Source organism: Hyperolius riggenbachi, chromosome 7 (genome assembly GCF_040937935.1).
Source record: "Hyperolius riggenbachi isolate aHypRig1 chromosome 7, aHypRig1.pri, whole genome shotgun sequence".
In the NCBI taxonomy this organism is placed as follows: domain Eukaryota; kingdom Metazoa; phylum Chordata; class Amphibia; order Anura; family Hyperoliidae; genus Hyperolius; species Hyperolius riggenbachi.
Genome location: NC_090652.1, coordinates 162,151,673 through 162,440,030, shown reverse-complemented (window position 1 = coordinate 162,440,030; position 288,358 = coordinate 162,151,673). Strand labels below are relative to the sequence as shown.

Sequence of the window (288,358 nt, the reverse complement as noted above, 5' to 3'; positions counted from 1 at the left end):
TAGTGGGAAGCCTCTGGATAGTCCAAATGCTCCCTGGATCCTCTTGGTGCCCAATGACAGAGCGAAGTATCCTTTTTTTGATCATCTGAATATGATCAACAAGAACTTGTCAAATATGTTCTTGCAGCCACACTCCCGTACATGTACAAGCATGTCCGCAGGCATGAGCTTCGGATGAAATCCAAATGAGTTTAATTCGGATTTCATCCAGATAATTAGTGCAGCTGATGTGGCTGGTGAGGGAGAGTTAAACTTACCCAGAAGCAGTTGTCTTTAACCCATCCAATGTTGTGTCTCACGCCGCATTCCAAGCCGCGTCACATGACTACTACGCTTCCTCCTTCAACCCGGAAGGAAGCACAGTAGTCACGTGAACGCGGCTTGGAGCGCAGCATGGGATGCGCCGTGGGACGGATTAAAACAGACGACAGCTGGGTAAGTTTAACTCTCCCTCACCCACCTGCTTAGGTGCATTACTTATCCAGAGGAGTTCTGAATGAATCCCATTCGGATTTCATCCGGAGCTCATCCCTGCATGTCCGCACTGCGCTGGAGCAGTAGCATGGAGCTGCTCATGCACGCCTTTTTCCTCCGTACACGAGTGCTACAGAGCTACTGCACAGGCATAGGCCGTTCTTGCGCCTACGCAGTGAAGCCATGCTGGAACATAGAGGAGAGCACGGCCGTAAAGAGGGGGGTCCGGCAAACAGTGGTGGGGTGAAGGAGGTTTGGAGAAGCCTTTGGTTCATCCAGACACTAGCCTTTACTGATGTAAGCATTTAATTTTTCTTTTACCCACACAGGTTTGCTTTAAGGTAGCCATACACGCATCAATTTCCCCCCATTTTGGTAAGCTGATCGATCGCTCTCTGATCAAAATTTTATTCCATTATGATAAATTCCTACCACATACACACACACCATATTGATTTCTAATAGAGATCAGCAGAAAATCTATATCACTGCAGCGGTGCTCTGTTGGATGCACTGCAATACTATGGCCCATTTATCAAACACCGCTCCTACCCTGTTCCTGATCAACGTCCTGTTTGATCAATTTTAGGTCAAAAGTTAGCAAAATTTTATCTCATGTTGTTGCAATACATTTCTAGCAAATTCGATCAAAATTTCTTTGCATGCATAAATACTTTGAATACAGCTGTCCAGTATTTCTAAGCATTTTTTTAATTGAGAAGTGATTTGAAAAGTAGGCAGTGGGACAGTGGAACACTGCAGAGAACGAAGGACCCTCTCAGAAGGTATACATACGTAATCGCTGCCGGGAGACTTGGGCGCAGGATACAGCCGGTATGGCTTATCCTGCTGCTGCACATGTCCTGACAACGTTAATTACTATTCCCCCTCTAGGTCCATGTGGATAGTGTGGAATGATAAAATTTGGCTTCCAGCTATTGCTGGAGGCCTAACTATAGTGTTTTAAAAATGTAACTTCTGCTCCGTCTTCTGATGGGGCTGAAATTACTCAGTGTGCGCCCAAATCTCTTGCGCTGTGATTACAGCGCTCGCTCAAAAGTGTTGCTCAGCTTGGCAAATATCACATTACAACAGTTAAAATGGTATAGAAAGGTATGGTTTATTTGCCTTATTTAACTTTCTCAATAGGTATCTAGCCATCCTAGGTAAAAGAGGATTTTTTTTTTTCTAGGCTTTAGGAAGTACAAAGCTGTACCTATGTTTGTAAGGACATTTATGTTTTATAACAAGCCTGTGGTAAATCCCCAAAATACAAACTGTTAAGCTTCGTACACAAGTCTAGGCGGATCAGTCAAAACCAGCCTCATCAGCCTGGCGACAGACCACACACACCGGCAAACTGTCGTCAGAACGACCGCCCCGCAGAAGGGTCTGACGACCCGTAGTTTGTAAAAATCAGATGTGTGTACCTAGCTTTAGTGAAGTTGTATACAATGCATGCTTATCAGCAATTCAGCATTGTCAGTTTAAACTAGGTTCTCCTGAGCTCCACTGGAGCGCTTACTGATAGCTGCTCAATGCAATGCAATTTCCCGTCTGATCGACGAGTGATTGAACAGGAAGTTTTACCATACTGCTCCCAATCAATAAAATGATAGATTTTCCGATAATAACGTCTCAGAATCTATCCCTTCCTCGATAGGAAACAGTTTGGACATGTCAGAAATAAATTGCCGATTCCCGTCAATAAGATGGGAAATTGCATCGTGTGTTCCCAGCATTACACCCATTCATACCCTGATCACAAAGGGTCAAGCTTGCTGTCAGTTCTGAAGTTGGATGTTCATCTAACTTCAAGAATTTGACCCTGCAGGATTAGTGGTAATGTGGTATAATAATACCAACCAGTTTGGCAGCTTTAACAACAATCAAACAAACTCCTTTCTGAAATGCAAATTCACACATACAGGGTTTCAAGATATTCAGACTACAAAACATATTCCGTATACACTGTATTTATCAATCTATTTCATTTAACTGGCAAGTAGATTCATCTACTCGCAAGGGTACTCCAGGGCATCAGATTACAGTAAATACTTCTGTACAAATTCTGTATGTTTAACTTTGAAAATAAAAATATTTAAAACACATCCTGTATGTCCACATTTACACCATGTATAACTATACTGCAGTAGTAAAATGTAGAATAAAGGACATTTATAGAGAGGTACATAATCACCTTTAAATAAAAATTTTAAAGGTAGCCAGAAACAATGGGTGGTATTTTGTTCCCCTTCTGAAAATACACTTTGCTTGGCTCTTGTGCCAAACGTGTGCCTTTGATATTTCACAAATTGGTAAGCCAGCAAGAGTGGTGAGAGCAGTTGTTCTCAGTGGCGTACTTACCACAAGGCTACAGGTGCTCCCAACACCACATGTAGCCATGGCTAGGGGTGCCGCTGTGGTGCTCAGCCACTGTGTTCTTCCACCAGGGACTTTTTTTTTCATAGTTTGGGCAACATAGTTTGGGAAAATAGCAGCAGGCAGTAGAGGACTGTACTACTTCCTGCAATAGATGTAGCACCCCTCCCTCATCCTGTCCCGTGGGCAATGTGTTTCCTTGCTCTCTACACACAGCCTGCAGTGAGTGAATATGCAGAGCAGCAGGGTGAGTAGAGAGAATGACTGCTGTTCTGCAGCTGGGACATTAGCAGGATGTGTTTAGTGTTTCTGCTGTAATACCAGAGTGCGCCAATCTATTGATAGACTATTGATTATTTATCCTGATCAGAGTAATTAATAATGCAGGGCAGTCTGCTGTTGCAGAAGCCAGTGATACAGGTGCTGACAGCAGACTTCTGTAGTGAGCAGAGAAGCAAGCTCCAGGCAATTTAATTGGCTTTATTGCAGGTAATATCTCTTTTCCCAGCTCCCCCTCCCACACTGTTGTCTTTCCCCATGACCCTTTCCTCTTTTCAGATTTCAGTGGCTTTTTTTAACAGCATATCTCTGCCAAACAGTACTGGTGATGTCTGCAGCCCTGGTGAGAGGTCTACCTGCCATTTCTCCTCTCCCACCATGCTCTCTGTCTTGTGCCTCTACCCCCTTTTCTGACTGTCATCAGGGGAGCTCACAATCTACCCGTACCATAGTCATAGTCTTATGTCCTACTATATTATTATTGTGTATTTATATAGCACTGACCTCTTCTGCAGCACTGTATAGAGTACAGAGTTTCATAACTGTTAGCTCCATCCACATCTTGACAACTCCTTTTCCCCAAAAATCCCCCAAAATTTGCAGCAACACGCTCGGCGCCCAAACCCGTCAACCCTCCCATCAAAAAAATTGGTTGTTTTGGGGGGAATGTCTGTAAATAATCAGCACCGGGTGTCAAATTCCCTAGGTACACCACTGTTTGTTCCAATTCCTTGGATACTCCTCTGGGTGAGTGCATGGCTGCTGACTGACTGACTAAGGACTCCTGTGAATAACACGGTATTTGAAATTGGCAAGATATGGAATAATACTGATGCCTTGTAAGTGGCGATGAGGCAACACTTCTGCAACAATGTATGTAAATATCTAAGGAGAGGAAGCCAGACCAAAGGGTTTGGAAGTGATAATGAAATATCAACTCATGAATCTTTAATGTATACTTATAATGATTCTGATGAATAAGGGGCATGTGCATCCTGCCAATCTAGGCTTGACATGAAGGCATGTTGGAACAGCAGACTGCAGATTGACTAAATACTTTCTGAGATAGGAAATATTTAGGCTCTTAAGATTGAGAATGGCTAGGTTCACACTATCTAGGATGGAAAATGTACAGTTTACTGGACATAAGCTCCAGTCCAGTCTACATCCGTTTGCATCAGTTTTGATTAGTAATCGGAATGGAAAGAATAGTCATTGCTGCAACAGCCTTATCCCCTCTCTGTAATGCTTTCTGTGCTACCACGGGTCATTTCAGTTCCGCTCCCAAAATAGATAGTGAGAACGGCTACTGTCTGCTTACATTGAGATGCTTTGCGTCCGTTGGTATCCAGTCAATTTTCTTTTAGGTCCGGACAAATATTGCAGTTTGAGACTTTCCGGTCCATTTACCGGAGTGGATAAAAATGGATCCATTTAAAACGCTAAAGTGTGGACAGCTCCCGTCAATAACATGGTTTCCTTTTTTATGTCCGTTTGCCCAGTTCTCCACAGTCCATAAAAACTGGATGTTTTTATGCATGTGTGAACCAGCCCAAAACGTGAATTTTCTCAAGCTCGTTCAAACAATGAAAATCAAAAACACGTGGGTGAAATTGTACTATTCTTTTTCTTTTTGCAGATATACAGCATAAACTATTATGTTCAGGATTTTCCCTTACCTTGTTTATAGCTGCCAGCATTTCCAGGGAGGAACAAAAGTGGAATTCCATTTAAGGAAAGATTTTGGTTTATTTCCGCATAAACGCCTTCACCATAAAGATACAATTCATATGTTGGATATAATCGTAACATTTTTTTCGGTAGCTTTATTTTCTGGCAAAAAAAAAAAAGAAAAAGAAAATACAAGTGTCAATAAACATGACAACAGTGTCACAGTACAGATTGACATAAAAGGCAGCAGGTCATTCATTTGCGTGCAGGGTTTTCTAGATTTCTTTCCCCAAAAAAGAAGATGCATTTTAAATGTTACATAATTATACTCAGTAAAAATAACACTGCGCAGAAATGAATGACAAAACCTGCCATTAACTAACTGAGCTACAGGCAAATGGCTATACAGAGAGAGTCTTCATCACCAGAATCAGTTGCTCGTATTGCACCTGCATATGATGTTTGTATGAGCATGTACATTTAAATGTACAGAATATTGGAACGCAAACCTGTTTTAACACATATTTCAAAAAATATTGACTGTTAAGCCTGCTTACTACAATACAACCACACTATTATTTTTCATAGCTGGTTTCTATTGCCTGTTTGCCTACCTTTGTTCCACCATCTTGATTGTGAATACAGCACTGTGAACAGCAGCTTGGCAAAATCTTGAGAATTTTTTTTTTTTATCTGTCTGTAATCTCAGAGATTTATTTTAAAGGAACCCTGATCAGAGGCATAAATTAAAAACTTGGACTTACCTAGGGCTTCCTCCAGCCACCCATAGCCTGCAAGGTCCCCCCCCCAGCATCCTCTTGGTCCCTTCTGTGGTCTCGCCGACAGCTTTGGTAATCCGTGCATGCGTGCACCCACCGCGTCATCCCCCCGGGCACCCTAAGCGTCCTGTGCGGTTATGGCGACTGGCATGATGACGCATTAGGGGCGCGCACACGTGACTTCTACTAAAGTTGCCAAATTAATGGAGCCCCCAGCGGGAACACTGAAAGGACCAAGAGCATGCCGGGGGACTTTGCGGGCTATGTGGGCTATGTGGGCTGGAGGAAACCCGAGGCAAGTTCAGATTTTCAATTTATGTTAGTCAGAGAATTGCTTTCTTTTCCATGTAGTGTTGGTAGCATGTGTGAGCTATGTACAATATGCCACGCTGGGTATTCTTTCTGTGTAAACTTGCATCTGTCACGTTAACCACTTCTCTTACAACACCGCTTGTCACATGACTGCAGAATGCTGGTTAAGGGTTATTCAACAGCGTTAGCATGATGTGAACCCCCACCGCCCCCAATTCCTCCAATCATAGATGAGTAGTATGATGCTACAACAACAAAGGAATTGAACCAGTTGTAAAAAGATAAATGCTTAAGAAAAAAAAAAAGAAAGGTATTTATGTTGAGAAATAAGCAAAAGATAATGTGTCTGAAATAGAATGTTTCATTAATTGGTTAATTAAAAATTGCCGTCACATTTCAGTGGCTTAAATATGCTTTGCAATCATGTGACAAATACCTGTGCTTTTTAAAGGACAACTGAAGCGAGAGGGATATGGAGGCTGCCATATTTATTTCCTTTTAAACAATACCGGTTCTCTGGCTGACATGCTGATCCTCTGACCTCTAATACTTTTAGGTCTCACTTTGACCAGACCTAACCTAACTGTGCATACACAGTGATCAATTATGTCACAAGTTCCACAGTTGTCACTCTATAGTAGAAGATGGTGACCTGTGGACAAGTAAGGCTTCTTGCACACCAAGACGTTGCATTAGGTGGCACGTTAAGGTCGCATAACGTGCACCTAACACAACGTATGGTGCTGCAAGAGCCGACGGTAGAGTGAGCCGCGTTAGGCGGCTCGAGTCCTATAATGTCTCCCAGAGTGGCGCTGATTGGCCAGCGGGACCACGTGATGCGGAGCGAGACACTCCGCATCACGTGGTACCGCCGGCCAATAAGCGCCCGCCAGTGCAGTGAATATTAAGTAGCCATGTGCGCGGCTACTGTAGCTGGCTCTCCCCGCCTCCTCTCCGCCCCCCACTGCGCATGTGCAAACAGTCTAACGCGGCTATAGCCGCTCCAACGCCGTAGCATGCTGCACTTTGCACAGAACGTGCAGCGTTACATGTAACGCAACGTGGGCTGTGTGAACAGCCCACTTGTGTTACATTGCTGTGCGTTGGGGGAGTGTTACAGGCGCACTGACGTGCGCCTGTAACGTCTTGGTGTGTAAGCAGCCTAATAGTAGTTCGGAGTGCACAGGACCGATCAGGAAGAACTATGTAAAGTGCCAGGTGACTAAAGCAGAGGGAGGTCTTTGCTGATCCCTCCCACTATCTGGAACTGAGGTGGGGTGTAGCTATTCCCTCTGTAGCAATCACACACAGCGTAGTCACTAGCCCTAATAATTCGGTTCACATGTGCACAAGGAATAGTAAAACATAACATGACCCAGTAGTGGTTAGGGAGGTTTTCATAGATCGGTGATGACTGGTTCACTAGTGTAGATACAACCAGTTGATCCTATGAGTTGTCCATATAGCCAATCAAGCCAAAGGAAGAACCCCATAGGGGTAAAAATCCACTACTGGCTATAAGCCTTCACAGAAGGTAACATATGGTAGGAATCAGGTGTGAAATATAGGGGTGCAGAGAATATATACCAGTGCAATAATACCTCGACATGTTTCATCCTTCAAGAGGGCGTCGTCAGGAGAAAGATACAGTGCCCAAAAACAGAAAAAAATAAACAGCGGAAAAAAAAACACCAACCATCAAAGATACCCCCAGCAATAGCCCACCATTAGTTTGGGAGGGGTGACACCCTCTGCTCATCCAGCCAATCACTATTCTATTCGCACCAATGATGGGCGGTCCGGCCCTGTAATTGTACCATCCTGCCCTGGCAACCACTCGTTGCCCCGCTAATATTGCTGCTTTGAGCAGTGGGGACCGAGTGTAGGCAGGCTTTTATAGGTTATACTCCCGATGGGACATTATTTCTATTGTGGACGAGCACCCATCGTGACGGGAGATTTCAACACAGAGTCCCCCCGTTGCTAGGGCCGCGGCGGCAATCCCTGGCAACCAGGCGGTTGTATACATGACATCACAGGAAGTGACATTTTGGAGTTTATTGCGGCGCATGGACAGGCAATGGGAGGCACCCCTAGCAGTCTTGCACATACAGCCGGCGGGACATTTCTCACCAGATCAGCTAATCATAGCACTAATAGATTTGGACGCGGCTATCTTTTTAATGTTAATTATCAGTTTTGTAATTTTTCACTCAACTTTGCAAATGTTTGGGCACCATTGTGAAATATAAAAATTTTAAGTACAACGATTAAGTACGATTGATAGAGGTTTGTGAAACTAAATCTAGACTTTCATCGTCTGATATTGTGTATGTTTATTACGATATTTAACGATTATATCGATATACGTGGATTATATCGATGTATGTGACATTACAATAAAAATGTGTAATGATATAATTACGGTAATTAACAATTATATATGTCTTTAAAATGTGTAATGATGTAATTACGATAATAGGTCATTATATGTAATGATTTATTTAAGATAATGTTACAAGTTGACCTAAGCACGTTTAAAAATGGGCTGTATGTCTCGGTCCTGTCGCCGCCAGTCAGTGCGCATGCAGCCATTCGCCCAGCGCACCCATCTGCTCGCCGCAGTAGGATTACGATATCCTTTCTATGTGTAAAAGGGTGTTTATGCAGGGGAAGTTGTTAGGTTTGGGCACCACCAGGGGGGTGGTTAGGTTTAGGCACCACCAGGGGGGGTTTAGGGTTAGGGACCACCAGGGGGGGTTAGGGGTCAGGGATAGGTACAGGGAGGGTTCTGTGTGAAAGTAGGGTTAGGTATATTTAGGGTTAGGCCCCAACATGGGGACTTAGGGTTAGGCACCACCAGGGGGGTGGTTAGGGTTAGGCACCACCAAGGGTGGGTTCTGTGTGAGAGTAGGATCGGGTTAAGCTGTATTGTTGAATTACATTACGATATTTAAACGTTAATATATTTTCATTAACTCCAATCTGTTTTAAAACAGTATATTTTGTTAATGTACTGGTAATAATCGGAATTAACGATTTTACATTACAAACACCAGTATTTATCGATAATTCTAAATTACCGTCATTTTTATTTTTGCCAGTAAATCGCACCCAAATTTAACCGGGGCTTTTTCAAATGTACATTCTCTCACCCCCATCTGCCTGTAGTGGATTTTCACAGTCTAGAAGTAATGGGTATAACCTCTCTTACATATAGAGTGGGTGGATGCTCAGATGGGTGTTTGTACACGCCCAGTCACCATATTTGAGAGACACTGGTCTGCTCACACCTCAGCTCCGACTTGGGCTATTGCTGGGGAAATCTTTGATGGTTGGTGGGTTTTTTCGCTGTTTATTATTTTCTGTTTTTGTGAACTGTATCTTTCTCCTGCCAACGCCCTCTTGAAGAGTGAAACATGACAAGTGATTATAGCACTGTATATATTTTATGCACCCCTATGTTTCACACCTGATTCCTACCATATTTTACCTTCTGTGAAGGCTTATATACCCGGTAGTGGATTTTTACCCCTATGGGGTTCTTCCTTTGGCTTGATTGGCTATAGGGACAATCAAGCCAAACTGGGTGGCTTGATAGTGTAGGTGGACTGGTCGCACCTACACTACTGAACCCGTAATCAGCGATCTATGAAAAACTCCCTAACCACTACTGGGTCGTATTATGTTTTACTATTCCTTGTGCACGTGTGAACCGAATTATTGGGGCTAGTGACTACACAGTTTGTGATTGCTACAGAGGGAATAGCTACACCCCACCTCAGTTCCAGATAGTGGGAGGGAATCAGCAAAGACCTCCCGCTGCTTTAGTCATCTGTAATTTACATAGTCCTTCCCATCGGTCATGTACTTTTACTTGTCCACAGGTCACCATCTTCTACTACAGGGTGACAACTGTGGACCTAGTGACATAATTGATCACTGTGGTACGTACAGTTAGGTTAGATAGACAAAGTGAGACATATCGTATTTACAGGTACCATTTCAGTTTGTGAGGCAGTTTCTAATACTTTTAGCCATAGGACCTGAACAAGCATATGCAGATCAGGCATTTCTGACATTGTTATTATTGTATCGATCTGAAAAGATTAGTTGTATGCTTGTTCCTTTTATGGTTCAGACACTACTGAAGTAAAATACAGTAGCAAGAAAAAGTATGTGAACCCTTTGGAATTATATGGATTTATGCACAAATTGGCCATAACATGTGATCTTATCTTCATCTAAGTCACAACAATAGACAATCACAGTCAATTAATTAAATGCTTCCATGTTTTTATTGAATGTACCATGTAAACATTCACAGTGCAGGTGGAAAAAGTATGTGAACCTCCTTTGGCAGCAATAACTTCAACCAAATGTTTCCTGTAGTTGCAGATCAGACGTGCATAACTGTCAGGAGTAATTCTTAGATGAAGATCAGATCACATTTTATGGCCAATTTGTGCAGAAATCCATAAAATTCCAAAGGGTTCACATACTTTTTCTTGCTACTGTAGATCAGTAGGGCTGCCAGGCAACTAGTAGCGTTCAAAAGGATCCTCTGGTCCCCCGCTGCCAGCTAGTTTAATGCGTAAAATTTTACGTATTACACCCGTAACGCGTAAAAATGTACTTGTTGATGTCTGCAATAGCTTCCTGCACCCGGAAGAATGCGTAAAAACATACGCATGGCGGCCGGCCAACTCCTAGTCTGCAAAAACGAAACTAGCTGGCAGCGGGGGACCAGAGGAGCCATGAGTGGCTGCGAGGGCACAGAATGGCTGCAGGGGGCTGGTAGATGCCCCAGGTAAGTAAAACTTTTGTTTACAGTTAAGCTTGGTACACATGAGCAAAATTTGTAGCTGTCGCTAGCACACAGGAGCGTGTGCGCGACAGCTTGGCGACAACTCGTCGCCAAGTCCCTCTACATCCACACGGCAGCAGAGGGATTAGCGATGCGGCAGAAGCTGTCGCCGAGGTTCCTCCCCCCCGCTGGAAGCTCTGTGTGCTGTGTGTGGGTTGCTGTCGCTAGTCCGCATACACACGCGGACTAGCGACAGTTGCGGCTGAGTTGCGGCCAATCGCCTGGCGACAGCAGCGACGGTTCGGGGCGCACGCGCCATACTCACGGGCGACCTGTCGTCGCAACACGCGCGCGCCAGGTGGTTGCGGCGACAATTGTAGACCGTGAGTATGGGCCATTAAGGTTCCCTTTAATGATGATTAGAGACAGGAATTGCTGCAGCCAGCTGAGGGTCCCTGGTGTCTCTGTGTGATTTGGTTGAATGTTTGCCAATATGGGTGTAGCCCTCTGGCTGGTTTTCTAAAGGTTCATACACACCTACCAACTATCTATCCAACTATCTACCAAACTTGTCTGCTAAGCCCCATACAACTCTTGTTGTGAAACAAGTTGAAACAATTTTTTTAAAAAACTGTCGGATTGACTTCTTATCAGCTTTTTGAACAATAGAAAAATACTTTTTTTTTTGTTGTTTCAACAGGTTTCACAACAAAAAGCGGTTTGACAATTGTGCTGAGTAAAAGACCGCTGTTGAGCGTGTGAATGGGGCTTAACATACAAGTTAATATACAAGTTTGGCAGATAGTTGCATAGATCGTTGGTAGATGTGTATGAGCCTTAAGCATGTCAGAGTTAGCATTGTTTGGAGTTCTGCAATGTGAAAAGCAGGGCAAGGAGAAAAGAGATTAACCATGGAAAGTTAAATTACAATGGCCAAACACCTTGCGGTGCAGATGAAAGCAAACTGTTCTAAAGCCCCATGCACACGCTCAACAACAGTCTTTTATTGTGAAACAACTTTTGTTGTAAAACAAAACAAAAAAAAAAAAAGTTGCTTGCCATTGTTGAAAAAACTGATAAGACGTCAATCCAACAGTGTTGTGTGTGAACAATAGCAAGCAACTTATTTTGGTTGATCAATTTGTTTCACAACAAAAGTTGTTTGATAATTGTGCTGCATAAAAGACCGCTGTTGAGCATGGTGTTTGGGGTTTTACTTTCTGGATGACCTTCGTATACACACACACACACACACACACACACACACACACACACACACACACACACACACACACACACACACACACACACACACACACACACACACACACACACACACACACACACACACACACACACACACACACACACACACACACACACACACACACACACACACACCCCTTTAGCATGGTGTGGAACAAGAGATTTGCATCATGGATGTGCATGTCAATATTGATTAAAAACTCGGAGTAATGTTTCCAACACCTTGTTGAATCTACTGTATGTCATGAAGAATTAAAACAGTTCTGAAAGGCAACAGGTGGTCTAACCCAGTGCTAGCAAGGTGTACCTAATAAAGTGGCCAGTGAATGTATACACAGGGGTCATCCACAAAAGTAATGCCTGTTTGCTTTCATCTGCCAATCAAGGTATTTTGTAATAGAACTTGCATCTGTCAGATTAATCTCTTCTCTCCTTGCACCTCTTGACATGTGACTGCAGAATGTCAATAACTGTTAGTTCAGCAGCGTTAACACAAACCTCCCCAACCAGTTTATTTTCTTTGAGCAAACTCCATGGTTGGTAAACTCCATTCCTATTGTGGCCTCCAGTACATTTATGCCAACAATATCCACAGCTACTTTTCAGCTAATCTAACTTTTCTGTTATTCCACACTTCCTGTCACCTACAGTGGCTTGCAAAAGTATTCGGCCCCCTTGACGTTTTCCACATTTTGTCACATTACTGCCACAAACATGAATCAATTTTATTGGAATTCCACGTGAAAGACCAATACAAGGTGGTGTACATGTGAGAAGTGGAACGAAACTCATACAGGATTCCAAACATTTTTTTTTACAAATAACTTCAAAGTGGGGTGTGCGTAATTATTCAGCCCCCGAGTACTTTGTAGAACCACCTTTTGCTGCAATTACAGCTGCCAGTCTTTTAGGGTATGTCTCTACCAGCTTTGTACATCTAGAGACTGAAATCCTTGCCCATTCTTTTTTGCAAAACAGCTCCAGCTCAGTCAGATAAGATGGACAGCGTTTGTGAACAGCAGTTCTCAGATCTTGCCACAGATTCTCGATTGGATTTAGATCTGGACTTTGACTGGGCCATTCTAACACATGGATATGTTTTGTTTTAAACCATTCCATTGTTGCACTGGCTTTATGTTTAGGGTCGTTGTCCTGCTGGAACGTGAACCTCCGCCCCAGTCTCAAGTCTTTAGCAGACTCCAAGAGGTTTTCTTCCAAGATTGCCCTGTATTTAGCTCCATCCATCTTCCCATCAACTCTGACCAGCTTCCCTTCCCTGCTGAAGAGAAGCACCCCCAGAGCATGATGCTGCCACCACCATATTTGACAGTGGGGATGGAGTGTTCAGAGGGATGTGTAGTGTTCGTTTTCCGCCACATATAGCATTTTGCATTTTGGCCAAAAAGTTGCATTTTGGTCTCATCTGACCAGAGCACCTTCTTCTACATGTTTGCTGTGTCCCCCACATGGCTTGTGGCAAACTGCAAATGGGACTTCGTATGCTTTTCTGTTAACAATGGCTTTCTTCTTGCCACTCTTCGTGCAGTGCACGACTAATAGTTGCCCTATGGACAGATTCCCCCACCTGAGCTGTAGATCTCTGCAACTCGCCCAGAGTCACCATGGGTCTCTTGACTGCATTTCTGATCAGCACTCTCTTTGTTCGGCCTGTGAGTTTAGGTGGAGGGCCTTGTCTTGGTAGATTTACCGTTGTGCCATACTCCTTCCATTTTTTAATGATCTCTTGAACAGTGCTCCGTCGGATGTGCAAGGCTTTGGAAATCTTTTTGTAGCCTAAGCCTGCTTTAAATTTCTCAATAACTTTATCCCTGACCTGTCTGGTGTGTTCTTTGGCCTTCATGGTGTTGTTGCTCCCAATATTCTCTTAGACAACCGCTGAGACCGTCACAGAGCAGCTGTATTTGTACTGACATTAGATTACACACAGGTGCACTCTATTTAGTCATTAGCACTCATCAGGCAATGTCTATGGGCAACTGACTGCACTCAGACCAAAGGGGGATGAATAATTACGCACACCCCACTTTGCAGTTATTTGTAAAAAAAATGCTTGGAATCGTGTATGATTTCCGTTCCACTTTTCACGTGTACATCACTTTGTATTGGTCTTTCACGTGGAATTCCAATAAAATTGATTCATGTTTGTGGCAGTAATGTGACAAAATATGGAAAACTTCAAGGGGGCTGAATACTTTTGCAAGCCACTATATCTCCTTGTGGATGCATGAGAGGTACCAAAATGTAACACGCATAAAAGCTAGACTACAAAAGCTTGCTTATTTTCTGAACGTTTCCATAGCAAATGTTTTTTCTGTAGGGAGTAAAAGCCAACTACAAATCAAAAGTTATCTGAAGCTGAATCGCCTGGAAACTAGCAAAACTGTACCTAAAACAGAAAGTCAGCATTTTGTGTTTGCTTGTGCTGTAAAAATCATTGTTCTATCTTTCATAGTTTTTGAGATATATAAGTTTGCACAAAAAAAGCTGTGTGTGTGTGTGTGGGGGGGGGGGGGGGGGGGTGTTGGTATCAAGTGAACTCTTTACATTTATTTAAAAAAAAAAACTTTAATATCACCCAGAACTATAAAAGAACAATGATTTTTTTGAAGCACAAATGTGACACTAACCAACCATACCAGATTCATGCCCGCTTAATGATACAATCTTGATTATACAGTCTAATTTTTATGTATTATGAGGGAACACCTAGGCCACTGAGGCCCTGCTCACAGTGGTCAGTTGCGTTGCAGAATAATTCTGCATGTCAACTCACTGCCCATACAATTTTATGGGCCTGTTCACGATGCAATGTTTACCCTCCATTGCAATCCTGCTTTTTCAGGATGTACAACACAATGCAATGCCACAGTGTGAACCTAGCCTTCCATAATCTATTTCCAATGTAAACTTTGCACTGATTCATTTTCTGGTCATCTTATTTCTTTGAAGACTTGCAGATTTTGTGCATTATAACCTGGTGGGATGTCAGCACACACAGGAAGTTCTAGGAGAATGTAGGAGGCGCCCAATGTATATCAATCTAATAAAAAGGTAAGTGGCTCTTACCTTAAGGATGTCACATACATGAACGCAAAATTTTCAGTAAAAGTAAAATGTTTTATTATGCACATCCAACAATGCGTTACGCGGCAACAAACCGCTTCATCAGGTCAAGTTCATATGGTATGTTATATAATATATATGTTTATATGGAATACTATGTTGTTATATGGTTTTAGATGAATATTGGTTCCTGAGCTCCTGTCAATTTTCTTTTAAGGAACTTGACCTGATGAATTGCATTCATGAATGTAAATGAATTAAGGTAAGATCCACTTACCTTTTTATTAGATTGATATACATTCTCCTAGTACTTACAGTAACCTCCTGAAGGGGAGTGTACTTTGTCGTTGACCTCACAATTCTGCAAGGCAAACACCCCTTTTTTGTCTTTGGGGCAGCGACCACTTTACTTTTTCACAAAGGCGGAGTGGGGACGGAATTTCCCCACATGCCCTTGAGTGGTTGCATCCCCTGCATTCCACCTTTGTGAGTATACTTGAACATTGTATATATTATTTCCTCTGCATTTATGGTAGTACACGATATTGGGCTCCCAGTATCTCTGTGTCTTCTCTTGTCTCTACAAGATTATCCACACAGGAAGTTGTAGGATTAAAGTGACACTGAAGTGAAAAAAAACAAAAAACAAACGTATGATATAATGTATATAATTGTATGGGTAGTACAGATAATTAATAGAACATTAGTAGCATAGAAAAGAGTCTCATTTTTATTTTTTATTACATTGCATCATTCTATCATATTTGCAATTACAAAAAAAAAAAACACACACTGTGTTTTAACTGTTTCCGTACCAACGCAGTACGCATCTATGTTCGGCTACCTGCACACTGCAAATCCGTTTTGCGATTCCGATTTTCAATTCTGATTTTCCCTGAATACATTCAACAGAAAAACAGATCAAAAATGCAGCATGCAGTAAAGATTAAAAATCGGAATCGGATGTAAAAACCGATTAAAAAGCGGAATCTGAATCGGAATCGCATGCAGTGTGCAAGGAGCCTTCAGCAGGTGGTGCTGCGGCTCAGACTGGATGTAGATTCAACGTCGCAATGAATCACGCTTCCCCGCCCTTACCGCAGCTCTGATCCCGCCGCAATTCGCTCGCTCTCCCATCTATAAGACAAGACAAGACAAATAACATTTATATTGCGCTTTTCTCCTTGCGGACTAAAAGCGCCAGAGCAGAGCAGCAGCCACTAGGGCGCGCTCTATTGGCAGTAGCAGTGTAAGGGAGACTTGCCAAAGGTCTCCTACTGAATTAGTGCTGGCTTACTGAACAGGCAGAGCCGAGATTCGAACCCTGGTCTCCTGTGTCAGAGGCAGAGCCCTTAACCATTACACCATCATCCAGCTAAGATGGCAGAGTTCTGTAAACAGGTCAAGAGCCGCTTTAATTGGCTCCTGACCGCATGATCATGGAGAGCCAATCACATTGGCTCCCATTGACAGACAGCGTCGGGAGCCAATGAAAGCGGCTTCTGACCGGCGGTCAGCATTCTGCCGTCATAGAGACAGCAGAGAGAGGAGCATGCAGCAATGGGGCAGTGTCGTGACCTGCGAGAGCGGCGGGTATGTGCGGCAATTCGCCAGGAGGCTGCGTTTTACTGTACCATCAGTCTCTGGTCCTTAAGGGGGCAGAGACTGCTGGTAAGGAAGTGGTTAAACTATGAAACAGAGCAGAGCTAATGACTCTGAACTACCCCTGCAGTAAAAGCTTATCTGAAGCGGTGTCTGACTGTTTCTTTGGTGTATAAGTGCTTCAGAAAATAGGACTCTGGGCTCAAACCCACTAGAAGCCTTTTTTAAGCGCTATTGACTTGAAAAAGCTCTTGCTAATGCAATGCTATGGGGGATTTTTTTTATAAAATTACATCGCTCAAGCGGGATCACATCCATAGCATTACATTAGCAAGAGCTTTTCGAATCACAAAGCGCTCAGAAAAGGCTCTCCTAGTGGGTTTCAGGCCTGTCTCTGACTTTTAGGGCCTGTTCAGACTATATGTGCGTTCCTAGCCGTTTTTCCAGAACGCATACAGACAGACTTTCCGCATAGAAACGGCTACTCATGTTTTCTAATTGCCTCGTTCACATGTATGCGTATGAGACGCATACGTTTCTCATCCGCATTGCTGCATGCAGTTCTGTGCGTCACGCATACAAACGGACGCAAGGAAAGTCTATGGATGCGTATCAAAAACGCATACTATTGCATTTTTAGTGTACGTTTCCCTCTGCGGTTCCCATAATTCTCTTTTTTTCTGGGTCACGTGTGTGTGCAAAACGCAATAGAAAACGCATTTGAACGCAAGAAAAATGCATGCGTTTTTCAACTTGTGTTTCTTTGAATTTATACGTGTTCTGCAAATGCTGACAGTCTGAACAGGCCCTAAGTTAGTCAGAGAGCTCAGAGAAGCTCTCTTGCATAGATAACAAGTGAAGTTTCTATGGGCTCGTTCACACTAGAGGCGTTTTTCGCTTTTTTAAAGCACGGCCAAGTGTTCAAAATCACCCTGAAAGCGATTACATCATTATTCTCTATGAGACATGAGTCTCTATGAGTTCACATCTGAGCGGTTCGTTTCCGATCCGCTCACAAAAGTGGTGCATGGGCCTTTTTTGAGGTTTCGCCTCAATGAAAGGTATAGGAAAAACGCAAACTCTCACAAAATTGCTTTGTGCAGCAATTGCGTTCGCGTTTTTAAGAATAAATACATTGTATTTATTCTTTTCCAGATCAAAGAGTTCACTTCCTGACTGACGTCAGGAAGTGTAAAAACAGAATCGCTCGGCAATACCGCTTAGAAAAGTGGTTTAAAAAAATAAATTAAAAAAAAAACCCACAAAAAACAGCGCACAGGTAATCAGAAATAAAAATCGCCTTAAAAAACGCCAAACATGGATGGACATGCGAACGGAACGCGATGTGAACAGGGCCTTAGAGGACAACTGAAGTGAGAAGAATATGGAGGCTGCCCTATTTATTTCCTTATAAACAATACCAGTTGCCCGGCTGCCCTGCTGGTCTGTTTGGCTACTGTAATATCTGAATTACACCAGAAACAAGCATGCAGCTAATCTTGGCAGATCTGACAATAATGTCAAACACAGATCTGCTGCATGCTTGTTCAGGGTCTATGGCTAAAAGTATTACAAGCAGAGGATCAGCCAGATCCTGCTTAAAATGAAATAAATATGGCAGCTTCCATATCCCTCTCGCTTCAGTTGTCCTTTAACTCATAGGGCTCCGAAACACTGTAAGCGTTTTTTTGAGCAGTTGCGATTAAAAAAGATTGCATAAAAAATCACAGCGATCGCGCACATGTAAAACGTTAATCAATTGCAAGAACTCAGAAAAGCACTTCTAGCGTGTTTGTGCCCTCACTGTACTGGAAACAATATGAGACTCTGTTCTTTGCTACTAATGTTCTATTTCTTAGGTGTACTACATATACAATTCATTATCTCATAAGTTTATTTTCACTTCAGATTCCCTTTAAGGACAACCATCATGCTGCACAAATTCCAGAGATGCACCTGGAGGCATGGAGGAGGCATAAAACTTACAAGGTTTCTAGGAAATTTGAGCTATACAGGATCTTCTCAAAAAATTAGCATATTGTGATAAAGTTCATTATTTTCTGTAATGTACTGATAAACATTAGACTTTCATATATTTTAGATTCAAATACACACAACTGAAGTAGTTCAAGCCTTTTATTGTTTTAATATTGATGATTTTGGCATACAGCTCATGAAAACCCAAATTTCCTATCTCAAAAAATTAGCATATTTCATCCAACCAATAAAAGAAAAGTGTTTTTAAAACAAAAAAAGTCAACCTTCAAATAATTATGTTCAGTTAGGCACTCAATACTTGGTAAGGAATCCTTTTGCAGAAATGACTGCTTCAATGCGGCAGGGCATGGAGGCAATCAGCCTGTGGCACTGCTGAGGTGTTATGGAGGCCCAGGATGCTTCGATAGCGGCCTTAAAGAGACTCCGTAACAAAAATTACATCCTGTTTTTTATCATCCTACAAGTTCCAAAAGCTATTCTAATGTGTTCTGGCTTACTGCAGCACGTTCTACTATCACCATCTCTGTAATAAACCAACTTATCTCTCTCTTGTCAGACTTGTCAGCCTGTGTCTGGAAGGCTGCCAAGTTCTTCAGTGTTGTGGTTCTGTGATGCATCTCCCCCCTCCTGGCCCCCTTATGCACACTGCCTGTGTGTAATGATCTCTTGAGATACAAAAGGAAGGATGTATACAGCCTGCTTGTGTATGAATGTATTTTCTATGTGTGGACATACTGTACATCAACCTACTTCCTGTTTTGGTGGCCATTTTGTTTGTTTATAAACAAACTCTTTAAAACTGTTTTTAACCACTTTTAATGCGGCGAGGAGCGGCGAAATTGTGACAGAGGGTAATAGGAGATGTCCCCTAACGCACTGGTATGTTTACTTTTCTGCGATTTTAACAATACAGATTCTCTTTAAGCTCATCCAGTGTGTTGGGTCTTGCGTCTCTCAACTCTCTCTTCACAATATCCCACAGATTCTCTATGGGGTTCAGGTCAGGAGAGTTGGCAGGCCAATTGATCACAGTAATACCATGGTCAGTAAACCATTTACCAGTGGTTTTGCCACTGTGAGCAGGTGCCAGATCATGCTGAAAAATGAAATCTTCATCTCCATAAAGCTTTTCAGCAGATGGAAGCATGAACCCACTATTGAACCAGAAACAGCGGCAGAAGCGCCTGACCTGGGCTACAGAGAAGCAGCACTGGACTGTTGCTCAGTGGTCCAAAGTACTTTTTTCGGATGAAAGCAACTTTTACATGTCATTCGGAAATCAAGGTGCCAGAGTCTGGAGTAAGACTGGGGAGAGGGAAATGCCAAAATGCCTGAAGTCCAGTGTCAAGTACCCACAGTCAGTGATGGTCTGGGGTGCCATGTCAGCTGCTGGTGTTGGTCCACTGTGTTTTGTCAAGGGCAGGGTCAATGCACCTAGCTGTCAGGAGATTGTGGAGCACTTCATGCTTCCATCTGCTGAAAAGCTTTATGGAGATGAAGATTTCATTTTTCAGCACGACCTGGCACCTGCTCACAGTGCCAAAACCACTGGTAAATGGTTTACTGACCATGGTATTACTGTGCTCAATTGGCCTGCCAACTCTCCTGACCTGAACCCCATAGAGAATCTGTGGGATATTGTGAAGAGAGAGTTGAGAGACGCAAGACCCAACACTCTGGATGAGCTTAAAGAGAATCTGTATTGTTAAAATCGCACAAAAGTAAACATACCAGTGTGTTAGGGGACATCTCCTATTACCCTCTGTCACAATTTCACCGCTCCCCGCCGCATTAAAAGTAGTCAAAAACAGTTTTAAAAAGTTTGTTTATAAACAAACAAAATGGCCACCAAAACAGGAAGTAGGTTGATGTACAGCATGTCCACACATAGAAAATACATCCATACACAAGCAGGCTGTACACAGCCTTACTTCTGAATCTCAAGAGATCACTTGTGTGTGTTTACCTTCTGTCCCCAGCTTCTCTCATGCACTGAACATTACAGGCTTCCTGCAGACAGCTCTGCCTATGTCGTTAATTCCTCAGTATGTGACAGACCAGCTCCTTTCACAGCCTCCAGAGGAGGATTTTTATCCAGCTCTCTTCTATCACTGATAAGATAGCAGAGAAGCTGCTGGCTTATGTAAATAAAACAAACACTGGAGTGTGCATAGAGGAACAGTTCAACACTGAAGAACTTGGCAGCCTTCCAGACACAGGCCGACAAGTCTGACAGGGGAAAGATACATTGATTTATTACAGAGATGGTTATAGTAGAAAGAGCTGCAGTAAGCCAGAACAGATTAGAATAGGTTTAGGAACTTGTAGGATGGTAGAAAAAAACGTTGTAATTTTTGTTACAGAGTCACTTTAAGGCCGCTATCGAAGCATCCTGGGCCTCCATAACACATGAGCAGTGCCACAGGCTGATTGCCTCCATGCCACGCCGCATTGAAGCAGTCATTTCTGCAAAAGGATTCCCGACCAAGTATTGAGTGCATAACTGAACATAATTATTTGAAGGTTGACTTTTTTTGTTTTAAAAACACTTTTCTTTTATTGGTCGGATGAAATATGCTAATTTTTTGAGATAGGAAATTTGGGTTTTCATGCGCTGTATGCCAAAATCATCAATATTAAAACAATAAAAGGCTTGAACTACTTCAGTTGTGTGTATTTGAATCTAAAATATATGAAAGTCTAATGTTTATCAGTACATTACAGAAAATGATGAACTTTATGACAATATGCTAATTTTTTGAGAAGATCCTGTATATCGCTTATTTCCTTTCATCCTCACTATCACACTGCCTTCAAGGGGACCAGAAGTAAAAGGGATATGGAAGCTGCCATATTCCTTTTAAACAAAACCAGTTGCCTGGCAGTTGTTCTCTTTGGCTGCAGTTGTGTCTGAGTCACACACCTGAAAGAAGCATGCAGCTTGTCACATTTTTGTCAGAAACATCTAATTGGCATGCTTGTTCAGGGTCTATGGCTTAAAGTATTAGAGGCAGAGCATCAGCAGGACAGCCTTGCAATTGGTATTGTTTAACCACTTCAGGACCACAGTCTTTTCGCCCCTTAAGGACCAGAGCCTTTTTCTCCATTCAGACCACTGCAGCTTTCACGGTTTATTGCTCGGTCATACAACCTACCACCTAAATGAATTTTACCTCCTTTTCTTGTCACTAATACAGCTTTCTTTTGATGCTATTTGATTGCTGCTGCGAGTTTTACTTTTTATTATATTCATCAAAAAAGACATGAATTTTGTCAAAAAAATGACTTTTTTAACTTTCTGTGCTGACATTTTTCAAATAAAGTAAAATTTCCTATACATTTGAGCGCGAAAGTTATTCTGCTACATGTCTTTGATAAAAAAAAAAACATTCAGTGTATATTTATTGGATTGGGTAAAAGTTATAGCGTTTACAAACTATGGTGCCAAAAGTGAATTTTCCCATTTTCAAGCATCTCTGACTTTTCTGCGCACCTGTCATGTTTCATGAGGGGCTAAAATTCCAGGATAGTACAAATACCCCCCAAATGACCCCATTTTGGAAAGAAGACATCCCAAAGTATTCAGTGAGAGGCATGGTGAGTTCATAGAAGATTTTATTTTTTGTCACAAGTTAGCGGAAAATGACAGTTTGTGACAAAAAAAAAAAAAAAAAAAAGTTTCCATTTCTTCTAACTTGCGACAAAAAAAAATGAAATCTGCCACAGACTCACTATGCTCCTCTCTGAATACCTTGAAGTGTCTACTTTCCAGAATGGGGTCATTTGTGGGGTGTGTTTACTGTCCTGGCATTTGGGGGGTGCCTAATTGTAAGCACCCCTGTAAAGCCTAAAGATGCTCATTGGACTTTGGGCCCCTTAGCGCAGTTAGGCCGCAAAAAAGTGCCACACATGTGGTATTGCCGTACTCAGGAAAAGTAGTATAATGTGTTTTGGGGTGTATTTTTACACATACACATGCTGGGTGGGAGAAATATCTCCGTAAATGACAATTTTTTTATTTTTTTTACACACAATTGTCTATTTATAGAGATATTTCTCCCACTCAGCATGGGTATGTAGAAAAATACACCCCAAAACACATTATACTACTTCTCCTGAGTACGGCGATACCACATGTGTGGCACTTTTTTGCACCCTAACTGCGCTAAGGGGCCCAAAGTCCAATGAGTACCTTTAGGATTTCACAGGTCATTTTGAGAAATTTCGTTTCAAGACTACTCCTCACGGTTTAGGGCCCCTAAAATGCCAGGACAGTATAGGAACCCCACAAATTACCCCATTTTAGAAAGAAGACACCCCAAGGTATTCCGTTAGATGTATGGTGAGTTCATAGAAGATTTTTTTTTTTTGTCACAAGTTAGCGGAAATTGATTTTAATTGTTTTTTTTCACAAAGTGTCATTTTCCGCTAACTTGTGACAAAAAATAAAATCTTCTATGAACTCGCCATTCTCCTAACGGAATACCTTGGGGTGTCTTCTTTCTAAAATGGAGTCATTTGTGGGGTTCCTATACTGCCCTGGTATTTTAGGGGCCCTAAACCGTGAGGAGTAGTCTTGAAACCAAATGTGGCAAAATGACCTGTGAAATCCTAAAGGTACTCATTGGACTTTGGGCCCCTTAGCGCACTTAGGGTGCAAAAAAGTGCCACACATGTGGTACCGCCGTACTCAGGAGAAGTAGTATAATGTGTTTTGGGGTGTATTTTTACACATACCCATGCTGGGTGGGAGAAATATCTCTGTAAATGACAATTATTTGATTTTTTTTACACACAATTGTCCATTTACAGAGAGATTTCTCCCACCCAGCATGGGTATGTATAAAAATACACCCCAAAACACATTATACTACTTCTTCTGAGTACGGCGATACCACATGTGTGACACTTTTTTGCAACCTAGGTGCGCTAAGGGGCCTAACGTCCTATTCACAGGTCATTTTGAGGCATTTGGATTCTAGACTACTCCTCACGGTTTAGGGCCCCTAAAATGCCAGGGCAGTATAGGAACCCCACAAGTGACCCCATTTTAGAAAGAAGACACCCCAAGGTATTCTGGTAGGAGTATGGTGAGTTCATAGAAGATTTTTTTTTTGTCACAAGTTAGCGGAAAATGACACTTTGTGAAAAAAAAAACAATACATATCAATTTCCGCTAACTTGTGACAAAAAATAAAATCTTCTATGAACTCATCATACACCTAAAAGAATACCTTGGGGTGTCTTCTTTCTAAAATGGGGTCACTTGTGGGGTTCCTATACTGCCCTGGCATTTTAGGGGCCCTAAACCGTGAGGAGTAGTCTTGAACCCAAATGTCTCAAAATGACCTGTGAAATCCTAAAGGTACTCATTGGACTTTGGGCCCCTTAGCACAGTTAGGCTGCAAAAAAGTGTCACACATGTGGTATCGCCGTACTCAGAAGAAGTAGTATAATGTGTTTTGTGGTGTATTTTTACATATAACCATGCTGGGTGGGAGAAATATCTCTGTAAATGACACATTTTTTTATTTGTTTTACACACAATTGTCCATTTACAGAGAGATTTCTCCCACCCAGCATGGGTATGTGTAAAAATACACCACAAAACACATTATACTACTTCTCCTGAGTATGGCGATACCACATGTGTGACACTTTTTTGCAGCCTAGGTGCGCTAAGGGGCCCAACGTCCTATTCACAGGTCATTTTGAGGCATTTGTTTTCTAGACTACTCCTCACGGTTTAGGGCCCCTAAAATGCCAGGGCAGTATAGGAACCCCACAAGTGACCCCATTTTAGAAAGAAGACACCCCAAGGTATTCCGTTAGGGGTATGGTGAGTTCATAGAAGATTTTATTTTTTCTCACAAGTTAGTGAAAAATGACACTTTGTGAAAAAAACAATAACAATCCAATTTCCGCTAACTTTTGACAAAAAATAAAATATTCTATGAACCCATCATACACCTAACAGAATACCTTGGGGTGTCTTCTTTCTAAAATGGGGTCACTTGTGGGGTTCCTATACTGCCCTGGCATTTTACGGGCCCAAAACTGTGAGTAGTCTGGAAACCAAATTTCTCAAAATGACTGTTCAGGGGTATAAGCATCTGCAAATTTTGATGACAGGTGGTCTATGAGGGGGCAAATTTTGTGGAATCGGTCATAAGCAGGGTGGCCTCTTAGATGACAGGATGTATTGGGCCTGATCTGATGGATAGGAGTGCTAGGGGGGTGACAGGAGGTGATTGATGGGTGTCTCAGGGGGCGGTTAGAGGGGAAAATAGATGCAATCAATGCACTGGGGAGGTGATCGGAAGGGGGTCTGAGGGGGATCTGAGGGTTTGGCCGAGTGATCAGGAGCCCACACGGGGCAAATTAGGGCCTGATCTGATGGGTAGGTGTGCTAGGGGGTGACAGGAGGTGATTGATGGGTGTCTCAAGGTGTGATTAGAGGGGGGAAATAGATGCAAGCAATGCACTGGCGAGGTGATCAGGGCTGGGGTCTGAGGGCGTTCTGAGGTGTGGGCGGGTGATTGGGTGCCCGCAAGGGGCAGATTAGGGTCTAATCTGATGGGTAACAGTGACAGGTGGTGATAGGGGGTGATTGATGGGTAATTAGTGGGTGTTTAGAGGAGAGAATAGATGTAAACAATGGATTTGGGAGGTGATCTGATGTCGGATCTGCGGGCGATCTATTGGTGTGGGTGGGTGATCAGATTGCCCGCAAGGGGCAGGTTAGGGGCTGATTGATGGGTGGCAGTGACAGGGGGTGATTGATGGGTGGCAGTGACAGGGGGTGATTGATGGGTGATTGACAGGTGATCAGTGGGTTATTACCCGGAATAACAGATGTAAATATTGCACGGGCAAATTGATAAGGGGGGGGGGTCTGAGGGCAATCTGAGCGTGTGGGCGGGTGATTGGGTGCCCGCAAGGGGCAGATTAGGGTCTAATCTGATGGGTAACAGTGACAGGTGGTGATAGGGGGTGATTGATGGGTAATTAGTGGGTGTTTAGAGGAGAGAATAGATGTAAACAATGGATTTGGGAGGTGATCTGATGTCGGATCTGCGGGCGATCTATTGGTGTGGGTGGGTGATCAGATTGCCCGCAAGGGGCAGGTTAGGGGCTGATTGATGGGTGGCAGTGACTGGGGGTGATTGATGGGTGGCAGTGACAGGGGGTGATTGATGGGTGATTGACAGGTGATCAGTGGGTTATTACCCGGAATAACAGATGTAAATATTGCACGGGCGAATTGATAAGGGGGGGTCTGAGGGCAATCTGAGCGTGTGGGCAGGTGATTGGGTGCCCGCAAGGGGCAGATTAGGGTCTAATCTGATGGGTAACAGTGACAGGTGGTGATAGGGGGTGATTGATGGGTAATTAGTGGGTGTTTAGAGGAGAGAATAGATGTAAACAATGGATTTGGGAGGTGATCTGATGTCGGATCTGCGGGCGATCTATTGGTGTGGGGGGGTGATCAGATTGCCCGCAAGGGGCAGGTTAGGGGCTGATTGATGGGTGGCAGTGACAGGGGGTGATTGATGGGTGGCAGTGACAGGGGGTGATTGATGGGTGATTGACAGGTGATCAGTGGGTTATTACCCGGAATAACAGATGTAAATATTGCACGGGCGAATTGATAAGGGGGGGGTCTGAGGGCAATCTGAGCGTGTGGGCAGGTGATTGGGTGCCCGCAAGGGGCAGATTAGGGTCTAATCTGATGGGTAACAGTGACAGGTGGTGATAGGGGGTGATTGATGGGTAATTAGTGGGTGTTTAGAGGAGAGAATAGATGTAAACAATGGATTTGGGAGGTGATCTGATGTCGGATCTGCGGGCGATCTATTGGTGTGGGGGGGTGATCAGATTGCCCGCAAGGGGCAGATCAGGGGCTGATTGATGGGTGGCAGTGACAGGGGGTGATTGACGGGTGATTGACAGGTGATTGACAGGTGATTGACAGGTGATCAGGGGGGATAGATGCATACAGTACACGGGGGGGGGGGGGGGGGTCTGGGGGGGGTCTGGGGAGAATCTGAGGGGTGGGGGGGTGATCAGGAGGGAGTAGGGGGCAGATTAGGGACTTAAAAAAAAAATAGCGTTGACAGATAGTGACAGGGAGTGATTGATGGGTGATTAGGAGGGTGACTGGGTGCAAACAGTGGTCTGGGGGGTGGGCAGGGGGGGGTCTGAGGGGTGCTGTGGGCGATCAGGGGGCAGGGGGGGGGGGAAATCAGTGTGTTTGGTGCAGACTAGGGTGGCTGCAGCCTGCCCTGGTGGTCCCTCGGACACTGGGACCACCAGGGCAGGAGGCAGCCAGTATAATAGGCTTTGTATACATTACAAAGCCTATTATACACTGTTGCAGCGGCGATCCGGATGCCAGTAACCCGCCGGCGCTTCCGAACGGCCGGCGGGTTACGGCGAACGGGGGGCGGAGCCAGTCCCCGGCGGCTGATCGCGTCACGAATGACGCGATCGCCGCATAGCCACTCCCGCAGCCGCCCCCGCCGATGGGCGTATTGCGGTCGTTTGGGCCCGGACTTTGCCGCCGCCCATCGGCTGGGGGCGGTCGTTAAGTGGTTAAAAGGAAATAAATATGGCAGTTTTTTTTTTTTTTTGTAAAGTGAAAGCAAAACATTGAGTCTGGCATGATGAGATACAAAACCCATACAGCAATATGATGATCAAAATTGAAAAATATTCCTAATAAGAGGTTAGGATGGGTTTCCACTGGGGTACACGACTATCAGGATTCAGAAGTGTTGTGTGGAAAACTTCAGGAGGCAGAATTTATTTCCCCTGCATGCAATTCAGCGATTTGGCTACTATTCCGCATTCAAATGTGCACGCTGGGAATTGCTGCAATATGACGGCAGTAGAAACAGGCCCTAAAGCCTTTTTCACATCTAAAAACAAATACGCAAACGCAAGTGTTTTGCGTTTTTGTGCTGGGTTTTTTGCATACTGCTTTTTGTTTTTTAGAGCGTTTTTTTCATTCACTCCCTGACACAAGTCAGGAAGTGATCTCTTTGACCGGGAAAAGAATAAATACAATGTATTTATTCTTAAAAAGGCGAACGCAATCTCTGCACAAAGCGATTTTGTGAGCGTTTTGTGTTTTTCCTATAGCTTCCATTATAGCAAAAACGCCCCAAAAATGGTACAGGCCCGCTTTGTGAACCGCAAAGCGGCCGCAACGCGCCGAATTGAACCTTCTCATAAAGATTAATTGCACAAGCATTTTGTGGGCGATTTTGAAAACCGCCTGCGCTTAAAAAAAAGGGCAAGAACGACCTTAGTGTGAACGAGCCCTTACTGCATTAGTCAGGCCACATGGCATGTGTAGGAAGCTCTCATCATACCCACTGCTCCCCCCATTCTCCTCCCCCATTATGTTCTAATGGCCCACCAAAGCTACTTCCAGGTTGGGAGGGTCGGTGAGCAGTGCGCAGGCACTGCCAGTGACATGTGTCCTAGATCAGTGTTTCTCAACATTTTATCGGTGTGTACCCCTTTTAAAACCCTGTACTCACCAAGTACCCCCTAGCATAGTAAACATTATCAAAAGTACCCCTTGACAAATATATATTTAATTGTAGTACATTATAATTGGTTCTAAACCATTTCCAAGCCTTTACTATTGCTTTTAATTAGCTAAAATACTAATTTGGGGTTGTTTAAAATAAGATTTATCATTTTCTAAAACTCTAAATTTGTTGTTCTTGGCTAAGTATATCAAGCCCCAGTACCCCCCAGAACCATTAGAAGTACCCCTTGGGGTACGCGTACCACACGTTGAGAAAGCGCTCCACACATGCGCACTGTCACAACTACATAGTGAGCATCCGCAGAGCACTCCCAGCTACAGGAGCGGGTTCAAAGATGCGCATAGTGGCTTCGGGGGGACATTAGATCATAATGGAGGGGGGCAGAGGCAAGCCCACTAAACATGCCTCCTCCCCAATTTTTTTTATGGCGCTAAGGTATCTTAAGGTTTTTGGGAGGTCATCACTCCTCTCCAGTGCACAAAGACCCCATCCTCACTGGATATTGCTTTTTTTTACCCAGCCTAAAGGTGCGTACACACATGCGACTATAGTCGTTTGAAATGATCGTTCCCCGATCGTTTCAAACGACGGTCGTTTAAAAAAAAGCAGCCAACGTCCATGAAGTCTAACGACGGACGAGCTAGATTGTTAAAAACGAACGATCTAGCTTGGCAGATTTTTCCCAACGACAATCGTTTGCAAAAGTAGTACATCGTTGGAAACGGTGGTTCGTACTAGGCTTGACATGCGCATTTCACTATTTCTCCATGGAACTTTTCATTTTTATGCGCAGGCGCAATAGGTGCTTTTACGTGATGTAACGTTCGTTCTAACGATGTGATCGTTACACACCTTTTAAAACTAACTTTACTTAGGTCATTCTTTCGTCAATTAAAAGTTTGTTCGTCGTTGACAACGAACGATCGTTGTCGCATGTGTGTACGTAGCTTTATCCTCAGAAATGAAGAGTTGCAAATATTCTGGGTTTGCATGCAATTACCATGCAAGCTGAAACTGAGCCAAACAAACTCACCAGCTGCCTGGTTGTATCCAAGTTGCATGCTGTTTGTATCTCCTTGATAATTTCTATACAGAGGATTATGTATACACACTAAATATCACAATCCTGGAATATATATGGATGAAGGTAGATGGGCCATTTTTTCTGGACTAGTTCACTTTAGGGGATCCAGCAGGAGACCTCATAGGAAACATTTGTCCAATCACACTGCCCTCTTCCAGCTCAAAGCATTGTGATTGGCCAAATAAAGTGGATGTAGTTTACTACAACCTATTGGAAACCTGGCAGTTCCAGAGGGTGCCATCCTAATCATGTTAGCTGAATTTCCCTATGAAGTTTCCTGCTGGGTCCCTTAATGTGAACTAGTGCCCATTTTTCTAGGCATTAAAAAGTAACTGTCGGGCATAAAATCAATTCTTTATTTTTATCTGGTAAACAAGTAATAAGGATGCTAATCAGGCAATCCAAAAGTTAAAATCACTATTACTTTTCTTGCTGATAAATTATCATTTCCCAGTTTACATACAATTTGGTACACAAAAGAGAAGTTACAGGGCATGCTGGGTTGTCTTTTTTTGCTTCTCTACTTCCCCTCAGACTTAACCACCCTGGCGTTCTGATTAAATCGCCAGGGTGGCTGCGGGAGGGTTTTTTTTAAATAAAAAAAAAACTATTTCATGCAGCCAACTGAAAGTTGGCTGCATGAAAGCCCACTAGAGGGCGCTCCGGAGGCGATCTTCCGATCGCCTCCGGCGCCCAGAATAAACAAGGAAGGCCGCAATGAGCGGCCTTCCTTGTTTTGCTTATATCGTCGCCATAGCGACGAGCGGAGTGACGTCATCGACGTCAGCCGACGTCGTGACGTCAGCCGCCTCCGATCCAGCCCTTAGCGCTGGCCGGAACTTTTTGTTCCGGCTGCGCAGGGCTCAGGCGGCTAGGGGGGCCCTCTTTCGCCGCTGCTCGCGGCGAATCGCCGCAGAGCGGCGGCGATCAGGCAGCACACGCGGCTGGCAAAGTGCCGGCTGCGTGTGCTGCTTTTTATTTCATCAAAATCGGCCCAGCAGGGCCTGAGCGGCAGCCGCTGGCGGTGTTGGACGAGCTGAGCTCGTCCAGACCGCTCAGCTGGTTAACTAATGTAGCCTGATTGGCTGAAGCCTCTCTCCCTCCTGTTTTACCCTCCCACACCTCTGTTCCTCTCTGATTGGGCAAAACTTCTCAGGCTGAAACAATGCACTTTCTATAGTTAAGGGCGGGCAAATCAGGCAGAGGAGACTAAAGGCTCGTACACACGCTTGATTTCCTGGAATGACAGGTCCGTCAGACCCTCCCGCTGGGCGAGCGTTCCAGTGACAGTACAGCATGTGTACAGTCTGTCAGGCAGACTGATAAGGCTGTTTCCGAACAATCACAGCCTTATCAGTCTGCAGACAGACTGTACACGCGCTGTACTGTCGCTGGAACGCCCGCCCAGCGGGAGGGTCTGACGGACCCATCGTTCCAGGAAATCAAGCGTGTGTACGAGCCTTAAGAGTGGATATTACATCAGGACTGGCTTCAAAATAGCCACAGTAAATATGTAAACTGTCTAGAATAGGATTCTCTACTTTTCCTTTATAAAATTCACAGGAATCATAAAGTGGACAGTGCAATACATATGTTATGTAAGTAGAGCAAGTATTTATCTACTTACGGTATATATTTGTGGTTTTTTTCCTGAGATAGTATGGCTGACAGCTCCTTTTTAATATAGTATTTTTACAGGAATCAACGTGAGATAGCACACGCGGTATGTGAAATACACTGGCAAAGACTCACTGAAAAAAAATCCCCTGGAGGGTTTCTGTATTTTCTAGGCTAAACTGTCTTTGAAGAGTACATAACTGACAGGATATTGACCGTGACACAGAATTCACCAGCATTCCATTACAAATACGATTCCAAGTTGCTTGGACACTAATAATAGACTTTGGTCGTTACTGCTGTAGTCGTGCACACAAATAACCAACAAATACAACACGAACACAGCCCTACAACGGTCAAACTCCATCACATTTCATTTTTTATTAAACAAGAAGTGATTCTCTAATTATCAATGCATAATATTTGGCTTGTGATATTGCCAAATGAAAAGAAATGAGTTAAAATGCAAATAATGACTTATAGCAAATGACACCTTTACAGTGTTCCTGTGAACAGATGTGTAGCAAATTAGTGCATTTGATTTAATAAACTCACCTGATATTCAGGATACTCGAACATATAGGTCATGCTGCACCTGTTGTCCTCGTACAAGAGGAAAACCTCCCAAACTCCTAATGTAACTAATATCAACAAGATGCCATTAAATACAGCACTCGCTAACTTCATTGTAACAACAAGCAGAAGTCCTTTTACAAATACAATTAAATGTGCAATATGAACTACACGAAGAAATGCAACTTCTGGCAGCGAACGCTCTATAGCCCATTTATCACCATTATCACCACCTCTGCCCTGAGAACTAGAGCTCAGCTCAGCCAAGACAGCCTAGCGATTACTACGGCATGGACAACTTCCGGGTAGATTCATTCATAATAGGGCGAACTGTGTCATCTGGTCGGCACCTGCAGTAAGTGCTTCTGGGAACTGTAGTTTCATTCATAAGTTATCAGAGCAAAGTGATGCTATTTCGTCTCTGTGGTATGCTGAAACTTCAGTGCACGGCAACAGATATGTGTGAAGGGGAAATAGTCAGTCAGTCAGTTACTAAGGGAAAATCTCCCTTGTAAGAAAAGGATGGGATAGCCTTTACAGTTGTTATAGGGAAAAGAAGTGCAATTTGAACTTGAAGTCCCCATTGGTAAATGCAGACTGAAATGGATTTATTTTTTTTTAGTTAGCATTAGAAAAAAAAACTTGTGCCACACTGATCTATGATTTTGTAAACTTTATAATTTATAATAAGGAAATTGTGCTGGAGTAGCCAGAGAGCAGCTGCCTGTATCTGTTCTTTTCAAAGCAGCATCTGGAGATCCCTTTAGACATACCTTATATTATTTTCTAATATAAGTGTAACAATAGTTGGAGTGTCCTCTTTCTTTTCTACCCCTCAGTAACTGCTCTTTTTCTGCTTTCTGTAAGCTCTAAAGACAGGCGCACATGCCTAAAGTTGCATACACACATCCAATTTTGATTGTCCAATCAATGACCAATTTTACCACCTGTATGTAGTATGACTAGGGCTAAAGGTGGGTACACACATAAGATAAAAGTCTTTGGAAAATGAAAGATCACAGACCAATTTTACCCCCTTCCATGTAGTATAAGAGCCATACTCTACACAGTCTATTCTATGGAGCTGAACTCCCCATCAGATAAAAATCTTTGCAAGATGCTGCAAGAGACTGTGTAGAGTATGGCTCTCATACTACATGGAGAAAAGTGTTAATCCGGCGCTAGCTGTAGTTAAGTATGGCCCTTTGAATGAGCTTGATGCCCACGGTGCTGCTCCCTCCGCTGGGTGGTGCCAGGAATCTAGTATGTGGAGACAAAAGAACAAGGGTGCGCTCCTATGGTGCATTAACTCTTTATTCTCCAATCTCACGCTTAAAAACAATTGCACTTACAAGAAATGTGCAAGTAATGCACATGTGGGGGGGGCCGCCAGCGAGTATCTCCCACCTCCTGTGCCTGGCCAGGGCTACAAGGGTCCGTGCACGATGGAAGGCAAGTGGACTGGGGTCGACCGCCGGCTCCTACTCCTCTCGGCAAGCCGTCTTGTCGTCACAACGCGTTTCGGCGCTTAGCCACGCCTTCTTCCGGTGACGCGACGGCTGGACGGTTGCCCTTAAGAGGAGGCTGAGGTTGTAAGTTCCGCCTCATTGGCGGAAGGATACCTGTGTATCTTGATCAATAAAGATTTAGTTGCCGCAATGCTGGCAACAGAACACGTAGCTTTAATTGCTACATATAAATGTAACTAAAAATTTTTTTATAAAAACATAGCAATGCGAAAATTATCACATTTGTGACAAAAATAAAGATATGAATAAAATAAAAATATATAAATATACGCTTAAAAACTGGTCGCAGCAGAACCATACTCGCTGGCAGTTCACATCCATAACATTAAAACCAGTGGAGCATTAAGCGTCAGTTAGCGATATGCCCAGCACGTTGATACCAATTAACCCCGGAAATCTCCAACATTACTTTTAAACTGTTTAAAACCTTACTTTTAAACTGTTTATGTGGGGTCCCCCTCCTGAAACTTTTTAACCCCTTGTCCCCCATGCAGGCTGGGATAGCCAGAATGTGGAGCTCTGACCGATTGGGACTTCACACCCTGACTATACCAGCTGCAAAAAAGGTCCCCTAATGCCGATTTTTGTTCAGGGGTATATGTTGGGGGGCCCCCCAGGTTTATTTTGCCCTGGGGCCCCATTGTTGCTTAAACCGGCCCTGCTGATATCTTTCAATTATCTTTCAAGTGTGTATGTAGCAATAGGCCTGTGCACATGCGGATTGATGTCTCCTGGCGGGGATTTGGACCAGATCCCTCGGCTGACATAGCTGGGCCAATGCTGTACAGATGTGAAGTCAGCTGTATAACTGACAACATCTTATGTTGTAATGTGGGGAGGCAGTGATCCAACGGAGCAGCACAGGCATGACATCACATGACGGACGGCAGAGTGGCAACAACAAAGATATCAGCCATCACTCAGTTGAGTTTATCCACCTGGCAGATCACTGGCTGGGCAGTGGATGGGGACTGCTGTACACATGCTGGATTATCGGCTGAGGTGGTCATTATTGGCTGCCTCAGCTGACTTAATGTAGTAGCATGTGTATAGGGCTTTAAAAACAGTGAAAGCAAGTTCAGTGATTGGCCCAATGACGGCGCTGTGGTCCCACCCGAAAGACTGTTGGGGAAAAAGAGCAGCTGTGATTTACAGTGCTGCACACCACTCAGCAGCAGCCCTGTCGGGAGCCTCTCTGCTCCGGCTCTCTATCTTCTGCAAGCCACAGCCAGTCTTCTCGATGCCGCCCGGGGACTCGGAGGGAATCTTCCACAAGTTACAGCCACCCTGCCTGATGCTGCCCGGGGTCTGGAGGGAATCTTCCACAAGCTACAGCTACCCTGCCTGATGCAGCCTGGGAACACAGAGGGAATCTTCCGCAAGCCAAAGCCAGCCTGCCTGATGCTGCCTGGGGGCAGGGAGCGACGGAGGTGGACACAGAGGGACCTAGGGTGACACAGAGGGATGGAAGGGGACACAGAGGGACAGAAGCGAACACAGAGGGACAGAAGCGAACACAGAGGGACAGAAGAGAACACAGACGGACAGAAGGAGACAAAGAGGGAAACATAGAGGGACATAAGGAGACACAGAGGGAGAAATGGAGGGACACAGAGGGAAAGAGTGAGGGACACAAGATGACACAGAAGGGGGACAGAGGAGGGGACATGGGGACAGAGGAGGACACAGGGGGCACACAAGAGGTACAAGGGGGACACAATAATTGGAGGGATGGGGGAAGAAGATCCGCAAGATGCCCCTGCACCATGGATGCACCAGGTTTAGTATATTTTTTTTTCCTGATTTTTGTCCTCTAAACCTAGGCGCGTCTTATGGTCCGAAAAATACGGTATATATAAACATATACCTGTACACATAAGAAGTAAATTTCTTCCAGAATAAAATGAGCCATAAATTACTTTTCTCCTATGTTGCTGTCACTTACAGTAAGTAGTAGAAATCTGACAGAACCAACAGGTTTTGAAATAGCCCATCTCCTGATGGGGGATTCTCATGGTTTTCTTTATTTTCAAAAGCACTTAGTGAATGGCAGTTGCTCCGTCCAACTGCCAAAACTGGATGGTGAGCAGGGAGGCTGGCCAGCATCTTTCTTCCACTCCACCACCTGTATGCACTCAGAGTGCAAACAAAGCAAACAGGGATGCTTTCAGTGGATAATATCAAAATTGTTTATTTCTGGATAAAAAGGGCAGTACAGGTGATATGAGGTGACACTTACTTTCAGAGGGTCCTAATCCACTTAGGAACCTTGCCCAGGCATGTAGCGCTTCCCACTCAATGTGGTACTAAGGACCTAAGAGCGGGCAGCACGGAGCAGGGTTGAATATTGAGGTCCTTAGTACCACATTGAGTGGAAAGCGCTACATGCCTGGGGAGGGTCCTAAGTGGATTAGGATCCTCTGAAAGTAAGTGTCACCTCATATCACCTGTACTGCCCTTTTTATCCAGAAATAAACTATTTTGATATTATCCACTGAAAGCATCCCTGTTTGCTTTGTTTGCACCCTGAGTGCATACAGGTGGTGGAGTGGAAAGATATACATCAAAGAAGGAATATACCTGCGCTGTACACTGCTACTAAAATATTGATCATTTGAATACAAGGATTTACCCTAAACACAGCTGCAACTCTATTCTTCATGTTAAAGTGGGGCGCCACAGTATCTACTTCATGGCCAGCATCTTTGCATAAATCTTTTTTAGGGAGTGTCTTTATAAAGAATAAAAGCCTTGCTGAGAATCCCCTATGGAGAGACAGACTAGCCCAAAACCTGTTGGTAATGTCAGATTTCTACTACTAACTGTAAGGCCCGGTTCACACTTGCGGTTTTGCAAAAACCGCACCGGATGTCCGGACCGCACCGGAGCCGGATCGGACCTGAACCGTACGGTTCCTGTCCGGATCCGGTCCGGTTGCATACGGTTTCCGTGCGGTATGAACACGGTTGCGGTCCGGATCCGGATTCTTAAAGAGATAACAACCTGTATAAAAACAAAAAAAAATGTTGGGGTCTGGGAGGTCAGCAGAAGGGGGACCTGTGGAATCAGGCCCTCCGCTGTTTAGCACTCACCTCCACCTCCAACATGCTGCCAACATCTCCAGCTCGTGCTGCTCCACTCCAAAATGGTTGCCCATGTGTCCCTGATACAATATCGCCGCAACAATCCTCATAGGAAGTGGGGTAGAACATCCGGATTTTTTGCCAGTGTGTTGTGCGCTCTCCGGTTCTCATTGGTTTCCATTGGCCGGATGGTGCAGTCCGGCTCCGCCCCGGATACGGCTGCCGGAGGAGCCGGACCAAAAAATAGCGCATGTTGGAACGGACACCGGAGTCCGGATCCGGTCCGGCTCCGGTCCGGACGAAACGGACACATGTGAACCCTGGCATAGACTTACATTGCTATGCCGTGCGTCCGTTTCGTCCGGCCAGCATGCGGTGCGGCTCCGGCACGGCTATTCCGGATAGCCACCGCTAATGTGAACCGGGCCTAAGAGACAGCAACATAGGAGAGAAGTAATTTATGGCTCATTTTACTCAGGAAGAAACAAATTTCTTATTTGTATGTGTTTACATATATTTTACATTTTAAAATGTTCATGAAAGTGGCCCTTAATAGAAAAAAAGAACATTGTCCACATACTTATTTTTGTTTAGGGAGTATCTAGTGCTCCAGAATCCCTTCCACACTGGTTATTGCCTTTACACTCAACAATGTTTAGAAAGTGATTATTTAAATACGCTTAGGACAGGTTCACACTGGGGCACTTTTCATCAGCATTTCAGAGCTTTACTGAGCGTTGGCGATCATCAACGCGCTGTACCAATGTATCTATATGGGCCCATTCTCAGTGAAGTGTTTGTGATTTGTATAAATCGCAAATGCACTGCATGCAGCATTTTGGGAATTATCATGATGCGATTCTCATTCCTATGCCAGTAAATTGCCAAAATATCAGAATGCAATATCCCTATCATAAGGCTATTGCATTTTGCGATCCGTGTGTGAACCTAACATTAGGGCCCTTTTACACTGCATCGCATTTCAATCCGACTGCATGCAGTTTTCTGATTGCATGTAAACTGCAGTGCAATGTTCTTACTAGTGCTGCATTCAAATTCTCTGCAATCTGAAAACATACTGCTTGCTGCAATTTTTTTTTAACAGGTGAACCTTCTATTGTATTTACTGAGAAATACACATAGTAAGTACATATCTTCCTAGAATCAGAATCAGAATCAATTTTATTTCGCCAAGTAAGTTTGCACCCACAAGGAATTTGTCTTGGCAGTTGCATAACAAACACACAAAAAAACAATACAAGGACAGACAGTGTGTATATTACAAGTCAAGGACATTTATGCAAGTATAGTGGCAGCCCTCCAGATTATTATTGACTCATGTTACAGTTGATGCAAGACTGTGGGTTGTAAGTTTCTCCAGATTTCTCCAGATCTCCATCTAACCATAAGGGCCCGTTTCCACTAGCGCGGAAACCGGGCCAAATTCAGAGAGTCTCCTGGCAGGCAAACCGCGCGGGGAAACTCTGCCATAGGAAACACTGGCGCCGCCGGCTGAATTGCTTACCTTAGAGATTCGGCCGACATTGCCCTCAATTTCCGTGCATGGCAAGGCTTCTGGGATTCGTCAGGAAGTGCCACTGCGCATCTCGCAGCCACGCGCAGTGGCTAGTGGAAAGGGGCCCTAAGACAACCAGGTGTTGGGCAAACCTGAAAATTGGACTCATCAGAGAAGATGACTTTACTCCAATACTCTACTGGGGAATTTCTGTTGCCTTTAGCAAACCTCATACTGACTCTTTTTTGCTTCTCACTGATGAAGGGCTTTTTTCTGGCTTTGCACGACTTCAGCCCTACCTGTAGGATCCTATTTAACCCCTTCCCGACTGCCTGAAGCCGATAGGCATCTCCGTCTACCAACAGCGATTTACATTGTACAGCGCTGCGATATACAACAGAGCTGTACTGTAATGTCCCCTAGAGAGGCTCCGATCGCAATCCCCTCTCATAGGCTAATGCCTATGAGAGAGGATCGCCCGGATTGGGTGGAAGAAGACAAATCTATTTAAAAAATAAATACAAATAAAAAAAATAAACAAACGGCACGTGCAATCAGAGCCCACAAACAGAGCTTTCAGAAAAGGGGGGGGGGGGATTCATTTGCATGCTCAGTAGTATGGCTCTGCAACAAGCTTTTAAAGCTGCAGAGCGCTAATTTGTAAAAAAAAATAGCCTGGTCACTAGGGGGGTGTAAGCCTATGGTCCTGAACTGGTTAAAGGGAACCCGAGGTGAGAGGTAATGGAGGCTGTCATATTTGTTTCCTTTTAACCACTTCACCACTGAGGGGTTTTACCCCTTGAGCACCAGAGCAATTTTCACCTTTCAGCGCTCCTTCCATTCATTCATCTATAACTTTATCATTACTTATCGCAATGAAATGAACTATATCTTGTTTTTTTCGCCACCAATTAGGCTTTGTTTAGGTGGGACATTATGCCAAGAATTATTTTATTCTAAATGTGTTTTAGTGGGAAAATAGGAAAAAATGTGGGGAAAAAATCATTATTTTTCAGTTTTCGGCCATTATAGTTTTTAAATAATGCATGCTACTGTAATTAAAACCCATGAAATGTATCTGTCCATTTGTCCCGGTTATAAAACCGTTTAAATTATGTCCCTATCACAATGTTTGGCGCCAATATTTTATTTGGAAATAAATGTACATGTTTTTCAGTTTTGCGTCCATCCCTAATTACAAGCCTGTAGTTAGTGTTGGGCGAACACCTAGATGTTCGGGTTCGCGAACGTTCGCCAAACATCGCCGCGATGTTCGGGTGTTCGCGCCGAACTCCGAACATAATGGAAATCAATGGGGACCCGAACTTTCGTGCTTTGTAAAGCTTCCTTACATGCTACATACCCCAAATTAGCAGGGTATGTGCACCTTGGTAGTGGGTACAAGAGGAAAAAAAATATTTGAAAAAGAGCTTATAGTTTTTGAGAAAATTGATTGTAAAGTTTCAAAGGAAAAACTGTCTTTTAAATGTGGAAAATGTCATGTTTCTTTGCACAGGTAACATGCTTTTTGTCGCCATGCAGTCATAAATGTAATACAGAGAAGAGGTTCCAGGAAAAGGGACCGGTAACGCTAACCCAGCAGCAGCAGCACACGTGATGGAACAGGAGCAGGCGCAGGAGGAGAAGGCCATGCTTTTTGAGACACAACAACCCAGGCCTTGCATGAGGACAAGAAGCGTGCGGATAGCATGCTTTTTACCGCCATGCAGTCATAAATGTAATAAAGATAAGAGGTTCAATAAACAGGGACCGGGCGTCAACGCTAACCCAGCAGCAGCAGACGTGATGGAACAGGAGGAGGCGCAGGAGGAGAAGGCCACGCTTTCAGGTGCAACTCAGGCCTTGCATGAGGACAAAAAAATGTGTGCGCAAAGCAATGCAATGAGTAGTTTTCAGGACACAATGGGCTATTCGGAGGAGCTATTCCCACCCCCACAATCTTCTACCTGTGAAAGGTCAATGGAACAGCCACAAATGTTGTGCCCGGATTCACAACCTTTTTCTGTGGAAAATGCACCTCGCACTGAAATGCAAGGCGAGGCCGAGGATGAACATGACGTCAACAACTCAACATGACGCAAAATGGGGGCGGAACAGAAAGCTGCTTTCAATGTTTTGAAGGCCTTAATTGCCTCCGGTGGCCAGTTAGATGCATCATTCATCACACCCAAATCCCAGAGCAATGTGTGCAGGAATTTGAATCGCAGGAGGTGTACCGAGATCATCTGGACAAGTGACCAAGTGACAAGTGACCAAGTGAAAAGTGACAAAGTGACCAGTGACAAAGTGACAAGTGACAAAGTGACAAGTGACAAGTGACAAAGTGACAAAATGACAAAGTGACAAGTGACAAAATGACAAAGTGACAAAGTGACCAGTGACAAAGTGACAACTGAGAGGTTGTTCTGGGGAGCTCCACTGCACTCAGTCGCATATGAGGAGAGGACTCATCGGGACTGCTGATCCTCCTCAGCTTGCTCAAAGCCTTGAGGGTTCCTGAAGATCCTCTGCTTGGAGTTCGCCGGGGTTCAGCTTGGTGTCGGGGTCGGCGGCGTCCTCCTCACTCCAACGTGGCAGATCTTCTGTTGAAGGAAAAAAAAAAAACATTGTTAAAAGTCCAGTACCGCTTCTGAAGGACTCACCAAGAGATGCAGGAGCGCTTTAATCTAGCGCACCATCGCCCGCTGGGTGATGTCCCTCCCTACGCGCTGGAATTCTACGCTGCACATGCTAGCACGCTTTTGCGCAGTGCCGAGGCGCATTCCAGCAGCTAGCTACCAAGCTTCTGTGGATCTGATTGGGCCACCATGTTGGATCTCTGCCAAGTCCTCCAAAATTTTGAGCAATCCACGTTGCGTGACTGAGCAGTGACAACTCTACAGTCAGCATTACAATACCACTGCTGTGTTTACTGAAGAAATCAATGTTGAAGATGGAAACCGCTGGCATGATGCAAGTGGGGGATTCTGAAGATGAAAACGATCAGCGTGATGATACCAACATCAGAAAACCTGCCTCAGGAAACGCTGGTCCCAGCTATGACAAAGAACAGGACGAGGAACAGCTGGAGTTGGAGCAGGAATTGGATGCCCCCACTGCCGAGGGACAGAGCGGTGCACGTTGGACTTCCACAATTTAGCGGGAATGGACAGCAGAAGAGGAAAAAAATGATGCTGGTGACGAATATGGTGCATCACAACAATCACAACGCTCACAAGAACATGAAGACAGAGGAGTCTGGCAGGACTCTCTGGCACACATGGCTCAATTCATGCTAGACTGCATTGAACGCGGCCCGCGCATTATTCACTATTCATTATTATTCATTATTCTGGAATCTGGACAACACCAATTACTGGGTTTATACCCAGTTTATACAAACACAATGTTAAAAAACTGATTGAAGAAAGTGTCAGACAGGTCAAAAATGGAACAATTCCAGCAGGCCCTTGAGGATGGAGACTTTAGAGAGGAGATTGACATCCTCCTCCTTCTCTAGCCAGTTGTACGCCGACAGACTGACTTCAGCAAACCCAGGAGGACCAGGAGGGCAGCAAAGAACACAAGCTGCTGCTAGAGCCGAAAAGGGAATGGTATTGGCAGTGTCCTTGGAGTGGGAACATTTTCTGACACCCATGCAGCAGCCCACAGAACAGCAATCGGGCAGTTCCACGTCCTCCAACACCAATCGCCTGGAGAAGATGGTCAAGGTCCAGGACTACATGTCAGATGGCGTAGCTGAGTTGAACAATCCATCTGCAGACAGACGGTGAGTGTGACAGGCAGCACAGAAGGACCATGGCAACTCACTCATAGTACCACAGTTTGATAGTGCTGCCCAAAAAATTATATGGATCCGTGGACCCGGGCACTGCGGGCAGTACTGGGAAGTGGGAACGCAGATTTTAGTACCTAAACACACGATACAACATGTTTTCCGGGGTCGGACTCTGAGGCACATACAGATGGTCCCAATCATCATCCTCATCATACAACTCTTCTACTGAGTCTGACCCACCCACCACCTCTGCCACCCCAACATCCCCAGACACAGACCCCTCATCGTCCTCAACATTAACTTGGGATGCTGGCCTGAGCCAGACCTCCTCCTCCACATCAGGCCCCATCATCTCCTCAATGGCAGCCCTCATTAATCGCTCTGGCGACGGACCGATGGACACAACGTTCTCCTCCGGGGAGGGCTGCTGCTCACCACTGGCTGCTGGGGTGGATGTTATAGCTTGCGTGGGGCGTTGGCTGTTGCTGTTGTTGGGAGTGCTGCTCACAGCGGAGGTCTCTGAGGAACTCATGGTGAGCTCATATAGTGGTTGGCGGTGAGTGGAGTATTACTGATCCCAGCAATATACACACTGACTGGCAGAGTACGCAATGCTATATAGTCTGGCTGAGCGGTGTACACAGAGTGGCAGTACACACAATGCTATATAGTCTGGCTGAGCGGTGTACACAGAGTGGCAGTAAACAATGCTATATAGTCTGGCTGAGCCGTGTACACAGAGTGGCAGTAAACAATGCTATATAGTTTGGCTGAGCGGTGTACACAGAGTGGCAGTACACACAATGCTATATAGTCTGGCTGAGCCGTGTACACAGAGTGGCAGTACACACAATGCTATATAGTCTGGCTGAGCGGTGTACACAGAGTGGCAGTACCCACAATGCTATATAGTCTGGCTGAGCCGTGTACACAGAGTGGCAGTACACACAATGCTATATAGTCTGGCTGAGCAGTGTACACAGAGTGGCAGTAAACACAATGCTATATATAGCATGGCTGAGCGAGGTACACAGTGGCAGTACACACAATGCTATATAGTCTGGCTGAGCCGTGTACACAGAGTGGCAGTAAACACAATGCTATATATAGCGTGGCTGAGCGAGGTACACAGTGGCAGTACACACAATGCTATATAGTCTGGCTGAGCCGTGTACACAGAGTGGCAGTAAACACAATGCTATATATAGTGTGGCTGAGCGAGGTACACAGTGGCAGTAAACAATGCTATATATAGTGTGGCTGAGCGAGCGGTGTACTACTGTTCCCAGCAGCGACACACAATGACTGGGGGGGACCCTGGCTAGCGTGGCTGGAGAGCGAACTACCCTGCCTGCCTACCCAAAGCTAAACCCACAGACAAATGGCGGAGATATGACGTGGTTCGGGTATTTATTAACCCGAACCACGTGACCGTTCGGCCAATCAGAGCGCGTTCGGGTCCGAACCACGTGACCCGTTCGGCCAATCACAGCGCTAGCCGAACGTTCGGGGAACGTTCGGCCATGCGCTCTTAGTTCGGCCATGTGGCCGAACGGTTTGGCCGAACACCTGATGGTGTACGGCCGAACTCGAACATCACCCGAACAGGGTGATGTTTTGCAGAACCCGAACAGTGGCGAACACTGTTCGCCCAACACTACTGTAGTTTATAAAGTAACTGTGAGAGATCGCGGAAAAGCCGCCGCGAGTACTACTGAGCAGGCGGCTGATTCCGCGTCCAGTGCGGCGGTTTGCACGCGGAAGCGTGTGTCTGGCGGCAGAGCAGAACGCGGAAAAGCCGCCGCATGCAACAACAGTCAGGCGGCTGATTCCGCGTCCAGCGCGGCGGTTTGCACGCAGCAGCGTGCAGCTGGTGTGGCTGAGCCTGTTAGTTCACACAGGGTTAGGGCTACGCGCGCGAGCGCGCGCGCCAGAAGTCAGGATCTTTATGCCAGCAGGAGATGTGTCAGCTGATCAGGATGATCAGCTGATTCCTGCTGGACTCCTGATTGGCTGAGTGGTTCGGGCAGGGCGGCAGAGTCCTGCAACTATATATACAGCTTGCTTGTCAGTTGCTGGTTGTCTGCCGTTGCGATCACTACGTGGAAGCACTCAGACCTTTAGTCAGATCCTACAGTGTGTTAGAACCAGGTGGACCTGGGAATTCACACTTAGCCAGTTTACTTGTACTGTTAATTTGTGTTATTATTCAGACTAGTTCCAGGGTGCTGAGACCAAGGACCTCGCACTCAGACTAGGCATTGTTTGATATCTGTTATGACTTATTGCTTTCTTGACTACTCCTCAGTCTTCTGATTCAGTACCTCGCATATCTGATATACCGTTGCCAGACCCTGCTTGCCTTGGATACCGGATCAGCCTTCTGTCTTTGTACTTTATCTGTCATCTCTGTTGCTGAACTTCTGCCTGTCTGACCATTCTCCCTTCAGTGGAACATCTCCCACTGGAGGGTTATCTCTGAGGCTTGCCTCTCCGAGACGCCTGCCTCAAGCAGACAATTACTGCTAGGGGTCGAGATTCCTCACTCTGCCTGGTTAGAGGATCTCACGCACGGGGTTCCCATTCAGAGGTAACCACACCTCTGAGGAATTGCCGTGGGTGGATATTTCCACACTTCTGTGATTTATATTACTGTCTTTATTGTGTTCTTTTACTGGTGCCCAGAGGTTAGCAATATATCGGATTATCGGTGATACTGCAGATCATCAATAATCGGGTATATATCTGCATTCTTGGTGATACTGCAGATCGCCAATAATCAGATTCTCTCTGCATGCTGATACCGATCGTTACAGAACGGCAGACCCAACCCAAATGGACGCACTTCACAGCCGTCTTAATGCACTCACCACCTTGGTGGAAACTTTCATCCGAGTGCTAGACAGTCACCAGACTCAAATTAACGCTTTGTCTGGGACTGTGCAAGTCTATCAGACGGCTGTGGACGCAGTGCGATCTCCTCCTAGCACAGACATACGTATGTCTGTACCTGAAAGGTTTTCTGGCCACAGATCTGACTTCCGAAATTTTTAAAATCGAGTGTTGTCATACTTTGAGTTGAGACCTAGTTCCTCAGGAACTGTAGCACAAATAATTACGTTTATCAAGACACTATTGTCAGGAGATTCCCAGACTTGGGCATATAGTCTCCAGCCAGGTGATAGCGCGTTAGTGTCAGTTGAGGCATTTTTTGACGCTATGGCCATAATTTACGATGATCCGGATATTGCTTCTACCGCTGAGCGGAAGCTCAAGACATTACGGCAGGGCAAGGGTCCAGTGGAAAATTATGCAGCTGAGTTCAGGAAGTGGGCAGTTTCAGCTAGATGGGACTCATTTGCACTTCTGGACTGCTTTTTATCAGGGTTGTCAGACGCGGTCTCTGATATGATGTTGGGTCACCCCGAGCCGAAGTCTATTAATGAGGCCATTTCATCAGCCATCAGAATTGATCGTCACCTTTGTTATCAGAGACAGACTCGGGGTAGGAACGATGTGAGATATGTTTCCTACACCGCGCCTCAACCTGATTCATTTCCATCTGATACATCACCGCCCGACTCACCTCCACCAGAACCAATGCAGATTGGGCGGTCGAGGTTGTCCCAGGTGGAGCAGAGGCGCAGAGAGACAAAACAGCTCTGTCTATACTGTGCAGAGGAGGGTCATAAAGTTCAGAGTTGTCCCAAACGATTGTTTCCTCTAGATGATAAACGTCTCCTTCTCCCTTGTATTATATCGTGGAAGGATAAAACAGAGACCACTGAGGCCTTCATTGATTCTGGCTCAGCAGCTAATTTTATGGATTATGAATTTGCTAAGAAATTGGGGATTCCGATCTCCCCACTAAAACAACAGATTCGGGTCACTGCGGTGGATGATTCCCCTCTGCAGAGTAATCACCCTCTTTCCCAGACCCCAGACCTGGGGGTCACAATAGGGGCTTTGCATAAAGAAAGTTTATCATTTTTTGTGTTACGAATGGCAACCTCCACGATCATTCTTGGCATGCCATGGTTACAGATTCACTCGCCTCAGATTAATTGGGCCACGGGTCAGCTAACCAGCTGGTCTACCCACTGTTATCATCATTGTCTTGCGAAAGTAACCTTTGGTAAAACCAAGATTCACATGGAGGGATTGCCAGATCAGTATTCAGAATTTGCAGACGAATTCTGTCCCAAGTCAGCAGATAAACTTCCTCCACACCGTCCCTTTGATTGCCCCATTGATCTTAGGTCTGGTTGTATGCCCCCTAGAGGTCATCTTTATAATTTATCTGGGCCAGAGAAATTGGCCATGCAGGAATACATCCGAGAAAACTTAGCTGAAGATTTTATTCGCCCTTCTTGATCCCCGGCCGGGGCAGGGTTCTTTTTTGTGAAAAAGAAGGATGGTGGTCTACGCCCTTGCATTGACTATCGGGGCTTAAATAAAATCACAGTAAAAAATCGATATCCTTTGCCATTAATAGACGATTTGTTTATGCAAGTCACCAATGCTAAGATTTTTTCGAAATTGGATCTGAGGGGTGCTTACAACCTTGTGCGAATCAGGGACGGTGATGAATGGAAGACGGCCTTTAACACACCCGATGGGCATTACGAGTACCTAGTGATGCCTTTCGGGTTGTGTAATGCCCCGGCCGTCTTTCAAGAACTGATCAATGAGGTCTTTAGAGAGGTATTGGGCAAATTCGTCTTGGTATCCTTAGTAGAGATGTCGCGAACCTCCGATTTTCGGTTCGCGAACCGGGTTCGCGAACTTCCGCGGAAGGTTCGGTTCGCGGAAAAGTTCGCGAACCACAATAGACTTCAATGGGGAGGCGAACTTTGAAAAATAGAAAAAATTATGCTGGCCACAAAAGTGATGGAAAAGATGTTTCAAGGGGTCTAACACCTGGAGGGGGGCATGGTGGAGTGGGATACATGCCAAAAGTCCCGGGGGGAAATCTGGATGTGACGCAAAGCAGCGTTTTAAGGGCAGAAATCACATTGAATGCTAAATTGCAGGCCTAACGTGCTTTCAAACATCTTGCATGTGTATACATCAATCAGGGAGTGTAATTAGAGTACTGCTTCACACTGACACACCAAACTCACTGTGTAACGCACTGCAAACAGCTGTTTGTGTAGTGACGGCCATGCTAGACTACTGTGCAACATGGCGAGATTGCTCTTCCTCACTCAGTGATGTCAGGTAATGTGTGACTTCCTTCTCAACTTTCCATGGCATTGTTAAAAAGCTTACGTTTTGTTTTTAAATTACATTTTATACTTGCTGTGTACTTGTTCAGTACCGAGAATCCTGTGGAGGCGGGCAAGTCTGCCATTGTGACCCCGGCTAATGGCCGGGGAATGAGGGGTTTGAATCCGGTGTGGAGCTTGAGCAACGGCTACCACTACACATCCAAGGAGGGCAGCGGGCAGGCATGCACGCCCGCCCGCCCGCCCCGAGGTAGTGACCAAAAATAACAATACAGGAGGAGGACTTTCGAGGCCCTGCTGTGTATTTGAAATTAATGTACTTTAAATCCTTTAACGAGAACCAGTTATGGCGGGCAAAGATGACACCACATTTCCTTTTTTTACATTTTTTGAAAATGATAGATGGTTGTATTTTTAAATTGTTTGAAAGTTTAGATAATTGTATTTTTAAATTGTTTAAAAGTGTATCCATTCTTCCTCCCCCAGCCACGAACAATACCATGGGAACGTGGAGCAGCAGAATCCCCCTGTGACGGCTGCCGCGGTTGTTCTCCGCGCCTTGTCTTTTGAGGGGTGCTGCTTTTCCTCAGGTGTTCTTGCCAATCATAGCTGTTTGGGCCTTCTCTCCAGGTGCCTTCGTAAAGCAATTGTCCCTACGTGACAGTTGGCCTTTCCACGGCTCAATTTTTTTGCTGGCAGAGACAACAGATGGCTTTGCTCCGATCTGAGACACACACGTTAAAAAATTTCCAAACCGCTGAGCCCCCCCTGGGCTGATGGCGCTACGGTGGCTTCAGCAGCTGAGGTTGAAGGGCATGTTGGCTGTCTGGCCATAGCGGGCGATACATGGCGCCGGACACTGCCCCCAGCTGTTTCTGAGGACGAGCTCCCTCTTCTATTGCGTTCCGGAGTTGGAGCCTGATCAACGTCTACCACCACACATCCAGGCAAGGAGGGAGGCAGGCAGGCATGCACGCCCGCCCCGAGGTAGTGACCAAAAATAACAATACAGGACTCAGGAGGACCTTTTGCAGCCCTAATTGAAATGAATTAACTTTAAATCCTTTAACGGGAATCCGTTATGGAGGGCAAGTCTGCCATTGTCGCCGCGGGAAATGAAGGTTGGATTCCGGCCCGAAGTGGGAGCCTGCTGAGACCCATGCTGTAGCTGCCCTGACCGTGCTTTGCAGACCAGGCATCTGTGGTCAGATGGACCCTTAAGCCAGCGGAAGACAAACCAAGTCGAAAGCATTTGCCAAGAATGTTTTACGGAGGGCAAGTTTTTTTGCCCTTTTTTTTTACATTTTTTGAAAATGATAGATGGTTGTATTTTTAAATTGTTTGAAAGTTTACATGGTTGTATTTTTAAATTGTTTACAAGTGTATCCATTCAAGTGCAAGTTATGCACTGACTGCCAGGTATAATGTGCAGTCACAGATGCAATGAAAGGTATGCAGTGACTGCAAACAGCCGTTTGTGTAGTGACGGCCGTGCTGGACTGGTGCGCACCGTGACGAGAGTGCAGGTGATGGTGGCTTTTCAGCCCATATGCTCGCCCGGCTGATGTAGCTGAATGACAGAACAGTGACTGTCCAGCTGATCAAATTTGGTCTGACCACAATGAAGCAACGACCTTATTATCTTTTGTGTGCCACCCCCACCCGAGACACTCAAATAGCCGGCGGTCATTGCTTCATTGTGATGCGCAAGCCCCTTCACCGCGGCAAGGTAATGATCACGAAGGGGGATGGGCACATGTACACGCACCAGAAAAATTAGTGTAGCAAATTCAGGAATCCGCCTAGAGTCCTGGACCCTGTTGGTAGTGGCGGAGAAGGCAGTCAAGCGGCCTGCAGGCAGAGATGCTGTGTGTGGGGACTGACTTAGTCTTCGGTTGTGCAGTAGCCCTCCGTGATCCATTCCTCATTCATTTTGATAAAGGTCAGGTACTGAACACTGTCGTGACTTAGGCGACTTCTCTTCTCAGTAACTATGCCTCCAGTTGCACTGAAGGTCCTTTCTGACAGGACGCTTGCGGCAGGGCAAGAGAGAAGTTGTATGGCAAATTGGGACAGCTCTGGCCACAGGTCAAGCCTGCGCAACCAGTAGTCCAAGGGTTTATCATCGCTTTTCGCAGAGTCTACATCCACACTCAAGGCCAGGTAGTCGGCTACCTGCCGGTCCAGGCGTTGGTGGAGGGTGGATCCGGAAGGACTATGGCGAGGAGTTGGACTAAAGAACGTCCGCATGTCCGACATCACCCTGAGATCGCTGGAGCGTCCTGTTCTTGCCTGCGTGGACTTGGGAGGAGGAGGGTTACTGCCAGTGGTACCTTGATTGCGTTGTGCAGCCACTCTTCCTCCCCCAGCCACGAACAATACCACGGGAACGTGGAGCAGCAAAAGCCCCCTGTGATGGCTGCCGCGGTTGTTCTCCTTCCGCCTCCTCTTCCTCCTGCACAGAAACACCTTCCTCATCATCACCATCATCAGAGTCTGACTCCTCTCCTTCCCCACACGACTCCTCTTCTTCCTCTTCCTCCCCCCTCTGTGCTGCCGCCGGTGTTGTGGAAACATCGGGTTCGTGTGTAAATGGCTCCCACGACTCCTGCTGCCCTAACTCTTCTTGTTCACGTTTCTCCACAGCTGTATCCACCACTCTACGCACGGCACGCTCCAGGAAGTAGGCGTAGGGGATCAAGTCGCTGATGGTGCCCTCATCGCGACTCACCAGTTTGGTCACCTCATCAAATGGCTCCATGACCCTGCATGCATTTCGCATCAGTGTCCAGTTGTTGGGCCACAACATCCCCATCCTCCCAGATTGTGTCCTTGTACTGTAATGATACAGGTACTGGGTGACGGCTTTCTCCTGGTCTAGCAGGCGAGAGAACATCAGCAGGGTGGAATTCCAGCGAGTCGGGCTATCGCAAATCAGGCGTCTCACCGGCAAATTGTTTCTACGCTGAATGTCCGCAAAGCGTGCCATGGCCTTGTAAGAGCGCCTGAAATGCCCACACAACTTCCTGGCCTGCTTCAGGACGTCCTCTAAGCCTGGGTACTTGGACACAAATCTTTGCACGACCAGATTAAGCACATGTGCCATGCAAGGTATGTGTGTCAGCTTTCCCAAATTCAACGCAGCAATGAGATTGCTGCCGTTGTCACACACCACGTTGCCGATCTCAAGCTTGTGCGGGGTCAGCCATTGCTCCACCTGTTTGTTAAGAGCAGCCAGGAGAGCTGCTCCAGTGCTTTCAGGCAAGACATGTCTAACACTGCATGACACCGTCGCACCTGGCATGCAGCATAGGCCCTGGGGTGCTGGGGCTGTGGAGCTGGAGAGTAGATGGCGGCACCAGCCAAGGAGGAGGAGGAGGAGGAGGATGACGACAGCGAAGCGGTGATAGCAGGTGGAGAGGAGGTGGCTGGAAGCCGTGGAGGTGTGACAAGTTGGTCCTCTGCGCAGCCACGTACTCCCTGCTTGCTGCCATCGGTCACCAGGTTGACCCAATGGGCTGTGTATGTAATGTAGTGGCCCTGCCCGTGCTTGGCAGACCAGGCATCCGTGGTCAGGTGGACCCTTGACCCAACGCTGTGTGCCAGAGATGACACCACTTGCCTCTCAACTGCACGGTACAGTTTGGGTATGGCCTTTTGTGAAAAATAATTGCGGCCTGGTATCTTCCACTGCGGTGTACCAATGGCCACAAACTTACGGAAAGCCTCCGACTCCACCAGCTTGTATGGTAATAGCTGGCGAGCTAATAGTTCCGCCACGCCAGCTGTCAGACGCCGGCAAGAGGGTGACTGGCAGACATTTGCTTCTTCCGCTCAAATACTTCCTTCACGGACAGCTGGGTACTGCTGTGGACAGAGGAGAAGGAACCGCTCAAGGGAAGAGGCGGTGTGGAGGAGGGTGGCTGTGAAGGTGCAAGGGAGAAAGTGGATGAAGACGATGCACCTGAAGGAGGAAGAGGAGAAGGAGGGTGGCTTGTCTTTTGAGGGGTGCTGCTTTTCCTCAGGTGTTCTTGCCATAGCTGTTTGTGCCTTCTCTCCAGGTGCCTTCGTAAGGCACTTGTCCCTACGTGAGAGTTGGCCTTTCCACGGCTCAATTTTTGCTGGCAGAGACAACAGATGGCTTTGCTTCGATCTGAGACACACACGTTAAAAAATTTCCAAACCGCTTAAATCCCCCTGGGGTGATGGCGCTAGGGTGGCATCAGCAGCTGAGGTTGAAGGGCATGTGTGCTGGCTGGCCATAGCTGGCGATACATGGCGCCAGACACTGCCCCCAGCTGTTTCTGAGGACGAGCTCCCTCTGCTTCTATCATGGAGTCGTCTCCTCCTACTCCTCTCTGACTCCCCCTCTGAACTGTCCACCTAGTCATCTCCTCTACCGGGAACATATGTGGTATCCGTATAATCGTCATCATAATCCTCCTGGCCAACTGCGCTTTCCTCAGACACCTCCTCAAGTGCACCAACTTCAGGTGGTCCACCATCATCCCCATCCACACACGTTACGTCCAAACTATCGCCACCTAACTCAGACGTAGGAGGTGTTGTACCTGCGCCTTCTTGTTGTTGTTGCAGTAGTGGCTGGGAATCAGTGATTTCACCACCACCACCAAATAACTCCTGCGAAGTGTCAAGCAGCGGATGTGGTGCTTGTTGTAGCGCTGGTGGCTGCGGGAGATGAGGTGTTCTGTGTTAAATACTCAATCACCTCCTCACGATTTTGGGAAGTGATGGCACGTGCCTTCTTCTGAGCACTGTATTTTGGGGCAGGTCCGCACGAAATCACAGCAACACCACCTCGCACAGCCACAGACCTGCCGGTGCCTGGTGGCCTTCCTCTGGGTCTGCCTCTACCTCTTCGTCTACCTGGTTCGTCCATTTTGTCCATCTCGGGGGTATGCTAGCTATATGCAGTGAGGTGGGTTCTCACTCAACACAACAAGTAGTTAGATGCAGTGAGCTGGGTTCACTCAACAGTAAAGGTACTTAAGATGCAGTGAGGTGGGTTCTCACTCAACACAACAGTTAGTTACATGAAGTGAGGTGGCCAGGTGGGTTCTCACTCAACACAACAGGTAGTTAGATGCAGTGAGCTGGGTTCACTCAACACAACGCTAGGTATATGCAGTGATGAGGTGGGTTAAGTAAACACAACAGGTACTGAGTAGTTAGATGCAGTGAGCTGGGTTCACTCAACAGTAAAGGTACTTACGATGTAGTGAGGTGGGTTCTCACTCAACACAACAGGTAGTTAGATGCAGCGAGGTGGCCAGGTGGGTTCACACTCAACACAACAGGTAGTTAGATGCAGTGAGCTGGGTTCACTCAACACAACGCTAGGTATATGCAGTGATGAGGTGGGTTAAGTAAACACAACAGGTACTGGGTAGTTAGATGCAGTGAGCTGGGTTCACCCAACAGTAAAGGTACTTAAGATGCAGTGAGGTGGGTTCTCACTCAACACAACAGGTAGTTAGATGCAGCGAGGTGGCCAGGTGGGTTCACACTCAACACAACAGGTAGTTAGATGCAGTGAGCTGGGTTCACTCAACACAACGCTAGGCATATGCAGTGATGAGGTGGGTTAAGTAAACACAACAGGTACTGGGTAGTTAGATGCAGTGAGCTGGGTTCACTCAACAGTAAAGGTACTTAAGATGCAGTGAGGTGGGTTCTCACTCAACACAACAGGTAGTTACATGCAGTGAGCTGGGTTCACTCAACACAACGCTAGGTATATGCAGTGATGAGGTGGGTTAAGTAAACACAACAGGTACTGGGTAGTTAGATGCAGTGAGCTGGGTTCACTCAACACAAAGCTAGGTATATGCAGTGATGAGGTGGGTTAAGTAAACACAACAGGTACTGGGGTATATGCAGTACTGGGTAGTACAATGTGCAGCTCCCTGTCACACACACAGGTAGTCACTGAATGTGCTGGGCTGCTGGCAGTGGCACACACACTATCAATTAGCAAGGCTGTGCATGCAACAAATGTGTCAGTTTGACACACAGAAAAAAAAATGTACAGGTTGAGCTCTGAAAAGAGCTGTTGCTGGGTGCTTTAAAAGCAATAATAATCAGTCAGGAGCAAGCAAAGCAGCCTAGAACCTAACTACTCTGTCCCTAGGAGAAAAAGTCAGCAGCAGCTGTCCCTTTCCTCTCACTAGCAAGCACACGAGTGAGGCCAATGGCCGCCGGAGGCTGCCTTATATAAGGGGGGGGGGGGGGCTCCAGGACTTAGTGTAGCCTGAATGGCTACAATGTGCCTGCTGACTGTGATGCAGAGGGTCAAAGTTGACCCTTATAGGCATTATGGGGTGAATCGAACTTCCGCAAAAGTTCACCTGGTGCAGGCGAACGCGAACCCCCTAAGTTCGCCTGGAACCGTTCGCCGGCGAACCGTTCGCTACACCTCTAATACTTAGATGACATTCTCAGAGCACAGAGATCATGTTAAGTTTGTGTTACGGAAGTTGAGACAAAACATGCTGTACGCTAAGCTGGAGAAATGCATATTTGAAGTGACCTCTGTCACCTTTCTAGGGTACATAATTTCAACCTCTGGTCTCTCTATGGACCCTGGTAAAGTTTCAGCTGTGTTAGATTGGCCTCAACCTGTGGGATTGAAGGCTCTCCAGAGGTTCCTGGGGTTCGCTAATTACTACAGAAGGTTCATAAAGGGATACTCTACGGTGATCTCACCTCTCACCAGTCTCACAAAGAAAGGGGCAGATACTCACCACTGGTCCCCTGAGGCCCATGCTGCTTTCTCTACGCTAAAGAAATTGTTCTGTACTGCACCCATTTTGAGACATGTTGACACCACCTTCCCCTTTATCATGGAGGTAGATGCCTCAGAAGTAGGGGTAGGGGCTGTGCTGTCTCAGCGTTCTGGGTTGCAGGGAAAGCTACACCCCGTGCCTATTTTTCACGTAGGTTTTTACCCGCAGAGAAAAACTACGATATAGGCAATAGGGAACTTCTTGCCATTAAATTGGCCTTCGAGGAATGGCGACATTGGCTAGAGGGTGCAGAACATACCATTACTGTCTATACTGACCACAGGAATTTGGAGTACATTGAGGGTGCTAAGAGACTTAGCCCCCGACAGGCTCGGTGGTCATTGTTCCTCTCGAGATTCAGATTTGTAATCACGTACACCCCTGGTAGTAAAAACATCAAAGCTGATGCTTTGTCCAGATGTTTTGAGCCCGAGACAGCACAGCCCTCAGACCCAGAAACCATTCTGCCGCAGAAAGTGGTTCTGGCCGCCACTGAGACCTGGAGGGACTCGACTAAAACGTTGAGTCCATTCCAACAGGATGTACCTGAGGGAAAGCCTGAAGGGGTCACGTTTGTACCACTGCCTTTTCGTCTACAAATATAGCAGTTGTTTCATTCTCACAAGAATGCTGGGCATCCTGGAGCCACCAGAACCCAAGACCTCGTAGCAAGATGTGCCTGGTGGCCTTCATTGGCAACTGACTGCAAAGAGTATGTAAGAGAATGTGCAGTGTGCAAGAAGCAAACCCTCCCGTCAGGCACCTGTTGGGACATTACAACCACTGCCAGTCCCGAAGGAACCATGGACTCATCTGTCCATGGATTTTGTGAGCGAACTCCCTAGGTCTGAAGGCATGACGGTCATTCGGGTGGTAGTCGATCGTTTTAGCAAGATGGCCCATTTTGTCCCCCTGAAAGGACTCCCCTCGGCCCAGGAGTTGGCCGATCTTTTCGTCCGGCATATTTTTCGGCTGCATGGCATTCCAGAAAATATAGTGTCAGATCGGGGAGTCCAACTTGTTTCTAAGTTCTGGAGGGCATTCTGCCAGCAGTTAGACATGGAGCTATCTTTCTCATCAGGCTACCACCCACAGACCAATGGCCAGACCGAGAGAACCAATCAGTCTCTGGAACAGTTTCTGAGATGTTATGTGGCAGACGTTTAAACTAACTGGGTAAAATTCCTGCCATTTGCAGAATTTGCACACAACAACTTGAAGAGCTCCTCCTCGGGTTTTTCTCCATTCCAGGTGGTAACAGGAAGGTCACCTAAGTTCACCCCATTACCAGTGGCTGCCACTCCGTTTCCAGCCCTGGAAGATTGGCAGAGGTTCTTGAAGCAAATTTGGGGAATGGTAGAACAAAATCTGAGGAGGGCTTTTCAGAGTCAGAAGAAACAGGCTGATAAGAGACGGTCCATAGAATGGGAATTCCTTCCAGGTGACTTGGTTTGGGTGTCGAAACGACATTTGGCTCTGAAGCAACTGTCTCCCAAGTTAGGTCCCAGATTTGTGGGTCCGTTTCCTGTGATCAGGAAAATCAATGATGTCACTTATGCCATCGATCTCCCTACCAGCATGCAAGGTGTGAGATCGTTCCATGTGTCCTTGCTCAAGCCGGCAGTGCACGTGGATTCCGCTCCCCCCCCCCCCCTGTGTTGATTGATGACCAACCTGAATATGAATTCGAGAAGATTCTAGACTCACGGCTTGTGCAGAACTCCGTGCAGTATTTAGTGCATTGGAAAGGGTATGGCATTGAGGAGAGAACTTGGGTGCCAGAATGTCGCATGCACACAGAGGAGTTGAAAAAGGAGTTTCATAACTTACATCCTGAGAAGCCTGGCAGGAAGATGTCCGGAGTCCACTCCTCGGGGGGGGGGGGGGTACTGTGAGAGATCGCGGAAAAGCCGCCGCGAGTACTACTGAGCAGACGGCTGATTCCGAGTCCAGTGCGGCGGTTTGCACGCGGAAGCGTGTGTCTGGCGGCAGAGCAAAACGCGGAAAAGCCGCCGCATGCAACAACAGTCAGGCGGCTGATTCCGCGTCCAGCGCGGCGGTTTGCACGCAGCAGCGTGCAGCTGGTGTGGCTGAGCCTGTTAGTTCACACAGGTTTAGGGCTGCGCGCGCGCACGCCAGAAGTCAGGACCTTTATGCCAGCAGGAGATGTGTCAGCTGATCAGGATGATCAGCAGATTCCTGCTGGACTCCTGATTGGCTGAGTGGTTCGGGCGGGGCGGCAGAGTCCTGCAACTATATATACAGCTTGCTTGTCAGTTGCTGGTTGTCTGCCGTTGCGATCACTACGTGGAAGCACTCAGACCTTTAGTCAGATCCTACAGTGTGTTAGAACCAGGTGGACCTGGGAATTCACACTTAGCCAGTTTACTTGTACTGTTAATTTGTGTTATTATTCAGACTAGTTCCAGGGTGCTGAGACCAAGCACCTCGCACTCAGACTAGGCATTGTTTGATATCTGTTATGACTTATTGCTTTCCTGACTACTCCTCAGTCTTCTGATTCGGTATCTCGCATATCTGATATACCGTTGCCAGACCCTGCTTGCCTTGGATACCGGATCAGCCTTCTGTCTTTGTACTTTATCTGTCATCTCTGTTGCTGAACTTCTGCCTGTCTGACCATTCTCCCTTCAGTGGAACGTCTCCCACTGGAGGGTTATCTCTGAGGCTTGCCTCTCCGAGACGCCTGCCCCAAGCAGACGATTACTGCTAGGGGTCGAGATTCCTCACTCTGCCTGGTTAGAGGATCTCACGCACGGGGTTCCCATTCAGAGGTAACCACACCTCTGAGGAATTGCCGTGTGGTATATATTTCCACACTTCTGTGATTTATATTACTGTCTTTATTGTGTTCTTTTGCTGGTGCCCAGAGGTTAGCAATATGTCGGATTATCGGTGATACTGCAGATCATCAATAATCGGGTATATATCTGCATTCTTGGTGATACTGCAGATCGCCAATAATCAGATTCTCTCTGCGTGCTGATACCGATCGTTACAGTAACAGTGTTGTACCCTCTTGACATAAATATTTAAAGTTCAGTCCCTAAGGTAACTATTTATGTCTTTTTTTTATTATTGTAATTTTTTTTTTTTTAATTACAAAAAAAAAAAATGGGGAGTGTGGGAGGTAATGAGTTAATTTTTAGTGTAAAAGTAATGTATTTGTATATGACGAATGCTTTAGGGCGTAGTTTTACTATTTGGCCACAAGATGGCCACTGTAACTTTTTGATTATGCGACCTGCAAGCGTACAGGAAGTACGCTTGCAGGAAGTGTTATGAGGCTTGGAAACTATTTTTTTTCCACAATGATCGCTGCTTCTCATAGAAGCAGCTGATAATTGCAGGGGGCTTAGATCAACGACCGGGAACATTTTTCCCATTCATTGATCTCCGGTCGTGCGGGCAGCGGCGGCGTGCACGAGAGCGGGAGCGCACACACGAGCAAGCGGGAGCAGCGGCGGGAGGTGCGGATATCTTCGTCCCTGGGGGTGAAAGGATGGAAAAAGGGACGGAGATATCCGCACCTATGGGGGTAAAGTGGTTAAACAATACCAGTTCCCTGGCAGCCTTGTTGGTCTATAATTGTCTGCAGTAGTGGCTGATGTACATCAGAGGCAAGCATACAGCTAATTCTGTCAGTTCTGACAATATTGTTAGAAACACCTGACCTGCTGCATGCTTGTTCAGGGTCTATTTTTTTGTTACAGGTTCTCTTTAATTTTCAGGCATACAAGTGACAGCTTATGTCATTTTTAGAAGTAGAAATACATTTATTTACGCTACTTCATCAGTTTATTTTCACCTCAGGTTCACTTTAAAAGTCATAACACTATGCCATCTCTATCCCCGGTACCTCCTCGGTGCTCCTGTGTGTCACTCTGGTTCCCCTGTGCCCTTCAGTGTCCCCCTCTGTGCCACTTCTGTCCCCACCCCACTGTGTCAGCTCTGCCTCCATTGTGTCCCTCCAAGTTTAAACACTGGAGCAGAAGGTGGGAAAGACATTTAAAACATTAATATATGTGAGTACTTGGCTGAATCAAAAGTCTGATTAGAAGAAATACAGAGAAATACAAAAACCTACAGTATGTCCCAAATAACAGTAGTGAGACACCTAGTGGCTAATATATACTGTAGCATATTGCTACAGTGCTGGATCACGGGTTTGTATCAAATGTGTATGAAGAACTTGCTATATAATATAGTGTACCCCAGCTAAATTTCATTTTACTAAGTTTAAAAAAAAATGTCTTTTAATTCTTTAAAATCGATTTTCTCAAAAAAAAAAACCTACAAGGTCTTTATTTATTTTTTTTATATAATTTTGACTTGTTCCCACAGGACAGGCCGTTCGTATCAGGGGGTGATTCTTAACGCTACCTGTATTGCAAAACAAATTTCACAATATGAAAAATTAAGATAACCATTTCTAATATCTCCTCATGTTATTTCTGCTACAGCATTAAAAACCACACAGATTTGCTTGTTGCAACATTTTTAATAGAAATACCTCAGAAAGGCACATGCAGCATCTTATTTTTCTTAACAATAAAACTCAAGCAGCTTATTAACAAAAGAGTGAAAATGTACCTCTGTTAAGGCCCATACTCACGAGTGACATTTGTCGCCGCAACACGCGGCGCGCGCGTGTTGCGGCGACAGGTCGCCCGTGAGTATGGGCCGCCGCACGCGCGCGCACCCCGAACTGTCGCCCGTCGCTCATGTCGCCAGGCGATTGAAACTTTCAATCGCATGGCGACAGTCGCCGCTGCCCCCCCGCCGCAACTGTCGCTAGTCCGCGTGAGTACGCGGACTAGCGACAGCAACCTCCATGTAGGTACATGGAGCTTCCGGCGGGGGGAGGAGGAACGTCAGCGACAGCTTCCGCCTTGCCGCTGGTCCCTCTTCCGCGTGTGTACGCGGAGGGACCTGGCGAGAAGCTGTCGCCGGCCTGTCGCCCACACGCTCACGTGTGCTGGCGACAGGCCACATTTCTCGCCCGTGAGTATGGGCCTTTAGTCACCACAGTGCAAAAAATGCGGGGAATTTCACTGCGTAAGCAGTTGACTGATGTACAATAAAACCAGTAAGCGTCAAAGCTGTTTAAATGCAGTCAGGTAAAATGCTGACGAATGTGTTTCTTCTGCATTATGTTCCTTTCTAAAAATGGTGAAGCATGACTGAGCATTCCCTACTTTAGTAGCTATGTTGACTGCAGCAGTTAAGGGCTCGTTTCCACTATCGCGAATCTGCATGCGTCCAACGCATGCAGATTCGCACATGTAATGCAGGTGAATGGACCTGTTTCCACTGTAGCGTTTGCGTGGTGCGTTTTTATGAGCGGTGAAAAAACGCACAAAAGAGCCAACGAATTCGCCTGCTAGTGGAATGCATGCAAATCGCCGCTAATGTATTTAATAGGGAAATCGCATGCGTTTTTTTACGCGTTATTTTACGCGATTCCGCATGCGATTCCGCATAGGAACCAATGTAAATTAACACAGGCAGTGACATGGTTAAAAACGCACATAGCCTAACCTATGCGAAATCGCATGCGTAATCGCGTAAAATAACGCGTAAAAAAACGCACCTGCATGCGATTTCTTCTGCGGTGGAATCCAGGCGATTCTGCACCGCTACAGTGGAAACGAGCCCTAAGGATAAATGAAATCCACCTGTCACGAAAATCTTAAAAAATTCAAATACATGTGAACCTATACAAATAAGAAGTATGTTTCTTCCAGAGTAAAATGAGTCATAAATTACTTTTCTCCTATGCTGCTGTCACTTACACTAAGTAGTACAAATCTGACATTACTGGCAGATTTTGGACTAGCCCATCTTCTCATGGGGGGGGGGGGGGGGGGTTCTCAGGGTTTTCTTTATTTTTAAAAGCATTTAGTGAGTGGCAGTTGCTCTGTTAAACTGCCAAAAAACTGTGCAGTGAGCAGGGAGGCTGGCCAGCATCAGTATATAAATCTTTTTTCAGGGAATGTCTTTAAAAAAGAATAAAATGCCATGCTGAGAATCCCCCATGAAGAGATGGCCTAACCAAAAACCTGTCGGTAATGTCAGATATCTACTACCTACTGTAAGTAACAGCAACAGGAGAAATGTAATGTTTGGCTCATTTTACTTTGGAAGAAATGCACTTCTTATTTGTATGCGTTTTAAAATTTAAGATTTTGGCGACAGTTCCTCTTTAACTGCTACCCATGAGGCAGGTACTATGTGCAGAGCATACTGCCTGCACTACAATGCCTGCATAATGCAATGCACACTCTGTAGGTTAAGGCTGGTTTCACACCAGGACATTGCGTTTTAGGGGACGTTATGGTCGCATAACGTGCCCCTAACGCAACGCCTGGTGCTCTCTGATGTGGACGTCAGAGTGAGCCGCGTTGTGCAGCTCACTCTGTCGTCCGTGATGCGTACTCTTGGACGCATGCGGCATCACGTGGTCCCGCCCGGCCAATCGCCGCACAGAGCGGCCGCTCCAGGAAGTAAACACTGCCCGTCACTGAGTGCAGTGAATATTAATTAGCCTGGCCACTCTCCGCTCCTCCCCAACGTTACTGAGCATGTGCAAGCAGTCTAACGCGGTTCTTCCGCTTATAAAGTACTGCATGCAGTACGTTGTCTTATAGCGCAGCGTTACTAAGTAACGCAACGTGGGCACTGTGAATAGCCCATTGATTTTTCATTGCTGTGCGGTGGGGTGCGTTACAGGCTGCTCTAACGTGCGCCTGTAACGTCCCACTGTGAAACCAGCCTAAAAGTGTGTGCGGTATTTTATAGCATGGTCAGTTGCCATGGAAAATGCACATTTTTCCACACCTTATCCACTGTAGACAGTGTGAAGGATAACATGATCCATTACCACTCATAGATGTGAACAAGACTATACAATTGTATGGGCGGTGCGTTCACATGCAACACAACCCAACATGCATAGTGTGAACACACTGTAACAGCTAGGGAATGTCATGTTCATACTATAGCACACCACAAGCATATCTATGATCATGAACTGTAATGAAATTGCTAGCTATCATTAATGATTGGCAAGTAGCACCATCACAACATACCAAATCTGTAACTTAGGCATTCTAATGTTTGATAACAGTATTAGTACAGTTGTCCTTACACTTGTGACAGACTAAGCCAGTAGTTTGAACTGGTGCATTTGTGTTTGGTGGGTCAGGGTTATATCCTGCCTCTTTGCAGATTCCCTCCCTTCTCACTGCACTTTTGCATACCGATGACTGTACCTGTTAACACTTAAAAGAGAACTGTAGTGAGAGGTATATGTAGGCTGCCATATTTATTTCCATTTAAGCAATACCAGTTACCCGGCTATCCTGCTGATCCTCTGCCTATAATACTTTCAGCCATAGGTTCTGAACAAGCATGCAGCAGATCAGAAGTTTCTAACATTTTTGTCAGATCTGACAAGATTAGCTGCATGCTTGTTCCTGGTGTGATTCAGACAATGATTCATCCAAATAGATCAGCAGGGCTGCCAAGCAACTGGTATTGCTTAAAAGGAAATAAACATGGCAGCCTCCATATACCTCTCACTACAATTCTCCTTTCAGTCTGTGGGTCTGCAGAAGTGGCAAATTATATAATCATTATCTAGTGTGATTTTGGTAATTTCCATGTAATCCAGCCCCCCTTCTCCTCCACATCTCTACGTCCTGTATTGTTTGCTTCTATTTTTTATATTTTACATGAATTCAAACCAGCCTGTATTAATAAAAAAAAAGGAAAGTTCTTGCCATGAGGGACAGGAAAATGACTACTGCAGATGTGAAATCTGGAAAGGCTCTGCAATGAGTGTGAACGCCCCTGGGCTGAACTGGATCTCTCCAGGGGACTGATCAGATTTGGAAGGTTAATGTTTAATACCAGTCAACTTTATTAATGATGTATGATTAACTTCTGAATTTGATTAGACATCTGCACAGATCTGGTTTGGCCCAAGGTAATTCTGGTTGTTGTGCAGCAAGAACATCACTTACAATAACATTTTTAGCCCATCCTTAGTGCCTTTTACACAGATGTGAATTCTTATCACCTTTCAGCAACTGATGTTTTGGAATGAAATAGGTAACTGTTGCCACCTATTCAACAACATTTATGAAACCCAGGTCATGTTTGCAGTCTCACTTATATACTTTGATTTCTCATCTAGCAGCTACTGAATACTATACATTTTGACCTGCAAACTTATTCTGAGTCACTGGGCCAGATTCATCAAAGCATTACTGACATTTTTTTTTCTTCTTAAACCATTCTAACCAGCAAGATAACTGTTCTGCATGATAAGAAGAAAATTCTTAAATCCTACTTAATAGCAGCAGTTTAGTGTGAATTTCTAGAACTGCACTACAGTTAAGAAGAGTGCAAATCCATCCCTAAACTGCCTGTAACATCTGCAACTATGGCGGCTGCGGACACGCAGGGTATACCCGCAGCCGCCTTTGTTCCCTGTTCTCAGGCCTCATCCATTCCGTCGGCGTCTAGCACGCCGGGGAACGGAACTGTTTCGTGCTCATAGGGTCGCTGTATCGCGCGGAGACAGGACCTTTATGAGATCTGGGGGAAAGTCAAAGGGAACTTAAAAAAGGCTTTTGCTACCCAGAAAAGACAGGCAGATAAGAAATGTTCTATGGGATGGAATTTTGTTCCAGGAGATTTAGTGTGGGTTTCTACTCGACATTTGGCCTTAAAGCAACCTTCTGCTAAACTGTGTCCCAAATTTATAGGGCCCCACCCTGTGTCCAAAAGGGTCAACAAGGTTACCTATGTTGTCTCGCTCCCACCCAGTTTCAGGGGTGGTAGAACGTTTCATGTGTCCTTCTTGAAACCTGCTGTGCATGTGGATTCCTCTCCTCCCCCCCCCCCCCCCTGTGGTGATTGATGGAGAACCAGAGTATGAGATAGAGCAGATCTTGGCTTCTTGGGTGGTGCGTAACTTCATACAGTACCTAGTCCACTGGAAAGGGTATAGTACAGAGGAGAGGTCTTGGGTACCTGCTTGTCGCATGCATGCAGAAGAACTCAGGGAGCAGTTTCATAGATTGCATCCTGACAGGCCAGGAGGATCATGTCCGGAGTCCACGCCTAGAAGGGGGGGGGGGGGGGGGTACTGTAACATCTGCAACTATGGCAGCTGCGGACACGCAGGGTATACCCACAGCCGCCTTTGTTCCCTGTTCTCAGGCCTCATCCGTTCCGTCGACGTCTAGCACGCCGGGAACGGTACTGTCTCGTGCTCATAGGGTCGCTGTATCGCGCGGGCGGAGACAGGACATTTATGCTGGAAGAAGGCGCGTCAGCTGACCTGCCGGTCGGCTGACGTCGGATGTGACTCATGCCGCTCGGATTGGCTGATTGGTAAGGGGCGCGGCTGTGAGCTCTCCTCTGCTTCTTAAGCCTTCACTGGTCATTAGCAACTTGTCTGCTGTTGCGAATACACTCGTGTTAGCGCTCAGACCTTAGACTAGTATCCGGTGTGCATTGATCTGGGAGGAAACCAGGGATTTCACACAAAACTAGGACTATTGTATATTGTATTACTGATTACCTGTGTATTATCCTGGCTATACTCTGACCTTGCTATTGCTCATCGATTCTGTACTTCTGCCTATCTGACCTTAGTTGCTGAACCTCTGACTGATAACTCACTATTCTTCTGCCTCACGTTTCTGTACTGTATTCGCCTCTCAGTTGCCAAACCTTGCCTGTCTGACCTCTCTACTCACCAGTGGGCCCTTGCCACTGGTGAGGTGCTCTTTTGATTTAATACCCACCAGCTCCTCTGGTGAGGTTTAGTTTAAGTTATAAAGCTCCTGTGACTGATAGTACCTTACCAGCTCCTCTGGTAAGGTCTAGTTAAACTATTCAGTCGCTTGTGCTGATGGTACCTTCCCAGCTCCCCTGATAAGGTTTAGCCAAACTTTGTTGTCACTTCTGTTATTAGTACTTTACCAGCTCCTGTGGTAAAGACCTATTATTTATACCACTGTTATTGCAGCTAGTACCCACCAGCTCCCCTGGTGAGGTCTAGCACTGTTGTTTCAGATAGTACTCACCATCTTCTCTGGCGAGATCTATCCATTTAATCTACTGTTGCACCAAACACTTTACACCTCTGTTTCTCGGCCGTCTATACTTGCATTATTGGTGATACTGCAGATCACACAATAATCAGACGTCTGTGTGCTACACCAATCGTTACACTGCCGCAGATGAAAAAGTGCTTAACAGCACTTCAACTTGTGCAGCAGTGCAGGCTAGGCATGATTTGTGAAGTGATCCTCCCTCCTGCTGGATCCTGTGAAGCTGTTCTTTGTTTAACTCTTCCAGTGCTGGGCATTGATGCAATACAGCAGATGTATTGGTTACCTCAGCAACAGCAATTTCCCTCACACACTGCACTGTCTGAGAAACCTTCCTAACTCCTCATATTTAAGAAGGATAAATGTCCCCATTGACCTTTAAAGTATGAAGCCGTAAAATGAGCATGAGAGCCCGAAAATGAGCCGCTGCTATAGAGCGAGCAATAGCCACTCGCATACTGTCATTGCAGCAGACATTTGCCAAATGGCTTGATGTTCTGAGACAACATCCATGTTTTTTACACAGAAGGATTTTGCCCCGCTGAAATCAAGCTACACATGCCCATTTAACATTGTATTTGCTACAATAAAGTAAAGTTTTAACATTCTAAATTACAGTAATATAGAACTCACAAATAAAGCAAGACAGCACTCAAGTGTATTAAAATATTAATCCATATTATTAGATAGTTGGCACAGTGTTTTAAAATTTCTATAACTATTTATGCGGCATTTGTACATACATGATCATATTAACATTACAGTAGTGATTCTCAATTCGGTTCTTAACAATATATCATTTTCTTGCTCTTAAATGTACATGCATGAATTCATGTGATGAACCCAATTTGAAGATCTGATTTACATATATAATAAAATCTGATTTACAGAATTACATATAAGTCACACAAAAAATTGCAAAAACGGTTAAATCACCACTTTGCCCTGCCGCAACAGACACATTGAAACTGAGAGCAACTGGCTTAAAATTGCCCCAGAAAGTACATACCATATGCAGAAGGCATAACAAAATTTAATGTAACAAATTTGCATAGCTTCTTACTAGACATGAATGGGCTTTGTCTAGTTTAATAGAAACTAAAAAAAAACAACTTTGGCTACCATCAATTTTAATTAGAACCCTCAATATGTTCTGAATTCCTTGCATGTCATATATGTACCGTAGTTTAATGCCTTGTGAGATCTTTTAAGTAAATTGGGCCTCAACAAGCAAACAAAAGGAAAAACAGTTTAGCTTAAAGCAATATATCAGCCTACTGACTTCATTTTTCTAATAAAATGCTAGTATAGCTAAATTCAGTCATCTAGCACTTGTTAAAGCTTCAGTGCATTGAGGCAGACATGAAAATTAGGCACCTGAGAAAAGATAAATGTCTGTAAATCATGCTCTATGTAAGCTATTCCTTTTCAGATCTGTGCTAATAAGGAATGTGAATTGTGGATTTTTACCAAGTAAGCAGTAATGTATGAACAAACACAAAGGCCTCGATTCATAAAGCATTACTGCATGCGTTATCGCCAAAGCGGTAAATTACCGCATTGTATGTCGTTGATAGTGGATTCATAAAATTTAACGCATGTTTTGCCGCATGCGGTAATAGTGCGTTAATGAAAACGTTGTTTGTGTCGGTAAACTGAATGAAGTGTATTCATGAAAAAAAAAGGAGGAGTAAGGAAGCGATAAATAACATGTTGTTATCGCCAACAAAGACCTGGGGAGTTTGCTCTACACAGTAGCATTTTAGGTGACAAATGGAGCCCCTTGAACTTAAAGAGAACCCGAGGTGGGTTTGAAGAATGTGATCTGCTTACAGAGGCTGGATCTGCCTATACAGCCCAGCCTCTGTTGCTATCCCAAACCCCCCTAAGGTCCCCCTGCACTCTGCAATCAGACATAGATCACAACCGCGCTGTGCGTACTGTGTTTACATCTGTAGTGTCAGTCTTAGCTGCTCCCCCGTCTTCTGCAGAGCTCCGGTCCCTGCCCCCTTCCCTTCCCTCTAATCAGCGGGGAGGGAAGGGAGGCAGGCAGGGACCGGAGTTCTGCAGGAGGTAGGGGGGAGCAGACTGACACTATAGAGAAAAACACAGCCCGATGCGACAAGCTGTGTGTCGACAGCACGGCTGTGATTTATGAGGTATTGCAGAGTGCAGGGGGACCTTAGGGGGGTTTGGGAGACCAACAGAGGCTGGGTTGTATAGGCAGATCCAGCCTCTGTAAGCAGATCACATTCTTCAAACCCACCTCGGGGTCTCTTTAATGTTATGAAATTTTTAAGGATACAGAGGAGGAAGGGTGGTTGTAATATCGCTCAGGTTTTTAGAAATCGCAGAGTTAGATAATTTATAAGAAAAAAAATAATTATATATATATATATATATATATATATATATATATATATATATATATATATATATATTATAATAATAAATAAGTCATGTTTGTCTAAAACTGCCCACTTCTACCCAGCATGCACCTTGTCATTAGGAAGTCAGCAGCAAACTACCGCACTCAGCAAATTATACCGACAGCTTTCCGCCCCACACCGCACACTTACCGACTGCTATCGCAATCATCTCGCACTCAGAATTTTTTTTAATGAATTCACTGCAAAAACCCTCCTTTACCACTAGCGGTAATTTCCTGCCCTTCTCTGAACTACCGCACTCACTTTTATGAATCGAGGTCAAAGAGTGTCTGCTTGAGGTATCAATTTTTTTTAGAAGTACAGTAGCATCTGCACACTTTAGTGCATTCCTTCAGGTATCATTTCTGCTGTATGTTTAGGTTCATTACAGAAAACAGTTTTTGTAACTCTTGTTTTTGGGTTTGATCTTTTAAATAAATGAAAACCCTAATAAAATAAATAAATAAATAAATAATGTAAATGGACTTAAAAGTCCCAGCTACTGGCATAGTGATTTTCAAGTTCTTATATTTAATATTTAACCAGTGTTTGAAATGAACACACTATTAGAATGTTTGTAATCAGTGTGGTAAGATATCAAGTTACACTTACAGTTGTGGCCAAAAATGTTAGCACCGCTGCATTTTATTCAGGTAAGACATGTAAAACAAATTGATTACAGGAAGTGAAGGCATCCATCAAATCTAGACCTGAAACAGTTTGCAAACTAAGAATATTTTAAACTGTTTGTAGTTATTCTTTTCATGAGTGGGCTATCGAATATTAATTCTATGGTCTCCGTTTGGCCTGTTATTTTTTCTGATACTTTAATATTAATAGAGAAATACGGAACTGTAGAAACCTGATTTTGTCAACTTTAAACTTATTTGCAATAGATCAATTTCCTGAGCAGATTGTGAGTTATTTTAAAATAATCTTCAGGTGCTAAATTATTGTCCACAACCATATATAATGTACAGTAGTACTTCAGTTTAGTATGATTGATGCAGAAGCAATTTGTTGAAATCCCACTTGTACATTCCCAAAATGTAACAATGGTAATCAGGTACACTATGCAGCTTTACATCCTCTGCTTACAGTATTTTATTTTATTTTTTCAAAACAATTCTACTGAGCCCTAGTAGCCCTCTCCCTTTCCATCAGTAATAAACTTGCCTCTGCAACAATCCAGATGCCAAACACCAGGTTGGGTGGGGGCTGGGAATGAAGTGGAAGGTGTCATGAGCTAGTACTCTATAAATGTACTGTTTTCAAAACAAGCATTGCAAAGTAGATGGTAAGGGTTAAACATTTTAAAGCGTACTTCACATGTGCTTTAAAGTGTGAAAATCAACCCTGGTAAATTGGGGCTAAATGTAATGACCAATACACAATTGTCAATGCAGGAAAACAGAGCTTCTTTTTGGATTTGACTATATGTAAAGCTGAATCTATTTAGGCTGGACTGCTGCTCTGTGACCAAAAAATAATCCTAATCAATACTAGCTAATTTCTCTAAGGGCCCTTTCACACCAGAGGGATTTTTCGGCGTTTTAACGCCACGGCCGAAGTTGGAGTTTTGCTAGGTAAAAGAAAGTCCATAGACTTTCATTTTACCTTTCACATCTAACTCGGCGTTTTGGAGCGTTGCGTTTCAACGCTCCCAGGAGCTTTTTCAGGGCTGTTAACAGCCGAAGTTGGCTGTTGGCGTTTCAATGATAGTCAATGGAAAACGCCAACTTCAGCGTTTTCAAAGCCTTTTCAAAGCGTTTTACAGCTATCTTGTTCACTTATTTTTATAGAAGAAAAAAAAAAGGACGTTTTCATATGGGCTGTAAAACTCTTTCAAAAGGCTTTGAAAACGCTTTGAAAACGCTACGTATTGGCGTTAAGCAAAAGGCTGACTTTCAGCCTTTTCTACCGCAGCCTCTAGTGTGAAAGAGCCCTAACCAGACTCTCTTAAATCTCTTACTCCTGCAGTTTACTTGCATTGGTATAAGGATTGAAAACCGCACAAATCAGAAATTTCAGTGCAAAGTGCCAACATTGCTGAGAACGTTGGCTTTAAGGTGCAGTAGTACACTGTTGTTTAGGAATAGAGTGACAATTAACAGTCACATTAGTGTTATAAGTAGAGTTAGGGTTAGGTTAATGTAAGGTGTAGGCATGAGGCTCAGATTGGCTTTAGCTGTAGGGTGACATAGTAGTGTGCATGTATTCTCACCACCCATCATTTCAGCGCAAGGTGAGCAGAAAGATACTCACCTTGCTGCCGCACAAATTCCGGTCGGCGTTCATTACTATTTCCCCTCCGAGTCATAGCAACTTGGAGGAAAAAGTCATTCAGGGTCCGGCGATTGCCGATACCCAAATTGCACTGCTGGGTGGCCATAGACATAATAGCATTATGTCTATGTTGGTGCCCAGGTCAGTTGCGTGTGGGGAAGAGCGCGCACTGAAATGACCTGCTTTGGACATATTAATGCTAGATATCAGATGAGGTTAATGTTGGTAGTAAAGTGAGGGTTAGGTTAGTGTCAGTAGTAGAAAGAGGATTAGGTTATCCCCAGGGCAAATTAAGGAACAGAGCTTAGATAGGTTAATGCTTGTTCTTGAAAATGAAAGGAGTAGAGCAGGGAATTAGTGTTGGGGGTAATTTGATGGTTAGTTTAATGTCAGGTGTGGGGTGGAGATTAAGTAGATTATGGCAGCAGCAACTGGATGATAAATCAACACTGTGCCAATCTGCAAGCACTGCAAACGAACATACTGGAATAAGGTGGTTCACAAAATAATACACAGTATAAACACAGTATATCATTCCAGTATGCAAAATCACAATTGAGAAAAGCTCACAGTGTTCTAAACTGTGGTCTTTCATACAATAGTTAAATCACCACTTTATCAAACTGGTTCTTGCATTTGACTTTAAATGAAAACAAAGATGTCAAAGTGAGAACTTTGAAGTGCACACAAGGCAATTAGTGTTAATATTTTCTAAGATGGTTTCCCATTAGTGGCTGGAATATCTCATTCTAAAGAAATGGTCTCGTATCTCTTCTGTGTTGACATTTTCAGGACCAAACCATATAACTTTTCCACTACTGATATCTTCCTTGAATTTCCTCTTGGAAACAGTCAGAGTGCCAGGATTCTCTGTTGTATTAGGTCCCGTGATCAAAACATAGCAAGCATGTCGGCTACGTTCAAATAAAGCAACTTTTAAGAGAAACAGAAAAAAAATGAGTGTTCATTATGTCTTGCTCAATTTTTTCGTTACAAAAATATAAAACAAAAGAGGACAAAACTGTGTCTTTAAAAACGACATGATATTCCATGCTCGTAAGAAACCCTCTCTGACAGTTAAAACACGACGGTTAGGTAACTTTAGAGGCTACGTAAACAGGATGACAGACTACTTAAAGTTTGATACCAAATGATGTTTTTGGAGACTAATCAACTGAGAACCTAAAGGATTACTATGATTAAAAACTAAAACACACAAACACATACATAATTATACATATCTATATATACACACACTTTATATTATATCTATCTATCTATCTATCTTATATACACGCACGCACGCACGCACGCACACACACACACACACCCTAAGAAAATCCCTGTTATCTGTGTCCATGGTCCATGTGTGCTGCAAACTGCGCATGAGTCATGCCGCAGCTTTGGATGCGTTTGCGCTTGTGGCCCTGTGCATGCGCAGTATGGCAGAAAGGGAGTGAGTGAGGAAGGCAAAACCTAGTGTCTGTTCATGTAAAGGGCCTAATGGTCAATATTACTATAATTATAAATTGGGGAGGAGTGACTGATGCATCACAATGCAGCATATTTTCAGATTTCAGCAGTTATCTGATTAAAAGTCAGTGGTTATAATAAGCTACCTCTGCTTTGGAATCAATGTCTTATGCTGGATACACACGTTGAGATTTCCCGTTCGATTCCCGGGATCGAATCGATTATTTCCAACATGCTCGATTTTGATTGTTTCTGCCATCGATTTGCATGTTAAGTATGCCAAATCGACGGCAGAAACGATCGAAATCCGAATCGAGCATGTTGGAAATAATCGATTCGATCCGTTTGATCCCGGGAATCGAACGGGAAATCTCAACGTGTGTATCCAGCATTAGATTTTCATCTTTGCTATGTGAAAAAAACTTTCCCTGTATCCAATTGTGCTTATGTTGATACAGTTTTTATCATCCTCATCATCTCTGACAATAGCTATTATCTATAATTTGCAGGCAGTGTTCTCTCCAGGGCTTATTAGGTGGGCGGGCTGCCCGGCTGTCTTAAATCCCCGCCCGCCCGGCTGAGGTGCCTCAATAATCAACCTTGGTGTGCCCAGCAGGAGTTTCCTAAATATTAGTGATGCGCAGCCGCCGGGTGCTCCATATGGTGGCCACCATCTTGTGGGCGGCCCTCACCGCTTGTAAGCCCTAGCTTTGCTCAGCCTGTAGCTACGGACTTTGGCTGAGCTGTTGGCACAACACCGCCCCCTGCCCAATCGCGCGATACGGCGGCCATCTTGAGGGCGGAACTTGCCGCTGGTCATCTTTAGCCTGCAGCTATGAGCTGTCAGGAATACACCGCCCTGACCAATCACCTGGCAGGGGACGTGTAATTGATCAAACAGCAGGGGGCTGGAGAGAGCTTGAATAGCTCCTCCCCCTGCACGTGTAATTTGAAAATGGTGTCCTTAGCCTGTTTCGCTGGCCCCTGCTCTCTTTCTGCCACCCAGGAGTCCTAGGAGAGGAGCTGTGAGTTCCCCAGTATGAGCTGTTTCAGCAGACCAAAGTATCAGGTTTATGGGTAAGGATTATTCACTCGTCAGCAGGATTGTTTTTGGTTTTACTTTATTTGCTGACAGCCTGAACCCTGACGGGATAACATTAACTTGACATTCACATATTTTGTTCAGACACTACCCAGATTTGATGGTTATCATATCTGTATGTGCCTTTTTCAAGCACTCAATGTGCTGTGGACCACAGCTTCAGCTAGTCCTGGAAAATGTGTGTGTGGGTACATTTCATGCTGCTGCATTACAAGTTGGAAGTAACACTTGTTTCATTTAATGTATGTGATGAACCACTAGCCGCCTTTAATGTATAGGATGTACAGTTAGCTGCCTTTAATGTATGGGACGTACAGTTAGCTTCCTTTAATGTATGGGATATACTGTCTTCTGCATTTCATGTATTGGACATATGGTTAGCTGCCTTTCATGTATGGGATGTACCCTTCGCCGCATTTCATGTATGGGATGTACCGTTCGTCGCGTTTCATTTTTGGGATGTGCCGTTAGCCGCCTTTCATGTATGGGATGTACCATGCTGCGTTTCTTGTTGGGGAGGTAGCATTTGCCACTAGTGAAATGGAAAAATCCCTCCCCCCCCCCTTATGAAATCCAACACCACCCGGCTACTTTTTCATGCCACCCGGCTAGAAAAAAAATTCTGGGGAGAACACTGTGCAGGAAAATTGGAATCATAATATAAAATTAGATTTTATTACTATACTTGAAGAGTCTATCTAGATGTTACACATTTTGATCGATACCTCATGATATAGGACCTACTGATATACAGTATATTAAGATTGTTAATGCTTATGTCTATTTCCTTGTTTCAATAAAATGTTTTGAAACTAAAAGTCAATTGTACCACTGTTCATTGCAGTACCATACTACAGCTGTTGATAGACCTGCAACCTACACCAGGGCTGTGGATTCAGTACAAAAATCCTACGACTCCAACTCCTCAGTTTAGGATTTCAACGACTCCAACTCCTCTTATTTGCATATTACAATCTTGTTAATTTAAAGTATGTAACATAAAAGGCATTTCATCACTGCCAATGCTTGGGAGTGTTAAAGGATTGCAATATTTAGTCCCTTTTAAACAATACCAGTTACCTGGCTATCCTGATGATCCTCTGTCTCTAATAATGTTAGCCATAGACCCTGAACAATCATACGCAGATCAGGTGTTTCTGACATTATAAGATTAGCTGCATGCTTGTTTCTAATGTTATGAAGACACTACTGCAGCTAAATCAGTCAGCAGGGCTGCTAGTCAACTGGTACTGTTTAAAAGGAAATAAACATGGAAGCATCCATATTCTTCTTACCCGAGTTCTCCTTTAAAGGTATATTAAAGTCAATGGGAATCAGTTTTAAAAAAAAGCCAGATACTTACCTAAGGAGAGGGAAGGCTCTGGGTCCTATCCCTTGTAGCAGTACTCAACCAATTTGGTCAAATACTGCTGACTGCGCCGCCGAAGGGAGGCTTCGGGAGCCTGAGTGCTCCTGAAGACCGGCTGCTCCATACTGCGCACATGCGAGCGCCCTCTCTCGCACATGCGCGCAGTACAGAGCTGTCTGTCTTTTGGAGGACTCGGCTCCCAAAGATTTCTGAAGTCCTCCGTGGCAGGTGATTCAAGTGGAGGAGCTGCCGCCGCAACGAGGGGTCTGGGATAAGAGAGGGAAGGTGCTATAGGACCCAGAGTCTTCTCTCTCTTTAGGTAAGTATTGGGCTTTTTTTTTTATAACTGATTCACATTTACTTTAAGGTGGCATCTCCTTTTGGGAACACAAAACTTCTGGCCAGGATGCTGACACTGTACCTTGTCAACTATCCTTGCCTATCATTGTCAATGTGAATGCCCCGGTAATTTGTCTGTATAATATGATTCACAGGAGCCCCATATCTTCTGGGTTCCAGCATCTATCCTTGCCACCTTGCAGAAAAAGTCTCTAACTTTTCTATATCTGATATTCTATATTATCAGTTTTTGTGTTTGGGAGTATGCAAATGAAGCCACCAGTACCTACTGTATTTTTGGGACTAGAAGACTCACTTTTTCTCGCCAAAAAATGGGGGAAAAAGTCACTGAGTCTTATAGTCAAAAATGCAGTGAGTTCCAAACTTGTGAACGTCTGCCAATATGAACCTCCAACCCATCGCAATGTCGGGGACTCCATGTACTGTGCCCATGCAGAAGAGGACACGGGAACAAACGGGGACACAAAGGGGCATAGGAGGAGGACACAAGGGATACACAAAAGAGGACACAAGGGGGACAGAGGAGGACACAGGGAGAAACAAGAGGTACAAGGGGGCGTAATCTACAAGTTGCCCCTTCACCATGGATGCACCAGGTTTAGTATATATTTTTCCCCCTGGTTTTGGACCTCTAAACCTAGGTGCGCCTTATAGTCAGAAGCGTCTTATAGTCCGAAAAATACGGGTACATAAAAATAATAATATAGCAGTTGTGAGTGATTGTGGGGTTATAGTTGTTCAAACTCAAAAGCTTTGGCTTTGACACCCCCTTCCCCATTTCTTATGAATTAATTTAGTAATTGCCCAGGTGGCGATTCATCCTGATCAGGCTTGCCAGGTCTGCATATGCCGGTCCGACCTGGATAAATACATTTATACATACAGTGGCGGCTTGCAAAAGTATTCGGTCCCCTTGAGGTTTTCCACATTTTTTCACATTACTGCCACAAACATGAATCAATTTTATTGGAATTCCAGGTGAAAGACTAATACAAAGTGGTGTACATGTGAGAAGTGGAACGAAAATCATACATTATTCTAAACATGTTTTACAAATCAATAATGGCAAAGTGGGGTGTGCGTAATTATTCAGCCCCCTTTGGTCTGAGTGCAGTCAGTTGCCCATAGACATTGCCTGATGGGTGCTAATGACTAGAAAGAGTGCACCTGTGTGTAATCTAATGTCAGTACAAATACAGCTGCTCTGTGATGGCCTCAGAGGTTGTCTAAGAGAATATTGGGAGCAACAACACCATGAAGTCCAAAGAACACACCAGACAGGTCAGGGATAAAGTTATTGAGAAATTTAAAGCAGGCTTAGGCTACAAAAAGATTTCCAAAGCCTTGAACATCCCACGGAGCACTGTTCAAGCGATCATTCACAAATGGAAGGAGTATGGCACAACTGTAAACCTACCAAGACAAGGACGTGTACCTAAACTCACAGGGCGAACAAGGAGAGCGCTGATCAGAAATGCAGTCAAGATGCCCATGGTGACTCTGGACGAACTGCAGAGATCTATAGCTCAGGTGGGGGAATCTGTCCATAGGACAACTATGAGTCGTGCACTGCACAAAGTGGGCTCTTATGGAAGAGTGACAGGAAGAAAGCCATTGTTAACAGAAAAGCATAAGAAGTCCCGTTTGCAGTTTGCCACAAGCTATGTGGGGGACACAGCAAACATGTGGAAGAAGGTGCTCTGGTTAGATGAGACCAAAATGGAGCTTTTTGGCCAAAATGCAAAACGCTATGTGTGGCAGAAAACTAACACTGCACATCACTCTGAACACACCATCCCCACTGTCAAATATGGTGGTGGCAGCATCATGTTCTGGGGTTGCTTCACTTCAGCAGGGACAGGGAAGCTGGTCAAAGTTGATGGGTAATCACAAATCGATAAACGACACAGCACTCACCACCTCTTCTCGTGTCCTTCCAATATGCAGCTAGCTGCCAGTAAGAGCAAAACCAATCAGTTCTCCTCACAATTAATGTAAAACGTTCACAGCAGCGCTTCTGGAGTTAATTCCTGTGCAGTATTAGGTACACCTGTGTCAAAAGAAGCAGGCACATAGCGGGTAATCCTCAAACACTCGTACACCCTGTGTATAAACACACACACACTGTGTTCAGGGAAATATCACCGCATGCAGGAAACGGGGGTCACACTCCCCCCCTCAATCCCCTGCTCACCAAATAGCTGCTTTGTATTTAGGCACGTAAACAATCACTGCAGCAGGTCACTGGAATAAAGCATAAGACATCCGCCTCTCATGGCATAAAATCTTCTTTTAATATGGGTCTAGCCCCTATTAAAAATATGCGTACCAAATATCATAAAATCAAAGGCACATCTCACATATCCGGCTGACCGGCATGGACGCCCTCCAAGTTTCCCCGCCGCAGCGCTGATAGTATCCATCCTCCGTGTTGGATGGTAAAGCGTGCATGTCCAGGCTCCTCCCAGCGCGTTTCGTCACTAAAGGGGCGTGACTCATCAGGCGCCCCTGATGAGTCACGCCCCTTTAGTGACGAAACGTGTTGGGCGGAGCCTGGACACGCACGCTTTACCATCCAACACGGAGGACGGATACTATCAGCACTGCGGCGGGGAAACTTGGAGGGCGTCCATGCCGGTCAGCCGGATATGTGAGATGTGCCTTTGATTTTATGATATTTGGTACGCATATTTTTAATAGGGGCTAGACCCATATTAAAAGAAGATTTTATGCCATGAGAGGCGGATGTCTTATGCTTTATTCCAGTGGCCTGCTGCAGTGATTGTTTACGTGCCTAAATACAAAGCAGCTATTTGGTGAGCAGGGGATTGAGGGGGGGGGGAGTGTGACCCCCGTTCCCTGCATGCGGTGATATTTCCATGAACACAGTGTGTGTGTGTTTATACACAGGGTGTACGAGTGTTTGAGGATTACCCGCTATGTGCCTGCTTCTTTTGACACAGGTGTACCTAATACTGCACAGGAATTAACTCCAGAAGCGCTGCTGTGAACGTTTTACAAAGTTGATGGGTAGATGGATGGAGCCAAATATAGGGAAATCTTGGAAGAAAACCTCTTGGAGTCTGCAAAAGACTTGAGACTGGGGCAGAGGTTCACATTCCAGCAGGACAACAACCCTAAACATAAAGCCAGGGCAACAATGGAAAGGTTTAAAACAAAACATATCCATGTGTTAGAATGGCCCAGTCAAAGTCCAGATCTAAATCTAATCGAGAATCTGTGGCAAGATCTGAAAACTGCTGTTCACAAACGCTGTCCATCTAATCTGACTGAGCTGGAGCGGTTTTGCAAAGAAGAATGGGCGAGGATTTCAGTCTCTAGATGTGCAAAGCTGCTAGAGACATACCCTAGAAAGACTGGCAGCTGTAATTGCAGCAAAAGGTGGTTCTACAAATACTTACTCAGGGGGCTGAATAATTACGCACACCCCACTTTGCAGTTATTGATTCGTAAAAAATGTTTGGAATATTTATGATTTTCGTTCCATTTCTCACGTGTACACTACTTTGTATTGGTCTTTCTCGTGGAATTCCAATAAAATTGATTCCTGTTTGTGGCAGTAATGTTTCAAAATGTGGAAAACTTCAAGGGCACCGAATACTTTTGCAAGCCACTGTAAGTGCAGCCCAGCCATGGACCCATATACTGACCTGAAAACACCTCTTTGTTTTAGAACACTAATTCACTTGTATTACCCTCATTTCAAGAACACACTGCAAGACATTAATGTATTATTGAGATTGCAAAATTTCAACCTACCCCCAAATACGACTATATTTTCTGTATGATTGTTTAGCTGCAGAAGTGCATTTGGCTGTGAAGGGTGAAACATGTACAAGTTTTCTTCTGGCTCCATCTACATTGAAAAAAAGAACAGTTATTAAGAAAATATTTACCGTAATACACAGAATTGGTAAAATAGGAAGTAAATCTTTTAAAATACATCACAAAAAATGTACAGTATCGTATACTTGAATATAGCTACTCTTGCCCTCCAAATGCATAGTGCACAGCGGATTGTCCTCCCCATCTGTCTGTTTCTCCTGCTGTTCCCTCTGTGCAGCTGCCCATGCCCACTAATATGCAGTGTATACACAGTGTAGTGTAGAGTGAGGTTGCTATAGATTCAGTATCTCTCCTGCATTCCCAACTGCCCAGAAACTCTTTTTAGCATCCTTTGACTCCTGTCCCCTCTGACTCCTGAACACCTTGTCTTCTGGGTCCCCACTCTGAAGCCTCCAGCCTCACTCTACTTCTTATCTCCCCTGCTTATAAGAAGATTCATTTTGGAAATGGAGATTGGGACTAGAGAGAGACTAGGGCTTCAGCTGCAGAGTGGGTACCCAGAAGACACTGGAGCTGTGACCCAGAAATTGAAGACTTCCAGGAGGTGGCAGAGGTTGAAGAGAGGTTTCCAGCAACTGAAAATACTATAGCAACATCTCTCTTAAATGCATAGCTGCATATACTTTATTTATTAGAGGGAAAAAGAGGTGTGTGTGTGTGTGTGTGTGGGTGGGTGGTGGGTGGTGTGTGTGTGTGTGTGTGTGTGTGTGTGTGTGGTGTGGTGTGGTGTGGTGTGGTGTGGTGTGTGTGTGTGTGTGTGTGTGTGTGTGTGTGTGTGTGGTGTGGTGTGGTGTGGTGTGGTGTGTGTGTTACAGACAGAGGAAGACACTCCACTGCACAATCTGCTCGCCAATGGCTTCAAATAAGTAACAGGAAAGCTCCACTTTGCACATTCAAATATAATAATAATTCTCCATTTTAAATTACAGAAGGAGAACCCTTGGCTGCAGGATCAATGGGGATCACACTCCCAGGTACAAAAGCGGACCGGCGTATCGGCATTCCTGTTTGCGCTGCAGTCAGGACTTGCAGTGCTCTGTGGACGTCTGACTGGCTGCACACATGGGTGTCCGCAGAAAAGTTGTGCGTTGAAAAATAGGGGGGAAAAGTTGTGCACTGAATTGTGGGACATTAGACTAGGACTATGGTAGGGATTAGATTGTGAGCGCCTCCGACACACATGCCCCCCCCCATTTAGATAGTGACAGGGACCCCCCTATTTAGGTAAAGACAGGGACCTCCCATATTTAGTGACAGGGACTCCTCCCAGTTTAGGTGGTGACAGATGCCTCCAGTTTAGGTAGTGACAGGGACCCCCATGTTTAATGACAGGTGCCCTCCAGTTTTAGGTAGTGACAGGGTCCCCAAATGTATAGTGACAGGTGCCCCCCAGTTTTAGGTAGTGAAGGGGATCCCACTCACCATGATGAAGACCTCAGATTACCTAACCCTCCCCCCCCCCCTCCCTGTGTGCCATTATCCCCACTGCCTATCATGTAACAAGCAGCGATGGAGCAGTGGTACACTGGACTCCAGCACACATCTATGGAGCAGAGGTATATGTGACTCCAACACGCATCTATGAAGCAGTGGTACACAAAACTCTAGCACACATCTATGGTGAAGTGGTTAACAGGACTGCAGCAGTGGTACATGAGGATCCAGTGCACATCTATGCAGCAGTGGTACACAGGACTGCAGAAGTGGCACAAAGAACTCCAGCATACATCTATTGAGCAATGGAACAGGGGACACCAGCACACATCTATGGAAAAGTAGTGCACAAAACTCCAGCACACATGGATAGAGCAGTGGTACACAGGACTGCCGCAGGGTTGCATGGGACTCCTGCTCACATCTATGGAGCAGTAGTACATAGGACTCTAGCACACATCTATGAAGCAGTGGTACACAAAACTCCAGCACACATGTATGGAACAGTGATACACATACACAGGACTCCGAGAGTGGTACAGGGGACCCCAGCATATAAAGCAGTGGTACATAACACCCCACCACACATCTACGGAGCAGTGGTATACAAAACTCCAGCACACATCTATGGAGCAGTGGTACACATTTCCAGCACACATCTGTTGAGCACTGCTGTTTATGACATACACTTTTCATCCTTGTGCCCAATGGTGACATTGCATCCAAAATGTGAGTGAGGTGGCAGGCAGCAAGTGTGCAAGTGTGGGGAAGCCAACACCATGAAGTCAGCGGAGGTGAGGGGAATGTTTGGAGAGCAGAGCAGTGACTGAGGGGTATAATCCTGCTTTGTAAGTGATGTCACTGCTAACTAGACAAGGCAACTTTGTGTTAAATCCCCTTCCCACTCTGATAACTGGGCTGCTTCCACAATGGCTAGACTCCTGAGTTTACCCTGAGTTAGCATAGCAAGCACATTACCACAAACCTGATAAAAATATACATATGGCAAGAAAAAACTGTTAGGTTTATAAACACACCTGTCTGTTCAGCTTTAGTATAGAACCAGCGTCAGATCTCCGATCATCCGGCGACCAGCGAGAAGCAGGCGGATGGTACCCCTGTAGACACCGCGCTGCATATGCGGAAGTGACATATGACGTCACTTAAGCATATCAGTGCTGTGTCTGTGAGGTACTAGCTCCCGCTTCTCACTGGTCGCCAGCTGATCAGAGGTCTGATACTGGCTGCTGGCAGGCTGCCTGTTACATAATAGGCAGCGGGGACATCCGGGGGGTGGGGGGGGGGGGGTGGTGGTGTTTGCCCCATTTTGCCCATATGTGTGGATGCCCATGGCTGCACATTTATATTTCTGCAGCTTTATATTGTCAGCATTATGTTATGCAGCAGAACCTGACTAGCTCAAAGTTCTGTCCTCTTTCTTTCAGCATGAATGCTGCGACAAAGGGATTAAAGGATGAAGATTTCATGACAAAATCAGGTACTTTTCCAGTTTGTACATAACAATACATTTAATCATTGTTTGCTGGGCACATTATTGGATTACATTGTGATTTTGTTTGTGAGTTTGTACTTCATTTTTAAACATATTCCCAAAGGGAATTATATCTCAACAGTTAGGAAGCAGGAACAGCTGACACCTATAAACAGTGATACTTAAAGTGGATCCGAGATGAACTTTTATTCATTGCATAATTGTGTTCCTTACATATAGGTTATAGGGCATTCCTCAAGCCAAATACTTTTTTTGTTTTGTTTTAATACTCTAATTCCCTATAAACTAAACAAGCCTCGCCCACAGCTTCTCCAAAACGCAAAGGCACTCAGACCCATGTAGCAAGGCCTTATGGGAGCTCAGTCTGGGCAGGAGGACGAGAAGGTTACTAGCCAGAGATTTCAGAGGCAGAGGGGAGGGGGGAGTGAATTTTTCCCAGGCTGAGGGGTGGAGATGCAGTTGCAGATTACCTGTGTAATGATGACAAACAGAACATGGCCGCTCTCATTGTATCACAGGAATAATTCATCATAAACTGTTGAAGCTGTATGCAGACGGATTTGCTGTCTAAACTTTAGTTCAAATATATATATATATATATATATATATATATATATATATATATATATATATATATATATATATATATATATATATATATATATATATATATACATATATACACACACAAGTTACTTGTTACAGTTAGTTTTTCATCTCGGATCCGCTTTTACTTAGTCATGATCCTCCTCTCACCGGAACAACACCCATGTGCTGGTAAATGAGTTTGGAGGGTTTAGTCCTGAGCACAACCCTTGCAAGACACATAAACCAGAAATGGTCAGGGATCCCCAAAGGGAACATTGTCCAGAGAATAAGGGCCTTTTGTGGTCGTTTGCTATAACACACCACTATTCTCCCCTTTGGAGGTTCCTGACCATTTCATATTTACACGTTAATTGATGGTAGGAACTTAAAAGAATGCGGAGTAATATAGTCACCCTGCAAACACAAACACCATACTTATATCAACACCACTTGGTGTTTTTTTTTACATGTAAAGTTACTACGCATGATACTACTGCTAAACTTGGAATAACTGTGGAAAAGAGTACATAAACTTACAGTGATATTGACATCTTTTGGATATTCCCCCCAGAACAGGAAAGTGGAGCGATGGTCTCCTGTATTCAGTACTGCAGGGTTTTGTCTTGCAATTCCCAAATTCATTTCAATTTGCCACTGCAAAGTCCCAGTGTTGCTGTCTACAATAATTACCTGAACAGATTTAAAGTTTAATTAGTTTGCATAGTAATAAATTACTATTGAAAAAAAGAAAAAAAAAAACACATAAGGTAGCCATACATTCATCGATTTTCCCTGTTGATTCCATCACTGTGATTGAATCTGCTAGAAATGGATGCCTCAACATGTCAGATCAAGCACAATTTTGATTGATTTTCAGGGAAAATTGATTGAAATTATCGATCTGACTGGACAGAAGTTCTGGGTCAAACGTGGCAGGGCAAAATCGGTGGTAGATTAACACCCCATAGCAGTGCAACAATGCTGTATGATAGATTTTTAATAGATTTCCTGTTGAAATCTATTGAAGATCTATGAGCAGAGGAGGATCTATCTTTTTGCCACAACAAGAAGAGTGTGCCTGCAGATAAAACTACATGTGAAATGATCAGTAGCTTAAAAGGACACCTGACATGAGAGGGATGTGAAGGCTGACATATTTATGTCATTTTAAACAATACCAGTTGCTTGGCAGTGCTGATGATCTCTTTGGCTGTAGAAGTGTCTGGATCATAAACCTGAAACAGCATATGGCTAATCCAGTCAGACTTTAGTCAGAAACATCTACATGCTTGTTTAGGGTCTATGGCTAAAAGTACTAGAGACAGAAGATCAGCAGGATAGCCAGGCAATCTGCATTGTTTAAAAGGAAATAAATAAGTTAGCCTCCATATTCCTCTCATGTCAGGTGTCCTTTAAAGACATTGGCCACATAATGTAATGTAAAAATTTCAACTTTTCTCAGAAAAGCGATCCATGATCCATCCCCAGACATTCCACTTCTCCGCTCTCTCTCTATTGCTCCTCAATGGCTTCATTAAAAATAGTACGTGGCTTAATTGAAAAAAGGAAACCTCTAGGACTCAACTTGCTTTTACCATATATTTCAGTAGGCTAGACCTGAACTAATGAGTATTTTTACATGCAGCTTTCACATGAGAAACAGAAATGTGCCTTCTTAAAGCAGAAGGTATTCGTGATTATTCAGGTTGGAGTGAGCACATGAGATGCCCCACAGTGCATCACTGCTGAATATGTAAATTGTCCATTTGTTGTCCCTGAAAGCTTCACAAGGCTCCAGAATTGCTGGAATGCAATGATGTGTCAGCATGTTACCATTACAGAGCCAAACTAATCCAACATGCATACACACTGTTTCAAACTAGTTGGTCTTCATCAGTGCATGACATGGACTAATGTGGCACTGAGGGGTAGGACGTGAAGCACCCAGAGTTACAGATTGCCCAGCAAGCTCATGGTGAACCAGAACTAGTAGTGTGTAAGGGGCTAAAAAGGACCAAACTCTTACTTTTAGTCGATGGGAACATTCTGTGTCTGCGCCGTACTACTTGTGCAGGTACAAAATGCTCCTGGCAATGGGAGCGCGGCCAAGCCACGCATGCGCAGAGGAGACCTACTGGCGCAACTGAAACGCTAATAATGGGAGGGATTACAGAAGGCCAGAGCAGCCAGGGAGGATAGAGAAGGAGGCAATGGTGTCCAATGGGCTGGAGGAAGTGCCAGGAATGTATGAATTCTTTACCTTCCTTTCAACTCAGGTTCACTTTAACCTCCCTAGGGGTCTGCTTATTTTAGTATTTCTAACTGTAAAGGCAGCCTTACAAAGGCAATTACCTTTTTGGCCAGTTCAGTTTCACTGTTAGTTTAACAATGAAAAAGACTGACAATTATTGACAACACCTTTGTAAGAGTATATTTTAGATTGCAATACTGTATTTGGTTTATTTAATAATATGCTTATTGTATTTATAAAATAATACTGAACCTTCTTTCTGTTATTTCCAATTTCGATTTCCATTATTATAGAAAAGACATCTCTCTTAAAATATCCCAGTGCTGGTTTACTACAGGAAAAAAAACAAACACAATAACAGTTAAATATTAATGTAACATATTTACTGTATATATTTTAACGTAAAAAATGTATTACAATGAAAAAACTAATGAATGGATGAATGTAAAAAGGTATTTATGCATGCTGCACTTGTCTGGAGTTTTTTTTTTTTTTTTATTAAATCTATATAGGGTACATGATGCTAAACCATACCGTTTTATCTCCAAGCCTATTTATTAGTGCATTACTGTGAAAGTAGGCTGGCTGAGTGGCCAAGACATAACTTCCCTTAAAGGACCACTGTTGCTAAAATCTTACAATTTTAAATACATGTAAACACATACAAATAAGAAGAATGTTTCTTCTAGAGTAAAATGAGCCATAAATTACTTTTCTGCCATGTTGCTTTCACTTATGCTGGGATTACACGATACTTTTTTTGTAAGAATCGTTCCGATAGATGCCTTTGATGATAAAATTCCGACATGTCCAATGTTACGCTCGATTCGTTTCTGCTCGATTTCTTATAGAAGTCAATGGAAAAAAGATAAGAAAAATGAGTGGAAGATAAGAGAATAGAGCAGAAAATCGAATGGTTAATAGATCGTGCGCCGAATTGAATGCAAAAAACGTATTGTGTAATCCCAGCATAACAGTAAGTAGTAGAAATCTGACATAACCGACATGTTTTGGGCTAGTCTCTAGTTTTAGGCTAGTCTCTAGGTGGCTGCACTGAAGGGGCCCCAGTAGTTTAACAAGGACAAAAATTCACCTTACCAAATTCTGCACTGGGATCTTTCCATTAGTCTCAATAATCACAATTACAGTTCTCTCTAGCCCTGCACCTGGACCTATTCACCTTTTCAAAGAGGGCAGGAAAAGCACCAAAACTGAATGCACTGAAAGTAATCTCTTCTGTGTCAAAGTGCAGCAACAATGAATCATGAGCACAGATTTTCCTATACACCCAAATAGCTACAGCTACTGTTCCAGGAATAATCTAATGTCTGCAGGTTCTCTGTAGGGACTGCTGGCAAAGGCTCATTAGAACCCCTTATCTAATCACTATTAAAGCTGCTTGATAAGCTGATGCTGGTATTGTGTTTGCACAGTTCACACATTTCCATAACATTAATAGGAGAACTCAGGTAAGCAAAGTGCTTCTGTGTGTAGCAGCACAATCACATCAATTTCCTTGAGTGTATCTGGATCTGAAGTAAAGGTGCCCATACACTCGTCAGATTGGCAGCAGATAGATAAGAAATGCATCTGATGATCTATCTGATGCGTTTTTAGAACATTTTTTACCAGGATAGAATTCCAATAGATTTCAGTTTGAAATCTATTGAAATTCGATCTGATGGCATTTTTTTGCCATCAGATTTCCATTAAGGCCAATGCAAACTGATAAGCAATCTCATCAGATCGACCTAAATTTTCCACCCTGCAAGTCCGATGGAAATCCATCTAAATCGATCGAAATCGGCCGTCGATCGGTCGATTGGCCAACCGATTTGCAATCGATTGATCGATCGATCAGGATCGATCGGTCGGCCAGAAAATTGGCTGAGTGTATGGGCTGCTTAACACTGCCTTTTTCTTTTAGTTAAGTTTTCACTACAAGGTCTTAAACTATTTTCAAAAAAGCACATCGGTTGTTGAAATGAGAGCTGTATGCTAAGAAGACAGTGCTTTCAAAACTGCATGTTACTAAAAAATAAAAAAGCTAGCAGAACAGCACAAAAAACAATGGGAGCGATTCATTAAAAAACAATTAGCGGCAGCTATGCACGCTACGCTCGTTCCTTGCAACATGCATGCCTTACTTAGTTATGTGCATTGCTTCTATAGCAAAGCACGCCCCTTTAAATACCGGCCGCTGTTGTGAAGTATCGCGACTACGATACTTCACTAGAGCGGCTGCTAATATGTTAATTAACATTGTTACTATGAAGTAATTATGTTAATTAACATAGTAGCAGCCGCGATAGCGAAGTACCACGGTTGGGATACTTCACAGCATTGCTGAAGCAGCGCTCATTTATGAATTAACTCCAATGTGCCAAAGAGATACATGCTATCAAACACAATGCTGTGGCAGCTGGATGCCACCGTTGTTTACTCATGAGCCACAAATCTAACAGTTTGAGGTTACACAGTAGCTATTGATGGGCTTCTGTGGCCCCAGAGGTTGGACACCAGGGCCTTACATTTTTATATAATTACCTTAAAATATTTGTTGTATTCACAGACCACAATGGGCGAAATTTCTGTCCATCAATCAATTCTGAAATCTCAGACTTAACAACCAAAATGTTGTTGTAATACGTTCCCGGCACATTCAGCAAGTAGAGAATTTTACCAGAGCTGCAGTGAAAAAACAAAACACACTGTAGGAACAGATTCAAACTACTATGCATAAACACTTTGTAATGTATTGAACCAGTCTACGTAAAAGCTACGTGTTGGACTTGTTCTGTAGCCAGATTTATGCATGGATGTGTCGCAAGGCTACACAAATGAACAGGCCATATATACCCGTTGTGGATTGTTTACCTGCTTGCCATCTTGCACCACTTGATCTTAGAAATCTTTCAGCAGAGACCTACAGTAACTATCAGTTCCTACACTGTCACCACTAGCTTTGTACTGCTCAGCAGTACAACGCTAATGAAGCATAAACCACTTTCACCCACAGTCTATTTAGACTTCCAGTTAATCCAATAAATAAAGCTTTACCTTTTCTAATGAACGGTGGATCTATAAAACATTTAAACATCATTTGAAAGGGCCTACATTTTCTCTCACATTTATAATCTATTACAAACATTGAGGTGTCTACAATAGAACTTTTCTTCTGAACTCCAAAAAAATAAATCACAATAGTACCAGTATATGTTTATTATGTGATACATTGAAATACTAGTGAGCCAAATACCTCATAGCTGTTGACAGTATAGATACAAAGCCTGCAGAAGTATTCTTCTGTGCTTCCCAATCATGATCCAGTTTGGTAGCTGAAAGTCCAGAGCCAAGAGTATTAGCACAAAGGTTGCTGACAGAATATCCTGTAATAGTGCTGCCTGTTAAAATAAACAGAACTTTAAAAAATGTATTTCATATCTGAATATTTAGTAAAAGAACTGTACTCGAACTTTTTCTTTCTGTTTTACACAGAGTTACAGGTTACCCAGCAAGCACATGGTGAACCAGAACTCATTGGAGTGTATAAGGGACTACAAAGGACCAAAACGCCCTTACTAAAATTGTAAGCAAAAAAAAAAAAAATTGCCTTCTTAAAACAGAAGGAATTTGCGATAATTCAAGTTGGAGTGAGCATATGATGCATCATTGATGAATACGCAAATGATCCCTTGTTGTCCCTGTAAGCTAGAACACCTCCAGACCAAAAAGCCTTCTTACTAAAAACAGAAGGAATTTATATTATCGCAAATTCCTTGTGTTTAATATAACTTTTCAATACTATACAAATGAAAAAGTACTCACAAGTTGGTAAAAATGTATTAAAATTATTATTTATTGCTAGCTGGTAGTTTACAATGCATTTTATGACAAGGTGTGCAAATATCATCTAGGAGAAAACTAAGGAGAAAAAAAACTAATTGCATATGGGCCACTCTTTTTTCTTTTGGTGAAAAAAAAAAATCTTACAGTTCCTTTAAAAATGTACTCTCTACAGCAAACTGTCTTTTCTGGGAGTTATAGTTTTTCATCTCAACTGAAAGGCTGGAGTTTGATTCTCCTCACAGACCTCAGGAACCAAAGATACCAGAGAGACAGCGGCGCTATAATCAAGGTTATGTATTATAGCCCAAAATAAACCCTCCTACAAGTGGCCTGTTGTAAAAGAGATTATATTGCAGGGCAACTAATATCAACTTCATGCAAATTTTATGCCATCCACTATACAGAAACAATGTGATATGAAACCATTTTGCAAAACTTACATAACCTAAAATACCACTGGGGGTACCCCTTTAGACAAATTTTAAATCCTCACTCCATCACATATCTAACATAGTAACATCTACAGTATATGGTCTGTCACTGTTTTGAAGGGACTAAGGAGTTAATTGTCTTTGGTTTGCTGCCATATGTGCGACCTTGATTCAGCTGTTTGTTTTGTCTCAACACTTCAGAGACCACAACAGCACAAAATGTAATGTTAAATCAATTAGCTGAAATGCAGAAATAAAGAAAAGTGGTTATTCACCCATCTCAGGAATTAAAGCTCAGACCAATGACTTTCCCCTGCTTGACCATAGCTTTAAGCTTGCATTTTTGCTTGCATGACACTGGAAATAGTTTCTATCACACTGTTAATCTAGGGGTTAAAACAAGGCTAAGGTGGCATTTGGCTTTGAACAACTTGACAAGGTGGTGCTATGTGCCAGGCTAGAGGCTCATAGTTAGAAGTGCAAGGTAATAGTATACTAGGGACTTGCTTACACATTTTATTACCACTGGGACAGAGATTGATAGTAATATGAAACCAGAAGTTTGTCAAAGTTCTAAAATAACTACTAAAACAAAATATAAAGCTAACCTCTCTAACTAGATAACATCACTGACAGGCATTTAAGGTTCTTTTAATGCTGGGAATACACCATACATTTTCACCCCCGACAGATGGGTTTGATAGATAATTTCCAACATGTCGGATATTGCATCCAATTGTTTTTTGGCTCAATTTCTCACGGAAGTGAATGGAAAAAGATAAGAAAAACGGGCGGAAGATAAGAGAATCGAGCGGAAAAACGTATCGTGTGTACCCAGCATAAAGCTGATTCACTGAAAGAAGACAATAGTTAAAGCCAAACAATTCTGATAGCGATTCCTTCCTATTCTACACATTTTTTGTAGGAATTGTTTTGGTTTGTTATCTATACAAAAGGTAATGCACTACGTTCAATTTTTGTGTTTTTATGCCTATATATCATGCACAATCATATACTGCAATGGTAGATATTTTGATGTATACTATAAGACTTTAAGTTTAAAGGGACTATGAGCAGTGCAGAAACTATGGAAAGATGCATATCATTTTAAAGTTCTCTTTCTCCTCTTTCCAATGATATATAAACCGCCGCCCTTTGCCTTTTAGTTTTCGCTATTTTCGTGATTGAAATTGCCGCGGCCGCGATTTCAATCGCGAAAATAGAGAAAACTAAAAGGCGTAGGGCGACGATTTAGGTGTCGCCAGAAAGAGGAGAAAGAGAGCTTTAAAATGATATCCATCTTTCCATAGTTACTTGTATTACACAGGACGACACTTTCCCCAGTGTCAGCAGCTCCATTCAGCAGAAAAAGTCGCCCTGTGTAATACAATGTAACTATGGAGAGATGGATATCATTTTAAAGCTCTCTTTCTCCTCTTTCTGACGACACCTAAATCGTCGCCCTACGCCTTTTAGTTTTCTCTATTTTCACGATTGAAATCGCGGCCGCGGCAATTTCAATCGTGAAAATAGCGAAAACTAAAAGGCGTAGGGCGGCGGTTTATATATCATTGGAAAGAGGAGAAAGAGAGCTTTAAAATGATATGCATCTTTCCATAGTTTCTGCACTGCTCGGAGTCCCTTTAAGTACAGTAGAGCACTTAGATATAAAACAATACAAAGGTGATCTCTCCTGTTGGCCAAAGCAACTGTATGAGAACTAACTGTACTGTATGTAACCTAAGGTTACATGTACCTCAAGTCATGCATCTCTCAAGCTCAACCTCTTGAGACTCACAGCACCTCATTAAAGAATAAAATAAAGCCACAAGGGCAGAAACTATTTCTCAGACTGGAGCAAGAACCCACACCAAACAACCATAGCTGTGAAAGCTCTTCAAAGTAGGAAAGCACATCCAAGTTCATTTGAAAAGCATAGTTACATAGTTATTTGGGTTGACAAAAAAATACATATGTCCATCGAGTTCAACCAGAAAATAAAGTACAACACCAGCCTAAAAACCCTTACAAGGCATAGTCCAATTAGCCCCAAGAGAGAAAAAAATTCCTTCCCGACTCCAGATGGCAATCAGATAAAATTCCTGGATCACCACCGGGCATTACCTAGTAATTATAGCCATGGTTGTCTTTCAACGCAAGCAAAGCATCTAAGCCCCCTTTAAACGCAGATATAGAATTTGCCATAACTATATTCTGTGGCAATGCATTCCACATTTTGCTCACTCTTACTGTAAAGAGTTCTTTCCTAAATAAATGGCTAAAACGTTTTTCCTCCATGCGCAGATTATGTCCCCTAGTCCTTTGTAAAAGCATAGATACTAAATAAACCCAGTTTTCTGGATACCATAGAGCCTTCCTAGTCCTCACTCCTTCCTGTTGTTCCAGCACCATTTCCCGTTGAAGTCATTTGATCTGCAAGGTCAAATACCTCTTGTGACTTCTTGTGCAGGCTTCAGAAGTACTCCTATCCCCAAAGATAAGCAGATCCTTACTGAGCACACACAAGGGCTCGCTCATGCGCAGTCTGGAGATGCTCATCTTCAGAAGCACTTGGGGGCAGGAGTACTTCCAAAGCATTGCAAAAAGTGCCAAAGACACAGTCAGGTGCATACATTTCACAGGTGACAGCAGTGGAACAATGGGCGGAGGGAGGACCAAGAAGGCTCTGTGGTATCCAGGGCCTTCCACTACATAGTTAAGTATCTAACCTGAAGCAATTCACTTTAACGTAGCCTGCTGTTTGCAGATCCAAGGGGCAGGTATTTGGTTTTGAAAGACACACTTTACAATATGCAAGTCACATTTCATGAGTATGGTGCGCAAAACCAATTTCATGAGAGCTTTTTCTCTCATTTACGAAGAATAACTAAGCATCATAATGTCAAAAACCTGAGCGGTTCTTGCCTTTTTCATGATTGCTAACTCAGTAAAGGACCAGCCTTTAAAATGTTGCTCTCATATAAATCCGGCATAGTGGAGTCTGAACCAGGGCTGTGAAGTCGGAGTCGTGGAGTCGGAGTCGTGGAGTCGGGCAATTTTGGGTGCCTGGAGTCGGAGTCGGAGTCGGGAAAAAATGCACCGACTCCGACTCCTAATGAATTTGTAACTGTAATTAAAATAGAAAATATGATAAAATGTTCTATTTCTCAGATAATAGTCATTAAAAATAATTTATATATATACAGTATATATACAGTAATAGCTGTGCTTAGTCCACAAAAATGAAATAAACCAATCAAAATTAGTTACTTGTGCTGCTTCAATAAAGCAGTCCCCTTATTTTTAAGGTCAGATATACATATCTGATTGTGACTGTATATATGATGTGTACACAGGAATCTCTTATATATACTAAATAACATCTATGCTGTAAGAATAAAGCCTGATGTGTAGCTATGTGACTAATAGAGATGGTCAACGAGATGGAAATAATTCTGCATTGATGCTGATTTATGCAAATGTATGCACTCCCTTTGCTGATGAAATAAAATAATTTGATATGTTATTAAAATTTGGTTTGGTGACTACAAATTAAAGGGTAACTGAGACGGATGAAAAGTAAAGTTTTATACATACCTGGGGCTTCCTCCAGCCCCCTTCAGGCTAATCAGTCCCTTACTGTCCTCCACCACCCGGATCTTCTGCTATGAGTCCTGGTAATTCAGCCAGTCAGCGCTGTCCGGCCGCATGCCGCTCCCACAGCCAGGAACATTCTGCACCTGCGCAATAGTGCTGCACAGGTGTAGTACGCTCACGGCGGAGTGTGTTCATGCGCACTACGCTTGACTGACTCAAGTACCTGGACTCATAGCAGAAGATCCAGGTGGTGGAGGAGGACAACGAGGGACTGATTATCCTGAAGGCGGCTGGAGGAAGCTCCAGGTATGTATAAAACTTTAATTTCATCTGTCTCAGGTTTACTTTGTTACACAGTAGTACTATACTCTACATATGCACTCCCCACAGAGCTGCAGGGAATCCACTGAGAATGCTGTGCACATTGAACACAGAGGTGTTGTCTGTTTACAATCTCCTCATTCCCCTGCAGAGTACCTGCACATCATTCTTACATGCACCCACACTTGATGTTCTTTGTTCCGGTTGTACCTTTTACAAGTACTCTTACCAAGGACTAGTTTTAGTCTAAAGGGAATAAATATAGTAGTCTACATATCCTTCTCACTTCAGTTGTCTTGTAAAATTCCTAAGCGTTGGCAGTTAAGAGACGAATTTCATGTTACATACTTTTAATCAACAAAATTGTAATATGCAAATTAGAGGAGTCGGAGTTGTGGAGTCGGAGTCGGTGGAATCCTAAACTGAGGAGTCGGAGTCAGAGTCGGTGGATTTTTGGACCGACTCCACAGCCCTGGTCTGAACCCTCTATAACAGTAATTATAGATTGACGGTATACCTTGAAATGAGTCAGAGCACTCAGTATATGATTTTATATAAAAAATTGTGTTTGCTTATCATACAGCATATATATAAAATATGAACAGTTCTAAGTAGTGTTTCCTTCTAACAGTATTCCATCTCATCAAGGCTTTATAGCCAAGCGATCATCAATCTTCTAAGCACATTCAAAAAATAATATAACAGTTGTGTTATTGTAACGATTGTGGAATTCTCTCCGTGATCAGCGCACAAGGCATGCGCTGACATGGCAGAAATCCTCCACAAGCGTATAATTTGCGGGAACCCAGCAAAAGGTGCAATGCACCTGTAGAGGGAAATTCCTGTCGGCAGGTGGAGCTGTGGAGTGCAGAGGAACAGCTCCTCTGCCCTGCCACAGACGCCAGACAGGAATTGTACGAAGGGAAGAAACGCAGGGCAAGATAGCCCTGAAAGAGAGAGATCAAAGCGACAGAGGGTATGTGTGTCCACCAATCTAGTCGCCACCCTGCGACGATGAACACACAACCATGAAGATCAGGTGAGAAGGCAATCGCAGGAGATGGCAATTGCTAACAGCGACACAAGACAGAATAAGCACAGAGGAGGAATGTATGTGTGTGCACCAATCTAGTCGCCAACCTGCGACGGTGGACACACAACAGAGGAAACCGAGTGAGAATGCAATCGCCTTAGAAGCGATTGCGAATGAGAATGAGCAAAGGGACAGATTGTATGTGTGTGCACCAATCTTGTCGCCAACCCGCGACGGTGCATACACAACAGCAGATATGAAGTAGAAACGCAATCGCGAGAGAGGCGATTGCCAGAGGTGACACAAGGCTACAGCAAGGCAGAGCACGAGAGTAGCAAAGGCACAGCAAATCATACAATGAGAAGATAAGGAAAATAAAAAACGCTAACTAAACGCGAACACCACAATCATTCGCAACAGTGAACGCGTTTTCTCCGCGGTCTCCGCGTGTTAAGCACAACAGAGACAAGCACGCCTAACTAACCACCGACAGACAAACATGAAACAGAGGACGCGAGCGCTTGCTTAACGGTTACCTCACCGAGCCTCCAGCAAGCGTTCGTAGCAGACAAGACAGGTACACAAAAACAGGGATAAGTGCGAGATACGATCCACTACTCTTTCCGCCAGAGCAAGTGCGACCCAAGTAAGGCAACAGAGCTAGCAGGATCCACTGCTCTTACCGTCAGAGCAAATGCGATCCAAGTATAGCAAGGGAGTTGCAGACCAGAAGGATCCACAGCCGCTACTGCTAGAGGCTAGTGTGATCCAAGCACGACAGACAGACAGAACAGAAGGGCCTACCAGTAACAACCGCTGTTCTGGTTAGCACCCCACAGACAGACAGAACAGGCAATACAAATAATACAATCCTGACTGCCCTAGCAAGGATGCCTAGTGCAGTCCCAGGGATTACTCTAAGCTAATCTTCAAACAATAAGCAAGGCTGACACTCCAGGAGTGTTTTACAGGACAAACCCTTATGACCAGCGACTTACTGTGGAATCACATGATATATATAGAGCAAGCCTACAAAGGATGTGGCTAGGCAATTTGCATGACAAACGTATGCAAATTCCTCAGCAGCAGCAAGCTGCAAAACTGACAAAAGGTCTCTCTTCCAGAGACCTGCAGAATGCAGACCTGAACAGTGGTCAAAAAGCTGCCTGCCTGCGCAGGCAGCTGAGCAGATCATTACAGTTATGTAGAAGAAGATCAATAGTAGTCTCATCTGTATCAATCTTCTTCGCAGTGGGAGGGATGAGTACTTAATAGGTTGCATGCAAGCTGTTACAGGAAACTAACATCCTCCTCCAGTGGTTGACAGGTCATGTGTATGCTCGGTGTGTATTATATCCCACAAGTGGGGCTTGCACTCTTTTGCAGGTAGGCACTTGCCTGTTTTTAAGTAGCGCTGTTCATTTCTTTGCTATGTACTAATTTATTTTGTTTTTGGTCAGCTGCTCCCACTTAACAGCCATGCTTTTGGTGTATATGCAGAGCTTCTGTTTGGGTTCAAGGTGCGTTTGTAGTTTCTGGGGGGGGGCTCAGCGCACCTCTGATTGGAGGCCATTCGGAGGCGGCCTGGTGTTGCGCTGATCCACCTTTTGCGCAATTTTCATCTGTATCAATAGCTGTGTATATAGTAACTGTGTAAAACCTGTAGTAATCTTAAAGAAACAGCATAAAAATAGCTTCTAAAAAAACTTCTTGCCAACATCTTAACAGAACTTAATGCTGAAAAATTAATAAAGTAAATCACCAAAATATTAAGCATATTACCCCTCCTCTGTTATCTCTTCAGCATCTAGAACCACTTGTGGGAAGGTAGCTTTTGCCTCGTGTGTCTTCTCAGGAGACTGTTGGGCTAGTGCAGTCGTGACATCAAAGGGAGTCCTGATCCACCCCTCAGCGCTGCCTGGCACTGATTGACCAGGCAGCGCACAGGGTCTGGGGGGGGGGGGGGGGGGCGGGCGGCGCGGCGATCTGCGGCTAACTAATTGGCAGGTAGTGGTGGCGATCGGAATGCACACGCAGCTAGCAAAGTGCTAGCTGCGTGTTGCAAAAAAAGAAAATATTATGCAAATTGGCCCAGCAGGGCCTGAGAAATCCTTCTGCGCAGCATAGCCCGAGCTCGGGCTTACCGCCAGGAAGGTTAAAACAATTAATCATATAAGATATAATTTGCACATTAAAATGTAATATTATAAAATTATGTTCTATATATTTGCCTTTCTTATGAATAAATATAATAACTTCAAATGGCAGATGTCAGCATTTTATCATCTTTAACTAATTGGGGAAACCCCTTCTTTTTGTTTTATATTTTGTTGAGGCCTGTTCCCAAAACATCATGTGTTATCAGCTATGAGTGTTTAGCTAGCTGAGACAGCCTTGTACATGTCAACAATCCTCCAGAATCAAAACAATCTCACGAGAATGTTTTACTGTCTCATCTATCACTGGTAGAATCCAGCTTTTAAATGTATTAGTAATACATTCTATTATTTGTAATTACGGGGTTTAACAATAACTATTTCTCTCTTTAGAGGGACTGTATTGATTATTCATATTTAGATTAATAATATTTATGTGTAATAACTGAGCAAATATACATATATGATTGCACCAGTAATGTGACTTTTAAACTTGCTTTCTGTCTGCAATTACTGCGCTGTATAACCTTGACATTTGAAAGAATGTTTTGTCTTCTTGTAACTAGAATAATCTTATAAGGTTCACAGCCTGGAATATGCTGAGATGTCACAGAGCAATATTTTAAAGAAGTCCTCTAACTTTACAGTTTACAATGAAATTTTGCATAGAACATTAAAACTTAAAACATACACATATGACAGCTTTTCCTGCATAAATAAAACCGCTAGAATTCTGACAATAATACAAGCAAAACACTAATGCAGTATTGAATCATGATGTCAATGCTGCACAGCCAACAGCTGATCAATATACATTTATGGAATCCTTTAGATATTTAGGTATTAATATTATTATTTTAATAAATACTGGAGGATCATATTAAAGTTAATACTAGGTCCCTACAAACCAAATTCAAAAGAATAAAGTTAAAACATGGAATACTGTAAGGTACATTTATCAGCAGTGGGGAGAGTTAATTTGGTTAAGGTGCCCAGATTTTAAAAAGTAGTTCAAGACTAATAACAGTTGCACATATCTGCAGAAACATGGTAAGCCATAGGGACAATTTGTCCTGATGATTTGACAAGAATGTTTTACCTGTATAAAATAACACATATTCAGCTTTTGACTTTGTAACATGGATGTAATGACCACTTGGTTTTTCATTATTAATTGTCCACATTTGTCCAACACGGTCACCACTTTTTCCAGAGAATATGACACTTTGTAGCTAGAACACAATACAAAACATACCTTTAATATGAAATGCATTTACAGGTAAACTAAACTGAGGAGCTCAAATATTTATCTAAAAAGTTTAGATTGATCTTATGCCTATAAATGATACATCTTCTTTTAAAACTAATTAGTCATCTCCTTCAGTGCAGATGAAATACCGCATGTTTGCCTCTTTCCTCATATATGTCTTGGCAGATATTTCCATGCCACAGTCCCTAGTTTGCCATTGCAATAAACCCATACTGTACTGAGTGCTCTGCCTGGACTATACAGAGAATTGTGAACTTAAGGTTTTATTGTTATTTAGCAAGCGCTGAACTAGATCTTTTTGCCTTTGTTGTGTTACAGTAGTCTTTAACCAGCAAGCTATAAGAATCTTTTGCTAAATTCAGAAATACCAACAAACCTAGATAGCATCCATTAGCGGGCCAAATCATTCTACTGTGACTGCAAACAACCTATACCAACTCAAACACTAAACCTGGCCATGCAGAAGACTGATTGATTATTATTTGTACCTGCTACAGCAATTTCAGTGACTATCATAGAATGAAGCCCTTCTTATAAAGTTTAAGCGTTTCGACTGATCTATACCAACATTTTAACAATGAATGAGGTTTTTGGACAGCCTACGGCCTGTACCAGTATTTGGAAATGCACTCCATACTACCCAAACTTTTAGAATGTATTATCAGCATTTGGCAAAGCATGGCAGCAGAAACCGCGAGCAGTAGGGATATGGTGGTGCAGGGAAAGGGGGACTTGTGTAGACCATGATAATACTCTGATATAGAACTCAACTATAGCGGTATTGTCACCATACAAATCAAATTTCAACAGCAACTGGTCTGAGTGTATTAAGTGATAAAGGTGCTAATCCTGCATTCAAAACTTTTTTCTGCTGTTATGGTTTGGAGTTATTACATACTATAGGAGCACTGGCCCTAGTGCCAAACAGTGCCAAAAAGTTGAATGCTGGGAGTTCTTTTGAATGCTGGGAGTTTTTTTTATCTATAATATATTCCTCCTCTTCCATTTATTTCCCTGCCTAGCTGTTTACTTGTGTTTACAAGCAAGGCTGAGGTGACTCAGTGATTGGATGTGTAAATAAAAAAAAAAAAAGACTCTGGGAGGAGGGCAGCTAATGAATATACAATGAGCAAGAGAAGGGAGGGGGGAAACAAAAGTCAGGGAGGATATGATGTCAGCATTAGCTTGGCAAGATGGCCACTGCCTAGAAAAGGATTTTCTGCTTTTCCTTTGTAAAATTCACAGGAATCATTACGTGGATAGCACAATACATCTGTTATGTAAGTAGAGGTAGTATTTATCTACTTATATATGTGTTTTTTATTTCTAGGTTAGCATGGGTGTCGCTTGTTCTTTAAAGAGGAACTGTAACATAAAAAGATCCCCTGGGGGGTACTCACCTCGGGTGGGGGAAGCCTCCGGATCCTAATGAGGCTTCCCACGCCGTCCTCCATCCGTCAGGGGTCTCGCTGCAGCCCTCCGTGGAGTCCGGGCAGCGGTGATGTCATTATTTACCTTCCTGGCTCCTGCGCAGGCGCTCTGACGGCTGTCGGCTCCGAACTACACGGAAATACCCGATCGCCGTCGGGTCCGCTCTACTGCGCAGGCGCAAGTTTCCTGCGCCTGCGCAGTAGAGCGGACCCGAATGAGATCGGGTATTTCCGTGTAGTTCGGAATGGAAAGCCGCCACAGCGCCCCGCTGGAGCCAGCAAAGGTAAATATTGAAATGACAGTCGGCACAGTCGCCGGCTGTTCGGAGGGCTGCGGAGAGACCCCCGTGGGACAGAGGACGGCGTGGGAAGCCTCATTAGGATCCGGAGGCTTCCCCCACCCGAGGTGAGTACCCCCCAGGGGATCTTTTGAATGTTACAGAGTCTCTTTAAGCACATTGTATTAATTGTTAACTAAGTAAAAACAAAAACAAAATAAAACCTATTTAACATTCTGATTGTGGTGGTGGGTTATCTTTTTAAAAATATATTTCACAGTATATGTCAAGGCAACAAAAAAATATGGCATGGTGGATACACATCTGTTGGCAAGCTGCAAAAGCACAAGTTTAAGAACCTCTGTCAAAAAAAACTTGCTGTTGGGTAAAAATGTAAACATTAAGGACCACTATTGCGACAATGGCAAAATTTAAAATACATGTAAAATTTTCAAATAAGAAGTACGTTTCTTCCAGCGTAAAATGACTCATAAATTACCTTTCTCCGATATTGCTGTCACTTGCAGTAGGTAGTAAAAGTCTGACAGAACCGACGGATTTTGGACTAGTCCATCTCCTCAAGTGTGATTCTCAGGGTTTTATTATTTTCAAAAGCACTTAGTGAATGGCAGTTGCACCATCCATTGCTGGATGGTGTAATGGTTAAGGGCTCTGACACAGGAGACCAGGGTTCGAATCTTGGCTCTGCCTGTTCAGTAAGCCAGCACCTATTCAGTAGGAGACCTTTGGCAAGTCTCCCTAACACTGCTACTGCCTATAGAGCGCGCCCTAATGGATGCTGCTCTGGCGCTTTCAGTCCGCCAGAAGAAAAGCGCGATATAAATGTTATTTGTCTTGTCTTGTCAAAAAAAGTGCAACGGGCAGTGAGGCTGGCCAGTATCTTTGTATAAATGCTTTTTCAGGGAAAGTCTTTATAAAATAATAAAGGCCATTTTGAGACTCCCTCATGAAGAGATGGACTAGTCAAAACCTGTCGGTCCTGTCAGATTTCTACTACCTACTGTAAGCAACAGGAACATAGGAGAAAAGTAACTAATGTCTCATTTTACATAGGAAAAAACCTACTTCTTATTTGTATGCGTTTTTTGCAATAGTGGTCCTTTATTACTAATGTGACTCTGCCTTATGCAGAGGTCATTTTCTTTTAGTGTTTCTGTCCTCTGTTCTGTAAAATGTATATATATATTTTTTATTTATGAGGCCCTTATTCAATTCAGTTTTTTCATCTTCGGTTAACTTTTTAGCACTATGCAATTCAAAAGTAGGAGAAAACGTACTGTCAAAATTATTGAGTATTTTCTTGCTTGCTGATGGCTTAAAGGGCATTTTATTGATAAAGAAAATATCACCTAGTAGTAAACTTAAAAGAAAAAATGAATTGAATGGTGGGGCCTAAATATCTTTTGTTCCTTAGCATTTTACATTTATATAAAACCTCATTCCAGACACAAATGTTTCCCTAGATCAGTGTTTACACTCAGTTTTACAGCTTGATTGGGTCTGTGTAGAAGCTTCTTGGTAAAGTAATGTCAATAGGTTGTAATCTTCTTGAAGATATTCAGCCTGTGGTCTCCCCCTTGCAGTTTAAGCAGTGCATTTAAGAGAACAACAGCAGCCTCACGTACAGAGCTTGAAAACTGGTCACGTGATCACACTTTCAGGACAAACTATTTAGCCGCAGAAACCTAACTTCACACAATAAGTAACATTTAAGTGTTACGATTACTAAGCAATCAGATCTGTGTCTAGACTTCAGCTTTAAAGTGTACATGAGATGGGGAAAAAAAGCATTTATACATAAATGGGGATTCCTCCAGCCACCTTCAGGCTGTTGGCTCCCTTGTCGTCCTCTCGGGCCACCTCGATCCTCTGCTAGCTGTCCGTATAAATCTTTCAGTCACTGCCAGTCAGCCACATACTGCGCATGTACAGGCTTAACACCAGGCACCCCCATCCAGCATACTGTGGAGGCCCAGAGCGCAATGGGGGCAAGTGTGCAACAAGGCCGTCCATGCACAGTACATGGTGACAGGTGGCAAATGTAAGATATACCTGGATGGCCAACGGAGGATTGAAGCAGCCCAGAACAGTAAGGAAGTCAACGGCCTGAAGTGGGCTAGAATATAATCAAGGTAAGAAAAGTAATATAGAGCCTTGGTGTCCTGAGGAGGCGTGGGATCACGCGAAACAGCTGTCGACACTGGCACTTTTCTAACCTGTTGTAAGCTTGTCACCGTGCTTGAATAAAGTATTCTCTGCATTTGGAGTTCCGGAATCCACCTTCTTCATTTCATGCAGTAATATACAGATGAAGTTAATCGTGAACAACTTACTTTGAGTGGTTGTAAATGTGCAGAAAAGTTATTTTTATCAAATAGATGATAAATTGTGAGAAAACGCGGAAAAGCCGCCGCGTGTACTGACAGCAAGGCGGCTGATTCCGCTTCTAACGCGGCGGTCTGCACGCGGAAGCGTGCATCTAGTGACATGGCAGAACGCGGAAAAGTCGCCGCATGTAACGACAGCAAGGAGGCTGGTTCCGCGTCCAGCGCGGCGGTTTGCACGCAGCAGCGTGCAGCTAGTGTGGCTGAGCCTGTTAGTTCACACAGGTTTAGGAATGCGCACACGCTGAAAGGCAGAACTTTTATGATGGCCAAGGAGGGATCAGCTGACCAGGCCGGTCAGCTGACCTCAGAGCTGGTAGCCATTGGTTGATCACTTCAGGGTGGCACCACAGAGCAATGCACTATATATGGTTACAGCTGGCCACTCTCAAGTTGTCTGCCGTTGCGAACACTACGTGGAAGCACTCAGACCTTAGTCAGATCCAACAGTGTGTTTGAACCAGGAGGACCTGGGAATTCACACTGAGCCAGATTACTTGTGTTATTATTCTGTTACTAGCCGACCCATAAGAGGGTAGAGGGCAGGAAGGGGGTATTGGGCACAGCGGCGGGGAGGGGGGTTGGACCCCCCCTCACCTGGGTCCCCATTGTTATAATTTAAGTAGGCCTCAGTTATTTGGACTGAGTTAGTCAAAAAGGCTTGGAGTGCAGATCGGCCCTTTAAGGGGATTTTCTCTGAGAGAGAAAATCTGCAGTTCTGTCAGCAGAACTAGAACATACCAAGAAGCTGTTCTAGTACAAGGCCGCAGGTCTCCCTGACCTGCGCATGTACCGCCACTAGAACAATAAACATCAGCCATGTTATGTAAATATCCACATTCCTGCATATAGGTCAGAAGCCTCATTGATTATTAATCAAGTAGGTGTGTATGATGACACCACGAGTGGGTCCACCAATAGTCTGATCTAGGGGGTGGCGAAGATGATATATTTAACTCTCTCCTAGTCAGTATTAAAGGCTGAGGGAGCTATGGGAGCTCATTCTGCTCTTTACTTTCGCAATAGCTCGCAAGGCTGACTGGGACTTCTAAGCATGTTTATTCCTTTCTGTAAGCTGATATAATGTATGCTGTACATAGGTAGTCTAGATGTAACATAGAGTAGATACAAGAAGACCTGGGTACCTTCAGCAGGAAGGTACTCACGCAGCTGTAACGCAACATGGAAGTCTGCTTTGCCAGGAGATGATAAACTGTATCTATCTGTATTTCTGTTACTTGAATAAATAACGTAAACATTGAAGAAGCCTGAGAAAGTCTATCTCCTGCTTGCTGTGTGGAGAGTCAAGTGATCTCACAGTCTGTGAGACATAACTGTAAGAAGTTACTGGTGTCGAAGCAAGGTGATATAGAAGCAGGTTCTAACAGTGGTGCTGAAACCCTTCCCTGCCTAGCAAAACAGGCAGACAGGGGCCGGGGCCGAAGAAGTTTTCAAGATATTCCACAGCAAAACAAGCGGAATAGACGCGGACTGTAAAGCTTATCAAGCTGAGACTGATAAGTGGTGTGGGGAGTGTGCGTTGCGTGAGCCAAGCAAGCACACGGGCTGCAATTCGAGGATCAGCGGCGAAAACTCTTGGATGATAAACTTTGACTGTAAGTGCACAGCAGTCAATAGCCTAAACCGGATCGCAGGTGACTGGAACGCTCCGAGGCCGGCTGGCAGCTGCCGCTGGATATCGATCCGCTGAGCCAGTGTGGGTACACAGAGATGACGCTCAGGAGTTCCAGGGATCCACTCAGTTTCGTGGAGAAGTTGCCAAAAGCTGGTCGAATTGGCAGGCGTACGAAGTCCGCGGCTCAGGCATGTATGATTTACGTTGTTATATGGCGTTATCTGTGTTGTATTTGGTGTTATAACAAGGAGAGGATAATGTGTTAATGTGTACATTCTGTGTTAATTGCAGTGTGGAGGCTGCGGGCTTCTCATCTCTCCCGTGTTGGGAGGGGTGAGGTTAGGAGCAGCTCCGTGGTAAATACGTGGTGCTGTTTTCAGAGTTTATGTGCTTTGATTTTTCTTAGGATGCAATGTTCCTGTGTTGCTAGAGCGTACATAGTATGGGTTTTAATGTTTCTGTACTGTATGTTACGGTTTAGAATGTGGCTACATCCACATTTGTCACAGGCATGTTTTTTTCTGCTGGTGGTATTTGCTGCGTTTGTTTTTTTCTCTCTTTCGTTTTCTCAGAGAAGCTGCCTGCGTAGGAGTGGTGACAGCAAAGCTGCAGTCTGTTAGTACTGGATGGGAGGGAGAGGAGAGAGAGAGATAGCTGAGTAGACGGGAGAGGGGAGTTGAGACAGTTGTAAAACTTAGAAGTAAGTTTTTTCTTCGGTGAGCTGGCGGTTTTTCCAGAGCCCGATCAGTGTGTTTTTTTCCTCTCTGTCCATAGTGGAAAGCGTAGTGAGAGGAGTAAGCTTATCTCGTTCCAGTCAGAGCTGCTTAAAGGCTTTTAAATGTCAGCATATGTCTAATGTTGTTTAGTCAGCTAGGGCTGATAAATGTCTCAGAAGAAGTTCTAGCTGGGATGTTAACAGTTATGGCCGTGATAAGAGGGAGAAAGATTCCTACATTCCTAGTCTCTGGGGATCCTTATGCCGGATTGCAGTTCGGATTACAGCTGAGACATGACGGAATGCTGAGGCGGATCTTTGTGCACTGTGTATCGATTGTGTAATTGTGCATAAAATGTATGTTCTGTGTGAGTTTGTTTTCTCTCCTAAGGTTTATAGGATCGAGAGGCTGCTATGGGAGCAGCCATCTTAGCTGGCAGTCCAGGACTCAAAATGGCGGCAGTGGAGAGGGCCCGCCCCCAAGAGTCATAGCCCCCACACGTCATGGCAGGGGGGAGGAGGGGCTGGGGGATCCACGTCACGTCAGGCTGTGCTCGCGGCTCCGGGCAGAACAGCTGAAAGGGAGGGGGGTAGAAATACAGAGACATGCTACTGTGTGTCTCGGTTCTCGAAGTATTTCCCCAGAGTTTTTCCCTGAGTCCATGGAAAGGAATGCCAGGATACGTGCACCAAGCTATTACTGTAAAATTAGCAGGAGCAGGGATAGGAAGTGTGTCCCAGCTAGGTGCAGGGACACACGTAGCAGTGCAGGTCAGGAAAGTGTCTGTACTGAGTTGCTTACGGGATTATTCCTGTAAGTTGGGCACCTTAATGGGTGGTGCAGCATGAGTTCCCAATAGAGTATAGGGGGGGACAGTGCATCAGGGGGGGTGCCGGAGGTGGAAAAAAGGGAGTTGACCAATCCGGGTTTCCGTCGCCGCGGCTGCAGAGCGGTAATGTTTTTTTCCGGTTTTTGTCGTGGACAGGGCCAGAGCTTGACTAAGAGGTCTATGCTGGGCTGGGGCTGGTTTTTGTGCGTTTTTTTTCGTCCACTGATTGGTCAAATATGTTTTTTCCAGCTCCTATCAATTGTAGCACAAAGAACAAGAACTGACAGCAGTTCATGGGGCAATTATACAAATGAAAGAATTGCCATGTACAGAGTGACAGTGTATCAGTACGGTGTTTGCCATATGACTACCTACCACGTGGGCAGTCAGGGATCTGCATACAGGCATGTGATGCTAGTATGCTTAGCCCTGCACCCTGTGTAGTTTAAGTGTTAAATGCTCCTTCCTACAGGGAGGCAGCCATTTTTTTTTGCAGTTTAGGTAGTGGCACGGCAAACATTGATCAGAGGGTACAACACACAGAACTTCTAGCAGAGCTGGTGATGAAGTTCTAGATAAGGTAATGCGAAAATGAGTAAGAGCATTGCAGGCTCACCTGCAAAGCAGCAACAGGTGTGGCATCCGTAATCTGTGCATGCGACGGCCGCGCATGGACAGATAGGGGGGGATGTGGAAGGAGCTGCAATGAGGTGAGAGCTTCCAAAGGTGAAGTCCGCGGGAGCATATTTTAAACAGGTAAGTACTGAGGATAGTACTGAGGTAGGGGGGTGAAGTTTAACTCCAATCTACCAATAAGAGTAAACAGAGTTCATGAGAACCATAAAGCAACGAGATCAATTACAATATATATTGATCAATTTAAAGTGTACAGAGTACAAGCCGCAGGGCGAATCCCAAATCATTAATAAGAATTGATTTGTTTGTATTTTGATTTCAGGAGTTGGGCAATATGGAATTGAGACAGCTGCAGTGCTGGCAGCACAGATGGAGATGTCAGTGGGATAAGCGAAAGGTTCCAGATGCCAATCTAAGTTTGGAGAAACAAGAGATTCCTGAAATTGGAAAGAGACTAAAACACGAGATTCATGAAATTGGAAAGAGACTAAAACACGAGATTCCTGAGATCAGAAAACGACTAAAAAAACTGACTGAGCAAAGCATAGTGCAAATTGCTAATGTTTTTCTTTCCCAAGGTGGTGCTTTTATAATGAAGAGTACCGTGCTGATGGTGATCCTAGGTTGCCATGTCGTCCTAGGAGAGCGAAGAGAGGACATTCTCATGAATAATAAGGGGTTAATGAGAATACAAGGCCCAAGCATGTTAATGTTGGGTGACAAAGGTACTGATCCTTTCACACCTCCCTCCGCTTGGCACAGATGGACCAAGCAGGGATGGAGGAAAAGAGCACTTGTGCCAGGAGAAAACAAATTTCATGGCACAATGTGGGTGAAAGGTCTGAAAGGTCAGGTGTGCTGGCAGGGTGACTGGAAAGGCAGTGTAAATCTGCTATTGAAGGTCACACTCCCAGAATCGATGCACCGATCCAAAAGTTTGTTAAAAAGTACATTGCAGTACAATGGGTACATGCAAAAGGTGGAGTGTGTGATTCAGGGGTACCTTGTCTTGGTTATGCAGAGTGAGATGGTTCCAGATGGGAGAGGAACGAGCAGGAGGCGTCAATTCTCATACCAGAGAGACGCAAGGGACAACATCACACTCTGGAGCTACCAACAGAGAGTGCCTCTGAAACAACTATACACACGTAAAGGCTGGAAAGCCGAGGGTTGGTGGTTCTCGAAACACGAAGTAAAAATCGAGATCAAGCCACATTTCCAGGTGACAAAGAGGGTGGGGAGAGCGATCCCGGGGGAGGGAAAGCCAACACAGGGAACCCCATCCACACTACACGGGTCACAACAGGCGACGATATTACACAGTCCATATGCAGCCGCTTATCCTCATGCTAGGTGGGTAAGTGAAGAGGTACTCTTAATTGAAAGATTGCAGAGAGTACCGTCTTCCCGACCTCAGGTACATATTGTGCCTCAGGACATAAGGGGGGAAGAGGTCCAATCAGGACAGTTGGGGGCATATTTTGTCAGGGAGATGCTTAAAGATCCTGTCCAACTGAGATTGGACAAGGGGAGGTATATTAACTTTTCTGGAGAAGGATCTTTTGCATGGAAGCTTCGACATGTTTGGGTGAACAAATGGAAACGGTGCAACATTTCTTTAGGCGCCGCCACTTCCTTAGTTCCCACCTCAACCCGTGTCTTACACCAGGACCTGAGAGGTCAACCTTTTTTGGTGCTAGACGGGGAGGTGAAACAAGTAGAGTTGTCCTCATGCTGGCAATTCTCACAGAGGTACCTGCGTTGGCCGGGGCAAGCCAAATTCAGTGAAGAAGCCTGCGGGCTCAATAACGCAGAAGGCGAGGCTACCATTCAAAAGATCCACCCTGAAGCCTAACCGATAGTTCCGGTGGCTGAAGGAAAGGTTTGGTTTTTAACATAAGGTCTAATGATACATTCAAGGTATATTCTCATAATTGTTCCGATAAGGGGGAGTTTCCAAGGGGAACATATTGGGTGAGCGGAGATCCCATATGGATCCAGTCATCCAGGTTGGATGACGTTGTTTCTCAAATGGTTAAGAGAACTCTAAAGTGCAAAGTTTCACGGGTAGTTCCCGTCCTGAAAGAGAACACGACATGGGACAAAGGGGAACAGGGGTTGATCCAAGACGACCACATTTTGTTACAAAGGTTAAACAAACAGTACACTAAGTTAGAGGTAAGATTTCACCATGAGACAGGTGATCTTAACGAGGTAGAACACAAAAATGAGCAGGTGAGTTCCAGTCTGACCTGGTGGAAAAGGTTTCCGGTGATGTTCCAGGGACACTCGGACTGGGCCTCTGCAGTTCCAAAGTTCTTTCTACACCCACTGGTCGTCTGGATGGGGATGACAACGTTAGGCATCATTATCCAGGTGAGGTTGCGTGTTAAAATTACGTAAAACAAATTAACCTGGTCCAGAGATTGGTGCCTCATAAACAATCTCATGAACCAATAGTTTAAATTAAGGGATATACAGGGTTATGGGTATAAGTTTAGTAGTACCGGTGATGGAGTTGATTGTATAAAGGCGTTCTTTTAGAAGGCACCTGGTACTGCTCCATTGAGTAACAAACAAACGAGTTTCACTTTTCTGTGGTCATGCAAGTTTGTGAGTGATACGTAAGTGACGCAAATGCTGAGCATGTGGTATAGAGGGACTTAGAAGTAGGGCCTCCCCAGAGAGCCTGGTTACAGGAAGACCAAGAGGTCTTGCTCGCTCTCTTCAAGGGGTAACCGTCCAGAGCAGAGAAGTTGTGTGAGCACGAACATCGAAAAGTGAAACATAAAGGAAAGAAACCAGGTACGGTTAGGTTCAGAAGTGGGGATCTGCGGATCAAGCCTTTTTAGGGGGGATTGTTATAATTTAAGTAGGCCTCAGTTATTTGGACTGAGTTAGTCAAAAAGGCTTGGAGTGCAGATCGGCCCTTTAAGGGGATTTTCTCTGAGAGAGAAAATCTGCAGTTCTGTCAGCAGAACTAGAACATACCAAGAAGCTGTTCTAGTACAAGGCCGCAGGTCTCCCTGACCTGCGCATGTACCGCCACTAGAACAATAAACATCAGCCATGTTATGTAAATATCCACATTCCTGCATATAGGTCAGAAGCCTCATTGATTATTAATCAAGTAGGTGTGTATGATGACACCACGAGTAGGTCCACCAATAGTCTGATCTAGGGGGTGGCGAAGATGATGTCATATTTAACTCTTTCCTAGTCAGTATTAAAGGCTGAGGGAGCTATGGGAGCTCATTCTGCTCTTTACTTTCGCAATAGCTCGCAAGGCTGACTGGGAATTCTAAGCATGTTCATTCCTTTCTGTAAGCTGATATAATGTATGCTGTACATAGGTAGTCTAGATGTAACATAGAGTAGATACAAGAAGACCTGGGTACCTTCAGCAGGAAGGTACTTACGCAGCTGTAACGCAACATGGAAGTCTGCTTTGCCAGGAGATGATAAACTGTATCTATCTGTATTTCTGTTACTTGAATAAATAACGTAAACATTGAAGAAGCCTGAGAAAGTCTATCTCCTGCTTGCTGTGTGGAGAGTCAAGTGATCTCACAGTCTGTGAGACGTAACTGTAAGAAGTTACTGGTGTCGAAGCAAGGTGATATAGAAGCAGGTTCTAACACCCATGTGCACTCCCCCTCCAGCTTAAGGTCAGCAGGAACCCCCCCCCCCTCACCTGGGTCCCCCATGTGCACTCTCCCTCCTGCTTAAGCACAGTAGCAGCCGCCACTATTAGTAAGAGGCAGCGGGCGGGGATGACTCACCTCTTCCGTGTTCCAGCGTGCGTTCCACTGTCGTCACTTCCTGCAATGCCGCACACTGTATTGGTGTAATTTGCCTTTTTAAAACATAAGGAAATCTGCAATAATTCAGCTATAAGTGAACATTTGTGGTTACCTACAATGCACTGCTACTAAATATGCAAATTACCCCCTTTTCCCCCTTGGTAAGCCAAGCAAGCATCCAGAGCCGCTGGTGTATAGCAAGCATACTGTATAGCTTTACATTTTACACAGTCATATCAAACCCACATGTAGACAGCCTGTTTCAGACTTTTGGTCCTCATCAGTACATGGCAGGGATTGATACAGCTGTATGAGATAGGGCTTGGACCAGTACAACAGAGTAACCAAGCAGCTCAGGGTGACCCAAACCACTAGAAATGTATAGGGGGATAAAAGGGACCAAAAAGACCTCCTACTAAAAAAAGCAAAGCTTGGTGTAATTTGCCTTCCTAAAACAGAAGAAAATATGCAATAATTCAGCTATAAGTGAAAATTTGTGGTTACCCACAATGCACTGCTACTAAATATGCAAATAATTCCTTTTCACCCTTAGTAAGCCAAGCAAGCATCCAGAACCACTGGTGTATAGCAAGCTTTACACCAGTTCCACTGTCGTCACTTCCTGCAATGCCGCACACTGTATTGGTGTAATTTGCCTTTCTAAAACAGAAGGAAATCTGCAATAATTCAGCTATAAGTGAACATTTGTGGTTACCCACAATGCACTGCTACTAAATATGCAAATTGCCCCTTTTCCCCATTGGTAAGCCAAGCAAGCATTAGTGTTGTCCGGATCATGAACGATTCGGATCTTTGACCCGAATCTCTTTTGTGAGTCGAATCATCCGAATCATCAAAATGAGTGATTTGGATCGCAAAAGGGGTGGGGCCAGGAGCGACATGCCCCCCTCTCAGCGGGCAGCGGGGTCCTGGAAGCAGAGCAGAGATGGATTGCTCTGTTGGAGGGGAGCCAGGGACAGGTAGATGAGAGAGAGGGGACATGGGTGCCACTGCCAGATATGTGTAGAGCACACATACTGGATATAACGTGCTGCTCATTACAGGCTGTCTGTTCGTAGTTGTGCAGTGAACACATTGGAAGCTTTTGGCTCAGCTCAGCACAGCTCAGTAACTTTGCAGGCACTGTGATTGCAGTGCAATATGATCCTCCTGCACTGCTCTAAACAGCTGCACTTCACTTCTGGGAATGCTTTGGGGAATGCTTTCTTTCACTGTGCTACTTTACATTCAAAGTGTACAGATGAACATATAGGTGAAATATATGTAAAGCATGATTGCAGCATGTGGGTATTGTGTGCAAACAAACATTTCTGCTCTCTGCTCGTCCCTCCTCCCTTCTCTGTCCACTCCCTGCCCTCTGCCTTCTGTCCATCTTCTCCCCTTCTCTGTGTGTCCACTCCCCTCCCCTTCTCCTGTCCTGCTAGTCATTTCACCCCCGAATGCTTCCATAGTAAAATGATCCGAGATTCGGATCAAAGATCCAGATCTTTTCAATGATCCGATTCGAATTATCCGAATCATTGAAAAGATCTGAACTTCGCATCTCTAGCAAGCATCCAGAGCCGCTGGTGTATAGCAAGCATACTGTATAGCTTTAAATTTTACACAGTCATATCAAACCCACATGTAGACAGCCTGTTTCAGACTTTTGGTCCTCATCAGTACATGGCAAGGATTGATACGGCTGTATATGAGATAGGGCTTGGACCAGTACAACAGAGTAACCAAGCAGCTCAGGGTGACCCAAACCACTCGGAATGTATAGGTGGATAAAAGGGACCAAAAAGACCTTCTACTAAAATAATCAAAGCTTGGTGTAATTTGCTTTGTTAACACAGAAGAAAATCTGCAATAATTCAGCTATAAGTGAACATTTGTAATTACCCACAATGCACCGCTACTAAATATGTAAATTATTCCTTTTCACCCTTGGCAAGTCAAGCAAGCCTATAGCTTTTAGTTTTACACAGTCATATCAAACCCACATGTGACAGCCTGTTTCAGACTTTTGGTCCTCATCAGAATATAGCAAGGATTGATAAGGCCGTATGAGATAGGGCTTGGACCAGTACAACAGAGTAACCAAGCAGCTCAGGGTGACCCAAACTACTAAGAATGTATAGGAGGAGAAAAGAGATTAAAAAGCCCTCCTACTAAAAAAAGCAAAGCTTCGTGTAATTTTCTTCTTGAACATTTGTGGTTACCCACAATGCACGGCTACTGAATATGCAAATTATCCCTCTTTGCCCTTGGTTTGATATGACACTACTTCTTCTTCTTGCTTGGCCCGGCCCCTTCTTCTTGCTTGGACCGGCCCTGGGGGCAGGGCGCTACCTCTTCTTCTTGCTTGAAGGTTGAGGCACTTACTCAACCTTCCAACTAGTTCCAGGGTGTAGAGACCACGGACCTCACACCCAAGACTAGGGAACTTGTGTTATCATTCCGTTATTCATCAGACTAGTTCCAGGGTGTAGAGACCACGGACCTCACACCCAAGACTAGGCATTGTTTGATATTTGTTATGACCTGTTGCTTTCCTGACTATCCCTCTGCTTTCTGATTCGGTACCACGCATATCTGATATTCCGTTGCCAAACCCTGCCTGCCTAGGATACCGAATCAGCCTTCTGTCTTTGTACTTTGTCTGTCCGTGTGTTGCCGACCTGGCTTGCCCGACCTCGAGAACTATCTCTCTTAAGAGATAGTCTCCAGATCAGTCAGTGACATCCACCTTCAGGTGTCACTATAGATATATATATACACACACACATATATATATATATATATATATATATATATATATATATATATATATATATATATATATATATATATATATACACACACACACACACATACATATATATATATATATATATATATATATATATATATATATATATATATATATATATATATATATATATATATATATATATATATATATACACATAGATATATATAAATAGATAGATAGATAGAGAGAGAGAGAGAGAGAGAGAGAGATGTGTGTGTCCAGAGGTTAGTACTATATCTGTATTATTGGTGACTCTGCAGATCATCCATAATCAGGTATAGATCTGTATTCTTGGTGATACTGCAGATCACCAATAATCAGATTCTCTCTGTGTGCTGACACCGATCGTTACATAAATAAGTCATTTATGTGAATCGAGCCCATTGGCCCATACGAAATTAACTTTTACTCATAAGTTTTCTCCTAGGACATACATTTTCATCTTTTACTTAAACTAACTCTTCAGCATTTTGCAATTGAAAAAGTACCAAAAAGTAGTTAAAGTGCAATCAAAATTATTTTAAGCATTTTCTTGCTTGCTGGTGGTTTTAATGGCATTTTATTGACAAGTCTCCAAATATCACCAAAGAGAAAACTGAGGTGAAAAAGTTAATTGCATATGTGCCATTGTGTGAAAATGAGTGACTGATTACATTTTTTTTTTTTTTAGAAGGCCCTGCATAGCATGTACCAATCTATATGCTATACAGAATTTATCTAGCTTACTTCATTTTCAGTAGTAACAAAAGCCATCAGGTCTTCTACTCCATCTTGATCCACATCCTGGATTTTAACCAAAGGTTTTGTAACCACAGAGTTTGATGCAATTGTAGTTGTTTGGTTCCACAAAACATTTCCTGAAATAGAGTTAATATAATCCATTGAGGTCTTGAAGAAAAATGTTGGAGGGTTATAGAGTGGGATCCTACCAATTTTCAAAGAGACTAGTTCTTAAAGAGGAGCTGTCAGCCATACTATTAAAGAAAAAAACACATATATAAGTAGATAAATACTTGCTCTACTTACATAACATATGTATTGCACTGTCCACATTTTGATTTTAGTGATTTTTCCATAGTAAACAAAAGAGAAAATCCTTTTTAGGATTCTCCATTTTAACTGCGTCTATCTTGAAGCTAATCCTGATGTCATTTCCTCCCTTACTGTCCTCTGCCTGATTGTGTATGCATTGCCCGCCTTCCTCCCAGTCTTCAGGCACTTCCACCCAGCTCTGCAATAGAAAGTACATTGTCTCAGCAAGAGAAATATTGGCCAATCAGAGAGGAACAGGAGGTGTATGAGTGGAAAACAGAAGGGAAAGAGGCTTCAGCCAATCAGGCTGCATTAGTTAAGTCTGAGGGGAAAGTAAAGAAGCAAAAAAGACAACCAAGCATGCCCTGCAACTTCCTTTGTGGCAATGTACCAAATAAAAGCCATGTAAACTCGGGGATGATCATTTATCAACAAGAAAAGTAATATTAATTTTTAATTTTTTAATTTTTTGTATTGCCTGGTTAGCATCCTTATTACCAGTTTACCAAATAAATATAAAGAATTGATTTTGGATTTTATGCCCGACAGTTACACTTTAAAGAGTACTTGAAGTAAAAAAAGAAAAAAAATACAGAGCCTCTCATGCCAGGCTCTGTCTTAATTATACAGGAATAGGTGGGCATCAAGGTTAAATGCCTGATCCACAGTAATTCATTCAGACATTCAGGGTGGTGATCCCCACCCTCCCCTCCAACACCACCATTTCAGCAGTGGTGTTTTTTTCCCCTCAAATTTCTGCCAAGGCTCTGGCCACCCCCATTTACATTGCCGTGGTAAAGGCTCACTTTTATAAAAAGAAATGGCTATGGAAAACCTGCTAGATGTACCAGTGTATTTACTTTTGATCTTGATCTACTGCTCTAAGGTGGTCATAAAGGTAAATTTCACAGCTTCCAATGCTCCCTCATTTAGAACCAAATCATTCTGTCCATCTTTCACAGGCATGTACACATACACACACACGCAGCAGATTAGATAGATAGATTTCTGTCAGATGCCTGTCAAGTCGAATCTGACAGGAATCTATCTGATGTGTACCACACACACTAGGAACAGATTTCCAATAGATTTCAGAATTAAAACTATTGGAAATCTATCTAATATCATTATTGGACCATTAGATACAATGCAACTCTATGGGCCATGGATCTGCTACCAGCAGCAGATCGACCTAGATCTTCCATCCTGTCAGATGGATCAAATCCATCGAAATCGGCCACAAATCCATCGATAGATTTGAAAGAATCGATTTTTGATCAACTGATCGAGTCTATAGAATCGATCGATCAATGGCTGAAATCGACTAGTGTATGGGCCCCTTGACTGACCCAAACTTTAAACCTTAAAAGTGTCCTCATCTTATCCCAAACAGTTGGGTGGCATGCAGTGTGCACAAAAAAAAACAAAAAAAAAAAACTAGAAACTGTTGCTAATTATATATCTTCACTACCATCTGAAATAATAAGTTGTGTATTATAAACAAGTTATTCCCAATTTCATATTAGATTGTATGGTAATTTGCATCAGATGTCAAACTTATGTCAAACATATAACAAACTAAATATCTAGTTTTTGTTCAGGGTTAGGTAAACATATCATTGATATAGCACAGTACAAAAAAAAAACCAATAAACAAAAACAATAAAGAAACTGACTTACCCATTTTTGAATCAACTGCCAATATGAATTGTGGCTTTACAAAAATCAGACAACCAGACTGTCCAGCACCGCCAAGGTTATGGATTCCACACTGCACCACCTGAATATCCTCATCATCACTAACAGGGCTCACCCACAAAGTGCTGCTATTTGTCCCAGACAAGGCAGATAAAAAGAAGCACGGAGACTTAAAACCTGTAAAGAATGAAGCACACAAAAGGGATTGTAGCATAGGGATTAACCATAGAATACAAGACTTGTCATCGGTTCTCTTGGTCTAGTAGGTACATCCTAAAATATACAAACTATTAGACTACCAGATAATTAATGAACTGCACTACAAAGCTTTCCGCAAATTGTACCATGCGCTATTCAAATATGAAGAACAATAACATGAGTAAACCAATGGCTATCATCTTATTTCACAGAAAGGTTTAAAAAGTAGTGCCTTAACAATTCAAATAAATTGCAGGCTTGATATAGGAAAATATATAAGACGACAGCAGAGTCTAATGATACAGCATGTGATTTGTAGATCAGCAGGTGGGTCTTCAGACAGGAAATCTGATAGTAATGTCATGTATGTTGTGCCTTTGGAAGCCCGGATCCTAGCCTACATCAATAGACGGAGACCACTAAAGATCGCAGAGCATGGGGAAATACTGTAGACTGCAACTCCCTGATCCCTTAACCAGCACTACAAAAGAAGGTGCTGCCATTGAGTATTCTCTGCTAGTCTCTGTTGGGCATAAGAACTTCTGAACTTAAATGTATAGTTGAGGACAAAATTATTAACCTCCCTTATAAAATTAGACAACACTCTTGATTTCTCCATGAAAATGACCATTAACAAGTGTTTTGTTTTTTTAAAGTGTATTTGTTTCCAAAATAACAACATTCACTATGTTTAATTAGAATATGTTATGGGATATTTAGGAGTTGAAACAAGAAAGGGCAAAAATAAGACATCCAAAATTATTAGCCACCTGGCCATTAATAGTCAATATTGTAACCTTTCTGAGACACAACTGACAACAATCTCTTAGAGTATTTCTTTACTGGGTTGACACAGGTCTTCTTGGGGATTTTGGCCCATTCTTCCATTGCAAATTGTTCTAGCTGGTCCAAATTGCATGGTTTCCTAGCATGGCCATTCACTTTGAGCACCCACCACAGATTCTCAATATGATTGAGGTCTAGGCTCTTTGCGGGCCTCTCCAAGATCTTGATTTTGGTATCCTTGAGGAACTGCTGGACTTATTTTGATGTATGGTTTGGGTCATTGTCTTGGTGGAAGACCCAGCAACGACCTAAGCCTACACTAAGAGCAGATGTTTGCATATTCTCCCTCAAAATGTCAACATAATTTTATTTTTTCATGAAGCACCCAAATAAGGCTCTCTGTGCCTGACGCTGCAAAACAGACCTACAGCATGATGCCCCCACCACCATGTTTAAACTGAGGGGACTGTGTTCCTAGGGTTGAAGGCCTCTCCCTTTCTTCGCTAAACATAAGCAACATCCATGTGCCCAAACAGTTCCAGTTTAGTCTCATAAGACTAAAGCATAGACTTCCAAAACTCATCTTTACCTTTTAAATGTTTTTGCATAAACCTTAGTCGGGCTGTGATGGGACGCTCTTTCAGTAAAGAGAAGAAAGGAAGTAGGAGGCCCCAGAGTAGTCTTAGACAGTAGTCCCTCGACAGGTTTTCTGGAGACTGCAGTAAATTCCATCAGTTCCGTAGTTCCTGTATGCTCTACTTCTCTCTTAAACACCAAAGTTTATCTGAAGAGGCGCTTAAACTAGGAACTGTTATCTCTTGCTCCAAGATGAACCTCAGGCATAGGCTCTTCATCTAAGGAATCAACGAAGTCCGCTCCTAGCTAGTACTGACTCTCTGTTCAAGGCTCTTGCTGAAATTTATGATGATCCCCGCCGCACTGCTTCTGCTGAATCTGCACTGTGCAATCTCCAACAAGGGAAAAGGCCTGTAGAGGAGTATGTTGCAGATTTTCGGAGATGAAGTATCGAAACTGAATGGAATGAGGCAGCTTTGAGACACCATTTTCGTCTTGGACTTTCTGAGAAACTCAAAGATGAACTTGCACGAGTTGGTATGCCTGCCACTCTGAGTGGTCTTGTTACTCTGGTCATTCAGATCGACAGGCGTCTGCAAAAAAAAGCAGAGCGGAGAAAACTGGTTCCCCCCGGATGATGCATCCTTTTACAGTTTCCTACTCTTCTGTTCCTGAGTGTTCCACTTCTACTTCCTCATCGGCTGATGAGCCTGAGCTGATGCAACTAGGTCTGGCCCGTCCTGCTTTATCATCTGATGAACGTTTATGGAGACGACAAGCCAATCTGTGTCTTTATTGTGGAGCTTCAGGCCATTTTCTTCCAAAATTGTCCTGTCAGACCTATAGATGAGAAGGATTCAGTTTCCATCAAATCAGAGACGATCGGGCCTGCTTCTGGTTCCTACGTTTCCCTTCTGTCATTACAGGCCCCCCAATAAAACCTTGAAGTTGAGGCCATCATCGACTCGGGGGCTTGTAGCTGTTTTATAGACCCTGACTTGGTCTGGCAGCTACAGCTCCCGCTACAAACCAAGTCCACAGTACTGAATATTTGCTTGGCTGGTGGCACAAAGATCAAGAATCGGCCCGTTACTCAAGAGACTTTTCTGGTCCTTATTTCCACCTCCTCGTCCCACTCTGGATATATCATCTTTGATTTAATAACACCTCCACTGTATCCTGTGATCTTGGGCATGCCATGGTTGCAGGCCCACAACCCGTTGATTGACTGGCACACTGGCAAAATTACTTTCCAGTCTTACTACTGACTTCAGGCCTGTGTATCACCATCCAGTTCTCGAATGCGTCTTAAACAAGAAGTCCTTGAATTCGTTCCTGAAGCTTACAGAGACTTTGCAAACGTTTTTGACAAAAGAGGAGCAGATCAATTATCCCTACACAGAATTTATGATTGTCCTATTGACCTACTTTCTGGAGCAAAGATTCCGTTTGGGTGGATTTATCCGCTATCTGAACATGAACAAGTTGTTCTCAAAGCTTATATAGATGAAAACCTTAAAAAAGGATTTATCAGACACTCTACATCTCTTGCAGGAGCATGTATATTATTTGTTGAAAAGAAAGACCACTCTCTTCGCCCATACATTGACTACAGAGAATTAAACAAAATAACTTAAAAACCATTACCCTTTGCCACTCTTCCCAGAGGTCTTCTAACAACTCCGCACAGCTCAAATTTTCTCTAAACTGGATCTTCGTGGGGCTTATAATCTAATCCGCATCTGTGAGGGCGATGAGTGGAAAACTGCTTTCCGAACTAGATATGGACACTTTGAATATTTAGTGATGCCTTTCGGACTCTGTAATGCTCCAGCTACCTTCCAGCATTTTATTAACGATATTTTCAGAGACATTATTGATCAGTTGGTGGTCGTTTATCTTGATGATATTCTTATTTTTTCCCAAAATATTACTGAACATCGGCAACACTTCAGAAGAGTCTTAGACCGTCTTCGTACCCATGGCTTGTACGCCAAACCAGAAAAGTGTGACTTTGAAAAACTTCTGTTCATTTTTTGGGTCAAGTTATTTCTGCTGGAGGGGTAGCTGTGGACCCCAAGAAAGTGTCTGCTATTATTGACTGGCCTGCTCCAACTGAACGTAAAGGGGTACAATGTTTTATAGGTTTTGCAAACTTCTACCGTAGATTCATTAAGAACTTTTCTGCAATTATCTCTCCTCTCACTCAGCTTACTAAAATCCACCTTCCCTTCTGCTGGTCTGAGGAAGTTCAAGAAGCCTTTGAAAAATTAAAAGACAAATTTATCTCTGCCCCAATTCTGATGCATCCTGATCCCGCACTGCCTTTCGTGTTGGAAGTCAACACTTCTGAAAATGCTGTTGGGGCTATCCTTTCTCAGCGTACTGGCCCAAATGCTGTACTCCATCCAGTTGCTTTTCCCCCCCCCCGTAAATTACCACCTGCAGAAAAAAACTATGATATAACTGACCGTGGACTTCTTTCCATCAAAACTGCCTTGGAAGAGTGGCGATATCTTTTAGAAGGGGCTAGTAATGCTGTATTAGTGTTAACAGATCACAAGAACTTGGAGTACCGTCGTTCAGCTAAACGTCTTAGACCTCGCCAGGCTCGGTGGGCCTTATTCTTCTCCAGGTTCGATTTGCATATTACATATCAACCAGGTTCCAAAAATATTAAGGCTGATGCCCTTTCTAGGATGTTCTCTGAGGAAACTAGCTTTAGTGTGCCTGAAACCATCCTTTCTAATGATTGTTTTTTTATTACTGCAACCTGATCTCATGGACATTATCAAAGAGGCTTCCAGTGAGGTAGTTTCTGAATCTACGCTAAAGTTGATCCCTAAAGAAGGAATATTTTAGCATGAAGACAACATTTTTGTTAGAACATTGTCATGATAATGTGTTGTCAGAACATTTTGGTATCTCAAAGACTCATGAGCTTTTGTCATGAAATTTTTGATGGCCTTGTATGGTCCAAGACTGCAAACAGTATGTTTCTTCCTGTCAGGTGTGTGCCTGTTCTTAGCTATCTAGAGAGAAACCTTGGGGTTGCTTAATCCTTTACCGGTCCCCTCCCGCCGTTGGGGTATGGTTTCACTGGACTTGATTGTCGAATTACCGGATGAGACGGAGAGAACTAATCAGACGTTAGAGCAATATCTTCGTTGTTTTACATCTGCATCTCAAGAAAACTGGTCTTCGCTCCTAGCCACTGCTGAATTTGCTTATAATAGCTCTACACATGCTGCCATTAAGTGGTCTCCATTTTTTGCTAATTATGGTTTCCATCCTGTATCTTTACCAAAAAAATTTCTTTTGAAATACAGGTTCCTTCTATCCAAGAAAGATTATCTTTTTTGTCTGACAATGTTAAGCATATCACTGATGCTTTAGCTCAAGCCTTGGCCAAAAGGTCTGCTGGTAGGTCTAGGAGGGAGTCCACTTTGTTTAAGCCAGGAGACCTTGTCTGGTTGTCTACCTCTAACCCAAGACTACAAGTTCCTTCTAAAAAACTGGGACCAAGATTTATTGGGCCTTATCCCTTTAAGAAGGTTATTAATCATGTAGCTGTTGAATTGTCTTTGCCTAGAAAATGTAAAATACACCCTGTATTTCATGTTTAAAACTCCATGTTCAGGGATCTTTTTCTGGTCGCCAGTCTTCTCCTCCTCCACCTGTTCGATGGTTGTGAGGAATTTGAGGTGGAGGCGATTCTGGGCTCCAGAATTAGATCTGGACAATTGTTTTATCTTGTAAAATGGAAGGGGTATGGGGTGGAGGAAAATTCGTGGGAATCAGCTGATTCCCACGAATTTTCCTCCACCCCATACCCCTTCCATTTTACAAGATAAAACAATTGTCCAGATCTAATTCTAGAGCCCAGAATCGCCTCCACCTCAAATTTCTCACAACCATCAAACAGGTGGAGGAGGAGAAGGCTGCTAGTGTTCATGCTCCTAGGCTAGTAAAGAAGTTTCATCTTAAGTTCTTTTTGAAACCTGGCTCTAAGGGCACCCGGAGGTTGCCCGTGGGGGAGGGGCAATGTTATAATACTCACCGCAGGTTGTTGCGAGTGCCTCTTTACGTGCGTGCGTTCACACTCTCTCCATTATTTCCAGGTCTGCGGGCCGTTATGGGGTTATACGTACATGCGTATTTGCGGTCGCATTGGGACACATGCGCACACGCATGCACACAAGTGTAGACGCGTATTCTGGCGCCAATTTTAAAGGCACTATTTAAGAAACTGGTTAGCAGTGATCCAGCGCGGTCACTTCTGATCAGTTTGGTGCCAGTAGCCGCTGGAGCCTTGTACTTGTTATTTTGTTTTCCTGTTGCCGACCTTTGCCTGATTGCCGCCTGCCTCGACCCCTGCCTGTTTACTGACCTATGCCTGACTGCCGCCTGCCTCGACCCTTGCCTGTTTACTGACCTACGCCAGATAGCTGCCGGCCTCGATCCTTGCTTGTTTGCCGACTACGCCTGATAGCTGCCTGCCCTGACCATTGGCCTGTTCCTGATTTCGTCTCACAATTGTGGGCTCACTTGTTCTCCTCATATCCGGTGGGGTGATCCTGAGGGTCGTGACCTGGTAGCCATTTGCAGCAAAGTAGTCCACTGCCCACTAGTGGTAGCAGCCCATCGTCCCTTGCGGGGCGCTCTGGTGTTGACCAAAGTGGCTGCTTCGACTCTTGGAAAAGACTGTCATCATTGGCCGCCCCAGCCAAGTTCCACATAACATGCAGCATACTACCTTAAGTGTACCAGCGCCCACTACTCTGTTCTTCATATTGCACGAGACTAGGTATCTAGCAGAAGTACAGTTTTCAGGCTTGACCAAGTTTTGCTTACATTTGTGTGCTGGGTGTTAAGCCTTGTACATTTACACAAGGTTACAAGAGAGGGAATGAGACTCTATCCCTCTGGCAACAGAGCAGGGCCAAGGCTGCACGGATGCATTGCTAGCCTCCATGCAACCAACGAGTTCTAATGCTGGGGGGGGTGGGGGTGAGGGGAGGCCAGCAGAGCAGGCATTAAGGGAGGTCTGGAGCCACTGTACACAAGCTAGATTCTCAGCAGAGGCTCCCCCGACCGGCCACTTGGCCGAAACCTAGTTCTAGCATGTGTACAAGGCTTAAAGAGACTCTGTAACAAAATTTTCAGCCTTATTTCTTCTATCCTATAAGTTCCTATTGTGGTCTATCTTACTGCAGCCTTTCCTAGTTGCACAGTGGCTGTATTATCTCTGTTATATAATCTAATCTTCTTTCCTTTGCCAGCTTTGTCAGGCTCAGGCAGGAATGTGCTGCTCTGCTTGTGATAGGATAGAAGTTATACACACCCTCTCCACGCCCCCTGCAGGCTCTGTGTGAGTCACAGACTGAGCTCCTCTCAGCCATCACAAGCTGGTTAGCAGCCATGTCTTTTGTTTGTAAACACTGCCTAAAACTGGCAACTACAAGCCAGGATTGCAGCAGGGAGTGGCAGAAACAGCACAGAGGGGCCCAGGAGAACATAATGAATTGAATGGTATGCTTTTTATTGTAAGAATTTTAGAGTACAGATTCTCTTTAAAGGGAAGGTTCAAGCAAAATAAAAAAATGAGTTTCACTTATCTGGGGCTTCTACCAGGCCCATGCAGCCATCCTGTGCCCTCGTAGTCACTCACTGCTGCTCCAGTCCCCCGCTGGCAGCTTGCCGACCTCGGAGGTCACCAGGACGCATTGCATAAATTTTTACGCATTCCCACTAGTGCAGGAACATTACCACATACATTTTTACACATTACTGGTTCAATGCGTAAAAATTTACAAATTGAACCAGTAACGCGTAAAAATGTATGTGTTAATGTTCCTGCACTAGCTGGAATGCATAAAAATGTACGCAATGCGGCCCGCCGACCTCCGAGGTCGGCAAGCTGCCAGCGGGGGACTGGAGCAGCAGTGAGTGACTACGAGGGCACAGGATGGCTGCATGGGGCTGGAAGAAGCCCCAGGTAAGTGAAACTCATTTTTTTATTTTGCTTAAACCTTCCCTTTAAGCCGCGAAGCATGTTTCCTGTCAGGGTTCGGGACCCGATCTCTCAGGGGACATTACAGGGTTGTGTCTGCACAGACATGTTGTTAGCTTATAGTCTAACAACGTATTATGTTGCTATGCAGGGGCAGGCCCAAAGGAGTGGCGCAAGTAAGTGGGGAGGGCAATACTTTAGGCCAGCAATCAGCCGAATCGATCAGCCAGGCTGATTGATGGCCAAGGAAATCAGGGGGCATTGGAGGCCCCTGTACTCACAATAGATTCTCGGCAGAGGCAATCTAAAGCAAAAGTGGTGGACTATTAAAGTTGCAAACACCACAGACCTATCAAATGAAGATAAAGTTCAGCAATTATTTAATAAATAGGGTAATAACTGTTTAACAATGATAAAACTGAGAACACAGCAAATGCGGTGATCACATTGAATTGTTGCTTTTAAAATGCGGACAATGGAAAACTGGTCTTATTTCAAAATAAATAACACAATTTGTCTAGTGAACAGGCCATGTGTCTTTTTACAAATAGGGCCCAAGGTGTCTGATTTACTAAGAAAACAAAATTGCGTCATCAAAGGATGCGTGCAAAAGAGATTTGATAAGACTGTTTGCAAAATCTTATCTACACAAACAAGCAACACACAATATGTACCTTTGTCTGCGCAGGATATGTTTACACTGCTGGAATTATCAGTTTTAAAAAGAAAAATGACATCTAGAACCCCATCTTCATTCACATCTTCGGTAGCCAGAAAACTATAGCCAACTGTATTGCAAGTCAAAATAAAAAGTTATCTGCAATGTTTCACATTCCACACTAAATTCTCAGGGACAAGCAACATGTTACTTAAAACTTCAACAACTTGTACAATAGAAATAGAAAGCCCAGAGTAACCTCCTTGCACATTAAACAGTAAAATGCTGTTTAAAACCAGTAAAGAGGCAATTTACAAATACTGAGAGACTTTGGGAACATTAAAGCTGGGTTCACAGTGGTCAGTTGCATAACTCATGCGTTATAATGACTGTGGCCCCCATAGGGTGGTGGTCCCCTTATGAAGATTAGTTAGCAGACTGTACTATGATGCGTTTCCCCTTTTTGCTTCAACTTCTGCTCTCTGAGTACCCGGACGATCAGAGGCCGATTGTGGTGGATAAATTCGATACTGTTCAGAACTGATGTGGATGTGAATTAGAACCAGTCCAGAAAAGACTGTGAGAGGCACCAGCACTGACACGCTTTTGAACATATGGGTAGCACATGGGTAGCAAAACTGTGACTGAAATGTCACATGAAGGCATCAATTAAATCTGCTGCAAATTTGGAATTAAAAACAAAAAATAAATAGAATTTGACTGGGAATCATTATTAATAAGATCTATTGGAGTGCTATGTGTAGAGTGGACCCAAGCTCTTGCAAAGAACAGACTGTAAAGTGTTAATTACATACACATAGAAATGCTGTAGAAATCATCTGCACTGAGCAGTGTTTGTTTATTTAGATACAGTTGAGTGTATCAAGTGTATGATCAGTAGGAATGACTCACAGTACCTCAGTGCTGCTATACAGGAAAAGACAGATGCTTTAAAGGGAACCAGAGAGGAACGGGGGGGGGGGGGGGGGGTTGAAAAAAGAAAATGATTTTATACATACCTGGGGCTTCTTCCAGCTCCATAAGCCTGAATCGCTCCCACGCCGCCGTCCTCAGCTTCCTGGATCCGCCGGTACCGGGCCCGTCACTTCCGGCGGACGCGGCCAATTGTCCGCATCACAGGGGCTCCCTCCATACATGTACGCATGCGGCAGCGCAGTAAGCAGCCACATGCGTATCTGTATGGAGAGAGAGCACCCTGTAATGCGGAGAATTGGCCGCGTCCGCCGGCCGACTTGCCGACTCGCGGCAATGACGGGACCCGGTGGCGGCGGATCCAGGCAGCGGAGGACGGCGGCGTGGGAGCGATCCGTGCGTATGGGGCTGGAGGAAGCCCCAGGTATGTATATTGAATCCTCTCTGGTTCCCTTTAAAGTGAGTCTGAAGCTGCTTTAAAAATACAAAAAACAGATACTTGCCTAAGGAGAAGGAAGGTTCTGAGTCTCCTCGTTTTCCCGGAGGCTCCTCTGTTTGAATCTCCCGCTGCGGGAGACTTCTGAAGCCCAAGTGCTTCCAAAGACTGCTGAAGACCAGCGGCTGTGTACTGCACACACGTGAGTGATCCAGAGAGGACGCTAGCGTGTGTTCAGTACAGTGCGGCCAGTCTTTGGAAGCCTGAGTGCTTCCAAAGACTGCTGAAGCCAGCCCAACTCAGAAGAGAGCAGTCCATGACGGAATGGTAGGGGACTGCTAACAGTGGAGCCTGCAGAGAAGGGGAAACCGGGAAGGCTCTATAGGACCCAGAGCTTTCCCTCTCCTTAGGCGAGTATCTGTTTTTTATTTTTAAAGGTGCCTTAGACTCACTTTAACCCTTCCTTTGCTCCCTAAGAGTTAATCCAGTAAATTTTCAGGGCATTTTTAGGGGGATTTCTGTGCATTGTAACAAAGATTTTGTTTTCCCTTTTTCATACTGCTCCTAATCTTTTAGAGCAGAGAGGAAGTTCTGAGCTCAGACCCACTTTAATTACAAAACCTGAGACCACAGATACCAGAGTATGGCTATCTTCACAGTGGTGACTTGAGTTGCGTTTCCTGGAAAAACATGAATGCAACGGATAGGAAACATTGCATTGCACTTTTTACATGCAGTGTAAGGCATACACTGAAGCATACAGCATTATGTGGTACTGCACTGCATGCTTTTCATTATGCCCGATGGATCCGCTGCACTGCACTTCTATGTGAACGTACCATTGTGAACGTACCATTACCATATCAATGTGATTATGTTGTGCGATGCAACGCACAGCATACCCCCAAAGTAAATGTAGCCTACAGCTTTTAAGTAGGGCAGTAATGGGGAGATTGCTATTTTTACAGAAGTAGACGGTAATCCTCTTCTTATGGTTACTGAAACTTAGTGGTAAGAATAGCATGCCACCAACGTACAGTAGCAAGAAAAAGTATGTGAACTCTTTGGAATAATATGGAATTCTGCTCAAATTGGTCATAAAATGTGATTGGATTTCATCAAGGCACAACAATAGACAATCACAAGTCTGCTTAAGCTAATACCACACAAATAATTAAATGTTTCCATGTTGTTATTGAACACGCAATGTAAACATTTACAGCGCAGGTGGAAAATGTATGTGAACTCTTGGATTTAATAACTGGTTGAACATCCTTTGGCAGCAATAACTTCAACCAAACATTTCCTGTAGTTGCAGATCAGATGTGCACAACGGTCAGGAGTATTTCTTGATCATTCCTCTTTACAGAACTGTTTCAGTTCAGCAATATTCTTGGCATGTCTGGTGTAAATTGCTTTCTTGAGGTCATGCCACAGCATCTCAATCAGGTTGAGGTCAGGACTCTGACTGAGCCACTCCAGAAGGCGTATTTTCTTCTGTTCAAGCCATTCTGTTGATTTTCTTCCATGCTTTGGGTTTTCATCTTGTTTCAACACCCATTTTCTGCTGAGCTTCTCCTGCAAAATATCTTGATAAACATTGAAATCATTTTTCCTTTGATGGTAGCAATTCGTCCAGGCCCTGATGCAGCAAAGCAGCCCCAAACCATGATGCCCCCACTATCATATTTCACAGTTGGGATGAGGTTTTGATGTCGGTGTGTCGTGCCTCTTTTTCTCCACACATAGGCCCATATGCAATTAACTTTTTCTCCTGACTTTTCTCCTATGTGATATTTTTACAACTTGTCATAAAAGGCCTTTTAAGTCACCAACAAGCAAGAAAATACTCAAAATAAATTTGATAGTACTTTTTCACCATCTTTTGGGTACTGCAACGATTGTGGAATTCTCTCCGTGATCAGCGCACAAGACGTGCGCTGACACTGCGGAAATCCTCCACAAGCGTATAATTTGAGGGAACCCAGCAAAAGGTGCAATGCACCTGTAGAGGGAAATTCCTGTCGACAGGTGGAGCTGTGGAGTGCAGAAGAACAGCTCCTCTGCCCTGCCACAGACGCCAGACAGGAATTGTACGAAGGGAAGGAACGCAGGGCAAGATAGCCCTGAAAGAGAAAGTGAAGCGACAGAGGGTATGTGTGTTCACCAATCTAGTCGCCACCCTGTGAAGATGAACACACAACCAGGAAGATAAAGTGAGAAGGCAATCGCCGGAGATGGCGGTTGCTAACAGCGACACCAGACCGAATAAGCACAGATGAGGAATGTATGTATGTCCACCAATCCAGCCGCCCACCTGCGACGGCGGACACGCAACAAAAGGAAACCGAGTGAGAACGCAATCGCCTGAGAAGCGATTGCGAATGAGATTAAGCAAAGGGACAGATTGTATGTATGTGCACCAATCTAGTCGCCAACCTGTGACGGTGGACACACAACAGAGGAAACCGAGTGAGAATGCAATCGCCTTAGAAGCGATTGCGAATGAGAATGAGCAAAGGGACAGGTTGTATGTGTGTGCACCAATCTAGTCGCCAACCCGCGACGGTGCATACACAACGGCAGATATTAAGTAGGAACGCAATCGCGAGAGAGGCGATTGCCAGAGGTGACACAAGGCTACAGCAAGGCAGAGCACGAGAGTAGCAAAGGCACAGCAAATATACAATGAGAAGATAAGGAAAATAACAAACGCTAACTAAACGCGAACACCGCACTCATTCGCAACAGTGCACGCGTTTATGCGCGGTCTCCGCGTGTTAAGCACAACAGAGACAAGCACGCCTAACTAACCACCGACAGACAAACATAAAACAGAGGACGCGAGCGCTTGCTTAGCGGTTACCTCACCAAGCCTCCAGCAAGCGTTCGTAGCAAACAAGACAGATACACGAAAACAGGAATAAGTGAGAGAGACGGATCCACAGCACTAGCACTAGCACAAGGCGAGTGCGATCCAGGCAAGACAGATAGATGAGATAGCTGCTCCAGCTATACTCCAAGAACAAGGATCAGAACGACTTCCTGTCGACCACCGCTGGGACAGAACAATCGCAACAGACAAACAAAACAGATATGCAATCCTAACTGCACTAGCGAATCTGCCTAGTGCAGTCCCAGGAATTACTCTACGCTAATCTGTAAACAATGAGCAAGGCTGACACTCCAGGAGTGTTTCACAGGACTAACCCTTATGACCAGCCCAGATCTGTGATATCACATGGTATTTATAGTACAAGCCTACAAAGGATGTGGCTAGGCAATCTGCATGACAAACGTATGCAAATTCCTCAGCAGCAAGCTGCAAAACTGACAAAAGGTCTCTCTTCCAGAGACCTGCAGAATGCAGACCTGAACAGTGGTCAAAAGGCTGCCTGCCTGCGCAGGCAGCCGAGCGGATCCTCACAGGTACGTTTCTGATTGTAAAATGCTGAAAATTTAGTTTACAGAGAAAATGAAAATTAGCTCCTAGGAGATAACTCAGGTGAAAAAATGAATTGCATATGGGCCATAATGTTGTGTGTTTCTTCCAAACAGCTCAACTTTGTTTTCATCTGTCCACAGAATATTTTGCCAGTACTGCTGTGGAACATTAACGTGCACTTCTGCAAACTTTAAAGGACAACTGTAACAAGAGGTAAATGGAGGCTCCCATATTTATTTCCTTTTTAGCAATACCAGATGTTTGACATTTTTGTCAAATCTGACAAGATTAGCTGCATGCTTGGTATTGGTGTTATTCAGACACTACTGCAGCCAAATAGATCAGCAGGGCTGCCAGGCGACTGGTATTGTTTAAAAGGAAATAAATGTGGCAGCCTCCATATTCTTCTCACTGCATTTGTCCTTTAAATGCGCACCAATGGTTTTTTTTTGGGACAGCAGTGGCTTCCTCTGTGGTATCCTCCCATGAACTTCATTCTTGTTTAGGGTCTTAGGCATCCTAGATTTGCTAACATGGATGTTAGCATATGTCAGAAACTTTTGTAACTCTTTAGCTTACATTCTAGGATTCTTCTTCACCTCATTGAGCATTTTGCCTTACCGTGGACTGATGAACTGCAAGGCTTTTGGAAATACTTTTACAACCCTTTCCAGCTTTATGCAAGTCAACAATTCTTAATCATAGGTCTTATGAGAGCTATTCTGTGCAAGGCATCATTCACATCAGGCAATGCTTCTAGGGACAAACAAACCCAAAACTGGTGTTTTTTATAGGGCGGGGTAGCTGTAACCAACACCTCAATTCTCATCTTATTGATTGGGCACCAGCTGACTGACACTAACTCCAATTAGCTCTTGGAGAGGTCATTAGTCTAGGGGTTCACATACTTTTTCCACTTGCACTGTGAATGTTTACTTTGTGTGTTCAATAAAAACATGGACACATTTCATTATTTGTGTGGTATTAGTTTAACCATTTCAGCCCGTGGGGATTTTTTGCCTTATGCATCAGAGCAATTTTCACCTCCCATTCATTCGCGAATAACTTTATCACTACTTATCACAATTTATTGATCTGTATCTTGTTTTTTTCCGCCACTAAATTAGGCTTTCTTTGGGTGGTACGTTTTGCTAAGAATTATTTTTTTTATAAATGCATTTTAACAGGATTAATAAGAAAATGGAAAAAAATTCATAATTTCTCCGTTTTCGTCCATTATAGCTTTAAAATAATCAACGCTACCATAGTTAAAACCTATGTATTTTATTTGTCCGTTTGTCTCGGTTATGACACCATTTAAATTTTGCCTCTATCACAATGTATGGCGCCAATATTTTAGTTGGAAATAAAGGTGCATTTTTTCCGTTTTGCGTCCATCACTATTTGCAAGCTTATAAATTTAAAAAAAATGTTCGTAGTATACCCCCTTCAAATGCATATTTAAAAAGTTCAGACCCTTAGGTAACTATTTATGTTTTGTTTTGTTTGTTTTTTTTAATTGTAATTTTTTTTCCATAAAATTTTTTTATTTGGGTAATATTTTGGTGTGGGAAATAAACAGTTAATTTTTAATGTTATTATATGTGTAAATTGTAATGTAAAAAATATGTAGATGTAGTTTTACTATTTGGCCACAAGATGGCCACCTTGAGTTTATTTTTTTCTTCTTGTGTTTCTCGCTAACCGGAAGCACAAGGGGGACAGGGAAACATTTTTTTGCCTCTAGTAAGAGCGCTTCGGTTTTTCTGCTGGGGACACGGATCAGTGATCGGGAACCATGTTCCCGTTCACTGATTCCAGGGCTACTGGGGGAAAGCACGGGGGCGCGCCCGCGATCGCGCCGAATCGCGGCACCGCAGCAGAGCAGCCACCTGGACGTGAGCATCACGTCCGGGCGGCAGAAATGGTTAAAGAGACACTGAAGTGAAAAAAAAATTATGATATCATGAATTGGTTGTGTAGTATGGGTAATTACTAGAACATTGGTAGCAAAAAAAATATTCTCATCTTTTTATTTTCAGTTATACAGCTTTTTTTTTTTTTTTTTTTTTTTTTTTATATATAACATTGCATCATTCTCTAATATGTGCAATTTACACATTATTCAGCATTCTCAGGGCTCGTTCCCACTATCGCGAATCCGCATGCGTCCAATGCATGCGGATTCGCACATGTAATGCAAGTGGATGGGCCGGTTTCCACTGTAGCGTTGTTGAGGTGCGTTTTTTTCAGCGGTAAAAAAACGCACAAAAGAGCCAACGAATTCGCCTGCGAGTGGAATGCATGCGAATCGCCGCTAATGTATTTAATAGTAAAAACGCATGCGTTTGTTACATGCGTTTCTACCCGCGATTTCGCGTGCGATTTCGCACCTTTTTCAATTTTATTTTGCCCTGGCAGTGTCATGGTTAATTTCGCATGGCACCCTGCCATGCGAAATCGCGGGTAAAAACGCATGTGGAAACGCATCCGCATGCGTTTTTACAAGCGTCGGAATGCCGCCGAAATCGCGTCGCAACAGTGGAAACAAGCCCTCAATGTTTTTATAGAACAGGCAGTGAACTTTTGACCTGTCCTGAACTATTCTCTGCAAAAGAAAAACACAATACAGCTGAGATAACCTAATCAGAAGTCAGAGATCTTTGAGTTCTCTGACTTTCAAAGTGGTAGAACTTTGCATAGATAACAACTGGAGTTTCTTTAGGGCTGGTTCAGACGGACGTTTGGAGGCGTCGCGTTCATTGGCATCGCGGCGGCAATGCGTTCGGGCTTTCAGCAGCGTTCGCGTTGCGTTCGGATGCGGTCGCGTTTTTTCTTCCCCTAGGGGGACATTACCCGTAGCGGTTAACTGCCCCTGGAAGCTACATGTAGCTTCCAGGGGCTCCTTGAACGCCAGGGAAAATTGGGAACCGAACGCCGCGTTCGTGCAAACGTGCATGAAAGCTTGGTACAAACGCTCCCATTCACTTGAATGGGAGCGTTTAACGCCAAGCCCCGAACGCTGGCTGTAAACGCTCTGCAAGCGTCCGTCTGAACTCTTCCTGTACTGGAAACAAATGTTAGACTTATGTCTCTGCTCCTAATGCTTTATTTCTTAGCTGGACTACACATACAAATCATTATATCATAATTTTTTTTCCGCTTCAGTGTCTCTTTAAGCAGACTGTGATTGTCTACTGTTGTGACTTAGATGAAGATCAGATCACATTTTATGACCAATTTGTGCAGAAATCCATATTATTCCAAATGGATCACATACTTAGTTGGGAGGCACAATGGCGCTGTGGATATTACTCTCGCCTTGCAGCGCTGGGTCTCTGGTTTGAATCACACTATCTGCAAAGAGTGTTTATGTTCTCCCCATGTCTGCATTAGTTTCCGAAAACATACAGATAAGTTATTTCCTCTAAATTGGCCATAGAGTGCGAATGGACATAGGACTATATCAGGGCCCATTCACACTTGAGCGTTTTGCCGGCGATTTCGGCAAAACGTTCAAACGCCAGCACTTTTCAAAGCGCTAGGGTAATAAAAGTCTATGGGCACGTTCTCATTTGGGCGATTTGTGCTAATCGACGCAAATCGCCCAAAATCGCTAAACGCAAATGCGTAGCCTGCACCATTTTCAGGTGATTTCCCGGCTATCGCGTTTTAGTGCTATAGAAGCGCAAAACGTGATCGCTATATAAAAAAAAAAATTAAAAAAAAAAAATTGCCAGGTGTGAATGGTGATTTTTTTTGCCGTTAATCGCTAAAAAAACGCCAGAGCAAAGCGCTAGCAAAATCGCTAGCGTTTTGCGATCAGCAAGTGTGAATGGGCCCTCAGGGATTAGATTGTAAGCTCCTCTGAGAGACAGTTACTTTACAAAAGCTATATACTTTGTACAGTGCTGCGGACGTTGTCAGTGCTACAGTGCGGCCCATAATTATTCATACCCCTGGCAAATTTTGACTTAAAATACTTTTATTCAACTAGCAAGAAATTTTTTGACAGGAAATGACTTAATTGTCTCCCAAAAGATAATAAGATGATGTACACAAGGCATTTTTGTGGGGAAAAATTTCTCAGCTTTTATTTACATTTGAGCAAAAAGTGTCTAATCCAAAATTATTCATACCCTTCTCAATAGTCAATAGAAACGCCTTTATTGGCTGTTACAGCAATCAAACGCTTCCTATAATTGCAGACCAGCTTTTTGCATGTCTCCATTCATGCCCATTCATCTTTAGCAACGAGCTCCAAATCTTTCAGGTTGGAGGGTCTTCTTGCCATCATCTTGATCTTAGCTCTCTCCACAGATTCTCAATTGGATTCAGGACTCTGGAGTCAGGACTCTGGCTGGGCCACTCCAAAATCTTGTTGTCTGCTAACCATTTCTTCACCATTTTTGCTGTGTGTTTTGGGTTATTGTCATGCTGAAATGTCCACTGTTTCCCAAGGCCAAGTTTCTCAGTCTGCTTGATGTTGTCGTATTGCTCTTTTTTTCATGGTGTCGCTTACTGTGATCAGGTTCTCTGGTCCATTGGCTGAAAAACACACCCCGAAGCATTAGGTTTCCACCACCATGTTTGACAGTGGAGATGGTGCTCTTTGGGTTGAAGGCTTCTCCTTTTTTACGCCAAATGAAGGAAACATCATTGTGACCAAACAATTCAATTTTTGTTTCATCTGACCATAACACAGAAGACAAGAAGTCTTCTTCTTTGTCCAGATGAGCATTTGCAAAGCCCTGCAAGCTTTTGTGTGCCTTATCTGGAGAAGTGGCGTCCTTCTTGGTATGCATCCGTGGAACCCCGCAGTGTGTAGTGTCCGTTGGATTGTCTGCCTTGAGACCTTGCCACTAGCAAAGCCCAGATTCACCAAGATGGCCTTGGTGGTGATCCTTGGATTCTTTTTCACCTCTCTCACTATCCTCCTGGCCAGCACAGGTGTCACTTTGGCTTCCGACCACGTCGTCTGAGATTTTACACAGTGCAGTATTTTTTAATAATACTTTGCACTGTAGCCACTGGAACTTGAAAACATTTAGAAATGGCCTTGTATCCCTTTCCTTACTTGTGAGTAGCCACAATGCGCAGCCGCAGTTCCTCACTGAGCTCCTTTGTCTTATCCATGACTGTCCACAAACCAACAGCAGAGAGCTTCTGTTTGTCACCTGTTGAGTAGATTAAAACAGCTGTTCCCAATTAATCAGGGCAATTAGGATACTTTAAAACATCCTTGACTATTTGGAATGGTATGGAACTTTGGATTTTCCCACAGACTGTGAGGCCTGGAACCCACTGAAAACCGCAAACGCAAAACGCAACCGCTAGCGTTTTGTCTGAGCGGTTTGCAAGCGGATTCATGCGCGTTTTTGGTCGTGTTTTGCAACATTGTATTTTTTTCCCCAGCGGGTGCCTAGCGTTTTGCGTTTTTATCCTGATTGGTCCTGTGAATTATTTTTCATTTTGTTACAGTGTGCTTAACCACAAAACGCTAGCAAAACCGCTCAGTTTAGGTTTTGCTGAGCGTTTCTGCTAGCGTTTCAATACTTTACAATGAAGCGCTAACGCTCCCAAAATGCTGCAGGTCCTGCGTTTGCGTTTCTGGGAAACGCAAACGCTCCTGTGGAAGTTGCCCCATCCATTAACATTAGCCCAGCGTTTTGGCAAACTGCTAGCGTATCGCAGTGCTGCCAAAACGCTGCCAAAAGCGCTCCTGTGGGTTCCAGCCCTGACAGTTTGTGAAGGGTATGAATAATTTTGTACTGGACACTTTTTGCTCAAATGTAAATAAAAGTTGAGAAATTTTTTTTCACAATAACGCCTCTTATGCATCGTCTTCTCTTTTGGGAGACAACTACGTCATTTCTGTTAAAAAATTACTTGCTGGTTGAATAAGAGTAACTTTAAAGAGAATCTGTATTGTTAAAATCGCACAAAAGTAAACATACCAGTGCGTTAGGGGACATCTCCTATTACCCTCTGACACAATTTCGCCGCTCCCCGCCACATTAAAAGTGGTTAAAAGCAGTTTTAAAAAGTTTGTTTATAAACAAACAAAATGGCCACCAAAACAGGAAGTAGGTTAATGTACAGTATGTCCACACATAGAAAATACATCCATACACAAGCAGGCTGTATACAGCCTTCCTTTTGAATCTCAAGAGATCATTTGTGTGTTTCTTTCCCCCTGTTCTCATGCACTGAAGTTTCAGGCTGCTTGTTTCTTCCTGCAAACAGCTTTGCCCTTGTCTGTAATTCTTCAGTATGTGAAAGCCCAGCCAGCTCAGAGGACCATTTATCCAGCTTGTAAAAGATAAGAGAGAAGAGAGAAGCTGCTCTAATCCTAAATAACACACAGGCAGTGTGCAGAGAGGGCCCTGGAAGGGGGAGTTCATAGCAGAACCACAACACTGAAGAACTTGGCAGCCTTCCAGACACAGGCCGACAAGTCTGACAGGGGAAATATACATTGATTTATTACAGAGACAGTGATAGTAGAACGCGCTGCAGTAAGCCAGAACACATTAGAATAGCTTTTTGAACTTGTAGGATGATAAAAAACAGGATGCAATTTTTGTTACGGAGTCTCTTTAAGTCAAAATTTGTCAGGGGTATGAATAATTATGGGCAGCACTGTATATAAATACTAAATAATAATAATCACATCTTACTAAATTACTGGCTCCCTCTGTTTCTAATGGCAAGAAAACCAATCTTTTTGAGAGGGGCTCATTTACTGGTGAACAGTTACAGCAAATGTGCTTCAGAATAAGGATGACTTTGTTTTAAGTGAATTTATAGAGCATAAAGGTAATCATAAGCAAATTTGCCTCACATTTCTTTAACTGCTTAATCATTCTTAACACTGCTATCCATACTATGTACAGTATAATATTCTAATGAAATTAAAACTGTTTGAAATCAATCCAACGGTTCCTTGTATTGCAGAGTTTTCAATATAAACCATTCACTCACCAGCATTGTCATAGTGCACACTCCATGTTCTCTGAGAAAAGGGTCTCACTGGGCAAGGAATGATAAATGAAAAAGCAAATACTGCTGTGAGACAAAGGAATAACGCTGCAAAAAACGCTGCTGTGCGAATTCGTGACATGCGAGAAATTCCATTCGGCTTTGTAACATGGACTTCCTTCTCTCCACTTGTATCATTGTTTTCCTGGACTATTACATCTGTGTTTTTTAAAGGATGGCCTTCAGTATCCATATCTTTATTATCCATGACAGGCAAGGGAGCACACGAAAATCTTCTACAAGAGAGAAAGGAGACTAATTACTAAGGAACACTATAACACTCAGAGAATCCTAGCATATAATGGCCACCTGCACAGCACTGACACAGGAACTCAAATACTGTAGTTTGTGCCCTCTGACTTGTGCTCTGTGAAGAAACAAAGTCTTTATGGTTGTGTGCGTATAGCTCATTAAAGTGTTTTTCTGTCATAAATACAAGTTTTTGAATTGAATCTTTCAACTGGTTACAACCATTACAAAGATTTACAATACTACACTGAAGGACATGCTACAATCAGCAAGGAAGCTAAATAAACTAACTGTAAAAAAAAAAAAAAAAATATTTCTACCAACACACCCAAGGTTAAAGCTAGACTGCAATCAGATGAAATATAAAAACATATTTAAAATAAACCTGGGATGGGGACATACCGGGGGGCTTCCTTCCATCTCCCTCCAGGCTTATTACTCCCATGCCATCCTCCCAAACCTCCTTGTTCTTCTGCAATTGGCCCTGGAAAGTTTTCCAGTCCGGGGCCTACTGTGAATGCGCGGCCCAATGCTTGCTCCTGTCACCAGGATCGAGACGGGGAGGGCCCACGGCCAGACTGGGCCCGCGCCGATTGGTGGATATTCCAGGGCTATTTCCGGACGAACAAGGAGATGGAGGACGACATGGGAATGATAAGCCTGGAGGGAGCTGGAGGAAGTCCAATGTATGTAGATTTTTTTTCTTAAGTATCCATCTCAGGTACACTTTAAAGCAGTTTTGCATTAACAGTGCTGCATATAAGCTTTCTGTTGTTCCTGTACCACACAGTTTACCAGCTGATTAAATTGTCATTTTAATGCTTGCAATCACCATGCGATTTCCAAATCACGTGGTACATCAAAAAAACTGATTTTATCTAGGTACACATATTAAATCACTGGTTAGTGACACATTCTGCTACTGTGGAGGGAGGCAGAGGGACAATGAACGGTGCATGACAGAACAGGAGGGGGTAAGGAAGGAGAACGATGGTGTCTGGCCAGGGTGATCCGGCAGGCTGGATTTCTTGCCAACGCATCAGGGAGGATTCGGGGCTGCTTTACACACACTTGGTTCTTGGCATGGGTGGCCCCAGATGGTTGCCTCCACCTAGAACAAGGTGTGTAAAAACCTTTAAACACTAGATATTTTTTAGATGTATTCCTGGACAATGTGTTATTGATTTAACCGAGTAGTTCAAGCACAATGTCAAAGTTCACTTATATATATATATATATATATATCAAATTATTATTTTTTTCGTAAAACTTTTAAATATTACAATTAAAAAAACGGTTGTTCCCATGGCTTTTGTAACCGCCTGGTACATGCATTCAATGGGCCATTTTACCACTTCCATGTAATATAAAGTAAGCTCTCATACTACATGAATCTGATGACCCTCATACTACATGAAGTTGTAAAATCGGTCAATCAAGATTGGATGTTGTGTATGCACCTACAAGGACAATGGTCACGAAAAACTGTAAATTTTAAAACACATATGTATGCATACATATAACATTTACGATTTTCCCAGGGTTTAATGCACTATAAATTACTTTACTTACAGTTTGTATAATGCATTTTACTCTGGAATCTCTCAGATGCCCTCGAGTGTCTTTCCAAAGCTTCACACAGGCTTGCCGGAACAATATGCATTTATTGTCCCATCACACACTTGCAATATATGTCAGACCTGCAAGGTCGACAATCGTTTCAGGGCCACTAAGGGTTCCCTTTGTCAAGGCATGTAGAAGAAATGTCTTTCTGTGACCCCGAAACGATCGTCGGCCTTGCAGGTCTGACATACATTGCAAGTGTGTGATGGGACATTAAATGCATATTGTTCCGGCAAGCCTGTGTGCGGACTCCTCTTTTGAACTCCAGCACCAGAATCTACACTCCTTGGTGTGCGGTTCTTTCACTGGATTTCCAAAACTTCAGTCTGATTGTGCTGGGGTTGTCAGTTGACATGTTGAGGGCGATTATTGGTAAGGGGAGCAGCTGAGTTCAATGCAGCAGTGATGATATTACAATAGGAGGCTGCTGACTCAGGGTATTATTCTTTATTGGATCTATATAGTGCCAACTGTACAATACATAGGATTACAGACAATGAAAACAGGGGTGACTGGTAGCACAATACAGGTAATAGTCAATAGATACAACAATACAGGTAATAAGCAATAAGATACAAAATACAATACAGGTAGTAATACATTGCTAGATCATACACTGGAGTGGTAGTGCTAATAATACAAGTTTACATATTCTGGGTAGGGTGTAGAATCAAGTATGAAACACAAGGGGAGTGGACCCTCCCAAAAGCTTACAATCTAGAGGGAGGGGTGGTGACACGAAAGGAGGGGGGGGGGGGGGGGGTGCATCAAGGAGTTCTTGGCAGAGAGAGTTAGGGCAGCGTCGAGGTGAGGTAGAGTTTTGAGTGCTCTTTTGAAGGTGTTGAAGGAGGGGTATGTCCCCTAAACTAGACTACCACTGAATCCAATCCATGACATGCCGCGCTCCCCTCTCCATAGCAACAGATGTGGGTGCTAGTCTAGTTTAAAGGGACCCAACAGGAAACCTAATAGGGAAAAGTTCTCCAATCACAGCAACCTCTACATCACGAAGCATTGTGATTGGCCAAATAGTGAGGTCTTAGTTTACTACAACCTGAAATCCAAGTTCAAAAGGGTGCTTTCCACCCAATCACGTTAGCAGAATTTCCCTATGAGGTTTCCTGCAGGGTCCCCTAAACTAGACTAGCGCTGCATACTCTAGCATGGAGAGCAGGAGAACATGCTTTGGTGGGTGGTCAGGTGATGGTAAAGATGGCATGCCAGAACTTTGGGAGTCTCCTCAACACAACTAAATTAAACTAGGAAAGACAGCCTTTAAATTAAAGAGGGTCTGTACTGTCCGATTTGTACAATAAAAAACATACCAATCGAGTCACTGTGATCTCCTGGATCCCTCTTTGCCGTTTCCGCCACGATCCTGGCTTTTAATCGCCAGTTTTAGGCAGTGTTTACAAACAAAAAACATGGCTGCTAACCAGGAAGTGATTTTTGTATGTATATATACTGTATATCTATCGATCTATCTATCATGTTACAGTATAGTACAAGTTTTTATTACATAGTGAATTATCTGCATTCTCACAGTTTTGCAGCATGTGACAGGCAGCTCCCTCCCCCCCCTCAGCCTCACAAACTGCATCACAGACAAGCTGAAACTGAGAGCAGGGACGCTGTCTGTGAGGAATAAACAAAGCACACAGAACCTGGAGGGGACGTGCATAACTTGTCCCTATTACAACAGAGGCAGCCCATTCCTCCCTGAGTCGACAAAGCTTGACAAAGAAAAGAAGATTAGATATATTACAGAGACAGTGCAACTGGAAATGGCTGCAGTAATCCAGACCACATTAGAACAGGTATAGGAACTTATAGGATAGAGGAAATAAGGCTGAACATTTTGTTACAGAGTCTCTTTAAAGGAAAAGTGGAGCGAGAGGGAATTGGAGGCTGCCATATTTATTTCCTTTTAAACAATACCTGTTTCCTGGCTATCCTGCTGATCCTCTGCCTCTAATGCTGGAAATACATGGCTTGATTCTGAGCTGATAAGATGGTTAGATAGATAATTTTCGACATGTCCGATCACCGTTCAATCGTTTTGCCGCTCGATTCATCATTGAAGTGAATTGAAAAAAACATAAGAAAAACGAGCGGAAGATAAGAGAATCGAGTGTACAAAACGATCGGGTGCAGAATTGAGCACCAGAATCGACCCGTGAATTCCCAGCATAATACTTTCAGCCATAGACCCTAAACAAGGATGCAGCAATTGGGTGTTTCTGACATTATTGTCAGATCTGACAAGACTAGCTGCATGCTTGTTTCTGGTGTTATTCAGATACTACTGCAGCCAAATAGATCGGCAGGGCTGTCAGGCAACTGGTATTGTTTAAAAAGAAATACATATGGCAGAGTACATTTAAAATCGGCGCCAGTAGACTTGGGCACAGGATCCAGTTGTTATACGCTGATCCTGCTTCTGCACAAGTCCGGGCCGTTTTAATTACTATTCCCCCTCCAGGCCGCCATGGATAGTGGGGGAAAGAAATAATTTGGCTTCCAGCAATTGCTGGAGGCCGAATTATTGTGTTTTTTAAGCAACCTCGGCTCCGTCTTCTGACGGAGCCGACGTTACTCACTGAGCGCTGCAATAGGAATGATTCCTATTGTAGTCTATGGAGGCGCTGGCTGTGCCCAAATCTAGCAGCGCTGAAAAGCACTGCTCCGATATGGCAGCCTCTGTATTCTTTTCACTTCAGTTGTCCTTTAAAGAGCTGTAGGAAGCTTCTTATTTTTTTTCATCCAGCTCACACCTGCCTCAGCTGTGTGCAGAGGGTGCACTTAACTAAAGTTTTGGCATGAGCATGTGGACCTTTGCACTGCAGCTGTAACATGAGGGGGTGAGAAGAAGTTAAATGTAATAAAGGTTGTGATCAAGGAGCGTAAAAGTAGACCAGGGAGTGGAGGTAGGTACCAAGGTTTTATTTTCTTATTATTTTAGAGGTTGTCTCTGCAAGGCAGAAAGCCTAGGATGTCTCCTACCTATGACTGCTGTTAATATTCAAGCATAGAAGCACACAGCTACAATCAAGCAAAAGCATGGCTTGTGATTAGGGATAGTCAGAAATGCCCATTTCCGATTCCGCAGAAATTCAGATTTTCTAGGGGTTTGAGAATGCGTAAAAAAAAAAAAAAAAAAAAAAATGGAAAAACTGAAAATCTTCTGACTGCTCTAGAATTCAAACGTTGCAGAAAATTTCTGAATTCTCTGATTGGTCCAATGCTTCCGAGATCTGTGATTCGGCTCAAATTACCGAGTGGCGGTATATTGGATTTCCGTTTTCCGCTTGAAAATGCAGATTTCCGATCAAAAATGTGAAAATTTCAATTCCGCGAAATCCGAATGAGCATCCCAGTTACATCTAAAGATTATATGTAACAAATTCTATCTCAAAATAAGCCACCACTACAATATGCAACCAGTACAATATAGAAAATAGATCTACAGTGGGTTGCAAAAGTATTCAGCCCCCTTGAAGTTTTCCACATTTTGTCACATTACTGCCACAAACATGCATCAATTTTATTGGAATTCCACATGAAAGACCAATACAAAGTGGTGTACATGTGAGAAGTGGAACGAAAACCATACATCATTCCAAACATTTTTTTACAAATAAATAACTGCGAAGTGGGGTGTGCGTAATTATTCAGCCCCCTTAGTCAATACTTTGTAGAACCACCTTTTGCTGCAATTACAGCTGCCAGTCTTTTAGGGTATGTCTCTACCAGCTTTGCATATCTAGAGACTGAAATCCTTGCCCATTCTTCTTTGCAAAACAGCTCCAGCTCAGTCAGATTAGATGGACAGCGTTTGTGAACAGCAGTTTTCAGATCTTGCCACAGATTCTCGATTGGATTTAGATCTGGACTTTGGGCCATTCTAACACATGGATAGGTTTTGTTTTAAACCATTCCATTGTTGCCCTGGCTTTATGTTTAGGGTCATTGTCCTGCTGGAAGGTGAACCTCCGCCCCAGTCTCAAGTCTTTTGCAGTCTCCAAGAGGTTGTCTTCCAAGTTTTACCTGTATTTGGCTCCATCCATCTTCGCATCAACTCTGACCAGCTTCCCTGTCCCTGCTGAAGAGATGCACCCCAGAGCATGATGCTGCCACCACCATATTTGACAGTGGGGATGGTGTGTTCAGAGTGATGTGCAGTGTTAGTTTTCCGCCACACATAGCGTTTTGCATTTTGGCCAAAAAGTTTCATTTTGGTCTCATCTGACCAGAGCACCTTCTTCCACATGGTTGCTGTGTCCCCCACATGGCTTGTGGCAAACTGCAAATGGGACTTCTTCTGCTTTCTGTTAACAATGCCTTTCTTCTTGCCACTCTTCCATAAAGGCCAACTTTGTACAGTGCATGACTCATAGTTGTCCTATGGACAGAGTCTCCCACCTGAGCTGTAGATCTCTGCAACTCGTCCAGAGTCACCATGGGCCTCTTGACTGCATTTCTGATCAGCGCTCTCCTTGTTCGGCCTGTGAGTTTAGGTGGATGGCCTTGTCTTGGTAGGTTTACAGTTGTGCCATACTCCTTCCATTTCTGAATGATCGCTTGAACAGTGCTCCGTGGGATGTTTAAGGCTTTGGAAATCTTTTTGTAGCCTAAGCCTGCTTTAAATTTCTCAATAACTTGATCCCTGACCTGTCTTGTGTGTTCTTTGGACTTCACGGTGTTGTTGCTCCCAATATTCTGTTAGACAACCTCTGAGGCCGTCACAGAGCAGCTGTATTTGTACTGACATTAGATTACACACAGGTGCACTCTATTTAGTCATTAGCACTCATCAGGCAATGTCTATAGGCAACAGACTACAATCAGATCAAAGGGGGCCAAATAATTTTGCACACACCACTTTGCAGTTATTTATTTCTAAAAAATGTTTGGAATCATGTATGATTTTCGTTCCACTTCTCAGGTGTACACCACTTTGTGTTGGTCTTTCATGTGGAATTCCAATAAAATTGATTCATGTTTGTGGCAGTAATATGACAAAATGTGGAAAACTTCACGGGGGCCGAATACTTTTGCAACCCACTGTATGTAGGGTTTATAGGTCAGTGAGCAATACTATCAATATAAAATCTAACATTTACTGAACACCGCTAAAAGCCAGGTACATAAACATCAGTATAATATGTACTCCATAATCATGTAAATAAACTGTACAATGTGCAGCCTAATGCACATTTTGTAGCTTTACTGCTACTTCTTCAGAGGCACAGAATTGCGAGTAGATATTCATGAAGATGGAGATAAAACCATAATATCATTCAAACATGACACTAAAGCAGTGGTCCTCAAACTAAGGCCCCTGGGCCGAATGTGGCCCCCTGAAGCTTTTTTACCGGCCCCCCATACACAAAATGTATTATAGATGCGGTCAGCTACATCTTTAAATATTGGTTTTCCACATATAGAATGAAGCCAGAAAGCAGTAATTTCGCTGGTTTCCAATCAAATTCCAAGTCAGGTGACACTGCTGTTCAATTGGACTGCAGGTTGTCACCTGGGTAGGCTTCACTGTCTGGCCCGCAAAGACATAATTTTATGTATACTCCGGCCCCCGACCCAAAACGTTTGGGGACCCCTGCACTGAAGTATCCTCCCAGATACTCAAAGTATCCACGTAGGGTAGGGTAGAGAGGTGTGTGCCCAGAAAGTAATCAGCAAAGTGCTAATGAGTATACTGTATAGGATTCTTGTTAGTATCCTAGAAATGGTAAGACGGTAGCTGTCTGCATGTTTCAAGGAAGGGTACAGCATGAGTGGCGTTCAATAAATGTTATATTTTATATAATATTGATAGCATCGCTCAATGGCCGATTAAACCCTACATAGGATTTGTTTTCTACATTGTACTTTTTTTTTTTTTTTTTTTTAAACTTGTTTATTTGGGATTTTAAGCATACAGTATGCATGAGAAAACTACAACCAGGAAATGGTAGAGGCTTGTCATTTAGACACAACATAATGAATATATAATGCAGAACAAACTGGAAAACCAAATCCTAGGAGACTGAGTTTTCAGAGTCTTCTGATAGCAATAATAATATGCAGCAGAGCGGTAACATCCTAAAAAGCAAGTTTAAGTCCCAAACTCCCTCCCCACCCTTTGACCCTCCCCCCTTCCCTGCGGTTGCTCTCTCGTGGGGTAAAAAGTAGATGAGGTTTTCCGTTGAAGACTGTAAGATGGATAATATCTGAATCTGTTCCTTGTGGGAGTGGCCGAGGCTCTCGCGGTTTTTAAGGAGTCAGCTTAAAAGCACCTAGGGTGCCATGTAGGCCTTCTGTGCAGTACCATCCTGTATAACGATAAGGACTGACCAGGGATTGGATTTCTTCAGCAGTAAATATAAGAGTTATAAAATGTTGTTTCCACTTTTTGAAAAACTTCTTGGCATTTTTTTCTTTGTGTAATAGGGAGTCAACTTTATCCATTAGAAAAAGGTCCAGAAGAACATCCTTGATATCTTGTTAGTGGGAGTGGTGGGATAGATTCACCTATTGAGTATAGCTTTCTTGGCGGCTGCCAGAGTAAGATGCAAAATATCAGGGTATTTAGGAGATTGAGATGGGGAGGGTAGAGGGTTGGATTTATTGTGGAAAAGATAAAGCAGGGGTTCTCTATTATGGGTACCGCATTTTAGTTGCTTGAGGAGATGAGATACTTGATCCCAAAATTGTATGATTTTTGGGCATAACCACATACAGTGGACCATATCAGCATTTGGTAGGTTACATTTAGGGCACTCTGGGGAATAGTGGGGAGGTGGAATTTTGTAATGACTATTGAATGCATATTTTGCATGGTGTAAGAATAGTAAGTGAGACTCCCGCCATGATTCGTTTATAATTAGGCTATGTAACGATCGGTGTCAGCACGCAGAGAGAATCTGATTATTGGTGATCTGCAGTATCACCAAGAATACAGATATATACCTGATAATTGATGATCTGCAGAATCACCGATAATACAGATATATTGCTAACCTCTGGACACCTGAACTCGTAAGTGTTTGGTGTAACGGTACAAATTGGACCACCGGGGTAGCAGGTGGTCCAATAAGTAGAGAGAGACTCTACTGTGGTCAAGGACTCCAGGAGGGGGAGTCCCTGACTGTTTTGCAGCAGCGCCCCCTCTGAGGAGCAGGGGACCCCTGCAGGAGGGCTGAGCACCCCAGGAGAGGGTGACAGCCAGACAGGTCGGGCAGGCCGGGTCGGCCACACACAAGCAGACAAAGTACAGAGACAGGAGACTGATTTGGTAACCAGGGACAGACAGGATATATTCATAAACCGATAACCAATAATGCCTGGTCTAGGGTGTGAGATCCGTGGTCCCACACCCAGGAACTGGTCTAAGGAATAACACAGATGATACACCGTATTCCTAGCCTGAGGTGTGAGGTCCGTGGTCTCTACACCCTGGAACTGGTCTAAGGAATAACACAGATGATACACAGTATTCCTAGCCTGAGGTGTGAGGTCCGTGGTCTCTACACCCTGGAACTATGCTAGAGAATAACACAGATGATACACAGTAAACTGGCTAAGTGTGGATTCCCAGGTCCACCTGGTTCCACCACCCTGAAGGATCTGACTAAGGTCTGAGTGCTAACACATAGGTATTCGCAACACCAGACAACCAGCAACTGAACAGCAAGAGATATATATAGTAAAGCGCTCCACAGCGCCTCCCAGCTCCCATCAACCAATCACCTGCTGAGCTGGGATCAGCTGACCGCCTCGATCAGCTGACCCTCCTATTGGCATAAAGAGCCTGTCTTGCGGCGCGCGCGCGCGTAGCTCTCCATCTGTGTGCACTACTAGGTCCAGACGAGTCAGATGCATGTTGCTGCGGGGAAACCACCGCTCTGTGCGCGGATACCGCCGCCTCACTGTCAGAACGCGCGGCGGCTTCTCTGCAATCCATCACAGGCTATAATACGTTTGTATTCCCTCCAATATTTTTTCTTCTAAAATTTGGGATATCTAAGTATTTGGACCAACGTTTTAGATTTGCCCGGGCTAACTTTGGTGCCTGAATGTTTTGAAGGCCTCGGTGGAGTGTGGAGAGGGATAGTATCTCGCCTCCCGGTCGCATAAACAGATCGAATGGAGTAAATGCATCTAGGCAAGATTTGTCTACAAGGTGTTTTTGAACATAAGACCTGATCTGTCCATACATTAAAAAGTCAGATTTAGGTAATTTCCAAGTTTGAGCAAGTTTGTGGAAAGTGATCCATCTATCTTTATGCATTTCAAAGAGTTGACTGAGTTTATTTAAACACTGTTCCTCCTATCTAAGGAAGGCTCCATGTTGCATGCCAGGTTCAAAGGCTGGGGTACCCCAGAGTGGCATGTACTCTGAAACCCTCCAGGGTAGGTGGTGGAACAGTTTTCTGGTTTCTTTCCACGTAGTGATTGTATCACGAACAATGACATTATGTCTCAGTCGAGGAGGTAGAGAAGCCTAATTGGAGTGGAGGAGGCCTACCGGAGACCAGGGTTCAATCAGGGCGTTTTCTAAGGCGAAATTTGAGAATCCAGATGTTTTGGATAGCCAGTCCCTGACATGTCGTAGCATGCAAGCTAAATTATAGAGACGAATGTCAGGGAGGTTGAGGCCACCCAGGCTCTTTGGGAGCTGCAATTTGGATAGAGAGATCCTGGCTCTTTTATTTTTCCATAGAAACTGGGAGATAGCTCTATTTAGGAGTTGGATGTCGGTGTGTTTAAGGAGGAGAGGGAGCACCTGCATGGGGTAGAGGAGTTTGCCAATAGTGATCATCTTAACTAGTGCTGCTCTGCCCATGAGGTTGAGAGGAAGGTTAAGCCATCCTTGGAGTTGTGTGGCTAATTTGCGGATGAGAGGGGTTATATTAAGGTTATATAGAGAGGATGGATCTTGGTGGAATTAGATGCCTAAGTAGGTTATGGGTCCTTTTGTGACTTGCACCTCTGAGATATTATTTATGATCGCTAAAGGAACTCTGATAGAAATAATAGTTCACTTTTAGATTTATTGATTCGGAAGCCGGATTCTTGACCTATTTCTTGTATTAGCTTAAAGATTTTAGGCACTTGCTCTTCAGGGTTATTTAAGAATAGAAGAATGTCATCAGCGAAGAGAGCCTGGGTGGTCCGCTCCTCTCGTATCATAATGCCTCCAATCAGTTTATCTAGTAGTCTGGCCAGGGATTCCAAGGCAATATTGAATAAGAGGGGGGATAAGGGGCACCCCTGACGAGTACCCTTTTACAATAAGAAGGGGGAAGAAAGGAAACCAGGGGTATAGATACGTGCTTTAGGAGATTGATACATTGACCTATAGAGATTCATAAAATTTCCTGCAAACCCCATTTTCAAAAGAACAAGGTCCAGCCATTTCCAATTTACCTCGTCAAAAGCTTTATGTGAATCTAGTAATAGAACTGCACTTTTTTGATAGGTGGAGGGATAAGCCTTCACTTGTTCAAGGATGGTGAGCAGTTTCTGATATTGGAGACCGCCCCTGTGTAAATCCCACTTGGTTGGGGTGAATGAGTTTGGGCATATATGGGGCCAGTCTGTTAGCCATTAGTTTTGTTAGGATTTTTAGGTCCTGATTTATGAGGGATATGGGGCGGTAGGATTCAGGTTTGGTAGGGTCCTTTTTTCTCTTGAAAATCAGCTTAATATAGGTTTCGTTGGCTGGAGATAGGAATCGGCTGTCCTTTAGGATCTCATCATAATCATTGACTAGAGTAGGGGATATATCTTTTTGGAAAATTTTGTAGAATTCTGAGGATAGGCCATCGGGTCCAGGCGCTTTATTAGACAAATTTTTAATTACCGAAGTGATTTCGGAGGTCGTGATTGGGGCATTAAGATCTGCTAATTCATCTTGGCTAAGGGTTTTGAGTGGGACTTTCTCAAGCCATGAAAGGCTTTTATTTTCATCATAGGAGGTAGGAGCGGAGTAGAGTTCCCCAAAAAACGTGGAGAAAATATCATTTATGTCTTTTGGGTGATGTCTGAGTTCACCACGGTCATTTTGGAGCATTGATATAGGAGATGGGGTGAACCTACCCTTTGCTAAGGTGGCTAAAAGCTTCCCGGCTTTATTGCCAAATTTAAAGAATTGAAGGGCCTGGTATGGCCTGGTGAAGGTTTCTCTCAACTTCATCCACTTGTCTGTAAAGCCGCATCTACACGAGTAGATGCGGCCGCGATGCTCCTTATCAATCGAGCCGCTGATGCGGCTCGATTGATAAGATCCGACAGGACGGATCTCCGCACCGCCGATTCCCTGCTCGCTCCCCGCGAGGGGACAATGGCAGGGAATCGAGCGGAAGATAAGCGGCGCCGGCGGGGACAAGCGGGCAATCGAATGCGGCGCACGCGCGGCGAGCGGGGACGCGGCGGGCTCGCAGAAGAGGCAATCCGGCGGCTAATCGAGCCGCCGGATCACACCCTCATCTACCCGTGTAGATGAGGCTTAAGAGCTTTATTTTTTAGCCACTGGGATCTGAGATGAGGGGAGGGGGATTGTTTATATTGGGTATAGGCTTGTCTAGTGAGCTGTAGTTGTTGGTTATATTTTTGAAACGCTAAGCTCTTCTTGGAGCTAGTATGAGCTAGTATTTGACCTCTAAGCACAGCCTTGGCTGTGTCCCAGAACAGATGAAGGTCTGTTTGATGTTGGAGATTATCTCCTTTATATTCAAGCCACCATGATTGGAGTAGGGAGTGAAATTCCTCATCACTATATAAATGGGAGGGGAATCGCCAGATGTAATCAGATCCTCTGGGTGTGTGGTCTTGGAGAGTAATGGTTATAGGGGAATGGTCAGATATGACAAGATCCAGGATTTCAGCCGACTCTAATCTGGAGTGAGGCTGTTAGAAAAAGGTAATCTATCCTAGAAAAGGATTCATGAGGGGAGGAATAGAAAGAATACTCTCTATCGTATGTATAACATCATTGAAGTCTCCCTCTATTAGGATTTGTTGGGGATTAAAAGAGAGTATTTGAGATTGAATTTGCTTAAAGTAATTACTTTTCCCTTCATGAGGACAATATACATTGAATATAATTAAAGGATCGTCAGGTAAGTTGATTCTGATCGCCACACATCTACCCTCTTTGTCGTTGAAAATATGATCAACCGTAGCATTCATTTTTTATTAATTAGTATAAGAACTCCAGCTTTCTTGTTAATAGCTGGGGAACCAAAGCATTTGGAAAGCCATTTTTTGTTCATAAATTGTATTTCTTGGGCCCCTAGATGTGTCTCTTGTAAAAGAGCAATATCAGCATTAATGTGCTTAAGATGCCTTAAAACTTGTGCTCGTTTTACCGGAGACCTCAGACCTTTGACATTCCATGAAATCACTTTCATAGTATGCGTGATTTAATGAATGAGTACATGGTGGCGAGCAGTGTAAAACATGAGAGAATGGAGGAGGAGGCTTTCGAGACGGCCTTCCCCACCGCAGCTTCCAAGTCTGGAGCGAGATGCTTCATCATCTCTTTGGCCAGGGCTTTGTAGTTTAAAGGTGGTGTCTCTTACCATCTTCCGAGGGTGCGTCTGAGTCCTCTCCTCAGTCGGGCTGTGAGGCCTGGGAGTCATGACGGGAGCCGCGCTTCCCTGTGCCAGGCGCCATTTTGCCTCGTGGCGTCTGCTGCGCTGTGTCACCTCGCGTGTTGGTGGAGCGGGTGAGGTAGCGGTCCATGAATGATGTCTCCGTGGTCGAGAGACTGTGAGCCACCCGGGGATAATATCCTCAGGCATCTGGATGGGTGTTTTCCCCACCGCGGGCTGCCTGGCTTAACGGAGCTCCGCTACTTGCTTCCTCCCATACAGGCGCCGGAACCGGAAGTCCACATTGTACTTTTAAAGAGAATCTGTACTCTAAAATTCTTACAATAAAAAACATACCATTCTATTCATGATTTTCTCCTGGGTCCCTCTGTGCTGTTTCTGCCACTCCCTGCTGCAATCCTGGCTTGTAATTGCCAGTTTTAGGCAGTGTTTACAAACAAAACACATGGCTGCTAACCAGCATGTGATAGACTGAGAGAAGCTCAGTCTGTGACTCATACAGAGCCTGGAGGGGGTGTGGAGAGGCTGTGTATAACTTCTACATATCACAGCAGAGCAGCACATTCCTGCCTGAGCCGACAAAGGAAAGAAGATTAGATTATATAACAAAGATAATACAGCCACTGTGCAACTAGTAAATGCTGCAGTAAGACAGACTACATTAGAACAGGTGTAGGAACTTATAGGATAGAAGAAAAAAGGCTGAACATTTTGATACAGAGTCTCTTTAAAGCGGACCCAAACCAAACATTTTTTTAAATTAAAAATATTTAGTTGCACCACTCTAACACATACAAAGATAAATAAACACTCCTTCAAACCTATGAGCATTTCAGTGCATGCTTTTCACCCTTCTCTTTTCATAACTAGGGTTATACTGGGGGCAGCCATTAGCAATTCCTCCATTGCTACTCCACCAGTTTGCCGGATTTTGTCCAGGCAATTTGAAAGGAAGGGAGGGGTTCCTCCAATAAATGTAAAATATTTTAATTTGTCATCATGCAGCTGAAAAAAGGCTGCTATTTATTATTATAATTTAGAATAGATTTTATTTCTGAAATCTTGCATTTTTAATTTGGGTCCACTTTAAGGATGGATGAGCTTAAAATGCAACTTTAGTTGCAATTTTTATCATGGAGGAACCAAAACCTATGTGGACTAAAGGTGGCCACACACTACTCAACCAAATGGATTGACTCTCCCATTTTTTTGATATAAATTATCAATTGTATAGAAAATGAATATTTTTTTTTTTTTTGATAAAAAAAAAAACAACAAAAAAACAAACACTTGATTTCTCTAAAGTTTTTTATAAATATTTGACTGCATGTATTGGATAAATCAGAAAGTGTTTTATTGCATCTAGTGGCCCGGTGTTGCCCGGGTATATATTTGGCTGGTGTTGGCTCCACGCACTTTTTCTAACCCTAACACACAATTACTCAATGACCTACTTTGTGAGCTTTGCGGTCTTTGACATCAATAATTTGCATTTAAATGAAACAAATCTGATTGGCTGTGGCTCCACACCCTTTTCTGAATTTGAACCCCACTCACCCAATGACCAACTGTAACAGGTTTGAGGCTTGTGCCATTAATAGTGCAAGAATGGCAGCAATTAACCACTTAGTGGTGTGCAGAACGACCTCCTAATGCCCATCGGCGGCGGCTCGTTCTGCACAAGGGGGCCGGAGATCATGTCACTAGTGACGCGACTTGCCGCCGGCAATAGGCTCCGCCCACCTGTCGCCATAACCCGCCGGCCAATTAGCAGCGCCGGTGGGTTTCAAATGCGAGATCTGGCCAATAGAAAGTGTATAATACACTTTGTTTATGTAACAAAGTGTATTATACAGGCTGCCTCCTCCTCTGATGGTCTCTTCGTCGTGCGACCATCAGAGAAGACGGCAGTCCAGTAAGTTGTTACACACACACACACATTTTTCACACACACACAGACCCCCCGATCGCCCACCCCAGCCCTCAGAACCCCCCCTGATCACCCCAGCAGACCACAGTTTTCACCCAAGCACCCCCCTAAAAACCCATCAATCACTCCCTGTCACTAACTGTCAATACTTATGCTATCCCCTAGATTAGGTCCCTAACTGCCCCCTAAGGGCCCCTGATCACCCCTCCCTACCCTCAGATCCCCCCAGACCACCCCCTGTATACTGTATACATTTGTATACATCTGCCTGACCCACTGGTCACCTGTCTATCACCCCTTGTCACCACCAGCCATCAGAGCAGACCCTTAACTGTCCCTTGGGGGCACCAGATCACCAGCCCAGACCCTCAGACCCCCCCTCCTGATAACCTCCCCAGTGCATTGTTTACATCTATTATCCCCTGTAATCACTCACTGATCTCCCATCGGTCACCCCCTGTGTCTGCCACCCATCAGATCAGGACTCCATCTGCCACGTGCGGGCACCTAATCAACCCCCCACACCCTCAGATCGCCCTCAGACCCCCCCCCCCCCCCCCCCCATCACCTTCCCAGTGCATTGTATTTGATTGTGCTGTAACTGTATTTGATTGTGCTGTAATTGTATTTTATTGTCCCGTGATCGCCTTTGATTGTCCCGTGATCGCCTTTGATTGTCCTGTGATTGGGTGTGATTGCCCTGTGATTGCCTTTGATTACTTTGTGATTGTCTTTCATGATTGGCTTTGATTGTCCCGTGATTGTTTCTGATTGCCTCTGATTCCCCACTTGCCACCACTCCCAACCCCACCCCAGGTCACCCCCCTGTCACTATCCTAGTGATCTAAAAACAGTGATCAGTGAAAACTATCACTTTTTTAGTATCACTAGTGTTAGCAGTTAGGCCAGTTAGCTAGGGTCTTTTGTTAGTGTCAGTTAGTGCTCAGCCCACTGCACCACAGTCACTAATTAGCGTCATGACTGTCGCTAATCAACATTGGTACTACATAGTATCTGTAAGTGATCATTACTGATAGCAATCAGATCTATATTAGGGTCACTAGGATCCACTAAAAACGCAGTGTTTGCCCGATCAGGCCTGATCGTTTGCCTGCATTTGCGTCCAGCCCGCCCCACCGCAGTGACAGAATTTTTTTTTCTGATCACTGCAAAAAACACTGTACAATAGCTGTGGCACTGTAAAGATCAGTTTTGATTTTTTTTTTAATCAAAACTCAGTGACTACAGCTTTCTGCTCTGCAAGTACTCCCTTTTGCTAGGTAGGTGCTCTTTTTCCTGGGTAGTCTCAGAGGAATACCCCCTAAATTTAGCAGTCCACCATGGCAAGAAAGGGGTATTCCGATGATGAGGTGTACAGGGACATGGCCCTGTCGGATGAGGACGATTGGGACGACTCATTCGACGAATCTTCTGGGTCAGAGTTCAAACCTGTAGAGGGCAGTGGCTTGCTGACCGATAGCGATGACGAGGTTGAGGTCCCGGCTAGAGCCAGGCGTACCACACCCCATGTCACTGGACCGCAGGTGGCGCAGAATCTGCCTCAAGGGCAGCAGAGTGGTGCTCGCGCTGGTCTGAGGTTTCATGGTGAGGCATACACCAGCAGCGCAGCATCTCCTGGACCTAGCACCAGTACTTCCGTAGACCCTGGTGAAGTGGTGAGTACCAGAATGGAAGTTGAAACTGGTTTGGTGGCACGTGCATTAAGTCCCCGGTCGCAACCACCAAGAAGACGGGCCCGTACTACCCATAGTTTACCAGAGGTGCTGGCAAATCCTGATTGGGATTCCCCTGATTCCGCCGCACCCGTACTTGCCCCCTTTCACCTCCCAGTCTGGAATCCAGGTGGAGAAAGATAATCTAGGATCGGCCCTAGACTTTTTTCATCTGTTCTTCACCGAGGATCTCTACGACTTAATTGTAGCTGAGACCAACCGTTATGCCGCACAATTTATCACCAACAACCCGAATAGCAGCTATGCCCAGCCTTTCCGGTGGAAACCAGTCCAAGTTTCCGAACGTAACATTTTTTTGGGCCTTCTCCATCACATGGGACTAGTCAAACAGAATGTATTGCGGTCTTATTAGTCTACGGACCCAATGCATCACGTTCCCTTGTACTCTGCTGACATGTCCAGGATTTGAGACCATCCTGCGCTTCCTGCACTTCAATGACAACAAAACCTGTCATCGAAGTGACCACCCTGCTTATGACCGGCTCCTCAAAATTCGGCCCCTCATAGACCACCTGTCAACCAAATTTGCAGATGCTTATACCCCTGAACAGAACATTTGCGCAGACGAGTCCCTCATACGTTTTACCGGGCGCCTTGGCATCAAACAGTACATCCCAAGCAAGCAGGCCCGGTATGGGGTGAAACTGTATAAGCTCTTGTGATAAAACGCGGAAAAGCCGCCGCGTGTACTGGCGGCAAGGCGGGTGATTCCGCGTCCAGCGCGGCGGTTTCTCCGCAGCAGCATGCGTCTGGTGTGGCTGGGTCTGTTAGTTCACACAGGTTGAGAAATGCGCGCGCGCGCGCTGAGAGGCAGAACCTTTATGACAAACGAGGAGGGATCACCTGACCAGGTTGGTCAGCTGATCTCAAAGCAAGTGGCTATTGGTTCATCGCTGATGGGTGGCGCTGGTGAGCGCTGCTCTATATATAGTCACTGCTGGTCAGTCTCAGGTTGTCTGCCGTTGCGAACACTTACGTGGAAGCACTCAGACCTTAGTCAGATCCTACAGTGTGTTAGAACCAGGATGACCTGGGAATTCATACTGAGCCAGATTACTTCTGTGTATTATTGTATTATACTTCAGACTAGTTCCAGGGTGTCGAGACCACGGACCTCACACCCAAGATTAGGAACTCTGTGTTATCATTCTGTTATACTTCAGACTAGTTCCAGGGTGTCGAGACCACGGACCTCACACCCAAGATTAGGAACTCTGTGTTATCATTCTGTTATACTTCAGACTAGTTCCAGGGTGTCGAGACCACGAACCTCACACCCAAGATTAGGAACTCTGTGTTATCATTCTGTTATACTTCAGACTAGTTCCAGGGTGTCGAGACCACGGACCTCACACCCAAGATTAGGAACTCTGTGTTATCATTCTGTTATACTTCAGACTAGTTCCAGGGTGTCGAGACCACGGACCTCACACCCAAGATTAGGAACTCTGTGTTATCATTCTGTTATACTTCAGACTAGTTCCAGGGTGTCGAGACCACGGACCTCACACCCAAGATTAGGAACTCTGTGTTATCATTCTGTTATACTTCAGACTAGTTCCAGGTTGTCGAGACCACGGACCTCACACTCAAGATTAGGAACTCTGTGTTATCATTCTGTTATACTCCAGACTAGTTCCAGGGTGTCGAGACCACGGACCTCACACCAAAGTCTAGGGATACTCTGTACCATCATCTTATACTCCAGACTAGTTCCAGGGTGTAGAGACCACGGACCTCACACCCAAGACTAGGCATTGTTTTGATATCTGTTATGACCTATTGCATCCCTGACTATCCCTCTGCTTTCTGATTCGGTACCTACACATATCTGATTGCCTGTAGCCAAAACCTGCCTGCCTTTGGATACCGAATCAGCATTCTGTCTCTGTACCTTGTCTATCTGTGTGTTGCCGACCTGGCTTGCCCGACCTTGAGAGCTATCTCTCTCCTTAAGAGATAGTCTCCAGACCTGCTTGTGACATCCACCTTTCAGGTGTCACTCACTCACAGGTCCTTCCTACTTTCAGCCTGGGACTCCACCCCGTTGGAGGCCTCAGGCTGCTGGAAGGTTTTTGCACCTTCCAAAAGGCGGTATCACCCATACTGCCAAAGACCACCTGCTCCTCGGGTGGTCCTACTCAAAGTCATTACTGTTGCACCAAACACTCACACTATAAAGGTGTCCAGAGGTTAGTTATACTTGGATTATCGGTGATTCTGCAGATCATCAATAATCAGGTATAATCTGTATTCTTGGTGATACTACAGATCACCAATAATCAGATTCTCTCTGTGTGCTGACACCGATCGTAACAGCTCTGTGATAGGGCCACAGGCTATACATCTCATTTTAGGGTCTATGAGGGAAAAGACTCAAAATTGGAGCCGGTCGGATGCCCTGACTACCTGGGGAGCAGTGGAACGGTTGTGTGGGACTTGGTGTCACCCTTGTTCCAGAAGGGGTACCATCTTTATGCTTTATGTGGACAATTATTACACAAGTGTGGCCCTCTTTCAGCACTTAAAAATAGAAGGAATCCGATGCTGTGGCACCTTGCGGCCTAGTCACCGGGGCTTCCCCCAACGGCTCATTACCACCAGACTTCAACAGGGGCAGAGGGCCGCCTTGTGTACTGACGACCTGCTTGCGGTGAAATGGAAGGACAAGAGGGACGTTTACTTTCTGTCCACCATTCACACACAGACACGACAGTCCAAATTCAACGGGCAATGGAGGTCATTGAAAACCACCTTGTCGTCCACGACTATAATACTAACATGGGAGGGGTGGACTTCAATGACCAGAGGTTAGCACCCTATTTAGCTTTCCGGAAAAGAAGACGCTGGTATAAAAAAGTCTTTTTATCTGATTCATTTGGCAGTTTACAACAGCTTTGTTCTCTACAGTAAGGCTAGGAGAACTGGATCGTTTCTTCAATTTCAGAAACAGATCATTTGGGAACTCCTGTATCCAGGAGGTGCCGTGGCCCAACCCCCAGATGCAACTGCATGGAAGGCATTACGCCTATCCGATTCCGAGTACCCCAGGTCATCGCATCCAAAGAAAACGTTGTCGTGTCTGCAGCAGGGCTGGAATAAGGCCTGACACCACTGTTTACAGTCCCACCTGTCCTAACCAGCCTGGCCTATGCCTAGCGGAGTGTTTTGAGAGGTACCACGAGCAGGTACACTATTAAAGAGTAGGGAACTCCAGACACAGCAGTAGGCACACAAGGGTCTCTCAGTGCTAGTTTACACTGCTGCGATGCGTTAGGGCAAATTGCCTAGCGAAAGTCACACTTTGTGGGTCCCCCCCTACACCGAAAGTGCTTGACTTAACGCTAGTGCATGCCTACGTTACAGCGTGGCTTCTGCGGCAATTTAAGTCAGCACGGAAGTCATTTTAGTCTATGGCCACGCAGTTCATTACTAGGCCGAATGCTACTCTTGTGGTATTCTCTGAAGGTCTGTTTTGGGCGATACGGTGCGGCGGGCTCGACACACCGGATATGCCAATATGCAGTGTGAAACCAAACATCTGGTTTCGAGAGACCCTAATACATAGGGCTGCCAGAAACCTCTCCTTTCACTTGGGACAAAATGCGTAATGTACTTTGCCACAACTCTGTGCGATTTGCACTTCGCACATTGTCCCATGGGGGAGGAGAGGTTTGTCCTCGGAAGGTAAGTTAAAAATCAAACAAACAAAAAAAAACAAAAAAAACAGGTGAGCAAAAAAGTTAATGTTTGGTTCACAATATCAATGTTTTGTTTGAAGAAGTTTATAAATGTAATGAAGTTATTGCTTTGCTGCTTGCTTGTTTTTTTGTTTTTGTTTTTCTCTTTTTTCCATCCATTACCCTTCCAGGTGGACCCAGCGACCAACCGACCAACCAGCTGCAGCACTGATAGTGCATCCTGACAGAAGCATTGCACGTCTGTCAGGCTACACAAAATTGGTGCATGCAGCGCTGCAGGACGAGATTTCTCCTCCGCAGTAAAAAAGATACGTTTGCCGAGGCATATGAGCTGAGGGGCGGTGTTGGAGTTCCTATGCTTTTGGCAAGCACTTTGTATCAAAAAAAGAGCTCTGGCAACGATTTGTTCATCCACATCAATCGGTATGAATGGATAAATCGGGTTTGCCAGAGCATACGAGCTGAGTGGGTTTGGACATTTTTGGGTGGCAGCTCCTATGTCCTGGCAGACGCCTTCCCCTTTTTTTTCATATTTTTTTGGCAGATATTTTTTCATCCACATTGATTGATTGTTTGACAGTCGTTTTTCCTTTCAGCCCAGAGTGCATTACCCATATGCCCAATATAAGAAGCATAGCAGAAACTCCTAATACTGGCCATACATGTAATGATTGCAGAGACCCTAAAATGCCAGGGCAGACCCCACGAATGATGCCATTTTGGAAAGAGGACACCCCAAAGTATTCCGTGAGGTGCATGGTGAGTTCATAGAAGATTTTATTTTTTGTCACAAGTTAGCAGAAATTGTTGTTTTGTTTTGTTTTTTCCGCTAACTTGTGACAAAAAATAAAAATTTCTATGAACTCACCATGGCCCTCATGGAATACCTTAGCATGTATTCTTCCCAAAATGGGGTCATTTGTGGGATTTGTTAACTGTCCTGGCAAGGGGGGGTGGGTGCTAAATTGTAAGCGCCCCTGTAAGGCCTGAAGGTACTCATTGGACTTTGGGCCCCTTAGCGCAGTTAGGGTGCAAAAAAAGTGCCACACATGTTGTACCGCCGTACTGAGGAGAAGTAGTATAATGTGTTTTGTGGTGTATTTTTACATATACCCATGCTGGGTGGGAGAAACATCTCTGTAAATGACAATTGTCCATTTACAGAGATATTTATCCCAACCAGCATGGGTATGTGTAAAAATACACCACAAAACACATTATACTACTTCTCCCGAGTATGGCAATACCACATGTGTGGCACTTTTTTGCACCCTAACTGCGCTAAGGGGCCCAAAGTCCAATGAGTACCTTTAGGATTTCACAGGTCATTTTGAGGCATTTGGTTTCTAGACTACTCCTCACGCTTTAGGGCCCCTAAAATGCCAGGGCAGTATAGAAACCCCACAAGTGACCCCATTTTAGAAAGAAGACACCCCAAGGTATTCTGTTAGGAGTATGGTGAGTTCATAGAAGATTTTATTTTTTGTCACAAGTAAGCGGAAAATGACACTTCGTCAAAAAAAACCCAAAAAAACAATACAAAATCAATTTACGCTAACTTGTGACAAAAAATTAAACCTTCTATGAACTCACCATACTTCTAACGGAATACCTTGGGGTGTCTTCTTTCTAAAATGGGGTCACTTGTGGGGTTCCTATACTGCCCTGGCATTTTAGGGGCCCTAAACCGTGAGGAGTAGTCTTCAAACCAAATGTCTCAAAATGACCTGTGAAATCCTAAAGGTACTCATTGGACTTTGGGCTCCTTAGTGCAGTTAGGGTGCAAAAAAGTGCCACACGTGGTATTGCCGTACTCAGGAGAAGTAGTATAATGTGTTTTGTGGTGTATTTTTACATATACCCATGGTGGGTGAGAGAAATATCTATATAAATATATTTAGGATTTCACAGGTCATGATCCAAACATTTGTATAGCGCTTTTCTCCTGTCAGACTCAAATCGCTCAAGAGCTGCAAGCACTGGGATGCACTCAAGAAGCCACCCTGCAGCGTTAGGCACCATTCATACTGCACGCGTTGCCGTCCGGATTTAGGCAACGCGTGCAGGAGGCAGACACGCACGGCATCAGACAGTGCATAGACTGCACTGTCTGATGTTCACACTGCATGCGTTCCGGACCGGTGCGGTCAGCAAACGCATGCTGCACGCATTTTTTACCAAAACGCACGGCTGACCCATTCACTTTCAGGGGTCAGCCATGCAACGCATAGAAATGCAGATGGCGTGCATTCATACGCGTTGCGTTCCGAACGCACGGCCATCTGCGTCTCATGAAGTGAACGTGGCCTTAGGGAGTCTTGCCTTGAACTCCTTACTGAATCCCAGACAGGTCAACATCTGCAAGGAGTTTGTATGCAGTGTGGGACTGGGAGATGGAGAAGCTGAGGAATTCCACCTGCTGGCCAAGCAGCAGTAATCAGGTGTTGCTGCTCACAGTGAGGACTTGCTGCAGGTTTCTTTTGGGAGTGATAACACAGGGTTTCTGCAGTCCGACACTGTATGTTCTCCCCGTGTCTGTGTGGGTTTCCTATGGGTACTCTGGTTACCTCCCACATCCCAAAAACGTACAGATAAATTAATTGACTTACCCCTATATTGGCCCTAGACTATGATACATGCACTGCATGATAGATCTCACATTTTAAAGGCGGGTGCCAAGTACACTATCCAGCCACCGTAATCACTGTACCATGTCCCAGTTCAGCCTACATTGGACATGTGAAATAAACTTGCAAGTCATATTTTAGACCAAATGTAATCTCTAGCCTATAGTTGCTTCTTTATGTAATTCCTTCCTTATTCCGTACAGAACACAACACACACCCATATTGTACACAAACACACATGCCATAAAGGTAGCTTTCCATGGGAGCCACGCATAGCCCATCACTGATACAGAAGTTTCTATAAAGGCTGCATCTCCTGGCTTCGTAAAATCTTATAAGATAACGAATGATCGCAACTTCGTTCCATTACATTATTTTGCCCTTACAGCTAAAAAACCAACGTACAAACTTCTTCATTCCTACCTTTACTTCCTGCTCCAGCTGCCCTGCAGCAGCGACTACAAATTTTGACAACGCGTCATTTCCAGGCCAACCTGCAGATCAGTGCCCACAGAGAGAGGGCGCTGTAGATGAGTAACAGGGAACTGAGCTGGAACTACATATCCCAGGTAGCTTAGGGGCTCGGCCCTCAGTTTCAAATATACATAATTGTTTTCTATATTACATTGACGGATTAAGAATATACATAATGTATGTACCACAAATTAGAAGACATTGAGCCTTTCACACGCCTGTTTCTGCGCACCCATGGCACAAAATTAATGTTTCATGCTTGTGACGTCACGCCAGGAGACTGAGGCGCTTGCAACATGCTGGAACTCGCACTTCCGGTCTCTCCATCTTCCCATAATCCCTCTGTTCAGACGGCCTGACGGAGTGCTGGAAGAATAGTCTGTGTGGAGGTCGGTGTTCGGTGCCTGGAGCAGGCCGCTAACTCGGCAGCAGGATGTCGGCTCAGGCGCAGATGAGAGCTCTGCTGGACCAGCTGATGGGCACAGCCCGGGATGGTGAGTGCGGTGGCGCGGGCCGGGCTTGGCGGGATGCTGGGGGAAGGCCTGGCGCCTGCTGCTATAGATTCCACTGCTGATCATGTGGCGGTGGCCGTCCTCTCCTCACACTGTGTGCCCGAAGCGCGTTCAGATCGTTATAAGTAGGCCCAGATAACCCATAGAAACCGCGTATTTGTGTGTTTTTTCTTCCCCGAGTTCCGTGATGTGACAGGAGCCATATGTTATTAGTGGATGCGATCTGATCTCTGATTAGTAACCTGGATTTTTCAATCTCCTCATTTTGTCGTATGGTACAAAAAATTAATGTGATTGTTTAGGTTTATTTGACCCCTGTGCCTCAGGCTAGCAGAATAGCGCCCCAGTGTTGGATCGGGCTTTCCTGGACCTCTGTAGCACTATACGGGAACATATGCTCTGGTGGTGCTTATGTGTTTATTACCCTGCTGGTCTGCAAATTCACTTGTTGACAGAATTCATTCTGTTTAGGGTTATAAAATTTAACTTTTTGCATGTTGTATCTAACTGCTTGATGGGATTAGTGTTGTCATGGTTGCAAAGAAGTGGAATTATGGACTTGGAAGTTTCATTTTCTTGTATAGGACTCTGTTGCCCGTGGGAAGCTATGGTAATGTAATCAGATACACATTTTTGGCAATTTGATAAAAATGATCCTGGCAATTTGATAAAAATGATCCTTTTTTTAGTTAAATGAGGAATCTGAATTTTGCATTGTATTTAAAAAAACAAACTGGATCAAGAGTGGTGGAAATTTATTTACATTTTTTTCAGAATTTTGAATAGTGTAGAATAGATTAATTTCTTGATTTATAGACCCAAGCAGTTTTTCACAGTTTTTAATCATTCTTTTCATAATTGGGGAATAATTGAGCACACGGGTGATGCATTGGTCAGATTTTCAAATGTTACAATCAACTAAAAAAATGACTAATTCTCAAATTGAAAAGGAATATAAAAAATGTTATTGTGTGTGCTTGTGGCCACCTAAAGGGCCAGTTCACAGTGTGTATAATGTATATTGCCTGGAACTTGAATGGGCATCCAGTGAATGTGAAGACACTTAAAGCATATTACAATGGATGTGTTGAATTGTGTATATTTTTTTATATAATTGAGCCATTGGAGTCTTGTCAGCCATGTGTGTAAAGCTTGGTTCCCACTTACACAGAAAAGGTACCCACTCTGTACATTTTCTGCAGCACAGCAAAAGGATATCATTAAAAAAAACCTTGTTATTTTTAACAGATCCTTCCAGTATGTTGCATTTAATGTAACGCAAAGTCACTACCTGCAGCACTTTTCTGGATAGCGGATGCACTTCCCATATTGACCTGTTGTGCAAACACATCCAATCCAGGCACAAATCGAGAATGCTGAATCACAGCAGGTACTTAACTGCCTGCTCTGATCCAAATGAGCTGGTTTTCCATGTTGCAAGTGTGAACCCATCCTAAAGGATGATCTGCTACCCCTGCTAAAGTTTAGTGTAAGTTTTTTCTTAGGAGGAAACAAACTTACCTGACCTCTTTGTACCACCTCACCTGCTGCTCAGTAGTCTGGGTTATAGCTGGAAGCAAGTTGAAATGGAAAAATGTACTCTTAGCATTTTTTAAATTTTAGTGGTATGGAAAGCATATAGGGTCTCTTATGGGATTTAATGACTGTTTTTTTTCTTTACACTTCTAGATTTCCATCCAATGTAGCCAAAAAATTGATCCCACTCAGATTAGAGAGGATTGAATTCTTCCACTCGCAACAAATAGTCAATAGATTTCAGCATGAAAACTTTTTAAATATCTATCAAACCACAAATTATAGGCTGCCAATACCTTGTTGTTTTTGCCCCTCATAAAGTGAGACCTTTCGTCTGATATGATCTTTAATTCTGGTTTATTCCGACCAAAAATTGACCGGAATTATGATCTGACAGGCATGTTTTGGCATTGATCTAAGCTAGACTCAGTCAAAGTGATCGAACCTGCTGGGAATCGAAGGGGAAAAACAAGTGTATGGACACCTTTAAGGGGCCCATACACCTAACGACTTTCCCGCTGATATACAGCCGTTTCGTTCACAGTGATCAAAACGGCTGTGAAATCGCCGCGCACACCGCTGACAGAACGATGGATTTCCGTCCGAAATCCGTCGATCCATCCGTGCGGAAGATTTTTTTCGAGCGCCGGCGGGTTGGTTGTGCGTCGATAGCGGCATTCGAATGCCTGACGACCGACGCAATGCAGCGGAAATACATTACCTGTTCCGCCGGCGCGAGTCCCGCTGTCACCGCTGCTCCGTCTCCGCGCTGGTCTGGTCTTCGGCATGCTTCACTTCTTCCTGCCCAGCAGGAAGTTTAAACAGTAGAGCGCCCTCTGTTTAAACTTCCTGCCGGGCAGGAAGAATTGAAGCATGCCGGAGACCAGAGCGGAGACGGAGCAGCGGTGTCCAGGGGACTCGCGCCGGCAGAGCAGGTAATGTATGCGGGGAGCGGCGGCAGCACCACCACAGATTGTGAACGGTTTCAGGCTGAAATCGGGTTCACAGTCTGTTTGCAGTAAAGGTGGCCATACGATCCTTCTCTGATCAGATTCGATCAGAGAGGGATCTATCTGTTTGTCAAATCTGATGGCAAATCGACCAGTGTATGGCCACCTTTAGGCTCTGTTCCCACTTGAGCGGAGGAACGGACATTTTTGGTCCGTTCTTCACTCCTCAGTGAACGGCGCCTATTTCATAAATGGGAGCCGTTCACACTTGTAACACTGCATTGGATCCACAGGATCTTATGCAGTGTGCAGACCGCACTTCTATGCAGTCCGCGATAATCCCAGGCACACGGATGCAATCCCCTATATAGCATATTGGGGGGCCAATCTGCGGCAGACAATCGGCTCCCGCTGACCGCAGGTGGTCCGCAACAAATGGGAAGAGAACCTGACACTGTGTAGATTTGCCCTTCAGGGACAGGGCGCTACATATAAAACTTTTAGTGGAGTGTGTAAGGACTCAAACCCACTTGCAGAGTTTTTTGCTACCGTTTTGAATACTCTCGCCCATTAATTTGAATGAGAATCATGGCAAAATAAAATTGTGCCAATTCTGCCACAATTTTAAAAATCGTGTTTTTGACGCAGTTCTTATTCAAGTGAAATGGGAGAGCGTTTTGAAAGCGATGCAATCGGGTTTTAGCCCTCAGTGTCTTTTTACACTTGGTGCGATGCAATTTTCGCGCAGCAAAATGTCTGCCACACCATGCACACTTTACTTTATGCAGCAGACTGAATGGAAGAGCGTTTTGAAAATGCTGCAAGCGGGTTTTAGCCCTCGGGGTCTTTTTACACTTGGTGGGATGTGATTTTCTCAACAAACAGGTCAAAAATTAAAAACTTGCATGTTACCATTGACTTTCATTTCTTGCAATGTGCATTAATGCATTGCAACTTCTGCATCAGCTAGAGCCTAGGTTCTCAACATGTGGTATTTGTACCCCAGGGGGTACTTATGATGGTTCCAGGGGTACTTGGGCTTCATATAATTAAAGAGAATCTGTACTCTAATATTCTTACAATAAAAAGCATACCATTCTATTCCTTATTTTCTCCTGTGCCCCTCTGTGCTGTTTCTGCCACTCCCTGCTGCAATCGTGGCTTGTAATGAACAGTTTTAGGCAGTGTTTACAAACAAATGACATGGCTTCTAACCAGGGCTGTGGAGTCGGAGTCGTGGAGTCGGGCAATTTTGGGTGCCTGGAGTCGGAGTCGGGAAAAAAATGCACCGACTCCGAATGAATTTGTAACTGTAATTAAAATAGAAAATTTGATAAAATGTTCTATTTCTCATATAATAGTCATTAAAAATAATGTATATATACAGTAATAGCTGTGCTTAGTCCACAAAAATGAAATAATCAAAATTAGTTACTTGTGCTGCTTCAATAAAGCAGTCCCCGTATTTTTAAGGTCAGATATACATATCTGATTGTGGCTGTATATATGATGTGTACACAGGAATCTCTTATATATACTAAATAACATCTGTGCTGTAAGAATAAAGCCTGATGTGTAGCTGTGTCACTAATAGAGATGGTCAACGAGATGGAAATAATTCTGCATTGATGCTGATTTATGCAAATGTATGCTCTCCCTTTGCTGATGAAATCAAATAATTTGAAATGTTATTAAAATTTGGTTTGGTGACTACAAATTAAAGGGTACCTGAGACGGATGAAAAGTAAAGTTTTATACATACCTGTGGCTTCCTCCAGCCCCCTTCAGGCTAATCAGACCCTCGCTGTCCTCCACCACCCGGATCTTCTGATATGTAATGGCTGGTAATTCAGCCAGTCAGCGCTGTCCGGCCGCATGCCGCTCCCACAGCCAGGAACATTCTGCACCTGCGCAATAGTGCTGCGCAGGTGTAGTAGGCTCCCGGCGGCGGAGTGTGTGCATGTGCACTACACCCGACTGGCTCAAGTACCTGGACTCATAGCAGAAGATCCAGGTGGTGGAGGAGAACGAGGGACTGATTATCCTGAAGGCGGCTGGCGGAAGCCCCAGGTATGTACTGTATAAAACTTTAATTTCATCTGTCTCAGGTTTACTTTGTTACACAGTAGTACTATACTCTACATATGCGCAATCCCCACAGAGCTGCAGGGAATCCACTGAGAATGCTGTGCACATTGAACACAGAGGTGTTGTCTGTCACCCATAAACCTTGTTCAGATTGTGCATGAAGAATGTGTAATAGAGGAAGAATCTCCTCATTCCCCTGCAGAGTACCTGCACATCATTCTTACATGTACCCACACTAATGGCCCATACTCACGAGGGACTTTTGTCGCATCAACACGCGGCGCGCGCGTGTTGCGGCGCCAGGTCGCCCGTGAGTATGGGCCGCGCGCACCCCGAACTGTCGCCCGCAACGGGCGCGCACCCCGAACTGTCGCCCGTCGCTGATGTCGCCAGGCGATTGAAAAGTTCAATCGCCTGGCGGCAGTCGCCGCCGCAGCTGTCGCGACAGCAACCTCCATTGAGGTACACAGAGCTTTCGGCGGGGGGAGGAGGAACGTCGGCGACAGCTTCCGTCATGCCGCTGGTCCCTCTTCCGCGTGTGTACGCGGAGGGACCTGGCGAGGAGCTGTCGCCCACACGCTCACGTGTGCTGGCGACAGGCAACATTTGCTGCCCGTGAGTATGGGCCATTACATTGCCTAGGGCCTGATAGATGTTCTTTGTTCCGGTTTGTACCTTTTACAAGTACTCTTACCAAGGACTAGTTTTAGTCTAAAGGGAATAAATCTAGTAGTCTACATATCCTTCTCACTTCAGTTGTCCTGTAAAATTCCTAAGCGTTGGCTGGTTGGTACTTTTAATCAACAAAATTGTAATATGCAAATTAGAGGAGTCGGAGTCGAGGAGTCTGAGTCGGTGGAATCCTAAACTGAGGAGTCGGAGTCGGTGGATTTTTGGACCGACTCCACAGCCCTGCACTCTCCCAGTCCTCAAGGATCCTCATGTCCCTTTCTCTTTCTTCGCCTAACTAGACAAATGCCACTGCACGGCTGCGGCCGCGCGCATCTTTGCTTGTGTCTCTGGGAGCTTCCTGCGCAGGCACAGTACAAAGTTTTCTCATACTGTGCCTGCGCAGGAAGCATCCGAGGGCGGGCGGGAGAACGCGCGTGGCCGCTCAGCGGCGTTCGTCCAGTTAGACGGCGAAAAAGTAAGTGACCCGCTCCCGGGGACTTGAGGACCGTCGCAACGTCTGCAGAGGGCCGGTAGAAGCCCCAGGTAAGTGAAACATTTTATAAGAACCCCTTTAACACTTTGTCTGCTTCCATGAAAGCAGGAAGTAGCCACTCTGCAGATTTATTGCAGGAGTTCTGTAATCTGTAGCAAATGTTTTTCTTTAAAGGTTATTATACTGTTGCTTATCTTTTAGAGCAGAGAAGAAGTTCTGAGTTCAGGTCTGTATTAAGAGTTATAGCCCTCATGAATTCCCTTATTTGATGCCTCTGAGACTACCAGGGTTCATATTACAGCCCTGGAAGCTGCAGGGATAGGAAATGTTCGTTCTTTTCATGGGAAACAGGTTAGAGGTGTTTAACATTTCTCACAAACTAAAATATAGAAAACAAATATTTTATCTGGTATCGGGGCTTAAAGAGAGTCTCAAGCGTTACAAAATATCTGGTTTTACTTACATTTCTTATAGTGTAGTATGGTGGTAGCTGAAATGCTGCTATCCCACGGCTGAATGATCCTTCTTTGCCCCCCAAATCTCTAGAGCAAAATCTGGGAATTGCTTCCTGTTTGAGGCAGAGCTTTCCGCTTTAGCTCTGCCTCTGCTGTGTCAATCGGCGCTGATCGCCGCCTCTCCCCGCCCCTCTGTCTTACTTCACAGAGAGGGGCGGGGAGAAGGCGGAGATCTGTGCGCTGATTGACAGCGCATGAGGCAGAGCTAGAGCAGGTAGCTCTTCCTTCCCGGGCAGCAAAATCCACGACCAAGAAAGTCGTGGATTTCTGCCCCGGTGATGGGGGGGAGGCGGGGGAGGGAGGGGGAGAAGAGGCATCTTTCTGGGATCATTCAGCCGGCGGGATAGCGGCGTTTCAGCTACTACCATACTACATTATAAGAATTGTAAGTAAAAACCGATATTTTGTAACACTTCAGACTCTCTTTAAATCGTCAATGCAAGGATGCTCACTTATGAGATACCTTACACTGCCTAATTTAACTAAACCCTTGCTTGTTTAATTTTTTAAATATATTTTCTTTTTCAAACAAGGGTATGGACTCCTCCTCACTGCATGCGCTTCGATATGATTTTCGTAGCATGTGTGTTTTGCTAAATGCAAGGTCACTGTGATTAACATAGTAATCTTGGTCCCCTGTGCAGAGTGGTCTAACCCATTTTTGACCTAACTGCACAGTTTGCCTGTGTTCACGATTAAGTTAAAAATGAATGGGAGCCCTTGCGGTGCTATGAGACTTGCTATGCAACCTCCCATTTCAAAATCTATCTGCTGCTTTTTTTTTTTTTTGCTTACTTGTCTGGAATCATAATCGCACCCACCAATCACAACTGTAGCTATGGCAAAATGCGTGCTTGATAACACTGCAATTGTGATCGTAATTTTCAATGTGGATGGGCCTTTAGAACTCTGTCTAGCTTTTAATCACTGTCTATTGATTGCGTAAGCCTCTTCTGTTCTTATAGGTGTCAAAGAACAGGAACAAAGAGCAACCTCCTTAGGAACACAGACCATGAGGCCTGAACAATTTATCGAATTTAAACCAAAATCGTGATTCCTGTTAACAATTTCTGAATCGTCAAAGCGCACAATTTTTGCGATGTCATTTCCACGCAGGGTAAGTTTGAAGAAGTGTCTTCAAACTTCCCCCAAGCCCCGGCGCGTGCCTGCTGCATCGGCAGTGTTGGACATAACTTGCAGCACCAGTAAAGCACTGTCGCTCCTCTCTTGCCATCTGCCAGTTCTTGTGCACGGCATACTTCCTGGTTCATGTAAGTCACATGACATACTGGAAGTATGCTGTGCATTAGAGCCTGCAGGAGGCAAAGTGGATAGACGGGCATCGCTGGACTCGTGCTGGAAGGTATGTTCAGCACCGCCGTAGCTTGGGGGCCAGAGGGGGCACAGACAGACAGAGAGAGAGAGAGACAGAGGGGAGACAGAGCAGAGAGATACCCTGAGAGGGGGCACATGGAGAGACAGAGGGAAGACAGACCCAGGGGGGGGGGGGGCAGAGAGGCACCGGGGGGGGGGGGGGGGGGAGAGAGACAAATGGCCCAAAGGGGGAACAAAGCTGAATTTGAAGGAAATATTGAATCAAAATTGTAATTTTGGACAGAAAATCGCACAGTTTATTTTTTTTAAAAATGCGCTAGTTAGATGTGGAGGAGGCCTTCGTTTTGAATTGTATTTAAAAGCTATTTTGTAGCTTTATTCTAACTTTAATATATACCATATGTTTTAGGCTTTCCAATTTTATTTTTTGGGGTTTTTTGTGGTTTAACCACTTCACCACTGAGGGTTTTTTCCCCTTCTGGACCAGAGCAATTTTCACTTTTTTTCATTTTATATGATAGTAGTCCTTTAAGTGATAAGCCCATGAAATAATTCCAACTTGTAGGAGATCCATTAATATAGTGGGGTAGTTTGTTGCATGTGATTGCTTTTGTATATTTTAGTATATATACACTTTCTTCTACACCTCTCTATCTGTGAAAGAGGCAAAGCTGTCTGATACTTGGCAGTACATTTTGGCCTAAAATATCTTGACATAAGCTATCTCACAAACGTTATCCTATAGTGGTTCAGGAAAATTAGCGGGAAACAACTGGGAAGAGTATCTGGCATCTCAGACATTTTCAGGCGTTGGTTGTCTGTCTGTTCAGGAGTTCATTGAGCATGCTCGATATAATGCGGCTCAAATTATTAACTGAGGTCAGAATGACAGTTTGGAAAGATTGTGTTTACAGTAATTCTGCACTTCCTAAAAATGACTTATAGATTGGGCTTCCTTTTAGTTTGGGTTACCCAATCCTAAGTGTGAACGGTTCTAAGTGTGAACAGGCCACACTTAGAACCGCAGAACGCCGGCTTTGCGGGAGTGATTTTCCCGCGATTAGCGCGGAAAAATCACTGGACACTGCGGCGGTTTTGGAGCGATCGCGATTAGCGTGCTGTGCACGCTAATCACGATCGCTAATCGCGGACAGCTCGTTGTCGGCAAACCGCTGCATGCAGCGCGGTTGCGGTTATCGCTAACCGCAACTGCGGCAGTGAGAACACTGCCACTCGCTACATTGTGTAGCGGTTCTAGCAGAACCGCTATCGGTTTGCCGTGAGCGGGAATCGCGCGATTCCCGCTCAGGTGAGAACGGGCCCTGAGGGAAATGGTCTTGGGATGAGATTTTTCAATAAGGCGAGTAGAAGGAAAAAAGAGAGTTCCGGCACTTGGGGAATACTACAGCACAGGACTGGACAGGCCTGTATTTAAAGCATAGACTGTGAGGATACAGGTTCTTTTACAAGGCGTGCTCAAGCGGGACAGACGTGCATACGTTAGAGAGGAGAAGGGGCAAGGCTGGCACTGTTTCAGGATTTATTAGTATCAAAAATGATAAAAATGGTAACACCCTCAGTCAGTAGAATCGGCCGATGCTAAGTGGGCGCCAGGTCTGAGACCCTCCACAGACGACCATTTCACGCCGCTTGTGCTTGTCCTTTGCGCTTGGAGGCGTGGCCGGCTGACGTAGGCGGAAGTGCCGCTGCGTGCGCTATGTAACTCACTCTGAAGCAGCCTGCCTCCATCCTTTCTATCGCAGTGTACAAGCGCCAGTGACGCGAAACGGTCGTCTGCGGGGGGTTTCAGACCTGACGCCCACTTAGCCGCAGTTAGCATCACTTGATTCTACTGACTGTGTCGGTTATCATTTTTGATACTAATTTATTCTGAAACGCAGTGCCAGCCTTGCCTCCTCTCCTCTTTAACATTTTTCAATAAGGCGTCTATCTTTGCAGATATATAATAAAAAATAATAAATATATTGGCCAACAAAGTTGTACACCCACTTTTTACCAGGAAGTAGGTAGTCTATTTAAAAGCATATTATGAGTAGTTTAAAGTGCTGTTTCTCATTAAATTTTCTGCTTTTTATCTTACAGGAGATGAGACCAGGCAGCGAGTTAAATTTACAGATGAACGTGTCTGCAAAAGTCACCTTCTGGACTGTTGCCCTCATGACATTCTTTCAGGAACGGTAATAAAGTATTCTCATTATAGTAAACTGAATGTCCAGGTCCTGGCCAAGCACCATAATAAGTGTATGGGAGTAGCACCTGGTATATTAAACCCTGATATTTAGAACTGTTATAGTAAAATGTTTTTTTTTTAGCGGGGCGGCGGCGTGGTAGTATGTAGGGGAAAGTGGGTGGGACCTCAGTGGAAGACCTATGAGCTGTGGTCGGGTGGGTGGGTGGGTGGGTGGGCTGGCTTGCTCACTCACTGAACTGGGCCTCTATACCTCAAAAGCACCAGCCGCTGAGACCTTTGCTTCCTGTGTAAGCTGAGAGAATTGCCTATCATCTTTGACTGTATTGTGCATGGCTGCAACGCTACAGTTTTATCCAGACTGCACAGATATGTGAACAGTAGCGATGTGGCGAACGGTTCCCGAACCGTTCGCCGGCGAACATCTCTAAATCCATGGGCCTCTTACTACTTCCGGGTCGCAATGACCCGGAGTAGTACGCCTGCGCTGCCCGGCGGAGCGCGTCCTAGATCGCGCTCCCGTTGCCGGGCACTCTCTGCGCATGTGCGTGACGTCATGAGTGACGTCACGCTCATGCGCAGAGAGTGCCCGGCAACGGGAGCACGATCTAAGACGCGCTCCGCCGGGCAGCGCAGGCGTACTACTCCGGGTCATTGCGACCCGGAAGTAGTAAGAGGCCCAGAGAGGTTCGCCAGGCGAACTGTTCGGCCCAACACTAGAGAACAGAGGAGGAAACTACACTGTACCTGCATTAACTGGTGGGACCTATGCTTCCCATGTAAGCTTTTGTGCAATTATTTCATGCAAATCCCTTCATATTGAGCACTGTGCGTTTCATCACTCTGTGCTTGCTTTTTAAAGCATAGGAAAGAAAAAAATGACTTCCAATTACAGTATTGACTGAATTTAGATATAGTACTATAGTACACATTACGGTACTTGAATATGAAAATTCCTGATATGGTCCCTTGGAGTTTATTATAAGGGAATTCTGTTATAGACACATTTGGTTCAAACAATGCTAGTTTAGGGTTTAAATTTAGTCAAAGGGACACTGTAGGGGGGTCGGGGGAAAATGAGTTGAACTTACCCGGGGCTTCTAATGGTCCCTCGCAGACATCCTGTGCCCGCGCAGCCACTCACCGATGCTCCGGCCCCGTCTCCTGTTCACTTCTGGAATTTCAGACTTTAAAGTCTGAAAACCACTGCGCCTACATTGCAGTGTTCTCGCTCCTGCTGATGTTACCAGGAGCGTACTGCGCAGGCCCACTATGGTCTGTGTCTGCGCAGTACGCTCCCGGTGACATCAGCGGGATCGAGGACATGGCAACGCTGGCGCAGTGGTTTTCAGACTTTAAAATCTGAAATTCCAGAAGTGAACCGGAGGCGAAGCCGGAGCATCAGTGAGTGGCTCCGCGGGCACAGGATGTCTGTGGGGGACCAGTAGAAGCCCCGGGTAAGTTCAACTCGTTCCCCCCCCCCCCCCTTACAGTATCCCTTTAAGTTGAGCAGCAATAGTACATGGAATATTGCATTTTTATACTACAGTATAAGTATATGGCAGTTCAAATTTCAAGCGTTAATATAAACCTGTCTGTGTTAGTAGGTGGTTAGAAGTGAAAATTTTAGCTTTAACTGAAACTTGCACCCTGGCACTAGCAGTCTATTGTTCTGTACATTGATAAGAATTGCATATCTGGTTGTGTCAGAATGTGTACCCTGCATGCTGGTTCTTTTTGGAGTGGTAGTAGGTATCTCTGTGTGTGTGTGTGTGTGTGTGTGTGTGTGTGTGTGTGTGTGTGTGTGTGTGTGTGTGTGTGTGTGTGTGTGTGTGTGTGTGTACACAGAAAAAGGTTTTTCCTTTCCATTTCCTGTGAGATGTTTTTACAACCCCTTCTCTTCCATCCTTTGTAAGGCCGGGTCCACACTATAGTGAGCGGCTGCGTTTAATTAGCGTTTGCCAGATGCTTGTTAAAAAATTGCTCCCATTCACTTTCATGAAAAACGCTGTAAAAATTGCCGCGATCGCGTACGTGGAAAACGTACACTATCTGCGATTTTTGCCCATTTGTTAGTGCGTTTTTCATGAAAGTGAATGGGAGTGATTTTTTTTTTTTTTTTTTTTTTTTTTTTTTTACAAGCGTTCAGCCAGCGCTAATTAAGCGCAAACGCTCACAAAAGTGCTTATAGTGTGGACCCGTCCTAAGACTGTTATCTGTCTAGAAAACTATTCTAGTAGTAGGCATCAGTGTACCACATACCATATATACTCGCGAGCAAGCCGACCCGCATATAAGCCGACCCCCCCAACTTTTTCCTGAAAAACCAGGAAAAAATGATTGACCCTCATATAAGCCGGGGGTAGAAAATGCTGGCTGTGTGATTCCCCCCCAGTGTGTCCCAGTATAGTTAGTATAGTGGCCAATATGGGTAGGTAGTGCCCAGTATAGTGCCCGGTATAGCTAGTATAGTGCACAGTATAGGTAGTATAGTGCTCGGTATAGCTAGTAAAGTGCCCCAGTATAGCTAGTATAGTGCCCAGTATAGCTAGTATAGTGCTCGGTATAGCTAGTATAGTGCTCGGTATAGCTAGTATAGTGCTCAGTATAGCTAGTATAGTGCACAGTATAGGTAGTATAGTGCTCGGTATAGCTAGTATAGTGCCCCAGTATAGCTAGTATAGTGCCCCGTATAGCTAGTATAGTGCCCCAGTATAGCTAGTATAGTGCCCCAGTATAGCTAGTATAGTGCCCCAGTATAGCTAGTATAGTGCCCCAGTATAGCTAGTATAGTGCTCAGTATAGCTAGTATAGTGCTCAGTATAGCTAGTATAGTGCTCAGCATAGGTAGTATAGTGCTCGGTATAGCTAGTATAGTGCCCCAGTATAGCTAGTATAGTGCTCGGTATAGCTAGTATAGTGCTCGGTATAGCTAGTTTAGTGCCCAAGTATAGCTAGTTTAGTGCCCAAGTATAGCTAGTTTAGTGCCCAAGTATAGCTAGTTTAGTGCCCAAGTATAGCTAGTATAGTGCTCGGTATAGCTAGTTTAGTGCCCAAGTATAGCTAGTATAGTGCTCGGTATAGCCAGTTTAGTGCCCTAGTATAGTGCCCCCGCCTCACCCAACTCAGCTCAGCCGTGGAGCGAGCTGCTGTGAACTATTTACATGCCGGGAGACGGAGAGGGGAATAGAGGAAGCCGCTCAGTAAGCTAATAATAGCAGCGGCGGACACGGGGCGGGGGGGAGGCGGCCTTCCAAAACGAGACTCGCAAGCAAGCCGACCCCCCAACTTTTTGCCCACTTTTGGGGGGTCAAAAATTCGGCTTGCTTGCGAGTACATACGGTAATACCTTCTGATTTTCATTATATTTCAGCTGCAGTGTATTGAAAGTTCTGGTCTGGCTGGTTTACCCCTGGTTATTGCAGTATGCATCTACTAAAGCAGACACTTAAAGCAATCTAGATTTCATGTTACTCCTAATTTTACAGTCCAATTACTTGGTACTTAAAATCACTTTTTCCACACCTTTAACCACTTTAAGCTAGATCAAAAATTTCATGTTTAAAGTTCATGTCAAAGTTTTCACCTTAAAGTGTACCAGAGACACGAGAAGCAGCGGCCCTGTATTCTCTCATCTCGCCCCACCCGGCTACTTTTACATGCCACATGGCTACTTTTTCATGCCACCCGGCTGGAAAAAAATTCTGAGGAGAACACAGTATACATACCCGGGGCTTCCTCCAGACTCATCCGCACAGATTGCTTTCATGCCGCCGTCCTCAGCCTTCTCCTGTTCCTCAGCCTTCTCCTGTGGCTGCCAGAGAGATACGTGGATAGCGCACTTCTCTTGCATCAGACTGGCCGAAGTTACGGGACCTGTTTCCGGAGCTGGAGAGGGTGGAGGACGGCGGCGTGGGAGCGATCTGTGCAGATGGGGCTGGAAGAAGCCCCAGGTATGTAAAAATCTTTTATATTAACTGATCTCTGGTTTCCTTTAAAGCAGTGTTCCCCAACCCTGTCCTCAAGGCCCACCAACAGTGCATGTTTTGTGGAAATCCACAGAGGCAGTTAATCAGCTCTGCTGAGACACTAATTACCTCACCTGTGCATGTTTGTGGTTTTCTGCAAAACATGTAATGTTGGTGGGCCTTGAGGACAGGGTTGGGGAACTCTGCTTTAAAGGACAACTGTAACGAGAGGTTGGAGGCTGCCATATTTATTTCCTTTTAAACAATACCAGTTGCCTGGCAGCCCCGCTGATCCTCTGCCTCTAATACTTTTAGCCATAGACCCTGAACAAGCATATGCAGATCAGGTGTTTCTGACATAATTGTCAGATCTGCCAAGAATAGCCACATGCTGGTCTCTGGTCTTATTCAAACACTACTGCAGCCAAATAGATGAGCAGGGCTACCCGGCAACTGGTATTGTTTAAAAGGAAATAAAAATGGCAGTCTCTATATTCTTCTCTATTCAGTTCTCCTTTAACCACTTGCCGACCGCCCACTACCTATGGGCGTCGGCAAAGTGGCACCCCCAGGACCGCTGAACGCCCATAGGCGTCAGTACCTGGGGGACTGAATTGCCGGGGATTGCGCGCAGTGGTGCGCTCGCATCCGCCGGCATTAGTCTCCACCCACCCACGACGTCAACCCGCCGGCCAATTAGCAGCGCCGGCGGGTTGTTAACCCCCGATCTGCATAGTAAGCGTATAATACGCTTTGTAATGTATACAAAGTGTATGATACAGGCTGCCTCCTGCCCTGGTGGTCCCAGTGATCAAGGGACCACCAGTGCAGGAGGCAGCCCCCCTAGTAAGCACAACAGCACACTGATCCTGCCCCCTGATCGCCCACAGTACCCCTCAGACCCCCCCCCCCCTCCTGTGATCACCCCCTCAGTCCACTGTTTGCACCTAATCACCCATCAATCACTCCCTGTCACTATCTGTCAATGCTATATTTTAGATTCGGTCCTAAACTGCCCCCTGGGGGGCTCCTGATCACCCTCCCACACCCTCAGATCCTCCCCAGGATACCCCCCCCCCCCCGGGACTGTATACATCTGTCCTCCCCTGTAATCACCTCAGGCCCTAATCTGCCCCTTGCGGGCACCCAATTACCTGCCCACACCCTCAGACCCCCCCCCCCCGATCACCTCCCCAGTGCATTTTTTACATCTGTTCTCCCCACTGATCACCCATCAATCACCTCCTGTCACCCCCTAGCACACCTACCCATCAGATCAGGCCCTAATTTGCCACATGTGGGCTCCTGATCACTCGGCCAAACCCTCAGATTCCCCTCAGACCCCCTTCCGATCACCTCCCCAGTGCATTGATGGCATCTAATCACTCCCTGAGACACCCATCAATCATCTCCTGTCACCCCCTAGCACTCCTACCCATCAGATCAGGCCCTAATCTGACCCTGCTGTCTTCTGATCACCCGGCTAAATTCTCACCCGCCCCACCGCAATGACAGATTTTTTTTTCCCTGATCACTGCTGGTCTCTGCGACTTAATTGTGGCTGAGACCAACCGTTATGCCACACAATACGCAACTGCCAATCCAAGAAGCTACCATGCCCAGCCTTTTCGGTGGAAACCACTCCCAAGTTTCCGAACGTAACATTTTTTGGGGCCTTCTCCTTAACATGGGTCTAGTCAAAAATAATGTTTTGCGGTCTTATTGGTCTACGCACCCAATACATCACATGCCCATGTTCTATGCTGCCATTTCCAGGTCACGATTTGAGAACATCCTGAGCTTCCTGCACTTCAGCGCCAATACAACCTGTCATCTAAGAGGCCACCCTGCTTATGACCGGTTCCAAAAAATTCGGCCCCTCATAGACCACCTGTCATCAAAATTTGCAGATGCTTATACCCCTGAACAGTAATTTTATGGCATTTGGTTTCCAGACTACGCCTCACAGTTTTGGGCCCCTAAAATGCCAGGGCGGTATAGGAACCCCACAAGTGACCCCATTTTAGAAAGAAGACACACCAAGGGTATTCCGTTAGGATATGGTGAGTTCATAGAAGATTTCATTTTTTGTCACAAAGTAGTGGAAAATGACACTTTGTAAAATAAAAAACAATAAAAATCTATTTCCGCCAACTTGTGACAAAAAATAAAATTTTCTATGAACTCACCGTACTCCTAACTGAATACCTTGGGGTGTCTTCTTTCTAAAATGGGGTCACTTGTGGGGTTACTATACTGCCCTGGCATTTTAGGGGCCCTAAACCGTGAGGAGTAGTCTAGAAACAAATGCCTCAAAATGACCTGTGGAATCCTAAAGGCACTCATAGGACTTTAGGTCCCTTAGTGCACCTAGGCTGCAAAAAAGTTACACGTGGTATCGCTGTACTCAGGAGAAGTAGTATAATTTGCTTTGGGGTATATTTTTACACATACCCATGCTGGGTGGGAGAAATATCTCTGTAAATGGACAATTGTGTGTAAAAAAAAAAAAAAAAAAAAAATATCATTTACAGAGATATTTCTCCCACCCAGCATGGGTATGTGTAAAAATACACCCCAAAACACATTATACTATTTCTCCGGAGTACAGGACACCACATGTGTGACACTTTTTTGCAGCTTAGGTGCGCTAAGGGGCTCAAAGTCCTATGAGCACCTTTAGGCTTTACAGGGGTGCTTACAATTTAGCACCCCCCAAAATGCCAGGACAGTAAACACCCCACAAATGACCCCATTTTGGAATGTAGACACCCCAAAGTATTCAGAGAGGGGCATGGTGAGTCCGTGGCAGATTTAATTTTTTTTTTTTTTGGTCGCAAGTTAGCAGAAATGGAAACTTTTTTTTTTTTTTTTTGTGTCTCGGTATCATTTTCCGCTAACTTGTGACAAAAAATAAAATCTTCTATGAACTCACCATGCCTCTTAGTGAATACTTTGGGATGTCTTCTTTCCAAAATGGGGTCATTTGGGGGGTATTTATACTATCCTGGAATTTTAGCGCCTTATAAAACATGGCAGGTGCTCAGAAAAGTCAGAGATGCTTCAAAATGGGAAAATTCACTTTTTGCACCATAGTTTGTAAATGCTATAACTTTTACCCAAACCAATAAATATACACTTATTGGATTTATTTATTTTTTTATCAAAGACCTGTAGCACAATACATTTGGACAAAAATTGATATAGAAAGTTTACTTTTTTTGAAAATGTCAGCACAGAAAGTAAAAAAAAAATTTTGGGGGGCAAAATTCATGCCTTTTTTGATGAATATAATAAAAACTAAAAATCACAGCAGCAATCAAATAGCACCAAAAGAAAGCTGTATTCGTGACAAAAAAACAAACAACAAAACAAACACAGAACATTTATGTCACAGGAGCCCTAGTGGCTGACCGCACTTAGCCTTCTAAACGGTGCCAGCGCACAGATCGTGCGAACTCTGGTCGCAGTCAATGCGCAGGAACCGTTAAGAATTAGCCGCAGACAACTCAGAAGGGAGCCTGTGAGACACGGGTAATTACAACGTCACCTACTGGTTCAGAGTAAACTGCCACCACCGCGGTTACCATGGGACCGTGGAGCCCACTAACTGACTGACTAGTCCTGCGAATAAAACGGTTAAACACACGGTATTCTGTCTAGCCAACAACAAACAAACAGTAGCGTATCTTCAGAGACCCGGGATCAGTTCTGTGTGTGTGCTGATAAGCAGGGTAGCGGACAGTGAATGACTTGGAGAAAGTCGTTTATTCACGCAATATAAATAATTAATATATACAGACAATTATTAAAATCACAATTATTAAGACAGTAATAGCCAGTATAAAAAATAAAAGAAGGGAGAAAAATACTTAGTTCCTGGAAAGATGTCCTTTTTGTGGGAAAACAGAGTTCTGGGTTTCAATTTGAGTTCAGAGTTCAGACCAGGTGGATGCCAGCATATCCTCAAGCTGGCATCTGATGAGTTCAAGATGTTTCAGTGTGGAGGACACTGAGTTTGGGTCCTCTGCCATTCTTATGCCCCTGCTTCAGTAGGAGGGAGTGAGGGCGGGGAGCCATACACCCCCTTAGAAGATGAGATGAGCCCTCCCCTTGTCCTGGGGGCTAGAAATCATATCTACCCATATATGGGCTCTATCTCACAGAACCGTACAGGTCAGGGCAGATTTATTAACATTTTCAGGTCTGTCTCGATTTACCCAGCGCCCTGATACCAGACATGAGGGGTGGGACCCCTGTGGTATCATCAGGGCATTTTCAAACTGCCTAACTGGCAGTCCTTACCTCAGAATGTTCTGAAACTTCCTCAGAACCAGCACCGGGGCTCATGCTACACTTCCCCCACGTTTGGCGAAGCTGCCATCTCAGGAACCACAGAAATATGACAGATCTGGGAAGTTATGGATTATGCTATGAGACTCAGGTTTATTCAGGATGTGTTCTAGCTGCTAACAGCTGACTTCCCTTTGATCTTTACCAGTGAGCAAGGTGTCAAGACCTCCCGGAGATTTGTAGCCTGCCTGGCTGCACCTAGGCATCCTGATCACCCCTTGGTTAATTAACATCTACATGAGATCAGCTAGGTGTCACCTTATACCTGATGGATGGGCCATCCCCACAGCTTGAAGCCAGGGACTCTCTGGGCCCAGGCTCATTAGCATATCAAAAGAGCCATCCAGCCTTTAGGATGGTGCTCTCTGCTAAGAAAAGGACTTCAGCTCCCCCTACACACTCAACCCAGATTGTATCGATTTGAAGCGCAATCGATGCAGGGAATCGAGTGCGATCGCTTTTTCTTCACGGGCGGTTACAGGACGCGCCTGCGGCCCCGCAACCGTCCGTGACAATTTATATCGCGCTTTTCTCCTGGCGGACTCAAAGCGCCAGAGCTGCAGCCACTGGGACGCGCTCTATAGGCAGTAGCAGTGTTAGGGAGACTTGCCCAAGATCTCCTACTGAATAGGTGCAGGCTTACTGAACAGGCAGAGCCAAGATTCGAACCCAGGTCTCCTGTGTAAGAGGCAGAGCCCTTAACCATTACATTATCCAGCCACTAAGAAAAGGAGGTAAAATTCATTTAGGTAGTAGGTTGTATGACCGAGCAATAAACCGTGAAAGCTGCAGTGGTCTAAATGGAAAAAAAGTGTCTGGTCCTTAAAGCAGTGTTCTCCCCAGAATTTTTTTCCAGCCGGGTGGCATGAAATAGCAGCCGGGTGGCATGAAAAAGTAGCCGGGTGGGGCGAGTTGAAAATGCAGGGCAACTGTGCTTACAGCATAGGAGGAGGTGAGGAGGTGAGCCGATGACAGCCGGGTGGTCACCAAATCTAGCCGGGTGGAGCACCCGGCTAAAAGAGCCTGGGGAGAACACTGCCTTAAAGGGAAGGTTCAGGTATAGGCAAAAAAAAAAAAAAAAATTAAAATCCACTTACCTGGGGCTTCCTCCAGCCCGTAGCAGGCAGGAGGTGCCCTCGGCGCCGCTCCCGGTGGCCGACCCGGCCAGGTCGGGCCTCTTCTGCGCTCCATTGTGCGTTCCACGCCGGCGCGCTGACGTCATCGGACGTCCTCCGGGCTGTACTGCGCAGGCCCTTTGAGGGGTTTTATGACTGCAGTCCTTAAGTGGTTAAAGTGTACCAGAGATGGATTAAATAAAACTTTTTATACACACCTGGGGCTTCCTTCAGCCCCATACCCACGGACCGCTCCCATGCCGCCGTCCTCAGTCTTCAGCTCCAATACTGGGTCCCCGCACTTCCGTCAGTCAGAGCTAGTTTGACGGAAGTGAAGTGCGCCATTTGCGTATCTCCAGCAGCCGCTGGAGTAATATTTAGAGGGCGCACTTCTCCTGCGTAGACTGGCCTGACTGATGGCAGTGCGGATTTTTCAGGACATAAAGGATGGAGTAGGGCACTGACATTGAAAAAGCTTTTAGGTGTTATGATTTGTGACATTATAATAGTAGGATTGTTTTGCCACTGACAGAGTAAAACTGTTGTAGGGTATTCTTGTAAATCACTGCTTGATTTGCTGTAATGCCAATACCATTCAGCCACCCACTGAATGCAATCAAATATTTTTACATAATCATGTATAATTTTATTTTATTTTTTTAAATGAATTCAGAGAACATTTAGGAATTGTTTGTCTTTTTGTACGCCTAATTCTCCTATCTCTCTGCATTTAGAGAATGGATTTGGGAGAGTGCACCAAAATTCATGATTTGGCACTGCGAGCTGACTATGAGATTGCAAGCAAGGAGAAAGATCTATTCTTTGAGATTGATGTAAGTTTTTACTTTGTATTTTGAAGCATTGTTGCCTGCATTTTTTGAAATGTAACTTTATGAAAAATACTTTCTACTAGTATCTCCTCAGGGGCATTGCTTGAATCAGGCAGAAACTGCACTGGAAATTTGGGTGCAGCCATAATGTGAATCCAAATTCCAATAGTTGGAAGTCAAATTGCGTGCTACCCCAGAGTCCATTGTGGCCTAGAGGGTAATAGTAATTAACACTGCTGGTACCGGGTGCAGTGTTCTCCCCAGAATTATTTTCCAGCCGGGTGGCATGAAAAAGCAGCCGAGTGGCATGAAAAAGCAGCCGGGTGGGTAGAGATGAAAATACAGGGCAACTCTGCTTACAGCATAGGAGGTGGTGAGGAGGTGAGCCAATGACAGCCGGGTGGTCACCAAAACTAGCCGGGTGGAGCACCCGGCTAAAAGAGCCTGGGGAGAACACTGGGGTGAGCTGTTTTTCAGTTTTACCTTTCGCCCCAAATTTCCCGGTGCCTTAATTTACATGTATGCGCATAACTACATGTCTTTCAAGTGCAGCTCTCTCGGAAGATTTGCTAGAAATACACATTAGGAGTTCTCACTGTAATCTGTACCTAAAGGCTGGTTCACACTTGCAATCGCTAACCGCAATTGACTAGTGATTGCGATTTTATTTTTTTTTATTTTTTTTTTTTTGGGAGGAGGAGGTATTTATTGTGCTTTGCGATTGCGTTACAATCGCTCCAATGATGCTGCATGCAGCGCTTTCGCCATTGTATGCAGATTGCAACACTGCAGTGTGCATACTTTCATTGAAATACATTGGAACAGCACTTTGCTGATTACAATGATCAGCAAAGTGCTGACTAACCTTTGAAAAGTGTCCCAATGTGAACTATCCCTAACATTCAATTTTTGATGTCACCTTTGTGTTTAGTTTTTCATCAAATGTAATGTCATACTCACTTTACCTATGCCCCATGTAGCCCCCCACCCCTGCCCACTGTGGTCTGAACTTATGTTCCAAATAATAATGATATTTTTCAGGAAAATGATGGTATGTTGTCCGTTGTATAGTACAACTGCCTGTTAGTGCTGGCTACAATTGACAAAGCTGCTCATTCCTCTGAGTCTGCAGCTTACAATAGAATGCTGAAATGTAAAGGTCTGTGTTCGTGCCTTCTCCATAATAGCCAGATTTTATGATTTGATTACCAGACCTGAGGCATCATGGGCATTCCAGGCATAAATTAACTGTCTAGGAGTTTAGTGCCAAAGCAAGCCTGGCAGCTTGGAAAATAAGCTACAGTCACTGTGGTGTATGTGTAGACTGCTGCTAAAAGTGATTCTGTAGTGAGAGTGATATTGACATTTTCTTTGAAAGAAAGCCTTGCTGATTATCTTTCTGTATGAATTACACACCTGAGAAAAAAGCATTGGTTGACCATAGTCAACCTTTCAGTGCACCTGATCTGCAAACTTGTTCTGGGTCTATGGCTTAAAGTATTAACAAAAGAGGATCAGCAGTGCAGCCAAACAATTGTCATTGTTTAAACAGAAATTACGTTACAGTAATTTTATGCATTAATGTGCCTAAAATGACTGTAGTGTGTGAATAACCTCAGGATTACACTAGTCAGTAGTGTTTTTTTCCCCAAAAGTTGCCATGGTTGCAGCCTTATCTTCACTACTTCAGGAGTGTCAGATATGGAGAAGACGCTGCTGCGCTGCTTCTGTTTCTGCTTGTATTGAGATCTCATGAGTTAATATTGGGTGACACGTGCAGAAATGTGCTGCACCAACCCTGAACTGGAACTAATCCCCTGCTGTTTTATTTATTTTCTAGTTTACATAGGCTTTAAATGGTCAAAATAAATGCAGACTGTATTTATTGGTGATTAAATCTTTTAGGCAATGGATCATTTGGAGACATTCATTGCAGAATGTGACCGAAGGACAGAACTTGCAAAGAAACGACTTGCGGAAACACAAGAAGAGATAAGTGCAGAAGTTGCAGTGAAGGTATTAGCAATTTGGCAGAGTCTGTAGCGGGGGGGGGGGGGGGGGGGGGTCAGTTGTGTACTTGAGCACACATGAAGCTGCCTTCAATTTGTTTATGTATTGGTCTTACCAATGCAAAGTTGATATTTGTACTCTGTGCACTTAATTTTTGTATGTCCTAACACACAGCGTTACAGTCGGTGCTATGAGGGGGATTATTTTTTAATCTAATCACACTAGAACTATCTATGTCGCTGATGAAACTGGGATTACGATTTTACTGATGACGGTAACAAAAAAAAAAATTAGAAATGTTGAATTGATTCAATCCTTTTGCTGCCACATTCCTTCATATATTTCACTGTTATGCAGTGGCATAACTACAAAGCATAGGACCGCATGGCAAAATTTTGATTAGGCCCTCTGACCCAGGCACACTTAAAGGGAACCTTAACTGAACGGGGGGTAAAGAGTTTTACTTACCTGGGGCTATTACCAGCTCCCTGCAGCAGTTCTGTGCCCTCGGCGCCGCTCTGGAATCCTCTGGTCCCCCGCTGTCACTTAGTTTCGTTTTTGACGACTCACCAGTCGCCGGCCGCCATGCGTATTATTGGACGCATTCACCAATGCAATTAGCGCTATTGCGGACCGCAACGCGTACAAAAATACGCGTTGCTGCATATCTACGCGTGCGGAATGCGGCAACGCGTATTTTTGTATGCGTTGCAGTCCGCAATAGCGCTAATTGCATTGGTGAATGCGTCCAATAATACGCATGGCGGCCGGCGACTGGTGAGTCGTCAAAAACGAAACTAAGTGACAGCGGGGGACCAGAGGATTCCAGAGCGGCGCCGAGGGCACAGGAATGCTGCAGGGGGCTGGTAATAGCCCCAGGTAAGTAAAACTCTTTACCCCCCGTTCAGTTAAGGTTCCCTTTAAAGGATAATCACAACAATTTTTACAATTTTAAATACATACATTTACATGTACATTTTTCCCAGAATAAAATGCATTTCAAATTACTTTTTCTCTTTCTTTCTTTATTTTTTTGTAAATGAAGTTATTACTATAAGACCCCAAATATCCGACACAGGCAGAGTTTGCCTGATGCCGCTATATATGTGCTTGCCAATTGCTTGAGCAACTGGCCAAAAATAACACTAACCTCTAATGCGCTTGTCACATGACGTGCCACGATGAACGGAGGCCACTGGGAGCTAGTGTATGTGTAAAAAGGACAGCGTCTGGGGGATCGATAAGTTGCTTCTGCTGCGCAAAAGCTCTGCTTATTGCAAAAGTACTGCCCCCGCTGCCCACCGCAGGCATGCCAGATAGTTTAGACTTCTGAATGCCTTAGTTCCGGATAACGGGGGTTTTACTATACAGTGTTTCTCCTATGAGGCGATGGACTAGTCCCAGATCTGTGAGAGCTATCAGCTTTTTACTGACTACTGTAGTGACAGCAACATAGGGGGAAAATATTTATGGTCAATTTTACTCTGAGAGAAATGTACATTTTTTTTTCCCCCTTATAGTGGTCAAATAAGCAATCTCCAATCTTTCATTCTCCATCCTGTGCATCTCAACCTGCCATCTTTTCTGCTGAAAGGCTCTGCATCTCAACCTCCCACCTTTACTTCTCCACCATCTGCATCTCAACCTCCCATCATTCTTTCTACACCATCTGCATCTCAACCTCCCATCTTTCTTTCTCCACCCTCCATCTCATCCTGCCACCTTTCCTTCTTCACCCTCTGCATCTCAACCTCACACCTTTGCTTCTCCACCCTCTACATCTCAACCTCCCACCTTTCCTTTTCTCTCCTCTGCATCTCAACCACCCACCTTTCCTTCTCCCCCTCTGCATCTCAACCTCCCACCTTTCCTTCTCCCCCTCTGCATCTCAACCTCCCACCTTTCCTTCTCCCCCTCTGCATCTCAACCTCACACCTTTCCTTCTCCCCCTCTGCATCTCAACCTCACACCTTTCCTTCTCTCGCCTCTGCATCTCAACCTCCCACCTTCCCTTCTCCACCATCTGCATCTCAACCTCCCACCTTTCCTTCTCCCCCTCTGCATCTCAACCTCCCATCTTTCCTTCTCTCCCCTCTGCATCTTAACCTCCCACCTTTCCTTCTCTCCCCTCTGCATCTCAACCTCCCACCTTTCCTTCTCCCCCTCTGCATCTCAACCTCACACCTTTCCTTCTCTCGCCTCTGCATCTCAACCTCACACCTTTCCTTCTCTCGCCTCTGCATCTCAACCTCCCACCTTTCCTTCTCCACCCTTTGCATCTCAACCTCCCACCTTTCCTTCTCCACCCTTTGCATCTCAACCTCCCACCTTTCCTTCTCCACCCTCTGCATCTCAACCTCCCACCTTTGCTTCTCCACCCTCTGCATCTCAACCTCCCACATTTCCTTCTTCACCATCTGCATCTCATCCTTACACCTTTCCTTCTCCACCCCCTTCATCTCAGCCTCCCACCTTTCCTTCTCTACCCTCTGCATCTCAACCTCCCACATTTCCGTCTAAACCCTCTGCATCTCAACCTCACACCTTTAATTCTCTCTCCTCTGCATCTCATCCTCCCACCTTTCCTTCTCTACCCTCTGCATCTCAACCTCACTCCTTTCATTCTCCGCCTCTGCATCTCAACCTCCCACCTTTCCTTCTCCACCCTCTGCAACTCAGGTTACTTAAAATTGCTTTACTGCTTGTGATCACATCTAGTACTGGTAAAGTCAACGAATGTGAGATGTCTGCTGGATCAACTGGCCAATATGTGGAGAGCTTATATGTTTAACACATCTGTAAAGCATTATGCTGTTTTTACTTAAAAGCTGAGCCAATCAAACAAGTAGGAGCCTATTTTCCCTATATAATTTCTTTGTACTTCATGTAAGTAAAATATACATTGTATGGAATTTGGTCATCCTTATTACATGATTAATTTTTGTTTGCTTTCTTTCAAGGCAGAAAAAGTTCATGAGTTAAATGAAGAGATAGGAAAATTGCTGGCCAAAGCTGAACAACTTGGAGCTGAAGGAAATGTGGAAGAGTCTCAAAGAATCCTACTCGAAATGGAAAGGGTCAAGGCCAGAAAGAGAGAGGCTGAGGTGGATATTTTTCCTACTTGTGTGCTAAAAAGATGCACTTCAATATTTAACTAGCAAAAGTGCACTACATTGTGTTTTCTTCTTCTTTCTTGTTCTTTTGCACGTGTTATCCATACCCTATTGCATTTGTAGAGAGATGCCATTATCTATTTCTGTTTTCATGTGTGCTTTACTTGGTGGAATATCTAGGGAACATGGCGCCTATGGCAAGAAATGTAGCTGCGCCTCCTTAAGAAAGGTGATGTTTGAGGGTGAGTGACACACGTGGCATGCTATGTAAAATGCTTAGGACGTGCGAACGATTTTAAATCCAGTGTTTTTAAAGTTGGAATGAAGCAGAAGTTAAGAGGGTGGTGGTGGGAGGGGTTAAAGATCATGGTGGGAAAAGAGATTGGGAGAGAGGGAGGGGAGCTAAGATGGGGAACAAAGGGAGGTAGGAGGAAAGGGAGGGATGGGGAGGAAAAAGACAGCTGGGGGGGGTGAAGGAAATAAGGAGGAAAGAGAGCGATGGTGGAGGAAATGAGGGCTAAAGAGGGGGGGGGGAGAGAAGGGAGTGAGGGATAAGGAGGAACAAGAGGGGAGGGAATGAGGTATTCGGAGGAGAGAGAGGGATCCATTCTCTCTCAACACATGGCGCACGTTGAACAGTCAGCTGGGCCTGGTAAGAAGGGGAGATGTTTCTGTCCTACAGAAGACAGACTTGGCTCCCTTCTAGTGGCTGTAAGATGGCAGGACACATGGTGAAAGGTAAAGGCAGAGACACAGTCTAGTGCAGTACAGCCAGCAGTGTGTTTATCTCTGCCTTTCACTCTGCACAGCAAACAAGCACAGAACTGCAGAGTTCCCCTATAAAAAGCAGTGAGTGAGACAGGCAGCAATACTTGCTCTGTGTGGTGCATTCCCAGCAGTTCAGTCTCCTGCTCCACACACCAGCACTGATCTCTGTTCCACTGCATCTCATGATGCTGGGAGGAATGAGACGTCCCGGGCAGATCCTGTGTTCTCTTCTCTTCTCTGCACTGCACAGGTAGGAGGAAGAGAGAGAGAACATGTCTACAGCAGCACCATGCGCCCTAGAGGTGCCCAGGGCAGAAGCCATGTGTGCAGCCCAGTAGGTATGCGCCTGGCTCTACTGTATGTTCCTTTTCCTTGGCTGAAAATCTAGCATGTCAAGAGGTGTTCCTGACATATTTGAGGAGGTTGTTGGTGATGATGCTTCATTTCAAACCAATCCTTTTTTTGTTCTTATGAGGTTTTTTTTTTTATTAACGTTCCCAATGTGAAGCTTGCTTGTCTTCCTCTCTACATGAAATCATTGCCGTGCTGTGTTCTCCCCAAGCCCTATTAGCTGGGCACTCCACTTGGCTAAATCTGGTGAGCTCCCAGCTGTTGGCTCTCCTTCTTGCTCCCCTCCTATCACAGCAGCTCAGGAGTGCAGTGAATACCAATGAGGGGGCATGCTGCACAGACTGGCAGCTCTCAGTCCCTTGTGTTACCAGCAGATCAGGGGCAAGTGTCTGCTGTACCCAGTGTACAGCTCTGCTGCCCCCTAGAGTTTGCTGCCTGAATTGCATGATGGTAATTCAGGCAGTAAACTCTGGGGGCAGATGTGCTGTTCACTGGGTAAAGCAGATGATCCTTTTCAAACTTTCTCTCAATCTGCTGCTGCTGACACATGGGACAGGAAAGCTGCAAGTCTCTGCATCATTAGTATCCACTGTTCTGGCTAGCTCCACCTCCTCTTCGCTACTTTAATTTTCTAGCATTTAAGAGAAAACACCAAATCTGAGGACATAACTCCATAATTGCCTTTAGATGGACTATGGCGGCTCATTTAGTTCAGACTGACTATGGTGGCTCATTTAGCCAAAGCTAAACACTTTTCTGCTACTGAAAATTTGTTTGGCATTGGTCCCCGATGTTTTGTTGCCATGTTTTGCGCCTGTAGGGTTTCAGAATACTTAGTTGACTGAAATTCGAACACTGGCTATCGACAGTAAACACATTGAGATAAACGTTGCAGTTTATCTCAGTGCGGGATGCGGTTGATCTTCCACTGCTTTACAGAGTACTTAGTCATGTTACTGATTAGAAATGGTCAAGTTGATGCTAATAATTCCCTCTAAAATCTGAGGTTCTAACACTTTCTGAATTTATTCTAAGCAAAAATAAGTGTCTGACTTGAGCCAGGCTTTTATAATGAAATGTAGAACTGGCACTCCAAAAGGTAAAATAACCCATTTCAAATAAAAAGGCTTTTTTCACTTTTTTTGGACAGGACACGATGGAAATTCAAACAGATGTTACACAAGACAATAAGATCCAAAAGGGTTTTGAATCCCTTACCACACTATTCAAAACAATTTTTTTCCCTGGAAATGGATTTTAATTTGTGAGTAGCAAGTCTTTAGTTTTTATTAAATGTATTAAGTTAGGAGGGAGTTCTAAACCATTGCTTAAAGATATACTATACTATAAAACCTAAAGGTGCCCATACACTCGTCAGATTGGCAGCAGATAGATAAGAAATGCATCTGATGATCTATCTGATGAGTTTTTAGAACATTTTTTACCAGGATAGAATTCCAATAGATTTCAGTTTGAAATCTATTGAAATTCGATCTGATGGCATTTTTTTGCCATCAGATTTCCATTAAGGCCAATGCAAACTGATAAGCAATCTCATCAGATCGACCTCAATTTTCCACCCTGCAAGTTCGATGGAAATCGATCGAAATCGGCCGTCGATCGGTCGATTGGCCAACCGATTTGCAATCGATTGATCGATCGGGATCGATCGGTCGGCCAGAAAATCGGCTGAGTGTATGGGCTGCTTAAGTGTCCTGCGTCCAGCAGTTTCGTCCCCGTGTCCCAGGTTTTTTGTTACTGCACACATGCGCAGTAACAGACAGCTGGGACCAGGGAGCTGGACTGGCGAGCGAGGTGGGCGGGGAGTGGCCGAGCGAGGTGGGCGGGGAGTGGCCGAGCGAGGTGGGCGGGGAGCGGCCGAGCGAGGTGGGCGGGGAGCGGGCGGTGGTTGCGTGCACGCACTGGCGGCAGCGGCGGTCGGAACAAGACCTAGAGCCCGTTTTTAAACTGGCTTGGGTCTACTAGTCCTTTATATTATGTGATTCCATAATGTGGCTTGCTCTCCTTTTAAATGAGATTGCAGGGAAAGCTGTGGATTTTGGGTTCAAAAGTCAGGTTGCTAAATGGACGTACAAGTTTTAAGCTTATGAACATTTTCTTCACCACGTGTAACTTTTATTTCAATGCCTATTTGTGGCCAGAATGCATCTTGTCGCTGAGGGTTCTTCCAAGATGAAACCTTATAATGCATGGAAACTTTCAATAGAGTAGTTTTTCATTTTTATTTGCTGATTGACATAGTTACAGATTGCCCAGCAAGCTCATGGCAAACCAGGACTCCTAGGTGTGTGTTAAGGCTCATACACACGCTCAACAAAAGTCTTTTAAATGCATAATTATCAAACCACTTTTGCTGTTGAAACAAACCAAAACAATTGTTTGCTATTGTTCAACAACTGATACGATGCAGCTCAAGTCAATCCAACAGTTGGATTGTGTTATCAGTTGTTTGAACAATAGCAAACAACGTTTTTGGTTTGTTTCAACAACAAAAGTTGTTTGATAATTCTGCATTTAAAAGACTTTTGTTGAGCGCGTGTATGAGCCTTAAGGCGTGTACACACTTTGTACTTTTTCAAACGACGGGTCCGTCAGACCCTCCCGCGGATCAGTCAAAAACAGTCTTATCAGTCTGCCGACAGCTTGTACTAGCGTGCAGCACGACCGCCCTGCGGGAGGGTCTGACGGACCCGTCATTTGAAAAAGTACGGCGTGTGTATGCGCCTTTAAGGGGCTGAAAGATATCAAAAAGCCTCCTTACTAAAATGATATGCAAAACAGAAGTTTGCCTTCTTAAAACAGAAGGTATTTGCGATTATTCAGGTTGGCGTGAGCCCTGAGGTGTCCCACAGTGAATCACTGCTTTTGTTTTATCAGACATAGTAATATTGATTCACTTCTCTGTTGGGGACAGACTTAATCATACATATGTGTTAGGCCCGGTTCACATTAGCGTTCGCTATCCGGATTTTCCGGATCTGATCCGGACCGCATACTGTACAAACGGAACGTACGTTTCGCATAGCAATGCAAAGTCTATGCGGACGTTTACACGTGTCCGTTCCGTACAGTACGGAGCCGGACTCTTTTCCAACATGCGCTATTTTTTGGGTCCGGCTCTCAGGCCCACGCACCCGGACCGGAGCCGGACCTGAGCCTGACAGCACCATCCGGAACACAGAAGCCAATGGGAAATGGAAGGCACAGAACACACTGCCTACAAACTCCTGGCGTTCGACCCCACTTCCTATGCGTATCCAAGCGGCCATTTCGGATGGGGACACATGGGCCAAGCATGTCTGGAGTGGAGCAGCAGTAACAGATGTGCTGGAGCTGTTTTGGCCAAATGTCGGAGGTGGAGGTGAGGTCTACAGCGGAGGAACCTGATTGTACAGGTGCACCTTCTGCTGACCCCAACATTTTTTTATTTAATTTCGCTATTTTTGGCCCACGGATCCGGATGGCAGCCTGATGCATGCCTGATACAAACGGACCGGATCGGAACCGTACGGTTCCGATCAGGATCAGGTCCTCATCCGATCAGGATCCGGTTCGTTTGCAAGGCAAAATGGAAGTGTGAACGGGGCCTTAAAGTACGTACACGCATCCAACAAAGTGCATGACGGACACCACCACGAACCATTTATATGTATTTTCTGTGCACCAACCAACAGAACGACCAATTCATCTACATACTGCGCGCAAGCAAAAAGACAGACTGCATGACATGGCCGCATTTAAAGAGACACTGAAGCGGGAAAAAAAATATGATATAGTGAATTGGTTGTGTACTATGAATAATTACTAGAAGATTAGCAGCAAAGAAAATATTCTCATATTTTTATTTTCAGGTATATAGTGTTTTTTCTAACATTGCATCATTCTCTAATATGTGCAGATTACACAACACTCAGCATTCAAAATGAGTCTTTCAGAGCAGTCTGTGAACTAATGACCTCTCCTCTAGCAGAGAAAAAGTATACAGTTCACTTACCGTTGAGATAATAAAAGTCAGATAACAGCCCTCTCCACGACTTTGAAAGTCGTAGAGCTTAATGGCTTGTTTGCATAGAGATAACAACTGGAGTTTCTTAACTCTTCCTGTACTGGAAACAATTAGACTGATGTATCTGATCTTAATGTTTTATTTCTTAGCTGTACTACACATACAAATCATAATATCATAATTTTTTTTTTCGCTTCAGTGTCTCTTTAAAACAAGTGCGTTCTTCAAACGGCGTTGTACAGACATGGCCAACTGCACAGTTATCAACCCAACAGTTGAGATCTGCCAGATGGATCGAACAACCACCTGTTATCAATCACTCGTCTAGTAGTTTGGCATGTGTACACACGCCTGATTGGCTTCCAACAGACCAAAATCAGATGACAATCAGGCAGTTTGGTTGAGTGTGGGTTCCTGACCTTTAAACAGTTTTTAAAAGCCATCCAGTACTGGTGTGTGTGTGTGTGTGTGTGTGTGTGTGTGTGTGTGTGTGTGTGTGTGTGTGTGTGTGTGGTGTGTAGTAAGCAAGAACTGAAGATTTATTGGTACAGGAAGCACAAGACTCGACTGTCATTGTAGATATCTGCTTAATTGCTTCTCCAATACTTGTGATGTGCACTTTGATGGTGTAATGTAACATTTATTCCTGATTTGCTTCGAAGGCTGTTAAAAATGAGACTTTTTGATGATCAAGTATCTCCTGTTCATATTGCTTGTACAAAAATATACTTGTATTTTTTGTCAGTCTACATATCTGTATTCTTATACATTTGTGTTTTTATTTATTTATTTTACAGGATGAATATCGAAATTCTATGCCTGCCTCGAGCTTCCAGCAGCAAAAATTGCGTGTTTGTGAAGTGTGTTCAGCATACCTTGGACTGCATGATAATGATCGCCGGCTTGCAGATCACTTTGGGGGCAAACTTCACTTAGGGTTTATACTCATTAGAGAAAAACTGGATCAAATGAGAGTAAGTGGCCTCCAATATCACTTACCAATTCTGTGTTTGTCAGTGCATTTTATACAAGCATTGAAGTATAATTTTATTTTGAAATTCAGAAAGCTGTAGCAAGTAAGCAAGAAAAACGGAACCAAGAACGCTTGAAGAGGCGAGAGGAGCGTGAAAAAGATGAGAGAGGAACTAAACGGTTAGTATGTCAAAACGTTTAACTTTAATTTGTGTGTGAACAGAAATTATAAAGGTGCGTACACACGCACTACTAAAGAGAACGACGGGTCCGTCAGACCCTCCCGCTGGACGGTCGTTCTCACGACAGTAGTGCGTGTGTACAGTCTGTCTGCAGACTGATAACGCTGTTTCTGAACGATCCGGATCGTTCAGAAACAGCCTTATCAGTCTGCAGACAGACTGTACACACACACTACTGTCGGGGAGATCGAGCGCCCAGGGGGGGGGGGGGGGGGGGATCTGACGGACCCGTCCTCTTTAGTAGTGCGTGTGTACGCACCTTTATACTGTCAAAAACCTGAGCGGGTCTTGCCTTTTTCAAGATTGCTAACTCAGTAAAGGACCAGCCTTTAAAGCGTTGCGATCATATAAATCCGGCATAGCGGGGTCTGAACCCTCTATACCAGTAATTATAGATTGAAGGTGTACCTTGAAATGAATCGGAGCACTCCGTATTTGATTTTATATTAAAAAAAATTGTATTTGCTTATCATACAGCATATATACAAAATATGACCAGTTCCAAGTAGTGTTTCCTTCTAGCAGTATTCCACCTCATCAAGGCTTTAGAGCCAAGCGATCATCAATCTTCTAAGTACGTTTAAAAAAGAATATAACAGTTGTGTTATGTAGAATAAGATCAAAAGTAGTCTCCTCTGTATCAATAGCTGTGTATCTAGTAGCTGTGTAAAACTTGTAGTAATCTTCTTAAAGAAATAGCATACAAAAAAACTTCTTGCTAACATCAGAAATTAATTCTGAAAAATTAATAAAGTAAATCACCAGAATATTAAGCATATTACTCCTTCTCTGTCATCTCTTCAGCATCTAGAACAGGCATGGGCAAACTTGGCCCTCCAGCTGTTAAAGGGAAGGTTCAGGGAAACGTTTAAAAAAATTAAAATCCATATCCACTTACCTGGGGCTTCCTCCAGCCCGTGGCAGGCAGGAGGTGCCCTCGCCGCCGCTCCAGAGGCTTCCGGTCGTCTTCGGTGGCCGACCTGGCCAGGTCGGGCTCTTCTGCGCTCCAAGGACGGGCTCTTCTGCGTCCCACGCGGGCGCGCTGACGTCATCGGACGTCCTCCGGGCTTTACTGCGCAGGCGCAGAACTACTGCGCCTGCGCAGTACAGCCCGGAGGACGTCCGATGACGTCAGCGCGCCCGCGTGGGACGCAGAAGAGCCCGTCCTTGGAGCGCAGAAGAGCCTGACCTGGCAGCCGGCCTGGCCAGGTCGGGTCGGCCACCGAAGACGACCGGAAGCCTCTGGAGCGGCGGCGAGGGCACCTCCTGCCTGCCACGGGCTGGAGGAAGCCCCAGGTAAGTGGATATGGATTTTTATTTTTTTAAACGTTTCCCTGAACCTTCCCTTTAAGGAACTACAAGTCCCACAATGCATTTTCCTTTGAGTCATGACTGTGGCTGTAAGACTCCTGCAATGCATTGTGGGATTTGTAGTTCCTTAACAGCTGGAGGGCTAAGTTTGCCCATGCCTGATCTAGAACCAGGTGTGGGAAGGTAGCTTCTGCCTCGTGTGTCTTCTCAGGAGATTGGTAGGCTAGTACAAACTGTGAGCTTTCAGCTCCTACTTTTATAGGGATAGGATGCAATATGGCTGCCTAATCTGGAATTTCCCTAAATCCCAGGTTCTGATTGGCTGAAACTTTGTGCGTCAATGCTTTATCATGTTTTGAATACCTGTTTATAAATTCCTTAATTACCTTATCTTGTGGGAATTAACGTCATTTGGAGTTTTTGACATTTGATATAGGGTCATTTCTGACGCAGTTAATTAAAAATGGACGTCACCAGCCATCTTGTCTGCTGGTTGACTTTTTTTGCTGCAGACATTGGACTTCCAAAAACATTAAACAATGTCATTTATGACGCATTTCTGATAATGTGTCCTTCTGCTAATTAGTTTGGAATGTGTGTTCTTTCCCAAACAAGAAATAGGCCATGTTGACCCAAACAATCTGTGAATTACAAATATAGTAATGTAATGCATTGAAGTACACAGGGCTTCTAATATACTCATTTAAATATAAAGCTTATTATATAATTCTTCTTAAAACAATCATATAAGATATAATTGCACATTAAAATGTAATATAAAATCATGTTCTATATATTTGCCTTTATGAAGAAATAACTTTCTACCGCCAGGTGTCACCATTTTAACATCTTTAACTAATTGGGAAAACCCCCTTCTTTTTGTTTTATATTTCATGGGGCCTGTTCCCAAAACATAGCATATGTTATTAATATTTAGATGTAATATTTGTGTAATAACTGAGCAAAATGTATATATATGTCTGCTGCAGTATTGTGAGTTTTAAACTTGCTTTCTGTCTGCACATACTGCGCTGTCTAACCTTGATATTTGAAAGATTCTTGTAGCAACAACAAAGAATGTTTTGTTTCTAAACTAAAATAATATAATTATGAGTTTCACTGCCTGGAATATGCTGCGATGTCACAGAGCAATATTTTAAAAAAGTACTCTAACTTTACAGTTTACAATGAAATTTTGCATAGAACATTAAAACTTAAAACCTACACATGACAGCTTTTCCTGCATAAATAAACCGCTAGAATTCTGACACCTTTATGCTCATTCCACAAGGTGTTGTATGGGCTGGAATAGGGAAGGTACTGAAGGGGCTATGCCTAAGGCAAACTGCACATTCAAAGTAGAGTCTCGTAATCAGGCACCAACAGGGACTGGCTCATGACAGATAAGTATGCTTTCTGCAGCTTGAGACACAATCTTAAAAATAGGCCTAGCTAATATAGTACTATACTCCACTCTGTATACTGTATTTTTTTGGACTATAAGACTATAAGATAATACGAACCTCCAACCTGCCGAAATGTCATGGACTCCCTGTACTGTTTCCATGCAGCGGAGGACACGTGGACAAATGGAGGACACAGGGGGACACACAGGGGCATAGAGTAGGACACGGGGACAGAGGTGGACACATGGGGACACAGGAGGACACAAGGGGTCAGAGGAGGACTTAGGGAGACGCAAGAGGTACAAGGGGGCATGAGGTACAAAGGGGGCATAATCCACAAGATGCCCCTTAACCATGGATGCACCAGGTTTAGTATATATTTTTTCACCCTGGTTTTGTCCTCTAAACTTAGGTGCGTCTTATGGTCAGGAGCGTCTTCTAGTCCGAAAAATACGGTACATACCATTAACTCTATTAAATGTTCAATTTCAGTAATAGACAGCGTTAACCCAATCTTTAAGCACAGCAGAGCCCAAAAACAGCCTAAGAAGTTGACCTTCACCACTGAGTATTGCTAGCGATTTGTGCTGGTTCGCTACTGTACTTATATAAACCCTTTGCACTCTTTGAGAATCTTTGTGCACATACATTGTCGTAGTGGATAGCAAGCTGATTCGAATTTGGACCAGGACACTGCATGGAGTTAGTATGATCTCTGTGTTTGAGTGGGATTCCTTCAGGAACTCTGGTTTCCTCCTACATTCCAAAATATATACAGATACAGTGGCTTGCAAAAGTATTCGGCCCCCTTGAAGTTTTCCACATTTTGTCACATTACTGCCACAAACATGAATCCATTTTATTGGAATTCCACATAAAAGACCAATACAAAGTGGTGTACACGTGGAACGAAAATCATACACAATTCCAAACATTTTTACAAATCAATAACTGCAAAGTGGGGTGTGCGTAATTATTCAGCCCCCTTTGGTCTGAGTGCAGTCAGTTGCCCATAGACATTGCCTGATGAGTGTTAATGGCTAAATAGAGTGCACCTGTGTGTAATCTAATGTCAGTACAAATACAGCTGCTCTGTGACGACCTCAGAGGTTGTCTAAGAGAATATTGGGAGCAACAACACCATGAAGTCCAAATAACACACCAGACAGGTCATAGATAAAGCTATTTAGAAATTTAAAGCAGGCTTATGCTACAAAAATTTCCATCCCACGGAGCACTGTTCAAACGATCATTCAGAAATGGAAGGAGTATGGCACAACTGTAAACCTACCAAGACAAGGCCGTCCACCTAAACTCGCAGGCCGAACAAGGAGAGCGCTGATCAGAAATGCAGTCAAGAGGCCCATGGTGACTCTGGACGAGCTGCACAGTAGCGTGGATCGAGGGGGGAGGCCCTAGAGCTGCGCAGCCGCACTAACGCGTATGCGGACTGCGCAGCCGCGGCCGGCTCCGGCGGCCATCTTAGGAGAGGAAGGGGAGCCCGACCCCGTCCGTGGAGTCGGGAGCGGCACGGGGGGCGATCAGACTGCGGGGACCCGGCGGAACTGCACGGAGGGCGCGGACGGCGTCCTCCGTGCATTTAAAACTGAATAAGGTACTTATCTTTTTTTTTGCTTTTTGGGCTCGTAAGTCCTTTAAGCTGGCCACTAATTGTCCAATTTCTAGCGAAAAATCGTTCGAGCAATCAGAAATTGTGATCGAATTGGTTGAAAATAATCTCAGTTGATTGGCACAATCCATTATGAACTATTATAAAAATAGTTGTCCGATTGGATTTTTGTCAAACCAAAATTTGGATTTTCTCGATTGATTGTGATAGGAAGCAAAGATTAGTTCGTTGATGGTGCAGTGAACGATTTTTCTTCCGATCAGAATTTCTGATCGCTCGAACGATTTTTCCATAGAAATTGGATCATTAGTGGCCACCTTAAGGCTGAGGCCCAAAAGTACTGTTCAAAATCAGGTAAGCCTATACCACCGCTGTGCTGATTAAGTTGTAAAGTTGAGAGTGCGATACGTGGGTTTTTGGGGTGCCATAATAGTGAGGTGATAGCTTTATCTAAAGTATTTAGCTGGGATAAATATAGGGCTGTTCCTGAAGTAATATAAGAACTTTGGGAGCATGTTCATTTTAATAGCATTGGCACGCCCTATCAAGGATAAAGGAAGAGTCTGCCACGCCTTAAATTTTTGTTTAAGCTTAGAAAGTATTGGTTCCAGGTTCAATTTGAGGAAGTCACCAGTATTCTTTGTAATTCTGATACCCAGGAACGTGAATTCAGAGACCCACTGTAGTGGGGTTGGAGCTGGTAATGTAGGTATCTGTGCATCAAGAGGTAGAATGATCAATTTGTCCCAATTCACCTCAAACCCAGAGAATTTCCCATAATTTTTAATAAGAGTAAGAGCAGCCATTAAAGAGGGACCTGCAGTGTTCTCCCCAGGCTCTTTTAGCCGGGTGCTACACCCGGCTAATTTTGGTAAGCACCCGGCTGTCATTGGCTCCCCTCCTCATCCTCCTATACTGTAAGTAGAGAAGCGCTGGCCCTGCATTCCCCTATCGATCACCACCCAGCTACTTTTTCATGCCACCCAGCTGAAAAAAAATTATGGGGAGGACACTGACCTGAATCAGATAAGTATAGAAGGAGATCGTCCGCATACAAGGAGACTTTTTCTTCTCTTGCACCGTAGACAGGACCCTTGATTAGACTACTGTTACGTAAAAGCATGGTCAAGGGTTCTACTGCCAATGCGAATAGAGTTGGGGAGAGGGGGCATCCCTGCCGAGTTCCTCTGGAGAGGGAGAAAGGTGTAGATACAAGTAGGCCCGTGCGTACCCTTGCTCTCAGTGTGGTGTACGTGGTTCTGAGCCAGCCAACAAACTTATTGCCCAGTCCAAAGCGCAGGACCATTTCCCAAAGGAAGTTCCAGTCTACCACATCGAAAGCCTTTTCGGCATCTAATGAAACTATTATGCGGTCCCCAAATTGTTCATGGTGGATAGAAAGATTAGTCATTAAGCGTCGCAGATTTATGTCCGTGCCCTTCCCCGGTATGAATCTGGATTGATCGGGATGAATAATTTTAGTGATCAATGTGTTAAGCCTAACGGGCAGGATTTTGGCCAAGATTTTGTAATCCTGATTCAGTAGCGAAATCGGCCTATAAGATTTGCATAATGTGGGGTCCTTTCCTTTTTTGGGGAGTACCGTGATAAGTGCTTCGCACATGGAGTCTGGTAAACTGTCGTTCTCTAATGCATGCTTAAAAGTTTGTCGTAAATATGGGACCAGGGTCTTACTGTATTGTTTATAGAACTCTATATTATGCAGGAGAACAGAGGCGCCAAAAGGATAAAAGGAAGCTAAATGAGCTTAAAAACCAAATTCTTGGTAAATAGAGGAGGCAGTGGTGGACCTACCTCCTCCAAGTAGACATACGACTGTAGTAAAGACAGTCAATATATTTTATTTATGAACTCCAAATATGCAACGCGGAGGTGCCTGGTCTTCTACTGACCACATATGCTATTGCTCCTTTGTTATTGCCTGATGAAGCAGGATCAAAACTGCGAAACGCGTTGCATATTTGGAGTTCATCAATAAAATATATTGACTGTCTTTACTACAGTCGTTGTGTGTCTACTTGGAGGAGGTAGGTCCACCACTGCCTCCTCTATTTACCAAGAATTTGGCTTTTAAGCTCATCTAGCTTCCTTTTATCCTTTTGGCGCCTCTGTTCTCCTGCATAATATAGAGTCCACCCTGGGTGGGAGGGTTGAACCCTCTTTTTTCTCATCTACAGAGAGCGACTTCTTATTCCTGAGTGGGGTCAGGAAAATCTCCCCACCTGCCTTTACAGTGGTTGCCGAAGGGTAACCCTGGTTTGTGAGTATTAATATTTTACTCTATCTAGTAACCATTTACCAGTACATATTACACTATTGGGGCTCTTGGTGTTCCTTGTTTATAGAACTCGGCAGGGAGCATTCAGCCCCTGGTGCCTTTGCATTTGGAAGGTCTTTGATGACCCCCCTGATGTCCTCCTCGGGGATGTCAGCCTCTAGAAAATTTCTGTCTTCAGCAGACACCCAACGGGAAGTGTTACTCATCAAGGAAATCATCAAGTTGCTGTTTAGTGTACACTGTATCAGATGTATAGAGGGTTCGATAATAGTTGAGAAATTCCTTAATGATGTCTCCTGCATCAGTTAGTGTCCCCGGTCGGACTGCATATTGCCCCGATGTGGTATTTTTTCTTCCCCAATCAAGTAAGCTAAAAGTTTCCCCGTTTTGTCTCCTTGCTAGTAAATTCGAGTTTGGCGTGCAGACTCTATCTTAGAAGTTGCAATTTTTTGTCTGGCTGACAGGTGTGTCAGTGCTATTTGCCACCATCATACGTTTTAGTTTTGCAAGCTATATAAACTTTCTCAGCCTGTTCAGCATTAAATAAAATAACCCTATCCTGGAATCTGGCTTCTGCTATAATTTTAATATAATGTCCTCTAGTGACAGCCTTATAGGCATCCCACACCACTGAGGGGGCAGCAGAGTGATCATTGCTATCCTAGTATTCTCCTAACGATTGTAGCATGCCTAATTTCACAAAATCATGAGCAATCCAACCTGGTGAAAGTTTCCAGAGTGGTTTAGGTGTGGCAGACGTCAGCAACAAAGTAGCTTCTAAAGGAGCATGGTCTGACATCCCCCTGGGCAGCAGTTTTACCTTACCCACCTGCATGGCCATAGATGGAGAAGCTAAGAGTAGGTCAATCCTGAAAAGAGATTGATAGGAGGTGGAGTGATAAGTGAACTCCGGTTGGTTTGGATTACGCTTCTGCCAAAGATCTAAAAAAATTGAATGATTGTACCCAATTTTGTAATAGGTTGTCTTTGGGGTTAGGAGATAGTCAGTCTGTCTGTGGTTGGTGAGAGGACCATGTTAAAGTCACCGCAGAGCAATATTTTAAAGGTAGGCAGTTGCGCAACTTTATTCATAATGTCATTAAGTATGGACAGGGTTGATGGAGGGGGATATAAAGACCTACTATTATGAGTTCCTCTGAATATATACGAGCGTGTAGAATAACAAACCTACCCATATCATCAGTATAGGCATTAATGAGCTGAAATGGCAATGTTTTATTTCCCAGGATTGTTACTCATCTTGAGTAAGTGGAATATGTGGCATTATAATAATGGCCAACCCATGTTTTTTTTTTTTTTTTTTTTTAGAGCAAGTATTCTACTGCCATGCAAATGGGTCTCAGTCAATATACAAATATGAGGATTGTGAGTCTTCAAATAGTTAAATGCAAGGGACCTCTTGACTCTGGAATTGAGACCTCTAACATTCCATAATATCAGTTTAACCATTATTGAAACTAAAAAATATAGACTGCGATCAAAGCATGAAACCAATAAAATACCAGTAGGTTACCTTTCTTGATCTTTGTGGTGCAACCAGCTGAGGATGCAACCAAATCAGGACATTCATAGTGCAATAGGACAAGACCTCAAGTTAAACAGGACAGTTAACAACAATTAACACATACATGAACTGTTTGGGCCCAACAACCTTATATAACCCATCCCAGAATTCACACCCTGCTACACACTAACAACTGTCTGGTGTAGCTTGGATCCCCTAACCTGGTCCCTTCCTAACTAACCGCTAAGAATGGGGCCTAAAAAGAAAAAATGGGGTGGTGTGCGTAATCTCAGACGTAACTGTCAGGAGAAGGGAGGTCTGCTGCCTGGCGGCACCCGGCTGTATCAGGGGAATGAAGCTTGAGGTGATTAGTGAAAACATAAGGGAGAGAAAAAAAAACATTCTCCCAACACTATATCAGACTGCTATCCCGTCTATTGTGCATCATAAATAAACTCAATACGCTCTGTAGCTTGACTAGATCTTGGGGTGCTCATGGGGTATAATTTAGAGAGCAGGGGGGATCTTGAACCCTCTGTGTCACACAAATATGGTCATCTATTATCCGCGCCTAAATGGAGAGCCGGGCCCAGCCCAGAGTATGGGCAACTATATGGGCCCGGCTCTCCATATGGGCCGGGGCACAGACAACCCGGTATTGTTGCAACCAGGAAAAGAACAAGACACCCCCATATGTATCACAAAGGTATAAATAACAAGGAGCAGAAAATAATTGGTCTGAGAATCAGGGGTAAAAGCAATTATCCTTTATTACCAGCTACAAAAATCATAACATCTAAAAACAAGGCACACCGTACTCAAGCCAAGGCCCCTGATATCAAAATAACAAATAACCAGAGCTCTGCATGATAAATATAACTCTATGGGCTCTATTCACAAAACTTACCACACATGAGTTATTTATCACCTAATTGTTAAAATAACCTTTCAGCACAATTACAAGCAAAATAATTACTCAAAGTAAGTTGTCCCTGATTACCTTCATTTCAATCTTCCTTTTCTTACCTTAATTATATTATATTTTTGCTCTGTGGAAGTTTAAAAATGTAACATAGATAAGGTGAAAACAGAGGAAAACAGGTGAAAAAGCTTTGTGAATAATGCCCTATATGCTGTATTTCTGTGTTTCTCTCAGAAGGTAGCAGAATAGGTATTTATCAGTGTCAAAATAAATAAAACGTGATTAATAGGCACTGTGCTGCTAATCTTTCCAGGAAAAAGACAAGAAGTAATAAATATACAACAACGCGCCCTACATCTGCAAAGTAACAATGTGATAAGTGTGATTCAAAGAAAAAAGATATTATATGTCATATACAAAAAATAGGTGCAAATCCTGATATCAACCAGTAATAGTGTAGGATTGGGCTAACAAGGCTTAATGGGTTCAAAGTGCTATAAAAAAAAGTAGAGTGGAGGAGAAGGGTATGTGGCCTGTGAAGGAATGAGAATAGGGAAGTGAAACACAGAGGATCAAATGGAGGAAGAAAACAAAAAAGGCAAGGCTCACCTATAAGACGGTATGGGAGCTTGAGGACGGCTGCGAGGCGCTCCTGCGCCCGCCCGACTAGTTCCGCCGAAGCTGCGAGGGGACAGCTATCTGAGGGAGCTGGCGCTGTTTAAATAAGGCCCATGGACGTGGCAGCGTCATAGGCTTGACCCCGCGCGCCGTCTGACGTCAGCGTGCCGTGTCAGCCATGCTTATGATTTAAAATAGGATGCATAATCCCTAAATTAGCAGTTCAACATCTTGTAGCTAAAGAGAATATTGCATGCGTAAAGAAAAGAAAAAGGTAAATAGGAATTAGGTCACCATCATGTGGACAAATTAAAGACTGCAGTGCAGATAAAGAAAAACAAGACAAATGCAGACACACCAAACCCTCAGAATGGAAAAGATGTAATAAAGATATTGTTGCCTGGGTAACCCAACAATTCCCCCCAGTGGCAGCTGGGAGACTGCAGGATACTAAACATATTAGCCAACTAGCACACCCAGAGGGAAAAAGTCCAAGAGAAATATAAAATGTATTCTTCAACTGGTAAAAAAGTAGCATAACATGACGCTTAATCAAGGCACAATCTAAATATTATAACAGCGTATGATCAATGCAACATATTTGTCCTCCCGGAAGCAACCACAGGAGGAGTATAACACAGTGCAAGAATGATGGCGTAAAACTCCATGCTCCAACATATTAAAGTTATGCACAAAGTATTCTGGGATGTCAAATGGCCAAGGAAATGTGACCCTTAATCAGGAGCAATTAAAGAGCAATTCAATTCAGAGGTGAAGCCGTTCAATTGACGCTGTGTAGGAGACTTCCACCTGAGAGGAAAACTGTGTCCATGCGCCCTCTGCTGGTAGAGATGGGGGGGGAAAAAAAGGGGAATGCGTTGTATGAAATCATAGCTTATGGACTTGCGAGGTGTGACGCAGTTCATAATAGATCATGTCTTTTCCAACAACGTGGCAATCCTTTTCATTTGGATAATAGTTATTGTGGAAAAGAGAAAAAAGAAAAAGGTCCCCCTAAAAAAAGAGAAAATCCCCCAAAGAGCATGTCTGGCCTCTCAGTCCATTGTATAATAAGCAATCTGTATCAGGGGTTTGGAAGCATATCCAGCCACTTCTTGTGAAGTCTTGTCGCAACAGAGTGAATTTGGAGTGATTGAACTTCAATGTGAGGGTCGACTGGCAGGTTTGTATGGCAGCTAGTAACTCCGCAGAGCTGGGAGGAGTAAGCCCTGCTTCCACCTGCTCCGTGTCCTCCGTGATCTGATCTTGGTCCGGATCAGTGCGGGCTATATGCTTTGGCGGGGCCAGGGTGGGTGGATGGTCATTGTGCGTGCCTCCTTTATCCGCCTTTGCCTTGTCTTTTTGCGCTTTATAACCCTTCTGCAACATAGCTGTGGGATATGGAGAGGTGCGGTGCGAGGTGTGATTCAGGTGGGAAGGCCCCGGAGGTGACCACCAGTAGTCCTCTGCTTCAGGGAAATGCCTCCTGGCTGGGCCGAATCTTGCTCCCAGTCACCCGAACTGTGCATAAGTGCTCCCATGTGCTTTAGAGCCATCAGAGCGCCAGATCTTAAGCTGAGTAGCCGTCTGATAGCCAATAGAGGAGACACCAGACAGCGGAGCTCTCGAACCAGCGTCCTCTCACTTCGCCATCTTAACAATGGAATGGTTTAAAACAAAACATATCCATGTGTTAGAATGGCCCAATTAAAGTCCAGATCTAAATCCAATTGAAAATCTGTGGCAAGTTGGAGCTGTTTTGCAAAAAAGAATGGGCATGGTTTCAGGCAAAGCTGGTAGAGACATACCCTGAAAGACTGGCAGCTGTAATTGCAGCAAAAGGTGGTTCTACAAAGTATTGACTCAGGGGGCTGAATAATTACGCACACCACACTTTGCAGTTATTTATTTGTAAAAAAATGTTTGGAATCATGTATGATTTTCGTTCCACTTCTCACCACATTGTATTGGTCTTTCACATGGAATTCCAATAAAATTGATTCAGGTTTGTGGCAGTAATGTGACAAAATGTGGAAAACTTCAAGGGGGAAGAATACTTTTGCAAGCCACTGTAGGTGCTATGGCTTCTTTCAAATTTAGCTTTAGACTATAATGGAGATATGACTGTGGTAAAAGCAATTTCTGCATTTACCTCAGAAGCCTGAAATCACTGTCTTCTGTGCTCTCCTGAACCAAGTATCAGGACATGCTTTCTGTGGCTGTGCTTAAATGCTGCCAAGATTTGACTTGGGCTACAATTATTTGATCAGTCTGGAGATGTGATTACTATAGAAGTAAAGAGATGCTCTTCTGCCTACAGAACTTCAGTCAAATCAAAAAAGGAAAGGTCCCAAAGCTGGAAACCACTAAAGCCCAACCTCGGGGGGAAAAAAATGTATTTAAGTTATGCATTGCTTAAAAAGGGATTAAAAAGATTCTGTATCAAAAAAAAGTCCCCTGGGGGGTACTTACCTCAGGAGGGGGGAAGCCTCAGGGTCCCAATGAGTCTTCCCTCTCCCATGTAGCTGCAGGCAATCCAGCGCTGGCACCCCCAAAGTCTCCAGCAATCCTTCCTCGATAAGCCCGACAAGGCTTGATATATTTACCTTCCCTGGCTCCAGCACGGAAATAGATGGAAATAGCCGATTCCAGTCGGGTCCGCTCTACTGTGCAGGCCCAACTGGAATCGGCTGCTTCCATCTATCTCCGAGACCAGAGCGGCAACTGCACTGGAGCCAGAAAGGTAAATATTTACATGCTCACCCTTCCTGGACCCGCAGCAAGACCACCGTGGGACAGAGGAGGACGGGGGAAGCCTCGATAGGATCAAGAGAGTACCCCCCCCCCCCCCCCCCCCGCAATAGGGGCACATAAAGTAATAATCTTCAACGGTGTCTAACACCTTTCTGTGCTATTCAAGACTTAGAGGAACTCCAGTTAAAATAATGTAATAAAAAAGGTGCTTCATTTTTACAATAATTATGTATAAATGATTTAGTCAGTGTTTGCCCATTGTAAAACCTTTTTTAAATCCCTGATTTACATTCTGATATTACATGGTGACAGTTTTACTGTTGGCAAGTGATATAGCTGATGCATGCTTTTTTGGCAGTCGTAAACGGCTATTTCCCAGAATGCAGCAAGGTTCACAGACCGGAAACTGCAAGGAGTACTACTCAGTTTCTTGTGGGAGGGGATTTCTCAAAAGGAATGGATTTCTCATGGAAAAGGGGGTATCAGCTACTGATTGGGATAAAGTTCAATTCTTGGTCGGAGTTTCTCTAAGATTTAAAAAAAAAAAAAAACCTGTAGTAGAGCTGGATTCCCCCCCCCCCCCCCCCCCCCCCCCCCAAAGGTCCTAAGCAATAAATAGAATGTGTGTTTTTTTTTTTAAATATCCCTTAAATAGGTTTATTTCAATTTTAACACATCTGTTTTTCTTTTAGTTCCAAATCAAGAGACAGGCGGAGACGAAGGTCAAGATCCTCCTCTCGTGAGAAACGAAGATCAAGATCCAGGGATAGACATAGACGTCATCGCAGTCGTTCAGGAAGTCGTAGCAGACGAGACCATGGCAGATCTAGGGACAGGGAGAGATCGAAAAAATAACTACTATATGGCAGCTGAAGAGGAGAGGAGGGTAACTATGTATAAATTGAATGTAAGCTGAACTGGAACTTTGCACAAGGCTAGAGAAAGAGATTACCTGACGGCTTATCAGTTAAAGTGAAACTGAAGTTAGTTTATTTACTTCATATCCTATGGGAGCACAGTTAAAGGGAACCTGAACTGAGAAGGATATGGATTTTTCCTTTTAAAATAATACTGGTTGCCTGACTCTCCTGCTAATCATGTCTCTCTAATACTTTTAGCCACAGCCCCTGAACAAGCATGCATATCAGGTGCTCTGACTGAAGTCAGACTGGATTAGCTGCATGCTTGTTTAAGGTCTGATTCAACCACTACTGCAGTGAATGAGATCAGCAGGACTGCCAGGCAACTGGTATGGTTTAAAAGGAAACATCCATATCCCTCTCAGTTTAGGTTCCCTTTAAAGGAGCACTATGGCAAAAATTAGGCTACTGGGAGAACCCTTGACGCATGTACTTTATGTCAGGAGGATCAGATATTAAGCTTTTTTTTTAATATATATATATATATATATATATATATATATATATATATATATATATATATATATATGTCTGCTTGAAAGATTTTAGGCAGCATATGCATAGATCCTGCATGTCCTCCCCCCTCTGTGTAAATAAAGAAATAAGCAAGATAAATTACTTGTTTACTCTGGGCTCTGCTCCCAGTGCAATGATCCTTCCCAGCACTCGCTAAACATCCAGCATCCCCCATACAGTGCCAGCAGGTAGAAATACTGTTACACAGCACAGCCTGAGTCAGCTGAAGGAGGAGGACACTTCGCATAATTTGAAATGTGACGATCTCTGCATATGCTCTCTAAACTTTTAAGCAGACTTTAAAAAAAACTGCTTAGTATCTGATGCTTCTAATATTAGGTACGTTACCAGTGTTATCCCAGTAGCCTAGTTTTTGCCATAGTGCCCCTTTAATGGTGTACATTTTTACATGTAAACATTACAGATTTTTTCTGTATTTTACTTCTAAGAAATCAATTTTACAGTTTTGGCCCTGCCGCCTGGCAGTTGAAAAGGTTCTTTAAAACTTGAGTACCCAGCACCACCTTGTAAGCTGGAAAAATAACATAATCTTGCACAGATATAACTAAAGAATATTATTACAATAGTAAATGTGGGTTTCAGTCCACTTTAATCTGTCAGGTGTCAACCATCGACCTTCAGAATCTGATCGGTCTTGTGTAGTTGCTTTTCTGCCCACATGAATTCTGTTTAGTGTAGACAAAAGACCTGCACAGACTCCACATGACATCTGTAGTGGGTATTACACAATCGTTTAATTTGCTAAACTTGTAATGTATTTTATGTGCAATTATGTCTTCTATATGATTGGAGACTTTGCAACTCTTGGTGAATCTTTACTTGTGACATTTCTTTGAAGCCTTGCACACCCGCTAGATGGTCCTCGGCAACTGTTGTTGGTTGGGACCGGCTATTCTGAGGATCTAGTGTGTGTACAGTGGCCCCTGTTAAAGTGGACGTGAACTCTTGCACATTACAGAAGGAAGACATAGAGAAATGCACCCTGTATGTATTTCGAGAGTTTAGCCTGTCTAATTCCCCCTCATTAGTGTCTAATTACAAGTTGTAATTTGATCTCTCCCTTGTGTCACATAACTGCCATGGCAGATGAGGCAGATAAGCTCATTTGAAAGCACAGTATGTTAATATATCTGCTTCTGTGAAAGCAGGAAGTAGAAACTGCAGATTTTTTGCAGGATTTGTATTTTTCTTGGTAGGTTATTTTGCTGTTTCACATCTAGCAGAGAGGAAGTTCTGAGTTCAGGTCCACTTTAAATGATACCTTAGCGCTGACTTAAATTTAAAAAGGATGCCTAATGTGTGTATGAGGAGCTGTGCTGTGTTACCGCACCTCCCATGCCCTGACCTCTCCCTCTGTTCTCTGGTAATATTTAAATTCTTCCTGTTCCTGGTCGGCGCCCTCCGACTCGGACATACTGCGCATGCTAAGGGGCCTTGTGCGTGGTCACAAGGCGCCTTATGGGACATACTGCGTATGCGTACCACACCAGTATGTCCTAGTCAGAGGTCGCTGACTGCGCCAACCAGAAAGAGGAGGAATTGGAATATGAACAGAGGGAGATGCCTGGGGCATGGGAGGTGCGGTAAGGATCCACACAGCTCCCCATACACACATTAGGCATCCTTTTTGAGTTGAACGCCAAGGTATCCTTTAAAGATTGATAACATTCACCCTGGAAGAATGAATCATCCCTATAAAATTGCTGCAGTGATAATTGGCAAAACTCTAGCCATATGCAGTTGTTCAGGAGGGAATAATGTTCTCTCCCCAAACACCTCCACCTCTTCATTAATGTTACGGTACTTGTTCCTCAACAGTGTGCTTGGGGCAGTGGGGCCTGCTGTGTTTTGTGATTTATATACAAGGTCAGGAGCAGTAGACTAGCCTCTGAAAACATCAAATGGGCTTGTTGTAGGTACCCTGGTAAATTACACATTAATCATTTTTTTTATAGAGGTCTTATCTTTTTCTGAACATTGTTGAATGTTCTGTAAATTAACTGGTTGCATTTTCTTATATCTTGTAGATCAGCAGGGATCAAACAACTACCATAACTGAGTCTTGAGGTCTGACTTTTCATCTGGGAAACCTGCAGTACATCAAAAGACATACTTTGTGTTGTATTTTTAAGTAATTAAGCATTCTTCTATAAATAAAAAACGTTTTTTCTTACTGAAAACTTCCATTTGATAAACCTAAGGTTTTTTTTCGTTTGTTTTTTGGGTTTTTATTTTTAAAATTTTATTTTGATTTTTTTTTTATGCTTCAAGATAGCAATGTTACTAAATTATATTCTGCTTGCCCTCAGTTGAAAGTTGTTGGCATATAATTAAATTTGTTTAGTGTACTGATTATGTCTTTAGTTTTTTTTTCCTAGGTTTTTTTAAGCATTTCTTATTTAGTTTAGGGGACACGGAATGGGGTAGTCACTAAATACCAAAAATGATGAACATTGGTATATGATTCAAGGCCTACATAGTGATGCATTTTGTAGTTAAACATGGTTTATGTCATTGTATAACTATATAACTAGATACTTTTTTGTACATTGTTCCTCAACATTACAGGATTTGCCCCATAAATATATTTTCCAAGTATTGTAGTAAGTGTCCAGGTCTTGGCCATGCCCCTATATATGTGGAAGTGATGCCTGGTATAATAAACGCTGATCTAATAGAGCTTCTGTTATAAACTTTTTTTTTTTTTTGGGGGGGGGGGTCACTTCAGTATTCTGTATCCGGCTACAGTGGAAAGTGGGCGGAGACCCATGAGCTGTGGTCAGTGGGCTGGCTGGCAGCCGCTTGTAGCCTGCTTGCTATCTATTCACTACTCTGGGCCTGCGTGGATTACCTCAAAAGCACCAGCCATTGAGACCTAAGCTTACTGTGTAAGCTGCTGCCTGATTACTGAGGGAATTGCCTATCATCTGTGATTTGCTTGTGCATGGCTGCAACACTACAGTATCATCCAGGCTGCAAAGAAATGTGGACAGAGGAGTAAATTATCAGTACTGTACCTGAATTAACTGGGGAGACCTGTGCAAACTGTTGCATGATTATTGCATGCAAATCCCTGCATATTGAGCACTGTACATATTGATGTAGCTTTTAGACACTATCTGTGCTCACTTGCTGAAGCATTGAAAATAATAATAAAAAAAAAAAGACGACCAATTGACTAAATTAAGATCCAGTACCATAGTATACTTTGTGCTTTAGTATGACAATTTCCGTGTGTATAATCAATTAGAGCGAGAGATGGATAGATGTATTGTATTTTTGGGGGAACAGAAGACACACCTGCGTTTAGAGGTAAAAAAAAAATGGGGGTGGGGGAAATACTAAACCTGGAGCGTCTATAATGCTGGGGCATCTCATGGACATCCCCCCCCCTCCAACTGTTTCTAATTCAACACTAATCCCTTCCCTCCCAGTGCGCTACACTGATCCATGCTGCCCCACCAGCTAAGATGCACTAAACTACACTAACACCTCAGTAATAGTAACTGATCCTGCTCCCACGTTCATCTCCTTGCTTCTACGTGAGCTCCTCTTCTGCAGCTGCTGGCGATATTGCATATACTGAGGCCGCCTGCTGCTATACAGCTCTGGGACCTCCGTTCCTTGTGGCCATTGTACTTTCTTATTGTTAATGTGACCACCAGCAACACACCTGCTCTACATGCCATGTGTGACCCCTGGGAAACGCATGTGCTTCTGGTGGTTACCGTTACAACCACTAATTAAGTATGACGGCGACAAGGTACGGAGGACCCAGATCTGTATAGCGGCAGACAGTAGCAGTGTGCGGGATATCGCCAGCAGCTGCAGTAGATGAGGAACTCTAATAGAAGCAGGAGCGAAGCAAAGGTGAGATGAGCACAGCGACAGGATCAGGTAATATAGCTTCCCTGCAAACTCTGCACCCACTTATCTACCGTACGTTCTGAATGTGACACACTTTTTCCCCCCAGAAGAAGTGTGCCTTATAGATATATAGTCTAGTAGGGACATATAACAATGTTAACCAGTGATATCAGACTGAGGCACACGGGTTATACAATATAGCACAAGGTTGTAAATGGAAATGGGGTGTAAGATGCACGATCATGTTATTTTTAGAAGCCCAGCAAATTAAGTCTGTTAGTCCATGGGAAGGGTGTCATTGGTGAGGTCTCAAGATCAAGACGGACACGGGGCAAGAGGATTGTAAAGCCTAAAGGATTGTAAGCCTATGCCCTCTACAGTAGTAGTAACTACTTTTCCTGGTCCCTTGGAGTTTACTATAAAGGGGTTCTACTATATTATGCTTTTAATTTTTCTAAAAACACAGTTTTGCTTAAATATGATTATTTTCTTACCGTATATACTCGCAAGCAAGCCGAATTTTTCACCCCCCAAAAGTGGCCCAAAAGTTGGGGGGGGGGTCGGCTAACTTGCGAGTGATGTGCCAGGCCAGCATGGGTAGGTGGGTGGGCGTGGTAGTACCCCTCCCTGCTCCCCCCGCGGCTGCCGCCGCCATTACCTTAGGCGGCGCCGCTTCCTCTATCCCTGTCATGCTCCGGTAACTGACTCACAGCAGCGCGCCCCTCGGCGGCTGCTGTGATGACGGAGGAAACCATAGAGAGCGGTTCCCATAGCAACGGCATAGCCGCTACAGGAAGCCGCTCTCTATGGTTTCCTCCGTCATCTGAGCAGCAGCCGCCGAGGGGCGCGCTGCTGTGAGTCAGTTACCGGAGCGGCGCTGTCTAAGGTAATAGCAGCGGCGGCCGTGGGGGGAGGGGCACTAACAACCTACCCACCCACTTACCCATACTGGGCACAATTCTAGCTATACTGGGGCGCTATCCTAGCTATACTGGGGCACTATGCTAGCCATACTGGGGCACTATGCTAGCCATACTGGGGCACTATGCTAGCCATACTGGGGCACTATGCTAGCCATACTGGGGCACTATACTGGGGGACTACCTACCTATACTGGGCACTATACTGGGGGACTACCTACCCATACTAGGCACTTTACCAGCTATACTGGGACACACTGGGGGGGGGGGAGTAGATCACGCGGCCAGCATTTCCTACCCCCGGCTTATATGGGGGTCAATCACTTTTTCCTGGTTTTCCAGGTAAAAGTTGGGGGTCGGCTTACATGCGTGTCGGCTTGCTTGCGAGTATATACGGTAATCGTAATACTATAATAAAATATCCTGACACTAAATGCTTGTACCTTACTTTGGTTGGCTTTGCTGAGGCAGCTGCTATAGACCGCCTTTGGTGAGAATGTATTGTGTTCGTGGAGGCCGTGGTATGTGGGCAAGCATGTAAATGAAAAAAACTAGGGGAAGCGTCTACTTGCAGATATCAGAAAAAGTTTATTAAGCAGAACCACTACGTAGTTTATAGTGGATACAAGGTGCGGACCAGCCGCTAGTGAGACGTCAGTCTTTACGCAAGTGCACACTGTTGCTTTCCAGCAGGACAGCCACTTGATCTACACAGTTCCAGGGTGTAGACACAAGTTTCAAGAGCAGGAAATGCACACCTTAGCCGTGCGGCTTAAGAGTAAATACGCATTTCCCAAGCGGGCTCTCACCACCGCTGGGCTCCGCTGATGACTTGAATGTCCTCCACTGTTAGTGTAGATTAAACGCTGGTGCGCACCATTAGCTCCACTGGGTAGCGTGCATTGACTTCTCTCAGCACTCAGCAGGAGACATGCTAAGGCAGCCAGCTCCTCGCTCAGCGCGGCAGTGTCAGCGCGATGACGTCAGCTGACCAGCAGGTCGTGTCACGGCCCCTTCTCCAGGCTTTCTCAAACGTAGAGGGCTGGACAGACAGTTTCTCTTAAAAAGTTTTACAGGTGGCAGCTTAGCCAAGAGGAGCGTAGCCAGAGTCTGCCCAGCAACAGCTGACAGACATGAATAACCAATCAGATTTGCAATGGGATTTCAATAAGAATACACATGCATAAAGACCTCCTCTCCTGACTGCATTACATTCAGACTGGCCTCACTCAATCTATCCTCTGACCAATCTCCGAGTAACCCACATGCATACTGTTTACAGTTTGTCATCCCTGGACACTCAGCACACTCCCAAGCAGTGTTTACAAGTCTCATAACATTGTAGGGGGGGATAAGGGTGTTTTATGTGACTGCAATTTGGTTCTGCTTAAACTTTTTCTGATCGAACGCTTCCCCTAGCTTTTTCACTTACAGATCTTGGTGTATGGGAAACGGCTCCCCTGTATTGGGTTACAGATACGCTATATCTTCTTGCGCTCTCCAATTTTCTATTTTTGTACCTAACCTGTGGGGTAGCTGCAGAAGGTTCTTTTTTGAGAACCGTTGTTTGTGGTCACATAGCTTCACCCTTGGGACACGTTTTGACACTGCCGCGCTGAGCGAGGAGCTGGCTACCTTCGCGTGTCTCCTGCTGCGAGAAGTCAATGCACGCTATCCATTCAGTGGAGCTAATGGTGCGCACCAGCGTTTAATGTACACTAACGGTGGAGGACATTCAAGTCATCAGCGGAGCCCAGCCGTGGTGAGAGCCCGCTTGGCCAATGTGTATTTACTTTTAAGCCGCACGGCTAAGGTGTGCATTTCCTGCACTTGAAACTGTGTCTACACCCTGGAACTGTGTAGATCAAGTGGCTGTCCTGCTGGGTGGCAACAGTGTGCACTTGCGTAAAGACTGACGGCTCACTAGCGGCATGTCCGCACCTTGTATCCACTATAGACTTTGTGTAGTCTCCAATTGGATAGTGCTTTTTTTTATGACTCAGTAAACAGTGTGGCAGCGCACACAGATACAGAAGATGCCCTATACAGCATCCTGTGTTACCTTTTGAAGCAAACTATTTTTGAATCAAGCCTGCATGACCGTTGCATTGTGGAGGGTCCACTTAGTCTGCCAGAAATACTTGAGCATTATTGTATTGCTGGTATGTGTGAATTAGCGTGAGTGGTCAGCTGACGTCCCAGCTATACACGGCTGTGTATTTTAGGAGAGGATAAGGGTGTTTTATGTGACTGCAACTTGGTTCTGCTTAATAAACTTTCCCTAACCATTCAAGTGTATGGCTTGAAAATGAGACTCCAGGCTCCTCCTCCTGGGGAAACACAATTAGCAAGAAGGATTAAAAGCTCCCACCCCTCCCCCTACACTTCAGTATTCTTGTGTTTCCGGCCAGTCTGGGACACAGTTAGCAGGAGTGCTTGCAATACAGGGATAGCAGGCTAGATAGGCTATGTGTTATGTGGATTTCTTTCCTTTCCTGGCCTGTGATCAGGCGCTGGGAGAGAAAATCCTGGCCTATGGTAGTGGGCTATCCTGTGGATTAGCGAGGCTGTGCGTGCATGTTACAGAAAAACTCACAATTGCTATGCAGCACGGCGTTCTCCTCTTGGCGGACCGCTTGTTTTTGGCTGGAGCTGGCGTCAGGGGCGAGCAGAGGCAGAGTGAGCCGGACGCCAGCTAGCTTGAGCGGAGATGACGTACGCGCGCGCGGGCGCACAGTGACGTCACTTATAGGAGGCCAGGAGGTGGAACTATAAGGAAGTCTGGCGGCTTACCATATACGGAAGACGCCGCGGACTCTAGTGGGGAGGCACTGCGCACATAGAGTGCTTCCGGCGGCCCGCCCGGCACAATGGAGGAATCGCAAACGGGTGTGGAGGCTGCATCAGCCACAAGCGCTCCATCAGGCAGCTCTACGGCGGTAATGTATATGGCTGCACTTGATGGGAATGAATGTCTTACCTGTATTTCTATGTGGGGATGTATACTGAGGTAGACATTTGCTTAGTCAGCATTCTTTTTGTCTCTGTTTCTCTTAAAGGCCAAGTCGGATAGCAAAGGGGAGAGGACTAGGAGTAAAAGATGCCCAAATTGCCAAGCAAAGCTGGAAGCAAACTGGCCAAAAGCATTATGTATCAAATGTTCAGACAGGATTATGGCTTCAGAGTCTATAGCTTTAGTTAAAGAGTTCATTGAAGCCATGAGACAAGAAATACGAGGAGAGCTTAAAAATCTTAAAGAAAACATAAAAGAAGAGATAAAGGAAAGCCAGGCACTAGCAGTTCAACAGAATGAGGGACAAATTCCAGTTGAAGCTGCAGGCCCTTCCAAGGTTAATACGTATATCCCGCCACCTCCCATAGACTTACAGGAGGAGGAAGAGGGGGAGGAGGAAGAGCAGGAGGTTGAGTCCATGGAAGAATCAGAGTATCAGAGAATGAATCGGAGAATGATAGTGCAAAATATAAAACGCCAAGATTCCTGTTTGCTCCAGAGGAGACGCAGGAGTTATTAAAGGCAGTATATACCACAGAAGATATTAAGGAAGAGACAGTGCAAACCACAAAGCAAGATAAGGTGTATGGTGGTCTCATCCAACAGCAAAGCAGGGCGTTCCCGGTCCATCAGTCCCTAAAAGATATTATTACAACGCAATGGAGGGAACCGGAACGCAGATTGTTTATACCAAAATCAGCTAAAAGGAAGTTCCCGTTTAAAGAAGAGCAGAATAAATGGGTTAGATGCCCCAAGCTAGATACTTCTCTAGCAAAATACTCTAAGCAATCAGACTTGTCCTTTGAAGATGCAGGAATGTTAAAAGATCCAATGGACAAGAAAATTGAGCTATTAATAAGGAAAGCATGGGAGGCGGCAGCATTTGGATTCAAAGCGAATCTGTCCGCTACGTGCATTTCTAGAAACCATAAAATATGGCTAGAGAACCTAATGGAGAAAATAGTTAAGGGTGAGCCCTTACAGTCATATTCTGCATCAATTCCGGTAGTACTGAAGGCTATTGCATTCTTAGCAGACGCAACGGCAGAATTCATTAGAATCACTGCACGCACGATGGCGCTGCTTAATACAGCTAGGCGGGCTGTCTGGCTGAAGGCTTGGGAGGGAGATATAACCTCAAAGAACAGGCTATGTGCACTCCCATTTGAGGGGGGACTGCTTTTCGGTTCGGAGCTGGAGAATGTATTAAAGAGATCAGCCGAGAAGGGAAAGCAGTTTCCAAATAAGAAAAGAAAGACCTTTTTTCCAAAACCATTTCAGCAGAAAAAAGATAAGAAAGAGCAAAGTAAGAGTACACCCTTTCAAAGGAAGTGGTTTCCCAAGGGTAGAGGAAGAGGGGGTTTTGTCCTTGGGAAATCAGACGACACCAGAAGTTCCAAATGACTTGGAGGTGGGAGGGAGATTGAGATATTATCTGGCACAATGGGAAAGGTTAAACCCAGACGTTTTTGTTCTCCATATTATAAAGGAAGGCTATCGCCTGGAATTTTCGGTTCTGCCGCCAGACAGGTTTTTTATCAATCCTCTTCCAAAAGATGCAGAAAAAAGGCGATAGTAATGAGAGCAATGATCTCATCCCTACTGTCCATGAAGGTAGTAAAGGAGGTCCCGTTAAGAGAAAGAAACAAGGGGTTTTACTCCCATATTTTTTTGATAAAAAAGCCAAAAGGCAAGTTTCGTTTTATTTTGAACCTGAAAAAGCTAAATCCATATTTGAAATACAAGAGGTTTCGAATGGAACGCATCTATTCTGTTTGGCAGATTCCAAACAGAGGAGATTATTTCATAAATCTAGATTTACAGGATGCTTACCTCCATGTTCCCATCTGGGAGAAGCATCAGAAATATTTAAGATTTGCAGTAAGGGAAGGAGTACAAACAAAACACTTTCAGTTTGTGGCCCTCCCCTTCGGGATAGCTTCGGCACCCCGAATATTCACAAAAATTGTATCAGAGATAATGGCACCCTTGCGACTGCAGGGAATCACAATATTACCTTACCTGGACGACTTGCTAATTCACGCCCAGTCAAGAGAGGTCCTAGAAAGACACAAGGAAGTTGTGTTACAGACCTTCTCTCACTTGGGGTGGATAATAAACCACCAGAAATTGAATCTAATACCAACTCAGGAAATAAGGTTCTTAGGATTCCTAATAAGTTCAACCCAGAGAAAGATCTTCCTGCCAAAAGAAAAAATAGACAGGTTAAAGGAAACAGCGGCACAAGTGACAAGAGACAGTACTGTGACGATACGTCATATAATGAGGCTGGTGGGTTACATGACGGCAGCCATTCCGGCAGTAACATGGGCTCAACTACACAGCAGGCGACTGCAGAACTTTTTACTGGATATATGGGACAAAAAGCAAAGCTCCCTAGACTTAGAAGTAGTGATACCGCAGGAAGTAAGAGTCATTGCAGTGGTGGAGACAGAACATCAACCTGAGGCAAGGCAGGTTGTGGTCACAACAGGAGGTGGTAACCATCACAACAGATGCGAGCAGCATTGGTTGGGGGGCAATATGCAACTCGCAACATATTCAGGGACTATGGAGCAAGGAAGAAAGTCAGCAATCATCCAATGCAAGGGAAATGAAAGCGGTACACCTGGCGCTAAAGGGATTCCATCAGCTAGTTCAGGGCAAGGAGGTACTAATACTATCAGACAACATCACCACAGTGTCTTATATAAACAAGCAGGGGGGCACGAGGGTACAAAGTCTAGAGATAAGCATGGAAATACTGGAATGGGCAGAGACCCGAGTAACATCCATAACGGCAACTCACCTCAAGGGCAGTCTAAACACAGAGGCAGATTACCTAAGCAGGAATATGATAGAACAGGCGGAGTGGGCACTAAATCAGGAACTGTTCGATCAATTGCAGGAAAGGTGGACAAGGGCAGAGGTAGATTTGTTCGCGACACCAAAAAACAACAAGCTGGAGAGGTTTATGTCGCTATACAGTAACGGTCAAGCAGTAGCCATAGACGCGTTGTCTCAACCTTGGCCATATCAGACAGTCTATGCTTTTCCTCCAATAAAATTAATAGCAAGGACAATAAAGAAATGGGAGCGAGAGAAAACAAATATGATTCTAATAGCTCCTTGGTGGCCCAAGAGGGCATGGTTTACCCAGCTGTGGGTGAGATCAGAGGGTCAGTTTTTCAGGTTGCCACTGAGGAAAGACATGTTGAGTCAAGGACCCATGTGTCATCCAAATCCAGAAATGTTCAGCTACACAGCCTGGTATCTGAAGAACAAGTTTTAAAATCTAAGGGGTTATCGGAAAAAGTAGTTCAGACATTATTAAAATGCAGAAAGCCAGTAACGCAAAAAAATTATAGTAAGATGTGGAAGGCTTGTATTGCATGGTGCAGAAGGAAAGATAGATGCTCTAATTCCATCGCAGATATTTTGGACTTTTTTCAGGAGGGAGTGGAAATTGGACTAGCCGTGAGTACTCTAAGGGTTCAGTGCAGAGCACTATCATTTTTTCTGGATAGGCAGTTAGCCAGGGTAAGGCTAGTAAAGGATTTTTTCAAAGCTTTGGAAAGATCGAAACCTATAAAGGTGAAGGTGGCACCTCAGTGGGACCTGCCACTAGTATTACAAAGTTTAATGGAAGAACCGTATGAGCCAATAAAGGAAATAAGTACAGAGAGATTAACCCTCAAGGCGCTGTTCCTGACAGCTATAACGACAGCAAAGAGAGTGAGTGATTTGCAGGCCTTGTCCATTAAAGAGCCGTTCTTGAGGATTTTTTCAGATAAGATAATTTTCACGCCAGACCCAAATTTTCTTCCTAAAGTAGTATCAGACTTCCACAGAACACAACAGGTGGTTCTACCTTCATTCTGTCATAACCCATCCAATAAAAAGGAGGAAAAGTACAACTGCCTGGATGTCAGAAGAACGATTCTTCAATATCTGGAACGGACGAAAGAGTTTAGAAAATCAGGTCATTTATTCGTAACATATAGAGGCCCAAATAAGGGAGCTCAAGCGCCAAAATCGACGCTAGCAAGGTGGATTAGGAAGGTAATAACTGACGCATACCGAGATAAGGGAAAAGAAGCGCCGCCAAGAGTTACGGCACATTCTTCAAGGGCAATTGCTACATCGTGGGCAGAAAAGGCAGGAGCATCACTCCAGCAGATTTGCCAGGCTGCCACATGGAAGGCCCCAACGACGTTTATGAAGCATTACAGAATAGATGTCCTGTCGGGGCAGGATATGGCATTTGGGCGTAAGGTCTTACAGGCAGCAGTCCCTCCCTGATGTAAGTGTGAGATTACTTGTCTGTCTCTCATTTTCAAGCCATACACTTGAATGGTTAGGGAAAGTTTAGTTTAGACTTACCGGTAATAGTGTTTCTAACCATTCTAGTGTATGGCGTACATCATCCCTCCCTATCCTTCTGGGATCTTCCTTCATGCTATGCACACTAGGGTGTTGTTCAAAGAATAAGTCAGCAGTTGAGGCACTCAGGGTATCTTGGTGGCCGGATTCTTGTTGACATACTGAAGTGTAGGGGGAGGGGTGGGGGCTTTTAATCCTTCTTGCTAATTGTGTTTCCCCAGGAGGAGGAGCCTGGAGTCTCTCATTTTCAAGCCATACACTAGAATGGTTAGAAACACTATTACCGGTAAGTCTAAACTAAACTTTTTCTGATATTTGCAAGTAGACGCTTCCTCTAGTTTTTTCAATTACAGATCTTGGTGTATGGGAAACGGCTCCCCTGTATAGGGTTACAGATACGCTATATCTTCTTGCGCTCCCCATTTTTCTATTTATGTGGGCAAGCATGCAAGATCTCGCCACAGCTCAAGCCATTTTAAATGTGCGTATCCTGTAGGCTAGCAACATGTTAATACAGCCTCATTGCCATAGAGATGGTCTCCCTATCTCTGCTGGGCGACCGTAATCTGAAGTGTATACCCAGCTGAACAAAGGTGATCTCTGACGTTTGTGAACCATGTGCTGAGAGCTTAGCTTCCAGAAGATGTTTCATTCTTACTAAGAAACTTATCCATTACATAGATATTGATTGTAAGATTCTCAATAGCTCCACTATTTTAAAGGACTACTGTAGGGGGGGGGGGGGGGGGAAGAGTTGAACTTACCTGGGCCTTTTAATGGTCCCCTGCACACATCTTGTGCCTGCGTAGCCACTCGCCAATGCTCAAAGTGAGAAAACCACTGCGCCTGCATGGTCGTGTCCTTGCTCCCACTGATGTCACCAGGAGCGTACTGCGCAGGTGCAGACTGTACTGGGCCTGTGCAATACACTCCTGGTGACGTCAGTGTGAGCAAGGGCACAGCCAGAGGCTTTTTGGATCCTGGTAAAGTCTCCACATTCTAATGCAGGGCCCCTCTATAACTCATGCCAGTCGAATAGCTTTATCCTGGCCATGGATGACTGCATTAGGACTGGGCATGCCCAGTAGAACAAAAGCTTTTTTTCCCCTACTCCTTGTTTGAGTGGCTTTGTACTGCTAGACGTATGAACTTTATGCTGGATTGAAGGGCACTATGAAGATCCAAGAAGCCTCTGGACCATCCAATATCTAACTTTAGTTTTTTTAATCTGCCCCAGGCGTACTTGAACCTGCGGCGGACACTGTATTGAAATTGACATCCTGTTTGCAGCCTCTGGTCTATGCCAGGACATAATTTCAATAGGTTACGTGCGCTTCCGCCACAGCCACACTTCCATTGCCACTAAATTCAACTACAAATTCCAGAGAGGTTAAGACATTTTGGGTTTTTTTCTCTGCCTGGAATTAAGGTGTACCTGTTTTGTAATATTCTAAAAACAGTTTAAAATCTATTCCAGGGGGTAATTTCTTCTCGAGTGCCTGATTAAGTGTTTCAGATATAATAGTGAGTGGGAGGTTATGTTTGGCTGGCCGCTTCAGACAGCAAAAATACAAGAGAAATACCTATTGAGTCTGTCTTTTCAAGCCCAAGCCTGCCCCCTTCTGGCTCTGCTATAATGATTCCTGAGCAAAGCCAGGGGATTTTATCAGGGCTGATAAGTGGGCTGAGCAGTGAAGAATGAAACAGAGCAGGGTGGTGTTTTCACTAATGTTCCCACTGATATATATGGTAAAATACACGAGGGTGCTTCGTCTCTGGTTCACTTTAAAGTGTACCAGAGTTGACCTGTGACATGATGAAATATACCTGTGCATATACAGTGGAGGAAATAATTATTTGACCCTCACTGATTTTGTAAGTTTATCCAATGACAAAGAAATGAAAAGTCTCAGAACAGTATCATTTCAATGGTAGGTTTATTTTAACCACTTGCCAACCGCACGCTTATACCGTGCGTCGGCAAAGTGGCAGCTGCAGGCTAATTAATCAGGAAGCAGCCGCTCGCGCGAGCAGCTGCTTCCTGTCAAATCACGGCGGGGGGGCTCCGTGAATAGCCTGCGGGCCGCCGATCGCGGCTCGCAGGCTAAATGTAAACACAAGCGGAAATAATCCGCTTTGTCTACATTGTACGGCGCTTCTGCGCAGCAGCGCCGTAAGGCAGATCGGCGATCCCTGGCCAATCAGCGGCCGGGGATCGCCGCCATGTGACAGGGGACAGCCTGTCACTGGCTGCACAGGACGGATAGCATCCTGTGCAGCCCGGATCACCAGGGGGCCAGGTAGGAGAGGGAGGGGGGCTTTGAGGTGCCCCCCCCCCCCCCGCAACACCCGGCAGGCAGGAGTGATCAGACCCCCCCCCAGCACATCATCCCCCTAGTGGGGAAAAAAGGGGGTCGATCTGGTCGCTCTGCCTGCACCCTGATCTGTGCTGGGGGCTGCAGAGCCCACCCAGCACAGATAAGCTAAAACAGCGCTGGTCCTTAAGGGGGGGTAAAGGGTGGGTCCTCAAGTGGTTAACAGTGGCAGATAGCACATCAAAAGGAAAATCGAAAAAATAACCTTAAATAAAAGATAGCAACTGATTTGCATTCCATTGAGTGAAATACGTTTTTTGAACCCTCTAACAAGAAAAGACTTAATACTTAGTGGAAAAACCCTTGTTTGCAAGCACAGAGGTCAAACGTTTCTTGTAATTGATGACCAAGTTTGCACACATTTTTTGCAGATCAAGATCATCTCTAAATCCCTAATGTTTCGAGGCTGTCTCTGTGCAACTCTGAGCTTGAGCTCCCTCCACGGGTTTTCTATTGGATTAAGGTCCGGAGACTGACTAGGCCACTCCATGACCTTAATGTGCTTCTTCTTGAGCCACTCCTTTGTTGCCTTTGCTGCATGTTTTGGGTCATTGTCGTGCTGGAACACCCATCCACGACCCATTTTCAGTTTCCTGGCAGAGGGAAGGAGGTTGTCGTTCAGGATTTCACGATACATGGCTCCGTCCATTTTCCCGTTAATGCGATTAAGTTGTCCTGTGCCCTTAGCAGAAAAACACCCCCAAAGCAAAATGTTTCCACCCCCATGCTTGATGGTGGGGACGGTGTTTTGGGGGTCATAGGCAGCATTTTTCTTCCTCCAAACACAGCGAGTTGAGTTAATGCCAAAGAGCTCTATTTTGGTCTCATCAGACCACAGGACCTTCTCCCAGTCACTCATAGAATCATTCAGGTGTTCATTGGCAAACTTCAGACGGGCCTGCACATGTGCCTTCTTGAGCAGGGGGACCTTGCGAGCCCTGCAGGATTTTAATCCATTGCGGTGTAATGTGTTTCCAATGGTTTTCTTGGTGACTGTGGTCCCTGCTAATTTGAGGTCATTCACTAACTCCTCCCGTGTAGTTCTAGGATGCTTTTTCACCTTTCTCAGAACCATTGACACCCCACGAGGTGAGATCTTGCGTGGAGCCCCAGAGCGAGGTCGATTGATGGTCATTTTGTGCTCCTTCCATTTTCGAACAATCGCGCCAACAGTTGTCACCTTCTCTCCCAGCTTCTTGCTAATGGTTTTGTAGCCCATTCCAGCCTTGTGCAGGTCTACAATTTTGACTCTGACATCCTTGAACAGCTCTTTGGTCTTTCCCATGTTGGAGAGTTTGGAGTCTACTTGATTGATTCTGTGGACAGGTGTCTCTTATACAGGTGACTAGTTAAGACAGGTGTCCTTAATGAGGGTGACTAATTGAGTAGAAGTGTCTAACCACTCTGTGGGAGCCAGAACTCTTAATGGTTGGTAGGGGTTCAAAAACGTATTTCACTCAATGAAATGCAAATCAGTTGCTATCTTTTATTTAAGGTTATTTTTTCGATTTTCCTTTTGATGTGCTATCTGCCACTGTTAAACTAAACCTACCATTGAAATGATACTGTTCTGAGACTTCATTTCTTTGTCATTGGACAAACTTACGAAATCAGTGAGGGGTCAAATAATTATTTCCTCCACTGTACAGTGGCAAGAACACAGACACCTATGCTGAGCTCCTTTTTCTTTTTGTCCCTGTCTGAAAGAGTTTATAATTCGCTATGGAAATGACAGTTTTTCTTCAGTCAGGACCCAGTCATGCTCACTGATAACAAATTACAGCTATAAAACACTTTCCTAAGCAGATACCTGGGATTTTTGCTGTGAGAGGAAAAGAAAAAGGTCAATAGTTCATGTATTTTCACTCTAGACACGGCAATTGAACAGAGAATATAAAACAGTAAATCTGCTTTGTAAATGTTTAGACATAAAATAAAACCTTGAGATATCTAAAAGTCATTTTAGTAGTAGGAGAACAGATCAAATTGTTTATCTCAGTTTATTTTTATCTCTGGTTCACTTTAAAGTAATCTCTGCATTTGAGTTGATATTACATGGCGATAACTCATGGATTACATTACATTAATGAATTACATCTTCTGGCATGTATTGCAGCGACCAGGGCCTTGCAATATCACTGGGGCCACTTAAGTCATGGTCGGAAAAATCAAGATGGAGGACCACATACAGATGGGAGCTAGGGAGCAGCCCCCCAAAAGCCACACTATGCACTTCCTTTAGGGGGAGGTTCCTTTGATGTCTTTATTTTTGGTGCATAGATCACTTTAAAATACAAGGACAAGAGGGACGTCCTTATCTAATCAACCATTTATGCGGACGCAACAATGTCAGAGACATCTTGGAGAAAGCAAATGCACAAACCAGTGGCTATTGTAGCCTACAGCAGACACTTGGGGATTGTTGACAAATGCTTGAACCACGTGTGGTCCAAGCATGAACAAAAGCCTGATATGATAAGGTTGGAATTTACCTCCTGCAAATTAATATATATATATATATATATATATATATATATATATATATATATATATATATAATTCCTATGTCATGTACAAAAACATTTAGGCAATGGGGACTCCTATCTTCAGTTCCAAGAACAAGTAATCTCATCATCGATTTATGAATCTGGTTTTATGGTCCAAATCATAGACCCATATGATTCTGAACATATTGTAATAACTCATCCAGTATCTTCTTGTCCCAATCCCCTCTTCATTAAAACGATATGCTCAAAAAAGATGCAGAGTTTATGCCATATTAGAAAGGACACCAGACACCACTGCCAAAAATGTCTAGGCCCCTGCTTTAAAGTGACACTAAAGCAAAAAGGAATTTATGAGATAATGGCCTCGATTCATAAAGCATTACCTCATGCGGTAATGCTGAAAACGGCAGACTTTACCGACCACTTAGCAAAATGTCAATTCATAAAGGCTGTTACCGCATGAAAAGCTGACATTACCGACCAGGGAGATAAATTACCGACTTGGCTGCAGTTACCGACAACACATGTCAGTAAATTGTCAGCAAATGTCAATTCATAAAGCCTTCAACAAGTGGTAAGCCTGGTGGTAGTTACAGACGCCTCTAGTGAGGCGATAACAAGTTACTGACAGCTCTGATGAATGCAAAAGTGCAGAGAGCCGAAGTCTGTTTGAGTCATCAGTGGAGAGAGCCAGAGAGCCCTCTGTGTGAATCATTTGAGCAGGCAGGGAAAGACTGTGTGACTCATCTGTCTGAATCATCAGTGGAAAGAGCCGTCTGTGTGAGTCATTTCTGCAGGCAGGGATAGACTGTGTGACTCATCTGTCTGAGTCATCAGTGAGAGAGCCAGAGGGAGCCGTCTGTGTGATTCATTTCTGCAGGGCAAAGAGAGAATCGAGACACTGCTCTACTCTACCTGCTCTACTCTACCGCTCAATGGGCTGCGGTAATTTACTGACCTCCAAGGGCAGCTGGGGAAATCTTTATGAATTAGCACACAGACCGGGAAAATACCGAGTGCGGTATTTTCCCGACAAGATTTTTTTATCGCACTGCTGTTTATGAATCAAGGCCTATGAATTGTATTTGTTTCAAAGTTTTTATTGAAATTTTTTTTTAACATGAACAATAGGTAACATAAGGGAAGGAACATAGACCAACAGTGCTTATGGAATACATTACATTGGACATAGAAATGTGGTTATAAGTTGCAGGTTAGTCACATAACTTAAATAACGTTATTGATACACAGTACATGAGGGGGTGAAACTTATCATCAAGTAGGCCTGCTATGCTTCACCTCGGTTGGGGCAAGCATAGAGGCCAGGGTGGATTGACTAAGTTACTTGTCCACTGTGTCTCAGCGGGGAGACTTAGAACACGAAGGGTAACTAGGAAGGGGGTAGCCTGGGTCTGTGGGCCCAGTAGGGGGAGGGGATAGTATCTGTGGCAGAGTCAATGTACCTCAGAGGATCAAACCAGCTATCTGGGGTATACTTTGATACAGTGTAGGTAGAGGAGCCGGCCTAGAGGGGAGGGGTGAGGGGAGGAAGGCCGGTGGTAGATGGGCTTAGGAGGTTGGCTCAAGCTGTGAGCGTAACCTCTGCGCTTCAGCACTTAGAAGGGTTAAGGGATAGAAATAGAGCTAAAGTAAGAAGGAAGAGAGAAAAGATAGGAAAAGAGAGAGAGAGAGAGGGGGCCCATCTCATAGCCTTGAGATTAGGGTATCCTCCATGCTCGGGTGTTCGAGCTGGATCCGGGGTTCCCATATTTTCTCAAAGGATTTATGGGTGTCTCGGAGTATGCTTGTGAGTTTTTCATTGACCATAAAAGAGTTCATTCTAGCCTTGACTTCCTCAAAGTTAACTGACGGCTTCTTCCAGTTCTTAGCTATAGTCATGGTGGCTGCTGAAAATACTAGAGAGGCTAATTTATTTTGTTTAGCTGTGAGGGAGTCAATTTTTGCATGTAATAAAGCTTGCCACGGGTTTCTGGGTATTGTTTTATGAAACAGTGTAGACAACCGTTTAAAAACCCGACTCCAGAATCGGATAAGTCGAGGGCAGGACCACCAGGTGTGTAGCATGTCCCCAATCACTCTACATCCCCTGAAACAGAAGGGGCTAGCTGAGGGAAAGACCTTGGCTATTCTAGCTGGGACTAAATAGCCTATGAATTGTATTTGTAGTACGGATAATTAGAAGAACGTTCGTGGCAAAGAAAAGTCTAATTTTGTATCAGTTATATAGCTGTATTTATAACATTCATCAGGTTGCCACAGTTGCAGTTTAGAATCCACACACTGCTTTTTAAGCTGAAAACTAAAGACCCTTCGAATTTTCCCGCAGTGAAACCTTAGATCAAGCTGTCTCTCACTGTTTATTAGCTGTTTAGATAACAATTCAAATATTTTAACTCTTCCTGTACTGGAAAACAGAAAGGGATTTCACATAATTTCTTAGTAGGCCTGGTATCCTATGTGTACAAGATGATCTCATGTCACATATCACTTCAGGTTCACTTAAAGTAATGACCATTCTTTGGCTTCTGACTCTTGGCTTGTATCCATCCTCCAGCTTCTAGCCTGTGGATTACCTCCTTGCACCCTACCTCCTCAGTGCTTGTGCATTTGCTGTGTGATCTTGGTATACTTATACAGCATATGATGAGTCCTCCGAGAATATGCTTAGCCAGCCAATCCTGACAAGTTCTAATGCTAACAAACCTGCTAAAAGTTTAGTATGTTTACAGAAATTGCACCTTTCAAAAACAGTTAAACAGTTGAATGCATCAGAAAACATGAAATGTGACTTAGGAGTTTCAAATCTTTTTCTTATCATTATAAAAAAAAACTTTTAAGATGGCGTAGTGGAAAGCACTCTCACAGTGCTGGACTTTCTCTACAGTTTGTATGTTCTCCCTGTTTCTGTGTGGATTTCCTCCCTCGTGCCAGAAAACAAGTTAATTGGCTGCCTCCTAATAATTGGCCCTAGACTATGATGGACATCTGACTATGGTAGGAATTATACTGTGAGCCCCTCTGAGGAATGCTGCAAAGTGCTGTGGAAGATATCAATGCTATATAAATACTAAATATTGTATAAATCAGGATATAAATACTAAAATTGTATAAATCAGGATTATGCTATTATGACTGCCATGAAACATAATGTAGAATCAAACCCTTTTTTTCTTCAGTACCTGGTCAGGGCATCATAGCCATCCTGCTGTTGGGTGACTTTGGACCATATGATCAGTAGGAATGAGTGGGATTGATTTTGCAAAAAATAAGCAAAATTGTCCTAAAGTGTAGTGGGGTTCAAGCTGTGTAAGCAGAGGTTAAATAACCTAGGCTGTTTTGGAGGCGGAGGTGTCAGAAGATGGAGAGTAGTGTGGAGGGCATTGGAAGGGAGACAGTGGCCTGTTTATAGGGAAGGTTCAGGGACACCTTGCAAAAAATAAAAATCGATATCCACTTACCTGGGGCTTCCTCCAGCCCGTGGCAGGCAGGAGGTGCCCTCGCCGCCGCTCCAGAGGCTTCCGGTTGTCTTCAGTGGCCGACCCGACCTGGCCAGGCCGGCTGCCAGGTCGGGCTCTTCTGCGCTCCAAGCCCGGCACTTCTGCGTCCCACGCGGGCGCGCTGACGTCATCGGACGTCCTCCGGGCTGTACTGTGCAGGCGCAGTAGTTCTGCGCCTGCGCAGTACAGCCCGGCGGACGTCCGATGACGTCAGCGCGCCCGCGTGGGACGCAGAAGAGCCCGTCCTTGGAGCGCAGAAGAGCCCGACCTGGCAGCCGGCCTGGCCAGGTTGGGTCGGCCACCGAAGACGACCGGAAGCCTCTGGAGCGGCGGCGAGGGCACCTCCTGCCTGCCACGGGCTGGAGGAAGCCCCAGGTAAGTGGATATCGATTTTTATTTTTTGCAAGGTGTCCCTGAACCTTCCCTTTAAGCAGCCGAAACTCCCCGCACACTCTGGGACGATTCCGCTTTTCAAGAAGTCAATCTTGCCCATCCCTGATGTTTGGGCTTCAAAGAGGAAAGTGCAAGTCTCCTGCTCTCTTGAGATTTTACCCTGATTTATAGTATAGACTGACAAAGTAATTAATGCCTGCGTGGTTTTTACTGTCATGTTAATGCCTCAATGAGTCACATAGGGACCTACTGTATATAAGAGAAATTAGTTTACATATAATTTTGGGGTACTATTTTTTTGGATATTTTTATTTTTTAATGTCTCAACCCTCTTTAAATGCAAAACTTGAATTTTCATACATTTTTTAATTTAACCTCTTGAGGACCACAGTGCTAACCCCCCTAAAGAGCAGGCTATTTTTTGTGTAATTGGACACTGCAGCTTTAAGGCCAAGCTGCAGGGCCGCACAACAGAGCACACTAGTGATTCTTCCCCTCCACCTTTTCCCCCCACCAACAGAGCTCTCTGTTGGTGGGGTCTGATCGCCCCCCAGTGTTTGTTTGTTTTTGTAAATATTTATACTAATATTTTTTTTTATTAAATTTACTTATTTATTTACAATACCTTCCCTTCCTTCCCCCGCCAGCCAATCCCTGTGATCAGCTGTCATAGGCTTCAACCCATGACAGCCGATCACCGCCGACAGGAGGGGACAGCCGAGTCACACGGCTGTCCCCAGTACAGCGCTGCTGCAGATCGCAGTGCTGTACTTAGAAGAAACCGCCGTCTAAGTCTCCTGAGCGTTAGTTGGCGCTCGGAGACTGAAGGTGGAGCTTCGCTCCACCTGCCAACAGGAGATGCGCGCAATCTCCTGCAAACTGCCGCCCCAGGACTTTACGCCAATCGGCATTAGGCGGTCCTGGGGCTGCCGCCGCGGCCACTCCCATCGGCGTGACGTGGTCGGCAAGCAGTTAAAAAAAAAAAGACTCCTAGTTCACGACCTAGCCGGGACTTACAGGTGCTATTACACCAGAATGGAGGAGACGGTAGGAACGATGAGCATGAGGACTTATGCCCATACATGCCTGGAGCCTTGATTTGAAAAACAGTTATCCTTGGGTAGCTTTTAAAGCACACCTGAACTGATCTGGATATGGAGGCTTCCATATTTATTAACTTTTAAACAATACCAGTTGCCTGGTTGTCCTGCTGATCTTCTGCCTCTTTTAGCCATAGACCCTGTACAACCATGCAGATCAAATGTGAAATAAGGAAATAATCAAAAGAAAATAAATATGGCAGCCTCCATATCCCTCTCAGTTCAGAGAGATCACCTATCAAGGACACGTCCCTATCTTCATGGTGTAATGAGTGGTGAAGCACAAATGGAATTGTACTAACCAAATGTCACAGCAAGAATTTGGAAAACTGTATACTCACCTTCGGTAGTTTTCCTTTCCTGGTGATTTTCCATGTCAGCATACTAATGGGCAAAGCCCCGCCTCCTTTGCCCTAGTAGGACGTCTTAAAATGATAAAAGGCCTGTGTTAACCCCATACTAACATTCTTGTAACTAGAACGAGCTGAAAGCATAGGGTGCGCCCGTATGCTGACATGGATCACCAGGAAAGGAAAACCGAAACCGAAGGTGAGTATACAGTTTTCCGAATTCCCTGGTGCTTTCCATGTCAGCATACTAATGGGCACTTAACTAGACACACAGACAAGGGTTGGGAATGCTTAACATAAATTTAATGAAGATACCAAAATAAATTATATAACAGACTTCACAGTGGAGGAAATTACCCTCTTTCCAAACTCCACAGAAGAAAGAGCCGCAGGCTCAACACAGTAATGTCTCAGAAATGTATGTCCTGAGGCCCAGTTGGCCGCTTTACAGACTGTTGATAAAGACTCTTTACTCATAGCTGCAGACGAAGAAGCCATACTTCTCGTAGAATGGGCGTTAATGTCCTGTGGGGGCATCAAGCCTTTTGACTTGTAAGCCAATTGAATTACAGAGACAATTTAATTAGCCAAAGTTCTCGTAGAGGCAGCTTTTTTTTCTTTCCTGTACCCTGAATGAATTATAAAGAGTCTCTCTGAATCTGTAATAGACTTTGTTGCTTCCACATAAGCCTTAACTGTAGAAGGGATATCCAAAGGATGACAAATAGGATTATCCTGTAGCTTGAAACTTGGCAACGTCCACTCTTGATTGAAGTGAAAAATGGACGAAACTTTTGGAAGAAAAGCATGAACCGGAAATGACACTAGTCTGTCCTCATAGAATATCAAGTAAGGTTCCTTATATGATAAAGCCTGCAATTCAGAGATTCTTCTTCCTGATGTAATCGCAATCAGACTTTTTTTAACGTCAAATTTTTTTAGCGTAGCTGACTCATTCCTTCATTCTTCTGCCGAAGCCAAGTACTCCAATACGATAGATAAATCCCATTTAGGAAACTTTGGCTTTATCGGTGGCTTGATTTTAATTGTTTCTCTGAAGAATTGTTTAATTAATGAATTAGTGGCCCATGACACTCCTGACATAGATGAAATGGCTGATACTTGTCTTTTTAAAGTTGAATATGAGAGGTTTAGATCCAAACCTTTTTGTAGGAAAGACAACAGATGGCAAACTTCAAAGTTAGTGGTAGAAAAGTTGGAATCCTTTGTAAACTCACTAACGGCTTTCCAAAACCTATTGTATGATGATATTGTTGTTGGCTTCTTTGCACTCAATAGTGTTGAAACCACTTGAGAAGAACAGCTAGTATCTAGTAGTCTAGTCCTCTCAAATTCCAACCCATCAATTTCAGGCATTGAGGGTTTTGGTGACAAATGGCCCCCTTGAGATAGGAGATCCGGAATAACGGAGAGGAACCGGGTCTTCCAGACTCATTTGCAGAAGAAGGGGAAACCATGGTCTCCCTGGCCAAAAAGGTATTACTGCAGTCACTGATACTCTCAACTCTCAACAGACTTAATTTCTTTAGGAACTTGTATATTAAAGGAACAGGGGGAAAGGCATACCCCCTGCTGAATATCCATTCCTGCGACAGAGCATCCACTGCCAAAGCTTTAGGATCTTGGAATCTTGAAAAGTAGCGAACTGTCTTGTGATTTTTTGATGAGGCGAATGTAACGGTTGGGTGTAGCAACTCAGATGTCTGATTATATGGTGATCTGCAGAATCACCAATAATACAGACGCTATACCTGATTATGTGGTGATCTGCAGAATCACCAATAATACTAGTATAGCTAAAAGGGTGCTAAGAGAGTAGTGCTTGGTGCAACCGTAACTTTATTAGTTTTGCAAGACCTTACCAGAGGGACTTGTAAGGTACTAAAATACACAGACTGTAACTTAGTAATTTGGCGAGGCCTCACCAGAGGGGCTGGTGAGGTACAATCAGTACACAGACAGTGTAACAGAGAACGAGCCCCAGCAACTGGTGATGCTGATGGACTCTCCCGAGGAGCGGGTGATTCAGACTATACTCCAACCTAGTGATCACCTGGGGACCAGGTGATACAAACAATACTGCAACTAATGATCACCCGAGGAGCAGGTGATTAAGACTATACTGCAGTCTAGTGGACACCTGAGGAGCAGGTGTTACAAACAATACTGCAAGTAAGGATCACCTAAGGAGCATGTGATTCAACACTAAGAATCCCTCGCCAGAGGCTAAGCCCACTGGTGAGGACAGAGTGGTCAGACAGGCAAGGTTCGGCTACAGAGAGGCAAGTATCAGTACAGAATCGTGAGGCAAAGGGATAACGGGTAACAGGCAGAGGTTCAGCAACTAGTCAGATAGGCAGAAGTACAGAAACGTTAAACAGGAAGCAAGGTCAGAGATTCAGCCAGAATCATACACAGGTAATCAATAACAATATAACAATTCCTAGTCTAGGTGTGAAGTCCTTGGTTTCAACACCTGGGATCTAGTCTAAGGTCTGAGCGCTAACACGTAAGTATTCATGACAGCAGACAAAGACCGAATGACAAGTGAAGGCTTATGAGGAAGAGGGAGACTCTCAGCCACTCCCACCACGGATCTCCGTCAATCCGAGCGGCGAGAGTCATCCCTGAGGTCAGCCGACCGGCAGGTCAGCTGACGCGCCTTCTGCTAGCATAAAGGTCCTGTCTCCGCACGCGCCTGCGCGAGACAGACCTCCTGTAAGTCAGAGAACCGACCGTTCTCGGCGTGCCAGACGCCGAGGGAACGGAGAATGCTTGCGAGCCAGGGAAGGAAGCGGCTGCAGACACCCCCTGCGTGTCGGCAGCCGCTGAGCTACTAGTTGTTACAGTGAACAAATCCACCTGAGGATTTCCCCGTTTTCTGACTAGCTGATGAAATATTTCTAGATGGAGTGACCACTCGTTGTTTATAGTATGTCTCGAGAGGTAGTCTGCTCTCACATTCTTGTTCCCTGGCAGATAGATTGCTGAAAGATCTGTGAGATTATTCTGGGCAAGAACCATAATTGGCTTCAACTCCTTCATTAGTGACTTGCTGTGTGTCCCTCCTTGTCTTCTGACATACGACACAGCAGTCACATTGTCTATTCTCAACATAACTGCTTTCCCTTCCAAGAAAGGAAGAAACGCAGAGAGAGCTAGGAACACCGCTCTCAGTTCCAACAAATTGGAAACAATCCCTTCCGTTTGATTTCTCCAAATTCCTTGAGCTATCTGTTCCTTGTATGTCGCTCCCCGTCCTATGCCACTGGCATCTGTTGTCACCATTTGCCAATCTTGCTGAAATAAAGATTTTGCCTTTCTGAGATTGTAAGTCTTTGTCCACCACACAAGGGAACTCCTCACGTTGGCATCCAGATATATGCTCTGATTCATCTATGTTTTGTCCCATTGATGCAAGAAATTTAGTTGAAACTCCCAAAGATGCGAATGGGCCCATGCCACCATTGGAATAGTCGGAGATAAAATTCCTATAATCCTTAAACATTTCCTTGCTGAAATGGATCTGACTTGGCATAAACTGCTGGATCATGTCCATTTTCTGTTGGGGAAGAGAGATCTTGCCCTGAACAGTGTCTAGGTCCGCCCCTAGAAATATCATTGACTGCGTTGGAATTAACTGACTTTTCTTGTAGCAAGATTACAGAGGCGCCAGTAGTGTAAAAATACATATATATTAAAAGGTTCTAAAAACAGGGAGGCAGCAGGTGGACTTACCTCCCCAATATGGACACAAGACAATGTCGAGTTTTTCAACACACTAAAAAAGTTTTATTACATACTCCAATTCGTGGGCTCAACCCACTTCATCAGGCTATCGACAGGAGTATAACACTAGGGGACAGAAAAATATATATAGAGCTACTAAGTATCCTGATATAATGCATCTTCAATTATACGGTTACAAGCATTTTAGGAAAAAACATGTTGATATACTTACATCAGTTTGAAATATAAAATATAATATATAATATACAAATATACAATTCTTCCAAGACCTCACCTGTTCAAATTCCTGTAGATGATGTTTATGACAAAACACTAACTATATTTCTATTCTGAATTTAATGTGCCTACATTTAGTTACCTAAGGAGACTGATTCTCGATTATAATTATGGTATACAAATAAAGATTAGTGCATAAAAGGTGCAGATGTCTCGATTCAGGGAATTAGTTGATGTTGACTATATTGGGTGTTCTATAAAAAAAAACAAGTGCTTAGTGCATTTTAAGCCAGAGTTCTTACCTTGTGCAAATGATCAGTCAGCTTAGCGCCTCTGTGCCGTGCTGCCAGATTCTGATGCTTAATATAGTCTGGTGTATTGCTTAATTGGTTTGATTAATTGGTTGATTGGCTTTAATCAGCCTATCAGGGGAATTGCTCCGTATGATGTAAAAAGGTTGCGCCTGATGTTTAAATCAGCAGGCTACACGCGGATGACACCGTGCGCCTGTGTAGCAGTTATTGGGTAATCTAATGGCAATGGGCAGAGCTGCATATGCGGATGCGCCCGCCTTTGGTCGGCGCATGCGCGCCTCCGCCGGAAGCAAGGTCTCCGCCATCTTGGTAGTGGGAAAGTTCGCCCTCGCGACCTGGCGCCTATTACCAGATCGTTAACAGGGAATTAAGCAGTGCCCACCTGGTGGACTAATGCGTCTCATCAGGAGGGTGTTATACAAATACACATAAGTGAAGATGAACGTTTCGTCTAACGTTCTTTCATGGGGCAGCAGCGCGGGTTGCCATAGCAACCTCTGGGTACAAAATAGATGTAACTTTATTAAAAACATATAGAAACAAGGCACCACAGTCTTTTCTTAGAAAATCACGGAAAGAACATTCTTATGCTAAAAGCTATTAAGGATCAAAGTTAGTATATGTAAAACATTTGAGTCTCCATATTCTATATATTTTTTATATCTAAAAGGGAACAACAAGGGAACAAAAAAAGCATAATATGCAATGGTTAACAACATATGTGAAATCATGGAAAAAATAATCAAACATGTTGTATAGGGATTTTTGAACAAGACGGTAAAGAGGGGGGGGGGGGAGATTTATCCACTACACAGCCTGTCAAGACACTTCACTTCCCACCACCAGAGCAACCCTGATCTGTTCACCATCACACTCATCGAACAAATTTCAAATGCATGCCATGATACTTTTGAGCTTCTGAAAATCGTGAGATGTACTGGATTCAAATTTTGAGAACATTAACCCCAGCCGGCCTAAATGAGCAGCTGGAAAAAATCTATTAACCTATTTTAGTTCCTGGACGTAGTTTCTACGTCCAGGAACCATGCGCGCTACCGCGCGCTCCCGCGGCCGATCGTGCACGCGCACTCCCGGCCGTGGATTCGGTAACCAAAGAATCAATGTATCGGGCTATGGAGCCCGATCACTGATTCCTCTCCCCCGCTGAAAAAGCGACAGCTTCTCTCGGAAGCTGCGCCTTTTCTGGCCGTTCCCTTCCCAATGTGTCACTCTAAGCGCGTGCTACGCTTAGAGTGACGTCATGTAAACAAACTCATGGCCGTCATCTTGTGGCCACAAAGTAATACTACACCTGAAAAAAAAAAAAAAAAAGAATTAACACACATTTACATTATAAATCTATTGTTTACCTCCCACCCTCCCAAAAGTACCCAAATAAAATGTTTACTATAAAAAAAAAATCCATTACAATAAAAAATAAAAAAAAAACATGTAAATATTTACCTAAGGGTCTAAACTTTTTAAATATCAATGTAAAGATGAAATATTTCTATATTTTTTTTATTTTAAACTTGTAAATAGTGATAGATGCAAAATGGAAAAAATGCACCTTTATTTCCAAATAAAATATTGTCGCCATACATTGTGATAGGGACATAATTTTAACGGTGTAATAACCGGGACATATGGGCAAATACAATACGTGAGTTTTAATTATGGAGGCATGTATTATTTTAAAACTATAATGGCTGAAAACTGAGAAATAATGAATTTTTCCATTTTTTTCTTATTCTTCCTGTTTAAATGCATTTACAGTAAAGTGGCTCTTAGCAAAATTCCCCCCCAAAGAAAGCCTAATTGGTGGCGGAAAAAACAAGATATAGATCAGTGCATTGTGATAAGTAGTGATAAAGTTATAGGCTAATGAATGGGAGGTGAATATTTCTCACGTGAAAACGACGGAACCTGAATGGGTTAATAACACAACCACAAATGTATATATTAGTTTTATTGGTCCTCTCTTTTATCCCTATTTTTTATACAGGTCAAAATGGCCTTTTGTATTCTATTTTAATATCTATTTCAACATAATATATGCTCCCGCTTTTTCCCTTGTGTTCTTCCCTTTTTGCTACCCAACCCCCTCCCCCCCCCCCCCCCCCCCTTACCGTCTTGTTCAAAAATCCCTATACAACATGTTTGATTATTTTTTCCATGAGTTGTCTCATGTTTTTTACTCAACCATATACTATTCATGTGATTTCACATATGTTGTTAACCATTGCATATGATGCTTTTTTTGTTCCCTTGTTGTTCCCTTTTAGATATAAAAAATATATAGAATATGGAGACTCAAATGTTTTACATATACTAACTTTGATCCTTAATAGCTTTTAGCATAAGAATGTTCTTTCCGTGATTTTCTAAGAAAAGACTGTGGTGCCTTGTTTCTATATGTTTTTTTTTTTATTTAAAATTTTTTATTGAGAATAATAGAAAAATTTCTGGTACAAAACAACAGTTATAGAGAGTTATGCTATAGTGCATAGAACAACATCTGGAGTATTACATGCTAAAGAGATCTTACATAAATCAATGTCATTACAGATTATGCAGAGACATATTTCTCTGTGTTGGGTGTGAGAAGCTCACACATCTGCACAACACAGACCTCATATTATGACATATTTACAGTACTCAGATTAATCCCTCCAATATACAAACTCTGATTTCAAAAAGATTATCAATGGGGAAGAAAGGGTTGAACTATAGAACTACTAAGAGATAGAGAGAGATGTAAAGAGAAAGAAAGAAGAAAGACAAGAAAGAAAATAAGAAGATAGGAAAGTGAGTCGGGGGCTCCTATGTCAGTATCAATTTACAGTCAGACTGAGGAGTGAAAAGTGGTTTCTCCCCAAATCTTATCGAACTGGTAATGTTTATCGGTAATCTTAGCTGTAAGTAATTCCATTCTATATATGTGGGATAATTTAGCCAAGAACTCCTGTATTGTGGGTGCATTTTGGTCCCTCCAATGTTTTGATATCAGGCATCTAGCTGCTGACAGGTAATGATTAAGTAACCTCTGGGTGTGGGCCTTAATTTTAGGCATTGGTTTTGCCAATACACATATCCAGGGATCTTTGGGGACTGAAATTCCCGTTTGCTGTAGGATGAGAAGGATAATCTCATCCCAAAATGCGCCAATGTGAGGACAGGACCAAAAAATGTGGTGCAATGATCCTACATTGCCACAGGATCTCCAACAGAGTGGGGAGACCTCGGGATACCACTTATGGAGGCGCTCAGGGGTTCTATACCACAACATCATGATCTTATAAATGTTTTCCTTTGTCGTTACACAGATGGAGGTCTTGGCTGCATTAACCCATAACCTGGACCAGGAATCTTTCGTTAACTCTGTACCCCATACCTCCTCCCAATAGGACATATATTTATGTTTAAGACTAGGATTGGTACGGATAGGATCATTTACCCATGTATATAACAATGAAATTAGGCCTTTTTGTTGAGGGCCCATCTCCCAAATATACTCAAGTTCTGACTGCTTAGGAAAAATCAAGGAGGGTGATAAGGAGCGTAAAAAGTTCCTGATTTGCATAAATTGGAGGAATTGGGAGTTGTCCAGCCGAAATTTCCTTTTTAGAGCATCAAATGATAGCAATCTGTTATCAAAAGGGTCCAGTAAGTCCTCGATGAACCTGATATGATGAAGGTGCCATCCAGAAAAGTTAGAAGAAGCTAAGCCGGGACCAAAATCAGGAGACCCTAGTACCGGGCGTAAGATTGAGTTCTGTGGTAATAAGTCCATTTTTTTCCTTAACCACCCTGGCGTTCTGATTATATCGCCAGGGTGGCTGCGGGAGGGTTTTTTTTGAATAAAAAAAAAACTATTTCATGCAGCCAACTGAAAGTTGGCTGCATGAAAGCCCACTAGAGGGCGCTCCGGAGGCGATCTTCCGATCGCCTCCGGCGCCCAGAATAAACAAGGAAGGCCGCAATAAGCGGCCTTCCTTGTTTTGCTTATATCGTCGCCATAGCGACGAGCGGAGTGACGTCATCGACGTCAGCCGACGTCCTGACGTCAGCCGCCTCCGATCCAGCCCTTAGCGCTGGCCGGAACTTTTTGTTCCGGCTACGCTGGGCTCAGGCGGCTGGGGGGACCCTCTTTCGCCGCTGCTCGCGGCGAATCGCCGCAGAGCGGCGGCGATCAGGCAGCACACGCGGCTGGCAAAGTGCCGGCTGCGTGTGCTGCTTTTTATTTGATTAAAATCGGCCCAGCAGGGCCTGAGCGGCGACCTCCGGCGGTGTTGGACGAGCTCAGCTCGTCCAGACCGCTCAGGTGGTTAATAATTTCCAAAGATGTAGATTGTTTGTGATGGAGGACAGTATTCTTGCTGATTGTGGTATAGTTTTAGAGCTGGTCCATAAAGCTGAACTAGGGTGCCATGATGAAAAAAGATGGAATTCCATTTGTGACCAGGAGGCATGAGGAAATTTGGAGGTCCAGGCTAACATCTGACGTAGTTGACAAGCAACATAATAGTTATAAAGGTTTGGAACCGAGAGTCCCCCGTGTTTTCGTTGAAGTGTTAATACTGATTTTGCTATCCTAGGTGGTCTATGGTGCCAAATAAATTGAAATAACTTTCGCTGTAGAGGGAGAAAGGCATGTTTGGGTATGTTTAGTGGCATAACTGACATTAGGTACAATAACTTAGGGAGGGAATTCATTTTAAATGAGACCATTCGGCCAAACCATGATATTGGATAGTTTTCCCATTTAGCTAAATCTGCCATTAACTTAGAAATCATGGGTGTAATATTGTATTGAACTGTTTGGGATGTGTGTTTAGGGATATTTACCCCTAAATATTTCAGAAAGGAGTGTTGTAATCTGTAAGGGTATCCCATCATTGTGGAGGATAGTTGGCGGTCCGAGATGTTTAGAGGAAGAACCTCTGTTTTTGAATCATTAACCTTGTAATTAGAAAAGGAACCAAATAGATCAAGTTCTGACTTTAAAGATGCTAGGGATATTAACGGGGTGCTCACTGTTAACAACACATCGTCGGCGAACAGCGATATTTTATATTCCTGATCCCCAATTAGGATACCCCTGATGTCAGGGTTGCCCCTTATCCTGGCCGCCAGGGGCTCAATGGAAAGCGCAAATAACAGAGGGGACAAGGGGCAGCCCTGACGTGTTCCATTAGAAATGGAAAAGTAATCATTGGGGTCTGTATATGGAATTTTAAGTGCTACTAAAGGATTGAGATATAATTTTTGCAGGGTGTGATAAAAATTCCCTGATATCCCCATAAAAGTCAAGGATTGAAACAGAAAGGACCAGTTTAAGCGGTCAAACGCTTTTTCGGCGTCTAAACTTAATATAAGTGACTGAATTTTGTAATGATTAACATAATCAATAATGTTTAATGTACGTCTAATGTTGTCTCCAGCGTACCGTCCTGTAATGAATCCCACCTGGTCCAGATGGATCAACGATGGCATGAGAACTGATAATCGGTTTGCTAACAGTTTAGAAAATAGTTTGAGATCTGTGTTTATGAGGGATATTGGTCTGTAATTCTTACAGTCTAAGGGGTCACGTTCAGGTTTAGGTATTACTACCATATGAGAACGTAGCATGGAGCTCGGGATCCGCTCACGATCAGTAAAAGCATTAAATAGATCTGTTAGTTTAGGGAGTAGGAGATCAGCAAACTTTTTATAATATGCCACCGTAAATCCATCCGGACCAGGCGCCTTATGTGGTTTCAGGGTGTTTCTGACTTCTTCCAATGTGATCTGAACATTTAATGAAGCTGCCTGACTTGGTGATAATCTTGAAAGTCCACAGCTTCTTAGATAATTGTTCATCTGAGCTAGACTAGGCTGAGGTGTGCTTTTGCCTTGCTGCAGGTTATATAAGGCTAAATAGTATGATTTAAATATGGAAGCTATTTCCCTAAGATCGTACCTTATATTCCCCTTAATGTCTTTTAATGCGAAAACCGTGTTTCTGGCTCTCATCCCCCTCAACTTCTTGGCCAAAATTGTGTGTGCTTTATTCCCTTTCTCATAGAATAACTGTTTGGTGAAGGATATAGCTCTTTCTATTTTAGTAAAATGAAGATCTGAGATGGATTTACGAATGCTCTCAAGGAGATTGTACCTTGCAGAGGTTGGGGATTTTTTGAACTGCTCCTCTTCATGGATTAATTTGCTGTATAGGGCCGAAAGCTGGGAATTAAATTCCTTCTTACGTTTAGACAGTATTGAAATGAGTTTCTATATGTTTTTAATAAAGTTACATCTATTTTGTACCCAGAGGTTGCTATGGCAACACGCGCTGCTGCCCCATGAAAAAACGTTAGACGAAACGTTCATCTTCACTTATGTGTATTTGTATAACACCCTCCTGATGAGACGCATTAGTCCACCAGGTGGGCACTGCCAAATTCCCTGTTAACGATCTGGTAATAGGCGCCAGGTCGCGAGGGCGAACTTTCCCACTACCAAGATGGCGGAGACCTTGCTTCCGGCGGAGGCGCGCATGCGCCGACCAAAGGCGGGCGCACCCACGTATGCGGCTCTGCCCATTGCCATTAGATTACTCAATAACTGCTACACAAGTGCACGGTGTCATCCGCGTGCAGCCTGCTGATTTAACCACTTTACCCCCACGCGTACGGATTTCTCCGTCCCTTTTTTCCCCCCTTAAAAAACCAGGGACGGAGAAATCCGTACCTTCCGCGCTACCGCCGCTGTCCGCGCTCCCGCCGCTCGTGCGCGCGCACCCGCCGCTCGTGCACGCCGCCGCCCGCTCGCCCGGAGATCAATGAACGGGAAAGTCCATTCCCGTTCGTTGATCTAAGCCCCCGCAATGATCTGCTGCTTCTTTCAGAAACAGCGAGATCATTGTGAGTCTCCCAGCCTCCTACTGCTTCCTGTAAGCGTCCTTCCGGACGCTTACAGGTCGCATGTAAACAAACACTCTGTGGCCATCTTGTGGCCAAATAGTAAACTACACCCTAAAAGCATTTTACATATACAAACATTACATTTACACAATAAATTAACTCATTACCTCCCACACTCCCCAATTTTTTATTTTTTTTTGTAATTAAAAAAAGAAAATACAATAAAAAAAAAACCCATAAATAGTTACCTTAGGGACTGAACTTTTTAAATATTTATGTCAAGAGGGTATAACACTGTTACTTTATAAACTGCGGGCTTGTAATTAGGAATGGATGCAAAACTGAAAAAAATGCACCTTTATTTCCAAATAAAATATTGTCGCCAAACATTGTGATAGAGACATAATTTAAATGGTTTTATTACCGGGACAAATGGGTTAATACATTTCATGGGTTTTAATGACAGTAGCATGCTTTATTTAAAAACTATAATGGCCGAAAACTGAAAAATAATAATTTTTTCCCACATTTTTTCCTATTTCCCCATTAAAACACATTTAGAATAAAATAATTCTTGGCATAATGTCCCACCTAAAGAAAGCCTAATTGGTGGCGAAAAAAACAAGATATAGTTCATTTCATTGGGATAAGTAATAATAAAGTTATAGACAAATGAATGGAAGGAGCGCTGAAAGGTGAAAATTGCTCTGGTGGTCAGGGGGTAAAACCCCTCAGTGGTGAAGTGGTTAAATATCGGGCACAACCTTTTTACATCATACGGAGCAATTCCCCTGATAGGCTGATTAAAGCCAATCAACCAATTAATCAAACCAATTAAGCAATACACCAGACTATATTAAGCATCAGAATCTGGTAGCACGGCACAGAGGCGCTAAGCTGACTGATCATTTGCACAAGGTAAGAACTCTGGCTTAAAATGCACTAAGCACTTGTTTTTTTATAGAACAGCCAATATAGTCAACATCAACTAATTCCCTGAATCGAGACATCTGCACCTTTTATGCACTAATCTTTATTTGTATACCATAATTATAATCGGGAATCAGTCTCCTTAGGTAACTAAATGTAGGCACATTAAATTCAGAATAGAAATATAGTTAGTGTTTTGTCTTAAACATCATCTACAGGAATTTGAACAGGTGAGGTCTTGGAAGAACTGTATATTTGTATATTATATATTATATTTTATGTTTTATATTTCAAACTGATGTAAGTATATCAGCATGTTTTTTTCTAAAATGCTTGTAACCGTATAATTGAAGATGCATTATATCAGGATACTTAGTGGCTCTATATACATTTTTCTGTCCCCTAGTGTTATACTCCTGTCGAAAGCCTGATGAAGTGGGTTGCAGCAAACAATTGGAGTATGTAATAAAACTTTTTTTAGTGTGTTGAAAAACTCGACATTGTCTTGTGTCCATATTGGAGAGGTAAGTCCACCTGCTGCCTCCCTGTTTTTAGAACCTTTTAATATATATGTATTTTTACACTACTGGCGCCTCTGTAATCTTGGTACAAATTTGTGTCCACCCCTGGTGGAGGGGATTTGGCCCCTTTTTTCTGATTCTACAGAGAGCGACTTCTTAATCCTGATCGGGGACAGGTCTAATCTCCCCACCTGCCTATACAGTGGTTACCTGGCAGGTAACCCAGACTTGTGAGTATTACTCCAACACTTCACACCTTCATTCTAACCTACCAGTACATGCTGCACTATATCGGGCACTCGGTGTCTCCCTACCCCATTTGACTTTTCTTGTAATTCAGAATCCATCTGAACTGTAGTAACGTTTTTATCACTATCTCCTGATGTAATTTGAGGAGATCTTGCGATGCAGCCAGGAGAAGGATGTCGTCCAAGTAGTGAAAGATACGAATACCTTGAAGACGAATAAAGCCTATTACTGGTAGCAGAACCTTCGAGAAAGGTACGCGGCGAGGTAGCAACACCGAAAGGGAGACATGCGAATTGTAGATGCACATGACCCACCGCGAAACGAAGAAACTTTTGAAGACTTTCGTGAATCGACACGTGAAAGTACTCGTCTTTCAAGTCTATGGACGACATCCAGTCTCCTGGCCGAATTGACATCGTAATAGAGTTTAGAGTTTCCATCTTGAATTTTGGCACATAGATGAACTTGTTTAGACTTTTCAGATCTATGACCGGTCTTAGATCCCTCCTTTTCTTTTTTATCAAAAAAATTGGAGAATAATAATCTGTATTTTTCTCTAAAAGAGGAACTTGTCTTACTGCATTTTGGTTGATCAACGTTTGCACATAGTCCAATAACACTAGCCTTCAGTGACCCAAGCACTAAATACAATCCTTTTAATACACCTACCTAATGCACTAAGAAACAGAGCTCCTCTCGCCAGACAGTCCAGCTTGTAATGAGCGGTGAATGCTGTCTCTGCCTCTCTTAAATATCCGGCGGAAGCCTGGCGCCGCACTTTCTTATTTTGCCCACAAGCAAAATGGCCACCTGAGCACTTCCGCCCAACTCCTAGAAAGGAAGTGCCCTACGCGCACGTGCATGAGATTAGGATGCTCAGAGGCCTGGAAGCCGACCGGACTATCCACTCCCCATGAATCCGGCATCCTAAGACCGATTGCCTCGCACTCTCGCCAAGACGACCCTATAGGTAAGCCATAGCTCACAACCACGCTCTCTGGCCAAAACAGGATACACTACCAAAAGTATAAAAGATATACTCACATCCTATTTAAGTACAAGGTGAAAACGCAGGATTTAAAAATAATGTGTCCCAGAGAGTACCAAGAGAGGGACTCTATACCTCATAGGAGCACTTAGCTGCCTGAGGTATAGACTACAGCATGAGCCAATTGCTGGTGCCCGCAGAGCGGAGGTAAGGGATCAGACATCCTGCTGGAGTCGAGGACATGAAAAAGAATGTTAGTATGGGGTTAACACAGGCCTTATATCATTTTAAGATGTCCTACTAGGGTAAAGGAGGCGGGGCTTTGCCCATTAGTATGCTGACATGGAAAGCACTAGGGAATGGATGTACTCTGTGAGCTTATTTACCGGTACTTTATTGTATGTTTTAGTTGTGGATAGAGGCACACCATCATTGATAAAACCATATACCTGCTGTATAGCGCAGTTTAAGATAAGGCCATGGACACATAAAATGTTTAATGACAAACTGAACCAAACATTGAAACAATGTCATTTTTGAAACTGTAGAAACATTTCAGCCATACCACTACTTTGGATGTTACAAAATACCTATATTTGAATAGCCCTGGACTTCCAGGTTTCAAAATGGTGGCATTTGTGGCACTTTTCTGATGTCCTGTAACTTCTGGACATCGGATAGGCCTGGAAAAATCCATTTATGTACCTCGGGGTTAACTGTACTATATACTCAATGAACTATCAAATGATGCATATGGATACTGGGATGAGTGGTAGACCAGATATTGTAGTGTTTTCATCAACTTAATTAGTGGCTTGGCAGTGTTCCAGGCTGATTTAATAACTGCAACTCGGACACAAATTCATAGGCTATGTTAGATGTCAACTGAAGCAAAAGGGATATGTAGGCTACCATACTTATTTCCTTTTAAGCAGCACTAGTTGCCTGGTTGTCCTGCTGATCCTTTTCCTCTTATACTTCAAGTGACCCTGAGATAGCGATAATTGCATGATTTATCCTTACCTGGGGCTAGCTCCAGCACCATGAGGTCCATGGGATCCCTCGCTGACCTCTCTGGCAGCTCCGTTCAATTGTAAAAGCTCCTGGTATTCTGGCTGGCTGTGCTGTTCTGCACATGCGAGGCCCGGCCACACACACACCTCCTGGCCTGCGCACAGGAGCGTGACCTGGCTGTGCATGCACAGAAGCCTGCAACTGGCCAGAATACCGAGAGCTTTTACAATTGAACGGAGCTGCCAGTGAGGACAGCGAGGGATCCCACGGACCTCCTAAGACTGGAGCCCCAGGTAAGTATAAATCATGCCATTGTCCCTGTCTCGGGTACCCTTTAAGCCTTAGAACCTGAACAAGCATATGAAGATCAGGTGTTTCTGACATAATATTCGACAGGATTACCTGCAAGCTTGTTTCTGGTGTGATTCAGACACTACTGCAGCCAAATAAATAAGCAAGACTGCCAGGCAACTGGTATTGCTTAAAGTGAACCTGAGGTGAAAATAAACTGATGAGATAAACAATTAACAGTGCCCAAATTTATGCACCTGGCTAATTTTGTTTAAACAATTATTGTGCACTTTCTGTAAATCCAATAAACTTCATTTCACTTCTCAAATATCACTGTGTGTGTCTCCTATATGATATATTTAACTGACATTTTTTATCGTAACAACCAACGATTTATACAGGAAAATCCTTACGATCAACAAGGTTGCCCAAACTTTCGCACCCCACTGTATTTAACCATTTGCAAAGTAGGTTGAATGTTTTATTGTCTCTAATCATTGGCAGCCTATTACGTGTCCCAGAGTTAGAAAAAGGTCAATAGTTCATGTATGTTATCTCTCCCTGCCCTCAGAAGTTGTATTCTGCTAGGAAAACTTTATGGCTGTAATTTGCTTATCAGTGATGTTTACTATATTCCTGACAAGATACCGAAAATATGTTAAATATTGGTACTCGTATCTGGAGGAAGAAAAGAGGCCACCCCTCTGAATTCAGAATCAAAAACAAACAAAATACAAATTGAGGGGTTTCACTGCCTAGTAATCTTATGCCTAAAACTCAACTTTTAATGGTAATGCCACTTAATAGTCATACAAGTGATATAGCATAAAAATGTCCTTAATACATGTTAGTCATAATGTCAATAGCCTAAGACACATTTTGCAACCAGTAACCAGGTCGCTTCTTCAGAGGTAGAGGTTTTTTTCTGAGTTCACAGTTTGTGAATACAGGACAGTTTATTAAAGCATAAGGTAAAAAGCACATATATACAGCCACATCCAGGTATGTATCAAACATTTTTATTGTCCTGTCAACCTAATGCACAGCCAATTATAATTGCATCCAATAGTCAAGCTTTGTAAAACAGCATAACATAGAATCCTTTTAGATGCAGCCAGGAAGAGCACAGTGGTACACATCTGCAAAGCACTAATGATTCAAAAGAGATTGGCAGCAGGGTACCAACAAGACAGAAGCTGTTATTTCCATGCCTAGAAATTAACTCTTTCAGGCAACAAAATAAAACAAGTAAAACAGCCTGGTTATTAATATGTTTTGTACTGTACATACACGTTTATCTCATTATGTTACATATCGCCCAGGGCCGGTTCTAGTAACAATGGGGCCTCTGGGGAAAATTAACCTGTGGGCCCCCCCAACAGGCACCCTTCCTGACCAAAAAGCAGCATTAGGGGCCCTTTGTTGCAACCAAATTTACCCTAGGGTTCCTAAGACAGCTGTTGACCCCCCCCCCCCCCCATATCACCCTCTAACTTAACTGTGCTCCCCGACGGCCCCTGCAGAGTCTTTGGCAGAGTAGGTGGAGACGATTAACGGATACATTTATCTGACAGGACAACCTTATGCCACTTTTCTCTTTTATTTGGTAGCCCTGGATTGAGTATATAGTTTGGATGACATCGATTGAACTTTGCATCATCATGTTGGGACTGTGAGTTTGTAACGCAATGAACGACCGTATTTTCTGCCATATAAGACGCTTCGGAATATAAGACGCACCTAGGTTTAGAGGGCATAAACCAGGGGAAAAAATATATAAATGTTAAACCTGGTATGTCCATATTCCAGGAGAGCCTTATAATATTCTCCCCCAATTGGTGTCGTCCTGTGTCCCCTCCTGTCCCCAGGCGTCCCACCTCTTGTTCTCAGGTGTCCCCACGTGTTCCCTCCTGTACTCAGGTGATCCCTGCTGTAATCCCTTCTGTCCCCTATGTGTCCCCCTGGTGTCTCTCCACCTGGCCCCTGTGTCTGTGCTCGCACCACCTCCCTCCCCTGTGTCTCTGCTACCAACCCCCCCCATTCACTTCTTGCCCTGTGTCTCTATGCTAGCCAACCCCCCGTGCCACCACTACCCCCTCCCCTGTGACTCCGCTCCCCCCTACGTACATGCACTGCAGCTAGGCAGAGTCCGCTACCCCCAAAATCTCCCCACTACGATCTGTTCCCTGTATCACTGCTAACCATCTGTTTCTGCCACCCCCTCCCCCCCAGACTGTCCCCTGTGTCCCTGCTCCCCCCTGCGTACATGTAGTGCAGCTAGGCAGAGTATTGCCTAATCTTCCTCTGCCTTTAGGGAACGCTGACCTCTGCACTTCTGTACTTCTCCCGGTGGTGACGGCTTATGCTGACGCGTCATCATGACGCAATCAACATAAGCCCGGCCACCAGAGAGGGTAGTGCAGAGGTAGGCGTTCCCGGCAGGCAGGGGAGGATTAGGTAATACTCTGCTTAGCAGAATTACATGCACGCAGGGGAGAGCGGAGACACGGGATGGATTGGGGGGAAGCAGATGATTATCAGTGATACAGGGAACAGATTGCGGTGGGAGGATTTTCAGGGAAGCGGACACACATGGGAAGGATCAAGGGCACAGCGGACACATGCAGGGAATGCCTGGAGACACAGGCAGGGAATCATTGATGGCGTTGGCGGTTCGTATCGGCGGACTTTTTCTCCCCATTTTTTAGGTAGAAAAAGTGCGTCTTATACGGCGGAAAATACGGTTTTGCTTGAATGTATACATAAGGTTGGTGACTTTACTTTCTATTGCGCTCCACTTTTGTGAAGATTAGTGGTATTGTTTTATAACCCATCTTTTTTTCTCAGCGCGGTATCTCTTTTATTGAATATATGTAGAAGCTGCTACAGATCTCTCTGTGGTATGTTGTTTTTTGTTTTGTTTTTAGGGTCTAAAAGCTTGTGAAAAAATTGCACGGCATTTAGACCCTAAATCTAGAAATAATCATAAGGCAAGGGGGCTAAGAGATAGAGCAGTTATAAAATATGCACAGTATCAGTGTTTTTCTTTTATTCAGATGTACCCCACTAGATGGCAGTCTCAACACACAACTTTTATTTCTTGTTCCAAAAAAATTGTGCCTAGTGTCTATTTGTCACTGTACTGTACAGAGGGTACTGTATATGGGTTATTGTTACAGATGGATCCTGATGATTCACTGCTACCTAATCATCAGTGCCGCTCGTGCGTGGCAGTGAAAAGTTTAAGATGATCCCCTTAGCAACTTAAAAATATTTAGTGGGATAACGGAATCAAATATTGAAAAAATATTTTCAAAACTGTGGGAAAGATTTAGCCAAAAATGAGTCTGAATGTTACAAAATTCTCATATTTGAATAGCTTTGTTTGTCTACTTTTCAAAATAATTTTTGTTAAGCTACTCCTGGAACACCGCAAAGAAAAAATGCAACTATAAATGCAAAATTGGCTTGGAAAAGGCCATTTGTGCACCATAGGGTTAATGGGATACTGCTTACCCTGGTAATGATCACATGAGGTATATAAGGTATCATTTTAACTGAGACAAGTTGTAAAACAGATTTTAAAGCTGAGGCCTGTGATGTGTGAAAAGCATGAATGTATGCGATGCAACAGCGGCATAACGTCCAGTGCAACTTTTTTATTCTGCTGCACTGCAATCCTGTTTTTACAAGAAATGCAATGCAGCTTCCATTATGAACCTAGCCTAGCCTTAAGCTGAATACTCACCTAAGGATGGATCAGGGAACCTCACAGCGACGCCTCCCGATGAATGAGGTTCTTCGATCCATCCGCGGGAACACGTAATGGCACGCAATACCACACAACGGGTGTGAACAGGTCAAATGATTGTGGTAAATTGCGCAGGAGTCATCAGGCCATAACAGTCGAAATGGCCTCGCGTTGCACAACATCGTTTGGTTAATCTCGCACACGTACCCATGTCATGAGATCGCTGGCCCATGGAAAAATTGTGCAAAACATCACAACATGGGTACGAGCCTTTACGACTTTTGTCAGTTGTTCTTTTGGTAAACATAGCTCAAGTTCTTTATTAACCCCCTTGCCGTTATGATTCTTTCCAGATTTTAGGGTCTAAAAGAGGTGCAATTTTTTTCCACTCTTTCAGACCCTAAAACCTGAAAAAAATCATTCTGGCAGGGAGATCTGCAGCAGAATAAAAAAATTACCTTCCTGGGCTCCAGCGCTGCAGTTTTCACTTTAACCACAAGATGGCGCTAATATACATATAAACGAACTTCTCTATATTTCTCTAATATAGAAAAGTTTGTTTTAAATATTAGCCCCGCCCCAATGACATCACGCCGCCACCGCCGCTCCGATTGGCCGCTGGGTCCCCGGAAGAATAGCGGGGACATGGGGATCCCGGCGGCCAGGGAAAGACCCCACACTGCCAGGAGAGAGGCTGGAGTCCCGCTGCGCAGCGCGATCGCGCGCGGGACTCCAAAACTAAAGGTAAAGCACTGCCTACCGCGACCTGAACTCGGGATCGCCATAAGCAGCTTCTTTTTTCTACCCCGAGCTCAGGTCGGGAAAACCGCCAAGGAGGTTAAGTCATAGAAAAAAGTGACAGCAATGACAGCCCGCTGTTTCAGCCTAAGAGGCCTTTATCAAGTTGTATTATTATTATGATTATTATTTATTAATATTTAGTATTTATATAGCGCCGACATATTACGCAGCGCTGTACAGTGTGTGTATATATATATATATATATATATATATATATCTATATATCTTGTCACTAACTGTCCCTCAAAGGAGCTCACAATCTAATCCCTACCATTGCCATATGTCTATATTATGTAGTGTAAGCAGAGCTGGGACAAGGTCCTCCAGCACCCAAGGCTGAGACACCAAAGTGCGCCCCTCTATCCCTCCCACCCCAGCCGTCACACACTAATTGCTATTAGACTAAGAAGCGCCACAGGGCCCACAACCTCCCCAACGCCTTAATATCTAGTTATCTGGCTTGCAGTCACTGCTATGTATCCCCTTTTCTTATTTCTTTCTGCTTCAAACACAATTAGGAATGACAGGCAGCTGAATGAATTCTGCGCCCCCTCCTACACTGCGCCCTGAGGCTGGAGCCTCTCCAGCCTATGCCTCGGCCCGGCCCTGAGTGTAAGTACTGTAGTCTAGGGCCAATTTTTTAGGGGGAGCCAATTAACTTATCCGTATGTTTTTGGAATGTGGGAGGAAACCGGAGTGCCCGGAGGAAACCCACACAGACACGGAGAGAACATACAAACTCTTTGCAGATAGTGCCCTGGCTGGGATTCGAACCAGGGACCCAGCGCTGCAAGGCGAGAGCGCTAACCACTACGCCACCGTGCTGCCCGTTGTATATAAGGAACAGCCTAAATAAATTATATATTATAAGTTAAAGTGAACCTCCAGACTCAAAATCTACTCAGCAGCACTGAAAAGGCTTGGTCTTTCTTTAAAGTGGATCCGAGATAAACTTTTACTCGTTGCATAATTGTGTCCCTTTCCTTTAGTTTATAGGGCATTCCTCAAACCAAATACTTTTTGTTTTTTTTTTAATACTTTAATTCCCCATAAACTAAACAAGCCTCACCCACAGTTTTCAGAGTGCCAAGGCATTTTCAGACAATAGCAAGGGCTTACAGGAGCTCAGTCTGGGCAGGAGGAGGGGGAGGTGTTACTAGCCATTGATTTCAAAGGCAGAGGGGAGGAGGGAGAAGGAGAGGGGACTGAAGAAAGCTGATAGCATCTCCAGCCCTTAGCCTGTGACAATATGACAAAAAGAACATGGCTGCCCTCATTGTGTCACAGGAATAAATAATCATACACTTTTTAAAGTTTTGCAGATAGATATGCTGTGTAAACTATCTAAACTTTAGATAAGATATATAGAAAAGTTACTTGTTATAGTTAGTTTTTCATCTCGGATCCGCTTCAACAGTTTCACAGCATCAGAACTTTGTTTTTCTTACCCAAGCCTTATTTTAAAGAGAATCTGTATTGTTAAAATCGCACAAAAGTAAACATACCAGTGCGTTAGGGGACATCTCCTATTACCCTCTGTCACAATTTCGCCGCTCCTCGACGCATTAAAAGTGGTTAAAAACAGTTTTAAAAAGTTTGTTTATAAACAAACAAAATGGCCACCAAAACAGGAAGTAGGTTGATGTACAGTATGTCCACACATAGAAAATACATCCATACACAAGCAGGCTGTATACACCCTTCCTTTTGAATCTCAAGAGATCATTTGTGTGTTTCTTTCCCCCTGCAGCTATCTTCCACTGAAGTGTCAGGCTGTTTCTTCCTGCAGAGTGCAGACAGCTCTGCCTGTATGTAATTCCTCAGTATGTGAAAGCCCAGCCAGCTCAGAGGAGGATTTATCCAGCTTGTAAAAGATAAGAGAGAAGAGAGAAGCTCCCCTAATATAAATAATACACAGGCAGTGTGCATAGAGGGGCCTGGAAGGAGGAGTTCATAGCAGAACCACAACACTGAAGAACTTGGCAGCCTTCCAGACACAGGCTGACAAGTCTGACAAGAGAGAGAGAAGTTGATTTATTACAGAGATGGTGATAGTAGAACGTGCTGCAGTAAGCCAGAACACATTAGAATAGCTTTTGGAACTTGTAGGATGATAAAAAACAGGATGCAATTTTCGTTACGGAGTCTCTTTAAGCTGTACAAAAGCTAAGCTCCGCCCCATCAAAGAAAACTGCCAAGGCATTTTTCCCCTGATGCTGTGCAAAGCATGATGGGATTTCCTATGTTGTTATTGACGTTGCCTAGCAACTGGGAGGGGTGATCAGCACACAGGACAGTTGGAACTGTGTCTCATGCTCCCTGTCACCTCTTTTCAACCAAAAAGATGGCTGCCCTCATGAAATAAAACATTTGCCTGTTCTTTTAAAACAGGGTGGGTAAGAGATTATATTACCTATCTATTTTAATTAACATAACTAATGTAACTTAAAGAGACACTGAAGCGGAAAAAAATGATGATATGATTTGTATGTGTAGTACAGCTAAGGAAAAAAACATTAAGATCAGATACATCAGTCTAATTGTTTCCAGTACAGGAAGAGTTGAGAAACTCCAGTTGTTATCTCTATGCAAAAAAGCTATTAAGCTCTCCGACTAACTTAGTCGTGGAGAGGGCTGTTATCTGACTTTTATTATCTCAACTGTAATTGAACTGTTTACTTTTCCTCTGCTAGAGGAGAGTTCATTACTTCACAGACTGCTCTGAAAGACTCATTTTGAATGCTGAGTGTTGTGTAATCTGCACATATTATAGAGTGATGCAATGTTAGAAAAAACACTATATACCTGAAAATAAAAATATGAGAATATTTTCTTTGTTGCTAATCTTCTAGTAATTATTCATAGTACACAACCAATTTATTATATCATATATTTTTTTTCGCTTCAGTGTCTCTTTAAAGACAGTATGTTTGTTTAGGCTGAAGTTCCACTTTAAGTAACATCAGAAATATGCACATTTGTATTCAGTTATTGCACAGTTTAACCATTTCCCTACCACAGGTTTTTTTCCCCTTCAAAACCACAGCAATTTTCACATCACGCTCCTCCCATTCATTTGCTGATAACTTTATCTCTACTTATCACACCAAAATGATCTATAAATTGTTTTTTTTTCCGCCACAAATCAAACTTTCTTTGTGTGGTACTTTTTGCTAAGTACAATATTATTTTATTTGATATGTATTTTACAGGGTAGAAGAATATAAAATAATTATTTCTCAGTTTTCAGCCATCATAGTTTAAAAATAAAAAAGTTGTACTGTAGATAAAGCTAGCACAATATTTTAATTTGAAATAAAGGTGTATTTTTTCCAATTTGTGTTTCCTTTAGAGATGGCCCGAACGGTTCGCACGCAAACTTATTCGTGCGAACTTCAGTGGTTCACGCTTGCGGTGAACTGCAAACTATATGCGAACTCGACCCGCCCCCTATACTACATCATTAGGGTCAACTTTGACCCTTTACATCACAGTCAGCAGACACAGGGTAGCCAATCAGGCAACACTCCCTCCTGGAGCCCCCCCCTTATAAAACACAGGCAGCATCAGCCTTTTCACTCACTCGAGTGGCTGCAGTAATTAGAGAAGGGAGAGAACCTGCTGACATAGGGAAAGCTTAGTTAGGTTCTTGTGTTAGGCTTGTTAGGTTGCTCCTTCTTGCTGATACTTATTGCTAAAAAGCACTCTTCATCCTCAACAGCTCTTTTGAGAGCTAATGTTGTTCTTGTGATCTATTTTGTGTGTGTGTGTGTGTCCCACAGACACTTGTGTTGCATATACAGCCCTGTCAGTCGCAGCTGCTGGACCTTGGCCCCTTGGTAATTCCTACTGTGGCATTGCCAGGCCCAGCAAATTCAGTGACTACCTGTGTGTGTGACAGCTGCACAATTGTAATACCAGTCACTGCATACCCACCTTTTCAGTGCACCTACCTACCTACCTATGTGAGCGCACGCATTATTATATACCACCAGTCACTGCACCTGTTCACGGTACCTGTGTGTGTGACAGCTGCACATTTGTAATACCAATCACTGCATACCCACCTGCTCAGTGCACCTACCTACGTGAGCACACACATTGTTATATACCACCAGTCACTGCATCTGTTCATGGTACCTGTGTGTGACAGCTGCACATTTGTAATACCAATCACTGCATACTTACCTGTTCAGTGCACCTACCTACCTACGTGAGCACACACATTGTTATATACCACCAGTTACTGCACCTGCTCACGGTACCTGTGTGTGTGACAGCTGCACATTTGTAATACTAGTCATTGCATAATTGTTCACAGTACCTGTGTGACCGCACGCTGTGTAATATACCAGTCCGTGCATACCTGTTAAATGCACCTGTGTGACAGCTGCACATTGTATTGTAATACCAGTCACTGAATACCTTTCACTGCACCTGTGTGACTGCACATTGTATTAGTCAAGTCAGTGCATACATTTCACTTCACCCCCTCCCCCCGATATGGACAAAACAACAGGCAGAGGCAGAGCCAGAGACAGACCCAGAGGCAGACCAACCGGCTGATCTGTTCGAGGTCGTGCTGACGTGATTTCGTGTGGCCCTGGCCCAAAGTATAGTGCTCAGAAGAAGACACATCCCATCAACTCCCAAGACTGTCAGGACGTGGTTGACTATTTAACACATAACACCTCATCTTCCGCAGCCACCAGCGTTACTACAAGCAACACTTCCGCTGCATTTGACACGTCGCAGGAGTTATTTGGTGGGAAATTAACTGTTTCACAGAAATTATTGTTACAACAAGATGAAGGCGCTAAGCAAGTTACACCACCTCATATGTCTGAGTTAGGCAGCACTATGGACTTAAGGTGTGAGGAGGAGGATGATAAAGTACCTGCTGTTGGTGCAGTTTATGAGGTGTCTGAGGCAAGCGAAGCTGGGGAGGATGATTATGATGATCATGATGATACGGATGCCACGTCGGATCCTAATAGACAAGATGACCAGGGGGACAGTTCAGAGGGGGAGTCAGAGAGGATTAGGAGGAGACGAGTTCCTGAAAGAAGCAGGGGGAGCTCGTCTTCAGAAACAGATGGTGGCAGTGTCCGGCACCATGTATCGCCACCTATGGACAGCCAGCCAACATGCCCTTCAACATCAGCTGCTAATGCCACCATAGTGCCATCACCCCAGGGGGGCTCAGCGGTTTGGAAATTTTTTTGTGTGTCTGCCTTAGATCAGAGCAATGCCATCTGTTCTCTCTGCCGCCAAAAATTGAGCCGTGGAAAGGCCAACAGCCGTGTAGGGACAATTGCCTTACGAAGGCACATGGAGAAAAGGCACAAACTGCAATGGGAAGACCCTATTGACATGATGTACTGAGAATTCTCAGAAATTGACAGAATTGTGACTCGATCATAGCAGTGACGGACAGGTGTGCAAGACATTACTTGGGTGTACGACTGTTGCTTGCTAGTTTCGTGAATAGTAGCAATTCTCAGCATGGCTTTTAAATTAAGCGAGGAAATGCAGTTAGAGATACAGGATGCATTTAAAGATTTTACAGTTGTAAGCGATTCTGGTAATGGCCCTGGTCCAGGACAATCAGATCTGTCAAATAAAGAACTAAAAGCCTCATTTAGATTATATAGAAATGATATGAATACGTTTTTGAGGAGAAAATGGAATGTTTCCTCTCTAGAGGGATATATCAGAGCAGAAATTGTGCCGCCTGGCCTTAGGGAGAAAACAATACCAGCTCCACATTTGCATAATGACAGGTTCCTACCTAAAGTTGTATTGCACGAGGTGCTGAAGTAATGAAAATAATCGTTGAGGAGGAAAAACTTCAGTTGGAAGAATTAGGCCTGGCAATTGAGGATAAGAGGCTAGCTTTAGACCAAGAAAAGGAGGCCCATTCCTTTGACAAATTCAATGAACAGGTGAGAAAGGAGGTAGAGAAGTACAATGTATATTTGAAAAGAACTAAACAAAAAAAGTTTGAACAGGACAAAATGGATTGGTTTGGGAAGGAAAGGTTCCCTCTAACTGCCAACCTGAGTCATAAACGACGGCGAAAGGGAAAAAATCCCCCTCATCGCCCAGGTGAGAACTCAGGGTCAGAAGGTGATGTCTCTGAAGGGGAGGATCTGGTTAGGTCAGTCTCTTTTTTAGAGGCTCCTTTGGCACCCAAAGGTATCCTGAAAGGGGCGATTGGGGAGGAAAATCCCAGGGTGAAAGAAACGACTCAGGAGGAAGAAGTAATGAAAAAGCAAAAGGCAGGAAAAGATGTGGGGGCAGTTGGGGGGAGGGGGGAAGAGGAGAAGAGAAATGTGAAACAAATGGAAAGTCAGTCCAAGATGGAATTGAGGAGTGGAAAGACAGGAGGTGTGGATGTGGTGTCCAATCTAAATCGGTAATCAATCTGTCCAGTGTTGCCCTCACTGATGCACACCTCTCGCTCTTGGAAAGGGGGTTGTCCTTCTCGCCCACCGGATTCACTATTTTTAAGGATGTGTCAATGTTCCTGAGAAAGGTACAGCTCAGGTTGGAATTTGCTGGTCAAAATTTTAATCAGGGCGTTGATATTGCTCTCTCTGAGAGGCCTCAGGATGTGGATAATGATTGCTTGTCTGTGGTGGAGTCCCCAGGACACATAAAAGTACGTCCACGATCCAAATATATGCCCACTTTGGCCTCGAATCGCCACCTGAGCACTTTCTTGGAATTATTTGAACAGGAACTTCTGAAGCATAAGTGGGATGCTCCGGGCGGGCAGGGCAACCTCATCTCGTGTGAGTTGTGGGCGCTTGATGATCTAAAAGGTCGAGAGGACCTGATTATTAAGGCGAGTGATAAGGGGGGCAACATTGTCTTGATGGACAGAGAGATGTATGTCGGGGAAATTTATAGGCAGTTAGGAGACCAGGCTACCTACTCCAGAATTGAGTGTAACCCTTTCCAGCATGTAGTCGACGAGCTGAATTTTTGGTTGCTCCTGGGTTTGAGGAATGGCATCCTGGATAGGGAGGAATATGGGTATATGTTTGTGGAGGAATTCACTAGGCCTACTATGTACGTTCTCCCAAAAATTCATAAGGGTGTCGTCATTCCTCCGCCGGGTCGCCCGATCATTTCAGCTGTGGCAGGTCCATGTGAAGCCGTTGGCAGATATTTAGATCAAAAATTACAACCGCTCGTAAGGAGGTTACCCTCTTACGTGCGAGATTCAATGGAAGTGCTGAATAGAATTAATGGCTTTGTAATGGAGGAGAACTGTATATTGGCATCAATAGATGTCGAGGGGTTGTATACTTCCATTCCTCATAATATTGGACTAGAAGCCCTAGAGTACTCGTTGTTTGAGAATTTTCCACTCCATGATGAACACAATTCATATTTGGTGGATCTTATGTCCTTTGTCCTGCACAACAATTATTTCATGTTTGAGGGCAGATATTACCATCAGATGAGGGGGACGAGCATGGGGGCGGCATGTGCTCCGGCGTACGCCTGTCTACATCTTGGCGTATGGGAAGAGCAGGACGTTTATCCGAGTGGACGGTTCCATGGGGGCGTGTCCCTCTGGTTGCGTTACATCGATGATGTGCTCGTCGTGTGGAGGGGTACCGCGGAGGGCTTCGCAGACTTCGTGCCAGCCTTAAATCACAATAGGCGAAATATACGCCTAACCTTTGTTACAGACCCAGAGAGGATAACCTTCCTGGATCTTGAAATAATAAAGGTAGGAAATAGGCTGACAACGAGGACGTTTCGGAAGCCAACAGCAGGTAACTTGTTACTCCACGCGGCGAGCCGTCACCCGGTGTCTGTGATCGGGGGGATCCCCACGGGGCAGTGCCTTAGAATCCGGCGTAACTGCTCAGATATAGAGCAGTTTAAGCGCGAGGCTAGGGAGATGCACAAAAGGTTCCGTGAAAGAGGATATTCAGAAAGAACTCTGCGTCGGAGCTACAATCGTGCGCTCCATACTGATCGTGAATCTTTACTCCGCCCCGTGCTCGCCCCTCCACTGCTGGTGATAGTAGAGGATACACTAGAGTTGTCACTCAATTTAATTCGCATTGGGGTGCTTTGAATGAAGCCCTCAAGGGATGCTGGAGGGTGCTACAGTTAGACCCTAAGATAAGGGAGATTGTGGGTCCCAGGCCTTTGATTACTGCACGACGGGCCAGAAACCTACGGGACATTCTGGTCCAATCGGAACTTCCAATGAAAGAGGGTGGTACATGGCTTAATCGTGTCCTGCCCCCTGTTGGAATGTTCAGGTGCGGGTCTTGTAAGGCCTGCCCCTTTGTCATGCGCACTAACAAGTTCAAATCCCAAGACCAAACTAAAGAATATAAATTGAAGAACTTTCTCAACTGTAACTCAACCTGGATTATATATTTAATTATCTGTCCATGTAATAAGTATTACGTGGGCATGACGACACGAGCTTTCAAGACTAGACTCCTTGAGCATCTTGGCAACATCACCAGCGGAGAGAATAAGTCACCAATTGCAGAACACTTCCAGGAAGCACACAATAGCTCGATTGTTGGACTTAGGGCAATGTGTATAGATAACCTGGAAGCTTCGACGTGAAAAGAGCGAACAGAAGCAATGTTGTTGCAACGGGAGGCAATGTGGATGTACCGACTAAGATCGAGGCACCCCCAAGGCCTGAATCTGGATTTCTCCCTTAGGAGTTTCTTATAGATCCTCGTGGATCTTACTCCCTGGAGTTCTCCTCATCTATGCACTCACTCTGCAATAGTGGTGTTTGCAAAGGAAAGACGCACTAATAGTAGTGAAGGTGTTAGTATTGGGGTGATGAATCAAGACAGGTTGGGTTTGCCGTCAATGTGGAGAGTTAAATTTTAAACTACATGGTGCATTGGTCCTCAATAACCTGTTTCCTCCCCTTTTCAAAACCCCCCATCCCCTTCCTCTCCCCCCTCCTCCCCTTCCCCTTCCCCTCCCCCCACCTCTTTCTTCCCCCTTTTGTTTCCCTCCCCCCCTTCCCCCCCCCCCCTCTTTCTCTGGTCTACTGGTAACAAAAAACTGTAAAGTGCATAGATAGTCAATGATTGAATAGATCTGTGTAAGTTGTGTCCCTGGAGGGAATTCTATAGTGAGCACCCAGCGAGGTTTGTTGGGGATTGCCTCGCTTTGCTGCTTACCTCCACTAGTTAAGTTGCTGTGCCGTTTGTGATAATGCTGCAGCGGAACAGTAAAGCTTGGTCAGGGTTCCTTGCCCGGACAAATATGTCAGTAACACCTTGGTAACCAGTGTGCAATGGGAGGAGCTAGAGGGATATTTATTCTCAGCCCCCCGTAAGCAAGCCACGCCCTGATGAAGACCGGAAATACCGGTCGAAACTAGTCGGCTCAACTACGTCTTGCCGCCTCTCGGACTTGCCACGAGTCCTTCTCCGAGTCTCCCAGCATATGGATTGCGACTTGGCCGGATGGTAGAGGTGGATAGGCTCGCCTATCTGCCCGTATGTTACCCACAAGCCTGATGTGAAGCTGCAAAACCGGATCCTCATTTGTTAATGGATGATGGATGTACGGGGGCGGTGCGCGCTCCTGTGCCCGGAGATTTAAAAATCATCAAGCAGCCGGCAGTGTGGGCATGCTCTGCAGATCGGGGACTGTAATCCTATTTGCTGTGAGTGTTGCCCGAAGGGAGGTGACCAAATGTGCGGACTACACAGGGGCCTCTAATATATGCATCTGTAAGGATGGGATCTTTTAATCCCGGGAATTGGTCTAGGACTGTGGAGTCGTGAGTATGCTTAAGCCCTGATAAGTGCAGCTTGGGAGTAGAGTTGGGCCGAACCTCCGATTTTAGGTTCGCGAACCGGGTTCGCAAACTTCCGCGGAAGGTTCGGTTCGCGTTAAAGTTCGTGAACCGCAATAGACTTCAATGGGGATGCGAACTTTGAAAAAAAAAATAATTATGCTGGCCACAAAAGTGATGGAAAAGATGTTTCAAGGGGTCTAACACCTGGAGGGGGGCATGGCGGAGTGGGATACACGCCAAAAGTCCCCGGGAAAAATCTGGATTTGACGAAAAGCAGCGTTTTAAGGGCAGAAATCACATTGAATGCTAAATGACAGGCCTAAAGTGCTTTAAAACATCTTGCATGTGTATACATCAATCAGGTAGTGTAATTAAGGTACTGCTTCACACTGACACACCAAACTCCACTGAACAGAACAGGTATGCAGTGGCGGGTTCACTAAACAGGTATACAGTGGCGGGTCCACTGAACAGAACAGGTATGCAGTGGCGGGTTCACAGAACAGGTATGCAGTGGCAGCAGGATCACTGAACAGGTATGCAGTGGTGGGTGGGTTCACAGAACAGGTATGCAGTGGTGGGTTCACAGAACAGGTATGCAGTGGCAGGATCACTGAACAGGTATGCAGTGGTGGTGGGTGGGTTCACAGAACAAGTATGCAGTGGCAGGATCACTGAACAGGTATGCAGTGGTGGTGGGTGGGTTCACAGAACAAGTATGCAGTGGCAGGATCACTGAACAGGTATGCAGTGGTGGGTGGGTTCACAGAACAGGTATGCAGTGGCAGCAGGATCACTGAACAGGTATGCAGTGGTGGGTGGGTTCACAGAACAGGTATGCAGTGGCAGGATCACTGAACAGGTATGCAGTGGTGGTGGGTGGGTTCACAGAACAGGTATGCAGTGGCAGGATCACTGAACAGGTATGCAGTGGCAGGATCACAGTACAGGTATGCAGTGGGCTGAGGGCTCACTGAACAGAACAGGTATGCAGCCAGGAAGAAGTTAAGCCTAACTAATCTTTCCCTATATGAGAGACTGCAGCAGCTCGCCCTACTCTCACTAATGCAGGCACACGAGTGGCCGTAATGGCCGCTGCTGCCTGCCTTATATAAGGGGGGTGGGGCTCCAGGGGCTAGTGTAGCCTAATTGGCTACACTGGGCCTGCTGACTGTGATGTAGAGGGTCAAAGTTGACCCTCAGGTGCATTATGGGGCGAACCGAACTTCTTCCGCAAAACGTTCGCGTGCGGTACCCGCACGCGAACCACCTAAGTTCGCGCGAACCACGTTCGCCGGCGAACCGTTCGGCCCAACTCTACTTGGGAGACGGAACTGCTTTGCATGTACTTGCGTACATCTATGCTTTACCAACTTATAAGCTATATTGCATGGTACAGGACTGGTGCAATGCACGTTACTGACATCAACCTCCAAAGTTTTGAGTCCAATGTGACTCTACCTGGGTGTTTATAAAGTCTATGCTAACCCTCCTTTATGCCCTCAGGCTGGCCTGTGTGTGTGTCGGAACAGTATGTGGTGAGTTTGGTGGGCGCCCTGACGTATATGTGGACAACAGCGCTGTTGGTTTTAAATTGTGTCTTGCACACTGTTTTTATGCTTTGATGAGTCACCTAACCAATAAATTATTACCCTTTTTCACGGCAACTAGGTCACGGCTTACTTATTGATGTACAATTGTGGCGGTTGGGTTGAACTTGCTAAGTGGAAATTGGGAATTTAATTGAATGTCTGTCCCCCTCCCTCTCCCTGGCCCCTATTGACATGCAATGGGAAGACCACCTGAACAAAAGCAGCACACAAAAGCAAAGCTACCCTCCTTCTCCTCTTCCTCCTTCAGGTGCATTAGCTTCAGCCGCTTTCTCCCTTGCACCTTCACAATCACAGCCACCCTCCTCCACTCCGCCTCTCACCTTGAGCGGTTCCTGCTCCTCTGCACACAGCAGCAGCCTGGTGTCCGTGAGGGAAATCTTTGAGCGGAAGAAGCCAATGTCTGCCAGTCACCCGGCGTCTGACAACTGGCTTGGCGGAACTGTTAGCTCGCCAGCTGTTACCATACCAGCAGGTGGACTCTGAGGGAGGCAGGAAATTTGGGCGCATGAGGCAGGTGGACAAAAAGGGCACCGCCATTCACTCCCATAATAAATATCGTTTAATGGGCGCCCAACAGGAAAGAAGGGCGCCGGAGAAAAATAACGTTTTAAAAGCGGCGCCCGGAGACTTTTAATGTTTTATAACTGCTTCTCATGATTACACATTATTTAGTGATTTATAATTTTTTAAACATTATTTTTAAACGAAAAACAGTACAATATTTTTTAAAAACATTTTTTTAAACATTATTTTTACACGAAAAACAGTACAATATTTTTTTAAAACATTATTTTTAAACGAAAAACAGCACAATATTTTTTTAAAACGTTATTAATGCTTATCACAGTTGGGTCTTAGGTTTAGGCACCACCAGGGGAGTCTTAGGTTTAGGCACCACCAGGGGGGTCTTAGGGTTAGGCACCACCAGGGGGGTCTTAGGGTTAGGCACCACCAGGGGGGTCTTAGGGTTAGGCACCACCAGGGGTTTTTTAGGGTTAGGCACCACCAGGGGGGTTTTAGGGTTAGGCACCACCAGGGCGGTTTTAGGGTTAGGCACCTCCAGGGGGGTGGTTAGATTTAGGCACCACCAGGGGGGTCTAGGGGTTAGGGGTAGGTACAAGGAGGGTTCTGTGTGAGAGTATGGTTAGGTATAGCTTTAGTAACATTCTTATTAATGTTTTATAAAACGTTATTATAAATTTAACTTTTTAAACAGGGAAGATTAACGTTTTTACAATTGCCGATTTCATACACATTATTTAACAATTTATAACTTTACAAAACATTATTTTTAAACAAAATATAAGACAATTTTTTTTTAAACGTTATTCATGCTTATCGTTTAAAACCCTGCGCCCTTTTTTCCCGGCGCCCTTTTTTAACGTACGCGACTCTGAGGCCTTCCGAAAATTTGTGGCCATTGGGACACCGCTGTTATTTCTTAAAAAAGGCGATACCCAAACTCTACTATTAAGTTGAAAGGCAAGTGGTGTCATCTCTGGCACACAGCATTGGGTCAAGGGTCCATCTGACCACGGATGCCTGGTCTGCCAAGCACGGTCAGGGCAGGTACATTACTTACACAGCCATTGGGTTAACCTGGTGACCGCTGGCAAGCAGGGAGTACGTGGCTGTGCAGCGGACCTAGTTGTGACACCTCCACGGCTTGCAGGCAGGCCTGCTGCCACCTTCTCTCCTCCTGCTACATCCTCCGCACTGTCGTCCTCCTCCTTGGCTGAGTGGCAGTTAAACTCTACTGGTGCTGCGATCTCCTCTCCAGCTACACAGCCCCAACTCCCCAGGGCCTATGCTGCATGCCAGGTACGACGGTGTCACACCATTTTAGACATGTCTTGCCTCAAAGCGGAGAGTGACACTGGAGCACCTCTCCTGGCTGCTCTGAACAAACAGGTGGATCAGTGGCTGACCCTGCACCAACTGGATATCGGCAACGTGGTTTTTGACAACGGCAGCAATCTCATTTCGGCTTTGAATTTGGGAAAGTTGACACATGTACCCTGCATGGCACATGTGCTGAATCTCATACTTCAGAGATTTGTGTCTAAGTACCCAGGCTTACAGGACGTCCTAAAGCAGTCCAGGAAGGTGTGTGGGCAGGGCCGGATTTGTACTTACCAGTGCCCTAGGCACCCCCCCCCCCGCCACCACCACCACCACCAAAAAACATTCTGTCCAACTATCTGACTAGCGATCACTGGTTTGAATGGGCTCATTTCAGTTGTGCTGCTGTGGCCCTCGTTGAACAAAGAATCAGTGAATGCTCTGTCCTCTCTCGATTCCTGGAATTTGCGCTCCTGCCCGAATGTGCACAACAGCCGATAGTGTTCTGGGAATGCATACTTGAGAAATTACGGCGATGTATGACCGGTACTTGTCAAGAATGCATAACACTGTACTGGCCTCGGTTGCTGTGCACATCTGGGCAGGAGCAGGAAATTACAGGGAGCGCGAGTGGCCAGAGCATGCGCTGCTTCTTTATCCTCTGTGCGACTGGCTGCAGTCAGAGCCACAGACAGGTGGCAGGGCAGTGCAATGGAAAGAAGCCCATCCAAAACAGAGAACAGGTAAGCAGCAAACATCCTGTCAAGACCCACTTTGGATGTTCTGTTGTAATTACAGAGGACCTGAACTCAGAACTTCCTCTCTGCTCTAAAAGATACTCAACAACATAATAACCTTTAACCACTTGAGGACCCACCCTTTACCCCCCCTTAAGGACCAGCGCTGTTTGTTGTGATCTGTGCTGGGTGGGCTCTGCAGCCCCCAGCACAGATCAGGGTGCACGCAGAGCGATCAGATCGCCCCCCTTTTTTCCCCCCTATGGGGATGATGTGCAGGGGGGGTCTGATCGCTCCTGCGTGCAGGCTAGTTGCGGGGGGGGGGGCACCTCAAAGCCCCCCTCCGCGGCGACATTCACCCCCCTCCCTCTCCTACCTCTCCCCCCGGTGATCTGGGCTGCACAGGACGCTATCCGTCCTGTGCAGCCAGTGACAGGACGTCCCCTGTCACATGGCGGCGATCCCCGGCCGCTGATTGGCCGGGGATCGCCGATCTGCCTTACGGCACTGCTGCGCAGCAGCGCCGTACAATGTAAACAAAGCGGATTATTTCCGCTTGTGTTTACATTTAGCCTGCGAGCCGCCATCGGCGGCCCGCAGGCTATTCACGGAGCCCCCCGCCGTGAATTGACAGGAAGCAGCCGCTCGCGCGAGCGGCTGCTTCCTGATTAATCAGCCTGCAGCTGGCGACGCAGTACTGCGTCGCTGGTCCTGCAGCTGCCACTTGGTGGTTAAAGAAAAAACATTTCTTTGTTACAGCTGATACAAATCCTGCAATAAATCGGCAGTGTGTCTAATTCCTACTTTCATGGAAGCAAAAATATTAACATCTTGTGCTTTAAAATAAGCTTATATGCTGTGTCAATCAGGTGACACAGGGAAGATATCAAATTACAATTTGTGATTAGACACAGATTTGGAAGAATTCGAAAGGCTCTCTAAATACATACATGGTACATTTCTTTCTGTTTTCCTTCTGTCCTGTGCAGGAGTTCAGCTCCACTTTAAAGCATCTGAATCACCTTTATTTATATTTGCTGAAAAATCTATGTATCTCTTTTGAATGCTGAATGTACATATGGTGGTGTGCTCTAACATATTGGCAGTATACAGGAACAAATTATAAAGAAGGCTTATTAGCAGAAAGCTTACTCTTTTTCTTTTAAGCCAATAAATTGTATCATCCTGATTCAAAACTCTCTGCTTTTGCTGATGGCTAAGATAGAACAATGTTCTACTGCTATAGGAAAGCAGAAGGATGCCAAACCATAAACACCAGCATAGAGGTAGCAACAGCTCAGGTGACAGTGACAGTTTAGCAATGAAAGGGAAGCATACAGCATTTTTATTCCAGGCTGCAGCAGTTCTCATAGATGGTCGAAGCTGAAGGGCAGAAAATGAGTCAGGAAAGAGTTAACTGAAGTAGAGGAGATCACTGGCTAGGAAGAAAAAAAAAAAAGCAATAAATTAGGCCTAGATAAGAAAGTGTAATTTACAACTGCTGGGGTCAGTGTCACAGCTGTAAAAGAGAAGGCGAAGAAACTAGCAGAAATGTTTGTGAATGCCTGCATTAGAACTCAGCAGAACTTAGTTTTATCTGCTTTGTAATGTAAATCCCTGGTATTTCTCACATCCACTTGTACAGTATGTCGATCATATAGATAATTGAATCATCAGGTGACCGTTATGATTGATCCTGATTGTTATAACACATCAGGAAGTGAGAGGTGCAGGAATTGGGGAACTCTGGAATTCATTTATTAGTGCAGAGCAGGGCGCTGGCTGGCTGCGCTGCGGGAACAGAGGAGATGATTTACTTTGACATAATACCTCTTCTCTCTCCAAGTCCTGCCGCCCGTCTGATCTTATCTGATTTTATCGCCCTAGGCCATGGCCTTTGTGGCCTTTGCAGAAATCCGGGCCTGTGTGTGGGCATTTCAGGCGGTCTTACACGGCCATGGCACGCTTTGCCGATATTCAGCGGAGAAACAACTTGCCTGACTCGCTGGAATTCAACGCTCCTGATGTTCAACCGCCTGCTACAACAGGAGAAAGCCGTCAAACAGTATCTCTACGACTACAGTCAAAGGACATGCTCTGGGGAGATGGGGATGTTCTGGCCCAAGTACTGGACACTCATGCGAAATGCCTGTAGGTTTTTTTTTTTTTTTTAACAGTTTCTCTATTTATTCTTCATTCACAATATATTCAAATGTTGTGGACAAGACGTATGGTTACAGGTTCAGAGTTCCAATACACAAAAAGACTGCCTGACATGTGTTTCACGGCCAAAAGCCGCTTACTCAGTCCATGTTTGACATGGAGTCGCCGCTGAATACAGCTTCTCTATAGATTACAGATTGTGGGTATACTTGTTTTGGTCCACTGTCAATGTTTGTATACAGTGTGCCTCTGAGGAAGCGCTTTTTGGCCATGAAACACGTGTCAGGCAGTCTTTTTGTGTATTGGAACTCTGAACTTGTATCCATACGTCTTGTTCGCAGCATGTCATTGATGCCGGTGACTATTGATTACAGGCACTTTGATCGTGAATGGGAACACCTGTTCACATTCACCGATCATAGCTGGGAGTTCGATGGGAGCGCGCACATGAACGAAATAGAAAGACGCATATTTACACCCCTGAGCCAGGGATGAAGTTCTCAGTGCCATAGAAAAGCGTGGCAGAGGTAGGGAAGTAGTTAATGTATCAGAAAACATGACCTTTGTCTTAAAGGACAATTTAAATGAGAGGTATATGGAGGCTGCCATATTTATTTCCTTTTAAACAATACCCGTTACCTGGTAGTCCTGCAGATCTATTTGGGTGCAATAGTGTCTGAATCACACCAAAAACAAGCATGCAGCTAATCCTGTCAGATCTGACAATAATGTGAGAAACACCTGATCTGCTGCACGCCTGTTCAGGGTCTATGGCTAAATGTATTAGAGCCAAAGGATCAGCAGGATAGCCAGACAACTGGTATTGCTTAAAAGGAAATAAATATTGCAGCCTCCATATCCCTCTTGCTTCAGTTGTCCTTTAAGGCCTCTTTCACAGTGCGATGTTAAAGTCGCACGTTAGAAAATGTTTCAATGCAGACTAACGCACAGCAATATTAAGTCTGTGCGACATTCACAGTGCACGCGTTGCGTTTGTGTGTAACGTGTAGCGTTATTATAAAGTGCTGCATGCTGTGCGTTATACACGTTATTAGCTGCGTTGGACTGTTTGCACATGCTCAGTAATGACTTGGAAGCATACTTTTCATTGCCTGTATGCTCTACTGTATGCAAAGATAACGGGGCATTAAGTTGCGTTGCAACTTTTTTGGGGTATTGCGTTGTAATTTGCGTTGCGACTTTAACGTCACATCAAAACGCAACGTCCTACTGTGAAAGAGGCCTAAGAGTTTGAAATCCTTTTCTTATCATTACAAAACACTTTTAAGGTGGCGTAGTGGAAAGCACTCTTTCCTTGCAGTACTGGACCATCTGCACAGTTTGTATGTTCTCCCTGTTTCTGTGTGGGTTTCCTCCCTCACCTCAAAATTTTTTTACAGTAATTGGCTTCCTCATAAAAGTTGGCCCTAGACTATGATGGACATATGATTATGGTAGGAATTAGACTGTGAGCCCATCTGAGGAACTCTGTAAAGTGCTGTGGAAGATATCAATGCTATATAAATAATAAATACGGTAATAAGAACTGTATAAATCACATAGCTTCCAACTGGCCCTCTTTTGGAGGGACAGTCCCTCATTGGGAGCCCTGTCCCTCTGTCCCTCTTTCCTCCTCATTTGTCCCTCTTTCAGGACTTTGTCCCTTTTTCTATGTAAATATATATATATTTCTCAACTAAAAATGTGTTTGATTTATTCCCATCCTATAATAAATTGATATATTAACAATTGTAAAATGGTAATATGAAGGAATATGGACCAGGATAGAAAGGACCAGTGTGAATTTGAATTATAAAAAAACATATTTTTCTTATGAAATCTTTATGGTATGGGTGACAAGGGGTGTGATGGGGGCGTGATTAGGGATGTGGCAGGGGCGTGGCTCAAGTGTCCTTCATTCTCATCTCAAAAAGTTGGGAGGTATGTAAAAAATCAGGATTATGCTATAATAACTAACATAAAACAAGGTAGAACAAAACCCTTTTTTTCTTCAGTACCTGGTCAGGGCATCATAGCCATCCTACTGTTGGGTAAATTTGGACCATATGATCAGTAGGGATGAGCAAGATTGATTTTGCATAAAAGTGAAACTGTCCCGAAGTGTATTAGAGTTCTGGCTGTATAAGCAGGGGTTAAATCACCTAGGCTGCTGCCTCCCTTCTGATGCTCTCCTCGCAGCTCTTCATCTTCTGACACGGAGGCGGAAGTGCCAGAAGATGGAGAGTAGTGTGGAGGGCATTGGAAGGGAGACAGTGGCCTGTTTATGCAGCCGAAACTCCCCGCACACTCTGGGACAATTCCGCTTTTCAAGAAGTCAATCTTACCCATCCCTGATGTTCAAACTTCAAAGAGGGGAGTCCAAGCCTCCTGCTCTCTTGAGATTTTACCCTTGATTTAGGCTGGATTCCCAGTGGTCAGTTGCATAACACATGCGTTATACTACATTAAAATGCTTGTGAGCTGCAATGGCAACTGGACATAGACTTTAATGCAAAGCCTGAATGCAGCAAGCTAGAATAAAGTGAACAGTTACTGTGAACAGGCCCATAGAATTGTATGGCGTGCAGCGGGATCCGACCGCGGCGGTAGCTGGCACATTCAGATAAGCGCTTTACTCTTTTCATCTGGTATGCAGATTGAATGCAGATTTTAGAAATTAAACTTTTATGGTTTTACACTATGTGAGTCCCGCTTTGTATCTCTTAAAGGATTTTTGGTTTTAAGGAGAGCGTGCCCAGGTGATGGAGGGCTGATGTGCATATAGATCAAGAGGTAACACGGTGAGTGTAACCCACTACGGGGGCGCAGTACACCAAAACATTAAGTGCTTCTGGTGGAGGCCTAACACATCGGTCCTGGAGTGATCACTGGGGGTTTTAATTGATGCAGTACTGCGCTGTGTGAAGTCTGTTTCTACAGGGAAATCCTATACCTCTTGTCTATGGAAAAACAGGATATTTGGATTGTGATCGCGGCTTTAAGTGGATTGCAATTAGATACATTGACTGAAAAGTTAAGAGCTGTACATTAGTCCTGAAATAGGTACAAATGAATTACCAAGAGGGACAGAGGGACTTGGTTCCCAAAGAGGGACTGTCCCTCTGAAAAATGGACAGTTATGAGCTATTCAAACATGTATAATTTAACCGATACAAATGCTTGTATACAGATACATTATATTTTTAGCAGTCCTTTCTAACTGTAATCAGAACTTGCTGATTAATAATTGTTATTTGCCATCTATGACTACAGAAACTCACTAAAGCCACACACATTTGTCTGAAGGACAACAGAACCCAGATGTCCATTAGATGGCAGGTTTGTAAAGTGTGATGAAGATGATTACGTGCAGTTTGTGCTTACCTTCTGCTGTCATCGGCTAACTTGTTATCATTCCATATCACCAAAAACAGCACAGTCAATCCACTGAAAGATAAGACAGAAGGATGAATGACAAGCGCATTTTCTCCACTTGTTCTTTCGCTGCTAATTGGCATTCTAAAGCATTGCTGTGTCTGGGTTCTCTAGAACATAATGTAAGTATGGCATTAAGGGCCTTTTTCCACTAGCCTGCGATTTGCGATTTGCTTCTGATCATAAATCGCAAGGTACATTAAACTAATGGAAACTGCAGCAGCAATTTCCATTAGTGCGATCCGATTGCGATGCGATTTTGGTCAAAGCGCAATCGTCGTCCTGCTGCGTTTTGTATGCGATTGAGCTGGACTATAATGAGTATAGTAGCTCAATCGCAATCGCATGGTGGAAATTGAAACGCGATCGCAAAAGAGCCCTAAAGGGAACCTTAACTGAACGGGGGGTAAAGAGTTTCACTTACCTGGGACTATTACCAGCCCCCTGCAGCAGTCCTGTGCCCTCGGAGCGGCTCTGGAATCCTCCGGTCCCCCGCTGTCACTTAGTTTCGTTTTTGACGACTCACCAGTCGGCCGGCCAGCATGCGTATCATTGGACGCATTCCCTACTGCAATTAGAGCTGTTGCAAACCGCAACGCGTACAAAAATACGCGTTGCCACATTCCGCATGCGTAGATATGTGGCAACGCGTATTTTTGTATGTGTTGCGGTCCGCAACAGCGCCAATTGTAGTAGGGAATGCGTCCAATAATACGCATGGCGGCCGGCCGACTGGTGAGTCGTCAAAAACGAAACTAAGTGACAGCGGGGGACCGGAGGATTCCAGAGCGGCTCCGAGGGCACACGACTGCTGCAGGGGGCTGGTAATAGCCCCAGGTAATTGAAACTCTTTACCCCCCGTTCAGTTAAGGTTCCCTTTAAAACAATGGTGTCATTTCAGTGTAAACAAAAGTAGTGTTTATGTGCTGCATATAAGGGAAGACGCAGAGAGCCCAGTATAGGGTAGTTCTGTAATTTGGGTATGGAAGGTAAGTATAGGTAGGTTATACTCACAAACAAGGGTTACCGTCCAGGTAACCACTATGAAGGCAGGTGAGGAGATTAGACCTGTCCCCACTCAGGATTAAGAAGTCACTCTTTGTAGATCGGGAAAAAGAAAGAATTCCCCTCCACCAGGGGTGGAAACAACTGCAATAGTAGTACAGACTTATAGGCGCCAACAGGGTAAAAACAATATTTCTTTAAAATGGATAAAATGAAGTAGGTAGTGGGAGACTTACCCCTCCAAAACAGACACAAAAAAATTGCTGTTTTAAGCAAAAATCTGTTTATTTACAAAATAAAAAAAATGGATCGAAATTCAGATCGGACATGTTGGAAATAATCGATCTGGAAAGGTAAATCTGCCAAAAAATTGTATGGTGTATACCTAGCATTAGAGACCTGTCATTGAGGTCTCCAATCATGTGACCCACTTGAAAAAGCCGCAATTGGCAGTCTTGGAAAGTTTGTTTTCCAAGACTGTCAATTTTATTTAAAGTGGTCACAAAAGCATGAGGCTAGATTCACGGTGTTCAGTTGCATGACACGTGATATAATGAATGTGTACTGCAATGGAGACTGGACATAAATGCAAAGTCTGCATGCAGCGAGTTAGAGTAACACGATCAGTTACAGTGCAGTACTGTGAACCGACCCATAGAACTGTATGGGCAGTGAGTTGACATGACTTATTATTCTGTAACTGACCACTGGTAACTAGGTCTCAATAATAAATAAAACAATATCCTTTAAATAAAAAGTATCATATTTAGGAATTCTTTGGCTACCACAGTCCAAACTGTGTTGAATCTATTCTGCTGGGCCAAAATACTCAGCTGGGCCAAAATACTCCCCTTTACAATTTTATTTACCATAGCCTTGTTTGTACAACATAACAACAGCCTAGACAGAAACAGACCTTCACTCCCTTTGATTGATCAGCTTTTTTAAGAGGCAAGTTATTTGGAGATTATAATGATGTACAGCTGTGAGATTCTGATCTCCTGTGTTCCCCCAGCCGTACAGTGCACATAATGCAGCCCCAGCATTATCTTATGTATTTTTGCATGGGTTGTACTTAACTATAACCTCTGTTGAATGACTGCAGCGAAGGATAAAGAGACAAAATAGAGCCAGGGAACATGTGCAGCAGATTACGAAAAGGCACTCCAACAATTCATATAGTGCTTACTTACACTGGGGGAAAGTGCAGCAGATCTGGAGTTTATCTCGACCCACTAAACTGACATAATACAGCATTAACTTGGGCTAATTAATTCACTTTATGGACAACTTGCCAATCATCTTCATCCACCAATCAGCTATCCAGCAGCTGATTTATTTATTCCAGCTTCCAGCTAACTCATTAAAGTACACCTAAAGTGAGAAACATTTGTTGGTTCCCCTATTTATATCCATTTACAGTCAATGGGAACTTCTGAAGCCTCTTTCAGCGGGTGAAAGCAGTATTTGACCAATTTGGTTGGATACTGCTACCGAGTTAGAAAGCAATGGAACGAGAGATCCGTGAGTGGCGCAGGAAGGCTCTATAGGACCCAGAGCCTCCTCTCTGCTTAAGTAAGTATTAGGATGAGTTTTTCTTTTCTACAGTTCCCATTGATTTTAAACCAGTGGTTTTCCAACTTTCCTGGATGAGGGTGCCCCAGATAACGTTGACAGTTTTTCAAGGCACCCCTTCTACCTTCCTTTCGTATCAAAGAAATTTGTTGCTCCACCCTTCTTCCTTGGCCAGTGGCGTTCCTACCATTGGGCGCAGGGGGGCGTAGCGCTCCGACTGACTGACAGCCAGGGGGTGTCGCCATAGTTGCAGAGCAGGAGGGGAAGAGCAGCGCTAGAAGGAGGGGTGACAGGGACAGCGGCAGGGAGGGGGGACAGATCCCCCCTCCCTCACCTGGGTCCCCTCCTTCTGCCTCTCTTGACTCTCCAAAATGACAGCGGGGGCAGCGGGCACCAAACAGGCAGGGCGGGCCGGCGGGCGGAGAATACTCACTTCACTTCCGCGCTCCAGCTGCTGGAATGCTGTGTCGCCGTCATGTGCCTCTTCTGCGCCTTCAATGCTGGTCACGGCATTGGAGGCGCAGAAGAGGCACGTGACGGCGACGCAGAGTTCCAGCAGCTGGAACGTGGAAGTGAAGTGAGTATTCTCCTCCCGCCCGCCTGCCCGCCCTGCCTGTTTGGTGCCCGCTGCCCCCGCTGTCAGTTTGGAGGGGAAGAGAAGCAGAAAGAGGGGACCCAGGTGAGGGAGGGGGGATCTGACCCCCTCCCCGCCACTGTCCCTGTCACTCCTCCTTCTAGCTATACTGGGGGCCCACTATACTAGCTATACTGGGGGGCCACTATACTAGCTACACTGGGGGGGCCACTATACTAGCTACACTGGGGGCAAATATACTACCTACACTGGGGGCCACTATAGTAGCTAAACTGTGGGCCACTATACTACCTAAACTGGGGGCCACCACTATACTACTTAAACTGGGGGCAGCTATACTACTTAAACTGGGGGCCACTATACTAGCTTTACGGGGGGCAACTATATTACCTATATAGGGGGCACCTATACCTGGCATTACCCGCCATGGCGCACTTAGTATGCCACACTCTTATAAAACGCAGCACCGGGTGTCAAATGCCCTAGGTACACCACTGAGTACCGCGCATGTCTCCGAAACAGCTGTCCTTCATCTGTTTCAGAGACTAAAAGACAGGTTTGAACAGGTCACACTAAACATTGCACCTCTGCTGAATATTAACTGTTGGGTAATTGCAGCTACATTAACCCAATGACAATGCACAAGGACAGTGGCATGGCACTTAGTTTGAGAACCCCATGTTTAAATTATACCAGTTGCTTGGCAATCCTACTGATCTCTTTAGCTGCAGTAGTGATTAAATCACAACCCTAAAACAAGCATGCAGCTAATCCAGTCAATCTACAGTTTATACTATGTAATACTATGTGTAGACCAATTATGGCTATGTTTTAATTGTTAGTTAGTGGTTAGGTATCTTCCGTGCGGACATTTCAAGGCTGTGGAAGAGTCTAGTACCGAACTGTGCGCAAACTGTTTTTGGAAGCTAACATCCTCCATTTACTGCATCTGTTTTGAATGCAAGTTGTGTAATCTTCGTGTGTTTTAAGCTTTGCACATCTATGTATCGGCACTTCCCGCCCGCGTCCCAGGGGGGTTCTGGGGGCACACCATGGGGCAACAGAGGCTGGTGTTAGTGTGCACAACCAGCCTCTGTGCCCCACTAACATAATTAAATCCCACCTCGGGTTCTCTTTATGTTCCTCACTATATCTGTGTAATATGTTGGCACTTTATAAATAGGATAAATAGATCTCAAATTGGGAGAGCATCTTCCCATTCACTATGGTGAAGTGTTGGATTACTAGCTGTTTTTTGGATATAGGTCTGTCCATCCATTGATTCCTCGTTTTTCATATATCCTCTCTCATTAGGTCTGCTGTTGTGGTAGTATTCCATTAATTCTAAGTTGTACATGTATAATTTGTTCCAGTAACCCACTGTTCCAGCTCAATAATCTGGAATGGAAAGGAAAGGTTGGGCGGACCTTTCCATTCCACCACAGGGCTTATCTGGGGTTAGCATCAGCTAAAAATGCCTAGTGCATCAGAGGTTAACCTTGCTTGCAGATGAGGTTACATATTCCAGTAGCTTTTGGGGAAATAGAGTGTAGTCTTCCTGAGCGGATGTACTGATTTAACCTAGCACAAGCCATGAGACTGTGAACTCCTGACCTATTTCCCAGTGATGGTGCAATGGTTGTGGATGGGCACTCCACCATAAAACAATAGGGTGCAAGATACTGAGGCATAGACGATGACTCTTCAGTAGTAGGTAATCCAATGTATCAGCACACCAATTTCCATCAGACACGCTCTTTATTGAGCCATATGTTTCACAAAATGTTAGCCGACAACTGTTTTGGGGGCAGCGCAGGGTCCCCCTTTATCAAGGCGTATGGTAACCACACGCCTTGATAAAGGGCGACCCTGTGCGGCCCCCGAAGCAATTGTTGGCTAACTTTTTGTGGAACATATGGCTGAGTAAAGAGCGTGTCTGATGGAAATTGGTGTGCTGATACATTGGATTACCTATTTCCCAGAGAAACGGGGACAATACCTGTGTTGCCGAATAACAGAAACCAAGAGGTGTGAAAGTTGCTGAAAAGTAATAAAGTTGTGACTTAAAGTATTGTTATTTTGTTTGCATCCTAACACTGTTCTTTCTTTCCGTTGCTGAAGATAAGTATTTGTAAAGTAAAGCTCACTATTGTCTTGGTTGCTGAAGAAAGTATATTTTTTATTTTGTTTAGGTTTGCAATCAGTTTTTATCATAGCTGTCAAGGAGACATACTGATTCTTTTGTCTCTCCATAATAGGAACTACTGATCGTAGGCCATAAAAATCTATCAGATATAGTGAAGATGTACAGTACAGTATATATTTCATACCATAGTAATCTAGACAAATAAAATGATTCCTAACATGTCTCCAATTGTCTGAAAGATGGTCTAGGCATTTCGAAAATTCATATTTTAAAGACTTAAGCCTCATCTACACGATACAATTTTTTGTGCGATTCGATCGGATTGAATTTGATTGATCGATTAAATCCGACATGTCCGATTGGGATTCGATTCGATCGGTAGTGTGGTCAGTTTGCCATTGTTTTGCAATGACATTTGACCACACTATCGAATCGAATCCCGATCGGACATGTCGGATTAAATCGATCAATCGAATTCGAACCAATAAAATCGCACAAAAAATTGTATCGTGTAGATGGAACTTTAGATCTGAAGTGATTAACCAGGGCTGTGGAGTCTGAGAATGTTTTGGGTACCTGGAGTAGGAGTGGAAAAAAAGTACAGAATCCTAATAAATTTAAACTGTAATTAAAAGAAAAATAGGAAACAGTTGCCATTCTTGTGCTGTTGCAATAAAGTAGTCACTGTATTTTTAAAATTAGATTACATATCTGATGTGTACACATGAATCTTTTATATATAATAACCTCTCTGCTGTAGGAATAAAGCCCAATGAGTAGATGTCTCATTAGTACTGGGATGGTCAATGAGATGAAAATGTATTAATGCAAGTATATGCAAATTTTGTATACAAAATGAAAAATGTACCATCAAATGTCCCTTTGCAGGGTTTGATAGGCCCATTTTCAAGCTGCAAACCTTTTCATACAAAATGTGCATAATTCTGCTTACAGTGCTTATAATGAAAAGAAAGTAACAACTGTTACCGTCTTTCCATTCTAAGCACTTTCTTCATTATTAACACTTTATCAGCCATAGTAGCTGCCACTATCTTTCCTATGTTGTACCAAGCCCTTTCCTTATATGGGGCAAGCATTATTTTGCTTATACCTTGTAACGATTGTGGAATTCTCTCCGTGATCTGCGCACAGGACGTGCGCTGACACTGCGGAAATCCTCCACAAGCGTATAATTTGAGGGAACCCAGCAAAAGGTGCAACGCACCTGTAGAGGGAAATTCCTGTCGGCAAGTGGAGCTGTGGAGTGCAGAGGAACAGCTCCTCTGCCCTGCCACAGACGCCAGACAGGAATTGCACGAAGGGAAGAAACGCAGTGCAAGATAGCCCTGAAAGAGAGAGATCAAAGCGACAGAGGGTATGTGTGTCCACCAATCTAGTCGCCACCCTGCGACGATGAACACACAACCATGAAGATCAGGTGAGAAGGCAATCGCCAGAGATGGCGATTGCTAACAGCGACACAAGACCGAATAAGCACAGATGAGGAATGTATGTATGCCCACCAATGTAGCCGCCAACCTGCGACGGCGGACACACAACGGTGGAAACCAAGTGAGAACACAATCGCAAGAGAAGCGATTGCGAAAGAGAATGAGCACAAGGACAGAATTTATGTATGTGCCCCAATCTAGTCGCCAACCCGCGACGGTGCACACACAACAGCAGAAACGAAGTATGAACGCAATCGCGAGAGAGGCAATTGCCAGAGGTGACACAAGGCTTAAGCAAGACAGGGCATGAGAGTAGCAAAGGCACCGTAATCATACAATGAGAAGATAAGGAAAATAACCAATGCTAACTAAACGCGAACACCGCACTCATTCGCAACAGCGAACGCGTTTACTGCGCGGTCTCCACGTGTTAAGCACAACAGAGACAAGCACGCCTAACTAACCACCGACAGACAAACATGAAACAGAGGACGCGAGCGCTTGCTTAACGGTTACCTCACCGAGCCTCCAGCAAGCGTTCGTAGCAGACAAGACTGATACACGAAAACAGGAATAAGTGAGAGATACGATCCACTGCTCTTTCCGTCAGAGCAAGTGCGATCCAAGTATAGCAACAGAGCGAGCTGGATCCACTGCTCTTTCCGTCAGAGCAAGTGCGATCCAAGTACAGCAAGAGAGTTGCAGACCAGAAGGATCCACAGCCGCTACTGCTAGAGGCTAGTGTGATCCAAGCACGACAGACAGACAGAACAGGCAATACAAATAATACAATCCTGACTGCTCTAGCAAGGATGCCTAGTGCAGTTCCAGGAATTACCCTAAGCTAATCTTCAAACAATAAGCATGGCTGACACTCCAGGAGTGTTTCACAGGACAAACCCTTATGACCAGCGACGTACTGTGGAATCACATGGTATATATAGACCAAGCCTACAAAGGATGTGGCTAGACAATTTGCATTACAAACGTATGCAAATTCCTCAGCAGCAGCAAGCTGCAAAACTGACAAAAGGTCTCTCTTCCAGAGACCTGCAGAATGCAGACCTGAACAGTGGTCAAAAAGCTGCCTGCCTGCGCAGGCAGCTGAGCGGATCATTACAGTACCCCCCCTCCCCTCTAGGGTCGGATTCCAGACGAGCCTCTAAACTGATATTTGCAAAAGACTCTAACTGAAGACTCATGAAGGTCGGGACAGCCCGACAAGGCCCAATTCCAGAGTCAGCCCACCCGAAACCGACCTCATCGGAAGGAGAAGCCACCGAAACATGCCCATCAGTACCACAAGTCTCAGTGTAACACCCATCAGGACTGTGAATGCCAGAGGAGAAGCCATCTACACCCAACGAGCCATGCCCACCACCTTCCAGGGACCCTCCAAAAATACCAAACCTGCCACACATCCCATTCGAAGTGTCCCTTTCCAAAAAGCACCCACTGCTGATCTCATCCAAAGTACCAGGAAATATTTCTCCCAGGATCTCCCAGAACACTTTGGAGCTCCGCAGAGATCCCAGGAAGGCAGAACGATCACCAGGCTCACATGGAGAATTATCAAGAACCCCTATGGAACCAATGACAATTCCGGATTCAGAATTACCAGGACAAGCATCAAGATCAGGGCCTTCAGGGACCACCTCTGGGCATGCAGGCAGGCAGGCAACATCAGAACAGGTTTCCACCAAGGAAGCATCTGAGCAGGCTGGCAACCGAGACACACTTGGGCTTTCTGGGTCACAGAACACATCGGGGTACACTAGCCCAAGGGGAACCTCAGGACACGTCGAGGAACTGCCAACCTCAGAGTCCGTTACGACAAGACCAAAACCAGAACCGGGCAGAGAATCATCACGAGCAGTGGTCACAAGCACTGGACTTTCAAAAGAAGGCTTGGACTCAAACCTAGAAATCTCTGTGACTGTAAAATCATCATTGACTACACATGAGTGAAGCTCCACCAGAGCTGCAAAGGTAGTCAGCACAACAGCAATGCCCACTAAAGTGGGCAAAACCTCAGACGGATCTGGGGGGCAGGAGGTATCTCCTAGAAGTTCTACACCCTTTAGGAGGGACTTGGAAACCTCCAAAACATCAACTAAGACCTCAGAAATGTCATTTTCCAAGTTTTCTATGAAGGGTTCTGAACTATCCATGTTACAGGGCTGAACATTAAATACCTCCTGCAGGCAGGGCAGATGTCCCAGGAATGGTTCCACCATAAGCTGAGACTGGATTTCATCATCATGAGCGAGATGTACAAGAATATTTACTGGAACACACACTGACTCCCTAACTTCAATCTCACTGCACCCAGAATTCTGCGTAGCAGCCAAACTAGCTTGCAACTCCAAAACTGCAGAAAAACAGGTGAGTATAGTAGCAATACCTAGACGAGCCTCTAGGGACACTGCAGGAGATTCTAAGCAAGTCCATATTAACTCATCCAGAGTACAGGGTGCAGAATCAGCATTTTCCTCAGAACAAGAAAGGGACTCACAAATGTCAGTGCGAGTGGAGATCATGTTTTCATTCATGGTACAGGGCAGGTTCAGAGAAAGCTTCTCTGGGCAAGGCAAAGAAGCTTCAGCATCAGATTCGCAAAACCGAAGCGCTGTCTCACTCTTAGATTCGGCTAACAATGTCGAATCCGAGGAGTCAGAACGCAAAACTTGCGAATCAAAAATCGCTGTAGGTTGTGAAACTGACGCTTCCATAGCGCAAACCTCCGTGATCCGTGAGCAGACTGTAAGGCGTTCAGGACAGAAACACTGGAGCAACAGTCACCAGGCAACGGGCCCTTACAGGTGTGAACAGGGTGAGACAAAAACTCATTTGCAGAAGAACTAGCGACAACATCAGGAGAAACTTTATTAGACATATTAATTTTACTTTTGACGCTGCATAATTTAGGAATTTTCCCCATAGCAGGATCACAGATGGAAGATCTTAAAGATCTGTTTCTAAATGAAAAGGGATCCCACACATCCTTGAGAAAACTGGCACATTCATGCTGATCACAATCTGCAGGAACATCCGAGAAACAGGCATTAGATCGCATAGATTCAAACTGCACACAATCAGGAGAGAATCTTTCAGGATTTGCACAGGAATCAACCACAGTGGTACACCCATTCATTTCAGATCGCACAATGTCAAGACTCACATGCCTTACCCCAGAAAGGCAGGAACAATCATCCGACAACGATGTCTCTTTATTGGAATCAATCAATTGGTGTGTGTGCAATTTATCCAAAATCGTCTGCCACACACACATCACTGGATCCACAAAACATTTGTCACACTCATCAGAATCTATGAAAGTGTACACGGAATTTATACAAGCGTCTCTGCGCTTTCTGCGATATAGAGATCGCAAAACGCTTTCCAATACATCTCGAATTCCTCAACCAAAGCTCCAATATCCCAGGGAGCAAATGGGGGCTCAAACAACCCGGTATCTAAGTAGCTCTCATACGGGTTGGGGTCAGGTACATGCATAGACTTTCTTACTCCTTTAATATAGAAAATAATTCTGCCTATTAAAGGATCCACAAAAGCTTTGGATTGGGGTAAAAAACCCGGAGACTGAGCAACATCATTGTAAACATCAATAGGGAGTGTTTTATTCAGATGCTTGCGATTTTTAGTTTTTCCCTTTTTAGCAACTTTGCATGTCTGCTGTTTAAATGCAAGAAAGGTACCCAGGCAGTTCTCTTGCATCTGCTTAGAAGCTGAAGTGGCGAGAGAAACATTGAACTGATTATCATACTGAATGGTTTTGCACATTTCAGACTTGACAGAAATAACCTTCTTATTTGTGGTTGCTATGGGCAACGACTCTTTTGGCTGACAAGCCGAATCAGCAGATTGGCCTGCAAGCACCAACTCATTAACATATGGTAATGACAGAGAGATGTTACATAAACTAATCTGATCAGCATCTTGCACAGCAGGAAAAAACTCATAGAAATAGCCTGGCAGGGGAATTCTAAGCTTACGAGAAAACACATGAGCTAGAAACCTGCGAGGGTTATGTCTCAGATTCTTGTGTCTGGCATACTCATCAGCCCACACAAACAGATCCCCTTGGAAAAGATTGTAAGCAATCTGACCACTCCAAGTGGAAATATTGGTGGCCTGAAATTCAGGATTTGCCAAGAATCTGGAACATTCTGATATGAACTCATCTCTGGTTTCAGAGTCCAGTATCTTAAACCTCTTAAAGATACAGGACCCATATTCGACCAAATCGTACAAATCGGAAATTCCCTCTACACTGGGAATTTCGGTTTGGCTGGTCATACTGTAACGATTGTGTAATTCTCTCCGTGATCAGCGCACAGGACGTGCGCTGACACTGCGGAAATCCTCCACAAGCGTATAATTTGAGGGAACCCAGCAAAAGGTGCAACGCACCTGTAGAGGGAAATTCCTGTCGGCAAGTGGAGCTGTGGAGTGCAGAGGAACAGCTCCTCTGCCCTGCCACAGACGCCAGACAGGAATTGCACGAAGGGAAGAAACGCAGGGCAAGATAGCCCTGAAAGAGATAGATCAAAGCGACAGAGGGTATGTGTGTCCACCAATCTAGTCGCCACCCTGCGACGATAAACACACAACCATGAAGATCAGGTGAGAAGGCAATCGCCAGAGATGGCGATTGCTAACAGCGACACAAGACCGAATAAGCACAGATGAGGAATGTATGTATGTCCACCAATCTACAATCACCAATCTATACCTGTACTGCACACACACTGAGTCTTGTATTATATCATCAAAGATTATATACCACATTTAGAATGCCATTCAACATCTGCATACATTGTTATAAGTTATATTGTTATCACCAAATGCATAAAAGAATGTGGCATATGGATATGCTAAATAGCGATGATTGACAATGATCATGTGATAATATGGACTTTTGAAAGGGGCTACAGACTATTAAGAATTTGATATGGTGCTGTATGGACTTTTTCAAAAAGAATATATTGTGATATGGACTAAAAAGGATTACTTGTATTAAGTTTATATTTGGTATGAGAACACTACTGAGAGTAGGTAGGGCACTTATGTGCACATGCACTTTTGGTTTTTATGTATATACTAGTGGACCTAAGCCCGTTTAAAAATGGGCTAGGTCTGTCACTGCGCATGCGCCCGCCGCGCATGCACATTTCCGCCGCACACCCGCTGCACGCGTTCATGACGCGTCCGCCCACCCGCGCACGCCTGCCGGCCCGTCCGCCCTTCGCCTGTCATCGCTCGCCGCACGACACTCTCCCTCAATGTCTCTGCGTCTCTGCGCATGCGCAGAGCGCATGTGGGACACACACAGGGACATGGGACGCAGAGACAGTAGGGTTTCATTATAGAGGATGTATATATGTGTATCTATGAGCATACAAAATTATACGTCATTGGAAATCTATTTGGTGATGTTGAAAATGGTGGGCATTAGAACATATATATGTTTTCATTGTAGGCACTGTATTGACCTGAAGAAGGGAACCAGCCCCCTTGAAACGTGTTGTCCTTTATGTGTTTGAATGAATAAACAATTTTCCCACGTGTTCTGAGGAGGCGTGCTGCGCATGAGAATCAGCTGTTGACTGTAGGGGCAATTTGTTGTACTTTTGCTTCGTGGTGAAATAAAGGAGCTCAATTTGAAGAGTGCTGGAGTCCATTTTGCAATATTGCAATAATATGTCTTTGTTTTTCCAGAGAGGTAAGACATACCAGCTCTCATTAATGATTGTTTAGCAGTTTTAATATTCTGGGCGCTTCCACCAGTATTTATTAGTCAGTATCCTATTTACACATATTCAGTGAGGCACATTGCTGTTGTTACATGTTATCTCTAAAGCGCAATAGTTTCAAAACCTTGTGGTGATTGGAAAATGCTGTAAGTCTGTGGGGCCACAAAGGAGTTTCCGATCGGTAACAATTTCAAGCCTCTATCACTCAAGAAGTTTAAATTCAGTCAACCCCTGCCTGCCATTTATGGAAGTTTCTTTCAAAAAGAAAGCAGGAAATTCTCTAATTAGTGACTCAGATCCAGAGCCGGGACAAGGTCCTCCAGCACCCAAGGCTGAGACACCAAAGTGCGCCCCTCCATCCTTGCCACCCGAGCCATCAAACACTGATTGCTGTTAGACTAAGAGGCACCACAGGGCCCACAACCTCCCCAACACCTTAATATCTAGTTATCTGGCTTGCAGTCACTGCTATGTATCCCCTTTTCTTATTTCTTTCTGCTTCAAACACAATTAGGAATGACAGCTGAATGAATTCTGCGCCCCCTCCTACACTGCGCCCTGAGGCTGGAGCCTCTCCAGCCTATGCCTCGGCCCGGCCCTGCTCAGATCACATGTTGTCACATGACCCACTCAAATTCAAAAGATTGCACACCATCAGTCCTAAGCGGTATGTGTTTGACCAATGGCAAAAAGAAATCCAAACATAAAAAGAGATGGTCTACAGACCAAGTTCAAGGAACTGCTTTATTTTTCCATCACCAAACACAGACTGATCGTATTACTGATGATTGTTTCAGGGCCACTCGGGCCCCAGATCATGTGTAAACGTAGATCATGTGATCTGTACTGTACCTTGACGAAGTGTGTGTTGTCCTGAAACATTTGTCGGAAATGCAATTAGTCTGTGTTTGGTAATGGAACAATAAATGCAGTTCCTTGAACCTTGTGTGCGGACAATCTTTTGATGTTTACTGTACATGACTCACTCACACTGATGGTGAACAGCAGCCGGATGAAGGACATCATTGTGATATTACAAAACAAGCAGGCAGGGGTCACATTTGTCTTTTTTAGTGTGTGTTTTCTGCACAAAAAAATGCATTACTGCGCATTCCCACTAGGGCTGAATGTATCCCAAATTTGCGCCAAATCAGCAGCATTTCTCTGCAGGCAAGTCAGGAGGGGAAAAGCTGCCTATAGATTGCATTGATTGCCATCCGATTTGCACAGTGGTGCTATTCTGGATAACACGCTGGAGATTTCTGGAGCACACACACAAATCTCTAGCCATCCATGGCTAGGGATTCAGATGCATGCTGCAGAAACCTGGAGCATGCTGTCCAGAGTCACAACACAGTGCGTGCTAGCATCACTTCGAGTGGCGGTGTGCATCCTGCAAGACGCATGCTGGCTAGTGGAAACCAGCCCTTAAACTTTTAGCTTATGTTAATCATTGGGCTGCTTCATACTTGATTGCATTTTTCACTTGCAGAAACTGATATCCTGCAGCATAATTCTGCACATTTTGTCAGTTTTCTCTATCACTTACATTAGCTGCTGTGAAATAAAATGCATACATTTTTCTGCATACAAATTCACATGGTGTGCAGAAAACGCATGCAAGTGTGACCTCTGCCTCAGTCTTTTATAAATAGGCTGATGTTGTTTTGTGATGCTCTGCAATGAGCAGCAATGAGGGAGGAGCTATAAAACGGCACCCTATCTCTCCCTTGCTAATGGGATAGTTAGTGTAGGAGTGTAGGTCCACTTTATTTTTTTTCTTTTCTTATGGACCTGATGAACTTAATGGGCAACTGTAACAAGAGGGATATGGAGGCTGCCATATTTATTTCCTTTTAAAACCTATTATTAACCTGAGGATTCCCAGTCAAACCATCAGTGTGCTTGCCGTGGGCATGTGCCTACATGCTGCTAGGTGTGCTCCATATTATGTGACAGTGTGGCAATCTCAGCAAGGGTGGCAAACTTAAGGTACATACACACGTCCAACTTTTTTGAACAACTTGTCGTTTGACAAGTTGGATGTGTGTACTCGCTGTCGAGCGAATGATAACAGCCAGTTTGCCCGATCCGTTGAAACCAACTGCCGTTCAAATGACTGTTAATGTGCGTACACACGCGTGATTACTTCAAACGAACGGGCGGTCGTCAGACCCTCCCGCGGGGCGGCTGTTCTGATGACCCTTTACGCGTGTGTACAGTCTGTCGGCAGGCTTATAAGGCTAGTTTTGACCGATCCGCCGAGCGGATCAGTCAAAACCAGCCTTATCAGCTGGCCAACAGCCTGTACACACGCGGAAACTGTCACCAGAACGGCCACCTCGCGGGCGGGTTTGACGACCCGTCGTTTGAAGTAATCATACGTATGTACGTAGCTTTAAGTTGCGTACAGCTGAACATCCACCTAGTGGGAGGGTCTGACGGACCCGTCGTTGCTGGATGTAGTGCGTGTGTACGCACCTTTAGGTCTGTACATGTGTACAAAAGACTTTTAGTAGTTTGTCCAACTAATAGACGTTCAAAAATGTCATTTGATCAGTCATTTAATCTAGTCCATTGTTCTATCCACTCCATTGTCCATTATCAAGTTGGTGGGCATGTAAATTAGGTAAATTAGCATATTAGCCCCTTTTTTGTGCAGTGTGTACATGATGTTTGAACGACTTGTTGTTTGTGCTTCAAGCTGTTCAAATGACTAGTTTAAATGACAGTCGGGGGTAAAGTTGGACATGTGTACACACCTTAAAGTTAATGGGAACCTCATTTTAAAAAAAATGAAGCAAATACTTACCGTATTTTTCGGACTATAAGAAACACTTTTTCTCTCTCAAAAGTGTGTGTGTGTGTGTGTGTGTGTGTGTGTGTGTGTGTGTGTGTGTGTGTGTGTGTGTGTGGGTGGGGGGGGGGGAGTCAGTGCGTCTTATAGTCCGAATACTACATATTTGGACCTGTGCCTCCTTCCCGTCTGCTATGTCTGCATCCCCGTCCATGTGCCCCTCTATTTCAGTGTCTGCCTGTATTCTGTGACCCAGTGTCTGCCTGCTCCCTGTGTCTGCAGACACCGTGTAGTTGCATTTATGTGATTATTACACTGCGACACGCAGACACCGGGTCACAGAGTGACTGGAGACAGGCGGCCCCCGGGACAAGCAGACACCGGGCAGTTGCATTTATGTGATTTTTACACTGCGACACGCAGACACCAGGTCACAGAGTGACTGGAGACAGGCGGCCCCCGGGACAAGCAGACACCGGGCAGTTGCATTCATGTGATTATTACACTGCGATACGCAGACACCGGGTCACAGAGTAACTGGAGACAGGCAGACACTGGGACATAGGGGGTTGGCAGACATGCAGACCCTGGGACACAGCACACACTGGGACAATGGGGATAAAGACCCTGGACACGGAGGAAACAGGGGACTAAGGAAGAGAGTCAGAGCACAGGGCATTGGACGCCAGGACAGAGGACACTGGTGGACAAAGCACATGGAGACAGAGGAAGGGGGAAAGAAGACACAGGGCCAGAGGACATGGAGACAGAGGAAGGGGGAAAGAAGACACAGGGGGCCAGAGGACATGGAGACAGAGGAAGGGGGAAAGAAGACACAGGGGGCCAGAGGACATGGAGACAGAGGAAGGGGGAAAGAGGATACAGGGCAGAGGACACAAGGTGGACAAAGTACAGAGGGACATAGGAGGACCACAGGGGGCAAAATAAATACAAGGAATGCATAAGGGGAGCAAGATAGTTGGAGGGAAAGATCCATAAGATGCCCCTGCACCATAGACACACCTAGGTTTAGTTTTTGTTTTTTTTCCTGATTTTTGTCCTCTAAACCTAGGTGCGTCTTATAGTCCAGAGCGTCTTATAGTCCGAAAAATACGGTACCTAAGGAGAGGGAAGGCTCTGGGTCTTTTAGAGTCTTCCGTCTCCTCTCTAGGTGCTCTCTATCCTGTGCTGGCTCCCCCCCGTTTCAATCCCCCGCCGAAAGTGTATTTGGAAGTCTTCGGGAGCCATGTCCTCCCAAAGACATGAGGCTCCATATTGCACAGGCGCTAGCGTGCAAGAGAGCGTGCTTGCGCAGGTGCAGTACAGGGCCGCCCTTCTTCAGGAGCACTCGGGCTCCCTGAAGACTTCTGAAGCCTCCTTCGACCAGGTAAAGTAGTACTTGACTAATTTAGTCAAATACTGCTACCAGGCGAGCCAGCACTGAAACGACGGTACCAGGAGAGGAGCCGGAAGGCTCTATAGGACCCAGAGCCTTCCCTCTCCTTGGGTAAGTATCTATCTCATTTTTTTTAAATGCGGTTTCCATTCACTTTAAAGGATACCCGAACTGACGTGACATGGTGAGATAGACATGTGTATGTACAGTGCCTAGCACACAAATAACTATGCTGTGTTCCTTTTTTTTTTCTCTGGCTGAAAGAGTTTAATATCAGTTATGTAAGTGACTGACTTCAATCCTGACTCAGACAGGAAGTGACTACAGTTTGTTTTCACTGATAAGAAATTCTCCTTTTTACCTCTTTCTTGCTTTCAGAAGCCATTTTCTGCTAGGAAAGTGTTTTATAGTTGGAATTTCTTATCAGTAAGGGTCACAATGTAGTCACTTCCTGTCTGAGTCAAGACTGAGTCAGCCACTTACATACCTGATATTTAACTCTTTCAGGCAGAGAAAGAAAAAAAGGAACACAGCATAGTTATTTGTGTGCTAGGCACTGTACATACACATGTCTATCTCACCATGTCACGTCAGTTCGGGTATCCTTTAAAGTGAATGGAAACCGCATTTAAAAAAATGAGATAGATACTTACCCAAGGAGAGGGAAGGCTCTGGGTCCTATAGAGCCTTCCGGCTCCTCTCCTGGTACCGTCGTTTCAGTGCTGGCTCGCCTGGTAGCAGTATTTGACTAAATTAGTCAAGTACTACTTTACCTGGTCGAAGGAGGCTTCAGAAGTCTTCAGGGAGCCCGAGTGATTTGTTTGCTAGGCACTGTACATACACATGTCTATCTCATCATGTCACATGTCAGTTCGGGTATCCTTTAAGGGCTGAATTTACAAGCAGCACTGGCTATTTGTGGAGGCTCCATCTGCTGGTGGGCAGCTTGGGTGCAATTGTTTCAGTATATTATTAACAAATGTGGGCAACATATGCCACATAAGGAAGATTTAAGATAATATTGAGATTTATTTAATTTCTAGGATCTCTGAGGAGAATGGCTACCTAAAAGAATGTTTGACCACCAAGACCTAGGACAGCAGACAGTGATGCCCAGACATTTTCAAGTTGTGACACGTTACAATGAGATTTTAATACTTTTTGACACATCACAATGTCAAATCAACATCGCTGCTGATTTTGGCCACTCTGCTGATTCTGGCTGCCCTGCTGGCTGATTGTTCGGGCACTGCTGGTTCTGTGTGTTGGCTGCTGGTTCTAGTTGCACAGTCAGCTGTTTCTGGCTGTGATTGCTTCTTATGCTGGCTTTGCTGACGGCTGGCGCTGTTCGTGGGATATTCTTTGGCTCCAACAATGACTGGGGTCAGGAGCCATGACATATTGTCAGGTGGTGCACCACACACTGATGCCCCAGGTTTAGCTAGTTGATATTGTTATAAACAATAGATGTTGTTTGTTCAAGTGTTTTTGTACAGCAGGAGACATTGACAGCGCTTCCAGAGGCTGCACCCAAATTAACTACCTGCATAAATGTGCCAAGCTCGAAAAACGGACAAATTACACAACTTGCATTCAAAACCGGTACAGCAAAGGAGGGTGTTAGCTTCAGCATAAAATAATATGTTTACAACTTATTCCCTACTAGACTCTTCCACGGCGATGACATACTCTCGCGGAAGAGGCCTAACCACTAGCCTAACCGTAAAAGGTTTGCTGTTGTTTGTTCAAGTGCCTGGTTGACAGTGTGTATTGTCTCCACAACATTTAGGGAAACAAGATAGAACAGCATGTATGTTGAGGACAAATTATGACAAATGGTGTTTAACCTCTTGAGCTCCAGAGGTTTATACCTCCCTAATGACCAGGCCATTTTTTATATTTCGGCACTTCACAACTTAAATGGTTTATTGCTCAGTCATACAACTTAGCATCCAAATGAATTTTACCTCCTTTTCTTCTCACAAATAGAACTTTCTTTTGGTGGTATTTCATTGCTGCTGCTATTTTTACTTTTTATTATTTTAATTAAAAAAAGGACATTTTGTAAAACAAACCTCACACAAATAAGTTAATTGGCTTCCCTCTTAATTGGCACTAGACTACAGTACAAACATTACACTATACATACATAAGCATATGCCTATGGTAGGGATTAGATTGCGAGCCCCTCCAAGGGACAGTTAAGTGACAAGACTATACTCTGTACAGCACTGCGTAATATGTCAGCGCTATATAAATATTTAAATAAATAATTACCTAAAAAAACCAGCCTGCCTGCACTAATCATCAGCTGGCAGGCTGATCAATGGGGCCCGCTGTGTAAACTAATGGGAGCTTGTGCTGATTAATGGGTAGATAGTGTTTTGCGGAAGTCTTTTTTTGAATATTTCTGTCCAGATAAACAAATTATGATTGTCAAAATCTTTGCAGTAAATGGAAGTCTCCCATTGAGCATGCGGTCTACCAGTCTCCTACTCACAATCCTACAGCCTAATTAAATTTTGAGAGACATGCTGCCTATTTATGTTGTTTATAATGTCTCTCCACATGACTGTGGTGTTTGGGAGATTTGCTACTTATTTATTTTTTAAGGGGACAATCTGCCTAATTATTTTGTTTCAGATGACACTTTGCCTTAATGTTTTGGAGAAATATGCTTCCTGATTATGTTGTTTAAAGAGACACTCTGCCTAACTGTATTATTTGGGAGATATGCTGCCTTTCTCTGTTCTTAATGGGATGGTGCACCAATGGAAAGTCCAACATGCTGGAGCCACAGGGGTATATTGTACTTCAGTAGATTAGATAAGGATCCACACCGTCGAAAAGTTCATATCTTTATTAAAAGAAGAACTTCAGCCTAAACAAACAAACATACTGTCATTAAGTTACATTAGTTTTATTAATTAAAATAGATAGGTAATATAATCTCTTACCCACCCTGTTTTAAAAGAACAGGCAAATATTTGTGATTTCATGGAGGCAGCCATCTTTTTGGTTGAAAGGAGGTGACAAGAGCATGAGACACAAGTCCAACTGTCCTGTATCCTTATCACCCCTCCGCGCTGCGCGTGCTAGGCTTCAAATCTCAAATTCAAAATAAAAAAATTCTAATTTGCGCTAAAACAGCAGAACAAGAACAACATTCTTTGATGGGGAGGAGCTTAGCTTCTGTGCAGCTAAAAATGAGGCTTGGGTAAGAAAAACAAAGTTCTGATGCTGTGATGCTGTTAAAGAAACACCAAGCCTTTTCAGTGCTGCTGAGTTTAGTCTGAAAGTTCACTTTAATATGACAATGTAATGCATCTTCAGATTAAAAGGATCATTTTGTGTGCCAGGTAAGTGGAGCACAACGTTTCAAACATACGTTCTTCATCGGGCTCTTATACACACAATAAATGGGAACTAACACTATTTATATCCACATGTCCCACCTAACTACAATTCTGTACCCATCAAGAATCAGAAGTCATAGAGGACCTGATGGAGAACTTCTCTAAGCATAAATCTGCATAGCACTTCCTCAAGAGGATCTCATGGTGTCTAGTAACAAAAAGAGAGCATTGAACCTGATAGAAAACTGTGTAGAACAGTGAGCAGCCAATTGCCAATAAGAGCCCAATGAAGAACATATGTTCGAAAAGCTGCGTGCCCTCTGACCTGGCACACAAGATGATGCTTTTAATTTCAAGATGCAGTCACTTGCTATGTATTCTACGGAGATTTAAAAAGATCTGAACTTTCAGATGGGTCAGAACCTTATCTGATTAGATTATGCAGGAGAACAGAGGCGCCAAAAGGATAAAGGGAAGCTAAATGAGTTTAAAAAACCAAATTCTTGGTAAACAGAGGAGGATTTACCTGCGAAACGTGATGCATATTTGGAGTTCATAAATAAAATATATTGACTGTCTTTTGTGATGAATGGCGGAAAAGCCGCCGCGTGTGCTGGCAGTAAGGCGGCTGTTTCCGCGTCTGATGCGGCGGTTAGTCCGTGCCAGCATGCGGCTAGGTTATCTGGAACTAAGAGTGCACATGGGAAGAATGGTGTGGGGGCCGCCGTGTGTGCTGACGGTGAGGCGGCGGATTCCGCGTCCAGTGCGGCGGTTACCCCGCAGCAACATGTCTCTGGGTTGTCTGGACCTAGTAGTGCACACAGATGGAGAGCTACGCACGCGCGCGCTGCAAGACACGCTCTTTATACCAATAGGAGGAAGATCAGCTGATCGGAGCAGTCAGCTGATTCCTGCTCACTCAGGGATTGGTTGATGGGAGCTGGGCGGCGCTAGGGAGCGCTTTACTATATATATCTCCTGCTATTCAGTTGCTGGTTGTCTGGCGTTGCGAATGCTTATGTGTTAGCACTCAGACCTTAGTCAGATCGTTCAGTGTGGTGGAACCAGGAGGACCTGGGAATCCATACTTAGCCAGTTACTGTATTTTATCTGTGTTATTCTCTAGTATACTTCCAGGGTGTTGAGATCACGGCCCTCACACCCCAGACTAGGGATACTGTATATCATCTGTGTATTCTCTAGCATAGTTCCAGGGTGTTGAGATCACGGCCCTCACACCCCAGACTAGGGATACTGTATATCATCTGTGTATTCTCTAGCATAGTTCCAGGGTGTTGAGATCAAGGCCCTCACACCTCAGACTAGAACTTGTTCTGATATCTGTTATGACGTATTGCTTTCCTGACCACTCCTTTGATAACTGATTCGGTACCTTGCCATTCTGATTCCTGTTGCCAAACCCGGCTTGACTTGGATACCGAATCAGCTTACTGTCTTTGTACTTTATCTGTCAGTGTGTTGCCGACCCGGCCTGCCCGACCTTTCTGGCTGTCACCCACCCCTTGGGTGCTCAGCCTCCTGGCAGGGGCCCCCTGCCTCTCAGAGGGGGCACTGCTGCTGTCCAGTCCAAGACTCCTTTCCCTGGAGTCTTTGTCTGCAGTAGAGTCTGTCTCTACTTATTGGACCACTTGCTACCCCAGTGGTCCAAATTCTACTGTTGCACCAAAACACTCACACGCTTCAGGTGTCCAGAGGTTAGCAATATATCTGATTATCGGTGATACTGCAGATCATCAATAATCGGGTATATATCTGTATTCTTGGTGATACTGCAGATCGCCAATAATCAGATTCTCTCTGTGTGCTGACACCAATCGTTACAGAACGCCAGACCTAACCAATATGGACACACTTAACAGTCGTCTTGACACACTCACCACTTCGGTGGAAAACCTCATCAGAGTGATGGACGGTCAGCAGGCCCAGATCTCAGCTATATCTGGGTCGCTACAGGTCCTTCAGATGACTGTAAATACAGTGCGATCCCCTCCAGTTACAGATTTGAGAATGTCTGTACCAGAGAAGTTTTCTGGCCATAGATCTGACTTTCAGAATTTTAGAAATCGTGTGATGTCATATTTCGAACTTAGGCCTAACCTGTCAGGAACAGAGGCACAGAGAATTGTCTTTATTAAAACCTTACTCTCAGGAGACGCTCAAACCTGGGCGTACAATTTTTGAATCAGGGCAAGAAGCACTCAGGTCAGTGGAGGAGTTCTTTAAGTCCATGGCCATAATCTATGATGACCCAGACATTTCCTCTACTGCAGAACGGAAGTTGAAAACCTTGCGCCAAGGCAAGGATACTGTGGAGGTTTATGCAGCAGAGTTCAGAAAGTGGTCGGTATCAGCCAGATGAGGGGCATTGTTAGATTGTTTCTTATCAGGGTTATCAGACACAGTCTCTGGGTTAATGTTGGGATACCCTGAACCCAAAACTATTGAGGAAGCAATCTCTCTGGCAGTACGTGTGGATTGTCGATTACGATATCAAAAGCAAACCCGTGGTAAAGATCGGAGTAGATATGTCACCTATGCCACTCCTACACCCGCCTCACCGCCACCTGAGCCAATGCAGATTGGTCACTCCAAGTTAACTCGTTCATAGAGAAATCGTAGAAAAACTGAGCAGCTTTGTGTATACTGTGCAGAGGAGGGTCATGTAGTGCGAGATTGTCCCAAGAAATCGGGAAATGCTGCCGCCTAGGTGTAGTAGTCAGAGGTAATACCCTAGGAGCGCAGTCTTTACCTCTGCATAATGATCGTTTGTTACTCCCTTGTTCAGTCACATGGGAGGGTCAGACTGCTTCTACGAAAGCCTTTATTGATTCTGGTTCAGCAGCTAACTTTATCGACTATGAGTTTGCAAAAAGATTGGGGATACCCATGCTTCCTTTGAATCAACCAATCTTGGTCACTGCAGTAGATGACTCTCCTCTGCAGAGTAAACGCCCCTTGTCCCAGACTCCGAATGTGTATCTCAAGGTAGGGGTGTTACCAGGGGCGTTTCTAGGGTCCGGGGAGATCGGGGGCACCTGTGGGCACCAGGCGGGGAGGTATGCGGCAAAAATGGGCGTGGTCATGAGGTGAGTGGGCGTGGTCATGGGTGGGGCCAAATGTACATGAATTTAGCAGCGGTGTAAGCTACAGATAACGGGCCTGCCCATCGAAATATTGGATGGAGCCCCCTGTCCTTTAGATAATTTACAATCAGTATAGGCATAGATCAAAGATGTATACGCACATACAATTTTGATTGGTCAATCACTGACCCCCAATTTTACCACCCCCGTGCAGTAAGTGGGCCAACAGACAATGAATTTTATGAACAGAGCTAAAATTGGCTAATCAAAATTGTATGTGTGTACCAGGCTTTACAGCTAATACTGTACATACTGAAAGTAGCAGGGATCAGCATACAATATAGCTGGTTTACAATCAGTAAAGGCACAGAGTAACACACTGTACACACTGGAGGTAAATCAGCACTAGAGAACAGCGTATACTGTACAAACTGTAGGCAGCAGAATTCAGCACACTGCAGCTAGCGTGCCAAAAATATGAGGATCACGTTGTGCGGCGTGCTTATCGTGTCGCACCGAAAAATGGGTGGGCCATGGACCAGAATATAGGTGTGGTAACGGGTGGAGACAAATTTACATGAACCTAGCAATGGTGGGACATTAGATTATGACAGTGGTGGCGAACCTTTTGGAGGCCGAGTGCCCAAACTTCAACCCAAATGTCACTTATCTATCGCAAAGTGGCAACAGCAATTTAAACTAAATACTGTACAAACGTTTTAACTCATACATGAACATTATGGAAAATCCAAGTTGAAAATAAACTGTGAAGATAAACAATTTCATCCATCCTACTCCTGAAAAATGTATTCAATTTTTTAGAACCTCCCAGTTTTATTTTCTGTTTTAAAACGCTAAAAAAGTAGGTTTAATGCTATTGTCTCATATGATAAGGATTCAGCTTTTCCCATAGTCTCGCAGTTAGCAATCATGTGACCCCCAACAAGACAAATTCAGCAATCATGAGGCCCCCAACAAATCATGAGGCCCCCAACAAGACAAATTCAGCAATCATGAGGCCTCCAACAAATCATGAGGCCCCCAACAAGACACATTCAGCAATCATGAGGCCCCCAACAAGACAAATTCAGCAATCTTGAGGCCCCCAACAAATCA

General features: G+C 44.3%; 3 protein-coding genes across 6 annotated transcripts in view; 1 reads left to right on the top strand and 2 right to left on the bottom strand.

Annotated features, from left to right (window-relative positions):
* PGAP1 (post-GPI attachment to proteins inositol deacylase 1) overlaps positions 1-31,755 on the bottom strand; it is a 240,276-nt gene extending 208,521 nt beyond the window's left edge. For 2 of the 4 annotated variants that reach the window (XM_068244826.1, XM_068244827.1), the window contains exons 1-2: positions 31,474-31,755; positions 4,815-4,968 (exon numbers count right to left, since the gene is read on the bottom strand). In XM_068244826.1, the coding sequence (XP_068100927.1) occupies positions 4,815-4,968; positions 31,474-31,605 (286 nt within the window). In that variant the 5' untranslated portion in view covers positions 31,606-31,755. Of the gene's footprint in view, positions 1-4,814; positions 4,969-31,473 lie in introns of those variants that run through there. The other 2 variants (XM_068244828.1, XM_068244830.1) reach the window with 2 other exon arrangements.
* Positions 31,756-66,659: 34,904 nt separating this feature from the next.
* FAM234A (family with sequence similarity 234 member A) lies at positions 66,660-156,330 on the bottom strand. The gene is made up of 12 exons (XM_068244824.1): positions 156,225-156,330; positions 132,243-132,535; positions 120,461-120,574; positions 112,196-112,390; positions 110,210-110,340; positions 94,762-94,894; positions 85,535-85,679; positions 84,823-84,963; positions 82,528-82,606; positions 80,562-80,714; positions 76,403-76,499; positions 66,660-69,251 (listed from the first exon to the last, which is right to left on the bottom strand). Exons 2-12 carry the CDS (start codon positions 132,505-132,507, stop codon positions 69,046-69,048), a joined length of 1,659 nt encoding a protein of 552 aa, XP_068100925.1. The 5' UTR covers positions 132,508-132,535; positions 156,225-156,330; the 3' UTR covers positions 66,660-69,045.
* A 261-nt stretch (positions 156,331-156,591) lies between these two features.
* LUC7L (LUC7 like) lies at positions 156,592-204,935 on the top strand. The gene is made up of 9 exons (XM_068244825.1): positions 156,592-156,769; positions 166,480-166,574; positions 176,756-176,854; positions 178,757-178,867; positions 181,822-181,965; positions 187,918-188,094; positions 188,184-188,272; positions 201,492-201,685; positions 204,284-204,935. The coding sequence occupies exons 1-8, from the start codon at positions 156,709-156,711 to the stop codon at positions 201,652-201,654; spliced, it is 939 nt and encodes a 312-aa protein (XP_068100926.1). The 5' UTR covers positions 156,592-156,708; the 3' UTR covers positions 201,655-201,685; positions 204,284-204,935.
* The last annotated feature ends 83,423 nt before the right edge of the window (positions 204,936-288,358 follow it).

Bases quoted from the DNA above. Each gene is read 5' to 3' on its own strand.
- LUC7L (XM_068244825.1), top strand. From the start codon at position 156,709: ATGTCGGCTCAGGCGCAGATGAGAGCTCTGCTGGACCAGCTGATGGGC. The intron at 176,855-178,756 runs GTAAGTTTTTAC...TAAATCTTTTAG, and splicing joins ATCTATTCTTTGAGATTGAT to GCAATGGATCATTTGGAGAC. The intron at 181,966-187,917 runs GTGGATATTTTT...TTTATTTTACAG, and splicing joins CCAGAAAGAGAGAGGCTGAG to GATGAATATCGAAATTCTAT.
- FAM234A (XM_068244824.1), bottom strand. From the start codon at position 132,507: ATGGATAATAAAGATATGGATACTGAAGGCCATCCTTTAAAAAACACA. The intron at 110,341-112,195 runs GTAAGTCAGTTT...ACTCTATTTCAG, and splicing joins GGCAGTTGATTCAAAAATGG to GAAATGTTTTGTGGAACCAA. The intron at 84,964-85,534 runs GTATTTGGCTCA...TTTTCACTGCAG, and splicing joins ATACTGTCAACAGCTATGAG to CTCTGGTAAAATTCTCTACT.